The following is a 225089-nucleotide window of genomic DNA, read 5'->3' as shown; positions in this document are numbered from 1 at the left end:
AACATGTCGCCATTATTTAAGCCTACTCAGTACTCGTTACCCAATCAGAGCCTTGATTCCCCAGCTGTTGTATCTGAAATCTGTTGTAACATAGCGCACAGCAGACAGACTGAGCAGACGATTGTTGGCGCAAGCGTTGTTTCTTGTTTCCATTTCATTTTCATCAAAGGAGCTGTGATGTTTCAAAAGGGAGGGATAGGGGGTCGTTAAATCAAGAGAAAGACGCTGACAATTCGTTAAGCAGAGGTTACGAACGCTATATTCTGGCAATAATTCCTTAAATTGAGGTGACTTATAAAACTTTAATTTTATTTATATAGAAAGATAAGTTTTCCAGTCCTGTACAACACTGATTCACGGTCTTTCCCCGGTAATCAAAATTCAAGTACAACTTGATACACACAGAATCTCCAGTTCCCGACCTGGATGATGGCTAGTTATTTAATTTAATTTACAGTTTTACATATTCCCGAGATAAATCAAACCTGTTATGTGAGCCAAAGCCACACGGTTATTAATCTCACTTGGTTTTGTATTTGCTTACAAACGTGATCCGAAATGGTTAGGGCCTACACAGTATTTCTAAACAACATTTTAGGCTATGTAAACATATCGGTAACAGCTAGAAAAAAGAATCTTTATCAAAACAGCTGTTCGTAATTTCATATATGACGTGTTCTCTTAACAGATTAATAGCATTTCATAAATGACGTATGTAGTAAACATGGAGAAAAAAACTAAAAAATCACACAAAATTGTGTTTTTGATCGTCCGTTATTTTATTTCCAAAATAGTGAGGCCATATTTAATGGCTATGGGCACTCTCGCTAATCCTGTGAATACAATTAAACCATTAGAATCATAATCGGTACCGTACTCTAGTTTTCTTTAGATGGCTGTGTAAAATACCATGTGGGCCGTGACAGACGGACATAAATTGAGATAAGACATGTTTCAACTTCTTTAATGTATAGAACGTAAAAATAACCCAAAATATGTATAATTCTGAGCAATGTACAGACAAAACTACATCTTTATTTATATAGATTAACTGGGTTTGAATTTGACATTTGATATTTTATTTTATGATCTCATTTGAATTTTTAATATCTAAGAAAAAGTATAAAACTTCTTTTAGTTTTACAAATAATGCTGGGCGGTGGAATAATCTTTCTCATTTGTTGTGTACCTCATTTATGGTAGGGGGGGGGGGTTGCGCCATGAGTCTAGGGGGGGATGGGCACCCCTGCGTTGTGTGTTGTTTTTTTACATTCGTGATGGAAAATGTCCGCAATAAACCTTTGAACAACATTAACTCACCATCACCAACAATGAACTTCAAACAAAGAATTGATTGTCATTAATGTGTATTGCCCATTAATTATTTATGTAAGCAAAACTTGGAGACAGAAAACATTCTGCACTTAACTGAAATATGACCAAAAATGTACAATTCTCTCCCCCCCCCCCCCCCGCCCCCGCCCAGGTAAAAAGGTTGGGAACCCTGGCCTTAGAATGTTGGGTTTACCAACCAGAACGTCAGGTTTCTAATCCTGTCTCTGAAAATAGATTATAGGCGTAAACCCCACGAGTTCACATGTGCCAGAGCTTAGTGGGAGGGGCCTACCAACAAATGAAAAGTACAACTCTGGTGAAAGTTGACGGAGTCACTGTGGATTCATTGCAAGCTGCAACTCTCATCAGACGTTTTGCTACTTTCTACCTATAAAAGGTATAAAGTATCGGTTTAAAAGAAATCAGGGCTCAGGGGTAAAAATGAACAACTGCAAACTTATAACACAACTGTTATTATTAAATCAACATATTTCCATAACCTAAGACTATGATTATCTGCCCTAGTGTATGCAATATACATTCTTGGTAGACGATATCGGTGTTTTATACACATTTACAATTTAGTATTTACAGTTAAACTGATAACAAGTATTATTTACTGCTATTTATGTACAATTAATATTATAATAATGTTACAAATACTATTACAGGCACTGCCCAGGGCAGAAAAATATGCAATGTCTCTTCTAACAAAGAAAAAGTGATTATATTATTAGTTTGGTTTGAATATTAATAAAAGTTGCTATCTTAGATATACATGATTCAAGTGGAAGACAGGGTCAAGTAAAATAAAAAGTGTGATGAAAATAAGAGTTCTTAGAAAGACATGCACTTCACTGCCTGGTGTCTCGATAAATTGCTGACTAGGTTAACTTAGTTTACAAAACAACAACGTTGTTGTCCGAGTGTAAAATAATTAATAAATGTTACACAAACAAAATAAAGTTTCATGGTTAAGTACAAAATTTTACACAACCTTCAAAAAAACTCTCAAACCCTCAATTATAATATATATACCAACCTAAAACACAACAAACAATAAGCTACCAAACAGCTAAGAAGAAACGTAAAATAAATACAGAAGAAATAAATAGGGATAGTGAAAAAGTAAATGACATACTTTCCTATATAGGAGGTATATTAAGTGAGTTTAAAGAGTTTAATACTAAATAATTATGTACTGATATAATGTTATCACAAATTATGTTTTTCTTAACTATAAAACCACTAGTGGCCGTTCTGTCGCATGATCAAATGTCCATCATGTATTCTAAATGTTAATAAATTTAAAACTAATCCATTGGTAAAATAAAATAAATTAGTTTGATTAATTAATGCATTTAAAATTATAAACGATGAGCCAAAATCTTATATAAAGCTAAAAGGCAAAGCAAGACTAAACTACCTTCCAAATGTCAATTTAAAATCTTGGAATTATCAGAGAGCCTAAAATTAATTGAATCATGAGAACTTTGATTCTCTGACAATATTTCCAGCACTCTTTTTGAGCATACTTTTAATAAATTGGTTAAACTAAAATATAAATAATATATAAAATTTTAATAAATATATACCTAATATATCTTTTAACCTACATGTTGGTAAATGAAATAATATGAATAAATTGTTTAAATAAAAGTGCATTGGATAGTGTTATAAAAATACAAAGGAAAAGTTAACCTAAACCAAATTTAAAACAACAATAAGCAGGTCAGTTGAATACTATTGTTTGCAGTCTTGTGGAGAATGTTAAAATGAACATACTGTAGTAATACTTTTGTTCCACTGCAAGGATAAAACAGATGCATTTTGTTGTATTAAAACTGAAATCCACATTTTACTACCAAAGAAATAACGTTTTATGTCTCGTAACAACCCAAATATAGTTTAATAATATAATTAAACAATGAAAACAGACACATCCCTCGATTTAGCAGTTAATCTGCACTCGAGTAATAATTTGTATAATTTTAGATTAAATTAAAAAAGTTTAAACAAAATATAGAAAAACATAATGAGAAATTTTATATAATGTTAATTTAAATAACTAGGACTATATTGATGAATATGAATAACTTCAAAAACTAAAATGTTTATCTTACCTTCTTTATCCAATGTGTAAGAAACTTGGCATTATTTTATCAAAGATCATAAACTAATAAATTTATTCAATAGATGTAGGTAAGACAAAAACTTTGTTTCCTTTTAAAACATGTTAAAATAACTATTATTGTTCAACAAAACATTTACAAGGGAAATGTAAATAAAAAGCCATCTGAACAAAAGCACATCTGACTAAACAGGCCCAATGAAGGCCACAAAAATTTTTAGTAAAAATAAATGTAAAAATACTAATCAAGTCACAAAACATATGGTTTTGGCCTTTAGGCCCAGCAATAGTTGGATAAACAAGGAACAAATTTATTGAAATAACTATGTGTTAAAGAGCTGTTTTTGCTTGCAATACACATAAGATTTTTCCTACCACCATTACTGACTTATGGGAACCTATACACAGATGAACTTTTAGATGTATATAAAATGTAATTTAGGTTATGTTTGCTTTTTAAGTTTAGGTTATTTGCTTAAGGGTTGTTAACTAACATACCTGATCCACGGCTGTGGTTGGTGTAGAAACGACAACTGTGAAATCAGCTGATTTAATTAGCGGGAATGATCCATTCCCGCTCTAGGGCGACAATAAGCTATTTTGGGTATGGTAATGTGACCATTTCCATGCAGTGGTAGGAAAAAATATAATAAATAACATAATCTGAAATAAATCCTAAAAACTAAATTATTAATCAAAATACCATTTTTTTTGTTTAGGTAACATTTTTAAGTTCTTCCCATGTAGTAAGAGTGTACAAGTAAGATTATTTATTGATTTATTGCAATGTATATTTACTTGTATTTCCTTTTAAAATTTTTGTAAATTCATCTTGAGAGAAAACACTTATTTTGGAAATGGAACTATGATGATTATATAGATGAAAACTAACATGTTAAACAAAACCCTCAAATGGTCAATTAACAAAGCACACTCTCAATACATGAGGAACTGTGATAACAAGGTCAATAACAATGTATGCTAGATAGAAGACAGATGAGGAAGAGAGGCAAGGGGTTACCCTGATTGAGCAAGAGGGGTGGAGCTAAGTTGATGAGTCGCTAGCAAGTGGAACTGTTATCTCTCGGCCATTGAAGCTGGATGTGTTGGTTTTGGGGTGGTTGCGGCGCCGGCTGTTTGGCTGTAGGACAACATTTCGATAATTTGTTTGAAATCAAATCCAACAGTATACATAGAAAAATTGTTTAGTGTACAGTTTACTTGATAATCCAATATTTATGGGTTCGGTATGGTGTCAGAATACCAAAAACTCTAAAAGGTAAGAAAGATTAACTGATGAAGCTTCGTTATGTTCCCCATGTCTCAGGTCTGATAAAGCTCCTATGCTCGATAGTGGCAAATATAACCTGAATTCAATTGATTTAATACGATTAAGTGCTAAACAAGACAAGTTCAACTGAGAAAGTCAAACACAGAAATGTTTGATGCAACACACTACCCAATATTCACTACTATCATAGCCATCTCTCGTATAAGGCCGTGGCAAGCGAAATCTGGCAACGTCGCATCCGAGGCATAGTCCAGCCGGCTCCCGCATGGTATTCGTAGTGACGGTGTGTTATACCTCATAAGTGTTGTCGTGCCGGGGTGCTATAGTAACCACACAAAAGCATTAAAAACTGAGGGATATATACAATTATTTCACTTCCTTCTAGAAGGTTCTTGTAGAACATAGAGTAAGGGTTTAGTAAGGGTTTTTTTTTATATATACACTAAGCTGTCTATATATATTTAATACATACATATATTTATACTACCTAAACCTTGCCTACAGGTATGAGTGTGGTTTTTTTTTTTTTTTTTTTTAAGTTTTCCTTTTTGCTTTTTCTCTGCTTTGTTAATTTTTATATATTTTTTTTTTCTCCGCTGCATGTTTTACAGTTTTGTTTTGCAGTTTTTTATTTATTTATCTATTATGCATGGTGTGCTCTTTGGACATTTGTATGTGCTCTTTGGACATTGTTTTGTGAATCAAGAGGAATGCATCTCTGTTTTGTATTTTAGTTTAGTGTTAGTGACTTGGCCAATTGTTATAAACTGAACGGCTCAATAAATCTTGAATCTTGAATCTTGAATCTAGAGATGAGTGGTTTAGAGCTGTACATTTAAAGCAGTAAGAATATTAGCAGACATGGACAAGCAGAGAGAAAGTCACAGACCGAAATTCCGTGAGCTAAAAATCCTAACAATTACAAGCCTGTACATCCTAGCTGTGGCTACTCTTGCAAGCAGGCTACAGCTCCAACGAGGTATGGATAGGCACAGCCATAACACCCGACAGGCTATGAATTACACACTTCCAGTCCATCATCTAACTCTTTTTGAAGAAAAGCCTTCCTACATGGGAGTGAAGTTCCTGAACCTGCTACCAGAGACAATAAAAGGCCCCAGCATAAGCAGCACCAGACAACGCTTATCGGCTTGGCTTGTGGAGAGACCATTCTACAAAGTTGAGGAGTTCATGAACTAAAGAACATCACCGATGTTCCAGTGAGGACTAAACAACCCTCATAGTAATAACCATCACTACCGACAGCTCCTTAAAGCCCAACAACTTTATGCTGTTTTATAATTAAATCTCTGTAATGTTTGACGTCTATTCTGTACTCTATGTTCAAGAATAAAGTATTCTGATTCTGATTCTAAACTTAATCAAGTAACACGTTCTGTTTAAGAAAATACTTGTTTCCTACCTTATTAAAACTAAACGTAAAACATATTGGTTAAAAAATATAAAACTGAAATAGCAATAGTAATATAGTATGAACAAACAGTTTTTGTACGTCTTTTGTATTGTATTATCAAAATGAAAAATAAATACACTATTGATACTGATAATTTGAAATATTTTAAATAGGCAAGATGTTTTGAAAAGCTTGCGCAGTTGTGTTTTGTACATTTTAATATGCATGTATTGCAAACATTTCCTGTTCATTTAGTCAGAGGTGTAGCAGTTCTTTTTTTATTTCTACCTTAGGACAGTTCTGCATGAACATTGAATGACAACAATTTTAAATATGAAACAGCTTTGCATATATCGCACTTCAGTTTTAAATTATAATATATCATCTATATATTAATAGGCAAGCCTGTTTGTTTAAAATCTTTTTCCTCAGCTCGTGTACATAACAGGGAAAATCTACGCATACCTACTGTTAGAGATATTTTTCGTAGATGTGCAGAATCCCTTTATTAAATTTAAATAAACTCAAAAATATAATTTAAGTTTTTAAAAATTAACATGGGCATTATGGGATGCCATGCTGACAAAATAACAACGAAATGAACACTACATCAAAATAAATGGAATAAATTGCAATCACACGTTTTATTTACAGTGTGGGTTAAAAATTGAGAAGTCTGAACATTACATATTTTTGGTTGAGATTTCGACCAATGGACGACCAGTTCATAATAAAATGTAAAAGAATGACAGGGGAGGCCTAGGCCTATTTTTAATAGTATATTTTTGTTACAAACTCATTAGGTTCCAAAATGGTTCAGTTTTTTTATTACAAATGTAAATCGCTAGTGCATAATGTTCAGGGTTGGAATTAAGTGGTGAATATACATTTATATAAACATGTATTAATTAGAATTTTGTAATACAATCTGAAACATTTCATGCTAAAAATGAATCTATTGAACTGGTTGTTTTCATAGCTTTCAATGCGAATAAGCGCAGTTTTGGCAAAATGTTGCACGTTTTGCCGCTGGCGGCAATACCTGGAGTTGGACCACATCGAAGGCTGCAGCCTTATACTAGAGACGGCTATGCTACTATTTACTGCTAGGACGACAGTACAGCACAAAATTGGCCTTTATTACTATCGAGACCCATGATTTTACCAACCTGTTCTGCTGTTGTAGACTTTACTGAGGTTCAAGAAAGGTTGTGGAGGGGAGAACTCTTCTCTCATGTGGAACTTTTCGAAGAACCTTGCCTCCAACTTGCCTAAAATTTATAAAATTATTAGAGTTTTTCTGCAAGGGGGAATAAATATAGTTTTCCTCAACACTTTTCGATACATCCATCTTTTATACGGTAAACATTTGCTCAATGGGAAACTGAATGGAGTAACTGGTTGAAATCAATCGACATTTTAAAGTCTTACTAGATAAATTTAAATTACCGCATTTGTAATATTTAAACTATTTCAGTTTAAATACATCATTGAACAGTGTTGCAAGGTGTATTTTTTATTTAGCACAACAACAAATTAAAGGGCTTTATTAGCAAAACATACAATGCTGCGAATTTGAACTCAAACGGACAACCGAGTCAAAAATGGTAGCTGTTCAAAGATATCTTGAATCTGCCATTTTGAATCTTTGAACGGCTGCAAATGTTTACTCAGTTGTTGTTTTGTGCTTGAATTTGCGGCATTGTAATCTAATAAAAAAGACCTTAAATTTGATGTGCATATCGACCTTTGCTTACGTTTACGATTTTCTTCCGATTCCTAGCGGATGCCCCCTGAGGAGGTAGCATTGCAAATCCAATGAATCTTTCAGCAAATGAAAATAATTATAACTAAATCATAAATGTAGCATACCAAACTACAACTGTTGCTTATTCTTCATAAGAATGACATAAAGATTGTAAATTTACAGTTTTTAAGAGTTTTCTCCTTAATTGTTAACCATACAACAACACTTCAATATACTTAATCTTTTTTCAAAATAAATTGTTAGGAAAGAAATTTCAAAATTGGGAAAAAACATTTTTGCCCCATAAACTCCTTCATCCAAATAAAACCCTGTTCCCAAGGTCCGATCATGCTGGTTCAGATTCAAATTACTGTAGGTTTACACTTTTGTACCAAATTTAATCCAAATCAAATTTACTTGAGTTATTGTGCAAACGGACATATAATATAGGTTCGCCTCTGGGGACATAAAAAAAAATATAAATCAGTCCTGGGTCTAGGTCTTACCATGAGGCCTACGGTAATAAATAATAAGCTATATGGAAAATTTGTTGAAACGAATTAAACAATTGTATTTTTTTATAACAAATTACATTAATTCAACAAATTCTATCAGACACTGATTCATTCAAAAAATCGTAGGTCTTGTTACAAATTAGTAAACTAAATTTGTGCTTATTTTAAATCAGTGGGAAGCTTACATTTTTCCCTTTAAAATATCCTTTAACATTTATTTTTAACTTTGCAACATCTCTCTGTTTGTTATTGTAGTTACAAAAAAAAAAAAACCAAAACTAAACTGAAAAAGGGGGGTCCAAATGATTAGATGTTCCAAATGGTACTCTAACTACTTCACTTTTACTGTAACAATATAGTTGACAAAATAGTTATCACACTGGCATGTAAGGAGGCAATACAAACATACACAAAATAAATAAACTAGGGGAACAGTGATGAGGGTTTTGAGAGGATACCAAACTAACCTACAAGGTTAGTTAATATTCCTACCAAAATGAACACAATTTGAACAAAAACCTTATCACTATACACTAGGCCTAGTAATCAGGGGACCCTTGCGCAAATTGTGCATTTGGATAAGGTTCAATTCCGAGGCAAAACAAATAATACAATACTCTTTTACGAGGGGAGGGTGGTTTTTTTAAGGGCCAATTTCGTATAGCTCCGTAGTTTGCATCTGCCAGCGAGGCTCCTTGTCGCATATCATTTGTGAAACGAAGCTATGTAGCTGAAGTGTACAATTCGCTGTGTTTTTATTTTTTTGATTATTGAATCACTTGGTGTGTGTGACATAAGATCAGTGATACGTTTTTGACCACAAGAAACATATCCGATGCTGACATTTATTACCAGATGACTACAGTTTATGACCCTAATGCAATGATAGAGGGGAAAGTACAGACGCTATAAATATAAAATGGATGTACACTCAACTCCCGATTAACCAGGATAAAGTAGGGTTGAAACGTCATCGTCGTCGTCCGCGATTGTGGGAAAATCATGAACATCTTCCGTGGCATGTAGACATCATTGTCGTCTTCCCCGGTCACAGAAACGTCATCGTCGTCGCCTTGCTTGTTCACGGCAAAAGCGGTAATTTTCCTATCACATGGGTATGACAGGTATCGGTATAGAGAATTATCAAATCCCTAGTTATTGTTATTAGATTTGTGTCCAGACAGTTTAAAATACATATTTTGTCATTTAAGAATTAAAGGAGTTTTAAAACCGATTGTTATAAAAAGGGATTAGGATAAAAATATTGCCCTACTTGTACATAAACAATTTAAATACCAAACATACTTAAAACTTACTACAGTTGTAAAATCAATTTCAAATGAAAAAATTTTACCTCTCACCTTAAACAGTCCATTAAGGCAGTTCACTTGCATAAACACAAATAATTCAACAAAATACAATAAAATCTTTAAACAAAAAGATTTTAAAAAGACAAGTTATATTTGTGTAGGATTATGTGTGTCTACAAAATATTTATTTCATAACATTTTACATTTTCGAGTTCATAAGACAAGGAATTAGGCGTAACTATACCTCTGAAAAATCCCTCAAGCTAAGAATTGTTAACCTAATACAGTTGTAGTTTCTCAAAATGACTTGCATGATTTTATTTATTTTTCATGGCTAGGTATAGACATTTTTAGACTAAACAAAATTACAAACCCAAATCACAAAAACATTTCAGAAAAAAGTAATTTAATCTTTCAATAAGTAACACCAAATCCTAATATCTAAGTATAAATTATTTTATATATATAATAACTTGTTTTTTGAGGAAAGAATACTTGGATTAGGACTGTTAATGAAGAAGGAATGGATACAGAGCTGCTTGCAGAAGAAAAGTGTTCAAGGCAGGTAACATCACACAAAAACGTTTACAACATTATATTTAACAATCATAAGGTACATTTACGTCAAAAGTTCAACAAAGTAGTGGTTGGAAATGAACTGAGACCATTTTACTCCTATACAGGCATTGTCAAGTCCCTTTCCAATAATGTTTCATCTAATAATCGACTCGCCATTTACATTCAAAGAATACACATGGAACATAACCCTCAGGAAAACCATTTAAAGTAAGCCTAATATTTACCGGCTGCGACGTGGCACGGATGGAGACAGACCAAAACATTTAATATTCTGTCCCGACAAGGGGGCTTCTTTAGAAGGAAGTAAACTAATAGATTGTAGTTATAAACTGGCACTGTATATGAACTTTCTATATCAGTCTTGCCAACGCATCAGAGTACTTTCTAGTTTCTAATCGCTAAATATTAAAAAGCGTCTACATACGTTAGTTCTGAGATTCAGGAGTAGAAAATGGTTTGTATAATATTTAAGTTAGGTGGTGATTTTGAATTTGTAACAAACTGGCCAGGCTAGTTCCCATCACCTGAGCATAGATAAGTTGCATTGACTCTTTACTTTTTGTGTTATTAACCGTCTGGAACTCTTTTCTTAGTAAGTTAGTAGTGTACCGTCCCTTCTTCCTTATGTTTTTGATACAATTGTGTCTTATTTATCAACTGGTTAATATTTCCATTAGTATATTTGCAGAAGTATTGAGAAAATATTGCTGCAAGATCACATAAAATATTACTGTGAAGAAAACAGGTTTCGGCTTAAGGTTGAAAGTCTATGTCGGTTTTGTTCTGTAACAGAAAGGAACCATGTAACACTTACTTGAGAAGCTGGGAGGGAGTCCGTTGCGCATGGATGAGTGCCTTGCAGGTGGTGGAGGGGGGGCCGGACTCTGAAATGTCAGATCACAATAAATATTTGATGCAAAACACAACACAGAGGAGTAATCTTGCATCCATGTCTGCAAACAAACAATACACCAATACAAACTGCAACAAGTTTGGATGACAAAAACGCATTGTAAAGATGAAAAAATCATTAAATGATCATTAGTTTCTTCGTTAGAAAACCTACACAAGACTTAACATTTGTCCTTGGTTGAAACCACTTAAATTTCTTCGTTCTGACTTGTCATCAATGTATAAAATAAAGCGATAACCATCACTAATTATCAACAAAAATTATCACTTATTATTTCTCGAAAGCCGCCGATGTGTGAGCTGTGAAGAGCAGACAAGAGACACACGTTACTACCACAAAAACTCATCTTGAAATGTAGATTGTGTTGTACAATATCATCTGCTTTGCAGAGAGAACAGCTGAAGCTAAACAAAGGCACCGTAGCGGTTTTGAACTAAATAGTTCTAAGTTGGCTACTAAAGTTGTTAGCCATCATTATAAAAGTAATATAAAATAAGTAAATGTTAAAATAAAATATCCATCCCGGGTGTCGGTATCGGAATAGACTTTTGGCAATCGATTCTTGATACCAATACCAATGTCCAAGTATCGGTGGTATCGATAATCATCAAATCCCTATCTAAAACTCGTTTTAGAGGCCTAAATTAGTTTTATATATTCATCAGGACGTAACCGATACATCGAGATTTCGATGCATGATGAATCGAATCGAACCGAAATTTCGATGCATTGCACACCACTAATCCTAACTGATATCACCACAATTCTTATGTGGAAAAGTTCTTTTGAATAAGGTAGGCCAAGTTAATATTAGTTTTTTTTATACTGATGTTTATTTTTAAATAAAAGATTTTAAATATTCTTGTCTATAATTATTGAGCGGAGCGAGCGAAGCTCTTATACGTCGACTCTTATGCATTTCGTAATACGCAAACTCCTCCTAGACGGCTGAATCAATCGTTTTCAAATTTTGCATGGTGATAAAGACCATATCGGTGAGTGCCAACATCTATATGGCGTTAAAAAAGTCTCTCAGGAATCCGCCCCACTGGGTCTCAAAGTTTCAATGTAATCCTTATGGAAGCAGTATTTGACACATAAACAAAGACATATGATCAGCTGTTTTGAATGCAGCAAATAAAGAAATAGCTGATAGCATTATTCCACAGATATTAGAACAGAAACGGTATGGATCATAAATATAATCAAATGACGACACTAGCTTCAGGTCCGTGACGTAGGAAGTGGTGAAGGAAGTAGTAAAGGCGAGCTGTCCGGAGTGTGGGAACTGTTTATGACGATTAGATTAAGGTATCTACAATCCTAAAATGCTATGGGAAGGGACGAAAACAGGTCCACGTCGTAGGAAGTGGTGAAGAAAGTAGTCAAGGCGAGCTGTCCGGAGTGTGGAAACTGTTTTTGACGATTAGATTAAGGTATCTACAATCCTATAATGCTTTGGGAATGGAGGGAAACAGGTCCACGACGTAGGAAGTGGTGAAGGAAGTAGTAAAGGCGATCTGTCCGGAGTGTGGAAACTGTTTATGACGATTAGATTAAGGTATTTGCAATCCTAAAATTCTTTGGGAAGGGAGGGAAACATGTCCGTGACGTAGGAAGTGGTGAAGGAAGTAGTAAAGGCGAGCTGTCCGGAGTGTGGAAACTGTTTATGACGATTAGATTAAGGTATTTGCAATCCTATGATGCTTTGGGAAGGGAGGGAAACAGGCCCACGACGTAGGAAGTGGCGAAGAAAGAAGTCGAGGCGAGCTGTCCGGAGTGTGGAAACTGTTTATGACGATTAGATTAAGGTATTTGCAATCCTATGATGCTTTGTGAAGGGAGAGAAACAGGTCCGTGACGTAGGAAGTGGTGAAGGAAGTAGTAAAGGTGAGCTGTCCGGAGTGTGGAAACTGTTTATGACGAATAGATTAAGGTATCTACAATCCTAAAATGCTATGGGAAGGGAGGAAAACAGGTCCACGACGTGGGAAGTGGTGAAGGAAGTAGTAAACGCGAGCTGTTCGGGGCGTGGGATCTGTTTATTACCATTTTAGATTAAGGTATTTGCAATCATATGATGCTATGGGAAGGGAGGGAAACAGGTCCGTGACGTAGGAAGTGGTGAAGGAAGTAGTAAAGGCAAGCATCTCGGACCGTGGGAACTGTTTATGACAATTAGATTAAGGTATCTGCAATCCTAAAATGCTATGGGAAGGGACGAAGACAGGTCCACGTCGTAGGAAGTGGTGAAGAAAGTAGTCAAGGCGAGCTGTCCGGAGTGTGGAAACTGTTTATGACGATTAGATTAAGGTATCTACAATCCTATGATGCTTTGGGAATGGAGGGAAACAGGTACACGACGTAGGAAGTGGCGAAGGAAGTAGTAAAGGCGAGCTGTCCAGAGTGTGGAAACTGTTTATGACGATTACATTAAGGTATCTACAATCCTAAAATGCTATGGGAAGGGAGGAAAACAGGTCCACGTCGTAGGAAGTGGTGAAGAAAGTAGTCAAGGCGAGCTGTCCGGAGTGTGGAAACTGTTTATGACGATTAGATTGAGGCATCTGCAATCCTAAAATGCTATGGGAAGGGATGAGAACAGGTCCACGTCGTAGGAAGTGGTGAAGGAAGTAGTCAAGGCGAGGTGTCCGTAGTGTGGAAACTGTTTATGACGATTAGATTAAGGTATTTGCAATCCTAAAATTCTTTGGGAAGGGAGGGAAACATGTCCGTGACGTAGGAAGGGGTGAAGGAAGTAGTAAAGGCGAGCTGTCCGGAGTGTGGAAACTGCTTATGACGATTAGATTAAGGTATTTGCAATCCTATGATGCTTTGGGAAGGGAGGGAAACAGGCCCACGACGTAGGAAGTGGCGAAGGAAGTATTAAAGAAGAGCTGTCCGGAGTGTGGAAACTGTTTATGACGATTAGATTAAGGTATTTGCAATCCTATGATGCTTTGTGAAGGGTGAGAAACAGGTCCGTGACGTAGGAAGTGGTGAAGGAAGTAGTAAAGGTGAGCTGTCCGGAGTGTGGAAACTGTTTATGACGAATAGATTAAGGTATCTACAATCCTAAAATGCTATGGGAAGGGAGGAAAACAGGTCCACGACGTGGGAAGTGGTGAAGGAAGTAGTAAACGCGAGCTGTTCGGGGCGTGGGATCTGTTTATTACCATTAGATTAAGGTATTTGCAATCATATGATGCTATGGGAAGGGAGGGAAACAGGTCCGTGACGTAGGAAGTGGTGAAGGAAGTAGTAAAGGCAAGCATCTCGGACCGTGGGAACTGTTTATGACGATTAGATTAAGGTATCTGCAATCCTAAAATGCTATGGGAAGGGAGGGAAACAAGTCCGTGACGTAGGAAGTGGTGAACGAAGTAGTTAGGTGAGCAGTGTGGAGTGTGGGAACTAGAAACCGTTTGTAGCAGTTATATTAATGTATCTGCAAAGCTGAAATGCCATGAGAAGGGATGGAATCATCCCAACGACATAGAAAATGGTGAAAGAAGTAGTAAAGGCTAGCAGTGCAGAGTGTGGGGAATGTTTGTGGCAATTAGATTAACTATCTAAAATACTAAAACGATATGGAAAGTGATGAAAACAGGTCCACGACGTAGGAAGTGGCTTAGGAAAACGTAAAGTATGAGCATAGTGTGAGAATCGTCTTTGACAGTTAGATTAAGGTATCTTCAATCCTAAAATGCTATGAGAAGGCAAGGAAATAAGCCCCACGACGGAGGACGTGGTGAAGGAAGTATTAAAGGCTGGCAGTGCAGAGTGGGGGAACCGTGTGGGCAGTTAGATAAATGAATCTGTAATCTTAAATGTTATGAGAAGGGAAGGATACAGGTCTATGACGTAGGAAATCGTGAAGCAATTAGTAAGGCTAGCTGTGCAGAGTGTGGGAACTGTCTTTGGCAATTACATTAATGTATCTGCAATCCTAAAATGCAATGAGAAGAGAGGGAAACAGGTCCATGACGTAGGGGGTCGTGAAGGAAGTAGTAAAGGTGAGCAATGTTGAGTGTGGGAATTTATTAATCTATCTGCAATACTAAAATTCTATGGGAAGATACTGTAGACTGTGTAGGTTAAAATGATTACGAAGCACGAATCGATACATATTTTCGATACATGCAATCGTTTACAAATCGAAATTTACAACTGAGTTGGCAACAACTGATTTTTACTCCATAGAGGCTAAAAACGATTTTTACTCCCTAGAGAATAAAAATGCTACTTTAGACCCGCAACGCATGCATTAAAAACTACTGTTTTTACTGCAGTATGACAAAAACAATATAATATGAACCCTTATGATGACTCCGCTCAATTTTGTGGATGCCTCTGCGAACGCCACCTAGTTATTTTCTTATCCAAACCAGTCATCTGTCATAAATCAGTAGGTATTTCAAAATGTTACAAAATCAGGTTAAAATGTCGAACGTGCATATACTGTTATGACCGAGAAGGGAAATCCCATCTCAAAATTTTTTGAGAAATAAAAAATTCTGTCTCGTTTTGTCTCAAACTAAACATCCAATATCGTCCATCCCTACAATAAATATTAAACAGGCACATTACACTGTTACAATACACGTTGTAAAGGTTAAACAATTTTATCTTTTAAAAATAGTACTAAAATTCTTTTAAAATGTTGACTTATACTAATGTGTGTTGTGTTTTTCTTACTCTGTACTGTATACTTGTTGCTGATAGTATGCTCAAAAGTATCATACTCGCCCGGGAAGGTTTCAACGGTGCTTTAATGAAATCTATTCTATCTTTACTATCACCTTGGCATGACATACTGTATTCACTCACCGCAGCCTGTGGCGGGGCAGGTATCCTATGCATCAGTGGAGGCACTCTGTGAGGTGGTGGGGGAGGTGCCTGTGTAGGCGGAGGTGGTGGAGGGCTGCTCATCACCACCTTGTTGGGAGGGGGAGGAGGCGGGCGGGTCTGCGGGGGCCTCAGTGGTCTGTGTGGCGGGGCCCCCCGAGGTGACGGCAGCGTGTGGTGCTTGGGCGGAGGAGGAGTGGCTAGCAACGAGTCCTGTGACTGATGGAACATCGGCGCCCCTCTGTACAGCTCACTTTGGTTTGGTAACAAGGGCATTTGTCCTGCGACAAATATGACTGTAAGCATTGATGATTGTACTAAATTATACAAAAAGCCTAATATGACAGTGAATGAGAAGCAAAAGTGGGAAGAGGCGAGTATTAGGCCCAGCGCACACGGTGTGACTGTTTTACAACAACTGTTGCAAACCAGTTGCGTCTGGAACCATTTTGCAACTGAAACAAAACTTCTGTCCGCACACGGTGTGACTGTTTTACAACTACAGTTGCGTCTATTGTGCAATCAGTGGAGTGCAATTTTAGTGCAGTTACGTTGTTTTAAGGCCCTGAGTGCGCTTACTACGTCGGACTCAGACGAAGACGACATTATTAGCTATTATCAATAACGAAAACAGCGAAGGGTACTGAGAGAACATTGGGTTCACCCTTATTTGAGCAAGAATGTTAGTACTAGGCTGTGTGTAGCAGCTAGAGCTAGTTGGATAGGAAATTATAAACACTAAAAACACTATACGGCCGTCAAAATTCCACCAAAATACCACCAAACACCACAAAAACACCCGTGGTCTTGTACAACTGAAGTCTGCAACGCAACTGCAACGTCGGGCTCACGGTTGTATGTGACTGGTTTCAAACTTTTTTTGAAATCGCATACAACCAGTTGCGTTGTGTGCGCCTCCCCACTGCAATACATTGCCGAGGTTTGCAACGAAAGTTGTAAAACAGTCACACCGTGTGCGCTGGGCCTTAGTAGTGGCATTGTTTAAAACACCAGAGTAGACTTCCCATCTATGAGCAGCCAATTTTTCATTAAAAAAGAACCTGAAACAGTTCTTCTGTGGTGTAATGAGCTACACACAGAATTTGTAAATGTCAAAATTCTATTCATCCTCTTAGGTGAGATTCTTTAATAATGTAACACCAACACAGTTACATCAATACAGTTTAAAGTATGTCATTCTTTCAGTTTGTTTAGTATTTATTTAGTATTTGACAGCAGCACAATCGGTCAGTGGCACAATTCAATCTATGTTTATTTTAAGTCAAAAACTGGCTAAAACTTACTGAATGTTTGTTTACTTTGACTTTTGATAGAACCAGGGTGTCTAGTTTATTTCCATTATAAAATTCAAGACTAATTCCAGACTTTTCAAGACTAATTCTAGATTTCTCAAGACTAGTTTTTTCAACAATTAGTGGGTGTTGATACCAAAATGTATCGATTCGCGATTCTTGATACCGACACTAATACTACACCAACCCCTGTCTATATCATAAAGTAGTATTATGATAATGTGGTGTTTTCAAGTAAAGAATAATGCAGCAATAACAAATTCTAACTATAAAATTTGGTTTTTTCTATCATGAAATCTTCCGCGTACCGTACGTTTAGACATCATCATTGACTGCAGCGGTTACAGAAACGTGATCGTCGTCGTCCGCGATCACGGTAAAATCATGAACATTTCCTGCGGCCGTGTAGACATCATCGTCGTCTCCCGCGGTCACGGAAACGTCATCGTCATCTCCCGCGGTCACGGAAACGACATCGTCGTCGTCCGCGATCGCGACAAAATCATGAACATTTCCCCCGGCCGAGCAGATATAATCGTCGTCTCACGCGGTCACGGAAACGTCATCGTCATCTCCCGCGGTCACGGAAACGTCATCGTCATCTCTCGCAGTCACGGAAACGTCATCGTCATCTCTCGCAGTCACGGAAACGTCATCGTCATCTCTCGCAGTCATGGAAACGTCATCGTCGTCTCCCGCGGTCATGGAAACGTCATCGTCATCTCCCGCGGTCACGGAAACGTCATCGTCATCTCTCGCAGTCACGGAAACGTCGTCGTCGTTGTCCGCGATCGCGGCAAAATCATGAAAATTTCCCGCAGCTGTTTAGACATCACCGTCATCTCCCGCGGTCACGGAAACGTTATCGTCGTCGTCTGCGATCACGGCAAAATCATGAACATTTCCCGCGGCCGTGTAGACATCATCGTCGTCTCCCACGGTCACGGAAACGTCATCGTCATCTCCCGCGGTCACGGAAACGTCATCGTCGTCTCCCGCTGTCAAAGAAACGTCATCGTCGTCTCTCGTGGTTTCGGAAACGTTATCGTCGTCGTCCGCGATCACGGCAAAATCATGAACATTTCCCGCGGCCGTGTAAACATCATCGTCGTCTCCCGCGGTCACGGAAACGTCATCGTCATCTCCCGCGGTCACGGAAACGTCATCGTCGTCTCCCGCGGTCACAGTAACGTCATCGTCGTCTCCCGCTGTCACAGAAACGTCTTCTTCGTCGTCTCCCGTGGTTTCGGAAACGTCATCGTTTCCCGACTACTAGACACCCTGTAGAACAAAACAATCCATTACCGAGTGTGTAGATTGATTATTAATTTCTGTAAAAAACAGCCAGCAAAAAAAGCCAAACTCAGAGCAACACTTTGTATAAATTATAGCACCACTTTCAAGTAACATAAAAACATATTTTTGTCAGTACCTGTGTCCTCTGTCAATGGCTCAGTTACGTTTGTTCATTTTTAATTCAAACTAGCAACAACTAAAACTTGAGAATTGGATGTTTACGGTCCCTCACCTGGAGGGGCGACGGGTGGAGAGCGAGGTGCCCTCATACTCTGAGCTCTAGTCACACTAGGCCGTCCATTGGTTAACTTGCCAGGACTCTTGGCGACATAGCCTGGTGGCTTGGGTGCCACGTTGGGCTTCCCGTGGCCACCTGGAGGTGCTTTCATTGCTCGCGGAGCCGCCTGCCACGAGCCATTGTTGCTATTAAGACTGGTCGTGCTATTGGACCGGTTGTGTATCGGTCCTGTCAGAACCGAGTCTGACGTACTCTGTAAACACCTAACATGTTACTGATAGACAGAGTTATAGTATGAGTATAGTAGTAGTAGAGTTATGAGTAGTGTTATAGACAGAGTTTATGATTTAAAACTATGACTATATACACCAAAAATATACACTGTACAGTGTTATCATAAAATAATGGTGGACTTTTTTAAGTATGAAAAAAGATGTTTTACTAAACTAACCAGGAGACAAGCATGATTGATTTTCACACCTTTTTGACACATCATTAAAACTCTACTATTTTCTCTTTGTGAAAGTACAAAAGGTAACCGGATTTAAAATACCTGTATTTGATTGTAGAAGAAAATTCTTATTGTAGAGGTCCTAAAAACAATAATTGAACAGATGCAAACATATTTTTAAATTTTGTCTACAATAAATATTATGTGACCTATGTTGAATACACCCAACAATTGTACTAGCTGGTTAGATAGTGGACAACTAATCACCCAAGAGTAACATTGGGTTACTTTTAGATCCTCTGGATACTAAATAAAAATTCCTTTGATTTTGGCATGAATTAAAGATATTTATCATATTGTTACAAATAAAACCATACTGGAAATTAAGACCTCCATAATTTTGAAAGACAAAATGAAAATATCAAAGCAACACTTAGTAACATGAACATCAATAATGAACATCATTAATAAAAATAAAAAAAATAAACAACTAGTAAGGAATAAATACATAAATACAATGAAGAACATTACATCAGTTAAGGATAAAGCATCAAATTAAAAATATTAACAATGAAGCCCAGACATATTTACAACATGAGTAAGTAAATAAAAATACTTCTAATAATATTTTTAAAAGTTTTAAGTGTTATTAGACATATTTTTATTTACTTCCCGTAAGTTTAATAACACGTACAATGCTGATAAAGAAATGATTTAACATGAGCAACACAATACAGTCATATTAAAAATATGTGACAACAAGACATCTGTGGTTGGTGAAAGAGTATAAGTCAATCTGACTTTTAAGAATTTATCCTTTCCATTGGAGATGGATTAAAGACACTGAGAAGAGAAGACAGGATAAATAGTTGCGAAGCAGCTCTGCTGTAAAAAAGTATAAACTTGCCCAGGGAGACAGTACATAACTTACAAAAGAACTACAAAAAACAGCCACTTCACATTTCGACAATTAACTTACACAGGAAAGTGCACAAACATACCAATCTTGAAGCAAACAGCCAATTGAAAGAGTTACCATTGAAGACTCTGCCTCCTCAGGTACAAAAAATAGCCACTTTACATTTTGACGATAAACTTGCACAGGAAAGCACACGGACACACCAATGTTGAAGCATATAGCCAATAGAAAGTTTTACCATTGAAGACTCTGCCTCCTCAGGTACCAAAAATAGCCACTTTACATTTTGACGACCAACTTGCACAGGAAAGCACACGGACACACCAATGTTGAAGCATATAGCCAATAGAAAGTTTTACCATTGAAGACTCTGCCTCCTCAGGTACCAAAAAATAGCCACTTTACATTTTGACGATCAACTTGCATTGGAAAGCACACGGACACACCAACGTTGAAGCAAAGAGCCAATTGAAAGAATTTGTTACCGTTGAAGATTCTGCCTTCTCAAAAGTTGAAGATAGACGAGGTCTCTGGATCTTAAACTCAACAGGAGTAGGGGGTGCTAAAGTGGATGGTTTGGGTCTCGGAGAGGTGGGTAATGGGGGTAGATACTGGTTCTGAGGAAGATTAGATTTTGTCATAGATGAGTCTCTGTAACGATTGTACTCATTACGGTTTGGCGAGGGGGAAGGAGACTGGTAGTTGTTCACATTAGGTGACTGAATCGGAGCGATAGTGAACAATGGGCGTTTTGAAAGCGGCTTCTCCGAGCGTACAGTGTCTGTAGGTCTTAGAGAGACACGAGACGGGAAAGTGCCAAAGGAGTTGAGACCTAGCTCTTTTGATGTTGGAGGAGGGGGAAACTTGAAAACAGGTGACTGAGGTGCAGGAGCAAACCGTGGGGGAGTTTTAGCATTTGGAAAATTTATTGGTGTCAAAGTAAATTTGATATCAGATGACTTGATGTCTGTAGTATCTGTGGTGTAGGCATTTTGAGGTTCAATGTTTGCCAGGGAATACATAGATTTTGAAAGAGATGTTTTCACCAATACCCCATGCTCAGTAGAGGGGTTTTCAGAACTGACATGTGACAACACTCTAGGTCTAGGGATGATCTGTGGCTTGTAAATCTGAGGAGAAACTAATTTGTTGTAGGAAATAGACTTCTTGCGATCCTCTTGATTCAATTTTGACTTCGATCCTAAAAAAGAGATATCCTACAAAAGAAAACAAGTGATGTTGTATAGTAATAAATAATAGAATTATTTTACAAAACTGTATTAAAATGGAGTGTTTTTTTTTTAATAAGGGCCGATTTTGCGTATAAATCCGTATTTTGCTTGTTTGTAAGCAGCAACGAGGCTCCTCACCACTTACTAGCATCATTTGTGAACAGGATGACACAAATTACAGCTCTGTAGCTGTCACAATTTGTGTCATTCTGTTCACAAACGATACCAGTAAGTGGCAAGGAGCCTCGTTGTGGTTTACAAGGGAATTACGGATTCTTATGCAAACCAAACTGCCCTCGTAATAATGATCAGTAGAAACATAACATACTCTCATTCTCCCCAGCACAGAGAATTAGGATAGACCCTAGACTGGCTGTATTTTTGCTTCGTTAGTCCTAGTTATTTTATATACCACTTCTAAACAAACTGTAGTTTTTTAAGTTTTAACTATAAAAGTTTGTACTAAACAACCCAAGTTTTACTTAACCCTTAATGGACGGCCTACAATAATATGTAGACATGAAATGAAAAAAAGAAAAAATACCCCCGCCGCAGCAAACCTGCCGACTAAGCGAATTTCCATTTGTCTGAATTGATTTTCAGTTAAATATATTTTAATAACATTAGGTTTAACGAGTACCTAGGTTTGCTGCTACAAGGAAACTAATAAAGTGTGTTTTTGAGTAAAATATTGATAGCTTAGTACAAAATAAATAAATTTGCCAAGTTTGATCAAAATATATCCATAAACAAGCAAACTACAACATTTGACAATATTCTCCATAAGAATAACATGGGAATTTTAAATTTACAATTTTTTTAATTTTCTCTGTTAGTAATAATCGAACAAAAATACTTTTATATACTAAATTATTTGTTTTTTTAAGCTCTTTAAAAAGGTCTAAAGAGAAATCGGGAAATTTTGTGTTTTAAGGGTCAAAAGTGAGAAAAACCAATTTTTACCCCATAAAACCCCCCGTAAAGCCCCGTTCCCATGGTCCGATCGTGCTGGTTCGCGAACTCATTCAAGTTTATCCCGCTTTACACCTTTAAACCAAATTTCATCAAAATCGGACAAAAATTACTCAAGTTATCGCGTTCACGGACGTATATATATATATATATATATTATTTTCTTGCATTTTTAGGGCTACTAATATATATATATATAAGTCTATATATATATAAAAATTTGAACGAATGGTGTTTTTGGCCTCTGGGGACATCAAAATGAAAAAGTAAATCGGTCCCGGGTCTAGGTCTTACCGTGCCACCTACGGTAATAGCTACTTCCCTATAGGGAAATTCGCTAAAAACTAGTCGTAATAATCAGCGGATATTGCACAGTATCAATTTTTTCGTGTTGATGAGCAGAATCAATTTCTGCTCACAATTTTGAGGTTTAAAGTTACAACATTTACATTAAATAAAGAAAATTATGATAATTGTGGGTAATTAACAGATCAGGGAAAGGAATAACATCCTTCCTAATCTCCTGCCTTTGTGTCTGTGAGGACTGAGTATGTGTGCGTGAGCCTTCCTGGTGTTGAGGAGCACTTCCCTATTGCTAAAGGTATAGAACATAATTCATACAGTTTTTCACAAATGCAATTACTATTTGACAGGCAGGTTTGTGGCTATAAACTACTATAAACTAGTAAAACAGGTCAAAAAAGTAATCTTAGAAAAATAAGATGTTGAAAATGACTTAGATATATCATCTTTCAGTCATGCCATAAATGTGAAATTGTAATCAATATTTTGGTATTTTACAGATACCTCTGTAAACAGAAACATTGTTATAATGCTAGTGTTAACTATGGTAAATTTTTCACAAACACTATTGATGGAGAGTTAGGTTAGGTGCTGAATAAGATGTGTATCTCACTCCAAAACTTTTCCTGAATAAACTAATAACCATATGAAAATATAATATAAAAACCGGTCATCATCTGTCAATATACTCAAAGTATTCGCAACACAAACATGTTTAGTTAAAACGTAGCATACACATCAAACCGGTATGAGGGCCAAAGTATATTTTGCTAAGATAAACTCAGGTTTTATTCACATCGAAACTTTATCTCTACTTTTAGACAATAGTCATTCAAGCATCCAAACATTGTTTCCAGCTATAAAATTAAGTGTGAACAACTCAGTTTGAAATTGTATTATTAAACGTGTAAAAACCTGAATATTTTAAGCTATAATTTTAGTTGGTATAAAACTAAGTCTGGCCTCACGCTGGTTACAGACCTGAGGCATGGTAGGCTTCTGATTAGCAGGTGGTGGCTTGGGAGGAGGACCTCGATTTTTTATGTCTACGTTGAACTGCTTCCTTGGTTGGTCTGTTTTCTGAAACAACATTTAGGTGTAATAACCCCAAGTCTAATGATTTTTATTCCCATTACTATATGGACACAAGTTACAACGTCTTTCTGATCCGTAATTTGTTTCAATCCTCAAATGTTTAGTGTTTTACACTAAACACTCGATTAATAAACAATACCCACCAAAGTGGAAAACCCATATGAGCAAACAAAAAATGAGCTTCACTCTATACATTTTAACACAAATACTATAAAGATAGGTCTTTTCTTTTTTAAGAGCTTGGCGACATATATTAGGCCTACCTTACATTTGCATGTCCACCCGGGCTCCAGAGACCTGTGTGTTTTTAAAGTCTTAGGTCTGCAACACACTTAATTGAACATGACATGACAACATTTCTCTTTCAGATGATCTCTTTATGGAGGGTAGAACTCATGTGTTTAGAAGCACATGATCAGGGAGGGGTCTTGGGTTTCATTCTATGGTGTTTTATCACAAGATGATATTCACCAGACCATTGGAAGACAGTGAAGAAATGCTTGTAGAAATGTGACTGTTGCAAATGTTGAGTGCACCAGTTGAATTTAACCTCACAATTACTGTGGTAGTGGTGGACAGTTAATTTTGCTGTTGGGTTGATTTATTACCACTAGTGTTTAGTGGTGTGACTCTGTGTGTTGTTAAAGCTGTGTGTCATCAAATAGCAAGTGCACAGCAGACAGATGTACAGTATAAGGAGCAGATGATTGTCAGTACAAGCAGATAGCTTGACCTTGGAGCTCTCGATGGCCATTTCTATGTTTTGTTTCCATTTAGTTTTGTCAAATAAGCTGTGGTGTACGAGGGTCGTCTCAAAAGTAAGTTACACATTTGTTTTAAATCACAGCGTCGAGCGCTAGAAAGCTGGGAGTCGCGGGGAATTTTCGTCTGGATGTAGTGGCAACACTGTAAACGTCGCGGCCGCCTACGGCACTCGCCCCTCCAGTATCGCTCCGGCCATCATGGAGACACCACTTGTTCCCACCGCCGATTGTGAAATCCGTGCAGTAATTAGATTTTTGACTGCCAAGAATAAAAATGCGATCGAAATTCATCGAGAATTGTGCAGTGTTTATGGTGAAAATGTGATGTCTAGGCCAATGGTTTCCCGCTGGCGTCAATCGTTTATTGATGGACGAAAATCGTTACACGATGAACGACGAAGTGGCCGCCCGTCCACTTCCCGCGCTTTGACGGTTGTTGAAGATGTCCGCAAGGTCATTGACACCGATGGGATGTTTTTGGCCATCCACCTTACTCTCCTGACTTGGCTCCAAGTGATTTTCATCTCTTCCCGGAGTTGAAGCGGCATTTAGGCGGGGAGCGCTTCGAAAACGAAGACAAACTGAAACGGGAGGTGGAACAATGGCTAACCAAAATGGCGGCAGAGTGGTATGATGCTGGACTAAAAAAACTGTTGCCACGTTATAAAAAATACCTTGAAAAAGATGGCGACTACGTAGAAAAATAGTCTATGTATGTATCTTTTAAAATATACCCTTTTCAAACCAAATTTGGCTTTTTTATTTATTTTGGGAATAGGTGTAACTTACTTTTGAGACGACCCTCGTATCAAAAACAATAATAGGGAACCTACTGCAGAGAAAAATCGTCAGAAATAGTAATAAACAGTGCATTTCAACGTATTAGACTGAAGAAATATAATTTAAAAAATTTTCTTGGGATTATTTGAGGTTAAATGTAACATAAATTAAGAGGCATCTATTGACTACGGATGATCCGCCGCCCAGTTGATCCGCCCCCGGTTAATCGAGGTTCTACTGTGCTAATAAAATATTTAAAAATGAACTTACTCCTGAAGTGCTAGTTGCAGAGGGCAGAGACGTAAGAGACTGAGAGTTGTTTTGACCTGTTGACAAAATATTTCAACTTACTTACTGGTACGATTTACAATGATTTTATTACAATGATTGTAGGATGAATTAGACTTTGTTAATAAATAACCATAGGCCTAGACAAAAAAATCTGAGAATTTTATCTAAGGCTGACAAATGTCTGTTAAAATTTGAAACTGTTGAACTGAAACTCTTAACCCATTGGCGCCGACTTATGAGTGCCGCTCATGTCACCGCTACGCAGCGCCATTAGTTATTTTATTATTATAATTTCCCCCTTATTGTGTCTTCTTACTTTTATTATGTTTATAAATATCTTGCTTCTTGTTTTGCGTATTTACTCAATTATTTTTGCAAAAAAAAAAAAAACAAACAATGTTGTGTTGCCATGGAAACAAGATATCACAAAAAATCTGCTGCGATAAGGTAAACAAACAATTTTTTTCCCATGTAACTACTTATAAAAGTACACAACTTGTGATTTTTCTACGTAGGGAATCAATTGAACTTTATCTTGGAATTTGTAAATCAAGTTTACTTTGAAAAATCTGTTTTAAAATTTGTATTTTTATAATCTTTATAATTTTTTTTTTGTTTGTTTTACACTTTGACTATTCAACTACCACTTTTTTTGAAGACAATTTCACTGTGAACAGAAGGTGAAAGAATTATTAATTTATTACCTAAGGTTTTCTTTCTATAACAATTAGAGTAAAAGTCTACATATAAGGGAAAGTTAATTTGCAACAGAGGGGGCTGCAGGCAGTGCATTAATTCCTTCCCCAATGGGTTAAGTGATACGACTGTGTTTTCCAAGCAAAATGTCTAGTCACTGATACAAGTGCAAGTATATATCATTATTATACTTTCTGAAATGTAAAACATATCTAGGACAAGTCCTAGGGTGAAATATCAGTGTTATGTTGGAGAACTATTTCTTTGTTTCTACAAGTCCCTAGAACATAATTTTCTCAAGTAGCCTAAGTTAACTGAGCTTAATCCTTTGAAAAATTATTAAAAGTCAAATATATAATATGTCAACATTCACATTTAAAATTTTCAATCTGACTAATAAAGATCCAACAATTGTTAGGAATTACAAATTGATGTAAATCTAATATATAAAATTCTCGTGTCACAGTGTTTGTCTGCAAACTCCTCCGGAACGACTTCACCGATCGTTGAATCGATGAAATTTGGTGTGTAAATTCTGTAGGTATGCGAATCGGACGTAAACTATTTCCCGTTTTGAAATTCTTAAAAGGGCTCCGCCCCAGTGGCTCTGGAGTTTCCCATGTTAACCTTATGAGAAATGGAATTAATGAATCTTAACAGCTGTTTCAATTAAACAAGTTGGTTCTGTTCTATGATGTTCAATAGCATTAAAGTTACAAGGATTACCAACAGGGTACAGCACTATTATTTCTTTTACATTTATGACAACAGCTAATTTGCAACCAAAAGGTGAGTGAGCGTAGCGAACGAACTTCAACCTGGAGGCGAGTGAGCGTAGCGAACGAGCTAACCTGAAGGCAAGTGAGCGCAGCGAACGAGCTCCAACCTAAAGGTGAGTGAGCGTAGCGAACGAGCTCCAACCCAAAGGTGAGTGAGCGTAGCGAACGAACTTCAACCAGGACGTGATTGAGCGATGCGAACAAGATCATCTTGAAAATTAAACGTAACGGTACTTTCTTTCCATCGGTCTGTCTTAGGGGAAACCTATAACTTAGGCGATACGAAGTTCGCCGGGTCGGCTAGTACCTCAATAAGTTTTGAATATTGATATTATGAGGTTTTACCTTAGCAATCCTAATGTTGTCTATCCAACAATATCGATTTCAAACCCAAAGGTTCATCATAAGTCGGGATCTAGGTTAAGACCTCATAGTATCAATTGTTTACGATATTTTAAACAATCCAGAGGTTATAATGATTGGTAGTTTTTCAATTGTTGTCCTGTTTACTATCTTAGTATAGCAATCTACGGATGATAGAAATTAAAAGGATTTTTTATCTGTAGGCCTATTTATATTTCAGATTGAAAACTCTTTATTAGCAACCAAACTTATCAGTTGACTTCGATCAGAATCAAATAACCAATATAAATCAAACTTGTCAATGTAAAGTGACAAAAATTATACTTGGTTACATAATTAAAAGATTATATCAGTGGAGCTCATGCTTTAATGGATCATATTATTGCGTTTAACAGACTACAGTATACCATCTCTTAAACAACCCTGGATCAACCATAATAGGCCTAGTCCAGACAAAAAATAGAGGTTGGTTTATCCGTTTGATAATAAGACTGGTTAAGTTAGCTTAACAAACCTTTTTAGTCATTCTAGAGACTATTGTTCCAATTATTATTAAAGTAATAGATAAAACAAGTGTGCTGGTTTGGTTTTGTTTTGAACCACACAGGGAAAATAAATATGAAAAAGGATTGACTAATTTGTATATAACTTAAACTTTTAGAGTATGTTATGATTAAACTAAGACCTAAAAGACATTACCGATGGCATGTGTGTATTTATAAAATGCAGTGATTTTAAGTCTGGAAAAAATTTTACTTTGTATGTCTTTGTTCAAGAAGAAATTCCTATTTTCAAGATTACAATGTGGAGTACAGTAGTATAAGAGATTGTTTTAATAAGGGACAGTTGGTTTGTTCAGGTAATACAAGTAGGTACCAGTACTTGATCACTTTCATTGTTAAGTTACTTGGGCTATGTTAGATACAAAACATGCTGAGTATTGGATAAAAATTATAACAATGACACATTTATTTCTAAAATAATTTAAATATTTAAATGCCCATTATAATTGACCTTTTATGTCATTTGACCAACGCTTGATCTCCCATGCGGGTTTTGTTAAGAGAGGATATACTGTATGTGTGTTCAGGGTAGGTGAATATGGTAAAATAACTCACCAATATCAACTCCTGTTGGCTTCAGTTTGGGCATTCCCTGGGCGAACAAGCCGGCCAGTCCGTTGTTACGTCCCAACGTGGCTGAGCCATTGACTATCCCATTACTGCGGGGACTGCTACCAACACCGCCACCTGAACTGCCTCCACTGCTGCCACTACTCCCACTCGACGGTCGTGTGGTCCCTGTAACAGTTGTATACTGTAGCAGTTAAATCTTACAGGTTGAAACATCAGGTTGTCAATGATGTCCATTCCAACTTTTTCAATCAGTCTCATTGTGTACACGTTATACAACTTTTACTAAATAAATATTTTTAATTTTTTTTAAATTTTGGGGTTATCATCACCATTGCATTTTTTTTATTTTAGGGAGGAAATGACCCAAACCCTGATATTTTCTATTTGACATTGATTTTTACTTTCTTCCCCTCTACTTATACATATATATAGAGAAAATATTGTTTTTGTCAAAACTTTTGAATTTGAGTTTGGAGTGGGTATGTCAATTTTGGGTCCCCCTGAACCCCAAAAAGTAGTTTTCAAAGTGATATGTGATATGTGAGTGAGTGGGGGTGTGTTTGTAGAGTGCTATGGTCAAATTTGAATGACGTTTAGTATGCGGACACTTATCCATGACTCTAGACGTTTTGTTTTTTTTTTTTAGATTTTTAATGGTTATTTTCCCATAAAATAACAGAAAAATCTAATTTTCACAAAAACTGATCAACTATTTTGATTAACATTTTGTATGTTATGGTCCTTTTAACCTAACAAAATAGTGCAATCCCCAATGAAGTAAAAATTACAGTTAAAAAGTTATTAAAATGTTTGTGGATTTCCCGGTAAAATATCATAGTTAGTCCCATCGCTTGCTCATAATAAGGGTTGTTGACAAGCTAATGGGAGAAAGTATATGTGTCAGTTAACACCGTCTTAAGAAAACGATAATTTAAAGCAGCACTAAGTAGGTAACTTGATTAAACTAGGTTATTTTTATTAAAAAACTGGACTTTACCATGGAATGGATGGTCAAATTTACTATATTGTACTCAGTGCTCGATTTGCGGGAAAACGCGGCACAACAGAGTTCCGATACCTCTCTTTCGGAAAGCCCTGAGGTTGACTAATACAGTATTAAATTTAGAGTCTGAGTAACTTTTCATCTATGGACTGGAGGGAAAGAGAAATAATTGATAGCATATCTGAGATGGAAACTGAGTGACGTTTGAAATAATGACAGACAAACAGAAATTTATCATCACATATACATTAAGGAAATTAAATAAGCCTACAATCACATATTCCCACATATTCTTAAACTTGCCAAAAATACATTTTTTTATTCTTTATGCTACACAATTTTTATGTTAGTTTTGAATGTTTGATATGCTCTTGCAACCAAGTGGCTTTAAATATTTAACTTGAAGAGGAAAACCTGAAAACAGGAAACCGTAACACAATGCTAAATCATACATTTCTGAATAAATTACATCACATGACCTTAATAAATATAAATCTTACTTGTTGAGAGAAAATAGGTAGGTTTCCTGATAAAGGCAAAGTAAACAATTGATAATCAATTATGAGGTGTTACTTGTTATCTTATTTCAGTCAATGTTTGTACAATGAAACTAAGCTAGAAACTGCTATCACCTCAATTTCAAACCAATCCTTTAAAACATTGAGTGGTAATCAGTTCCAAAATTTACTTAATAAAGTAAGCTAGGAATTAATAATTAAATGTTTATTCTGGATGATGATTGAAATAAATTAATTTATCCTGCTTTTGAATATTTTAACAAATATTTAGTCTGAATAGTATTAGTTAATATTTCATTAGTAGTTTTAAAAGTGAAATCTCTTTAACATGACGTGATGAAAAATTCTCATTTTAGCCTTATTTAAAATTTCATTTTTTCTTTGTAGTTTTTTTATTTTAAAATTAAATTCTATGGGCTATATAGAAATTAAAGCTTGTAGATTAGCTTCTTTGTATTATGTAATGATTAACAAGTTAAACGAAGCTTGCTTTTTAAATTGATTTAGCTTTAGCTGCAAATCTGTTATAATTTAGACTGTATTTAAAGACAAGTACATTTTCACATGGATTATTTTACAGCTTGAATTGTTTCAGAAGACACCATTAACAAATAAAAACAGATTGTAACAGCTCTAATTACGTAGAAATTATCTAAAATATTATCAATAAGCATTGTGAGTGATGATTCTTCTGTAAAACTAATAGACAGACTAATATTCGGAGTGTCCAGCAAGTCATGAAAATAAAATTCAAGGTTGATTCCAGACGGTTTTCATGGATCCAAGTACAAATGGATGTTCAAGTCAAACTTCCCTTTTAAATAGGAAAACTAACTTATCAGTACCCATTTCATGAAGGCGGTATGGCTAGAAAATAACGGGACTTGGTTTCTGTGAGAGAAACCGTGAGAGCCTCAAGGTTAAGCACCATATTGCTGAGTGGCCTGACATCCCCTCTCCACATTCCAGCTAGTTGGACAAGCTTAGCTTGCTCAGTCGGGCCTCAGCCTTCGTTCCTGTTGGACCTTGGATGTGCCACTCGTCGGAAAAATGGTAGGCGTCTTAATTGAGCAACGCGTTACATGAAATTTTTAGTGAAGATGGATAAATGCACAACAGAAACTTATTCTCTCTTACAACAAGTGTTTAGGGAAGAATATATGACACGTACTACAGTAGTTTTTGAATGATATAAGCATACATATAAGCAAATATAAGTACAATATAAGCAAAATTTGTTGGTTATAATATTTTTTTTATAGAATTTATAATTGGCTAATTCAAAATTCTTTTTACAGCCTAAGAGGCTTTATCAAGTGCAATTTTGATGTTAAATTTTAATTAAAATAAATTATTATGCCTAATTAATTTTATTTTATGTAATATTTTGATGTATCAGAAATTTGATTGTATTTAGATGATTATTTTGTAATGTACCTATATGACGTGTCCTATTTCTTTGCAAAAAAGATCAATGGAATAAATTATTCTTATTCTCATTTCAAAGAGGGGAGAGAAGATGATCCGCACCATGGACGTCCCTCAACCTTGAAGACGGATTAAAACATTGCGAAAATAGGCAAAGTAATCCGATAAGATCGACGATTGAGTATCCGTGTAGTTGCCGAGACTGTAGGAATTGACAAAGAATCAGTTCTGCAAACATTACATGAACATTTTAATATGAGAATAGTGTGTTCCAAAATGGTAACAAAAATCCTCATGCCGGTACAAAAGGAGTCAAGGATGGAAATCTGTTATGACATCTTAAAAAACATTAGGGAGATCCTGAACTATTGGAAAGACTACCGCCCAATATCTGTTTTAAGTAATTTTTCAAAGATATTTGAAAAAGTTATCAATTTACGGCTAGTAAACTATTTTAACAGCAATGATTTGTTTTATGAAAAACAGTTTGGGTTTAGAAAGACATTCAGCACCAACAGTGCACTGATTGAATTTATCAATGATGTTACAAAGGCTTTGGACAGGTCTGAAACTACTGCTGGTGTTTTCTGTGACCTGTCTAAAGCCTTTGATTGTGTGGATCATTCAATTTTGCTTTCTAAATTAAAAGACTATGGTATAAAGGGTAAAAGTTTTTCTTTATTAGACTCTTATTTACAGAACAGAAAGTATAGAACAATAGTGACCAAAAACGGTGTGAAACATATGTCAAACTGGAATTTATCTAATTATGGTGTACCTCAAGGGTCAATATTGGGCCCTCTGTTTTTCCTGATCTTTATTAATGACCTTCCAAAAGCTATTGGCAGAGATTTAATCTTATTTGCTGATGATACAACAGCAATCATAAGAGAGGATTCAGTAAATAACTTAATTGTATCAATAGTAAACACTTTGGGTTGTATGAAAAATTGGTTTACAGATAATGGTTTAAAGCTGAATATTGATAAAACTCATATAATTAAATTTTCTTTAAAAAACAATGTAATTCTTGATAAAATTCCAAATTTAGTAGAATCTCATAGATTTTTGGGTGTATTGCTTGATACTCATATTAATTGGAAGATTCACATAGATAAGATGAAAGGCAAACTAAGATCTATTTCTTTTGCTTTCTTTCACCTGATAAACTGTGTACCTCAGGATACATGTGATCACAGTTTACTATGGATACGTTGAATCCATCTTGAGGTATGGAATCATACTGTGGGGAGTGTCAACAGAAGTTAAATCCCTACTAATTTTACAGAAAAAAATTATTAGAATCTTAACCAAATCAAGAAGGAGAAAATCATGTAAAAACCTGTTTAAAAATCTTAGAATTCACACCATTTTTGGATTATACATAAATGAAATTCTAAATTGGATACATAACACTAAGGAAAATTTGTCAGATGTAGTCAAATTTACACATAATTATAATACAAGGAATAAATATAATTTCAGATTACCACATCACAAATTGACGACTTTTAGGAACAGCCCTCAATATATGGGACTTAGATTGTACAATGAATTACCCCTGTATCTTAAAACTTTAAATGCTACTCAATTCAAAGATAAAATAAAAGATAAAATAATTGAGAAAGCCTACTATTCACTTGACGAATTTTTGGAGAACCCTATAATGTAGATAAAAATTCTCTGATATCCTACATGAGTTTATTTTAATTATTTTAACTATTAATTTTACTATAAAATACATCACTATGACGAAACACCTGTTCTTATGTATGAAATGTACTTTATAAAGAACGTATTGTGTAAATAAAATATGTCTTATGTCTTATGTCTTAAAGAGTTATTCACAGGTGACAAATCATGGGTTTTTTCCTATGACCCAAAAACCAAGCGACCACCAAAGCTTGGCTCGGAAGAGTCCGAATTCACTGAAGAAAGCTTGAATGTCAAAATCAAAATTCAAGGCCATGATAAATTTTTTTTGACATCCATGGAATTCTGATGTAAATTGGGTTCCTGAAGGTCAAACAAAGAATAAAGAATACTATCTTGGGGTATTGGCCACCCTCCGTGAGCGAGTGTGAAGAAAGCGACCAGAGTTGTGGAAGAACACGTTGTGGATTCCGTCATCAGGACAACGCCCCAGCCCACACTGCACTGGTGATTAAGACATTTTTGGCCAAGCATGAGATCCCTGTGTTGGAACATCCACCGTACACACCAGACTTAGCAGTTAGCTCCGTGTGATTTTTTATGTTCCCAAAAGTGAAGGAAGCGTTGAAGGGGACCAGAAGCGATGGAGACTTTGAACATGCTATGACTTAAAACACTGTATATGTCGAAAATTTGAATGGAAAGGTGGAATCACTATCTGAAGGGAGAATCAATATCTTCCAATTGATATAATAGTTACCAGCAATAAACGGTCCACTCTTGTCGTTGGTGACAGTCTTGCGTAGAGTGGCCCCTTGTCGGATACTCTGCAGCAGAAGGCCCCGTCCATCAGAGGCTGCTGCAGGCGGAGGGGCAGGAGCAAACGATGGGGGTGGAGGCGGGCCCGGCGGTGGTGGTGGAGGGGGGAACGGCATCCTGCGACCTCCTCTGTAACATGCACAACAATATAATAACAGAGATAATTTCTTCACAAATGTCTTTTTTCCCAAAAACAAATATCAAATCGCAAAACTTTTGGGTTGCAGACTCGTTTTTAGGCCCGTGTTTTATTTTCCTTTTCATTTTGTTTATCATGGGGTAAATTATGGCAGGGTTGTATTGTTGAAGATTTTTTCATTCTTATATTTTAAGTCACACATTATAAATTATGCATATTTCAAAATGTAGGCTAATACGCTAATACTAAATCAATGTCCTGTAATATTTTGTTATCTATCTATATCTATAAAAGAGGAACTATGCATGCATGTATGTGTGTATATACGTTATGGACTCCGAAACCGCTCAGCAGATTGTAATGAAACTTTCAGGCATTATTAAGCATCTTTCAAGGATGGCTCGAGTGAAGTTTGGTGCAGATTCGTCAAAAGCGCTCTGCCCCAGAGGGTTTTAAGTGGGCCAATGTCAGACTTTTTGATCTACAATGTTTACAAATATTAACCGTAGAAGTGAGAGAGAGATGGTAAAGATGGTACTCAGAGGTATACCAGAAGGAAGGAGACCATTAGGTAGACCAAGAATGCGATGGGTTGATGAGGTGACGAAGGACTTGAGAGGAATGGGAGCAGACTTGGAGCTGGCAGAGGATAGAAGAGCTTGGAGGCACATGGTTGGCGAGGCCAAAAATCACCTAGGTTTCCAATGGCCACAGGAGTAAGTAAGTAATGTTTACAAATAAATATAATTTAAAAGCAGATGTTTACTTTCACCAACTGTTTTGTAGGTTTGAATAATCACAACATTCTGTGTTAGCATTAGTCATGATTTGAAATAGTACCACAGTGTTTCTACAGAGTGCAGCACAGAAAACTATTTTACTTTTGAATAAGTCCAAATGTATTACACCCCAATCGCAGCACACCTGTGCACTTAACAACGTTTAAATTCTCCAATGTTGAATATTAAAACATAAAAACCTTTATCAAAGTATTATAAACAATAAAAGGGATGACAAATGCTTTAATATTTTTATCTTTCTACACAATATAAAAGGCAAAGCCCTCACTGACTCACTCACTCACTCATCAGTAATTCTCACACTATCCATTTAGCTAGGAGGCAGGGACGGGGGGCGTCGTCCTGTAATCCAGCTACTTACTAGGAGGTCACGAATTGTGGATATTTATAGGGATGCACTGTGGATACGATGCTCCCTGGTGTGGATTAACGTCCGTACTAGTGAGTACTACGACTATCCGCAGTACTATCTTAATAATTAGACCAATTTGTTAATTACGAGGAAAAAATGTGGTTTGGATTCCACAATAAACTGTAGGTCCCTTAGTTGCCATTAGCTGTATGGGCTAATAATTAAATAAAAAGCTGTGTCTAAGCTGTATCTAACATGTCGGCCTTAGTCACAACAAGACTACAAGATCGCGCCACTCATCCTACACTCATCCTTCACTTATATGTGGGTTAAAATATGCACATAGAAGCGTCCCCATCTTAAATAATTGATAATTGATTGATTGATTGAGGCTGAAATTCGGTACACTGATTCTTTGGGCATTAAATAGGAAAACTAAGTAGTTTTTATTCTGATCGGCCTTTCGGGCTCCGCCCCAGTGGCTCTGGAGAGTTTCCCATGTTAACCTCATGATTTTCCATATTTAAAAGGAATTAATGAATCTTAACAGCTGTTTCAATTAAACAAGTTGGTTCTGTTCTATGATGTTCAAAAGCATTAAAGTTAAAAGGATTTAACAACAGGGTGCATCACTATTTTTTTTTTTAAATGTATGACAACAGCTAATTTGCAACCAAAAGGTGAGTGAGCGTAGCGAACGAACATCAACCTGGAGGCGAGTTAGCGTAGTGAACAAGCTCACCTAAAGGCAAGTTAGCGCAGCGAAAGAGCTCCAACCTAAAGGTGAGGGAGCGTAGCGAACGAACTTCAACCAGGACGTGATTGAGCCATGCTAATACTTATGAAGTTAGAAACTACTTAGAAAGTTACTTAACCAGAAAGAAGACATTGAATCAGTGTTGTATACGGCTGGGAAACTTAAATTTATTAATGATCGTCGCCAATAGCTTAGAAACAAGGTTCCACTCAGTGACAGCGCTTCAATGGCAGTTGTGTAAAGTGTAAAGTAAAAAATCACAACTGCAGTGGGTGATTGTAACAGAGGTTTACGGATGATGCTAAACTCGATTTTCCAATGTGTCACTTTCTGTTTCTACCATTGACTATATATAGTCAATAGTTCCTACTCACCGTGTGATGCAATCGCTGGACCATACAGCCAATAGGCCCATAGCTCATCTCTTGGATACGTACGCTTACCCAATTATTTATAACAACCTTTTCAACGACGATCCTTGATACCGGTACTTTTCCTTAGAATACACGGCATACCTAGGTACTTAAGAAATAAAATTACAAACGTCCAAAAACCCAACGTTGTGTGATTTTTGTCACATTTTCTTCTAATGTTATTAGATATACCAATCACTTTTTAGGAAATACGTAATCTATTAAATAACAGAAAGTTGTTGTATATGATTTTTTTTCAAACTGACGCCAATAAGTTTACATTAAGAGTGGTTTACAATTAAAGCAATTAATGGGAAATAACTTTGATTGCCGATAACTTTTTACGACGAGAAAATCCAAAACCAAGAGATCAATTAACCTTGATTTACGCATATAATTGGTCGGATGTACTATAGTTCTTAACTGTAAACGTTGGTTTTTGGTACAGTACTGGTTCTTTTCCTTTGAACCGTTGGTAGCAGCAAGAATCATTTTTACGTACCAACAGATCACTGTAATTTACAAATTGGTTTTTTTGGTGTTGCACCTTATTTATTAAAGGTGTATTCAATTTAATTGATGTCATAACTGTATAAGTTTTGCTTTTTCTGTCTGGATTCCAAAATGTTAGTTTATGCTAAGAAAACAATAACGCATTTTAGTAAAACATTTATTCAGCAAACCATCATGAATTGTTCAAACACTTTGAACGTTGTTTATGTATCAATAGTTCGTGGCCTATTTTGGTAATTTTTATTATAAATTACCAATCTAAATCGTCTATAGTACTGTACTTCATTTCATATAGCAAACCGATTCATATAGCATTTCGACAGAATTTCGGGTCATCTTCGGTCCAAGCAAATATAAACTGTTATGATAAAATTTTACGACATTAACAAAGATTTCAAATAGCCTACTAATTTTATACGTACTTTGTTATGCTTAAAGCGTAGCAAATTCCCTAATTAAGTTCTGTATTTTTGTGTGTATGTCTGTTGGTAACGCATTAATGTCCTTATTTCTCAGTGTTTCACGGAAAGGACACCTTGATAATGAAAATTTCAACCCAAATAAAGTGTTAAATTGTGAGGTTGAGGTAGTACCTTAAATACTTTTAACCATTGTGGAAAGTAACTTTCAATCATAGGCCTAACTTAGGGCTATGCCTTAAATCTATAAAGCATTTTTTAGTGTAATTTAAGATATGGACCAACAAGATCCAGGTGACATTTAATTGCGAAGCATTAGTTTTGGCTTGAAACTGTCAGATACTGTATTTGCGAAGGTTTATATATACAACTAGCTGGCCCGACAGACGTCGTCCTGTCCTATTGTGGTTTTATGTCACATGCTCGTTCATTTTTTTTTCAAGATGAGCTCGTTCGCATGGCTCAATCACGTCCTGGTTGAAGTTCGTTCGCTACGCTCACTCACCTTTAGGTTGGAGCTCGTTCGCTGCGCTCACTTGCCTTCAGGTTGGAGCTCGTTCGCTGCGCTCACTTGCCTTCAGGTTAGCTCGTTCGCTACGCTAACTCGCCTCCAGGTTGAAGTTCGTTCGCTACGCTCACTCACCTTTTGGTTGCAAATTAGCTGTTCTCACAAATTAAAAATAAGTATAGTGCTGCACCCTGTTGGTAAACCTATTAACTTTTTAATGCTATTGAACATCACAGAATCAAATTGTTTAGTTGCACCAGCTGTTAAGATTCTTTAATTCCATATAAATATGAGTACTCATAAGGTTAACATGGGAAACTCCAGGGCCACTGGGGCGGAGCCCTTTTGACGGATCAGCACCAAACTTCACACAAACTATCCTTGAATAATGCTTAATAATGCCTGAAAGTTTCATTGCAATCTGTCGAGCGGTTTCGGAGTCCATAAAGGACAAACAAACATACAAACAAACATACATACAAACACATTGGATTTTATATATATAGATAATAGTTTTGTCAGCATATCTGAAAGTATGCAAACCAACTGCTGTGCTTAATATAAGAAGGTTTTAACTGACTATGATAAGATCCCCGTGCGTAGAACGGGCACACAGCTAGTATTATTAGCCTATAGGTAGTAGGTTGATTGATCAGGAATTTATTAGATAAAAACCCGGTTTTAGAACATTAACACTTTATACTAAGCTACTGATAACTACAACTCTGTATTAATTTGTTTTCGAGATTTAAAGATTTTATTTTAGCATTATACTTACAAAGCTGAAGACTTAAAATGTCAAAAAAGTCAATAACTATAAAATTCAGGGAAAACAAATTACAGTATAAAAATGTTGGTTTGCAATGAAACATAATTTTGCTATTTTTGTGCAAAGAAGACAATCATGTAGTTTTTGATATTTTTATCTAAAGAACCGAGCTAACAAAAAAATTAAAACCAAAAATACAATTCTAAACCAACAATTAAAAATCACAATTACTGAACCAAAATCAATATTTATTTTTAATCCTTGATATAAAATATTTTAGTTTAAAAAGTCTAAGTAGCCTACACCACAACAGCTAAAAGTTAATTTCACAATTTTAATAAAAAATTCTGAACAGTTGTTATTAGTGTTGAAAATTATTTAAAATTCTGAACCTTTATAAAGAAAGGCAGACATGGTCATAGACCTTTGGCAAAAGTGAAACCTTGAGGTCAGTATGTAGCTAAAGTCAGTGTCCAGCATACAAATCACATTTGCCCAACCTCACTGACTCAAGGTGAGCTCACAGCTATGTCATCAACACATCAGGTTACATAAACAATACACTGGAATATGTTTGATTCACCAAACTGTTTTAGCAATATACAAATTTATTATTTATAAAGTTTTACAAATAGTAGATCTATTTGTATTGGCTAGCCATTGTGGAATGTCAATATTAAGCTAACATATAACTGTGAGACAAAATTTAATAATTAAGATTGCTATCGTCTGGATTATTTATATATTTGTAAAAATTGCTCCTTGTGAGGAGTTTTCCTTCTAAATTATATACAAAATGTAACTTTCTTAATGTTTCTTGTTCAGTAAAGACTACTTTTACATTTATTTGTTTACATCTATTTTTAACCCACTGTACACATTTAACTTAATGTAGGCTACCTAATGAATAATATTTAGCTACAGTATTACATACAATTGTATTCACCTAGAACTACAGTTACGTAAAATGGAGGTGTTTTGCTTCAAGCAAATAAATAAATAAAACAGTCAAAGAAATACATTTAAACAGTTTTAATAGCTTTGACATAGGCTTACGATATTTTCTGCTTTAAGATCCCTACCAAAAACTCAACATTTAAGTAAATTTTATGCTGCCTTAATTTTAGTTTTTAAACATCATACTTTAGCATTAGGCCTACAATAAATAATACTAGTTTACTCTGTTGTTTACTTTTTAAAGAAAACCCGCTAGGGCCTAAGACATATAGGCCCTAATGTGAAAAAAAAACATTTTTGTGAAGGAGAAAACCAATGACCTCAGCATAGCCTTGTTCAATGAGTCAGAAAAGAATAATGAATCACACAAATAGGGCACAGTAATGTGTTACCACTACCAGTACTAGTAATGTAACAAGCAGATAAACTACTTAGTTTGATACACCAGTATTTAATTGATTCTACGTACAGTCTTTTAATATTTTCAACAATGTCCCTTCGCCTTCATAATTTGTAATGAATCAATGGTAAAAGAAAATATTTTTCCTACAGTCATTCGACAAAGTGGGCTTCCTTGCACAGATTATAACTAGAAACATTAAGGTGGCACACAAATAATGAATATAATAAAAATGATTCAATTTGTTCTCATCATTTTTGTTACTTTTTGAAATGTAAAAAACATCATGCTGTGACCCATTTAAAAAAACATGTGGTATCCTTGACAAAGATTTAAGAGTAATTTCTTTAGAGAAGGTAAAAGAAGTTAAAAAACTTAAAGACATAACTTTAGTGCCAGGAAAGCTTTTGTGCAGCAATTGTAGAAAGTTATTGAATGTTGTAAACACTGGTTCAAAAAATGAACAAAATTCTGCATTTCATGATAGTGACGAAGATATTGACAAAGAGTTTACAAAAAAATTAATACAAATTTACTTCAAAACTAGGATGTATTTGGTTTTGTTTTACGTTTCAATCAAGTTGTTTTCTTTTGACTTTGAGGAACATAAAATATTAACCCTCCGAGTGTCCCTTGTTTTGGCCTTAATGTCTGCCTATTTTTAGCTCATTTGCAAGGTTTTATTAAAACGGATCTGAGAAGCTTAAAAACAATGTTAATTATACTGTTCTATATACCATTTTGTTTGGAAAATCATGGGCTTCAATATTATATATAAAACATAAGGAACATTTGTTAAAAAAAATTTTTTTAGGTAAAAAAAAATATATTTTGGAAAATAAAAACAAAAATAATAAGTTCGCGCTCAATGAAATTCAATATCACTACCTACTTCTTCAGGATCATCAACCAGCCCTTCAAAATCACTTAAATCTTCTTATAATGCACCACGTAAATCACTACTTTTGATTTTCAATACTAAAACAATGATAAACGTAATAAAACACATCAGTCATCGGTCCGAGGATAACCAAGCTGTTTACTAATACGCACGTCAGCTGTCTGCTACAATTACGATCGGCTCGGAGAACATACAGCGCTGAGACAGACCTCTGGAGAAAGCTTATAATTTAACGAAAAGAACGATACCTAACTCGATCCAGTTCAATCCGATTCAGTCAGTCATAGAGCCTTTACCGTAAACAGTGTTCGTGAGTCGCTGCAGCGACGCATGACACTCGGAGGGTTAATACTCCAAACCCCACTTTTATTTTTTATAACATTTGAAAGATAATTTTAAACACAAACACACCAATACACACAGATACTGGTCACATTCACTGGTATAAACATCTGGTTAAAAACATTGATTGTGTATTAAATATGTCATACAATTTTATTTTTATTTTTTTAACGCATAATTTAATATTGAAGTTTGATCTATAAAAATTAATAATACATTTTTTTAATTTGTTATTGAGAGTGGTAAACTTATAAATTTTGCATTAAATGTAATTGTAATTTCTTGTAAAGCTATAATAAGCCTTTATTTAGGTAAAAGTAATGTAGGATAATTTAGTTAGGGCTTTTTATAAGTAGGCTAAAAATTTAATTCATACAAAAATAACAACTTAAGGACTCAATATTTTGTTTCATATTTTTAGATTTCAAGTCATTTGTACAAACATATTGATGAACCTTTTGTATTATTTAAGTTGATCATACATATTCGGCATCAAATGAAATTTTTAGCCTTATCCAATTTAATTTTTGACTTTCACGTGTGATAACAATGTTAATACTCAAAACCCCACTCATGTTATTATACCATTTGAAAGATAATTTTATCCTCTTTCCAGTGATATATAGTTTTATAGGTTTATCTGGAGAGAGATTTTTGTTATCAAACCTTTTGTAACTGAATGTTCCGATTTCGGAAAAATCGAATTATTTGTATTTAGGAATTTTTTTGGGGTGATAATAGGTAATAGTTATCATTTTAATTGTATTAGGTACCCTATATGATTCTGCATTAAATTTTGGATATGAGTCAAATTTTGAGGCCTCTAGCTTAATAATTGTCCATTCTACATAGAAAGACGAGAATACATGCACGCTCCCTTAGCGTCAAATTGGACCTCGGAAACTAAATTCGCTCAAAACTTCAAATAGTCATATTTCTGAAACCGTTTGACATAATGAACTGAAATTTTGGATTTTATCCTATCTAAATGTCTAAATTATGTGTACAAATTTTCATGAAAATCTTTGACTAGTGGGTGACAACCCCTGGATGACTTGACATGGAATGGCCCCCGGTCCAGCGTTTCCCATTTCGTTCAATGTATGGATTTAACCTAACCTAATACCGTGTTGTGCATTGTTTGAAAGACTAATTATTTATGATTTATATTAACTGTAGGGAAACTATAAGTAATGTGTAACACGAGTGCCTTTGCTGCACTTGAGAAACATCCCCCACTCGTCTACGGCTCGTGCATTTCTTTCGTTTGCAGCAAAGTGCCACTTCGCCCACTAGTTACACAAAAACTATTGAAGTGACTAGGCATAAATAGATCAATTATATCCAACCTTGTTTATTATAATGTTGTAGGCCTATATTTTTACGGCGATATCTTGAGAAATATTCATCAGCGGTGAAAAATAATGGTAGGCTATAACTTATTTGGATTCAGAAGGTAAAAAACTATAAGTACGGTAACTTAAGAAATCAAAATTAAAAATTTGTTTTGAGGTACCTATACAAAATAAATAAACAGCTTACAACTTATTCAACTTGTAATAATAAGTTGTGTCTGCAACTAACTCCTGATGACGACTAAGACAAGTGATAGCTTCTCTGCACCTGCGCATTTAATCATAACTCTACTCGTTGAGTGCATTGTAGTTGGGCATCCAGCAATGTCCACGTCAATAGCGCTCCAGTAGACATGTTTTAAGCCGCGTTCACACCGGAGTTTGAAACACGAGTTGCTAACAGAAATTGCAAACATATCTAAAAACACACATTTTTAGACGAAACATTTCGCTGTTGGAAACAGTTTTACAGTGTTTGCAACAGAAATTTTTGTCTCCACTTTAAGTCCGGTATTTAAAGATCAAAGGGAGTTGCAAACTCTTTGATTGCAACACTAGTTTCGGTCACTATGAGCCGTTAAAACACGAAACAGAAACATTTCTCCGCCATCCCCTACACTACCACCTCCACTCTCACTCACGCCACCCTGTTTCTCGACTCGGACTGACTCCCTCACTGTTAACCCTGCCTGGAGTGTACTGCTAACTCATGTTTGTTGTGACTTATCTCTGTTGTGTGGTATCGTGCGTGTTGTAAGTGATGGTAAATCTACTGAGTGAGATGGAGTGGGGAGATGACAATAGGCCTATTATTAAGTCAATTAGCTTGTACAGAGAACAGGAAGTGCTTTGGAATCAAACTAACATCCTCGGAAGGACTGATCTGAGGATCCAGAACGAGGCAAGTCATAATCAAGATCAAAATTAAATAGCCTAGGCTATTTCAAACATTTTCATGAAACATGGAAACAAAACCATGAAATAAAAATTGCAAACTTTAATTTGAAACTGCTGTTTGCAACTTTTTGTTTGAAACTCCAGTGTAAACGTGGCTTTAGGTTCCTGGTCCTGCTCCACAGTGCTGGCTTTAACTTAAAGTTAGGTTACAAAAACTTGCTTTGCTTGTGTGAAAGGCTGCAATTTCGCAATTGTCCCTCAGAACAATCAAATGAATAGGCCTATATTTAAATAAGTTATCAGTTAGGCTAGATTATTCAAATCTAGGGATGTTGCGATACTATCGATACCAGTAGGTATCGATACTTTTATTGCGATACTGCTGGTATCGTATCGGTATCGGTTGTTCCGATATTTACTTGGTATCGATACCAAGAGGCCAGTATCGTATCGTAAGTATCGGAAGGTAATTTCTGACAAATCTGAGTAAAATGGCCACGCTCGTGCCTTCTGAGCGGTTATTTTCCAAGGCTGGAGCAACAGTGACAAAAAAAAATTAACCCAATTAAATATTTTTTTCATCTAGCTTGTCTGATATGTGGTTTGAGTAAATTATGATTCAATTTCCATAGAACTTTACATAACTATAAGTAAAACTATTGACTGTATACCTACAGACGTATATTTAGTCAATGATACAACTTAAGGGTTTAGTTCAGTTGCAGAGTTATTTTTGTTACAAGTCAATGTTAGCAACGTTGTGTTAGGCAAATAAAATGAAACCATGGACTATTTAACATCAAATAAACTAAAAAGATGGCACCGCACTTAAAGTTATTTAACTAAAAAACTTTTTTTAGGCTGATGGTAAACACGAATGTGTTACGTTGGTAATTTAATAACATTGTCTATTGAAAAGATAAATTATATAGGCCTAGAACGTAAGGTAAGCTTAGGCCTACTTGAACTTATACTTGAAGGTAAAATTGAAAACAATGGTTGGCTATGTTTGGTTAATTTTATCAAAGATTACATATGCTAACGCATGTAATCTTTGATTTTATCAATGTTTTACATATTTAGGTAGTTTTTAGCAGCTTGAATTCGAATCCTATATTAGCTGCACTGTACTGGAACGAGTAAACTTTAATCGAAGATCAGTGAATCAGAATATGACGTCACTGGTATCGAATGGATACGATACTAATGGTATCGATACTTTAGTTCCGATACTGAGCCGGTATCGATACTTTTTTGCGATACGGTATCGATACCAAATATCGGAAAGACCGTGGTATCGCAACATCCCTATTCAAATCATCTTCAAGGATTTTCTATGTGACAGAATACTTAGGCTACCTACACTGAATGCAAGTGTCAAAACAAGTTGCTGTCAAATTGTAAAAAAGTGCCCGATAAAAAAAATCCATTTCGATCTGACTAGTCGATGCAACTCATCCTTCATAGTCTTCTAGACTAGCCTAACGAAAGAGATAGGCCTAGGTAAGTAGACTAAACCTTACCATAGCCCCAAGTTATTTTCCAGTGAATAGACTTCTGGTTGCCTTGGCTGGTTTAACAAAGGTCTTAGGTATGACTTAACTTTTCATTTTTTGGCCTAGTAGACCTAAAACTAAAGAAAAGTGTTTTTATTAGGCTACAAAGGTGGCAGACTAATGAATCTCTTCAAGTGCTCATCAAAATTCATTAATCTGTTTACTAAATAAATGACATTACTTACATAAACAAGGCTTGTTCCACGAACGAGAAGAAGTTTCCATTAACTGATCAGAGTGTTTTGGTTGTATAAATTATAAAGTCATCACAAAAAAGAACTGCTATTCAAGTTAACTTTAATAAGCTAATTTCCGCTTTCTACAGCTCCACCTTGCACCTCAATATGGCAGCCATTCCACTAGCACTTGAGTAAGAATTTTGTCAGTGGGTGGTATTTTAACGGGGGAGTTGTCTAATATTATACCACCCCATGCAAAGATTCAAAATAAAATATCTGACTAATAAATAACACATTAAATCCCTTCATAGGATGTTTTAATTGTGCGAGAAAATTAACAAAGTTACATGAAAATGTAAAATGACACTTTGAGTTTGATGGATGATTCAATGGGATGGGAATGGATAAATGGATAATATGAATGGCTGGCAAACTGCCAAAACAGGATTTCCCACAACACAACACTAGTATACACAAATATACCTACTTTTGCAAATATTTCTGTAATATAACTGGTAATACATACTTTAAAATAAAAACAATGCTTATAAATTATTAAATATATTTTGCAATGGTTTGAATCAATAATTTTCCGCTTTGCATAAAAAGTGTAATATAAAACATTAAAATAATAAAAATCCCTATTAGTTCAATAACATTTTTCTGTCCTCAACGATGGTATTTCAGAGGATACGAAATAGAGTGTATTACCATAGATAAAACATAAACTATGTTTATCTATGGTACTATTGAAACGGTTTTTGGGAAAAGGAAAATCCATGTTTTGAGTATTTGACGGGAATCGAACCCATCCCTCCCGCACTGAAATCCGACACAGTCATGTTAACCAGTGGTTTAACCTAAAGGGAGTTTTATCTATGGTTTAACATAATGTTTAATCCTCTTGAGTCCGATACGCTAACCCAGTTAACATTTTTATGTTTTTTTCAAGTAGCCTATAATAATGTCGTTTGGACTTTTCAATAAAACTAGTAGCTGTGGTGCTGTATCACGGCCGCTTTTAACTCCAGACCGCGGCCTTCGAACTGAAGATGTACAGATATAGATTTTAATTCATGTTGTTTCGGTTTTCAATTCTGTATGTTTCATTTTCAATATCTTAATAAATTTATGTTCATACATTTAAATTTAAATCAATAAAGTGTGAATTCATGAGCTGATGTCAGCTGTATTGACACGTCTAGGATATAATATATCGCAACGGTTTCTTGTGTTGTAACTGTGCACATATTATGCGTGTCTGTTTTACTAAAGAGAAGATCAAAGCGACTGGACCAACATCAGTATCACAACGCAAGAAACCACTAAATTCCTGGGAATAATTGTTGATAAAAATTTATCCTGGCAGCAACACATCGAACATTTGTGTAAAAAACTGGCCTCTGCACACTATGGCATCAAACGAATTCGCACCATAACCGACGAAGAAACCTCCAGAATAGCCTACTTCTCGCTTTTTGCTTCTCACCTGAGTTACGGAATTGCAACATGGGGATCATCATCTGCAAACAATATGGACAAACTACTTATCCTACAAAAGAAAGTACTACGGACGATATGCAGGACACACTATCTGGAACATTGTAGACCCCTATTCATCCAGCTCAAAATCCCCACCGTTTTCTCACAATACATCCTAGAAACCATAATCCTTGCAAAAAAATCCAATCCAACACTCCGGTCACATTATCATAATCACAACACCAGACACAAAAACAATATAAACCTGCCACAACACAGACTAAAAAAATTCAGCAACACCCCAACATACACAGGATCCAAATACATAAATCTTCTGCCAGAAAAAATTAAAAACATCTCAAATCATACCACATTTGTAAACACACTAAAAAACTACCTTATAAACAAACCATATTACTCAACAAAGGAATACATACAAGAACACACTTATACACACCTACACTGGGCTAGCTGAAAGGCTGCCAAGAAGATGAAGAAGGAGAAATTTTGACGACTCCCCGATCTGAGGATTGTGGTGAAGAAAGAAGAGGTAAAAGGTAAAGGTAAAAAGGTAAAACTATTTTTGCAAACACAAGGCAGCTTAAAATATACATTGCTTGTACAGTTAAAATATTATCCTCCATAAATAATGGTTTACTGTGTGTACTAAAATCAACATTGTACATGATTTTTAATGCTCGTTTTTGCAATAACAAACTTTTTTATAAAATTATATATATATATATATATATATGTGTATGTGAATTTGAACGGTTGGTGTTTTGGCCTCTTGCTCTTGGGAGGGACCTCAAAACGAAAAAAGGAAATCGGTCCCGGGTCCGGTACCATGAGTACTACGGTAATAGCTTATTTTCCCTATACAGTATGGGAAATTCGCCAAAACACCATTGCCTATAATCAATGCTGGCATTAGATTTAGTTATTACTGTAAAACTATAATCGATGACATTCTTCGAGGGTGTTGGACGCCTGGAAGACCTGGTGGTCGGCCTGTGAGCACACTTTCAGGACAGGTTTATGGTATGGTTTATAGATCTGGAGCTGGAAATGGGCGGGCTGGTCATTTTATTACCCTTACCAATTAGGGGTTGTTTGTTTAACGGGGGTGGCACACTTTTTTGTATTAATGATTCCTGTGAGCACACTTTCAGCACAGTTTTTTTGGCATGGTTTATAGATCTGTAGCTGAAATGGGTGAGCTGGGTCATTTTATTACCCTTACCTAGGGGTTATTTGTTTAGTAACGGGGGTGGCACACTTTTTTTACAATGATTCCTGTGAGCACACTTTCAGCACAGTTTTTTGGTATGGTTTATAGATCTGTAGCTGAAATGGGCGGGCCAGAATCACGGCTGGCAAAAACAGTTGAATATGTCATAATTATTAGAAGAGCAAACTTTTTTTTAATAACCGTTATAAAGAGCACACTTTTTTGTATACATTAAAAAATACCCCCGCCGCAGCAAACCTGCCGACTAAGCGAATTTCCATTTGTCTGAATGGATTTTCAATTAAACCTATTTAAATAACATTAGGTTTAACGAGTACCTAGGTATGCTGCTACAAGGAAACTAATAAAGTGTATTTTTTACTAAAATATTAATAGCTTAGTATAAAATAAATAAATTAGCCAAGTTTGATCAAAATATATCCATAAACAAGCAAACTACAACATTTTACAATATTCTCCATAAGAATAACAAGGGAATTTTAAATATATAATTTTTTGAATTTTCTCCGTTACCAATAACCGTACAAAAACATTTCAATATACTAAATTATTTGTTTTTTTAAACTCTTTAAAAAGGTCTAGAGAGAAATTGAGAAATTTTGTGTTTTGAGGGTCAAAAATGAGAAAACCCAATTTTTACCCCATAAAACCCCCCGTAAAACCCCGTTCCCATGGTCCGATCATGCTGGTTCGCGAACTCATTCAAGTTTATCCCACCTTACACCTTTAAACCAAATTTCATCAAAATCGGACAAAAATTACTCAAGTTATCGCGTTCACGGACGTATATATTTATATATATAAATCTATATATATATACAGGGTGTCCCTCGAGAGGTGTCTCAAATCGATTACTGGAAAACGGCTTAACGTACAAGGATGAAATAAAATTATTTCCAACTAAATCGACCCCAAGGAATAACGTAAAAATATTTTTAACTTTTTTCAAATACAGAATGTGCCAAAAACTGAGGGTCACTAGTTCGAATCTCGGAATTTTCAAATGTAAACATATGTCATGTTATACATCATTTTAAAGGTATTTGATAGACAAACATTTTGGCGAAAACCAAAATTAGTTATCTTTTTCCGTTTCAAAATGGCGGCAGTTTTTTTGAAAGAAATCTATATTTTTTAATACTCTGTATTTCCTATACCAATGCATTTAGCACTTCTCCGGTTGCATTTTCTTACTCGTTATGATATTAGCTTTACTGTGATATGCAACAAGTAACGGTTTTTTGAAATAATAAAAATTACAAAAAAAATTATTTTTAAAAATTTACAAATGCTCATTGTTTAAAATTTTCAAATAGCAACATATGTCAAGTGGCACATCATTTTATAGGTTTTTCAATTCCAAACAACTTTGTAATTTACACTTACTTCGTATCTCTTTTAGTTTTTGTGTAAATAACAAAAAACCTAATTTTCCTATATCAAATGCATGTTATTTGGGTTTGACACTAAAGGCTTCATTTCATTTAGTTATTTGACTGATTGGATTTACACTGAAATGTCTACTTATATAACATTTATTCCCGATTTAAATAGAATTAGTTTAACAAGTACTTAGGTTTGCTGCATCATGGAGGGTAAAATTGTTTTTTTTGTAAAATGTTAATAGTTAGTAAGAAATAAAAACATTTTCCAAATTTGATCAAAATATGTTCATAAACAAGCAAACTACAACAGTTTACTTATTCTCCATAAGAATAACATGGGAATTTTTAATTTACAATTTTTTTGAATTTTCTCCGTAACCGTTAGGCGCATAATAACGCTTCAATATACTAAATTATTTGTTTTTTTAAGCTCTACAAAATGGTTTGGAAATAAATTGCAAAATTTTAAGTTTTTTGGGTCAAAAATGGGAAAAACCTATTTTTACCCCATAACACCCCCCGTAAACACCCGTTCCCATGGTCCGATCATGCTGGATCGCGAACTCGTTCGAATAAACGTAGGTTTACACGTTTGTACCAAATTTTATCAAAATCGGATCATTTTTGCTTGAGTTATCGTGCTGACGGACACATATATATATATATATATAAATATATATATATATATAAATATATATATATATATATAAATATATATATATATATATAAATATATATATATATATATATGAATTTGAACGGATGGTGTTTTTGGCCTCTGGGGACCTCAAAACGAAAAAAAAATCGGTCCCGCGTGCACGATTTTTATTTCAGCTGCAGTTTTTTAATACGGACAAAATAAGAGTTTAAAAATTAGAAATTTAAAAAGAATAATTATTATAGGCCTAAAACTAAAAAAAAAATATATAATTAATTTTTTAATTAAACTGTCATAACCTAACCTAACTAACCAAACTTGCTGATAATGAAAAAATTGAATAATGGTTTAATAATAGAAAAAAATAGTTCTGTTCATAAAATAAAACTATAAACGCCTCAAATTAAATTTTATATTTTTTAATTTTTTAAAATTAAACTGTCATAACCTAACCAAACTAACCAAACTTGCTGACAATGAAAAAATTGAATGAAGGTTTACTAATCGAAAAAATAGTTCTGTTCATAAAATAAAACTATAAATAGCTCAAATTAAATTTTATAAGGTTTTAATTATAAAATTTAACTGATATAACCTAACAAAACTAACCAAACTTGCTGATAATGAAAAAATCTTAGACAAAAAGTTGGTGCACCCGATGGGTTTCGAACCCGGCACCATAAGTTTGGTAGCCCGGCACGCTATCCCCTAGACCACCGAGGCCGATGAGTTCTACCCGTTTCATTGCGCTAATGGTGTTCCCTCAGCCAATAGGATGCTCTCATTTTGTTCTTATTAAAATAACTGCAGCTGAAATAAAAATTGTGCGTCCCGCGTCCAGGTCTTACCATGAGTACTACGGTAATAGCTTATTCCCTATATGGGAAATTCGCTAAAATGTGCTGGAATGGGCGGGCCAGCTTCACGTCGCTGTGTGACTTGGACTTGACTGACTCAGGAGGATTCAGTTGTTGTGTGTGACTCAGTTTTGTTTTGTTTTTGCATTTCATTCTATTCAATCAATCTATCTAATCTTCTCTTCTTCTGTCTTCTGTGTTCTCTCCTTCTCTCTGTGCTGCTGTGTTCCGTTCTGTTTTCTTAATTTTTGTAGGTAGTTTGTTATGTACTTTGATCACTTTGATTAAGAAATTAACCTAGAAAGATTATTAATTAATTATAAATTTAGTATTAGTATAGGTTCATTTGAAAACTAGCCTACAAATAAATGGTACGGTATGCGATTTTATAAGTGCAAACATTTTAAGGGAAGTGTGAAAATTGTTTGAACCATCAAAATATAATTCATTTTCACTGTTTGTCCTGCTCTAATATAAAGACAATTAACACAACTATTGTGAAGTAGGCAGACCAGGGTTTATTGGAAACATTTCTGTTCTGGGTAAGTGTAATAAAGGTTATAATAATTCCGGTGAACACTTGTTTAAGAATGGTAGGCCTAGGCCTAGGCCTATCCAAGGAATAGGCCTACTCTGTAAGTTACTTCATAATTTGTTTGATGAAGTAAACTGTATAATACTTTCAGCATCAGGACTTTGGCTTACAATTGTTGGCAGGGCTACACCTATTTTACTGCTTGCATGCTGTAATTTACTGCCTTTTGCAAAACAAAAATAAGATCTATCATTCCTAGTCTAAAAGTTCCAGAAGTGAGTAACTTAATCATAAAATGAATACAGACATAAACCTTGTAACTTCATGCGAATTTAGAGGGAGAGAGTATGTTGTTAGTCTCAGAACTGTGAAGCAACCTGAAACAATTGAAGTCAAAGTTACCGATAAAAAAACATCTGAAGAATGGATAGGTTCCTACAATGCTTCCTATATTGAAAACCTCACTCTCAAAACTGGAAACTATAAACGGTTTGATACATTCATATCAATGTTAAAGTCAGCCCTTTTGAGCACTAGTCATTGTGTCACTTTGGATTTATTGAAGTTTGAGGACCTTGAAATGTTAAGAAGCAGATCAACTCAACCCAGAAGTTTTAGTGTACATACAACTCAAATATTAGCTTCGTCAACAAACAATAGGCGCTATCTCATGGTTACATACACAGTTGAGTTTGATCGAATTCACTATCCCTTAGCTCTAGAGTATTGTGGACCTCCTGATCCAAGAGTTCTTCAAGAAACAATTGAAAGACTTGAGAAGCAGGTTGCTGAATTGCAATTCCAACTTGTGAATAATGATTATGCTAACATAAAGAGCGAAATAGATGCTTTGCAAAAAAGGGTTGTTAATATTACTACAGAGAATGTTTCGTTAAAGGAACAAATTAAAAAATTGACATCTTTAAAAATAAACAAAGATTGTCATAAGGAAATATATGCTTTACAGAACCATATAAATGAGCTGGAAGATAAACTCCATTTTGAGAAGTCTGTTGTAGATAAGTTAAAAAAAGATAATATTTTATTAGCATCCCAACTAGAAGACATCATAAGATCAGAAAACCATTTGCAATATCCAATTAATAGGTCAAGGATTACAAATGTTAATCCTCTCTATCAGTTGTACACAAAAAAAAGTAATCTGATTTCTCCAAAAAGAAAGTGCCGTACTATGAGCTGTGCAGAAAAGCCCTTTAATAGAAGTAGACCTGTATCAAAAGAAAGAAAAGCACATTCTGCCAGAAGTTTTCGGGATGTAACATGCAGTTCAAGTGATGAATCTGCTTTAGGTAGAGCTAAAAGAGAGAGATTGAAAAGACCCTTCACCCCAACAAGGAATCGAGCTTCATCACCTAGCTTTTCAGATCTTTCACACAATTCAGAACTAAGTCGTTGTGCTTGTAAGAATTGTCTTCATGACAAATTTTCCAAAAAAGATGAGACTTTCAATTACAGATTCAAGGGTAAAACTGGGGAAAGAGCTAAACTATTGAAACGAATCCAGAGTTTGGAGAAATTAATAAGTGGAATTGTCCTTAATTAATTCAATAAAAATCTAGATCCATTTGGAAGTCTTTAGAAAATATCTTGATTTTACCTGCAGTTAGTAGGGGCTCTGGGTTTTTAAAATCAATGAACAATATATCAAAGAAAAACACGTTTGTTTATTTATAAAACTAATCGTTTCAATAACTATTGCATAATGTTCAAGACCCTAAGTTTTACTTCAGATTTTTTTTAAATAAATGTATGTCCCATAGAAGTTTGTATCCATTTATTTCAACTTCATGATACTTAACTTAGGCTTAACAAGTTTTTACAAACATTGTTTGTTTAAAGAAAAATGTATATAACAGGCCTAATTTAGGCTATTTATCTTAGGTTATGTTAGTTGTCGTTAAACAATTGTACATTAATTATTCAAATCAAATCAAATCTTTATTGCCAGAACCTTTTACAATGCATGCAGTGTCAACTAGTTAAATAATAAATATAACTATAAAACAGTCCACAGATAATCACAGACATTTTTAGTTATACTATACATGGTCATTAACATTAAGGAAAAACTCATTTATGTCATATGGACTAATACTAATCAAAAGGTGCTTAACGTTCTTCTTAAAACAGTTAAATTCTAAACATTTATAATGAGAGGGTAGAGAATTATACAGTTTTTTTCCCATTTCAACAAAACAATTCAGAGTAATTTTTAAATTACACTGGGAAATTCTAAGTGAGTTACCGTACAGTTTCTAATGAAATAGTTATGAACATTTTTATTTGTAGGTATAGTATGTAAATTTCTTTTAATAAACAACAGACATTCAAAAATATACATTGCAGGTATAGTGAGTATGTTGAATTTCCTAAACAATGGCTTGCTATTTGGGTAGGCCTAGTGCTCAATTGAATTGTTTTCTCCCTTGAATTACAACACGGATCCGATAGGCCTACTTTTTCCGTACACCATTATGTATTTTAAAGGGCGAGGATTGGTGTACAATACAATACAATACAATATTCTTTATTGTTCATTCGTTAAGAATTACAATAGTGTATTGTACTTGTTAATTTCCATAATTTTCATAAAATTCCTTTATTGAGAAATTGCTCAATTAAAATTTTATAATGACTTAATAATAAAATTAAACTGTCATAACCGAACCAAACCAACCAAACTTGCTGATAATGAAAAAAGCTTAGTCAAAAAGTTAGTGCCACCAGCGGGATTCGAACCCGAGACTCTCAGCATATCAGCCTGACACGCTAATCACTAGAGCACAATGACTAGAGGCCGATGGCTGCAAACCGTATTGTTACGCTAATGGTGTTCCCTCAGCTAATGAGAAGCCCACAGCTGTCATCGTAAGCTCATCCATACCTCCCCTGAGTAAATACCGCTATAGGCCTATATTGCTATATATCAACTAAATGAATGTGATTTTTATGTTGGTAGAAGATAAAGATCGTTTGTGACAGGCATACCACAACATTTATTTTTAATTTGTTAACTTACAAGCCCATAAGTGTATAATAGTGTTTTTATTTTTACGTTAAAATTTTGCCTTGCACTATTTTTTAGCTAACTAGTGACCTATAGGGGCCATAGCCCCTAATTTAGACACAATTGTCCATATGAAGGCAACTCCCCATTTCGCGGTAGTAAGTCAAAAATATATCTATGAATTTGTCCCTGAATTTTAAAACAGTAAGGCCCATTTCCCGGAATCTCTTTTTGTGGAGCGGAAGTCGACGCAAAAGCCATTGCACGGTTGTATTGCCTTATGTTTTTTTATTAAGTTAGAATCATGTAAAAACATTACTTTTAGTTTTTCACTAGCTGTACCCGCGGGCTTTGCCCCGCTTAACTTCATAAGTATTCGCATGGCTCAATCACGTCCTGGTTGAAGTTCGTTCGCTACGCTAACTCACCTTCAGGTTGGAAATCGTTCGCTGCGCTCATTTATTTTCAGGTTAGCTCGTTCGCTACGCTTACTCGCCTCCAGGTTGATGTTCGTTCGCTACGCTCACTCTCCTTTTGGCTGCAAATTAGCTGTTGTTATAAATTTAAAAGAGTCATCCCTTTTATTGTTTATAATACAGTACTTTGATAAAGGTTTTTATGTTTTAATATTTAACATTGGAGAATTTAAACGTTGTTAAGTGCACAGGTGTGCTGCGATTGGGGTTTAATACATTTGGACTTATTCAAAAGTAAAATAGTTGTCTGTGCTGCAATCTGTAGAAACACTGTGGCACTATTTCAAATCATGACTAATGCTAATACAGAATGTTGTGATTATTCAAACCTACAAAACAGTTGGTGAAAGTAAACATCTGCTTTTAAAATATATTTATTTGTAAACATTGTAGATCAAAAAGTCTGACATTGGCCCACTTAAAACCCTCTGGGGCAGAGCCCTTTTGACAGATCTGCACTAAACTTCACTCGAACCATCCTTAAAAGATGCTTAATAATGCCTGAAAGTTTCATTACAATCTGTCGAGCGGTTTCGGAGTCCATAACGTATATACACACACACACACATACATACATAGTTCCTCTTTTATAGATATAGATTTAATTGTGGTTGTGGCATGTTAATGAGTCCATTGTGGCTACATGTGTCAAAATGTCCATTTGTGGCCTCCTCTGTGAAGTGAAATGCGCCTCAATGCATGCAAGTGCTGTTAAAAGGACCTAGATTGTGAGAAACAACACTCAACTCATTTTCCAGCATTCTTCTGAAGGCAGGTTGTAAACCAGCTTGTAGATTTCTTTCATATTTAGGCCTTACATGACGTTCTCTTTCAGCATTTCTTGTGTTAGTTGAATTCCTGGATACTCTTCCACGTCTTGCAGGTCTTCTCCTACCCTGTCTAGTTACATCACTCATTATAATACCCCCGCCGCAGCAAACCTGCAGACTAAGCGAATTTCCATTTGACTGATTGTATTTACACTGAAATGTCTACTTAAAAATACATTTATTCTTGATTTAAATAGAATTAGTTTAACAAGTACTTAGGTTTGCTGCATCAGGGAGGGTAAAACTTTTTTTTTGTAAAATGTGAATAGTTAGTAAGAAATAAAAACATTTTCCAAATTTGATCAAAATATGTTCACAAACAAGCAAACTACAACAGTTTACTTATTCTCCATAAGAATAACATGAGAATTTTTAAATTTACAATTTTTTGGAATTTTCTCCGTAACCATTAGGCGCATAATAACGCTTCAATATACTAAATTATTTGTTTTTTTAAGCTCTACAAAATGGTTTGGAAAGAAATTGCTAAATTTTATGTTTTTTAGGTCAAAAATGGGAAAAACCTATTTTTACCCCATAAAACCCCCCGTAAACCCCCGTTCCCATGGTCCGATCATGCTGGATCGCGAACTCGTTCGAATAAACGTACGTTTACACGTTTGTACCAAATTTCATCAAAATCGGATCATTTTTGCTCGAGTTATCGTGCTGACGGACACATATATATATATATATATATATATATATATATATATATATAAATATACAAATATATATATATATATATATGAATTTGAACGGATGGTGTTTTTGGCCTCTAGGGACCTCAAAACGAAAAAAAAAATCGGTCCCGCGTCCAGGTCTTACCATGAGTACTACGGTAATAGCTTATTCCCTATATGGGAAATTCGCTAAAAACGGAAAACAAAAAAGATTCCTGGAAAATCTTCCAGTTACTTCACTCATTATAAAAACGGAAAACCAAAAAATTAAACTAATACATTTCATTTTGAAACATTATTCAACAACTTTGACTTTCGGAATAAATGTAAACATTACAAGTAAATAAGCAACAGCTGATTAGAATGCAGACGTTTTTTCAGTCCCCATGCTTTTCCCAAACTTTCACATTTATAATATTAGTTAGATTTTCCATATATAGGGAATAAGCTATTACCGTCTCATGGTAAGACCTATACCCGGGACCGATTAACTTTTTAGTTTTGAGGTCCCCAGAGGCCAAAAATACCCTCCGTTGAAATTCATATACACAGAATATTTACAGTATATTTGTATATATATAGCCTATGCCCATTAGCGCGATAACTCGAGCAAAAATGATCTGTTTTGATTTTGATGAAATTTAGTTAAAACGTGTAAACCTACGATTATTCGAACTTGTTCTCGAATCAGCATGACCGGACTATGGAAACGGGAGTTTATGGGGTAAAAATTAGTTTTTCCCATTTTTGACTCCAAAAATATAAAATTTCACAATTTCTTTTCGGACCATTTTGTAGAGCTTAAAAAAAAGAAATAATTTTGTATATTGAAGCTTTAGTGTATGCCTAACGGTTACAGGGATGATAAAACAAAAACTGTAAATTTAAAACTCATATATTATTTTTATGGAGATAAATAAACAGTTGTAGTTTTATTTGCTTGTTTATGGATATATTTTGATCAAATTGGCAATTTTCTTTATTTCATACTAAGCTATCAACATTTCAATAAAAAACACACCTCAATATCTTCCCTGTAGCAGCAAACCTAAGTACTCATTCAAGTTATTTAAATAGGAAATAAATCTGAAAATTTCAGGGAATATTTTAGTAGAAATTCACCTGTGTAAATAGAAATTCGCTTAGTCTGCTAGGTTTGCTGCGCAAGGGTATTAATTTTGTGATGGTTACTGATCACAAAATATATGTCTAATGCCAACAGACGATATTATTTTTATCAATCATTTTAGCCTCTGGATTGCATCCTATAACTGATTGATATTGAAAGGTAGGTATTGCCTTAGCAATCCTATTTCATCAATCCGAAATTAATTTCAGATCCGAAGTTCCATAATAAAAAAAATTTTGTCAACCTAGACTCCAACTGATGATGGATCTCCGGGTCCCAAATTAATTTTGGATTGATCAAATAGGATTGCTTAGGTAAGACCTCTCAGTATCAATTAACATTATTTTTGTTTTCACATACATTGCCAATCCCAACACCAAACCCGTCTTGTAGCGCTAGTTACTCAGCTCCGCCTGACAGGACTTCTAGAACTAGCTACTGAAACAAGCACTGTGTGACAGGGCCTTAATTAAATCGTAATAACAAATTGGAATTGACAATTTAATATTATAAAAAATGCATGATTTTAATTATATGTGAGTGTTAAGGAAATAATTACTGTACTGATCTCAAGCGTTTTAAAACTTGCAAATTGTATGACCAATGTTTCCTATAAAACGTAATAATAGGACACTAAAAATTAGTTTGATTTGTAGGTAATGGGATTATGGCACCAATGAATTCTCTACCAAAAGCTGTTTTGTCTTCTCCGAGTCAGAGTGACAATCAAGGATCCACATTGAACACGAGTCTTAACAACACATCATCCATAATTCTGAGCAGACTCAAATTTGAAGAAGCCATTGAGAAAAGCAGTGCTCAGATAGAGAAAGAAGCGCATCAGAAGCGACTTAAAAACTTGAGAAAAGAACTTGACTTTCTCCAGACTACTTCTTGGAGATATTCACCCATAGATATCTACATCGGACAGTAAAAGGTTCTTATAAACAAATTATACTTTGCTGTTGTAGGGGATTCAATGTTCTAGTTAGACTGCAGTTTGCCTGCAAGCCAACACAGTTTAGCGTTGTGGAATATCATATAGTTGATTGTGACTAAGTGTCTTGGATCATGGACATATTTAAATACTTTTGACTATGAGTAGAAGGATACGTCCCATTCCATATAACATCCTATTCTATGTTAAATCTGTAGCCAGTTTTACAATTGAAATTTGAAATTAATGCAGTTGTTAAATTAATGTCCAAAAGAGTGCTTGTTGCTGTGAATTAGGCCTACTGGTTTCTATTTATACTGAGCCAGTTAATGATGGTAAAATATAACATTTATATGACGTCAACTTTCTTAGTATCAAAAACTAGTAGCACACTCTGAGATAGGCTGTTCAACTATGTTATATTTGAATTAAAAAATGGCTACAGCCGGTCAATGAATTAGATATCAAGGTATCTAAAAGTAAATGTGTTTATACCTACCATTTTGTACCTAAATCATCCGCCTTCTACTACTCTCTGTGATGTACAGACTTAGGGTGCTGTCAGTTGGAACAACTAGGGTGTGCACTTTTTTGGCAACCAGTGGTCACTGGCATTGAGAGGTACATACATGTAATAATACATACAATTTTGTAAAGAAATTTCATGGTTTAAGCAAGCCAACAACCTACCTCATCCTATAGAATAACCTAACGTTTGCAGTTTTACAGGGACGGGATGTGGTCAGCAGTCACCAAAGTAGGTCAGCTGCTGGGACTGAGCCGTCCAGAGCCTCAGGTGGACTGGGACGCAGTGGCAGCAGTGTTAGATGCTGAGGACGAAACACACCACAGCGACCTTGAAGATGACGTTAAGGTTGACAACACCGTTGAAGGCCAGGTCGCTTGTCAACACAGGACAGGAGTCATCACAGAACTGTATCAGACTCATGGATACATCACTAGTGTAAGTCCTTGTTCATAGTTATTTGTTTTTTGTTACCCTGCAAATCCTAAACTCTAAAAACTCTAAAACTCAAAACTTACTTTGCCAATTTAAAAAAAATTAATTTTTAAAACGTTCTTTTACATTTTATGGTGCTAGCTTTAGTTTGGAATTGTTTTACATTTTACTTCAGGCTAGGCCAAGAGGGTCGTAGAATTACTGGTAAAGCCGTTGGTGTTTGCGAGAATTCGAATACAAGACTTCGGTAATTGAAGCATTGTGCTCTACCAAAATAATTAATAATTCATAGACCAGCCTGCTCCCCTGTCTGACCAAGTAGGCCTATTGTTTTCTAACTCATTTACCAGCTTAAGGTCTTGGCTAAGAGTCACCTTCAGGTCTTGTAATACCGATTACTGTAGTTTTTGCATTTTGATTGTATAATCTTATTTAATACAGGCTTCTAGTGGAGAAGAGGGAGAAAATCGCCCTTTGTACTTCCAGTTGAAGAATGCTCCAGAAAACCTTAAGGTTGGCAACCGTGTTGTGTTTCTTGCTTTCCGCTTAGCTGAGGATAGTGACTGGGTTGTCAGGAAGGTGTTGTATGTCGACAATGAACGCTGGGATGATAAAAATGAAGATGAAGAAGAAGACAACACTCAGCAGTCTGTTGTCAAGTAAGTGGCAATAAAAATATTGTATTATTATTACCATTGTTATGGTAAAAATTAACTTGGGGATGCAATTTGACATATTTTTATCTCAAATATGGATGTAGGAGCATTGTGTATTACTGACTAAAAACCACCAGTATTTTAGCCAGGACTTTGCCCACTTATCAAGGACAACTGGGTCCATTTTCAATTCATCAAAAAGTTTCTGACCTTTCTCAGGATCAAACTGGCAACCTTTGGAATATTTGGTGAGCACTGTAATCACTCTCCTACCAAGATTTTTTCACAATATTACCATTTATATATGTTAATACTGTTAATATGGTAATGCTGGTTATGGTTATGCATTCGCATTGTACTTTTCTGATAAGATTTTCTTGTTTCCCATCATAATTTGTGGCAATCATGCAGGTTCCCCTCTCACTTTGACGGTAATGTTGGTGTGCTTGTAGTTGTGTGAATCATGGTAGGTGCTATACATTTTTTCTCACTGCTGAAATGACAAAATGAAATTGTTCTCTCCCTACTCTCATTCAATAAATTGCTCATGCTATGCAAAATTAAATATATAGGAATTTTGACTTTAGTGAAATGTAAATTGTCTAAAACTAACCAAATAAATAACTGAAGAAAATTTAAATATTTTCATAATAGTAAAATAAGTTCTTATGTAGATGTAGTAGGCCTCTATGTTAATTTGGCATTGATTTTGCAGGGAGGAGTGTGAGACCGCTTACAAACACGTAATTGGGAAGATCACAGGGAGAAAAGGTCGAACAGTCTTTGCTGAGGATGTCCAATTTTCTTTAGACTCAGTAGAGATAGATTTTATTCCTGTAGAGGGTGAGTATGAGCTCTTCCATCCTTGACTGTTTAGGTAAAGCAATTCATTAAGTTTAGCTTGGTTAAAAGGTTTTTGTATATAAAAGAGATCAGTAATTAATTGACAGTAGCTCACTCTTCTCTGTGGCTCAATTCAACTATGATAATTTTAACGTTTTTTGACATGGCAATCCTTTCTAAACTAAACCGTTTAACTCAGAACTCTAGCACTGATGATATTTTTGACAGGTGACTGGGTGAGTCTTAGCTCGCTGGTACAACCCCAGTCCGAGGGAGACACGGTGTTGATGGTAGATCGGGTGAGTCCACTGCGTAGCTGCACTCGCGAGGGTCAGGTGAGCCACTGGACACCCGATTGTCAGCTCGGCATTGTAGATGGAGAGGTGGTGTTCAGCAAAGACGCTTGTGAGCCTGGATATCTGCCCAGAGTTGGGGATCAGGTAAACACCGATTTGTGAGTCTACGATTTACAGTGTGGTGATTTGGTTTTTCAATATCTATAACAAACATTTTTAAAATAGGACCTTGACCAACTGTTGTACTGAGTTGTATCGATGTTGAGCATTGGTAAGGAGCTCTTATGAAGATGCTCAAAAACTAGTGGTAGTGTGAGGGAATTTAATTTTACTAGACGGTCAAGGGTATGAACAGCAGTGAAATGTATACATTAGGGATGGACGGGTCCCGAAATTTCAGGAATTTTTCGGGAAAAAAATATTCCCGATTATCGGGACGGGATTACATTTGACTCGGGAATTTTTCGGGACGGGATTCGGTCCGATCGTCCTGACTGTGACCGCGGAGTCATGCGGAGTCATACCGACGATCGCGCCGTGACCGCGAGTCATGACGACGATCGCGCCGTGACCGCGAGTCATGACGACGATCGCGCCTGACCGTGGAGTCATACCGACGATAACCCCGTGACCGCGAGTCATACCGACGATAACCCCGTGACCGCGAGTCATGACGACGATCGCGCCGTGACCGCGAGTCATGACGACGATCGCGCCGTGACCGTGAGTCATACAGACGATCACCCCGTGACCCGCGAGTCACAAGTTTCTATAGGTACCTGTAAATTGTTACCCATTTTTTGGTTTTTATAGATCAGTGCCACAAATGGTAAAAATTGATTTTGTATGTCTTTTTTGGTAACTGCAATACAGTACTTTCTTTTTATGCACAGAAAAAAATCCCGTCCTGTCCCGTCCTGAAAATCGGGAAGGAAATAAAAATACCGTCCTGTCCCGTCCCGAACTAAAAATTCAATCCCGTCCATCCCTAGTATAAATGTATTTAGAGTTGCACAGCAGATCTAATCAAGATGAGATTCAAACCCTGAATCTTCAGCGCTGACTCTTAGTACGGGAGACAACGCCTTAGGCTACATTTATCAGATAGACCTGACAGTATACCGTACTCCCAACACTTGCCTACTTAAAGCCCTAGAGTTGTAGTTCTAAACTGACTGTCAGGTAACAGCACATGTCGTGAAGCTTTCAACTTTTGTTGAGCTAAACTCACATAGATAGTTGTTAAGTGGATGATTTGTTATGTTAATCTTGTGTTAAATATATTGCTATAGGAATTTAAAGGGCTGAGAAAAAACACACTCTCGAATATAGCATTGACACTAACTAAAAAACAGTGTTTGATCTCACATAACAGGTAACCGTTTACTGCATTGAAAGTGATCAAGGTCAACTGACATGGAGGGCAGTGCAAGTGGTTGCAACTTCGGAGAAAGCCATACAGTCATCACAGGATCAAACATTGACATCACTGCTACAAGACAAACAAGGCATCGTTATATCTGAAAACACCAACTTTGGAATAGTCTCCCTTGGACAGGAGAAGGATATCAAGGTGAGTGGTTGCCAAATATTTGAATCCTATATCTAAAACAAGCGCATGTATAAGCAAACTTTTATTTTCGTCCGAGAGTTTTTGATTTTTTTGTTGAATATGGGGTATTTGGTCACGAGAAAATCGATTGAAGTTGGTTACAATGCTAGGAAAATCCGGTTTTTATCATACAGCCCTTGAAAGTGTCCATGTTATCGGCAACACATTTTATAGCGGCAGTTAACAAAAAAAGCTGTTACAGGTTATTTTTATTTAGGGATGGACGGGATTGAATTTTTAGTTCGGGATGGGACGGGACGGGATTTTTATTTCCTTCCCGATTTTCGGGACGGGACGGGACGGGATTTTTTTCTGTGCATAAAAAGAAAGTACTGTATTGCAGTTACCAAAAAAGACATACGAAATCAATTTTTACCATTTGTGGCACTGATCTATAAAAACCAAAAAATTGGTAACAATTTACAGGTACCTATAGAAACTTGTGACTCGCGGGTCACGGGGTGAACGTCTGTATGACTCACGGTCACGGCGCGATCGTCGTCATGACTCGCGGTCACGGCGCGATCGTCGGTATGACTCCGCGGTCACGGGGTTATCGCCGGTATGACTCCACGGTCACGGCGCGATCATCGTCATGACTCGCGGTCACGGCGCGATCGTCGGTATGACTCGCGGTCACGGCGCGATCGTCGGTATGACTCGCGGTCACGGCGCGATCGTCGTCATGACTCGCGGTCACGGCACGATCGTCGTCATGACTCGCGGTCAGGGCGCAATCGTTGGTATGACTTCGCGGTCACGGGGCTATCGTCGGTATGACTCGCGGTCACGGCGTGATCGTCGGTATGACTCGCCATCACGGCATGATCGTCAGTATGACTCCGTGGTAACGGCGCGATCGTCGGAGGGACTCCGCGGTCACGGCGCGATCGTCGTTATGACTCGCGGTCACAACGCGATCGTCGGTATGACTCGCGGGCACGGCGCGATCGTCGTCATGACTCGGGGTCACGGGGCTATCGTCAGTATGACTCCGCGGTCACGGCGCGATCGTCGGTAGGACTCCGTGGTCACGTCGTGATCGTCGGTATGACTCGCCATCACGGCATGATCGTCAGTATGACTCCGCGGTAACGGCACGATCGTCGGAGGGACTTCGCGGTAACTGCGCAATCGTCGGAGGGACTCCGCGGTCACGGTGCGATCGTCGGTATGACTCGCGGTCACGGCGTGATCGTCGGTATGACTCGCCATCACGGCATGATCGTCAGTATGACTCCGTGGTAACGGCGCGATCGTCGGAGGGACTCCGCGGTCACGGCGCGATCGTCGGTATGACTCGCGGTCACGGTGCGATCGTCGGTATGACTCGCGGTCACGGCGTGATCGTCGGTATGACTCGCCATCACGGCATGATCGTCAGTATGACTCCGTGGTAACGGCGCGATCGTCGTTATGACTCGCGGTCACGGTGCGATCGTCGGTCCAATAATCGCGGCCACGGCGCGATCGTCGTTATGACTCCGTGGTCACGGCGTAATCGTCGAAATGACTTCGTCTCCTGCGTTCGCGGACCTATCGCTCACAATAACGGCGTTATCGGCACTCGCGAAGCGGAAAAATCGCCGACGATCGGACCAAATCCCGTCCCGAAAAATTCCCGAGTCAAATGTAATCCCGTCCCGATAATCGGGAATATTTTTTTCCCGAAAAATTCCCGAAATTTCGGGACCCGTCCATCTCTATTTTTATTGTCATAATATGATTTGACATGTAATCAAAAATAACTGCATTGGTTAGTTTTGACTAAACATTCACAACAATAGTTGTAATAAGTTAGTTTATTTGGTAGATATTAATAGTGTTCTTGAAACCTATAAATTTGCTATGTCAGCGGATAAGAGATATTATTGAATAAGCATTATGCACCCACATTCCAAGCAAACAATATTAGAAAATTTGAAACAAGAATCAAGAATTTTATTGTCATTGACCTTTCTTTGTACAAAGGAATAGACATATTCAAAACATTCCAAATTAAAAAATAAAATGCAGCAAAGACAAACAAATGAAATACCTTGCTACACCTAATACTGAAACTGGAAAGATGAACAACAAATTATCCAAATGCAACTGGGCAATGAAAATGATTGCAAAAGTTTTGATTCAATAAGTAATTTATTTAATGTATGTTTTATTGAATTCTAGTAAAACTCGGTCTCTCAGTACTATTCATATGAATTAAGATACCAGATCATTGAGATGGCAAGATACATCATCTTGCGATAAAAGAAATGTAATGCAAACATATTATGGATTAAAACGGGATAAAGTGGATTGGAGCATCAGTGGATGAGTGTGTTTGTTAAAATGTTGCCTTTACCCTTCATATGGGGGCGTCGTACGAGTATGCTAGCTGTTTACCTGTGAGACAGTAGAGGATTTGGTAAACTTAGTAATGGCTTCATATAACGGACAGGAGTTACGTTTGTTTAAGTTTTGTTTCCTATGCACTGCCCCAACACCCAGGAAATCAACTGTTTTCAAAAAATATCTATAGTGTGAAAAAGCTTGCCAACAATGCTTTATGAATGAAACATTTTTAAAAATCTGTTCTTTGCACTAATATAGATTTTATTTAAATTGTTTGGATACCCAAGGGGTTAAAAGGCTTGTTGGAGTTTGTCGATGTCGAATTAGGAAGATGGGAGTTGAGAACCGAGATAGGAAGATCCAAGTTAGGCTCATCTTACTAGGGGTGTGCAAAGCAGCAAAAAATGTTCGATTCAATTCTAAAGATTTTCGATTCGAATCAATGCAGCTCTATTCGAAGCAATACAGCATTTTTCTATTCACACTGTCAATGGAGTGAATTAACAATAATCACAATTTACCACTTGTTGATGTGGTATTTATGGCCTGTGTTATGTTGGTATGATGGCCTATTTATACATATGACATAGGCCTATATGAGTTTTAGGTGAAAAAATATTTATTTTCAATCATATAGAAGAACCTATATTTCTGGAAATGTCAGTGAACTGCTTTATTTACCTATTTCATAATTTTTACTTGCAGAATCATATATTGTTAAGCACGCTACTTATTTTATAGTTATGATATTGATTTTACAAATAAAGATATATTTTGGTGTAGACGAATAAAAACATTTGTAAGATGTATACTGAAACTTTTAATTGGTTTACATTGATAAAATGAGAGGTTAGAATCAGACCTAAAAACTACAATGTATACATAGCTTCAGACCTACAAAAATACCAAATTTGTCATTCTAAAATATCAGTCTTACTAGTTGAGTATAAAGTAACAGTTTTTCAGACTTTTGTTGTTTTTAGAATGATTTTGGAGTGACTTTTTTGCTATGTTTACAATAGTAAAACATATCTAACACTGCTTACACTTAACAACACTTCTCATCATTTGCAATGTCAAAACAAAAAATTATAAAACAATTAAAGCAATATTTACTTGCAAAAAATTAAATAAGAACACCTTCGCAAAGGAAACGCAACAACAACGCGCTCCTGTATTGCGGGTATTGCATTGACTTTCTGCAGGCGTTTTCGTGTATGGATACTGATTCCCCCATGAATAGAATCGGGTTTTGACCACCACTGATTCGAATCAAATCAGAATTTTGATGCATTTTCGATGAACCTCTAATCTTACTCATCACTTGCAAAATGTGTTTCTTAGCAGCTTGCCAGATATAGAGTTGAGATTGCACCTCACTTGTTTTTTATGGTAACAGCTGTCCTATGTTTCAGATTGACATAAGTAATGAAGGTGCCAGTCCTCAGACGCTGATTGGTGTAGAGAAGACAAATCGAGAGTCACAGTTTCAGCTTCCACCGTTCTCCTTCCCTCTCCCTACCACCCTACAGCCCCATGACACACTGCATGTCACTTCTAAGGTACAGGGAAGGTAGGTGTCAGTTCTTGTAGCCTATAGGACTGCCCTTTATGTTGTGTTTTGGGTAGGCCTACAGGTTGAAACACAATTAATAGGGAAAAATGTCCTGATTTTCACAATAGTATTTTCAATAGTAAATACACCCACCATGATAAGTTAGGTAGTGTTGCAGCTGTAGCCTCTCATATCATATGAATCTATATTTCAATTTAGTTGATGTACAAATTTTTTCCTATTTATTTTTGGAAGATTTATAAGTGAGACGAGGTTAAGCTTAGTGGGTTTCAAAATGTACTCCGTACAATGTTTGGATGATTTTGTTTTCAATTTAGTTTGATGATGTAATTAAAAGCTGGTAAACTTAATTTTTTTTATGTAAGCTATAGCTAAACTAAATTTCCTCCATCACAAACTCCCTAATCAACCTCATCCCCACCCCCTAAAAATATCAAAATAATATTAATACACTCTCATTTTATCTGTACAGGTTTGTAGGAAGATCCAGTGAATTGTTGAGATTCCATTTTGAAGGGTTTGAAATTGGAAGACAATTGGCAGTGGACGTTCAGAGTGCGTCTTTAACTACTTCCTTGGCCGAAAGTAGAAAAAGTGGGTACAAGCAAACTGAGCAAAAACCTCTCACTGTAAGGTAGGTCTGGATTTGTTAAAGGTGTAACAAAGTAGTAAAAAGTAGTAAGATTAGTTATTGTGTTTGATTGTTTCACACAGCTTAGTGTGCTAGGAAGTTGCAAACAAAATATGACCCTATTACTATTTAAAAACTTTTTTGTCCCTGCATTGTTTAAATTTTGATGTTATAAATGCTGTAATATGATTGGGGAATTTTTTAATCTACAGTATTTGTAATAATAGTTATTACAAAAAGGGGAATTTTATGAATTTCTAGAATAGTTTTTAATAATGCTACGACATGTTGTGATGTATATTGTTTCAGTCATTATTGTCAACCCAGTTCATGTAAATCATGTACAATAGGAATAAGGAATATTTTGATTGATTGGTTTTTATTGTTATAGGAAACTTTTGGCAACAAGAAACGGATTCATCGTCCCCGGAGTCAGGCCAATCAAGCCAGCAAATTTTGTACCTGTACACTTAGGAAGATTCACTATACCCGAAGAACTAGAGAGGATAGCATTGGGGTCTGATAAAGCAGTCAGGTAATAACAGTGTGTCACGGTTGTTACTAATCTGGAAGTTTTAGTATTTGTATGAAGCATTCAATGGCAACTATTATGTGTCCTAAAAATACTGGGTGCCCATAACATACAAATTCTCGGATTTAAAATAGCAATAATTAGCTAATTTAGTCTTTTCTGAAACCTCTTAGTCTGTGCCTTTGACTATATTTTTTGACTGAGAAACTAAATACTTAAATCAAACAACCGTTTAGTTGAATACAAGTTGCTTTCTTATTCTATACTTACTTAGTAAAAATGTTTGTGCAGGACATATGAAGTGATTGCTGAACTACTGAAGAAATATCCTTCTCTTGCGGGATCCTTGAATGGCCAGAACTATATTGACAGATGGGACAAGGTTATACATGTTGAGGAAGTGGCACACAGAGCAAACATAAGCCGGTAAGGATAAACTTACCTTTTTACAAATAATTTGATATTAACAAGTACATACATTAATGTTTTGAATATATTTAGAGTTAGTTTGTGAACCATGTTCTTCAAGACGGGTGGCATATATTTATAGGCATGCACTGTGGATGCGATACTCACTGGTGTGTATTAACGTCCGCACGAGTGAGTACGACTATCCACAGTACTATCCTGAAAATTAGACCAATTTGTATAAACCAAGGCAAAAATGTGGTTCGGATTCCACTATAAACTGTAGGTCCCTTAGCTGCCATTAGCTGTATGGGCTATTAATTAACAGCATTGTCTAAGGAATAAGTCGACCTTAGTCACTAACAAGACTACAAGATTGCACCACTCATCCTACACTCATCTCCATTCATATTTGGCTTAAAATACCTACTTTGTATAGTCACCATTTCATTAAAAAGTGTTAAATCTAACGTGTGTTAAGTTTAAAGTATTAAAGTATTCCCCCTGTTTAAGCAGAAACAACTTTTGAACATTGATGCAGTTTAAATCCTTTAGTTATGCACTTTATGTAAAATAATTACAACCATCAATATACCACATGACACACAGGAATTATATGTAATATCCCATGCATAGAAGAGCTCTTTACAAAGGTTCCATGTGATATTTGGGTAGAGAAATCTACTAAAACTTTGTTGTAATAAAATTAGTCATAAATTGCTTTAAGATTTTCTACATTTCATGGTCACTCTTGTCAGTAGACCCTCAGTTGTATGATGAAGCCCTACAGTAGCATGTATTATAAAAATTTACCTGTTGAAATGAAATGAATTCACTCATTGACTTCTTGAGAGTAGTAATCATCCATTCTATATGGACCAGCTGTATCAATCTTTTATTCAAATCAAATAGAACATAGCACAGAGCCCTGCTGTCAGAATGTGACTTAAGTTTTTGGTATTGTTATTTTGGTGTGACATAAAAGATGCAACAGTGTAAAAAGGGGTCCTTTCAATTTGGCTTGGTTCTTAAGTTTCTACCACTCAAAAGAAATCTGTGATTGACATCAACACTCTCTGTAAGTTACTCAGTTCAACTAACTCAATTCCTATTCTGAGAGTGGTAACACTCAGTTCAACTACCTCAATTTTCATTCTGAAAGTGGCGACACTCAGATCAACTACTCAATTTTCATTCTGAAAGTGGTGACACTCAATTCAACTAGCCTACCTCAATTTTCAGAGTGGTGACTCTCAGTTCAACTACCTCAATTTTCATTCTAAAAGTGGCAACGCTCAGTTCAACTACCTCAAATTTCATTCTGAAAGTGACGACACTCAGTTCAACTACTCAATTTTCATTCTGAAAGTGGCGACACTCAGTTCAACTAGGCTATCTCAATTTTTATTCTGAGAGTAGTGACATTCGGTTCAACTACCTCAATTTCCATCCTGAAAGTGGTGACACTCAGTTCAACTATCTCAATTTTCATTCTGAAAGTGGTGACACTCAGTTCAACTAGCCTACCTCAATTTTCATTCTTAGAGTGGTGACTCTCAGTTCAACTACCTCAATTTTCATTCTGAAAGTGGTGACACTCGGTTCAACTACCTCAATCTTCATCTTGAAAGTGGTGACACTAGTTCCATAAATTGTCAAAATTCTATGATGTGTTATAGGTATGACACAACAGCAGCCTTGCACCGTGTAGATGAGTATCTCAGCCTGGAGATACCTGGGTTGGCTGAGAGACGCCCGTCACTGATGGTTGGCGACACTGTCATCGCAAGACCTTCCTGGACTGATGCTAACTCTTGGGCAACAGGTGTGCTATGTTGACAGGTCCATGATGCAGGGAAACTTATAAGGGGATTTTGCCAACTTGTTTAAAAGGAACTCTCCTTGTATTAGTCCGTAGCTTCATATTTAAACTAAAAAGTCTTTGTAATTGTTAAGGCTTTTATAGTCACTTATTTGAGCAAGGACCAACAAATGAAATAGTTAATTTTTTACTATTCTAGTATTCTACAAAGTTAGAAGAAATGAGAAACTGGTATAATTTGTATGTATTACAGATAAATTATGCATAATAGTTCTTTCTTAACAGTAAAAGTACACTGAAAATTGCAGATTTTTAAAGGGTTAATTGTTTATTCTTATACACTCTGAAATAACATGTTATAGGACTGACAAAATTGAATTTGACCCTCTCACTCTAAACTGCTTTAATTTTTGAGGCGCCACTCCCTTATATATTTTCACTACTGGCTAGTCACTGCAAATTGTACCTTTACTTACACTTGACTAGAAACTTTCCCAAAACTTTGATAACTCCATCTTGCCCTCGAACATTTAGCTACTTTTCTACTGGACGACTCATCAGTTTTTATCCGTTTGCAGACAATAACACTGTCGCATATGAGGGGTTCATCCACAAAGTGTTGAGTAATGAAGTGCTACTTAAGTTCAACCCTACGTTCCACGACACTTGTAGTGGCGTCTACTCCATCAACTTTGAATCTAACCGTACTTCCTTCAGACGTCTGCACCAGGCTGTGCATGTTGGACACAAGAACTTATGTGCTGAGTGGTTGTTTCCCAGCAAAGTTACTTACCAGCCGCCTCAGGTGGGTAGTGAGCTTTTTGAGTAGTGATAGGTTGCAGAGAGTTATTTTTACTTATTTATTTATAATGGCTACAGCTTTATCATAGAAAACAGTCTTAGGCATATCAGTGCCACCAACGGCATCATAGCTTCTTCTCTATAGGGAAATTTGCCAAAGCAAGGGTTGATTCGGGAATAGCTAGAGAGCGAGACATGGAGGTAACTACTAAATAGTGATGACTAGATACATGATACATGGCTTATTTTCAAATCGTTCATGATTAATAAACTTTGTACAATGCTTTAACATGTTCGCTACCGAGCGACGCACATTTTTGTCGGTCCGGTTACTCCCACAGACCAACAGGAATGATCATAACGTTGCTTACAGACCAAAAGAGAAATGTCGTTTAAATGGACTAATTAACTTCCTATTAACCTAAAGTGAATTAAGTAGTTTGTGTTATAATTTCTAACTAGTGTACATGTTGCTCGAATTCGAGCAATTGCAAAGTATTACAGGAGTTATTTCAAAACGAATAACAGTCATATTTACAATGAGTTTAAAAGAGTCAACTCAAAGATTACCGATGTGTAACTCAGACCATGTTTATCTTCGTTATTGATAAACCTAAAGTATTCTGGCCGGTTTTCTCCTACTCAAAATGCCTCGCTGTACAGGCAACACAGGTCATTGATAGAGGGCCAATTGAGAATGAAAAGTCGTTTTGGGGTAGTGTTAGGGCGCATTTGTAACCTAATAGTTGAGATTGTCCAGGGTCAGGTTGACTGTGATGAGTTAAGCCTATTGTGTAGATATAAAGTCAATGCTATTATGCACCACTGTTGCTGCGGTCATTATCACGATTACGCCTCCTGTCTATGTTTCGTTGTCAGAACATGAATTCAATGAAGAGAAATGAATTCAGAACAATTTGACAAATTCTTGGAAGGGCAGAAACTACAAATGGATCTTTTATTTCAGTTTTTTGAGGAACTAAAGATAAAAAATAACACACCAGATCCATTTGAAAATTACATCTCAGAAAAAGAAAGATTTTCAGCCTATATTGAACGATTTGACAACTATCTCAGCATGAAGAATGTATCAAACAAAACTAAAAAAAACTCAAATTCTATGTGCATCAATCGGTTCTATCCATTACAACTTAGTTGCATTCAAAGGACCTACAAAGAAGATCAAAGACGTGGAGTATGAACAGCTAGTTGAAGCCTTTGGCGAAATGCTATGGCCCAAAAAGAATACTGTATTGTCTCAGCATTACTTTTTTTCTACTTACCAATCAGAAACCGAAAACATACCTGACTATGTTGCAAGCAAAAAGACTTACACAAAATGTGAATACAGAGAAAGCATTTCAACAGCTCACATTTTCTTTAGGGGCACACAGTCATTAGCGGCATTTGTGATAATAGTACCTATTCGAGAACAACTTTCAAATAAAAATGTCTTTTCTTGCCGTCAGTGGTTTGGTTTAGTTGCTGTGGTGTCCCCCACCCTATTTAAACACTGATTATAGAGGGCAGTTTTCAATCCAAGTCCCTCAGGAGTCAGGACTGGTGGCTTAGATTAAATTAAGTACCTAATTCTTTTGTGTGATTTTTAATAACAGTTTTTTTTTTCAGGTTATAATTGTTGACGAAGCAAATCATAATTCAGTTGGTGCAACTATCAAGTCTGAATCTAATACAGATAATAATATTAATCATAAAAATTCATCCCATATCAGTGAAGCAATTGATATAGACTGTGACAATAATATCAGTAATGGTGGTGATAATGCTCAAGGTATTGCCAAAGAAGAAAGTGCAATCCAAAATAGTTTAGAAAAGTCAGTGAATGAAATTGATAATACCACACAAGAGTTCAGTAAAAACACAGGCACCAACCAAAATGGTTTAGACAAATCAGTTATTGAAACATTTATTTCCTCTGAACAAAGTATCGAGGACAGTGTAAACTCTGCAATCAATAATGTAAATAATGTTGATAGTTCAAAGACAAACCGATCTAAAAACAAGCGTCAAAAGAGTAGAGTATCAGATATGTTTGAAAAGTTACCACTGAAAGATGAAATCCCAAAAGTGTCATCTCCCCCAAGAGTTTCAGTTGTGGATAGGTTTCTTCAGAATGGAAATTGCCATTCGATAGAAAAAGGTTCTAAAGAAATGGATGATGTGTTTCGACGCATAATGGGATTAAAAGTACCGAAGAGAAAAACTGAAATGAAAACATTAGAAGAGATAGAAAAGACATTGCTATCACATAGCAATGTCTTAAAAGAAGATATCAAACCTTTACCTTCTGCGGAGGACAAAAAATCTACTCAAACCATTGAGGAAACACAAGGTTGTAATAAAAAGAAAAACTTATCCGAAGAAATAAATCAGAATCAATCCAGCAAAGAACAAAAGAAAGAAAAAAACACAAGGGCAAAAAACATAGAAAACCAATCATCAAGACAAAAGAAAGAACAAAAAATAAAATGGAACTCTAACACTGAAATGAAATTGGGAATTGAAAAAGAAAGTGTTTCCAATATTCCGCTGTGGAAAAGGACAAAAATCAGATGGTTTAACCCACTACTGAACCACCATCAAAAGGAAGCTGTCCGTAATATACTGAAAGGTGAAGCGAGACCTCTTCCTTATGTTATTTTTGGACCTCCTGGCACAGGCAAAACCATCACAGTTGTTGAAGCGATTCTCCAAATATACTTCCTCATTCCTGATAGTAGGTAAGTTATCCACTGTGGCTCGTATTAATGTCCTAAAGTAGGGTATCTACACCTTCTGAATACACACTTTCTCCCAGAAATGTCCTTGATACATTGATTTTTTTAATGTATCTTTTCTCTAGTATATCTTATAGCTATAGTATCTTTTATCTTTTATGTAATATGAACAATGTCAGCAGCACAATCTGTGAGCGGCACTTTCAACTATGATCTTTTTTAATAAAAAAACCTGGCTACAACCAGTCCATATACATGGTATGCCTACTTCAGTATCCAAAAGTCAATGTTTCCAAGCAGAACCCTGAGGCCCATGTGGATAGGCAAATGCATAGTTAAAAGGGTACCAACCTCTTAAAAAATGTGGTTGTTTCTAGACTGTTGGTAGCGACTCCTAGCAACTCCGCAGCAGACTTGGTGTGCGAGAGGCTGCTGCAGAGTGGACTGCTGGCTGCAGGAGATCTGCTGCGGCTCTGCAGCTTCCACTACGCAGACCAGGGCAGAGTACCTGACAGTCTGCGGCCTTACTGTGGTACTGCGGATATCAAGGCTAGAGACGAGCAGAGGATGCCTGTGCCCAACCATGTACAAGGTAACAATGCCTGATTATTGAAGGGTGGATGTTTGGTACTTCATTCTTCATAGTATTAAATGGTGCTAAATATTTCAAAAGTATCACTGAAAAACTACTTGGTCTCGATATGAGGAGACCAACAATTGTGTTTTGGAGTCAGGCAAGCGTAATGCCAAAGACGCTTGAAAATTTGGTTTGTGATGCTTTTTATTATAGTTTTGTTATTGATTAGTTGTTTGTTCAGCACAACCATTTTATTTTATCCTTATGATTTAAGTGAGCTGGGTCTTCTTTAAAAAGACCAAAAAGCTAATTTTTTTATAGTATTGTTTAATTTATTCCAGACTCATCTTAATCTTAAATAGATAGCTTGGAATTTCTTTTAAAATCAAACATGACTCTTAGTTTATTGTGTTGTATAGAAGGTGTAGTGAACATCTCCCGCCATGCTATTGGTCGACACAGGGTGACTGTGGGTACGTGTGGCGCCCTAGCTGTCCTCTACCAGATGGGCTTCCCCAAGGGACACTTCACACATGTTGTGGTGGATGAGGCCGGCCAAGCTACTGAACCGGAGATTCTTATACCTCTAGGTAACTAACGTCACTAGTATTGCATGCAAATTGCTTTTCAGTTTACAGTAAGCAAAGTAGTTAAGACTTAGTGATGACGAGGAAGATGTTGACGACCTATCCCACGATGCCAGACCTGATTTGGTCGAAAAATTAAACGTCACTAACCTGGGTGGTGTGTAACTCCAGGTACTATTCCGCCACCCCATTATTAGTATGAAGTGTGTGATCATGTGGATAGCAGACTTCCTCTGAAGCTAAATTGAACTGTTTTTTCACTTGCAGTGTTCCTACACAAGTCTCACGGCCAAGCCATTTTAGCGGGGGACCCTCTGCAGCTCGGTCCAGTGGTGATTAGCTCAGTTGCTGAACACTTTGGTCTAGGAGAGTCGTTCTTGTCCCGGCTGCTGCAGCGCAGTCTTTACTGCAGGGATGTTGTTGGTTTCCCCTCTACTGGTGGATACAACCCCCATCTAGTCACTAGACTGGTCTACAACTACCGCTCTCTCCCAGAGATACTGCAACTGCCCAACAACATGTTCTACCATGGAGATCTGATACCTAAGGTAATGCGGTTATTTGGATGGGATTTAAAACCTAATTATCCTATATTAAAGTCTTAATTAGTGGTTTGTCGTATCTTTAACTAATTCTTCAGCAAAATCAATTCTTTTCTTGGTTTTCATTACCAGTACCTACCACTACCATTGATACCTAACTACAGTAAATAATACACAATTCCCTTGAAATAAGTTGCAAATGTTGTTATGCGTCATATTTGACTATTGTATTTGTGTTGTATAAATATAACAAGAAAATAGAAACTCAAGTAAAATTCAAAACATTGTGATTTAATACACAACATTTGTGTTTTACATTTGTACATGTACAATAGTACATTACACCTTACACAAGTAGTAAGAGCGTTTTTACATCATGCAGGTGAATGTTGTGCAACGAGTGGAAGTGAGTTGCATAATTCACCTAAGTGATGTAAACACGCTCTTGCTAACGTGTAACGTACAAGATTTTACCTAACCCGACCATATACAGGGGGTTACGTTCAATATTTTTCATTATCCATTTCACTCATCTTCTAACAGTAACGGTCTTTTACTAACAAAAGCTAGGTTAGGAAAATTCTCTAAAGCATAACAATCAAATTCAAGCGCACAGCTGATTTCTAGCGTTGAACGTCTTTGGCTCCATAGAAGTATATTTTTTTTTTTTAGTTGGGCACTCAATGTTAATTAAATGAGTCTCATTACTTCACTAGTGAGTTTTTGAAACTTAACTTCACTCATGAAGTAAAGAAGTTGTTTACATCACGCATGGGATAGGGAAGTTTAACATAGCGGGTTGGGTAAAAAATCAAACAATTACAAATTTTGTAAATTATGTAAACTTATTACAATACATCCAGGGGGTTCAGCTCAATCGGAAATAAACAGGAAACTAAACAAGCTTTGTTTTATGAATCCTTACGACCAGTAAAGGTCTGTGAATCTCACATATATAATGCTGGGGAATTTTAATTTTGAATAATTGCTACAGTGGCAACAGTATCAACAGTAGCAATAATATCAACATTAACAATGATTCTTGACAAACCTTTACTTATACCCAAACTATTCCAACAGGTTTCAGATGTGACCAGTGAGGAAGCAGAAATACTGGACAGGTTGAGATCGCTGTTGCCAACACGTGAGGACCAGAGTCCCCCAGCCCTGGTGTTTCACGGAGTCAGAGGCACCAACTGTCAGTCCCAAGAAAGCCCCAGCTGGTACAACCCTCATGAGGCCGTACAGACAACCTTGTATCTTCAGAGTCTGTACAACGCAGGGTTGACACCTGACCAGTGCGGCATTATCACTCCATATCAAGCTCAGGTATGGTTTAGGGTAGTTTACTTTGATAAATTTGGGTATAAAATTACATTGAGTTGCTTTCATGAAATAAATACCAATTGGTATGACATTTTTTGTAATGGGATAGAGTTGAACTAGCTTACCTGAGAAAAGAGCCTTGGGGCTAATAGATACTAAATAAAAGGTCACAAAACATAACATTGATTAGCCCTAATATAGTATCTTTTTTGGCAGATTCAGTCGCTTTCATTAATGTAGGTCAGCTGCTGGGCACAGCTTGTGTGTTTTTTTTACATATACCTAGTAACTTACCCACAGCTTACGATTTTTTAGGCCTGCACAGGTTTGTACTTTTAGTTTGGGACGTGACGTAAAGAGATGTTTTAGTTCCATCCTAATTTTTGGGCCGGGACAAGGCAAAATGTTTTCTCTGTGCAAAAATGGGTAGGTTTAAAAAATATTTAGTAAATCTTTAGCAGATAGCAATAATAAAAAACAAAATCAATTTGCAGTCTTTGTGGCATTGTTCTATAAAAACCTAATGAGTAAAAATTTAAATTTAAACGGTACCGGTAACTAAAAAATCATATTTGGTGCAATTTAACTTTGAAGCAGTCTAATTTTAAAACACCAATACCGGTAGCTAATCACACACAGATATTTAAACCGACCATAACTGCATTTTTCTTTCTCCCCCTATACCATATGGTTGGAGAAAGTATTGTTTTCGTCAACATTTTTGAGTTTGATTTTTGAGTGGATATATCCGTTTTGAGTCCCCCTGGACCCAAAAAAGTTGTTTTCGAAGTGATGTCTCTGTGTGTGTGTGTGTGTGGATGTGTACAGAGCTACAGACTACACCTGTGGTCCGATTTTGATGAAATTTGGTATGTAAGTACAAATTTTTTTGGAAATTTTGTTTTTAATGGTTATTTTTCCATAAAAACCCATAAAATAACAGAAAAATCAGATTTTCTCGAAAATGGACCAAACGATTTTGATAAACATTTATTATGTTGTAGTCCTTTTAACTCATGAACAAAATGACATAAATCCCGTTTCCGTAAAAATTACGGTTCAAAAGTTATTGTAAATTATGTTTTCCCTTAAAAACCATACAATAATAAAATAAACGGTATCAGCATTCTGACACATACTTTCTCCCATAAGTTTGTCAACAACCTTTATCATGTGTAAGTGGTGAGAGTAAATATACGCAAATGGGATTTGTACAATATTGTTCAGAATTTAAAGCACTATAACATGCTAAATTTTTATCATAATCGTTTGGGCCATTTTTGGGAAATCCGATTTTTCTGTTATTTTATGGGGGTTTTATGGGAAAATGACATAATTTACAATAAATTTTGAACCTTAATTTTTACAGAAATGGGATTTGTACCATTTTGTTCAGAATATAAAGGACTATTATAACATACTAAATTTTTATCAAAATCGTTCGGGCCATTTTTGGGAAAATCATATTTTTCCGTTATTGTATGGGGTTTTATGGGAAAATCCCCATTAAAAAAAAAAATTTCTAAAAAATTAAAAAAAAACTATCAAAACTGTAAGGATTATAACATACTATGTTAAATCAAAACCGGATTTTTTTCTGAAATCAAATTTTTCGTTATTTTTTGGGGTTTTTATGGGAAAATAACATATTTGACCATAACTTTTGAACCGTAATTTTTACAGATATGGGATTTGTACCATTTTATTCAGAATTTAAAGGGCTACAACATACTAAATTTTTATCAAAATCGTTCGGGCCGTTTTTGAGAAAATCCGATTTTTCCTGTTTTTTATGGGTTTTTATGGGAAAATCCCCATTAAAAATACAAATTTCAAAAAAATGAAAAAAACGCCTGGAGATACCATTGATTAGAACCTACATACCAAATTTCATCGAAATCGGACCACAGGTGTGGTCTCTAGCTCTGTACACATCCAGACACACAGACACACACACACATACGGGGTTTTACCGAATACTCGCAAACACCTAATTGTGGCATCTTTCAACCTGCGGCCACCAGTGGATGAAGGAAGGTGGTAGAAACATGTCTGCATCGATATTTTTAATGAACACTCCATTTTAACATCTAACATTCCAGTTTTTAAATTGTGGCACCATGCCACAAATCGGTATATATCAACAGTGTGTGGACAGGATGCCACTAATGCGTTGTAGTGCTTGAGCGGTGTGTGCGCCCCCCCTACTTCTCGCGTGCGCTGTTGCCAGTTCTCCGTTCTAGTTCCTTCATTCCGTTCTGTATTCATGTGGCTATGCTCTAGCCGCTGTAGCTCATTTCCCGCGCTCATGACGTCGTCTTTTATTAGTGTAAGGATTTTATATGAAGTTTTTTTCAAAGCTCCAATAATTTTTACAATTATTGGATTTAAAGTCAATGGACCAAATGAAATGTCGTGAGGATTACATAAAACTACATGCTATTTTGTTGATATTTTATCGTCACATTGTATGTATGGTTTACGAACTGAGATACTTGGAATAAAGACCTTAATGTGCTGGGTAAATTATCAGTTTCATGGGAATCTATATATTAATTACGTAAGCCGATTTTTTGCGTCAAAATTGTGGGCGACTGGGAAGTCGTAGAACGACGTGAGAGGGCTCAAATTAAAGGTCTTTATCCCGTGACGGCAGGAAAAATAGTGAAATTCCCAAAATCTTAACACAAAATTAGATATAACGTACAATGTTCTCCATAAGAATAGCATTAGAAGGCATTTACTGCTGATTTTTGTTTACTTCAATCCAGCTGATCGTGATTTTATCATTAGCAAGTAAGCTTACATTTGGATTACTCATTTGCCAGTCAATTCTGCAATGTAATGTATACTATATAAAACCAACTATATAAAGGGATAACGTTACCTTTAATAATCAAGACTTTTTAGTTATGTCAAAGTTGAAATAAATTGTTTTCAAGATTTAAGAAACGATTCAAGATTAAAAGAAGATCTTCTTTGTTTTTATTTCAAAACATATGTAAAAGATTTATTCCAATTTTTTTGTTAATTTACTAACATTTATATTTGAGATTTATTGTAGTGTTTATTAATCAATATTTTGTATGAAGTGGAATAACCTCAACGGTTACTCTTAGAAAACAATTTGGGAATAAAGATGAAGTAGGTTCGTACAGGTATTTAAACGAACCAAAAATATTTATGTTGTGATTAGTTTTGATAACTGGGTAATGGAACCATAACTAGCCGCAAAATAGTTGGTAATTAGACGTTGACTAGGCCCTTTTTTGGTAGAATATGTAAATCAATCGCACCTTTAGGAGGATTAACACCACATACTTACACTAGGCTAATAGTGGTTTTTTAATGTTGATCACAAACAAATTTAGGTCCAAGTTCTGTCAATGGGATGCCTTTACTTAAGAATAATTTTGTTAAACCTTTACAAAATGAGCATAGACTTAGAAATAATAACTGGGTAGGGTATCTCAACACACCATTTTTTGCCTTTTCTTATTTGACGAAGACAATTTCCAATACTGTATTTCAATCAGGGAAGCCTTGTTATCAGCATTAACCAAAAAACCAAAGCTACCTTAATAAACCAATATTTATTCATAAACATGTTTGCTGCCTTTAGCAGTTAAACTCAGGAATCATTCAAATTCTTTATTGAACATAACGTTATCAACAAAAGCAAACAAAGACAAACAACAAACTGTTTTGTTTTTTTTGCACAAAAGATATGTTGTAGTGGGATATCTAGGCCTATCCTGACATATAGATAATTTGATTCTGAGTTTGTTTAAATATTCCAACAATAATTCCTTTTTCCGTAGCTTTTTAGGGACTATGTCCCTACAAGCCACTAGTTTACATTAAAATACGCAATAAGTATGACTCCGTTTTTTCTGTATGCATATAATTAATTCATGGTAATGTAAAAGTATGCGTAACAAATTTTTCACCTCACTATGATGTTTTTAGCTGTTTTACATACATTTAGCTGGTTTATATTGGTGGCTGAAAGTTACGTTTTGCTGGCCATGCCAGCTGTCATCGTCATATGGGGACCGAGCAGGGGTTTACATCCCTAGGGCCGCAAAATCACTTGTTCGCCTATTTACTTAAAACATTAATGTATATTAAATGCACAAGCTGTATCCATGGCATTGCAATAGACTTGTTTTTTGTCACAGCTGCCTAGACAACTATTTATTGTTATTTTTGATTTTGCTGATTCCTCAAAATATTTCACATAAATAAGAGGGACGTTATATTGCAAAACATACTTGGGTAAAAAAAACCGCTCGTACCACGAGCCAAATTGGGTTTGCAGCTCTCGATCGTTTCACGTTCTCGACTTCGTCCCGAACTTAAAACCCGATATCGAGTCGGCAAAACCTCACTTTAGGCCCCAGGTACGAAATATACTATTTTTTTACGGTGGAATTAGAGACCCAAAGATTCTCACCCCGTTGCGAAGCATGGGCAGATAGTTAGTTATAAGATTATAAAGTCTTTACTGTTTTGTCTGTACATTGCAAAATATTTTGTCAACATGACTAAAATGTTAAAAAAATAGATGTATCAGCACGAAATAGTTTGTAAGATAAAAAAAGCAGTCTAGGACAACTTATATAGCGTTCTAACCTCAAACATTGTTATCGTTTCAGTGTACAAATTCAATTGATACAAAATAACTACGTTACCAATTTATGTTTGTAAACAAAAATCAATTTTTTAATGGTTGCGTAATAGCTATTTACATTACAAGTGTAGTAAGAGCGTTTTTACTTCACGCAGGTGAATGTTGTGCAACGAGCGGAAGCGAGTTGCATAATTCACCTAAGTGATGTAAACAGCACGCTCTTGCGTAACGTGTAACGTACAAGATTTTACCTGACCCGACAATAAACATGGGTTTACGTACAATATTTTTCATTATCCATTTCACTCATCTTCTATCAGTAACGTTCTTTTACTAACAAAAGCTAGGTTAGGTAGGAAAATACTTTAAAGCATAATAATAACATTCAAGCGCACAGCTGATTTCTAGCGTTGAACATCGTTGGCTCCATAGAGTTATATTTTTTAAGTTAAGCACTCAATGTTATTTAAATGGGTTTCTTTACATCACCGAGTGAGTTTTTGATACTTTACATCACTCGAGAAGTAAGGAAGTTGTATACATCACGCTTGGGATAGGGAAGTATAACATGGCGGGTTAGGTAAATCAATTTAAATTATTATTTACTACACAAATTATTTGTAATGTAAAACATTGTTCACCACTCGGAGCAAAAGTATATTATTTATGGTACTTAAATTGTTTTATAGTACGTGGCAGTATAGTATTATTAGTTTATTAGTTGCTTGTTGCACTGTTCTACACACTGCTCAAGCTCTACAGCTCATTAAGTGGCATCCTGTCCACACACTGTTGATATATACTGAATTGTGGCATGGTGCCACTATTTCGAGTGTAGGCTGGCGCGAGAATTGGCAACGTAGCATTAGGAAAGTTATAGTTCCGGCGGACGGCGCGAGGCGTGCTAGCTACCTGTATGGTTTCGTGTTCCACAATTCGGTGTGTACCTGCGCTACTTAAACTCACATCAACGAGTTCAAAAATACTCAATTGTGGCATGTGATGTTTAAACGACGTAATAATGCTGGAAAACCTCAAAAATGATCGAATTAGCTGTGGCACCCTGAAAAAGGTGCCACAATTTTTGAAGGTGCCACAGTACGGCCGTGTGCCTGTGAAGGATGCCAATATTCGGTGAATACAAACACACACACACACACACACACATACGGGGTTTTACCGAATACTCGCAAACACCTAATTGTGGCATCTTTCAACCTGCGGCCACCAGTGGATGAAGGAAGGTGGTAGAAACATGTCTGCATCGATATTTTTATAGAACACTCCATTTTAACATCTAACATTCCAGTTTTTAAATTGTGGCACCATGCCACAAATCGGTATATATCAACAGTGTGTGGACAGGATGCCACTAATGCGTTGTAGTGCTTGAGCGGTGTGTGCGCCCCCCCCTACTTCTCGCGTGCGCTGTTGCCAGTTCTCCGTTCTAGTTCCTTCATTCCGTTCTGTATTCATGTGGCTATGCCCTAGCCGCTGTAGCTCATTTTCCGCGCTCATGACGTCGTCTTTTATTAGTGTAAGGATTTTATATGAAGTTTTTTTAAAGCTCCAATAATTTTTACAATTATTGGATTTAAATTCAATGGACCAAATGAAATGTCGTGAGGATTACATAAAACTACATGCTATTTTGTTGATATTTTATCGTCACATTGTATGTATGGTTTACGAACTGAGATACTTGGAATAAAGGCCTTAATGTGCTGGGTAAATTATCAGTTTCATGGGAATCTATATATTAATTACGTAAGCCGATTCTTTGCGTCAAAATTGTGGGCGACTGGGAAGTCGTAGAACGACGTGAGAGGGCTCAAATTAAAGGTCTTTATCCCGTGACGGCAGGAAAAATAGTGAAATTCCCAAAATCTTAACACAAAATTAGATATAACGTACAATGTTCTCCATAAGAATAGCATTAGAAGGCATTTACTGCTGATTTTTGTTTACTTCAATCCAGCTGATCGTGATTTTATCATTAGCAAATAAGCTTACATTTGGATTACTCATTTGCCAGTCAATTCTGCAATGTAATGTATACTATATAAAACCAACTATATAAAGGGATAACGTTACCTTTAATAATCATGACTTTTTAGTTATGTCAAAGTTGAAATAAATTGTTTTCAAGATTTAAGAAACGATTCAAGATTAAAGGAAGATCTTCTTTGTTTTTATTTCAAAACATATGTAAAAGATTTATTCCATTTTTTTTTTTAATTTACTAACATTTATATTTGAGATTTATTGTAGTGTTTAATCAATATTTTGTATGAAGTGGAATAACCTCAACGGTTACTCTTAGAAAACAATTTGGGAATAGAGATGAAGTAGGTTCGTACAGGTATTTAAACGAACCAAAAATATTTATGTCGTGATTAGTTTCGATAACTGGATAATGGAACCCTAACTAGCCGCAAAATAGTTGGTAATTAGACGTTGACTAGGCCCTTTTTTGGTAGAATATGTAAATCAATCGCACCTTTAGGAGGATAAACACCACATACTTCACTAGGCTAATAGTGTTTTTTTAAATGTTGATCACAAACAAATTTAGGTCCAAGTTCTGTCAATGGGATGCCTTTACTTAAGAATAATTTTGTTAAACCTTTACAAAATGAGCATAGACTTAGAAATAATAACTGGGTAGGGTATCTCAACACACCATTTTTTGCCTTTTCTTATTTGACGAAGACAATTTCCAATACTGTATTTCAATCGGGGAAGCCTTGTTATCAGCATTAACCAAAAAACCAAAGCTACCTTAATAAACCAATATTTATTCATAAACATGTTTGCTGCCTTTAGCAGTTAAACTCAGGAATCATTCAAATTCTTTATTGAACATAACGTTATCAACAAAAGCAAACAAAGACAAACAACAAACGGTTTTGTTTTTTTTTTGCACAAAAGATATGTTGTAATGGGATATCTAGGCCTATCCTGACATATAGATAATTTGATTCTGAGTTTGTTTAAATATTCCAACAATAATTCCTTTTCCGTAGCTTTTTAGGGACTATGTCCCTACAAGCCACTAGTTTACATTAAAATACGCAATAAGTATGACTCCCGTTTTTTCTGTATGCATATAATTAATTCATGGTAATGTAAAAGTATGCGTAACGAATTTTTCACCTCACTATGATGTTTTTAGCTGTTTTACATACATTTAGCTGGTTTATATTGGTGGCTGAAAGTTACGTTTTGCTGGCCATGCCAGCTGTCATCGTCATATGGGGACCGAGCAGGGGTTTACATCCCTAGGGCCGCAAAATCACTTGTTCGCCTATTTACTTAAAACATTAATGTATATTAAATGCACAAGCTGTATCCATGGCATTGAAATAGACTTGTTTTTTTGTCACAGCTGCCTAGACAACTATTTATTGTTATTTTTGATTTTGCTGATTCCTCAAAATATTTCACATAAATAAGAGGGACGTTATATTGCAAAACATACTTGGGTAAAAAAAACCGCTCGTACCACGAGCCAAAATGGGTTTGCAGCTCTCGATCGTTTCACGTTCTCGACTTCGTCCCGAACTTAAAACCCGATATCGAGTCGGCAAAACCTCACTTTAGGCCCTAGGTACGAAATATACTATTTTTTTACGGTGGAATTAGAGACCCAAAGATTCTCACCCCGTTGCGAAGCATGGGCAGATAGTTAGTTATAAGATTATAAAGTCTTTACTGTTTTGTCTGTACATTGCGTAGACTCATGAAGTGTTTGGTTATTTCTACGTTGTATATAATAAGATAGCCGAAACGAGTCTTGTGTATATATCTGTACGTTTGTTTGATTCTTAGTGTCATTGTGCCTGTAACGCAAAAATTCCAATTCACGTGTCCTACCTTGGGAAAACTAGAGTACCGTTCATGATCCAAATAGTTTTGTAATTGTTTGAATAAATTTGCCAAGTTTGATCAAAATATATCCATAAACAAGCAAACTACAACATTTTACAATATTCTTTATATGAATAACAAGGGAATTTTAAATTTACAATTTTTGAATTTGTCCTGTTACCAATAACCGTACAAAAACACTTTGATATACTAAATTATTTGTTTTCTAAGCTATTTAAAAAGGTCTGGATATAAATTGGGAAATTTTGTATTTTTAAGGTAACGTTTTTCTCCATTTCATATATTAGTAACAATATGTATAGTATCAAATTCAGTAATAACATTGACTACTGTATTTAAACCTTAACACAAGTGTTTATATATTCATTGAGGCTACTGGTGCTACCGCTGATGGCTTATGCATGTGTACGTTAGTAGCTAGCAGACAATTTGCCAACTAGGAACATGAAATCAGCTGTTCCCCGTCCTCACTGTCGCGGTTGCTCGCCTAGCATGTCAACAGCTGACTGCTGTAAAAATTGGATGAGGCGACAGTAACTTTTTCTAGTACGCTTCTTTACCATGGCATCTGCTAATTCAATTTTGTCCTAAAAAATGTATACACATCTCTAAGATTTGTTGCCAACTAACAAGCAATTTAAATAAAAAAAAAAAAAAAAAAAAACTATTGTTAATCATCCTGCAAAACTGCTAATAATTCATGATCAAATTTTCATCAGAATTCCGTTAGTTTAAATCAACGATCACATAAGACCAATAGATGGAGCACATCTATACTAACATACAAGCAGTTGAAGCCAGGTCCGCCATCTTAGTGCAGGTTAGAAGTGGTAGATGCCAATGAAAACGGCACCAAAACTCAATGTCCAGCTTCAAAATAACTTGACATTTAGACTAAAGGTAAATCGTTGACACTTCGTGTGAAAGATTTCAATTAGTCTAGGACACTATTGGTTCTAATTAAAAGCTCAAAAGTTTATATTTTCTATTTTTAATCTTGAAATAAAGTCGGTACTTTTAACTGAGTTTTTAAATATGACATAACAAAGTTCGTCGGCTGCTACTGTTTTTATTTCTTCGTCAGGTAAGTAAAAAAACGGTGGATTTTGTGGCTAAAGAGCTCAATTTCTTGGATAATATTTTTTTTTAATTTTTATAAAGGAGAGTTGTATAAAGAGTTTCAGAAACCATCTTGTGACTTTGAAAATTTTTACATTGTAAACCAAACGCTAAACCTTTAACACACTTTAATACGATATAGATACATATATTATAAATTAATTTGTAGCTTTTTAGAATTTTTCTTTCGCCCAACAAGTTTTTGTAATTATTGTTAACTAACTTTTTCTAAGATACGGTAAACGCTAGGAAACAAATTAAAAGCGTATTTTAAAGGCCATTGTTCAACCGTCATGAATTGTTACATACCAACCTCTAGGGTCCATTGGTAACATTGGGGGTGGAAGTCTAAATTTAGTTCATTACAATTACGTCAATGACCTTGAGCTCTGCTAGTAAGATGCTGTGGTATGGTAGCGTGTCGGGGAGAAGGGTTATTGTTCATGCTTACTCATTCGCTCTTACCCACAAACAAATTTATTTCAAGCCTAAAATGAAGAATGTAGATCTAACTTCTATATTCGTTTGGAAAACGTCAGTAAGAGGCAAGTCTAGACTGTTCCTATGTCTGCGCGGTCCATCACTAGTTACTTTCTTTACTTATTTTTTTTGAAAGCCTATGTGTCGATTATGTATCTTGAGCAATGTAAAATCAAGATGACGTTGTTCAAACTAAGATATAAGTTTGGACTTCCTTGTGTGACCAAAATGGTCGCCTACAGAGCAACAGAAGAATCTACAATTTCTTATAAAATCAGTTTTATTGACATTTGCAGACAGTTTTATATAATTGTTTTAAGGAAACCCAAAATCTATTGGCAATCATAAGTTAATATGATTTGAACTTTTTGCCTTATACAAATGAAATACCATGTGCATATTGGTCCTCTGGTCCTGTTAATACAATTTTTTGAAGGGTTTCTTTTATAATTTAAAACTATATCATTGCACAAGCATTTTCAAGGACTCTCTGCAGTTTTGCGTACTCTTGCAACTACTAATTCAAGAATCAGTTTGATGACCGATTAAAAATAATGTGTTTATACGTTATAAAGATTCAACTGTTAAATATCATAGTTTTTGAGGGTGGGACTGGAAATTTAGACTATATTAAAGATTTGCATTCATAGTAGAACATTATATACTTTAAGTAAACCAACAGAAAAAGATTGTTTACAATTTTCAAGTTCATTTTAGAACAAACTGTTTGCTCCGCCTCCCAGTTAACTGAGAATTTCAAGAAGTAAAAACATATTAAATAAATAATAAGTGAAGTTAAATATATCCCACAGTGATTTTAAAAAACATTACACAAACTTCACGGATGCCAATATACTTCTAACAACCTTACTAGGAATTTCCTAAAACTGATATTGTATGTTGAAATAGGTTTATCTATCTATCTATTCTATTCTATATTCTATATTCTATATTCTATACTATTATAAAGAAGAGGGGGTGTCTGTGTGTGTGTTTGTATGAGCTAATCTCAAAAAATACTGATCCGACTATGCTCAAATTGCACACAAATGAAGCTACAGCTCCTAGGATACATATAGAACTATTACCGCTTCGATATTCACCTAGGGCTTTGCCCCGTGGGCTTTCAAAAATCTGAGATGAGAGATTTAAAAGTAAATATTGATTGATGGTATCCATGGTAACAAAGAACAAACCTAGTAAGTTTAAAAATGTAAACAAGCAGAACTAACAGTCAAATTGATTTTGATTTCTCAATTCAACACTGCTGGTTCAAACCTTATTAAATACTGCATGAATATTAGAACAGAGAGGTTAAGGATTATAAATTTAAAATAATGATGTCACTAGCCTGAATTTATTTAACATTACCTAAAGGAGCTGTCAAACCATATGTTAATGTAAATAATTATTATAGGATTGTTTCAGTTACAGTACTTCATTTGTTTATGATCTAACTATACTGAGTCTGTTATAATATTTGTGAAATGTTGTAATATTATTTATTTATTTTTATAATAATTCATTTTAAAATAAATCATTCAATGGATATAGGAAATAATCAACATTCTATATTGCCCTATCAACCTAGGCCCTTATCCTGAGTTATGGGGTATATTCTTTTGATTTATTTGTTTGTAAACAGTAATATAATCCCCCTGCCCCAGCAAACCTATAGACTGAGCCAATTCCCGTTTGCCTGATTATAATTTCACTAAAATATGTTAGAAAATTGCCCTATTAACATGTTTGGAACTATTGTGATAGGTTTTCGTTTACAGTGTATACCATTAAACACATTCTTTTATTATAGGTATATGTGTGCCACACTATAGGATACCGTATAAATTAAAAGACCATATTTTCTTAGACCGTTTTCTCTCCCATCACTGCAATGATCATGTTCTACTTATATGCCAACCCCGTACGAAGGTCGGGTATTCTACTAGTTATTAATAAAGTTGAGAATACTAAAGGTTCTACAAAACAAAACATTGAATAATAAAAATACATTTGTGTGAAAGTAACAGATAGATTGACAAAATTGTAAAACGATCGTATAATATCTAACAATATCAAATTATTTACAGTATCACGGTTACAACTTTTAAACTACTTTTGTTATGACTCAATGTTAACCTCTTTAGGACCTTTCATTTTATGCTTTTGTTAGTGGGGACTGGTTAAAACACCACAGTAGGTTTTACAAATATGATTGTGAGATGATATTATAATCTGAACTAGATTATGCGTGTTGATAATAATATGTATTTTAATTTAAGTACTTTAATTGATTCGGTTATATGTTTACCTCATATAACATTTGAACATGGATTGAAACATTAGATGTCTTTGGAATACTCTGAGAGTGAGAAGCAAAACATAACTTTCAGCAATGATGCATCGAAATCTACCTTTACTGACTGATTCAGAAATGTAATTGCAAAATATTTTGTCAACATGACTAAAATGTAAAAAAAAATAGATGTATCAGCACGAAATAGTTTGTAAGATATAAAAAGCAGTCTAGGACAACTTATATAGCGTTCTAACCTCAAACATTGTTATCGTTTCAGTGTACAAATTCAATTGATACAAAATAACTACGTTACCAATTTATGTTTGTAAACAAAAATCAATTTTTTAATGGTTGCGTAATAGCTATTTACATTACAAGTGTAGTAAGAGCGTTTTTACTTCACGCAGGTGAATGTTGTGCAACGAGCGGAAGCGAGTTGCATAATTCACCTAAGTGATGTAAACAGCACGCTCTTGCGTAACGTGTAACGTACAAGATTTTACCTGACCCGACAATAAACATGGGTTTACGTACAATATTTTTCATTATCCATTTCACTCATCTTCTATCAGTAACGTTCTTTTACTAACAAAAGCTAGGTTAGGTAGGAAAATACTTTAAAGCATAATAATAACATTCAAGCGCACAGCTGATTTCTAGCGTTGAACATCGTTGGCTCCATAGAGTTATATTTTTTAAGTTAAGCACTCAATGTTATTTAAATGGGTTTCTTTACATCACCGAGTGAGTTTTTGATACTTTACATCACTCGAGAAGTAAGGAAGTTGTATACATCACGCTTGGGATAGGGAAGTTTAACATGGCGGGTTAGGTAAATCAATTTAAATTATTATTTACTACACAAATTATTTGTAATGTAAAACATTGTTCACCACTCGGAGCAAAAGTATATTATTTATGGTACTTAAATTGTTTTATAGTACGTGGCAGTATAGTATTATTAGTTTATTAGTTGCTTGTTGCACTGTTCTACACACTGCTCAAGCTCTACAGCTCGTTAAGTGGCATCCTGTCCACACACTGTTGATATATACTGAATTGTGGCATGGTGCCACTATTTCGAGTGTAGGCTGGCGCGAGAATTGGCAACGTAGCATTAGGAAAGTTATAGTTCCGGAGGACGGCGCGAGGCGCGCTAGCTACCTGTATGGTTTCGTGTTCCACAATTCGGTGTGTACCTGCGCTACTTAAACTCACATCAACGAGTTCAAAAATACTCAATTGTGGCATGTGATGTTTAAACGACGTAATAATGCTGGAAAACCTCAAAAATGATCGAATTAGCTGTGGCACCCTGAAAAAGGTGCCACAATTTTTGAAGGTGCCACAGTACGGCCGTGTGCCTGTGAAGGATGCCACTATTTGGTGAATACAAACACACACACACACACACACACACACACACACACAGACATCACTTCAAAAACCACTTTTTTGGGTTCAGGGGGACCCAAAACGAATATATCCACTCAAAACTCAAACTCGAAAATTTTGACGAAAACAATACTTTCTCCATATACTATGGTATAGGGGGAGAAAGTAAAAATCGGAATTTCAAAAAAAGCCGGGTTTGTTGCAAATTAGCCTAGTATGTTAGGGTTTCATTAAATTCTGAACAAAACCATACAAATTCCCATTCCCGTAAACATTTTGGTTCAAAGTTATTGTAACTTATGTTATTTTCCCATAAAAACCCATGAAGAAACGGAAAAATTGATTTTTCAGAAAAAAAAACCAATTCTGATTGAAATTTGTCTGCTATGGTTGTTATAATTCTAAACAAAGTAGTGCAACCCCCTATTCCTGTAAAAACTACAGCTCAAAAGTTAATGCAACTTTTATGCTTTTACTTAAATATCATAGTTAGTTACTCTCCTCGCTAACAAATGATAAAGGTTGTTAACAAGCTAATAGGAAAAAGTATGTGTCAGATTGCCGATACGGTTTTTTTTAAAACTGTGTTGGGTTTTAAGTTACTAGTATAAAAAAGCAGTATTAGCTTCAATAATCATAAATTGTGTAATGAATGGGTGTCATTGTGACTATAATCTGTGATCATGGCACCATCTTGAACATCTTTGCAACCATAAGGCCATCAAAAAACATAACCCCCGTTTTAGGTGCCATTATAAACGAGTACCGCATACGTAGCGCTATTGTCAACATGTCTCGCAGTCACGGCGTCAACAACTCCCGTAAGCACAGAGATGTCACCATCGTTTCCTGGGTTAGCGGAGCCATCAACCATCACAGACCATCGAAACATCACTTGCAGTTAATTGTGGTTATACGTAATAATTGTCACCCGCCATACTGGCAAAATCTTCCGCGATCACAGGCAAGTCATCATCATTGCACGGGCAAAATCGCAAACATTTGATTCATATTTGGCCTAATGACCAGGAATGTATTTTTCCCTAACTTTAATAGAATTTTCCGGAACTGTCCATCCCTAAAATCATTATTATTTTATAACTATCTCAAACAATAAATACCTATCTTTTTGCAGGTACTGAAAATCCGCTCGCTCCTAGAAACCTTGGAAGTGGAGCCTCCAAAGGTTGGGTCGGTCGAAGAGTTCCAAGGTCAAGAAAGGATGGTGGTAATCTTGTCTACAGTCAGGAGCAGCCCTCGACTGGTCGAGACTGATTTACGACACTCAGTGGGGTTCGTGTGCTCTCCACGCCGGTTGAACGTAGCTATAACAAGAGCTCGGGCTTGTCTCATCGTGTTGGGCAACCCTCATCTGCTAGCACGAGACCAGTACTGGCGCACGGTGCTGCGTGATTGTGTGAGCCGAGGAGGCTATACGGGTTGTGATCTGCCAGCTGATCTTGATAAACAATAGAGATGCCTCAGCTGTACTGTATAATTTGTACATAAGTCATGGACAATCCATTTTACTTAATTCACAAGAACTTGAATTGTTGGGTTAGCAGGGTTGTGCACGTAGGAAAGACTCTATCTTGGTGCAAGAAAAAACATTTTACAGTATAAAAAACTTAGATATTTCTGTTGTTAATTGAGAAAATTGAAACTTTCATGAAAGGATGATTTAGGTTTAGAAAAAACTATGTCTTCAGATAAAACTGCCTGGTTCTTCAGGCATCGTTGGTTCAAAATGCTGTCATTGACAGTGACATTAATTTATCGGGCAGTTGTGTAAAGTTATGGTGTTTTCTAGTACTGAAACGAATCTTTCCCATTAACACGTTGACTGCTAACGCCGGCGTCGCTGCTAAAGCCGACAAAAGTCGCCACCAGACCAACTGAAATATATCGAGTCTGAGTGAGATTAGCCTCAGACGGAGGACGTTTTAATCATTGCCAACCTGTAGCTTAGAATGCGAGCTTTATTTTGTTGTAGGTTGGCACTAAAATTTCCTGTAAAATCCCGTCTGGCAATGCTTTTGTCCACATTACAAAGACACTGACTACGGATCCAGGCAGTGCTGCTACCTTTGGGTGTTTCAGTGAACTATGTTCACTCTTGGGGTAACGCAGCACAATCATCATTGCTAGTTTGTGATTCGTCAGACTGAAATATTTGAATGCCAATTGCATTCGCTTATTCGGTGGTGCGCTGGGGCTTCGCCCGCCAGTGGGGTGCGCCTGTACGTTATTTTCAGCAGTTAACGTGTTAAGGAAAGCCTGCGATCCAAACAATTGTACGTTTTAAACAAATGATTCTTGTCACGTTTATGAGTTAGTTGTTTTCATTTAACTTTTAAAACCCACAAGTTCTTTATTTTACTATATCCACTATGTATATTATTATTTTTTTTTTTATGTTTGTAAGTGTTTTCCTTCAAAGAAGAAAATAGTAATTGTGGTTCAGTTTTTCTTATGTGATAGTTTTTGTATTTACTTTTAGTTTAGGAAAATATTGGAGACGACCATGTCATGCCTATTTATTTAATAACAAAATGGCAATGAATCAGTCTTTTGTGGCAGTTTCTAACCTGCTGTTTACAGTAGGTTTTGATTTACAAAACAATGTTTAACTGGAATATTTAATGTTTCAAAATAATCAAAATCAATTAATCAAAACTGCATACAATCCCTTATGATTATTCAGCAATTAATATGAAATTGACGTTCGTCCATTGCATGTGCAAATTCTTAATTTACCACTGTTTTTAATTAATAATAACTCAGTGTTTGGGTTTTTTGTAACTCAATTTCTTAAATGTCTTTGATACTAAATTAATATAAGCTCCAATACTTTCTTGCATTCTCCTAATGTTCCTTAATTAGTTTTAATTTGTATTGCCCTTTTAATAGAAATAAAGTGCATTTGTTGACAGTCTCGACCCTCGAGCGAAAGAAGACAACCAACTGTAAATTAGAGCAAAATATATTTTTGTTTGTTTTGTTTGAACTGTAAAATATAATTTGCAATAATATAACTGTCTTATTTTAAGTTGTCTAAATAGTATATAAATAAATTTGACCAAGTTAAATTAGTTCAATATATTTAATTTATATAATGTGGAAAGTGTTTTTATTGAGCACATAATATTTATGAGGTTTATAATCCTTCTATTCATTAAAAAAGTACAATGTACCTTGAATGTATTGTATGCTTAGAATAATTAGTCAATCTAACTAAGGATACAAAAAATCCTAACCCTAAAATCCTTGTTTGTTTGTTTATGATATAATTTTTCAAGAATTTTTTTAGCCCTATAACATTTGTGTACATGTTTTAAATCAACCAAATCAGTAATTACATCTAGCTTTGAGATTTTGATTGCTCTGTTACAGCTGTAGCTAACTAACCTTTGTCACTTTCCACAGAAATATAATATTATTTGAAAATTAAATTATATTTCATATTGATTTTGAAACAAACGTTTGTAAAACTTGAAAAATAGCTATTTACCTTACAAGTGTAGTAAGAGCGTTTTTACATCACGCAGGTGAATGTTAGATTACCGAAGTGATGAAAACACGCTCTTGCGTAACGTGTAACGTACAAGATTTTACCTGACCCGACAATATAAAGGAGGTTACGAACAATATTTTTCATTATCCATTTCACTCATCTTCTAACAGTAACGTTCGTTTACAAACAAAAGCTAGGTTAAGAAAATTCTTCAAAACATAACAATAAAATTCAAGCGCACAGCTGATTTCTAGCGTTGAACGTCGTTGGCTCCATAGAGGTATATTTTTTAAGTTAAGCACTCAATGTTATTTCAATGGGTTTCATTACATCACCGAGTGAGTTTTTTTCAACTTTACATCACTCGAGAAGTAACGAAGTTATATACATCACGCTTGGGATAGGGAAGTTTAACATGGCGGGTTAGGTAAAAGTAGTTATAGCCTTGAAAAAATACAGTACATACATGTTTTCTACTTTCTTGACTCTTTCATATGAATAAATATGATTCACAACCATGTGATTTTCATTGTGCGTTTTAAATATACCTACAGTAGGGACCACAAGAGTCTGCAGTTGGTGGCAGCCAATCGCAAGACAAGGCTAGTGCGACGTTGCCATATCGCCCGTTGATGACACTAATTAAAATACTAAACAATATTTTCAAATCAGCTGGTATTATTATTTGGCAACAACGCGCGGTTCTCATTGGCTACTTTGAAGTCTCGTGGTAAATAGGCTCCTCCCTCAATTTCAGACTCTCGTGGACTGTACTATAGAAAAAGTAATTTTTTAGTGGTTCTCATGCTAAAATCATGACAGTACACTTTCAAATAATCGAGGTTTTTGGGACCAAAACTAATTCGGTTACTGAGAATCTTGGATAACACGGACGTCTCTTAGATTTTGAGGCTATGGGATAAGGTAATACATTAAGAAGTCAAATACTTTTTCATGCAAAATCTTTTAAAAAGATAAGGTAATGTTATTCCGGAAAACAATGACTCAACATGCTCAACACTTCCCAAATTGAAAAAAAAATTTAAATACAGTATTTTTAAAATTATGCTGAACCAACATACTACAGTATGAAATAAAAACACAATAAGGTGGATTTTTATGGTTTATAAAGTATAAAATAAAATTACTTTTGATTTGAGTTTGACCTGTGCTATGACACAATTATGTCAATTTCAAAACATTGTAATAATGACAAAGACTTTCAATAGGTAATGCTTAGGTAATGTATGAGCAGAATTACCATGGCTCACTGCTATTGTTTACATTCTGCCGCCAACTCGTCCAGCTTGCCAATGGTTGGCACTTGGCAGCCAACCTATTACTGTGTGATTTTCATTTTCTAGGTTAATGCAGATCATTCGTGACTGTTCTGTAGCATCAAAGTTGCTTTACTTGTGTTAAATACAAAGGCGAGACAGTACTTGTATTTTAATTTGCACTTTGAAAAAACATGGATCAGCTGAGGGAAAGAATCAGTCAAGTCTTTGAGATACTTTCATCATGAAACCATGATTTCTTTTACTGTCTTCCCCCACCACACTATCTATCATGTTATGTATTTGCTCTGTGAATGAATAAAACTACTTACTGAAAATCTTACTTGATTTATTAATTTTTACAGTATTTGTTTGTTCATAGCAACTCTGAATCAATGAGCTACATGGCCATTGACAGATACTGCTACTAGCTGTGAACTGCTCATTTAACAAAGTCCTTCTTGAATAAAACAATTGGGTACAGCTGGTCCATATAGATCAGAAATGTCTACTTCAGTATTCAACAGCCATTACTACTACAGTACTACATCTTTGAGGGTTCACAAGAAGGCACTTTGTAAAACATAACATTTATTTTTCATAACTTAACTATAAACATTTAACATCTCAGGTGGTATGTACAGTCGCACAGCCTTATCACAATACAGGAGGGGGGAGAGTGGGGGGTGGAGAAGTTTCCAAGGGTCAGTCATTTTTGTTGTGTCTGTTGTCTTCAGTGTTCCTTTGTAACAGCTCTGGCCTCGAGTCCAGGAACAACTCAAACTGTTCTGTAATAACACAAGAATGGTTCAACAAGTAGCAATTGCCACCAAAATTGTTAAAGTACATTTAATTTTTAAATAGTGGAATCATTGCTGTGATTTCAAGAAAGGTTTAGGACTACCGTTTCACCATTGATTATAGAATTTCATGTAGTTTAAAGTAAAGAAATTATGAACATTTAATGATTTTAAAAATACGAACATGTTTATTACTCTTTAGCTTCAGTTCCACTTCTTACCTGCTGTATCAAATATTACCACAGAAAACATACTACTATAACCCAGAATGCCAACCACATGGCAAAAAGCTTTAAGTACTTTGAGAGAGCTTTGCCTGTCAATTCATAGGCAGCGCTGAGTGCATAGCAATGCTGATGGCGCTGCCTACGAATTGACAAGCAAAGCTCTCTCAAAGTACTTAACGCTTTTTACCATGCGGTTGGCATTCTGGGTTATATAGTAGTATGTTTTCTGTGATATTACCAAGTTCCAAAATCAATTTTATGATTGCAATTTAAAATAAACCATCTTATCATAATATGTTTAAGGATAGGGATTGACGGGTCCTGAGATTTTGGGTCATTTCGACATGAGGTCACAAAATTGTGTTAGGTAGTAATATTGCTCTATACATGTAAAATTTAGCATTTACTAAGCTAAACTGCTTTTCTACTTATAACCAAATCAGGCCATAGAACTGTACACAGTAGTTTAAATCCAGTGAGCGATAGTCTGTTTCAATACAAGGTATTTTATGAGACTGAAAGATGTTTTATAGTAAAATTATACCAGAGATATAATATTATTTTGTCACAAAGTTTTTTCTACACCTGTAAATTTTTACCCATTTTTGGTTTTTATAGAACAGTGCCACAAACGGTAAAAATTTATTTTTTTGTCTTTTTTTTACTGCAATACTCAAGACTTTTAAAACAAACCCTTTTTTGCACAGGAAAAAAATCCCGTCCCGTCCCGAAAATCGGGAAGGTAATACAAATCCTGTCCTGTCCTGTTCCGAATTAAAAATTCAATCCCGTCCATCCCTACTTAACGGCAAATAAGTTTTAAATCTTTGACTTATTAAATTTTTTGTTTGAGTCCAAGGGATTATTAATTGATTGTATTACACACATTTTAAATGTTGGTTTTACTTATCTTAGGGTCAATATGGTCTTTCTGGGGGTAGTGGGTTAACCATGGGTTAATCTATGGCAGGGTGTAAAAGATAAAATAATAGTTTCAACCCACCTTCAGATATACACCCGTCTTCGTCAGCTGGTATTTGTAGGCTTAATTTAGTTGCCTCCACATCTTCCATTTGAAGGACTAACTTTAGTATTAAAGCCACCTGAAATATCAAAAAAATTAATCAATAACATTATAATTTTGGCTTTAATAAAATCCAAAACCATATTTTACTGTGTGATGTGTGTTGTTGACTAAATGACAGCGTTTTTATCCTATTTTAGGTTACTTTTTATAATTTTCTCGGTCTGTTTTGATAGTAAAATTAGAGGAAAAGCAACAGTTAACAAAATAAACAAAACAAATTAGATACATAGATGGACTGTTGGTTTCGCAGGTGAAAACCAGTTTGTGCATGTTTACATGAACATCGAGCCTAGGCGGTGACCAGGGCCGTCCGAAGGGGGGGCAGTCTGCCCTGGGCTATGTATTAACATAGTATTAAAATATGCAAATGCGACTATAACTGGGGGGGGGGGGGGGGCACGACCACGTTTGCTCCGGGCGCCGACAACCCTAGGGACGGCCCTGGCGGTGACCATCTCACCTTTTCCTATTGATTCCTTAGAACTGGTGCTACTCGTTCAAAATTGAACGATATGTATTAATCAAGAATTAATGATCACACAAAGTTTACCTTTAGGTTGTGTTGCCAGGTTCATGACGTTATTGAATTTACAGCTCGATGCATTTCACCACTATGTGTGGTATCCTCAGGAGCACAATTAAAATATATTAAATTAATATTAAATGTTTATTAATTTAAAAATATATATATAGGCTATGGATGATGTCACAAATAGTGGTGAAATGCATTGAGCTAAAAATTCAATAACGGCAAGAATCTGGCAACGCAACCAAAAGAACTCTTCCAAACCAACCACAACCAAAAGAAATCTTTCAGTTATATTGTTCTTGAAACTGGGAATACCTAAATAATTAATGATACATTTTAAATATTGATAATATTGACCAACCTTGTGCCTACTGAGACGAAAATCATCTCCACACAGTTCAAAGGCCAGAGAAATCATCTCGCTTTGTGTGGTTGAACGTTCAACCATCAATACTGCAAGTAGGTACTCAGCAAAATCAACCTGTATACAATCATGCATCAGTTTATAAAAATTGTACAGATGGAGTCATTCAAGACAAACAAAGAGTTGCTACAGTTTCTCAAAAAAACCTGGTTTGTTGTGGTTAATTCAAATTCAAAAAATTCCATTGGCTATATCATATGTAAACTCAAATTAACTTCCCAAATGTCGTTCGGCTGATTTGGTGTTATTTTGTCAAATTTTTCAATATATGACGTCATTTTTCGTGACAGGAATCCTCGTCATGCGCCGCACACGTTTGGCTGCCATGTAGAACTGACGGACCTGACACCAAAAGTAATCCTAGTTTGTGTTGTAAACAGTTGTTGTCCGCATCTCATAGTTCATCTTCAGTGAGAAAGTCATCAACCCGTGAAGAATTAGCCATAACCATTCACTATTGCACAACACTTACCTCATATAACACACTAAAACACAAAAACATACACACAAATAACAAAAACCGTGCGTGACGGGAACGAAACCACCTGAGGAAAGACATAGGACATAGAGCCCAACGAAAAACAACATCCTCTGTCGATGGCTCAGCTCATATCTAGGCAATAATTTTGTAGTGGTGCTTTGACGAGTATACTCGTCGCGCGCCGCTTGGCAACGCCAGCGATGACGAGATTACTCGTTACCCGCATTGAACATATTAAAATAGCTTATAATAGCTGATGTTGAGCTTGAGATATGGTACTAGAGAGTACACTGTTCTGAATTGGGCAAAATACATTTCCCTGCAAATAATATAACTGATGTCAATAACAACTGAGAGTAAATACGGATAAAAATACAGTAGGACTTTCACTAAAATATAATCAAAAATCATTCAGATTTTAAAAGTATGATACTGCCAAGCACTCACATACAGATTTCTACCATCAAAATACTCACTATCCAAAATCTAGTGTCTGCATTTTTATCTCGATACCTCTGAGAATCTATTGAATCTGTTAAGAATACTTCTCCTTTCCAATGACTATCATTTTTTAGCTAAATAAACTATGGATATTTTGTAAAAACTCACCTGATTCTTATCATCAGGACTGAGAAGAGCGAAGAGGTCCTTCAACGCAGGGTCAGTAGGTGAGACTCCCAGCCTCTCTGCGAAGGTAGAGCAGTCCACTCTCTCGTCACCTTTGAGCAAGTCAGGGTCATCTGACACTAGCTTTTCTTCTTTTTGGTTCCTTGTCAGCCTACAAAATAATTTTTATTAGACAGATCAAACTCAACATTTACAGACATACATAAAGGGTGTTTTTTAAACGCAGCCCAAATTACAAGTATTGTGAGAGACTCTTAAGCAACGAAACATGCTTATTTATGTTGGTAATCCCTGTTTTCTTTAACTTCATTGTCAATTAAATAATATGCATTGCTGCATACTTATTTATGAGGTTTTGTGTTATCAGGGGTTTATTGTAAGTAAGAATCAACGTGTTTTCGCAAACTCAAATTGTGTATGTATAGAAAGGCATACTTACAGTCTTCACAATTCTGGTTATTAAGCACTACGGGCATTTCGGAGATAACTCCATCATCGTGTGCGTAGTCATCATATACACTAAACTGAGAAAAACTGTATAATGACTACGCACCCGATGATGGAGTATCTCTGAAACGCCCGTAGTGCTTAATAACCAGGATTGCGAAGACCTTTAGACCTTTTATTGTAAGTAGCCTTTATATATTTAGTACACGCAATCTGTCTCACTGAATAATCATCTCAAATAGAGTACCAATACGTACGTAGGTCTAATTTTTTTTTTCTACCGTTCCGGATTCCTTAAAGTTTTTCCAAATCCATAAATATTTTCTATTCATAAGGTACTAGATTCACACCTGAAAACCAAATTTCAATCCTTTTTTTGGTAAAAGAAAAACAAAAGATTTACCTTTAACCTAACCTACTAAATACGGTACATACTTTTTGATACTGTATTGTGAAAACACCATGTTGAGTTTTTTTAATAACAATAAATTCCCAATAACACTAAACCTCACAACTATGCACTAATGCATAATTGGCTGATTGGCAATGACGTAAAGAAAATAGAGACACCGAGACACCAACATATGAGCTTGTTAGCGAATTTCCCTAAAGGGGAAGTAGCTATTACTGTAGGTCTCATGGTAAGAACTGAGCCAGAGGGACCGATTTAGTTTTTCATTTTCATGTCCCCAGAAAGGCTAAAAACACAATTCGTTCAAATTTTTATAATATATGCATATATATGTGAACGTAAATGCGATAACTCGAGTAATTTTTGTTCAATTTCGATGAAATTTACTTTGAATGTGTAAGGCGGGATAATCTTTAATGAGTTCGTGAACCAGCATGATCGGATTTTTTTGTTGAGCTCTCATTTGGTTTCAATTATAGCAATCCAGTAGCATATTCATCCTTTGCAGATTTGTGTTTTCGGTTTGTTTAAACAAAGAGCAAGAAAATCCAATCCTTACGTTCAAGTAGGTTTGGATGGTTCTGGTTTTTTTCCAGTTCTAGTTTTACACCATTACTAGGTATATCTAGTTTGAAAATGAAAATAAAAACACTAAAAACATTTTAAAATCTAATTTTTTTTCAGCCAAAGAGGTATTATGGAAGCTTATGCCACCACATCCACCTCAAATACAGCCCTTCACATAATAATACAGTAGTTGAAGCCTATGTACTCACCCTAGTCTGATCCTGCTCTTGACGATGCGCAAGACACTAGACGAGCGAGGTATCTGGAGCTCAGAGGCCTTAGCGACCAGTTGACAGTCGTCGTATGTGTACTCCACCGTGGGGACACCGAGCGCTCGTGCCATTAGCTGGCGCACATTCTCAGCATACAACTTGGGGTCTCTGCGCTCTGCCTCGCTAGGCTTGTACACAGGTAGGAACTCAATCTCACAGTTGCTATGGGGCTGCACTAGCGTCAGCCACATCAGCTTCAGTCTGTAAACCACAGAAGTGTGTCAACGATGCCTTTGATAATATACACTAAGATACAGTGAAGTAGACATTTAAACTTATAATTTAAAACATCTTTATTCAACCTTGTACAACATTATGGGCTTAAGTGAACCAGCATCAACATTCTAAGTAACAATAACACAAGTAAACATACCTAACAATTGGTATGTATAGCTAAATTGATGAAAATAAAGTAAAAATCTGTCTAATTATTACAATAAGTAGGGAATTCAGCCACAAAATAAAATGCCTGGGTTGGTTAAATAAAAACCATCTTCAAATCTTTTCCGAAATCTGATGTTTTTCTACGAAATTATAACCATCATTATAACATTGACTTACAACACTAATGTCCCACTGCAAACCTTGTTTCTCTTGACATCACAGCATACAATCGAGACAACTGTATTTGCTATTCCATTAAAGTCTGTATAATTGTTAATTATTAGACTAAGGAACCACTTACCTAACAAAGAACTTAATGATAAACTATTTGAATATTTCTCAATAGTTAAGTTTTAAATGCAAATCTAATGCACTGATTTTCCTGATTTCTGAAAAAAATATTTCCTGCAGGACAACTTACGCGCCAGGTCCCTGCCAAGTCCAGGTGACAGTATCGAGCTTGTTGGGGTATCTCAGGATCACTGGCTGCACAGGAACACCCGGGTAGAACGCTCCGGGCTTGAATGTGATCAAGCACGACCTGTTGGTGCATGTCCCCTCAGGGAATATCAGCATCTGTAAATATTTGCATTTAGTGTCTCTCTCTGACTGTGGAGAGAAGTAGTCCCATTTCCATGTAAAATTTGTTACCGAGTAGATTGAAAATTAGCAAATTTGAATTGTCAGAGCGTGCTTTTGTCAATTATTGATTTGTGTCATACACACATACATAATCATGCTAAACTAAAAGACTACTTTTCTGTAAACCATACCATCTTTTATATCACATCAAACAATATACCAACAACTAAAAGAGAAAACAGAACTTTTACAGTAGTATACTCTAAGCAACTGCTTTAACATCGGCCTTTTTGAATGGAATAATCAGATACAGCTGGTTCATAAAGATGTGATGTCTAATCTAGTATCCAAAAGTCGATGATGATACTACATCAGAATACGAATGTCATTATGAACTAGCATCTGGATCACTGGATCAATCAAATGTTGTATAGGTTACCTATTTCCTCAACTGAGCGAAATCACAGTTAAAATGTTAATCATAAAAGAAAAAAAAATATCAATTGAAAAGAAAATCCAGCTACAAACACTCTGCAGAACTCAAAAAAATTACTTTGTATTCAAAGCAATAATGGTAATTGCTTTTAATAAAATATTAAAATAACCATTTTGGATTAGAACTATTTCCCTAACCTCTATAGTTAGTTGTTTTATAACAATTTTGTGGAGATTAAAAAAGAAATAACTTAATAGAATGAAGCGTTGTTGTACGCCTGGCGAGCGATGAAGCGATGAGTGGCGAGCGAAGCTGCTCTGACATCAAGTCTCATTTAGTTAAATTTGTTGGTGGCCACGATATGTCTGAGTGATGCGCGACAATTAAGGACACCACCAGATGCCGCTCATGGTTTCAAGTCCAGACAGATTTTTGCCAAAACTCTGCTTGCCACCGAGATGAGTCGTGCTTCCAATTTTGTTGTGAACCTACACTTCTCTCACATATCCTCTATCTCAATCTGCTCAAAATTTAGTCAAAAGTAGGGATGGACATCCTCATGTATTCAAAGGAATTCACTGTCTTCCCTATCCTAGAATTAGATGGTGGAGTTCCTCAAACACCCTTCCCCTCTTGTCAATCGGTTGTACCCCCATTGTCTCATACGCCTCTTATTGAAAAAAAGTGTTTCTTTTACAGACAATATTGTCAGATATAATAATAATAATAATAATAATAATAGATGCATATGCTATGTTGTAAGCTACTTTGTTGAGGTCAGGGTATTGGGTATTCTCTAAGTAACTGTGCTTGTTTAGTTTACCTGAGACCAGTCCAGAGGTGATGTCGCTCTGTCTATGATCTGCTGGATGGTTTTCTGTCGAGAGTGGGGATCATCTCGCCACACGTACACTGGCTGCGTGAAGTTGATCAACTCTGTTGAACACAGAGAATCATTAATGCAAAATACATTCCTAATCAGATGCAACTGAATTAATTTAATTTTTAATTACAGTATACACCTTCTTGTTCGGGTTTATTTGATTCAATGACCAAACTGTCTATGATTCTCACATTTGTACACATGTGCCGCTTTGTCTGTGGCAACGAAAAAAAAGACCAAAAATAAACAGTTTGGTGGTAACTAATCGCATATGCTGTTATTGCTGTTTTTTAGTTGTTTACTAAATTACTGTAACTTATTAGTTTTGGCCATGGCCACAAAGAGTGTGTGGTTTGAAAATTTTCTTTTAATTGTGTATTAAAAACAAAAAAGGTTCAGACTTTTTTATGTTGGACAAGTGTTAAGTTAAATGGCGTCCAAACGAGAGATTGTCGACTGTATTTTAAAAAATTACTATCATACTACACACATGCAATAATCTTAAGACACCAAAGTTGAATTTGAATAGGCTTCATGAGAGAAGCAGAGCTTCAACTGACCATTATTGTGAATGTAAGTAAATTTGATGGCCTGATTTGTTCTGCAACTTCAGTGCAACATAGATTTAATCTGCAAGAAGTAGTTCATTGGAATTTCTAGTTTGGTTGACCATCAAATCTGATTGCTAGTTGAACAGTCTTTCAGCTGGACCATTTGCCTGGTTCTTGTTGAAATTTTAAGCGTGAAGCACACAATATATTTAATGTACATAAATACGGAGTTGCTGCTGCCTGAGAAATATATTTTATCTTTTGTTTTCCAGACAGATGGACTCTGAACTATTCGGTTTTCACATATCAGACAATAGAAAATACTATTGGTTATCGGCAGGATTTGAACCCAGAACCCCAAGACAGATGCCCACGCTCTCTCCACTGGACCAACCGATCCTCTAATACTTTACTTTATCAATATGTTACAAATTGATTGTTTAATAAATCTTGCAGCATGTCTTACAGGTGGCATTGCATTGTTTGTACTAAATTTATTGGAGTATATGACATTATTTTTCCTTTACTGACATCAGGAAATAAAACAAAACACAAGTTTGTATACCAATAATGTTATTTACGTTTGTTAGATTATAAAATACAAATTATTCAAAATGTACTAGTTTATTTACTTTTTTGTAATTTATATATAAATATTAAGTTACTGAGGGTGTTCCTATACAATTTATTTTTTTAGGTATGTTAGATACAGTAAATCATACCTAAGTAATACCAATACCCAACAGATTTATATTAGGTAAATTGTGAATACAGTAAAAACATAAAGTAAATAAATACATTTAATACAAATGCAAGGGGTAAGGTATAACATCACTTAGTAAACACTACATCTCTATATACTCCTGTATAAATTTTTTTTGCTATTTGGAATTGATAAAAGAATTTCCAAATAAATCTATTTTTATGGTCCATAATAGCTGAGACTGTGCTATAATAGTGCAATGCATTTAAAGTTAATTTACAATTTGTTATGGACTTGATTTCCTAAACAAACTCTTCCCATTTTCATGTGACTTATGGTTAATTTCAGATTATCGATAAAGATAGTATTGGTCACTTTGCAAGCAAGAGGAGTATCCTTACCTCCCGAAATGTAGTCCAGTCAGAACACTTACTGTACAAAAAGCCCATAAACTATATAATTAAAATATAATGGTGGGTTTGCATTAGTTGTTTAACCTTTTGTTCTGCATAAGTAGAACACACAGTAGATAAAATATAAAAACTAATTAATTTAATTTTAATAATATTGAGTTGTTCAGCAAATTGACTGCAGCTTTACCTATAGATATCTTATTGGCAAGTTTGCCTTGATAACAAGTATTGGTATTGGTGTACAGTTTTTGCGTTTTCTGTGCCTGTGAGCCTGTGTGTGTCTTTGGCCCATCCAAGTAAGCCTGCTATCCCAGGAACTATCCTTAAAACCTTGTTTAGCCCCATACCTTTAAACATCCTCATAAAATATATTACGATGGCTTAGCTCAACTATCGATTCTATTCCCAAATCCACCACCACAAAAACCATAACACGTACTGCCCATGAAGGGGTGAAGACCACTCTCTCGTCTTGCAATGATGGAAGGGAAGCCAGTGACATAGCAGATTCCTGCGTCAAAGAAGGTGGAGTGGGGGGCGATGACTAAGATTGGGGCTTCATGGCGGGGTGCCTGCCTGCCCCGCACTGAGTAGCGCATGCCCCCCGCGTAATACGTCCAGCAGCCAAGCCACGTCACCAAGTCTCGGATCTTGCTGTAAAACACTAGTCCTTACAAGGGGCATAGCAGGGAAATATCATTCGGTTTTAATACATTATCCATGGGAATAATCAGCAGAATTGATATAATTTGAATTTTAACTGCCAGAAGTTGTTTTTACATTCAGAAAAATAGACATCAATTTGATAACAGAAAATTAACTGTTAAATAGAAGACATTTTGCAAGATTATAAGTAGTAACGTCCACACTTATTAAATAAAAAAATATCAAATCTTTTTAAATGTGGCCCAGGATTATAGTTTGCAAAATTTGTATTAGTTTGAAACAATCAAATTGATTCTCTATCCTTCCTCTTTTTATCAAATTTATCCTCTTCCAAACGTTAAGAAGGAACTTTGGTACCCTACTAATTTGTGTATTAACCATGTAATCTTTGTTCGTGACATGATCAGGAAAATAGATCAGGTTACAAACATGAACTGTAGTAAAAATGGAAAATGGTAAACTTGCTTTTGAGATTACATTAGAACACCAGACATTTAAATGTCTAAAAAAGATATTAATCTAGAATCATAATAAAAAAAACTGCAGAAGTTCAAGGATAACAAATATGCAAAATGTGCTGTAATAATTAGATTGGTGTACTTGTTTAAAATACTACTAATATAAAAATTACTTGGCAGTAAAACTTCTTAATTATTTTTTCCATGTAATCATTAGATTTGTTTCAAATGGTTGACAAAACATCATGGTAATCTCTAGCTCTGTTTGAATCACCTTTAACAATTAAAATAAAATTTAAAGACCCCTTTCACAAGTATCCCTACATCGCAAGTCATTCACAAGAAATAATGTGACTAAGGTGATTTGTTCTCGTTTAAGGCATTGAGGCAAAGGTATTAAGGCTGTTATAGATGTAAGTTAAAGGTGATGGGAGGAAGATAGCTTAGCTGATTATTATGTTTGATATTCCCTGAGAATATAACAAACCAACCACTCAAAACCAAAAGCAGGGTACATATACAAGTACATGCATAAGTTATTTTCATAAAAAATACATAAACATACTCTATCTTTATCCTAAAGTGCTTTCAATAATTTGGTTAAACTGTTAAAAACAAACATTAAAAACTGGCCTCATAGAAATGGCTTTGAAGTTACATTGAACCTAAAATTCTCTCAGGTTGTTAAAGTAATACAACAAGGACATAAAAGTGAAATATGTTATGCATTGGTTAATAATGATATGATCATGCTCCTGCCAATAAAGCATGCAAATAAATGCCACGAGGGGTCAAGCTTTTTGTGCATGATTATTGAAATCATAAGTTAATATGGTTTGTGAGCAATATTTCCTAAAAAAATACAATTGTGTGAAATATTGTATACAAGATTCTGTTGATAAAGGAATAATTCCTGAGAAACCATGTAAAAATTACTATCTATATAACATGAATTCAGGTATTCAGTTAATTTTATTTTAATGCAGAATAGATGGTTATATATCAAATGGAAGTACAAAAAATACTTCAAATAATACTTGTAATAATATATTTACACTTATACTGTTTACTTACAAGGCGGTAAATACATTATATAAAAGAAGGCAAGTGGTGATCGATTTTGATTGGACACTACAATCATCATCAGACCCAATAGGGGAACCTTCGCTTGTTCGGTTATACAGCCCTCTACATTAGATATTAGATTAAAACCAAAACTGAAAGACCAGTAATTAATTATTTATACTTATGAATAGTTTTTAACAATGCAATGCCACCATAACACAGAAAAGCCGGAAGCTATCACCACGTTAATAATTAATCATTTAAAAGTTGATAATTAGTTGTTACAAATATGTCAAGTAAAGTAGAGTCTCTCTTAATCCTGTTGAACCCAATGCATATTTAATTGATTCCATGATGCAATTTTACTCATCATTTAATTTTTTATTAATCTTATGAGCACAATAAACTGAATAATAAAACAAATTGTTTGGTGGACACACACACACACCCACACACAGAGTAGATTGAGGAATAAGGATGGGTAAAAAGTAGCTACTCATAAAGAATCTAATAATCATTCTATTAACTTTCATATGAGACCTCCACTATTTTTCTTTGGTAGCCTCTCCCACCAAACTAGACCGCCACAGACTGGTCAACTGTAAACCCCTCATGAATTGCACACTAGAACTGGCCGAGACAGGATTTGAACCCACAACCTAAGGTGCTGTGTCCTAGGTTAGAAGACAAAGCCTTATATCGCACAGCCAATAATTGTAATTGTGGTCTAACACACTAATAAGACAGGAAACAAAAAAAGCCAAACTGGTATCTACTTCTAACCTTAGCTCTGGGGCTGCTAGTGTCAGGTTTTGGTTTTTCTTTCTGCTATTGTTGAGATGTACTCTTATACTTGTAAGTGGAGGTTTGTGTATTTTACTCTTACTGACAGATATATTGATTTTTAGACTTAAAGGGTGAACTCTTGACACATTTTAAAGGTTGACTGAATTACTAGGTTGTCAACTGAACATAATATTGTCCAGGATGATTTTAAAATATTATTTGTTTTTTAAATATATATTTTAAATGATTGGCTATTCTTATTGAAGAAACCTCTGAATAAAACAAGTCTCATGGTTGCACCAAAAAGCATTGCCTAAATCAGTAGTACATAATCTTGTGGCAGTTATTGTAAATTTGAAATTTGGTGTAATAGAACTGGCATCATCTATTCAGAAGAACACTGTATTTAAATTAGGGTTTTAAAGTCAGCTAAAACTCCTTATCCCTCAACTAAACACTTGTATATAAAGTACACTTGTACACACAAAATTATAATATGACTAATCAAATATCTACGCAAACACTTTTTACATCATCAAACATGACATAGTAATCATGCTTGAAGGCTACCTGGTACTATGTGTTTATGTGAACAGACTAAGCAAATAAAAGTATAGTAACTTGAAAAAACTGTTATTATTACCTAAAACAATATTACAACTATTGTTTTTAACTAATAATCCTCTAAAAAGTTGCATTTAAGTAACAAGGCATCATGCATATAAAACATAAAAGAAAATATACGTACAGTAGTAGTTATAAACTGTTAAAAAAGGTCAAGGTAGGAAGATAGCTTTTGGAAAAACCGAAATGTATTGGCACTAAAAACTGTAAATAATTTTAGCTGGGTTGCATATCTTTTATGGGCTCCAAAAAGGCTCATTAAGTGAAAATTTTACATTTTCCTAGATCCTATACCCTGCAAAATATAGTTCCATGAACACTTGTTATTATATAATGATAGTTAGGGTATGTGTTTTCTCTGACAAAATTTTAATGCTAAGCCTTAAAGTACCTCTCTAAGTACTGCAAAGGTTTAGAAGTTGCAACTAATCAAATTATATTGTTAAAAATTTAACTGCTTCTATAAAAACTGAATCCCTGAGATTTTGTCTCGTGCAAGTTTTAACATAGTACATCCATACATAAATCGTATTATTACTTATCAGTGTTCTTTTGTGTATTGAGCACTGCTTTCTAGTTATCACCCAATTCCATATATTTCCAAAATGAATCCCTGCTTCTCACAAATAATACAAGAAGTTCTACTATATGATGTATACACAATCAGATTAAACTGATACAACCTATATATGTACAACTCCTAACCTCAGATTAGCAGATAACACAACAGACTACATAATCAAATAAACACCAATTCAGCATACTTCCAATGAAGGGCAATTTAAGGTTCTCCGCCTTGGAGATGATAGTGACATCCTTCATGTAGATGATGGGGAGGATGTCGAAGAAGGAGGAGTGTGGAGCTAGAACAAGCAGGGGAGCTCGAAACCTCGAAGCCTTCGATCCCTTCACCCGCAACCAATGGAACCCCCACCAGAATAACATGAAGCGCATAGTGGACGCACACATGCTTCGCAGGACCCTGTGTTAGGTTAAATTAAGAGAATGTTAAAGCAGGATCGTTAAGTCATGCAGAGGGAAATGTTAACTAAAGCTTTGACTATGAATCAATGTAGGCATTCCATTCTTATTGTTAAAATTGTCGCCAGATTTAAATTGCACAGCCAATGAACATAGTTGGGTTGAGCCACCCACAGTGTGTGCTGATGTAAATGACTGATTTCTGTTGATTACGCCAATTATAAATAAGCCAAATTGAATAGCCAACTTAATACCTATAAATTAGTTTGATTTTATTAAACTTATTTGCGGATTCAAAATTTTTACATCAATCACAGAGGGACATTACGATATTTAAATGTTAAACATGCAAATATAAAAATAAGCACATGCAAAAAACAACAAGAATAAGAAATATTATAGAGCAAATAAATTGTATACCACATCCAAATATTACAGTTATCATTATCATAACCATGTAACACTCTGCGAGTAACTATTCTTTTTTAATAACTAATTTGCTCCAGCTGCCAATAATGATGTGATGTGCTGGCCAATAATGATGTGATGTGCTGGCCAATGTGCTGACTTTGAAGAGTAGATATTTACACTTACATTTTTGATTATTTGCAGTGTGTAAATACATTGAGTATAGCAGCTGGAGGATACATTTTATTTCACTTCAATAAGAGCGCCAACATAATTCTAATAAGAATTTATTTAATTTTGTTTTATGAATGCATATTTTGTAATTGATCAATATTTGTAGCATGCAATACCGTAGGATATTTAGACTAAGTTATCTGTTGTAATAGTAACAAATACAAATACTTGAAATTTAAGTTAAATTTGAAACCCAAACATTTAGTAAGAATAGTAATGTAAACCAAACCTTGGAAAATAAGAGTCCTTGAAAATAGTTAAAATAAAATTATTTGTAAATAACATGAAGTAGTAGCCCACACCATGCAGAAACCATGCCTTAGCTTAGACACCAACACCAGCTGTTTGTTTTGTGCTCAGAAACAAACAGTAAATACCCCAGCCTCAACAAGCCTACATCCTAAAAGAATTTCCACATGCCTATTGCCTAATCTGATTTTCACTCAAATATTTATGTCAGATTTATTTGTTGTCTAAATAACATAAGGTTTAATGAGTACTCAGGTTTGCTGCAACAAGAAATGCAATAAAGTGTGTTTTTAGTGAAACGTTAATTGCTTGGTATGATATAAATAAACTTAAAAAAATATCATATCAATTAAATATAAAATTATCAAATTTAATCAAAATATAACAATACAACAAACAATAGAGCAAACTACAACAGTCTACTTACTCTCCATAAGAACAACATAGAAATTTTAAGTTTACAGTTTTTTTTTTCTCTGCAACCAATAAGCATATAACAAAGCTTCAACTATAGACAAATAGAAATATAGACCGACAGCAGTGCTGCGGTTAGCAAAAGTTCTGGCGTCTACCGCTGGGAGCGCCGTGTAGTTACGTAGCACGTGCACTTTAACTACACAGCGCTCCATCGGTGAATGGCAGAACTAATGCTAACCACAGCACTGCTGCCATATTTAAATTTGTCTATGCTTCAACATAGGTACTAAATTATTTGTTTTTGTAAGCTATACAAAATGTTTTTAAAAATAATTTAAAACAATTAAGAAAATCCTGTATAATTGTAAAAAACCAACCATGAAATATCTTTGACTTTAAAGTTTTCAAAAGCCATAGCATATTTTTTACAGCAAGCCACAACATACGTTACACACGAAAACGTGTTTTGTGACAAGATAATTGTCTCATCAAGTTGATGTACTGTAATTTTTGTAAATTGTTGAATACACAACAACGTTTTGGCAGTATCCATTTCTAGCTTTAAAACCTCAACTGGTTTCTGAATAGTTAAGAAACAGTTAGTTTTCAGCGACTAATTTTCTCACAAATTCAATAACATTAAGGTGTTAGGAATCGATAAAACAATTCCAACAAAAGTACTGTTGCAGCTCTTGTATAAATAAATAATGTGTTCTTAGAAACAGTTATGATCCATTAGGTTATTAAGTTTATTTTGGAAGAAGGACAAATACGTTTGTTTACTAGATAAAAATCCATCAACTTAAAAAAGTGTCAATAAGGGTATACTTTCAGAGTGTTTACATTAAGTTTTTAATTACTAAGTAGTGGATAAAGCTCAATTTTGATTGTTTCATCAAACATGATGACGACCAAAAATGTTAAAAGTTTTATTGAGGGTTTGATTTTAAGACTTAAAGAGATTTGCATTGATTTTTTTGAATATTTTCTCTAGATTAATGAAAACACCCAAGCCAAACCATTGTTTTGATATCTAACAAAAAAACGAGCAATTGAAAAAGCTTCGATTGTCCTATACTAATTTAACTATAGTACAATAACAGATTTAAATTTGTGTTTAAATACCGTCGCCATGGTGAAATAGGTCGTTCTTGTAGGTCTTTCTCAGAGAGTCCGAACAGTCCGATGCAAGCGAGCAGCCAGGCTAGTATCAGCAGCCCTGCGATGATGGCGAGCCGAACAGGCAACACCACAACTGTTAGGATACCAGCCTGTCAGAGAAAAAACAACTAGAGTTAGGCAAAAGTAAATAATGTAAAAGACAGTTCTTTATAAAAATGTTAACTAAAATATTGTTTGTATAGGACATAATCTATCACCGTAGTACTCATGGTAAGACTTGGACCCGGGACCGATTTCCTTTTTTGTTTTGAGGTCCCTACAGACCAAAAACATCATCCGTTCAAATTCATATTCCTTTAGCACGATAACTCGAGCAAAATTATCAGATTTTGATGAAATTTGATATAAACTTGTAAATCTACATTTATTCAAACGAGTTGGCAAACCGGAATGATTGGACTATGGGAACAGGTGTTATTGGGGAGTTTGATGGGGTAAAAAATTGGGGTTTCCCATTTCCCCCTAAAAACATAAAGTGTTGCAAATTATTTCTAAACTATTTTGTAGAGCTTACTAAAAAAAATAATTTAGTAAATTGAAGCGTTATCATGTGCCTAATGGTTACCGGTACGGAGAAAATTAAAAAAAAAATGTTAATGAAAAATTCCCATGTTATTCTTATGGAGAATTAGTAAATTGTTGTAATTTGCTTACCTACTTATGATATTTCGATAAATTTTGGAAAACGTATTTATTTCATACTAAACTATTAACATTTAACATACAAAAAAACCCCTCCCTTGTTGCAGCAAACCTAAAATACTCTACTATACTAGCTTTACTCTACTGTTCTACTATACTAGAGTACTCGTTAAACCAATGATACCTATTTAAATAGAGAATATATGTGATATTTTTAAGGAGATATTTTAGAGTAAATCCAATCAGGCAAATGGAAATTCTCTTAGTCTGCAGGTTTGCTGTGGCGAGGGTATTTATGGATTATTGTCTACACAATTATAACACCGAATAAGTATTGTAGTAATGAATGATACACTTAGTCGTTTCTTGTAAGTCACTGGACACGGCTTGACTTTCTGCTGACTTTTACTTTCTACATCATGTCAGGAATCAGCACTTATCGAAGTTTGACATATTTTTTAGCAAACGATTAAACGATAGCAAACTAACTACCAAATTAGTTATCAATTGTTTCCTGATTGATTCACAGGGTTTGCTAACGGTATTCATGACCAAAAATTAAGTATGAAATAATTAAAAACAACAAACGCTAAAACACCGAATTTTGTATTTTACTCAAATGCATCCACAGTATTTAAGAATTAAATAAGAATTAGTTTTAAGAATTAGATTTAAGAATTAGTTGATCCAATTGACAGTGTAAACTCTATTTCATAACATGTCCTTAAAAGTTCCACTACACTTCAGCACTGATTTAGCCAACAGTATAAAGTTTAGTCAATACAAAGAAAAAATAAAATCTCTATCCAACAATCAGTTGGTGAAATATGATTTGCTTTAAGATTCAGGAAATCGCAACCTCTAGGAAGAAATTTTCATATTAATTCCATCGTTCAAAAATCATAAAAAACAAACAGATAATCACAAAATTTATTTAAACCTACAGCTTAAAATGTAATCAAATCCTTAATCCTTGTTCTGCTCCATGATAGATTCTTCTAGATATAATTTTTGATCAGAGGGTTTTGATGATATTTTTACCTACACAGGCTTCTCTAGATGTCTTAGAATCAGAGAGTTGTATTTAAACCATCAATACAAATTTTAAGTTTTAGCCCTTCAAATATTTGTCATTTTATTCTTCAAAAACTTCTCGTTCTGTCAATCGATAAACGTCAAATTTTTTCTCAGAGAATCATCGATTTTCCATTTAGTTGTCAATCAAGCTATCAATTGTCCACCTTCTATCTAATTGTTCCTTCCAATGGAAGGGAAAAGAACAATAAGATAACGGGTGAACATTTGATAGCTTGACTTCCACTGTTGTTCTGCCTTCTGTCCTAAAACAGATTCCCAAGTGTATCAACGAATCAGACGATTACAATGGTATCAAACAAGTTGTGAAATTTCCCCCTACTTAGTTCTTATTCGGTTTTTTCTTAGTCTTGGACCCAAAGTGTTCCTGGTCCACCCCAGGTGGCGCAGTAGGAAGTCAGAAGTGACTACAAGACCCAAGGCCGCTTAGTCGATGATCTCGTGTTGTATAACAAGTTCTCTCCATTGCCAAGGAGATGGTAGAAAAAACAACCTTCAACCTGTTACGGTCCTTACTCACGTGAGAGGGTATTGGACATTGGTTGACATTGTGTTATACGTACTATTGATTATAGACATTCTACTTCGACGTTTAAGTTATTGGCAGCTGTTAACAAAAAGTTAGTTAAATTGAACTACTGAAAGTATTTTTTTTGGAACGCCATTTTAATGGAATGGCGTTTTAACATTGCCATTTTATGCTGTACATCTTATCTATACAGTATAAGGATTTACTGAATCCAAATTTTAATTCAAATACAATATAGTATTATTAGCCTCGCGCAGATCGTACTAAAACTGTAAAACTTCTATTTTACATTTTTAAACCCTTCGAAACTTTGATAATTTACATTAACATGGAAATAGAATGGATACGTATAGTCAAATATTTTACAGATCATCAAATAATCTGTTGATTCGTTTTGTTGAAACATTCACTAACCTTCAATTTTGAAGGCATTTCAACCTAACTACAATATTACCTACTACAATATGTTTTGGATATACTCTGTAAGGTAGACACTCCCTCCAAACCAATGTTAAGGTTGTAGCCGTTATAGGCAATTAATTTAAGTTAGAGTAGCCTATAGATTCCTTCTTACTTTTCGTCCGCGGCATGGTATGTAGAGTACGATATGACCGCTATTTGTTTCTCGCTAGCCTTAACAACTTCAAAACAATTACGACTAAATAAAACGGTTTATTTGTAAAATGATGCGTATTTTTTGGTATTGTAACCCAAGAGTTGGAAACACTGAAGAAGTTATCTTAAAAGTTTAAAACATAAGTAGTAGAGGAACATTTATTCGAAAACAGCGCTCTCAAGCGTAACCTAACGTGAAACTCGCATCAAAGGCTTCAGTTCAGATTTTACCATAAGTGAGATGTCTACTTGATACGCAATGATTATAGTCATGTCTTTAGTTTTCTTTCGTCTTCGATGTTTTGTCACATTTAAACACATGGCCCATCACGGAAAGGACGTTTGCCAAGGAGGAAAGTTCGCTCGCCAAACACATTAAACCAACGACATTAATAGCTCGCTTTCTTCCAAAAACTGTCTCGAGGAGAGGACAAGAACTTCAAACTGGTTTTGCCGATTTACCGTCATCATTTAGCTGCTTCGCCGACTGTTTTGCTATAACGATGAAGTGGTTTGAGCTAAATACACGGGCTACTTTAATATAATTTAGATTAATTTTTTATACTAGTAAAAAAATTGACATTCTAACAGGACGATCACAAATACTATTGGCATCTGCTATTGCAAAATCCATTTAAATCCAGGTTATAAATTGAACCATTTGCCCACTAAGACTACGGTAGCCCCCCTTCTTCGTTATATTTTTACACATGGCACTTCAAAACCAATCAAAAACAACATTTATGAATGTGTAAACTGTAACAATTCTCATCAATGTAAAAAGAACACACACAACATTTATAAAATCCAAATCACAGATTAAGTTATACTGTAAATTATTTTCTGGTCCTCCTTATTTAAAATATTTGTGTAATACATTTATACGATGAAAAAAAAAACAAAACAAAAAAACCATGGAAACAATATAACCAAGGTCAGCAGTCAATAATCATACGCTTCAATTGATAACCTTTGACTTATTATACACACACACAACCGGTCACAAGTATTTTTTAATGATGGCAGCATTATGTTAAGCGTTGGAGTGCAATTTGTCCTTTTTTTAAAGACAGTTATAGGTTTTACATACGTCAAATAGTCAAACGGCTTAATATTGTTCATCAGCATTGTTTCGTTGCGAAGACAACATTTTCAAAGCTTGCAACGAAACATGTAAGCTGATGAGCAATATTAAGCCGTTTGACTATTTGACGGAGGTATGTAAAACCTATTATTGTCTTAACAATATAGTTTTATCAATGAAAGAGGCATTTTGTTCAGAGAAAAAAATCAAACATATTTACGGGAAACCAGTCTGAAACAGTGTATTATTTGGTTATATCCCGGGATTTGAACATGTCGACTTACAACGAAGTCCGAGACGCTAACCTCTAGGCCAGAAACAAATAGATGTTTTTATGATTTTTTTTTTATTTTAGTTAAATTTTACTTAACTTTAACTTATTTAATATGCCAATTAGATTAACTACTGTATTGCAACACACAACAACAACAACAACAATATCTGGATATCTGGGTGGATTTGGTACTCGCATGGATATCAAGAGGTTGAGATTTTAACCCTACGAAAAGTCAGACGCTTTTTGGTGGTTAGAAACGTGAAATGGTCAAGAACCACCATGAATGATTTTGGCTAAAGACCCACCTACATCGTTCCTAGTCAATAATTGCAGCATGCCATTCATTTAAACGCACATTCAATTCGATCATACACCCAACGGCCACGACACTTTTCACGCATTTACACTGAATCATTGTATCTGCAGCATACCGACTTTACAGTGAAAGCTCCTTAGATCCTTAGACACTTTCAAGACAATGAGTCTTATAGTGAACGATTAAGTTTACGAGCAATATCTGGTGAGTTGGCTCAACTCAATAACCTAGATGAAGCAGCGTTAACATGGACTAGAGAGCTCAAAATTGAAAATTAAATATTAAATGTGTCATACAATATCTGAAAAGAAACTATGACCTTACGCTTTTACTAATTCAAGAGTCATCCCAAACTGACTCTACTGAAAAAGACTATATTTTACTATACGAATACGTAGATGTTAAAACTGAACAACAACAAACTTAATTATATTTAACTAGCTGTGTACCCGTTCTACGCACGGGGATCTTATAATATTCAGTTGAAACCTTCTTATATAAAGAACAGCAGTTGGTTTGCATATTTTAAGATATGCTGGCCAAACTATTATACATAGCTTCATTTTATGTTGTTTTTTGTTGTTCCGGATCGGTATGACAATCAATAAAAGGTTAAATTACCTCTGTGTCTGCCGGTCGATCCTATAACGGTAGGCTTACTTTTATTTTTACTATCTGATCTCGTTTGCATGGCTCAATCACGTCCTGGTTGAAGTTCGTTCGCTACGCTCACTCACCTGTATGTTGGAGCTCGTTCGCTGCGCTCACTTTCCTTCAGGTTAGCTCGTTCGCTACGCTCACTTGCCTTCAGGTTAGCTCGTTCGCTACGCTCACTCGCCTCCAGGTTGCAAATTAGCTGTTGTCATAAATGTAAAAGAAATAATAGTGCTAGTGCTGCACCCTGTTGGTAATCCTTGTAACTTTAATGCTATTGAACATCACAGAACAGAACCAACTTGTTTAATTGAAACAGCTGTTAAGATTCAATAATTTCATTTCTCATAAGGTTAACATGGGCTTCCAGAAATTCCACGTCAAAAATCGACAAAAACTTGATTTTCAAGGGTTTACTGTTAAATATCTAACTGTCTCATATTCGATGAAATACGTCTAAAACCATCTCATATATGTATAGTATTTGGAAAATAAGTTTCAGGCGGGACAGTGCTATAGTTATTGAGGAGTAGTTGTAATAAAGTGCGTATTTTAGCGTTACCAAGAGAATGACAGATAGACAGACAGACAGACAGACAGACAGACAGACAGAAATTGAGATAAGGTTTGATTCGGTTTCTCTGACCTATGAAATGTAAAAATAACCAAAAAGTTCATTATTCTAAGCAATGTACAGACAAAACTCTAATTTTATTTATATAGATTAAATTTGATATAACATTTTACAATGAAAGTGCCAAATGAATCAGCGAAGCCATAATTGCATTCAACGCAGATATTGTTGCGCAGTGTGTGGTAACATGAGTCTAGTATCGGCATTCAATAACAATACAGGTCAATGTGAACACACGAAACGCAACTCAATCACTTTCAACAAAGAAACACGCATACACTGGCTCTATGATGTGCATTGACTTTTTTAGGAACAGTTTAAAATCACATACACGTTTAATGTGTCACTCGAATTGTGTAAAATGATCACCTAAACTCAACGTACAAATCGATAACAATCAACCATACAGTAACAAGAAACTTAACAAGTTGCAGGGTGTTTAACAAGTCTTAATTTAGAACTGAACACAATCAAACAACCATAAAAATAAAGTCGTTTATAAGCTCCAACGGTATAAAATGTACCAAAGCCGAAGAGGACCAAAGACCTAGAAAAGCCACAACATCACGGAAGTATCACAATGACGTAATAAATATGATGTATTTTTTAGAGGTACAGACGTTGAAACGTATTTTGGCACTTTAAAGTAATTCCTCGTTACGTCATTCGACCTTTAATGAATGGATTTAGTAGAGCTATACGTAATTTCATGAAGGGTATAACGGTATTACAATTATTGATACGATGACAAAGAAAACCACGACATACGAACAAAACCCTTACAAGAGGCTTTAAACCCCATAGTGTTGTAGTGATAAATACGCAAGGGAAGAATAAAACATCTTTCCACACCCCTCTGCTATAACTAATTATCCCGTGCAATCCAGTAAAACTGTATCTGCAATTTGCACAAATAATTTGACATTTGGTTTCAGCAACATTAGCAACGCTGCAAGGTGCGCACAGTTGAGTGCAGTGCAGTGCAACAGTTACACCGTTGCAATTGCATACAAGGTGCACCCCACACACCGGCCTACCCTGACCTATACTAGGATATACGATAGGATTATGGGGGTCGGAGAGATCATTTCCACCAACATTTCTTTTAAAACCATCCTTGAAACAAAGGTTGATTCGCCGTCCTGTTAGCTAGGAAAGTAATACAGTTTGTTAAACGAGTTTAAGGAGTGGCATGTTTAAATATAAAATAATACTGTTTTGCGATGGGCTCAAATATAATCACGGATCGGTTCATGGCTTAGATAAAAAATTTTTTACTTGAATAGTCGTTTAAAATATAACGTAGGCCAGTAGGCCTACACCCATTGCATCGGTTTAGCTCAAATTGCATTTTTTCCATTGCAGTTTAATATTGAAGACAGCATTAGTTGTGACTATTGAATTTAGGGATGAAAATAATTATTTACATACATTTACATTTCCAAGACACTCTATTATTTTTCTGTTTGGAATGACTGATTTGTCGAGTCGCAAATACGTATTAGTACATAGATTTTCGTACATTAATTAAATAAAGAGGATAATTTATTGAATGTATTTCATGAAATAAAACAGTCACGGTTTACGTCAAATTGTAACGTACGAAAACCCAGGAATAATATACGTGCGAGAACTCCATTTCTGGAGACCGGTTGGTGCAACAACTGTATTTTCAACTTGGACCTTTAACGTTATATCATTGATTAGTCAATGGTTATATCAATTACACGTTGACTGCATAAAAGTGTGTTGACAAACATCAGCTCGATGAGTGGTATGCTATGGGTAAAGTTAGAAATTTAAATAATATTCTACCAATTTAAAAGTCTTGTTACAATTCCACAATATGACGAGGACATACAAAGACAAAGTAAACTTGATACTGGATATCAATAGTTGTATCAATAGTCAAAAGTAGTATTATTATATAGTAGGTGGACTTCCACGGTCAAAGAAGACAGCCTTGCTCGTCAGGGGAACGCAGCGATTTTATCTGCAACGCATCCAAAACTTCGTATTTTAGCCAGTTTAATGACGAGGTCACCCTTCAAAAAGTTAGCACGTAACCTATACAATGATGAATCGTAACAATGCAAGATAGGCTAAATGAGTAAGATCGAAGGTCACACAATCTTTAACAAACTTCATCTGAGGTTTTGAATCTAATAAGCTTGAAAGCAAAAATGAATGTTTGAAGACTCGATAAAAGATTAAACATCTTGAGTGCATTACCGAGGTCGTAATCTTCATATCCCTCGCCAAAACATCTGTTTATTCCTCTCCTCCTCTACATTCATTACACTTGACCTACCTCAACAAGAAGCTTAGAGCTTTAGATTCGTGTTTTCCATTTGAAAAGTAAAAATAATAAGAGTCCTGCAGTTATAACGTGTTGGTAACTTTTAACATCCGTAATTAACATCATAGCAAGACAGCAAAAAAGTATAATAAGAAAAAAATCCCTACCTTATCAAAACTTTATCTTACATTAACCTTAAAATCTCAACTTAACCACATATCATAATATGAATGTTGGTTAAATACAATCAGCAGAGTGACCAAATTAAACAAACATTATCTAGCTGCTATCAGGGTGTTGTTATTTTTCGTTGCAATGGGGACAAACCAATATTTACTTCCAGAAGTTCCTTAAAAACAATCTTAACCCAGGAGTGGAGCTCTTGGTCGATATCCAAGGGAATAGAGTTATCGTTTAACACTCCTAATATAGTGATGATCTTCCACTGACAGTTTAGCATGATGTTTTCAACGTTTTCTTGGCTTCTTTACTTTACGGAGTGTAGAATTAATATGATCAGTTAACATTTACTATAAGTTTAAATTTGCGCAGAAAATATGTTTCCAGATTTTAAAAGAATTTTCAAGTGTTGTTTTGTATTAAAAAATATAAATGACACGTTTCATTAAAACAGAAATAATCCACAACGCACTTTCCATCGCTTTAACATAGAATATTTATCAAACGAGCTTCCAATCGCCCTCGCCTAGGTATTGACAGAATGTTTTGTGTCTCCCGCAATTTGGAATTGATCAGAAAGTTGAATCGTAAATTATTCATGCAAAATAATATAGCATCTTTACCAGACAAGTTTTCCTACAAAAGGGTATTTTACTGTGTAATGAAGGTGGACAACTTGAAAAGCATTGTTAAGTCTTTGTTAGTAGTTTGGTGACAACAATTAATTTAATGTAACATACTAACACTATTACAAGCTTCAATACGAAATACCTGATTCCCCTAGAATGTATTTATTTCAGCGGTTTATGAAGATCGTCAACCAAGGACAGTGAACACAAAAGGGATTTACGTTTACATTGGAAATTATTTCTGTTTAAAGTTTCATTGTCAAATATAGTGAGCTTGCTTAACATTATTATATCAATCATAAATGATGAAACGTCACACCTCTGTTTTTTAGTCGGTTTATTGTATTAATATTTTAATTCCACAATTTAGCATATTACTTAGACATATTTGAAATTTTAACCGGAACAATTGAGCCTCTTAAAAGTCACACGCGTGGCCACAAAATATAGCCATCTTATAAACTAGGATAGTGTAAAGAAAATATTTAACTATTTGTGTAGCTCAATAGCTTAAATGCACGAGTAATTACTAAGATGAAAATATTCATTAAAGCCCAATAAAAAGTACCCAACATAACGAAATTCTCATTGCATTTAACATTTTGAATTGTGATCTTCAAAACAATAACACAAACGACACAGCGTTAAAGTCCTCAGATAATGAAGGAACGCACTCAAAAATCTCCAAAGGACAATATATCCTGCATCCTTCAGATATTCTTGGACCAATTGTCCTCCAGGCTCTCCTTGATCACTCCTTTATTTCTTTGGACTTTGACGACTCCAAGTGCATTTCCTCTGGTTGCAAGGCTAGACGTAGGCTGATGGTCGGGTGACTATGTAAGGTGCAGGACCAAGGACTCCGGATGTAGGCCAAGGCACGAGGGACGACCGCGACCTGTGACACCATGGGGACGATGAGGAGGCGGATCTTTGGGACCGGAAGAGGATAAATTAATTTTCGGAAGAACTCACCAATGACCCAAACTGATCGTGGTTTCGGTATTCTCCGCAAAGTACTTTCGACAAATGTCAAAAAACCAAAAGTATAAAAATAATTAACAGATAAAAGTAATAGTATATTTTATTACTAGAGCCTAAAGTGACTTTTTTCGGTACTAGCTCAATTTGATCGACCATTGCGAAGTCAAAGTAAACAAACAGCTGTATCGATATACAGTAGAACCCCGGTTAACCGAATTCAGATTAACCGAAACCTGGGTTACCCGAAACGGTTCCATAAAATAATACAGGGCTAAAATATAAGTACCGTAATACCAATGCTTTAGTAACTTCATTTATTTAGTTTAAAGTATTTTCTAACCCATTGTAATATTTCTGTAGCTAAAATAAAACACTGTATTATACAGGGTGATTGATATAAGTGTGCCAGCCGTTTTATTCGAAAACTATAAGAGATATAAAAAAAAGTTAAATGGTAAGTGCCTTGGATTTTTTATTTTAAAAATTATAGTCAAGTCCAAAAAATTATTTTAGCCGCCATTTTTCCAATATGGCCGCCAACTTTGATTTTTCTAATGGAACACCCTGTATTTTATGATGTATTCTGGTAGAAAAAGTAATTTTAAGACGATTTTATTCATGTGATTTTTTTCATAAACCTAACCGTTTCAAAGATAATAATGGTTAAAGTTTTGAAATTTCTGCATGAGAAAGAGTTTCGATTAAGGCCTAAGCAAGCATGCCAGCTGTTTTATTCGAAAACCATTCAAAATTTCACAACTTAAACCATTATTATCTTTGAAACGGTTAGGTTTATTAAAAAAATGACAAGTATAAAATCGTCTTAAAATTACTTTTTCTACCAGAATACATCATAAAATACAGGGTGTTCCATAAGAAAAATCAAAGTTGGCGGCCATATTGGAAAAATGGTGGCTAAAATAATTTTTTGGACTTGACTATAATTTTTTAAATAAAAAATCCAAGGCACTTACCATTTAACTTTTTTTGATATCTCTTATAGTTTTCGAATAAAACGGCTGGCACACTTATATCAATCACCCTGTATAGACATTGTTTTAAATCTATTTTGCACCGTGGTAATACCTAGGCTATTTTTATCATATGACGGGTTAACAGAAACATTTGTTATCCGAAACGGCTCTCTCCCTTTATTTAGGTTAACCGGGGTTCTACTGTACTGTAGTAAACTATTTTGCACAATTAATTGACCATTTGAAGGATATCATATATCTCTCCGCCAACGCAATACAAATGTTATATTATTGAATTAAAATTACAGAAACATTTTTAAAATTCAATTAGTCTAAATATCGGTAAAGATGTATTCATTCCGACAAACCATTTAGGTTAACACTTAGAAATAGTCCCTCCGCAGCAAACCTGCCGGCCAATTTAAATAAAAATTGGAAATTTAAACCAAATTTCATTAAAATCGGGTAAAAAATAATTAATTTATCGTATTTATGGACACATATATAACGCTATATATACACATATACAAATTTGAACGAATAGTGTTTTTTGCCTTTGGGGACATAAAAATGAAAAAGTAAATTGGTCCCAGGCCTAGGTCTTACTGTGCCACCTAAGGCAATAGCTAGTTCCCTATAGGAAAATTTGCTAAAATAAAACTATGTTTGAATAATATTATGGTAATCAATTTTTTTGTGGATCCAATTTGTTCAAAACAAAAGTATACTTTTATTTATAAAATAAGACTGCCAGTTCACTACTTTTTCCAACATTGTAAGTTTAAATTAATATGTCAATCCCCTGTAATCCTTTAAGGCCATTAAGCGTCCTACACGAATTTCCTTTACGACTAAATGAAGTTACCATAATTAGACTCAAGTAAACTACCTCATTAGTTTAAATTTATATCCTCAATATAATAATTTTAATCTCACATACCGCATACCCATACTGCCTTATAAGCCATCCTGGGCTCGATGTACAATTAACACGGAACGCTCTCACTAATGGCCCACTTATACCAACATAATAAGCTTGGCATAGTAAATGACTTATGATATTGTTACAAAGAAGAATAGCTGGGCAACTCAGTGGTTATAGTGCTTACCTAACAATCAAAAATCACCGAATGGTTTATATGTGACTTTATGATCGTTCAAAAATGAGCTCAACTATGAAAAATTCTATTTACAATTTTGTTTTTATTTGTGGATATCATTTCGTTATAGTACTACAATAATTGATAAATAGTTTTCGACAGTTAATTATTTTAATAAAAGAAATCATCTCTTTATGGCGTAGCTCAACTGAACTATATTATTTTTTTTATTCTTAAACTACCAAAAACTGTAACATCTGAATGGAATGTATGTATAGTTCTACCCATGACCACGGGTTTAGCCTATGCTTTTAAACTGAATGATAAGAGTTAATTTTAAGAATGAAATATAAATAAACTGCTGATTCGGTTCGTCAAAAGCTATTTTTTGTTCCTTAGACATTGAAAAATGTCTCTTCACTCTCCGGTAGAGACCTTCAGCAAAGTGCTAAGGTTAATCTAGGTGCTGAGTAGTATAGCATTGCTGTAGCCTTCAGTATCCCTTACTCATTGTTGGCCGCCCACAAATAGGTCACACATTTGCGTCTTAGGGCCGGTTGCTGAGCTCGGGATTTAGCTAAGTTCTAGACTTAAACCGGCTTTAGACTCTGGAGTCTAACAATTGGCGCAGTTGTCATTTACCAATAACAACGTTTTTTGTCGTGAACTATTCATATTTGATATTATTGCCCAAACTGCGAACTATCAAGATATTAACCATCCAGTACTATAAAATCATCATCTTTGTGATAAGCTGAGCCATAGTCTAACTAACTATAACACGAGTAGACTTCTCATCCCATTATAAAATCTGAAGTTTGTTTTCATTATATGGTTCATGTAGGTGACGTTGATCACTAGTGTCAAAGACATAATTTCTCTTATTAGAGTTTATTTTAATTATGTTTTCTGCTTTCAGAGGTCTTGTTATTGTTTATCATCATATTGTTTTATTTGGTGAAACTAATTTTGAAAGAAAAAAATTAACAACCAGACACAAATTGTAAACAAAAAACACGTCCTACATAAACTTGACGGAGCTAGCATTAAAATTGTCTTCAGCTGATACACATGGGTAAACAATCTATAAGGCATCTAGATACTGTATATTAAAGGCAAACATGTTTCTTTAAATACCTTTTTCTCAGCTCGTGTACTTCGCAGGGGAAATCTACGCATACTGTTATAAAGATATTTTCCTGTAGATGTGCAGATCCCCTTTATAAATTAAAATAAGCTAAAAAATAAGCACAACAAATTAATTTAAAATAAAAAAATAACACGGGCCTTATGGGTTGCCATGCTGGTGACGAAAAACAACGAAATATAAACAGAATATCAAAACAAATGGAGGACATTCCAATCACATGTTTTATTTACAGTGTGGGGTGAAAATAGAGAAGTCTGTGCATTACATATTTTTGGTCCTGTTTTCGACCACTGGACAACCTCTAGTATTATTTTATCTAAGGTTGAACTACGTTTCACAGTAAGTTCCGTCAGGTTCACATAGACGGTGTTTTGATGTTTACGATTTATATTCTTGTAATTTAACCAAATTTGACTATAAAACACCTGTCTATAGTGTTTAATAACTCAATAAACTATTATACACAATTGCTTGTCTCATAGTATTATTACCAAAGAAACAGCTCAAAATCCATCCGAAAATAAATGAGAATCATTTAATAGACATGAGCGCACTCCAGACGTAACCAACGTTTACATGAGAACTAATAAAAATGGCTTCAAGATAGAATGGGATGTATAATTAATCAGAAGTAATTGTTTTTGTTATTTATGATTTCCCAAAACGTTCATAATCTTGACAAGTCGTTCTATAAATGTTTGGAAAAGTTCTGGATTCTCCCCATTTTTTTAATCCCAAACACTCTCTCTCACGGGCTTGCTATTCCGTTTACCAAAGGGATACCAGTTAAAAAAATGTATTAACATACAAAAGTTTAAAATGTCAAGATGCTACTTTGAAAAATCTGAAAACCATGATCAAACCAAGGGTTCAATCAGCGACTGATTGTTGTCATCCATACAGTAGAAACCCGCAAGCGCCTAGACTAGACTCAGCCTGACCCAGTGCACTTCAGCGCTATAGCCAAGGTCACAACTGATTTATTTCCCAGCCTTGCACAATCAGTATCAGCTCGCCTTGTTGTGATAAGCCGTCAATCAGCCTCTAGACTGATGACTGATATCTAATGTCTGATTAACTTTCCACACAACACGATGAGCCACTTTTACTCGTCCGATGACTGTTTTTCCTTATCGATTCCAATTTAGTTTGTGATTGTTTTTCAGTGTAGTGATGCAATTCTTATGACTTGTACCTTTAGTTAGTTGTTTTGGAAATAGCTTTAACACGTTGTTTGGTAATGGCAATGACTTTGGTTACTCTGGTCTTTTCATCCTACTGTAAAGTGTGAAGATGATTTGTATTCGTGTCCGACTACATTAAATAGTATGCTGTCATTTTTAGACACATTTTACTCGTTGTTTCCAAAAAGTTCATGAATATATAGTTTGGTTAAATTTAAAAATCTGGTGAAAATCAATAAATAAAACATACTCTACCCAATACCGGGCAAAAAAATACCATAAATTTGTCTCCTCAAGATGCCCAATCGGTTTACGAGTTTTTTTTAATCCGTAAGGTTGATATATTTGTTAGGTGGTATATTCAATCTAATGTAACTTATGGTAATGTATATGACAAAGGAAATTGTTTAATGTTAGTAAAGTTCGGTATATAGATACTTAAAAAAAGTAACATAATAATTTGCTATATTCATTTCGTCTTTGCTACATTGATTTAAACATTTATCATTGAAAATGCAATGCTGAAACCATCCGTCATCCACCCTCGCCAAAAATCGTATTAAAGTCATATACTTAAATGTAGCTTGAGTTCCCGATGCTGAAGAGGATTTGTACTGATTGGTTTCTAAATTAAAATTACGAAATTTACCCGACAATGTACTTTAGAAAAATCCGTCGAGAATTTAGAATTTTACTGTGAACATCTATATTCACTGAATTATGTCATGTCTGCATTACTGTGTTTAAAACTGGGTAGCTGAGTTTTTACAGTGCTTGCCTGACAGTCATAGGTTGCTGATTCGATCAAGAGGAAAGTCAGTAGTTTTTTAGTTAGGAACTTAACCTATTTGATGACTTTTAATTGTTTAAGACCTGAAAATCAGTCTAAATCAGCTGATGGTTACTGACTAAATGGTTACTGACTGAAATGGTTACTGACTAAATCAGCTGATTTAGTCAGTAACCAGGTTAAACAGATAATCTAATTGCATTCTTCTCTCATCATTCGTTTATGTTCAGTTTAAAATACGCACATGGGTGTGAATTGCTGTCCCAAAGTAAATAATACCAAGGGAGTATGTTTTATCTATGATAATACTACCACTATTTTCTGTATTTGGTGTAATGTGTATGTTTGCCAAATTCTTCTGCCAGTATCCCGTGGTCTGTGTTTTGTGTTCTGTGTACCGAGCTGTTACTGTGTTCCACTTCTTTCTTATCCACACAAGAAAGTGAGTCTGAGGAAGGAAGAAGGAAAGCGAAATCTGGCGGCGTGGCAGTGAACTTGGCGGCACTTTCACCACAACACAGCGTCTTGTTTACAACATGAGCACGGGACAAGAAAAGGAGTAAGTATCGTACTGTGGTATTGTGTTGAAGATTTGCCATTCAATGATACTTTATAATGTCTTTCATGTACTCGACACTGTAACAAACTTTAGGGTAAATCAAATGGAAGGATGCTACGGGTTTCTTTAAATTTTACTAATTCAAACAGAAATTGTAATGTATCCGTCTAGTTTTTTTTTTGCGGTACAATACAACTTTCACTTAAGATTTAATGAAAAACAATTTTTCCACGGTTTTACAACTCTCACCTACACAAACATTTTTAAAAGCGACCTCGATAATATTTCTTATTGTAAATCTCGTGTTTATGATTTAGAATAGACTCAAAAGTTACCGACAACCAATAAAAACGTGTATATGGTTGTGTTTGCACTAAGGTATCCAGATTACTGTTTTGGAGTATGTGTACTCGTCAGAGTATGGTGACAGGTTATTTTTATGAATATAACATTGCTGGAGCACAGGACTTTTGCCCTGGAGGCCCTGGGTTCAAATTGCACCTGTCACCAATGGCTTTGGCGGTTTGGTGATGTCGTATACCGATGGTTTGTAGCTGTTCTTGGCTGTAGGTTCACATATCAAGTAAACAGATGCAGTCCCTTAAATGAAGAGAACTTCCACTGTATTATGTAATCCTCTCCACTAAAACTCATAAGATGCTCTTTATTATTATCATCGGTGGGCTACCCCTAGACATGGGCGGGTTACTTAGCCGGTGGCTAAATTCAGGGAACATGTTTGGAGCGAAAGTAGGCCTACTTGGGAGCAGGATGATCAGCAACAACACGCTGTACAATACATAGGCGCCGACTGGAGGGATACTTTCTATCTATTCATAGTAAGGAGAAACCGTTACGGTGTATTCTGGTGGCGTTGGTCGAGAAATAGTTGTACGATCAACGGTTCAGCTGAGGTAGGATTGCAACGGTCCGCATCTTCAAGACGACAGTTGACAGGAAAATCGCGGAAATCCTGCGAGGAAAACAAGCGACGGAATAATTGATAATTGGGACAATTGGGTGAATGATTTTGTACGAGGCTGGAGGAAAATTGAGGAAATCGTAAATTTTCGGGAAATGGTGCGGATTTCAATCTGTGTAGCCTATAAACAATATTTCTGCACAAGCTTTCCAAATGCGTGAATATAGGATTCTTTTATGACACAGGTCCAAAAACTATAGACCATTGAGTTGAGCATTTTAAACACTACAATCAGGTTAGAAATTAACTATTTAACAGTGGTGAATTTATGTATTACAAAATGTTTATGGCAAAAATCTAAAAGTTTGGCGTAATAAGGCTTATCAAAGCTTCAAAAGAAGCATCAAACTTATTTGCCCACGCACGGAAGAAACACAAAAGAATGGCTAGGCAAAAATTGTATTGATTTTATTGCAAAGTAAAAAAAAAATATTTAATCAAAAGTAGATAAATCGCGCCACAGCGGCAATGGATCATTGTCGCTCGCTAATCAGCTGATTTCACTTTTGGCGTTTCTAGACCAATCACAGCCACGGATCCGGAACGTTAGTTAATAAGCAAATAACATAACCTTGAAAAGGCTAACATAACCTAAATTACATTTTATTTTATATACATCTAAAAGAATAATCAGTGTGTTATTCCAATCACGGTGGTAGGAAAAATCGTGTGTGATAGCTATTTCAAGTAGACCAATCAATATTTACTTCCTATTGCTCTTCTTTAGAACCGTAAAGTCCTGAGGCATAGCCGTAAAACAAAACGACAATATGTCTATGACTTTCCATGAGTAAAGTAGCTCTCTTTGGGAGAATATAAAGCTGATTCTGTCCAGTGGTTTTTGTGTGGTAAAATGATACTCAGACAGGGACGGTGGCGACGTCCTGTAGTCCAAATACTAGGAGGTCACGAATTGTGGATGTTTATAGGCATGCACTGTGGATGCGATACTCCCTGGTGTGGATTGACTTCCGCACTAAGGAGTACTACGACTATCCGCAATAATATCCTGATAATTAGACCAATTCGTTAATACCAAGGCAAAAATGTGGTTCGGATTCCACTATAAACTGTAGGTCCCTTAGTTGCCATTAGCTGTATGGGCTATTAATTAACAGATGTGTCTAAGGAATATGTCGGCCTTAGTCACTTAAGAAAACTACAAGATCGCACCACTCATCCTACACTCATCTCCATTCATACTTGGCTCAAAATACCTACTTTGTATGGTCGCCATTTTATAGAAAAGTATAAAGTATACACAGCACTTTTAAATAATAACTAGCTGTAACCCGCGGGCTTTGCCCCGTTTAACCTCTTAATTTTCAAGATGATCTCGTTCGCATGGCTCAATCACGTCCTGGTTGAAGTTAGTTCGCTACGCTCACTCACCTTTAGGTTGGAGCTTGTTCGCTGCGCTCACTTGCCTTCAGGTTAGCTCGTTCGCTACGCTAACTCGCCTCCAGGTTGAAGTTCGTTCGCTACGCTCACTCACCTTTTGGTTGCAAATTAGCTGTTGTCATAAATGTAAAAGAAATAATAGTGCTGCACCCTGTTGGTAATCCTTGTAACTTTAATGATATTGAACATCATAGAACAGAACCAACTTGTTTAATTGAAACAGCTGTTAAGATTAATCAATTCCATTTCTCATAAGGTTAACATGGGAAACTCCAGAGCCACTGGGGCGGAGCCGATTGGACGGATCACGAAATTGATGGTGTATAAACCTATTCCATGAAATTCTGCACGTATGTACCAAGTTTCGTGGCAATCGGTTCAGCGGTGTCTGAGTTTATCACTGCCAAACAAATATACATATATATATACAAACATCCTCTTTTATACTTATAGATTAGAGTTATATTTCGAAACTCCTCAGTTGGTTCTATAAACTAGCCGACTATGTCGCGACCTCATCAGTGTCTTGATCCTTTGACACCTCAAGGTCTTGCAGCCTTCAGGCGTCCTTCCCTCGCCCTTTCTTGCCTAGCCTAAGAGCATTAGTCTGGCAAATAGACGAAAACAACCCCGTACAAATCGATAACTCCTTTCGTATCTCATTAGGTCTGAATGATCTTGCATTGAGTAAATCATTGTTATTTGTCCTTCAATTCACTTGTGTTTGTCGAACTTTTATCATAACATATTTATGGGTACATCTGGAATTGAGATTTTATGTAACTGTTGCGGATTGAACTCCGAAAAAAAGGTAACGAAAGTATGCGAAGGACTGGAAAATTCTACAGTATTAGGTTATCCGTATTACCTGATCATACAATTCTGTTTTGTGTCAGTTTTCCCCAATCTCCCAAAACAGGCTACTGTATTTTGAATCAAATAAAATTTTTACAAATAGAATTTTCTAAGAGTTAAGATAAAATAAAGATTGTGCAATCCTCGTATAGATGAGTGTCATTTAGACCTGGCGCCATTTTAATGTGGATTTGCATTAAAATATTTCAGGCTCTCCCAAAATACCTAGTTTAGGGGCAATAAACCCCCATAGCTCAGGTTGGCTCCTGAAGGAATTTGAGTGGTTATAATGTTTGCATGGTTGTTTATGTTGCTGGTTCGATGCTGAGAAAAATTATATCCAAGAAATCCCCCAGATTAAGGACTAACTGATCTTGGTCATCAACAAATAAGCTATAATTTAATTCATCCAACACCCATACTCTATACTCTATTCTATAGAACATATCCTTAAAATGCATACCGTTACCTATCACCTTTCTTTCTTTAATACTTTCATATTAAATGGCGACCATACAAAGTAGGGATTTTAAGCCAAGTATGAATGGAAGCATATGCTACCTATCACCTACCAGTGTCTTAGTAAATAATAAAAAAGTGTAAAATAAATAATTGTACGTACTTTTAATGAAAACGAGGAGTTAAAGAATGTTCTCGTAACTGCTAACTTAACAGTAATGCAGCAAAAATATGAATGGCTCCAGTAGTTTTGGTAAATTTGATACCATTTCGAGTACTTGGTAATCCGAACTACCTAATCCCATATGGGACTCGATCAACGAGAGTACCGAACCGTATTCTATTCGAAAATTTACGACACACCATTACGCACCACAATAAATGGGAAGAAAGTGGAGAAACATTAGAAGAGGCCAGCTTCCAATACTCTGTCAGCTGGTGACCTAGGCTCGAGATAACATCCTTGGGTAAGATCAAGGTCAGAGCCGGCGTCTGTTGTCATGGCAACGTTGTGTAGTGACGTCATGGTGCTAGCGTCGTTGAAGTGGTCGATATAGAGGTGAACACGGTTAACTACCTTATCATCGTTCCTTTTCTCGTCTTCCAGGAATCAGAAAACGTAAAAATAAAATTGCACATCCTAATTATTTTCAAAGATCCCCTGAGAAATTGACCTTTTGAGTATGTAAATGGATTGGAAAAGGTGCCAGGTGTTTCTAGGATATTAACATGTTTTTCCAAAGTAACATAAAACATACCATATAGGATTCAGTTGAGAGTGATCTCCACTACATCGATAGATTTTCCCTGAGAGAACTGTCCTTTTTCGAGTTCTTCTTCGTCATAGCATTATTACGTGGCTAAAAGATTCGCGATTGGCGAGATTTGAAACCGGATCATCACATTAAGGACCAAATAATTGCGGTCTAACCACGAAACCATCCTGTACCAAACAAACATAAATGAATATTTGCTGACGAAAAATATTAAGTTTGAAAACACAAGATCATCGGTAGTCTATAAAATAATAATTATCATTGGCTGGCGTCGATGCATTTACATAGCCAACTAGCTTACGAAGCAACAAGTTGCGATTCGCAGTTTCTTCTACTCGAGGATTCGTAATAAAATTGTAATTTTTAACTACTATTTCATACTGATAGACACTGTTAAAGGAAAAGATTACAATTACCAAGGTTGTATTGTGGCTATGATTTATAAGTAAAGTTACCACCCGAATCTTAGCAAACAATAGATAATAATTTTTATCAAGATTTTATTCTGATATAAATGGTTGAATAGTAAAATAACGGTTTCTTAAAGTTTTAAACCTGAATGACTAGAATATCAAACTATCGTTAACTTGATGCGGTGTATCACGTCAGTAGCCAATTACTTAAAGTTTATGAACACATATTGAATATATTTTTGGCACACCATTATAATCAAACTATATATAACAGTACCTATTTCAGATGTCATATTGAGTACCCCTCACTTGACCTAAATCTATTGTTAATGGAAGGAAATTAGCAGTTGGTTACTAAATGCATTGTAGAATCGATTTAAAAACCCATTATAAACTGTCCTGTTACATGCTCTCATACAGATATAAATAACTGCACAGTTATATTGACAGTTCATACTATAATTGCCTTCAAAACTGGTTTCCGTTATCACGAATAATGCAACGCCCTTTGAATTTTCAAAGGTTCGTAAATAGTTTGTCTCTTGTTTACATTCTGGTTGGGGTTAAACATTCAACTGCACGATCAGCTGTAGAATTACAAAAGGAAGTGGGTCAGCATCAGTACACTGAATGAATCTTTGAAAGCAAACTCTGTAAATAAATCAAACTCAAGAGGGGCGAAGCCTTAAAAAGGAATAGAAACCCTACAAAATTACCTTTTTTACCACTCGTCTCTCCACTAGGTACCACCATTGACTGACTATACATACCTATATATACACCTATATATACCTGTAGGTATATATAGTCAATGGTACCACATTACGTTTAAAATAACAACTGTAATAATCAGTTATAGGACGGCTGGAAAATGGATGTAACAGATAAAATCCCTATTGTATATTACAGATTACATATCTAGTCTAGTCTAGATTAATTTGTTCTGAGTATTCTCATTTTGGTGGTTTCGAACCCATCGATAATAATCCAACGGTTCATCAATGGATGGTGTGTTTCATCCAGTGTAGTGAATACACTAAACCCACCAACAAACCATAGAGTTTTAAGAAAAAAAGGTAATTCTACCACAACCACAAGTCATTTTAACGCTTTTGACGACTCTAGGTTGTTATTCATAATTCTTTTGATTAACATGAGTTGTTGCTGAAATTGTGTTCACTTGGTCCTAGGTATCAACTGTGAGTGTTTAGTTTGGTTATTTTTCTGTCTGCATCGTCGCTGATTTGAAAATCCAATTATTGATGTTTTCAGGGTTAATAGGTACCCAAATGGGGAGTGAGCTGGTCTAGTGGTTAGAGCGCGGGACTTCGGTCTCCGAGGTCCCGGGTTCAAAACTCGCCAAATCACCAATGGATTTTATCAAAATGATAATGCCGCAAGTAGAGTATTGTACATCGATGTGCCGCAACCCCTAGGTCTAGCCTGAAGTAATGTGGAAAACAATACCGCGCTCGTGCCTAGCGTCCAAGGACAAAAGACTCCAATCGTCAATCATTTGGGACAGCGACGCACATTTGGGTGTGCATTTTAATCTCGAATGCTAGCTGAGATTAGAATCAATGCATTGTATTAATTATTGGCATGAATTGAGATTATCTGAGTAGCTTTGATACTGGCTGTGTTCAATCTCCTAACAGACTGTAAATTAACATATGATTGAATTTTTATTTGTAAAAACAAAAACAAAAACAGTAGGTATTGTATTTTTTAAAGTTTTACAAGCAAGTCATAAGTTAAATAAAGTTTCATTTTTTATATGATTTCATGCAGTTTTCTAATACAAACAATGTTGGACACTCGACATTGTACATTTTGGTCCTTCACCCCGCGATAAAACCACGACCTTAAGGTAAATTTAAATTACTTACAAACTTTGCAATATTTATTCAGTTGTACATTCATTCAAGTTTTATTGAACATTAACAAGCCATGCCAAAGCAAGATCAGTTACAACAATTAGTGAAAGCTAGAAGTAATATTAAGGCTAAACTTACAAGATGTAAAAACTTTTTTGATAAATGTTTAGGAAGTCAGCATGTAAAGGAATTACAACTTAGGCTACAAAAGGTAGAAGGAAGTTGGGTAGAATTTGAAAATGTGCAATCTAAGATTGAAGATATTGATTCAGATTCAGAATTGAATCATGAAGCTGAAAGGGATGAGTTTGAACAGCAATATTTTGTGCTTTGTGCAGAAATAGCTAACTTTATTGAACAACACACGTGTCCACCACCACAAAATGACGTAGTTGTTGTTAATCACAATTCTAATTCAAATAACAGTACACAGTCCTCAGACTCGTCCATTTCAGTTCGACTACCAACCATAAATCTACCAAGCTTTTCTGGGAAGTTTGATGAATGGATGCCCTTCTTTGATTCCTTTTCAGCATTAATTGACAAAAATGAAAGTTTAAATGATGTCCAAAAGTTGCATTACCTAAAAGCTGCACTCACTGGTGATGCAGCTAATGTAATAAAGAACTTAGAGCTATTAGCTTCTAACTACAACGTAGCTTTAAGCTTACTTAAAGATCAGTTCCAAAACATTAGGCTTATCGTACAGCAACATGTAAGATCACTCTTTGAGCTTTCTCTCGTACAAAGGGACAACCCAACAAGCTTAAGGCACCTACTAAATAGCACTCTAACTCACATCAGGGCTTTAGAAGGGTTACACATAAAGATTAATGAAAATGATCCATTCATTGTCCATCTCATAACTACAAAGCTTGACACATCCACACATAAGGAGTGGGAACTTTCAACCCTACCAAATGAACTTCCTACTTTAAAGGAACTTACAGACTTTTTACAAAAAAGATGTCAAATGTTAGAAAACGTCAACCACAGCATTGTTCACACTAACTCAACGTCATTTCAACTCCATAACAAACCTGCCCATCCAAGACAACACTTGGCTCATCCTCATAAATCAAACACGAAAACATATGTTTCTGTCAAAGAATCCATCTGCCTCATATGCGATGGAAACCATCCTGTGTATCAATGCAGCGAACTTATTAAGGCTTCTCATGAAGAACGATTAAGCAAATTGACAGCAGCAAAACTCTGTTTTAATTGCTTAAAACCGGGCCATCGCGTAGAACATTGCAATTCAAGAGGATGTAAGCATTGTAATAAGAAACACAACACTGCACTTCATTACAACACATCAGACCCAAGGCTTAAATCATTACAACCAAAGAAAACTGCTACATTTAACAACAAGCAGGGAAGTAGTGATGACGCATTAAATACCAGTACTACTACAACAAGTCTAAGTACTAATTTCCAAGGTGGAGAGGTTTTATTATCTACAGCATTGGTGGATGTTATAAGTCCGAGTGGAATTAAATACACGTGCAGGGCATTCGTAGACAATGGCAGCCAATCTAACTTCATGACAGAAAATCTCTGCCAAAGGTTAAAACTAAAGAAAGAAAATTCAAATGTATTAGTAACAGGTATTAACGAAGGAACAACTAAAACTACAAACAAGGTACAAGCAACATTTCAGTCAAGAAATTCTAATTACAAAGCAACTGCAACATTTTTGGTTCTTCCTAAAATAACAGGGTTACTTCCAACACACACTGTTAATACAAGTCAATGGAATATCCCTGGAAATATCACTTTGGCAGATCCCACATTCTGCAAACCATCTAAAATTGATATTTTGTTAGGACAAGAGTTTTTCTTTGATCTTTTGGAAGATGGAAGGATAAAGAATCAAAATTCACCAGTAATTCAGAACACAAAGCTCGGCTGGATAGTTGGAGGCAAAGTACACCATCAAAAGTCATCAACTGAAACGTCTTGTCATCTAACTACACTGGAAAGCCTTGATAAGAATATTCAAGCATTCTGGAAAATTGAAGAAGAACCTATAAAAAAGGCGACAATGACATCAGAAAATAAACTATGTGAAGAAATGTATGACAATTCAGTTCAAAGAGGCGATGATGGGCGCTACACTGTCAAAATGCCTCTGAAGCAAGATCCAAGTTCCCTAGGAGATTCCAAAGAATTAGCAATCAAACGATTTTATCAAGTTGAAAGACGATTTAAAAATAACAGTGAACTGCAAAAACAATACAAATCCTTCATGCATGAATATGAGGAACTTGGACACATGGAAAAGGTTACTGCAAATGATACTGACAAACCAGTGTATTATTTACCCCACCATCCAGTTATTAAGGAAGCCAGTTCAACAACTAAATTAAGAGTAGTTTTCGATGCTTCAGCAAAAACTACAACAGGGATATCTCTGAATGACTCGCTTATGGTTGGTCCGACTCTTCAAGATGATTTATTTTCTATCCTATTGAGATTCAGGATTCACACTTACGTTCTGACAGCAGACATAGAGAAGATGTATCGACAAATCTGGATCCATCCAAGTCAACGAGACATGCTAAGAATCCTTTGGAGAGAAGACAACTCAAAACCTGTCCTCATTTACAGGCTCAATACAGTTACGTATGGAACAGCATGTGCTCCTTACTTAGCAATCAAAACTATTCAACAATTGGCTCAAGATGAAAGATCACAATATCCACAAGCTTCCAATGTAGTGATGAAAGACTTTTATGTGGATGATGTATTGACAGGAACAGACGACATTAATGAAGCAAGGGTATTAAGAGATCAACTGGTCGGTATGTTAAAGTGTGGTGGCTTCAATTTGCGAAAGTTTAACAGCAACAGTAACGCACTTTTAGCAGAGCTTCCAGATGATATGGTGGAAAGAAAAGCACATAAACTTCCCAACTCTAATGATAGCACAATCAAGACCTTAGGCATTTTTTGGGATGCAGAATCTGACAAAATAAAGTACAAGTACATGTTATCAACAGACAATAAGGCAGCTTCTACAAGTGTAACAAAGCGAACTGTGCTCTCAGACATAGCAAAACTGTTTGATCCTTTAGGAATCATTTCTCCAATTATAATAAATGCTAAAATACTCATGCAAGACCTGTGGAAACAAAATATGAAATGGGACGATGTACTCCCAGAACAATTACACAAGAGATGGCTACAATTCAAACAGGATTTAACTTTGCTCAGCAATTTTAATGTATCAAGATGTGTAAGAATGATCCAAACAGAGGGAACTTTTGAACTTCATGGTTTTTCAGATGCTTCTGAAAAGGCATATGGAGCAGCAATTTACTTGAGACACGAACTAAGCGATGGAACTGCTAAAACTACTCTTCTCTGTTCAAAATCTCGTGTAACACCACTGAAAACACAGTCACCTCCAAGATTGGAATTATGTGGAGCTCTACTCCTAACTGAGTTAATGTCAAATGTCAAAACCGCTCTTATCAACAAACATATTGAAAGGGTTACATACTGGACGGACTCTACAATTGTTTTATCCTGGTTAAATGCAGAAGCAGCATGCTGGAAAACATTCATTGCAAATCGTATTGCAAAGATCCAGGATCTAAGTGATTATAAAGATTGGAGACATGTGCCAAGTCAAGACAACCCCGCAGATCTCGTATCCAGAGGTTTAACAGTCGACGAAATCATAAGATCTGATTTGTGGAATTCAGGGCCATATTGGTTATCGTTAGAACCTTGCAACTGGCCAATTACTTCCATAACACCTTCAACTGACATTCCAGAAAGAAGAAAGTCCACAGTTTCTGCTGCAATAGTTCAATCAAATGAAAAACAAACAGATAATGACTATATACTGAAGAAGTTTTCCAAGTTACAGAAACTGATTCGTGTCACCGCATATTGTTTGAGATTTATAAAAAATTGTAAAACTCAAGATTCAAAGATTGCAGGACCTCTAACACACGATGAATTAAACCACAGTCTTAAGCATTGGATAAAACATGAACAGAAACGTTTCTTTCCTCAAGAACTACAATCATTGTCAAACTCAAAACAAATTCACAAGAAAAGCAAACTAATAACACTTCATCCATTTAAAATCATCCATAAGTGCATACCATGTTTTAAAACAAAGCCGAAATGCACACAACCTGAAATGGGAAACTTACCTGCACATCGAACGAATCCATCACAGTCTTTTGAGATTACAGGAGTTGATTATTGCGGACCGATATATTTACGGTCAAACCGCCTTCGAAAGTTTTCATTAATTAAGGGCTACATTGCAGTCTTTGTTTGCTTTACCACAAAGGCTATTCATTTGGAACTAGTATCCAACTTAACAACTGACGGCTTTTTAGCAGCATTCAAGCGCTTTACATCTCGAAGAGGCTTATGTAACCACATATATTCCGATAACGGAACAAACTTTGTTGGAGCCAATAACGAAATAAAGGAACTTTACTCCCTTCTTAAAAGTAATGATCATCAAGAACAAATCATAAATGCTACATCTTTTCAAGGCATCAAATGGCATTTCTCGCCTCCAAATTCACCCCATTTTGGAGGGCTTTGGGAATCCGCAGTTAAGTCCGTAAAGCAGCATTTAAGGAAGGTTGTGGGAAACGCCAATCTCACATTTGAAGACATGTATACTGTGCTTACAATGATAGAGGCGTGCCTGAATTCAAGACCTATAACTCCTCTGTCATATGATCCTAAAGATCCCCTTCCTCTAACACCTGGTCACTTCTTAATTGGGAAAGCACTTACAAGTTTACCAGATCCAGATTATACATTTAAGCCAGAAAATCGTCTATCACAGTGGCAACGATTACAACAGCTTATGCAACACTTCTGGCGCCGTTGGTCCAAGGAATACCTCTCTCAATTACAACAAAGGCAAAAGTGGTTCACGACTGCCAATAATATCAAACCTGGTCAACTAGTCATAATCAAAGATGACAATCTACCACCTTTAAAATGGATTACTGCTATTGTTGAAGATGTTCATCCTGGACTTGATGGAAAAACTAGAGTGGCTACAGTGCGAACCTCTACAGGAACATTCAAGAGATCTGTAAATCGCCTGTGTGTATTACCAATTGAAAATTGAAAAGGCCAAAGACAATCAATAAGACATTTTTTGTAAATAGTTTATTTTTTGTATTTTGTTGAAAGTGGTACTTTCAAGGTGGGCGGCATGTTCAATCTCCTAACAGACTGTTTGTAAATTAACATATGATTGAATTTTTATTTGTAAAAACAAAAACAAAAACAGTAGGTATTGTATTTTTTAAAGTTTTACAAGCAAGTCATAAGTTAAATAAAGTTTCATTTTTTATATGATTTCATGCAGTTTTCTAATACAAACAATGTTGGACACTCGACATTGTACAGGCTGAGTCTTAATTAAATCCAGGTAAAACTGAGTTTTCACTACTTATGTTATTTTGACTTTTTTTTACTTTATTTACCTAAATTAGACTTTTTTGAGCACTTTTTACATTTAACACTTTTGGGGGAAACGCCGTTTTCACCCTCAAAATCGCGTTTAAAGTTTGCCAAAAATTATCACAATAAGGCCATAGGTAATTATGTCGACCTCCAGTCAACGCTCTAAAAATTAATTTTTTTTTTAATCTGTTCGTTTTTTAATGCTGATTCCAAAAATGATTTTCATTTTTTGTGGAAACGTCCCGTTTTCCCGGAAAATGGGAAAAACGGGAAAAATAATTTTTTTTCCCAAAACCCATGTTGTGGGTACTCAAATTGTGCGGAATTTCCTCCTGAACAAGAATACACTATTAAGTAAAATATCACCGGAAAAGCAACCGCGCTGGCTACTTATGTACTGCCGCATGGCGCTAGCATTGCGGGTGACTCTAAGCCATTGTAGAATGCGGGCTTTATTTCGAGTTAGGTTAGGTTAAGTTTGGTTAGGTTAGGTTAAGTTTGGTTAGGTTAGGTTAGGTTAAGTTAGGTTAGGTTAAGTTTGATTAAGTTAGGTTTGGTTAAGTTAGGTTAGGTTAGGTTAAGTTTGGTTAGGTTAGTTTAGGTTAGGTTAGGTAAGTTTGGTTAGGTTAGTATAGTTTAGGTTAGGTTAAGTTAGTTTAAGTAGATTTGGTTAGGTTAGGTTTGGTTAGGTTAAGTTTGGTTAGGTTAGGTTTGGTTAGGTTAGTTTAGATTAGGTTAGTTTAGATTAGGTTAGTTTATCAATAACATGAGTATTGTAAGTAAACTAACCTAGCCAATCTCAACCTAACCTAAACTAACCTAACCTTAAATAAAGCCCGCATACCACAATTTTAGGTCCATTTACTTACAAAACTCATGTTATTGATAAACTAAACTAACCTAACCAAACTTAACCTAACCTAATTAACCTAACCTAACCTAACCAAACCTAACCTAACCTAACCAAACCTAACCTAACCAAACCTAACCTTACCTAACCTAACCTAAACAAACTTAACCTAACCTAACCTAACCAAACCAAACTTAACCTAACCTAACCAAACCAAACTTAACCTAACCTAACCTAACCTAACCAAACCAAACTTAACCTAACCTAACTTAATCAAACTTAACCTAACCTAAACTAACATAACCTAAACTAACTTAACCTAACCTAACCTAACCAAACTTAACCTAACCTAACCTAGCCAATCCTAACCCAAAATAAAGCCCGCATTCTACAATGGCTTAGAGTCACCCGCAATGCTATCGCCACGCGGCAGTACATAAGTAGCCAGCGCGGTCGCTTTTCCGGTGATATTTTACTTAATAGTGTATTCTTGTTCAGGAGGAAATTCCGCACAATTTAAGTACCCACAACATGGGTTTTGAGAAAAAAATTATTTTTCCCGTTTTTCCCATTTTCCGGGAAAACGGGACGTTTCCGCAAAAAATGAATATCATTTTTGGAATCAGCATTAAAAAACGAACAGATAAAAAAAAAATTAATTTTTAGAGCGTTGACTGGAGGTCGACATAAGATAGGCCTAATTACCTATGGCCTTATTGTGATAATTTTTGGCAAACTTTAAACGCGATTTTGAGGGTGAAAACGGCGTTTCCCCCAAAAGTGTTAAATGTAAAAAGTGCTCAAAAAAGTCTAATTTAGGTAAATAAAGTAAAAAAAAGTCAAAATAACATAAGTAGTGAAAACTCAGTTTTACCTAAATCCACAATGATCAACAAAAATCCAAAATCCAAGATCCAAAATCAACTGGATCCAGCTTGGAACCATCAAAAGGATTGACAAACCAAGAGGTCTGGTCGTGACTACGTCTCCAATTCGAAACTTGAAATATGCAAAACCTTCCTTTCGGTGCTCGATGACAAATATATTAAGTAGCGATAGCTAGTAGCAATTATCGTCAACTGTCGTGTATTTCCTCAAACACTCAAGGAAACGTGGGTTACAAGCGTGTGATGTACAAGCTGGACACAAAGTGAAGGTTAGATAAATTATGTTGTGTATACCCCGTCCACACTGCAGTTAGCACGTGTATGTCCTCGTGCCACTGACAGAAGTCCTACAACAGCCAAGTGACGTCACATCACACCTCCACAGTGTTATTGATGGGTGAACTGACAGTTTTTGCTGTGGACACTTCATCTGAAAGTCCACAGGGTTGTTCAATGTTTTTGCCATGACAAAACCTCCTAATGAATTCCGAAAAAAACCTTGATTCACAAATCCTCTTTATTTTTAGGATGTAACCATGTTTTAGGATAATTGGGTTTTGGTTCGTGTCAATCACCTACATCAGCTACTACAGGGACAACCATATGTTTAAGACAAATTAAGGTGGATGCCACTCGGTGTATCTTAGTCCAATAATATGATTAGAGGACTAGTGATTTTGTTAAGATCAGCTGTTTCTTAATTCAGGGCCATTTAATTATTGAGAACCAACCGATTGAGGGTAGCTGGGGACGGTGGGGTCAGTTCCAACAAACAAAAAAACTTTTAACGTTTTCCAGGATCAACCCCAACCGTATCTATACATTAAAAAGTGAGCTAGGCTGTAATAACCTAGTGGAAGAATTCGGTCACCGTAGTCTCTGGTTCAAATACCGCCAATCACTAGATGGATTTAGATCTATGTGATAATATCGTGACAATAGCTAGCCTGACGCAATGTGTAAAACTGTTTCAGGCTAGATCCTATCGTCCTTGGCTGTAAAGGGAAGACATAAAACACTTACAACCAAACCTCATATATTAGCCTATACGTAATTATCCACCCACATTTGATCATTTTGATGAATTTCTTGAACTTTTCAAAGACTTCTTTTTTGATAAACCTAATCAACTACGATCCTAGATCATTACTGTTTTAAAGATGACTAAGGTTAACGTCCAATCAATGACGCACCTTCTACAACCTCAGCACCTTCTACACCCTACAATAGCAGCTTTCCCACACACACACACACACACGTGTCCAAACGTATCTTCAAGACTCCAAGCTTCCGCGAGGAGAGAGTGAGAGAAGACGACCTACAAGTCTACTTTGCACAACAGACAACGGAACATGATGTGCGTCTGCATGAAGACTTGACATGACAAATGGCCAACATTCCCTCACACCTAGTAGATGACAGTAGCAGCGCCACCGCAACTTGCTTGTGGCAGAGACGAGTAGTGACAGTGAAGCAGGGCAGTTACATGTCATCCTAAGTAGGTCGTCTACAGCTTAAAGCATAGCTAAAAATCTCTTAAAGATTTGTCTGCTGAAGGGGATTTAGGGAACGTTTCTGTTCGGAATATGTACAGTTTAATTTGATGTTTAAACGTATTTCTAGCAACTTACGCAAGTTGAAAAAAATGCTAAAGTAGAGAAACGTGTAAAATTAACAATACATGAAAATAAAACATTTAATTCAACATATAACCCTTCTCTAAAGAATGAGGTAAACCGAACTTCTCTGTGGTTAAAATCTTCACGTTTAAACCAATAATAATCACAGAATGAAAAAGGATACAGCGAAAAATAAAAACAAAGTCACAGACCAGTTTCTGTATAATTTTGGTCTATAGCTATAATAGCTTCCTCAGTTATGGTACCCAGAATCCGTCACTGGCAGTGAAACAGGAAAGTGAAAATAATGCAAATCGTCAAAATACCCAAACTTTATGTAAGATGTTATAAGAATTACTAAAGTACTATTTAAAGCCCATGTTTAATTTCATTACAATCGTTTAACAACCCCATTCACCAGATCAAACACAAACATTTCGTTCTAAATCGTAAAATAATTCTTCAAATCCTTATTAATCGTAACTCTTTCCGGTTTCTAGAATTTATTTTCTGTTTAACAACAGCTATTCGAGACCTCAAATTTATTGTCAGTAACTATTGCATAGCTAAAGAGTACATATTTTGAATTGTATTCTAAATCTGCGAAATAAATCACCATATTGTCAGAAAAATTGCTCAACCTAATAAAGGTTATGAACATTTTGTTTTTATAAGACAATTGAAAACGTACATTGCATTTTTTACAGGATGACAGTTTCACGAGTGTCTATTGTATATAAGCAGAGTCTAATGTGAAATGGTCTTCGTCCGGAAATCGCGTACACGATCATGATCATACGTTTATCAGAGGCAATGCTCTCGGAAAAATTATTTTGCATTCCTCAACTTAAACATCGACAATAATCTAGATTAGTCACTCTTTACGACTTTTAAGATTTTAGTTTAAATTAGGCCTAACAGCGTCTTTTTACAACTTGGCAGTTTTATAATACTGTATAACTAAAATGCTGTTTTGACGCTAGGGTCCTCATCTCATACGAGATCAAACATATTTTGTACAAAATGTTTAAATAGTCCCATTCTTTATAGTTTGAAAAATATAAGTTCACACTATCGGCTGTTAGCGTTTTGAGTAACAATCTCAAAAATATGTATGTTTTAATTTTACGTTCCGCACCCCCGCCGGCCGCTGCTAACATATTTCACCCCTGTACACCCTTATCAGTATCTTACCTTGATCTTCTCGTAGGTGGTGGTCAACTCCAGGTGATGCACGAAGGGGTTAAGGAGATCCTTCTTGGGCTCTGACAGGGACGTCCTGTCCGCGAGACAACCTCCGTTCATCATCACAGGACACTCAGGAACTGTCTATACCAGGAAGCAACCCATGCGGGAAGCGGGAACAACGTGTGACTGACAGCTCTCGAGAGTCCACAAGTCGAGAGTTTGCAGGTTCGCACCGAAGCGCTACTGTGGAGATTCGACGAACTACCTTGACAGAATGCGCCACTGGCTGGCGGGTCTGCTTTACCAACGTCAAAGATCACAGAGAATTTTTCGTACATAACCTCAACACATTTTTGTTGAATGTAATCTTTTTCGATTATAACCTCAAAATGGTATTTGTGCAAATCATATGGTTTCAGATTTATTGACTATAGAATTTGCTAAGTCGTTATCTAAAAAAGGTTTTTGATCAGAACAAGTACAGTATTATAATGTGGTCTATATGAAAAGTGGAAACATTTTCCTTGGTTTTTTTAGCCTACGTTAAAAACATTTTTGTCTATTTTACAAATAATGGTTTATTATGATTTCGTGTACTTAATCTTTTCTAATAAGTAAACTAAGAAAAAGCAAGCGTTAATAATAGTGTTTAGCTTTAATATATTTGCTAACAATAATTATAAGGTTTAAATTTTAAAATAATATTTAGGGTATCTTGGGACTTAGTATTTATCTGTCGTACATTTTTGTTTGTGCGAATATTAAATTTTATGTGAAAAGAATGCTCAACATATAAACTAACCTAGGTTAATAGAATAGTTAAATTATCACTTACTAGTGGCTTGTAGGGACATAAGTCCCTAAAAAGCTGAAATGTAAAACAACATATTGCAATTCCGGTAGCCTATTTAAACAAACTCAGAATAACATTATCTATGTGTCAGAATAGGCATCCCTACACCATATCTTTTGTATAAAAACCAGTTTGTTGTTCTTCTTTGTTTGCTTTTGTTGATGTCATTTTCAATAAATAATTTGAATCACTCCAGTGGTTTAACATGAAAAGGCAGCAAACATATCATTGTTTGTGAATAAATACTGGTTTACTAAGGTAGCGTTGGTCTTGTGGTTAATGAGGATAAATAAAAGCTTCCCTGTTTGGAATTTTAAAAATTAATTGGAGGCTCGCCTTCAGATGAGTTGAAGACGCCTGCAATTTCATCTGCAGTAGGCTTATTATACCTACGACGATCCATATTTATCCTGTCTACAAACCTAAGTTCTGATTCACTGTCACCTTGTACAACCATTTCTTCCGAAGCTCTTTTGTAAATTTGTGCAAATGGATTGTCTAATAGAATTTCAGCTAGTTTTGACAATATTTCAGGTTTTAAGTCACTATTTTCTCGACGCCTTTGACGAATTTCCGTTGCTGTTGATGTGTCAATAATGTACAATTGGCCATACACGGGGTCTTCATCATGTTGAGGCAGCAAATCTGAGATTGAACGATAAATCTGTCCTTGAATTTTGAAACAGTATGGTCCTTTTCCTGGAATATCTTTCTTACTGGCTGAAAAATAAGCAAAAGCGATCGCACTGTTGTATTGTCGAATGAATTTATACAGTTGTGGGCTCTCTTCAAACAAATTTTTAAGTTCTACATTAGTTTTTGGCTGAGGAAGGTTAATAAGTCCGTTATGACAACATGTCATAAAATGATTATTCATTAGTTCTTCTCTAAAATGAAGAGCACTACATTGAATGCACTCTTGGTCCAGTAATCCTGCATCATGGATATTTACATTTCTTTCGTCTACCATGGGTCTCCTAAAAAGGGGTTTGTAACATATCTTGATTAAGTTCGTCATTATCTACTCTTGCTCTTCTACGCGCACTGTCATTCCTATGAACAGCTCCCCGCCTTTGTGGTCTTCCCCTGGCGTTCATATTAATTACAATACTTATAATGAAAAGAATATATATCCAGCAGCCTACATACCAACACATCTTGAATCCCTGGTGATTTTATAAAAGTATGATCGAATATGATTACTCTACGTTGTATATTCACTGCACTAAAAAAATATTTACTTACGAAGGAATGCAAATACACCATTTTAGAACCAATAACATTTGTAGGTTATTTTAGTTGTATTAACACAACCTTAACCTTAAAATGTGTAGAAATATAAAGAAAACAACATCATTTAAAATAAACTTGAACATATGATTTAAAAATAAAAACAAAACAGAAGTTAGATTTAATTTCGACTCTTTGATTATTTATACAGAATATTTATTCTATGTCGTTTATTCCTTTAACACGACAATAACGTAAAAGCATGAAAAAATGAAACTTGAGTATATGATTTAAATATAAACAAAGAATGCAGACGTTTTTCCGATTAATCTTCAAGATTTCAGTTTTATTGTAGTATACATTTCATAGTTGACTGGCTAAAAGTAAACCAAATGCGTGTATTGATCACTGTTTTCAAGATATAGCACGATCAGCTGTATTGAAGTAAACAGAAATCAGCAGTAAATGACTTCTGTTTTAATTTCAAAAGATGTAAACAAATTAAACCCCATGTTGTTTTAATGGGAAAAGTTTTATTCTGTTGCGAATTTATGGTAAAAACATAAGAAAAATGAATAGTTTTCCCTCAAAATTCACGTCAAGACCTTTAAAATAAGACCCCTCCCATCCTTCTACGGCCATCCAGTCACTCACAATTTCTTTACAAAAATTTGACTTACGGAATTATATATATAGATATGGATTCGTAGAAATTTTGTTTTGGTTTAGTAAACAGTTTCTAAAACTAGTATGTTTATAAAACAGTTTTTAATTAAATCACATAATTACATTTAAAATAACTTACAAAGTCACTACAAATGTCACGTTGGCACATGTTATAGCTGCGTAGGTTTAGTAACCTGTGCCATGCGGTTAAATATAAATTTATAATGAAGAAATTTCACTACTTAACCAAAGAAAATGATTACTTTGGAATTATGAATTCCTGGCCGTCCTAGATCCAAGTAGTACATTCTCATAACATTTGTAGGAGCACCAAATGTTCATAATTTATGAACATACATATACGATAGTAATCCGTGTTAAGAAAATAAGTGGACTCGTTTTGTTTACAGCAAGTTTGTTTGTGAGGGATCTACAGGAATCTCGATTGTGACAAATGCCTGGATTAAAACATCTGCAACTGCAGTACAGAAAGGTAATTTTAGTTGACTCATAGACAGTGAAGGCTTTATCTTAGTTCTAAATTAGTTGTATAACCACCATAGTTAATGTAATTTTTCTAACTATTCGATGTAGAGTTAGGAAAACGACGTGCAGTCTACGTCGTAACTAAGATCCATGGGAATGCATCTTATAAGGATCTTATAATTATGAACATGTAAATACGTGTTAGAATATTGATAGAGCCCTCCGTTGTAAAGTATAGTACACATAAGTAAATTTAATAAAAATAGTTAATACTACACCAGAAAAAAAATATTAAAAACAAGACACACCTTTTAATAGAAACTATTGGTCATACAGTGGTCGAAAACTCGACCAAAAATATGTAATGTACAACAGGCTTCTCTATTTTCACCCACGCTGTAAATAAAACATGTGATTGTAGTTTCTTCCATTTGTTTAGATCTTCTGTTCATAGTTTGTTGTTATTTCGTTACCAGGATGGCAACTCCTAAAGCCCATATTATTTTTTTTACACATTTAAAATTCATTTTTTGTGCTTATGTTTGAGCCTATTTTAATTTATAAAGAGATTCTGTACATCAACAGGACAATATCTTTCTAATAGTATGCGTAAATATTCCCTGCGGTGCACACGAACTGAGAAAAAATATTTTAAAGATACATGCTTACCTATATAGATCAGTATAGATTAATTGAGCGGAGCGAAGCAAGGCTCTTAAATACTACACTCCTGCTTTTGTTTTACACATACTCCTCCTGATCGGCTGAAGTGATCCGCACAAAATTTAGCACAGTCATGGGAAGGTATCCAACCATGGGAAGGTATAAATCTGAAATGGTACAAATCGGACTACAGGGCTTTTCCCTACGTGAATTTCAGCTTAGGGAGATTTAACATGGGCCTAATGGGTTAATTGGTTGCCATGAAATTATTTGCGAGATAATAAAAAGGTAAACAAGAGTCGCAACATATGTTAGTCTTAGTCAACGAATCATCTAAATAGTACATAACAAATACTGCAAAGAGGAAAAAAGAAGAACAATCGGATTAATATCATTGAGCATAATTTACTACAAAATGAATAACCAATAAGTGTCGCCGGAATAAGGCTGATAGACCATTGACTAATCCAAATAGAAATTCCATTTGCGTGAACCAAATATAGGCCTACAATTGAATTTGGATACTGCGAGTAGACTTTCCATTTATGTGAGCTAGACGTACCATAATAATGCAGGCTTTGAATAGATAGCCTACTGCAATTAGGAATTCCATTAATGTGAACCAAAGATACCACTGAGTTTGGATAGTGGATACTGCAAGTAGACATTCCATTGACATGAACCAGACGTACCATTGACTTTGGATATAGCAATTAGGTCCAACATGGGACCATATTTTTGGTTCCATTTATGGGAATCAAATGAACCATTGCTTTGGATCCTGCAAGTACACAATTAATTTACGTGAACCAAATGTACCATTGAGTTTGGATACTGCAAAAGGGCTTTTTATTTATGGGAATCAAATGTATCATTGACATTGAAAAGAAAACTGCAAATTTAAGTGAACCAGAAGTAAGTCTACCATTTGCTTTGGATACTGCAAATAGGTATCTTATTCATGCGAACCAAATATACCATTGGAATTGGATACTGAAAGTATTTAATCTCATTTACGAGGAACAGATGTACCATTGAATTTAGAAAAGTATTGGATTAATATGCTAGCTCCGCTCAATAATGCAAGCAAACAACTGCATTGTACACCTAGTATAATTACATCTTGTCTAAACAATAACTATTGTAAATATTTACCATAAATATTGTAAACTATTTGGACTCAAATAACAAAACCAAGACGGTGACGTATTGACGCATCCAATATTGAGCCTCGTCAGTCTTCGATGGTATTTAAAGGGACATTAGCGTCGTCTGCTCAGTGGAGTTGAAGCTGGCGCCAAAATTTGCGTCCAATGCGATCTATATTAATATCACCCTTGCCTTCGATGTGACCAACGATCACTATGCCATACTCACAAACATTCAAATCTTATCTATACTATTATACAGGGTGAATAAAAAGTCAAGACCCCCCCCTCTAATATTTTTCCAAGTAAATATACAGCGATATCCTTTTGGTGGTCGCGCAATCTTAGCAGGAAGTTTCATTTTATCATTTTGAAATTTTGAGTGTTTGGGGGGCAACTCAAATATTTTAAATGTAAACCCCCTTCAAGTGACACCTCATTTTGAAGTGTTTACAAAAACTTAAAGAATGGTGAAAACTAGAAGTCGCTATCTCTTCTCTATCCAAAATGGTAGCCCGTCAAATGTTGTGGAACATCAACGGTAAAATTGTTAATATTAGCTGCCATTTTGGATAGAGAAGAGATAGCGAGCTCTGGTTTTCACCATTCTTTAAGTTTTTGTAAACACTTCAAAATGAGGTGTCACTTGAAGGGGAATTACATGTAAAATGTTTGAGTGTCCCTCAAAAGGGGGGATTCGAGGGACAACTAAAAATGTTTCAATAGAAACCCCTATCAAGTGACACCTCATTTTGAAGTGCTTAAACAAACTTAAAGAATGGTGAAAACCAGAGCTCGCTATCTCTTCTCTATCCAAAATGACAACCGATATTAACAATTTTACCATTGATTTTCCACAACATTTGACGGGCTACCATTTTGGATAGAGAAGAGATAGCGACCTCTAGTTTTCACCATTCTTTTAGTTTTTGTAAACACTTTAAAATGAGGTGTCACTTGAAGGGGGTTTACTTTAAAATATTTTAGTTGCCCCCCAAATCCCCCCTTTTGGGGGACACTCAAAAATTTCAAAATGATAAAATGAAACTTCCTGCTAGGATTGCTCGACCACCAAAAGGATATCTCTGTAGATCTACTTGGAAAAATATTAGAGGGGGGGGGATCTTGACTTTTTATTCACCCTGTATAAAAATCTAATGGTGTCTGTCTGTATGTGTGTTACTAATAGGTGCAAAAACTACTGAACCAACTGGGGTAAAATTTTACAAAAATATTGCTACCATACCAAGGACCATTATAGGACTATTCACATTTCGATACTGACCGTAGTCTTTGCCCCTTTGGCTTTAAAAGTTCTGAGGTGATGATTTTAAAAGTAAATATTGATTGGTCTCCATGGCTGCGATTAGAACACTAATAATGTTGGTTTACATTTGCTTTGACATTTCAATGTAAACAAGAAGAACTGCTAAATTACATATTTCACAATTTCAGACAGCTGATACGAAGAAGTTTAATATAATATTTTCCATAACTATGAGGTAGGTTTAATCTATTGTTTTATCATGGATAATTTATTCTAAAACTGTCAATTATTATAGAAAAAAAGTTTCTATAACCGCTGCTGTAACTACTCCGGCTCTGCTTTAGATTTTTAAAAACGTTATGAAAATAATGTTATTGATATGTTTTCATGGAAACAGTATGAAAATTACAATGTATAGATGTTTTGTATGAATTTGGAGGTTATTTTAAATAAATTCGAACTGCTTAACATGTGTTAGATTAGCTTCAGAACTTGCACATCACATTGTTTTTTATATGTATATTTAGGTAAATTAAGTTATTGTGTTTTGCTAAACCTATGCTTAAACTAAACTAAAGAATATCATCAATAACTAAATTGTATGTTGATTTTTGTTTTCTAAAATCTGTTGTATATATGTAACTATATTTAATTATCAAATGCTAATACAAAATACTCTTATTTTATCTTAACACAGTTTTCAGTTCACATTTACTTTATTTGATACATTTATTATTTGTGTTTTGCCATACCACTGATTAAATTAAACCAAGGAAAATGTCATAAAACTAAGCAGTACATATATATCGTATACAAATCGTATATATCAAACATCTTTTGTTTCTAAAATCAATGAAATATATTACTATGTTTACTTAATGGTAAGTGTGAAAATTTAAATGCAATGGACGATGGAACTTATTAAAATAACTGGTTTGTACCGTATATTAAGTTGATTGTTGATATTTTTGTAGAATAGAATCAGAGATGCAATGAAACATATACTGTATTTGCTATTACATTTTTAAGTCATCGATGATTTGATAATCATACTAGTTTTGTCTGCTGTCTTTAATGCTAAATAATTTGTTTAAAATTTTTTATAGTATTGATATAAGCGTATTTAATATAAGCGTAGTATTTAATATTTCAAAAGACGTCAAAAGACTGTATTGATAAGGCACAACAATATTTATAAAGTGTATAACAGCTGGCTTAGTTTTGCTAATGATTTATTGTGAGCTAAGAAAATGAAGATGGAAGGATTTGTGATGTGTAACTATTATATGCAACAGATGTGAAGATTAAAATGTTTATATTTTGTGGAGATGAAGGTTATACTGTTATACTGTTCTATGAAATGGCGACCATACAAAGTAGGTATTTTAAGCCAAGTATGAATGGGGATGAGTTTAAATCGTATGTGAAAGTTTTATTTGAATATTTGGTCATTTTTTTCATAACAGCCTACACAAGATTTAAAATTAATCAAAAACAAAATGGTGGTATCCACTACTTACCAGATTTTTTTTTATCACAATTTTATTTACAATCTGTTCATTTTTAGAACATTTAGCAAATACAATAACAAATTTTAATAAAACGTTAGTTAATCTCTGTCCATTGACAGAGCTAACTTAAAAATATTTCAATGAAAACATAAATATGTAAATAAACAAGGGAAAATTAAATTGTTCAAACAAAACGTGTGCTTAGATCCAAAACATGAATCCTTTTTAGCCTGTATATACTGGTACTGTTGTCCAAGAGGTTTAGAGCCAGGTGATTAGGGTGATTTTCAAGTTTCTTTAGATATTTTGCACTAAATTTGGTTATTTCCTCTTCAACCGTAGGAATTCCACTGTCCTTGTGAAGGATATTGTTATTAACATACCACGGGGCTTGCAGAATGAACCTTAAAACTTTTGACTGAAATCGTTGGATAATGTTTATGTTCGACATACTGGACGTTCCCCACAGTTGGATTCCATAAGACCAAATTGGCTTCAGTATTACTTTGTATAGTAATAATTTATTTGCAATGGTCAATTTTGATTTACTATTTAGGAGCCAGGAAAGATTTTTAAATTTTAAATTTAGGTACATTCTTATATTCCAGATATGGGTTTTCCAGATTTGTAAAGATTAAAATGTTTCTATTTTGTGCCCTCTTCCGGTTGCAAAGCACGGGTACAACAGCTAGTATATACTGTATATACGACCAAGCTGTGTTAGTTACACCACTTATAAGTCAAGAACGGCTGGACCGATTTTAATGATTTTTTTGATTCGTTGGATTCGTCTCGATTAACCTATAGGCATATTCAGTTTTGTACTTAACCTTAGGGCTTAGCCTCACTGGCCTGTAAAGTTTGTATGTTAAGCTTATGGAGCTATTGGAAGAATGAAAATAAACAAATATATTAATTTGTAAATACTTTAATTTCACAGTTCAAAGAGAAGAGGTTAAGAGGTACCGGTTTGCTCCCAAAATCCTTAAGTTTTATGATTATGAGAATACAGTAGTTTTATTGATATATTTTTATGGAAAAAGAAGGACAATGTATGAATGTTTTGTAATTATTTTGTTACTGGTAGCTATTTGTTAACAAATTTGAACTGATTAACATGTCCACTTTCACGTCATGTTTGGATAAAAAAAATAACTAGATGGTTGGTTTTAAAACTAAATAAAAAAAATTAAACATTTAGGTGACTATTTACCCTATTATTTCTTTTAATTCAACTTACAAACTAAATTCAAATTATACTACCATTGTTTTGTACAGGTAGGTACAACTTATGTTTTATTCTATAATTTACTTAGAATACTAAAAATAATTGAAGTCTACTCTTTGTATGCTCTTGTAAAATCTAAAGCCTCTTTTGAGCTGTATTTCATGAGTGGTTCGATTGAGTGCACTGATGGAAAATTTTTAATTTCACATAACTTGCATTTCTAATTACCGTAACTTTTTAACATTTAGAGAAACGGTGTTGTTGTGCTTTTTTACAACACTACTTTGATTTTACTATTGAAAATATCACAAAACTAAGATGTACGCAATTCACTTTTGCTTTTAAAATCAATCTTATGAATATAATAAATGTGAAAGTTTGTATGTTTTCCTAAAGTTACCTAACAATGTACATGTTCTCTCACTGATTTGAGAAAGCAAAGTGGCCAATTCACTCATCACTGTTGTACTGTTGTATCATTAAATGTAATATTAAAAGATCACTTCTGTGTAAAAATATTTCACGTTTCTTTACCAATTCATTTGTTTTATGGTAACTGTAGGAAAAATATAATGTGCAACTCGAGTGCAAAGTGCAATTGCCTCACTCGAGAAACCATTCCTCACTCGCCTACGGCTCGTGAGTAAGTATTTCACTCGAGCGAGTCAATTGCTCCCTTTGCTCACTAGTTGCACAAATAAATTGTTTGTTTGTTTGTTTGAAGTTCAATCACGCAATTAATACTAGACGGATTGGGCTGAAATTTGGCATGATGATAGCTCACATTCCCGATTAACATATAGGCATATTCTTATCTCAAAAATCCTTTCGGGCTCCGCCCCAGTGGCTTATGTGGTGCCACATGTTAACCCTATAAGTATTCACATATTTAAAGGGAAGTAAATAATTTAGTCAGCTGTTTCAACTAAAAGGTTGGTTCTATGATATGAAAAAAACATTAAAAAGTTATAAGATTAACCAACAGGGTGCAGCACTATTATTATTTTTTATTTACGACAACAGCTGATTTGAACTAAGCAACGACAAAAAACTGTGATACGCAATGAGAATGTCAAAGTAGGATTGTTTACAGTTATGTTTATGTTTTAATTTCATGAATCATTTGTGATATTTTGCGAATTTTTGATAATTTATTTGTGTCTATTGTTTAAGTGAAGTGGTAGAACATTATGGCTATGGTAGATGTGTAATATAAAATGGTAGATGTGTATACTGTAAATTTAAAGGACTAAATTTTATCAAACTGTGTCCTCCCCCATTGCAAATGCAAAGCTTGAGTAGGCCTATAACTGCAATAAGCATTTAATACATATATGCTAACCCCGTACGAAGGACGGGTACTCTGCTAGTTAAATATATGTAAGTATATTCCTTTACTTAATTGTTAACGTGTAAATTAATGTAAATACAATAATATAAGGAGCGAGTAAAAATAAGAACTGGTATGTATTATATGTTGATTTCTTATTATACTTTAATTTTTATTACTTATTATTACTTAATATTCTTACTAATATAATTTGTGTTGTATTATACAAATTGATCAAGTTTGTGACCTTATTTGCGATGATAGGGGTTGGCTTTCTTACAAAATGTAATACAAGTTTATCATTATTTTATTTTGCTTACTGAGATATTTACATAATCTGCTGCAGGTAATGATTCCTGACAAAGTTCAGTAGGTAGGGTAAACATAGTCAATCTTTTTTATGCTAAATCATTATAAATTGTTTTTTGCTTTAATACAGTAGGCTACCTATGTTGCACATTTCTTTTTTACCCAACAACTTTTAATATGTATTTTTTTAATCTTAGTAAATTTGTAAGTAATCGTATCCTTTGAAAATTAAATAGTATGTTACAGTATTTTCATACATGCATCAGCGCCTCATATAATTTTTACTAGGAAGCCTTATAAGTCAGCCTAGCTTGAAAGAAAGATATTTTTTCAAACTAAGAGGTCCAATGAAATTTTGTTCCTGAAATCAAAGGTGGTTTTGTAACTATTTTATACAACAGATTTAAACATCAATATTTTCTCTTCAGTGTCCTCTACGTTGCAAAGCAGGGTACAGCAGCTAGTTTAAGATAATGATTAATGTAAATTTATAAGTATTACTGTATCATCTATGCAGCTTGTATATATTATTTTAAGTATAACATGTTTTGTTTATGTAAAAATGTAACAATACCCGGCCTGTGATTTCAGAAAGATGAGAAGTTAGAGATAAACATGTTGCAAAATGGATGGGATTGGTGAGCATTTTAAAATGTCATACACACTGCATTTTGTGTTGATAATACTTTTTTTGTGCTTAAACATAGTGTGTTTTGTTTTTAAACGATAAACCTGGCCATCATTAGGCCCAATCGGTGAATGTATTCATATGTATAGATGGTAAGAATTACAATCACATATTATATCTATCAGTATAATTTTATATTCTAATCTTTTCTAAAGTAATTAATATTGTAGATGTCAATATTTATTCTAAGAAAACACTAAGAATGTAGCTTAAGCAATCATTGAAGTTTGACACAGAAGTTTCATGTTTGCCTTTGATTAAGGTTTTAACCACGTCTTCTCGCTTCAAAAACTAAATTCCATCCCATGGTAACTTTGATGTTGTCAAACATACTATTTTCAGTAGTTTTGAATTTGTATCAGTTAATGATTTGCTTGCCAATTGCCTTTGCATATGGTGAAATTATTGACTTTGGATATTGAATAAAACATCCTATCTATATGGACCATATGTAGCGAATATTTTATTCATATAGATCATTGTTAAATGAGCCACTTACAGTGTATATTGCTTTACAATTTAGATTTACTTTTTTAGTTTTCGATACTGTGTTATTCTATGTGACATGAAATATACATATGGTTAACAACAGGTCGTCCTTTAAATTCGGCATGGTGAGTGTATGGTACATAAGTCAGTTTTTAACATCAACTAGTTTTTAAATCTAAAAGTGGCATCATCTTTAACATATGAATGAGATATACCTTTACTAATAGTCAAAGGGTGAAAATGTGTTATGTTTATAGGAGAAGGAGCTAAAAAATGACGATTGCCAACCTATTATGTAAAGATTAATGAGATACTAAATACAGTATACTAAATTACTAATGGGGTACCTATTTAAGTACGTTCAGACTAAAGAACTATATTTTGATAGATATATTTGGATTTTTCAAACAATACTGTAAAATAAACATTCTTCTCCATGTTGAGCCAGATTAAGAATGAAATGTGCATTCATTTCAAATAAGCCACTGTCAGAGTGTGCTATTATAACATAGGCGTACCTCTTTTGTTAAGACAATGTGTATTGTAAGCTATTTTCCTCGTCAGCCATCAGATAAGAAATAGTAGAACCTTAACTAAATCACCCTATACTCATTATACTATTTCCTTTATGTGTAAAAACATGCAGGTGGCCTTTACGCAATAAAATGGAGTTGTTGAGATGATGTCTATTTTGTACCATATTTTGCATCAAATCAATCATCAATGAATTGATAGCAATGAATAGCATTTTGACATTAGCACGTCCTGCGACTCGCAAACACAACTAAAGTATTAGAATTGGTACTATAATTTGTTTAAGTGGCCCATGTAAATGGTGTGTCTATCTGAGTAAACAAAACTCAGATATTTACTGAAACAAATGAACAAAACTAAAAGGGATCAAGTGTTTGATTATACTTTCAATGACATTTTATAAGTATCAAATTTACTAACGAATCTTGCTCCAGATAGGTATCTTTTAAATTGCCATGTTTCACTGAACACTTTAATTAAAACACAGTGACTTAATATCGTATTGTTCCAAGCTTCATTACAACCATATAACACAGTTAAGTGCTGTTAAAGCCTACGTTTACAGGGAGTGCTACAGCCCCGTTTTTGTCTGAACTGTAAGGTAACATTATATACGAACACTCTAAAAACCCCATTTTTATTAGTCACTGAAATTGAGAATGGTCGTATCCAGTACTTTTAATCTTGAATTGTCTCATTTATTTGTAGACTAGTGCTGCACCCTGTTGGTAAATCTTATAACATTTTAATGCTATTTAATATCATAGAACCGACTTGTGTAGTTGAAAAAGCTGACAAAATTATTTAATTTCTTTTAAATATGAATGCTAATAAGGTTAACATGGGCAACTCCAGAGCCACTGGGGTGTGTGAGCTATCACCGTACAAAATTTCAGCCCAATCTGACCAGTTGTTATTTCGTGATTGAACTTAAAACAAACAAACACACAAACTTTCACATTTATAATATTAGTAAGATAACATTTTATTCCCAATCCTTAGTACTTGTACCTGCTCTATTAAAGTAGTGTGCAAGTGACCAAATTGTTCTACAAGTTACCAAAATTATGGGTAAAATTCACCCAAAGTATGCACACAGCCCTTACCTACGTGAATTATTATTGGACAGGTTTTACAAATATATTGAAAAATGCTTTCTGAGTGGCTTAAAAATATACATTGAAAGTAAAAAGAATGATTTATTATTTAAATGATTTACTGTAGGAGTATTAATCGTTCTAATTGTAACTTTCAGTGTTTCCTTAGGACCCTAGGCAATTTTAAGCCTATTTACCTACATTACTTTTTACTAAAAACATCGGTATGTGAGTAATAATTTATTTTTTCTACAGTCACCTGACAAAGTGGGCTTCCTTGCACTGATTATAGTACAGAATGTTGTTAACTGCTGCATTTACTTACTTTTGCCACACCCTTTTTGCTTTTGCCGCACTCTTTTATTTCTGCCGCACTCCAGTAGTCCAACCAAACAACACAAAACGAAGTGATTTTATTAGGCACGTTAATACGTGTACGATTGAAAATAAGTTGGCAACACTTAAAGATGCTACGACTACGATCAGCTGGTGCAGCGTCTCTCATTTCGTTCAACCAAAGACTAAGGAAACAAAAGTAGATGTTTGAATGTTAGTAGAGTAGTAATACTCTACTTGTTGTTACTAGATAATTAAATGATAATACATTGTATTGCACTACAAAAAACAACGGTTGATTAAACAACAACACCGAGGTGAAATATTTCCAAGCCTGGAATTAGGTTGAAACTTTCAAACTTGGAACTTTCTACTTAACTTTTGAAGACGCGCTGTAATACAGCTCAGACAATTTACACCCATTTTGGTTGCATATATAATAAACTAGCAGGATACCCGTCCTTCGTACGGGGTTTGCGTATAAGTATAAAATGCTTATTGCAGTTATACTCATGCTATGTGTTTGAAATGGAAGAGGACACAGTTTGATAAAATTGCTTCTTTAAATTTACAGTGTACTATAGTATGACACCCTGTTGGTAAATCTTATAACTTTTTAACCGACTTCCCCACTACCAACAAAAGGAGGAGGTTCTCAATTTGTCTGTGGCGATGTTTTTTTTTTCTATGTATGTTCACCAATTTCTCTGGGATTCTTTTACCGATCAGTGTGGTTCCACCACCAAAATAACCAGGAGAGTTTCTATTTGGTACCTTATATATTATGTTTAAGTATAATATTTGTTTCGGTGAAAGATTCTGAAAACCTTAAATATTCAAAATTTATTTTGTTTACATTTGTGCAGATTGTTTACATTTGTGCAGAGAAGGCAATAAATAATAATAACATTCCTACAGCTGTTGGTTGAAACCATTTAAATGAAGCTACAGACAATTCTTCATGAAACAGTTTCTTCATATTGATCAATAAACTATTTCTTGCCATGGAGCCTAAATGAATTACATTGGGAAAAATGCATTTTGTTTTAGTTACTTTAAAAAATGTATTTTAACGTTTGACCTGATTTGTGTATACAGTAATTCTGTTTTTAGTATTGAATATTCTGAGTTACAAAAACATATATGTTTCAGTGAATAGCTGTATGATATTGGCAAATAAAGGTGTATTGTGAAAACCAAAGCATTCGTTAAACAGGTCTAAATATAAATTTAATGCAATTATTCCTTACACGACCTAAGAAGTGTGACAGTGCATAATCGTCAATTGTCTTAAAAGTGTTAAATATTTTAATTACTAAACATGCATTTGCAGATGTGAAATGTTTATTGATATTCTCTACCCAGTTACTATCATATCAATACTATTATGCCTGCTTCGGAAGGTCCTAGAGGAAGATGATTTGCAATTTTGACTAGGCTATATCTTGATCAAACAAAACCACCTACATGGCTTGCACCACTTTCAGCTGAACCAATCTTTCATATACATATTTCATTTGCAGATGTGGAATGTTTATTAATATTCTCTACACCCAGTTACTATAACATATCAATACTATTATGCCTGCTTCGGAAAGTCCTAGAGGAAGATGATTTGCAATTTCGACTAGGCTATATCTTAAGCAAACAAAACCCCCTACATGACTTACACCACTTTTAGCTGAACCAATCTGTCATATAATATTTTCCAAAGGTACTATACGTGTTAACGACCAATTTTCCACTTTTGAGAGATTTTTTAGTGTTGGTAGCTGAGGAATAACTTTCATATTGTTCAAAAGGCTTGAGACGTTACTGTATTTCTTTTTATAATGTAGAAGTACACCGATTGCAGGAAACGATTATGTCTGACATTTCAATGTATCTAGAAAAGACAATTAGTTTTTCACTAGGCCTAATGTAATGGACAACTCTTTCTTTCTTAAGGAATATCTAAAAATGTTTATTTTCATACCCATTGATTATGTAACCTGAACAGGTGACTCAAGCAGTTTTAAAATAATGATTGTTCTGTGGAACTTTTGATTGTGTCAAACAGTTTTGCTTATCAAAAATCCTCAAATAATTAATATATAAAAAATTATACAATCACTAAAAATCATGAAATAATTTATTTTTGTAAAAAAATACAACCGACTTCAAACGCTCTAAAAAGAATGAAATAATTTCAATAAAATAAACTTTTGTATTAGGCAAGCTCACGTATTTTAAGTCGGAGCGGCTCCATGATGATTTTTGATACAAAATTGAAAGAGGGTGTCCATATTGCTGGTGACTATCTATAACTAAAGGTGTTAATCTGCATGTCTTTTTCATAGTTATGCGTTAAGAGTTATTTTATTACCGTAATCAGAGATCGGCATTATAGTGGTATTACCGAGTATCTTTAAAAAGATTATAACGCATTTAAATGTTTCTAACTTGGAAAAGTAACGTTTTAATACTAAACTAGCTTCTTTTCCCTATCATAATATTAAACTAAATTATTTTCCTATTCATATAGAACATTTGTGTGTGTTATTTTCATAATGCATTTATTCTGAAGTAAACATAAAATACAAGAAAATATTTCCTTTAATATATAAACAAAACAGTTCAGTATGTTTTTTATATATTTATGTTATCCAGCTACAATTTATTGATTTTCAAAATACACACACAATATTTAATTTCAATCATATTTGCAGTTTGAGCCGCGCCGACTTGAAATACGTGAGCTTGCCTAATACAAAAGTTTACTTTATTGAAATTATTTCATTCTTTTTAGAGCGTTTGAAGTCGGTTGTATTTTTTTACAAAAATAAATTATTAATGCTTTTGTATATCATAGAACCAACTTTTTTAGTTGAAACAGCTGACTAAATTAGTTAATTCCCTTTAAATATGAATACTCATAAGGTTAACATACAGAGCCACTGGGGCGGAGCCCGGAAGGATTTTTAAGATAAGAATATGCCTATATGTTAATCGAGAATGTGAGCTATCATCATGCCAAATTTCAGCCCAATCCGTCCAATGGTTTATGCGTGATTGGACTTAAAACAAACAAACAAACACACAAACTTTCACATCTAAATCTAATCTAAATGCTGTATAAAAGGCAAAGCCCTCACTGACTGACTGACTCACACACTCACTCACTCATCACTAATTCTCTTACTTCCCATTTACCTAGGAGGCTGTAATTTGGTACACTGATTCTTTAGGCATTAATTAGGAAAACTAAGCTGTTTTTATTCTGATCGGACTCTCGGGCTCCACCCCAGTGGCTCTGGAGTTTGCCATGTTAACCTTACGAGTACTCATATTTAAATGGAATTAATGAATCTTAACAGCTGTTTCAATTAAACAAGTTGGTTCTGTTCTATGATGTTCAATAGCATAAAAGTTACAAGGATTACCAACAGGGTACATCACTATTATTTCTTTTACATTTATGACAACAGCTAATTTGCAACCAAAAGGTGAGTGAGCGTAGCGAACAAACTTCAACCTGGAGGCGAGTTAGCGTAGCGAACGAGCTAACCTTAAGGCAAGTGAGCGCAGCGAACGAGCTCCAACCTAAAAGTGAGTGAGCGTAGCGAACGAACTTCAACCAGGACGTGATTGAGCCATGCGAACGAGCTCACTTATGAAGTTAAACGGGGCAAAACCCGCGGGTACAGCTAGTTTATAATATTAGTATGATGGATAGTACCATTTTCATTTATATAGGCCCTAGACATTAAATATCTTAATTTTTTTACCTGATACTTTATAAGTTTAATTTGTAGTTTCCTCAATTATATAAATACCATAATACTAATACAAAGTTCCCCAGTTGCAGAAAACCTGCAATTTGAGTGATAATTCAGGTAACTACTGATCCTTGATTAATAAGTCCACAATAAATTAAATCTTCACTTGGATTCGCAATGAATTGTTACTCGTATAAGCAACATTGACTCACTTACAACTATTTTCAAAAACGTAAAAAATAAGGCTAAGAAAATGGTTGAACTTTAAAAAACAATAGATTACAAACATAATGTATTGCTTGTTTAGTATTAATTCTTTGAAGGTTAAATTTGTCAATATAATGTTATGGCTTCTCTAGAGGATCTGAGCTGGAATCGATACTGATTTCCCATTGGTACGATCTCAAACAGTAAACTCAACCGCCGATTGGTCACAACTTAACTTGTTCAAGTGTAAGCATCTAACGTGTGGACATTAAAAAACCGTGAGTATTTATATACTTCACAAAGTGATTTCTAAAGGTAATAACTAAACATGATGGGAAAAAATACCACATAGACTTAAATGGCTTATATATCATCATCCTGTGTGCTCTGATTACTATGAACTTGAGTTTAATATTCAAAATACTGTATTAAAATAATAACACAACATGATGCATGTTTTGAGTTAAATAGTGTAAAAGGGTAAGGATAGAGTTCTTAGTATGCAATATAATTAATGTCGATACTGTCTTAAAATATGTCTCGTATCCTATTGTAAACTATGAACCTTTGTTTAAGTGTGTTTTTGTACTGGTGTAGACTAAAGCAGAACAAATCTTATAATTTACTATATCCAAACCACAAGGATTACAATCTTCTTATCACAATCTTTAGTTGTAAAACAAGGCAAACATGACTTTCAGCCTCATTTTACAACAACACCATGATATTTCAGTTATTTTTCATTCGATATTTTTGAACTTTCTGTCGTTGCATAGGACACTTTAAAAACCAAATAAAAGTGTCCAAGATCTGTTTTTATAAAATCATTCATTCTTTAGTGATTTGAATTTAAAGATTTAAATTTGTTGCCACTTTGAAAATTCGAATTGGACCAAGGTAATCTTTTTTTTCTCACGTGAAAAAATCGCTTTTACCTTCCAATCTATAACACCCAAGTTTCCTAAAGATTGGTTGGAACAATCCAAAGATAAAAATGTTTATGTAAAAAAATACTAAATGGCGGAAATCTGGTTAACAAAGTGATTTTGGAAAAAAGTTTTATAGTTAATTTTCTTCTTATTTTGACCCAAGGAATCATTAAGTAAATTATGTCCCTATACCTTTTTTGAATACCCTTTATAAAAGGTAATATGTTTAATTTATTTCTGAACTAGCTGAGTACCCGTCCTTCGTACGGGGTTGGTATACAATGCTTTTTGTAGTTAAATACTCGTGCTTTGCATTTGCAATGAGAGAGGACACGTTTTGAGAAAATTTGGTTTACTATAACCTACGGTATACTATAGTATATAGAACATCTACCATAGCCAATGTTCTACCACTTCACCTAAACAAATTGTTTAAAACAATAGAAAGAAGTAAAGTTCTCTCACTCAGGTTTTTGTTGCTGCTTGGTTCAAATTAGCTGTTGTCATAAAATAAATGTATAAAGAACTAATGGTGCTGCACCCTGTTGGTAAACCGTATAACCTTTAAATGCTATTGAATATCATAGAAAAAATTGTCTAGTTGAAACAGCTGTCAAAACTATTCAATTCCTTTTGAATATGAATACTCATAAAGTTAACATGGGAAACTCTAGAGCCGCTGGGGTGGGGCCCGAAATGATTTTTGAGGTAAGAATATGTCTATATGTTAATCGGGAATGTGAGCTATAGTAGTTAATGCGTGATTGAACTTCAAACAAACAAACAAACAAACAAACAAATAAACAAACAAATACACAAACTTTCACATTTATAATAAAATTAGTATGATTAATTGTCTTTTACGCCATAATTCCTTAAAAGCTGTTTGTAAATGGAAATTCGATATATATTGCAAGGAGTATATAAATCAGCACATAGCATTAAGATTTTTAAAACTACACGTTTTAGTCCGCCAGGTGTACTAAGACAGAAGAGTATACTTTAAGTATCTTTACGAAATAATAGTTCAAGTATGTTACGATCCAAGATAATAATAGAAACGAACATAAAAGGTTATTCATATGTATTCCAATCAAAAGCTATGTTATTTGCGCTACCATGCGTAGGCCTACTTCGGATAATTTAGCAACATAGCGTTGAATTAGGGTTGATTGAATCTGTATTGATCAATCAAGTATTCGACTCAGATCTACAGTAGTTTGTTTGGTCTTAAATCCGATCAGAGCTTAGCATCAGCAAGGTTTCAGGAAGCTTCCTTGTTGTATGTAAGGGCACTGTATTAAAATATTCTTACTCCGATCTTTGAAATGTTAAGGAAAGGAAACTAAGCTTGTAGTGTGCTGTTTTTCATAAACTCTATACAGGGTTGGGCAAATGTGTGGATACCCCTAGTTAACTTTTAAACGCGTTGCAATAGGAAAACCAAACTCGGCACATATTTACAACATAAGAAATTGCACTTTTTCATCAAAGTTACAACTTTGCCCCAGCCCCCAAAATGGGGTATTTTGGGGGCAGCCCCAAATTTTCAAATGTAAACACCTATCATGTGACCCATCATTTTAAAGGGTTTATCAAGGGAAATTGAATGGCGCAAACCAGAGGTCAATATCCCACGCCTAATCAAAATGGCAGCCATTTTAATTATTTAAGATGAGTAATCATGATAAAGTCTAGACACCCCCAGTTAACTTTAAAAATTAAATATTTTAATACTGATCAAAAGGTGAATTCTCTTTTTTCATAAAGGTATGCTGAGTTCAGTTTTCCTGCTATAAACTGTTAAAAAATTAATAGGGGATATTCCAAAATGACTACAAGAAATGAGGGTACAAGTTCTAACTTAAATGAAAAAGTGCATTTTTTTATGTTGTAAACATGTGCCAAGTTTGGTTTTCCCACTGCCACACGTTATAAAGTTAACTGGGGGTGTCCAGACTTTATCATGATTGCTCATGTTAAATTAAAATGGCTGCCATTTTGATTAGGCGTGCGATATTGACCTCTGGTTTGTGCCATTCAATTTCTCTTAATAAACCCTTTAAAATGAGGGGTCACATGACAGGTGTTTACATTTGAAAATTTAGGGCTGCCCCCAAAATACCCCATTTTGGGGGCTGGGGCAAAGTTGTAACTTTGATGAAAAAGTGAAATTTTTTATGTTGTAAATATGTGTCGAGTTAGGTTTTCCTATTGCAACGCGTTAAAAAGTTAACTAGGGGTATCCACACATTTGCCCAACCCTGTATAAATACAGTCATACATGTAAAGAGTAGCATCTTTGACCATATCCTTCACGTGGTTGGATAACTTATCTTCAATTTCAACGCAATTTCTGAAACTCATCAACCATACACATACATTTGTTAACTTGTTTGATCAAAATTCAACCAGTCGCCACTGCCACACCCAAACCTCATAACACATATATACAAACGATTGGGTGATATCGGTGACCTTCTGGGAAAAGCGAATCAGTTCCGTTACAGTGCTCTCAGACCTAGGTATTATCATGATGACTACGGTACCTGATGGACACCACCCCAAAGGGGAATGAATGCCCTAAAACGAAAACAGCCAAGGTATCCATTATTCACGTAAGTGTGCGATGAAATGTAGGCGATTCTTATTTCAATGTAAATGCAGCGGTGTAATAATTCACCAAACTACACCAGAACTGTAGGTGTCTGACACTTCTTGGCAACAACCCTACAGATAAGATATAGTTTGCCAACTACAAGGATTATCTGTGTGCTACAGTTCTAGTGGAAAACTTGAATACTAGTTTGAAAATTTCATAGTTTACAACTTAACATTTTATATATTTTAAATAGGTGATCATAGATCTGCATTAACGTAATATTATGATAATTTTAGTAGGATATCGACGGACATTTTACACAAGCGGTGCAGAGTAATTGAGTAGAACGGTAGATTGGAGTGATTTGACGGATGTAGCTTTGTTACTGACAAGGATCAGCTGTTTCTGTAGCCAGTACAATTTACTAAGAATGATCAAGGACAGCTGGGTCAAGTTTTCAACTAACAACAAGCCATTGATCAATCTCTGGATCAAACATTCTGAAATTGAAGTGTTATTATAGGCCTATACGTAAAGTAAATAAAGATACGTCTTATAACACTTAAAACATATATTTACGCTTATACTGTTACTCACAAGACGGTTAATATACAAAAGATGGTAAGTGGTGATCGATTTCGATTGGACACTCCAATCATCATCAGACCAGACCCAATAGGCGAATGATTCGTATAAGCGTAAATATATGTTTTAAGTGTTATAAGACGTATCTTTATTTACTTTCCGTAAATTTAATAACACGTACAATGCTGATCAAGAAGTTATTTATTTTAAACATCTTTGCCACCAAGACTGATAATCGAATATAATATAATAGGTTACGTACCTTATTCCGTCTTCAGTCTTAACTTAGTCAATGCTGGATAGTAGGGGTGGCAGTACTTGCGAACCAAGTAGGATCTGCGCATGAGTAGGGGTGGCGGTGATTGGGGGGATTTTGGAGTGGGGGGTCCTAACCTAACCTAACCTAACAATATAGTCCTCTCAGCTGTTAGGGGTAGTATCTTAGGTTGTTGGGAGGTAGTTAGGGTTGAAAACCATGTGACGTAACCTTATTTGGTACCTTTGTTTATTATTAAACTATTTCTGTTTATTTAGTTATGGATAAAAAGTGTATGCCTTGACCGGGTATTGAACCCCGGCCTCCTAGATGTTGATTTTATGTCTTAGCCATTTAGCTACGATACCAGTTACAGGTCCCGTGTTTATAGTGGTAAATAGATTTCTTAACCTATATATACAGAGTGTGTAAAAAAACATTATATTTTTATTTTATTTCATACATATCTATAAGCTGTAGTCCATAACAAATGCGAAACAAATGATAATTCACGTATCTAATGTTAAAAACAGCTGAAAGAGGGCTTAAATGGAACTTTACCGTCGACTATAAAAAACGGCCTTTGTAAAGGCCACCAAATGTTGAATGTTAAATTTACATTTTATGGATGTTATGTATTTTTGGGGCGTCTAACAGAGTAACGGGAGTGTGTAAATGTTTTTTTCTATTGGTTGGTTGTGTATGAACCTGTGTATGAGCCAAAGGTTCACGGGTTCGATCCTTACTAATCACCAAATGTGTTATTTCTTGTCAGGGTGATATTTTGAGTTTCAGTATGGTATTGTATCATAGTTCACCGTTTGTATATGAGCCTATGGTCCCAGAGGTTCTCAGGTTCGATCCTTACCAATCACCAAACGTGCCATTTCCGGTTAGGGTGTTTTCTTTTGTTGGTATGGTGTTGTATTATAGTTAACTGTCTGTATATGAACCTATGACCCAGAGGTTAACGGGTTCATTCCTTACCAATCACTAAACGTTTCATTTCCGGTTTGGATGTTTTCTGTTGTATGGTGTTGAAGTGAGAGTGGTGTGAGTTCTTGATCCTAGAGGTTTGTGGGTACGATCCTTACCAATTACCGACTGTTGTGTTAGAGTGACATTTTCAGTTTTAGAATTTTGTTGTTCTGTAGTTAAATGTCTGAGTATGAAACCAAGAGGTTATGGGTTCGAATCCCAACAGTCGCTAATGGTTTTACATTTGTCACTCTGAGTTTTAGTATGTGGGAGTAATTAACCGTTTGAATGTGATCCCAGAGGTTTGCGGGCTTGTAGGTTCACGGGTTCAATTCTAACCCGGTTGGGTTAGTTAACGGGTTCGATTTAACCCGGAGGGGTTAGTTTTAGAGGTTCACGGGTTCAATTCTAACCTGATTGGGTTAGTTTTAGAGGTTCACGAGTTTTATCTTAACTCGGTTGGGTTGGTTAATGGGTTCGATCCTAACCTGATTGGGTTAGTTTTAGAGGTTCACGAGTTCGATTTGAACCCGGTTGGGTTAGTTAACGGGTTCAATTCTATTCCGACTGGGTTGGTTAAGTGGTTTGATCCTAACCTGATTGGGTTAGTTTTAGAGGTTCACGAGTTGGATTTTAACTCGGTTGGGTTGGTTAACGGGTTCAATTCTAACCCGATTGGGTTAGTTTTAGAGGTTAACGGGTTCGATCCTAACCCGATTGGGTTGGTTTTAGGGGTTAATGGGCTCAATTCTAACCTGATTGGGTTGGTTCATGGGTTCGATTCTAACCCGAATGGGTAAGTTTTAGAGGTTCACGGGTTCGATACTTAGCTGATTATGTGATTTTGTATATGCATATGTAACCTCTGTTTTTCCATCAAATAACATAACCTCAAACCAAACAAGTTTATTAATTTATCATTAAGTGTCAATGGTATTTAAAACATTTTGTATAAATGTTTTACTTTGAGTTGTATTAGTTGTTATAGTTCACAAATTCTCCACGAGGTTGCAACACCATCGTCTTGGTATACACCAATTACTGTTAAAGCTTAAATTACGGTTAATTCTATATATGAGTGTATTAAATGTTTGATGTCTAACTATGCTCTGTATAGTTCTTAATATGAAGTTCAATTGCTTTTCGACCAACTGTTCCCTCCAAATAACATAGCCTCACTTTATGTATTGTATACGTAGGTTTATAAAATAAATACTTTGGATATTCTGCCGGAAAAATAAGGAAAACAACTGTGAAAGCTAAAACGGTTTATTTATAATATCTACATCCTGTGTGGTGGTATTGCATCATCTGAAACAAAAATTATAATTAGTACCACATCCGGTGTAGTAAACAAGTTATAACTTGAAAAAAATCCTGTACGCTGATTGGCTATAATAAGCTCACTCCTGATTGGTCATAAATAGGTGATCTGTGTAGTCATTAGCTACTCCCACCCCTTTCCCTACCGTATATATATTGCTCTGTATCACCATCGCATCACTTTGCTCTCAGCGTTTGACGAAGATGGACGTAAGTAACGTAGCTGCTCAAGTAGTAGAACCTGTAAATATAGTTGATGATTCTGTTGAAGTAGTTGTCCCTGTAAATGTATTAGATAAACACGAAAATTATGTTAAGAAATTCAGAATTCATGGTATTAACACTGTTTTCAAGTTTTCTAACCCCCCGCCTGAAACTAGTGAGATTGACTGGCTAAGACAAGGGTTTGGTCAAATTGTAAATGAAATGAAAGAAGTTTGTCAGGAGGGCGATCAATTAGGTTTCACTTTGCGTTCCCTTAACCTGAAAAGGGAAGAGTCGGGGTTTGTCACTTTTCGCCCTGCAAATGAAGTTAACGAGGATGTCTTGTGGCAAATATTTGGGGGAATTGTTCAATCAAATGCTGAATCGATCAAGTCCACGGACACATTTCAAGTAGAATGTACTCGAGTTAATCTCCCTGTAGGTAAAGGTAGGGTTAGACCTGGCCTGTATAACACCTTTGATGAAGAATGTAAAGCAAGAAGGGGGATTGTTGTAATTAATAATAAAGATAATTTGTGTCTTCCTCGTGCCTTGGTGGTAGCTATAGCTAATGTAAATAAAGACCCAGCATATGATTTAGTTAGAATGGATAAAGCAAAAAGACAGACTGTAAGGGCTCAAAAACTTGTACGTCGAGCCAGAGTCGAATTGCCAGAGGGTGGTGCCGGTATTGCTGAACTTGAAAAATTCCAGGACTTGCTTAAAGACTATAAAATCACTGTATACAACTACAATGCTAAAGGTCGTGATGTGTACTTTGAGGGAAATGTAGAGAAACCCAAGTTCAAAATTAACTTGTTGTTTCATAACCGGCACTATAATGTAATTACCAGTTTGACAGCCGCGTTTGTTTGCAATTATTTCTGTGACGCTTGCCATATCCCCTATGATCACAAAGGTAAGCACCGCTGCTCAAACATTTGCTCGCAGTGTCAGACCATCTCACCCCCTTGTGTAGAGGAGCATGGGGGAATCCTGTGTCCTAAATGTAACATGACTTACAAAAATCAACGCTGTTTCATCGCACATCAAGCCGATAGATGTAAAAATGTTAAGAAATGTTTAGATTGTGAAAAACTAGTCTGGCTTAAAGAGAGGTCCAAACATCACAAGTGCGGAGAAGAATTTTGCAATCCTTGTAGAGCATTTAAAGATCCAAACCATAAATGTTATATGAATCACAACGAGGGCAAACCTAAATCTAAAGACTACGTTTTTATTTTCTTTGATTTGGAAACCCGCCAGGACGAGTTCTTGCCCTCTAACCCTGAAAGTAAAGTACATAAAGTTAACCTGTGTGTCTCTCAACAATTTTGTTACCAGTGTATTGAGGGAAAATTCTGTATAGCGTGTAAAAACCGTACACGAGTGTTTGATTCCGACCCTATCAACCAGTTTATGAACTATGTAATGTATGTGAGAAAGCAGTTTAAAAACGTTTGTGTAATTGCACATAATGGGCAGGGTTTTGACTTTCAATTCTTGCTAAAGTACTTGTTGGAAGAAACAAAATTCACACCGGAACTTGTGATGCGGGGAACCAAAATTATCTTAATGAAAATTGACAATGTGAGGTTTGTGGACTCGTTAAGTTACTTCCCCATGGCTCTGTCTGCTCTGCCTAAAGCCTTTGACCTACCTCCAGAGAAAAAGAAAGGCTACTTTCCTCATCTCTTCAACACATTAGCAAACCAAAACTACGTGGGTCCTATGCCAGCCAAAGAGTACTATTGTCCCGAATCCATGTTTGAAAAATCGCACAATGACTTTGACAAATGGTACAGTGAGCAGGTTGCAAACAAGTATGAATTTAATTTTAAAAAGGAGTTGTTGGAATACTGTATGTCAGATGTTGATATCTTGGCTCAAGCCTGTCTAAAGTTCCGCTCAATCTTCCTAAAAGAGTGCAATGTTGACCCGTTTCTCGAGGCTGTTACCATCGCGAGTGCCTGTAATCTAGCCTTCAGACGAAACTTCCTAAAACCCAACACTATCGGCATCATCCCTAAGAACGGCTATCGATTAGTAGACAATCAATCGGCAATTGCGCTACAGTGGCTTTCTTGGGTCGAGGAAACCAACGGGATTAGGATCGATCATGCCGGACGAGGCAAAGAAGTCAAAGTTAATGGGATGAAAGTAGATGGGTTTGATGGTAGAAACATCTACGAATTTCAAGGGTGTTACTGGCACGGGTGCCCTAAATGTTTTCCTTACGACCGTTACGCCCCTTTGAAGGAGGATCCCTCCGATAGCCTACATCTTCGCTACGAGCGAACTAAAGCCAAAAACGCAAAGTTTACTGAACACGCATTGGTAGAGATGTGGGAATGCGAATTCCGTAAGCTTAAAAAGGATCAAAAGCTCAATCATCTGGACAGTCTGCCCATCTTGAACAATCTCCCACTAGACCCACGACAGTCTTTCTTTGGAGGTAGGACTGGCAACGCGAAATCCTATCACAAATGCGCCGAGGGGGAAACTATTCAATACGTCGACGTTTGCTCCCTGTACCCGTACGTTTGTAAGTATGGGAAGTACCCTGTAGGCCACCCAACTATCTATGTAGGAGACAAGGAGTGTCGTGAGAGAGGTATGGAAGTAGATGGGTTGTTAAAATGTAAAGTCCTGCCACCATGCGATCTCTATCACCCGGTACTCCCCGCAAAAATGAACGATAAATTGATGTTTGTTTTGTGTAGGACTTGTGGGGAGATGATGTATCAGGGAGAGTGTAACCATGATAGCGATAATAGGGCACTTGTTGGGACTTGGACTATGGATGAGATCAGGAAGGCGGTAGAGAAAGGGTACATTGTACTGAACATGTATGAGTTATGGGAGTACCAGGTAGCGACTTATGAAAACGGGGGCTTGTTCACTGACTTTATCAATAAATTCTTAAAGATGAAACAGGAAGCTTCGGGCTATCCAGAGTGGTGCAAGACTGAGAAGGACAAAAACAAGTATATTACAGATTATTTAGGACATGAGGGAATAAAGCTAGAGAAAGACAAAATTGTTAAGAACGGGGGTTTGAGGTCTTTGGCAAAATTAATGCTAAACAGTTTCTGGGGAAAATTCGGACAGAGGGAGAACCAGACTAAAGCCACAATCGTTAGGGACTCCAAAATACTTTTCCAAATGTTCTCATCCCCTGAAATAGATATAAATAGGCTCCAGACCGTTAATGACGAGGTTGTGGTTGTTTCCTGGGAGTATCTAGATGAGGTAGGAGAGCCTCTAAGCAACGTAAACGTTTGTATCGCGGCGTACACCACTGCACAGGCGAGACTCAAGCTCTATGATCATCTTGAGGCCCTAGGAGTTCAAGTATTATATTATGACACAGACAGTGTCATTTTTTACTACCGCCAAGGCTTATACAGAGTTCCTACGGGAGATTACCTCGGCGAAATGACTGACGAATTGGCAGATTACGGACCCGGCTCTTATATTACTGAACTTGTCTCTGGGGGGCCTAAAACTTACGCGTACCTTGTCTGGTCAACCAATCAACAGAAATTGATCCCAGTCTGTAAAATCAAGGGCCTCACCCTAAACTTTAAAACATCAAGAGTTGTAAACTTTGAAAAACTGAGAGAAATGATCCTAAGTGAAGTAAAACAGTCAATTGAAATTGAAGAAAACAGAATCAGAAGAACTAGAGATAGAGACATCGTTACCATCACTGAGAGCAAAGTGTTTAAAATCACGGGGCCTAAGAGAAGGTATGAAGGAGAGTACGACACTCTACCTTTTGGATATAGAAAAGTCCAAAGAGACATTTAAATTCCTTGGTAAATAACTTTGTAATTTTTCATTGTATATATTATTGTAAATAACTCTCCTAATAAAAAACATGTCTATAGATAAATACTTATGTAACCCGACCAAAGTGTGAGTGTGTGTACATTGAGAAGTTCAGATTGGAAAGAACCTGTGCTACTCCTTGTACTTGTGTGAATGTGTGTACACTGAGGTGCTCAAATCTTGATGGACTTGAGCCACTCCCTGTACTTGTGTGAATGCTATTGGTCACTGGCGCGGCTGACTAAAAGGTCCGTAAACCATGTGTGAAGGTCACTGGCGTGGCTGACTAAAAGGCCCGTAAACCACGAATGTTAAAACTTTTGGCAGGATTACATAACTAAATCTATAGACTTGACAAAAAAAAGCTTTGTAAAAGTAAGGGAGAGGGCGTTTATAGTGACTACCAGGTAAACTGGACTGGCTATAAACGCTTAACCTGGCCTCACTTAATGAGGGGATAGTCTCAAACCCTATCCAACACAAAGCTATATCATACGTAACAGGCGTTAAGATACATCATTCTACTAATAATGGATGGCATAGCAGAAGAACTATACCAAATGTAATGTAACTCTTAGATGATCAAACGACCTGTATAAAGATGATATAGAAGAGATGCAACCTAGTGGAAAGCATGTAAACTACAACAAAAGTATAGTGGACAACTGAAATCGTTATTACAGATGGTTAAACCTAACAACTCTACATCTTGATAGGGTGGTACATTCAAAAACGTATGAGGAGAGGAGGTCAAACTCTTACTTAAATCTATCTCCCATAAGAGCCTCTAGTTAAAGAGGATGATTATTGCACTATTCTGTAAATAATACAAGTTTACCATATTGATTTTACACTTGAGGTGTTAAAGACTCAAAAACAGGAAACTAGTGTTGTATTGAGTGAGAAATCAAATTCTAACCCATATTTAATACTTAATAAACATACCTAGGTACAAAGGTAACGTTATCACTGCTACCCACAGTGTTATCCTGTGATGGTAAATAGTACAGTTGTTCGTGACAACACCCTACCTGTGATTCATGAGTGTAATGTGTAGGTACAAAGCCCCCTGATTGACCCTCAAGTGACTGACTTTCGTTGAAAAACTAATATTCTTGACAACGGTACATATTGATGTAACAGACTTTGAAACCTTGGTTGTAGTAAATAACAACTAAATTGGATCAGGGAAAGGCAAATTAACCCATTATCATGGCAAGCCACAACAGCGATATAAATATTAACAATCGCTAAAAGGCGAGTATACACAAATACATCATCAAGACATGAACATCAAGATCCCCTATGATAGCTAAATCTTGTAGATATCCTAAAAATCCTGTAATCACAAGCCATGGAACCTTACAAGCGGATAATAATATATGAGTTAGTATTGGTAAAAATATATCTGTTTTAGCCAAGAACCCTTACGAACCTGAAAAATTAAATACCCAAGTCTATTTATTTACGTACCTTTTATAAGCTACAACTAATAATGTAACCTATGTTTATTGATTAACAGATTGGTTTTTATTACTTTCATCCTATTTATCATAGGTGTTCTGAAGACTATTGTAAACACATTATCTTATAGCATTTGTACCCGAATGTTCCATATGGCTTTCAGCTCTGAATGTAATGTGACACCTATTGTCTACGCCTCTTTTAAGTTGTCACTGTTTTGAAAAGTATTTAATGTTAAGCAATAGTATTAATGGAGATGTCTCTTAGATTGACATGAAATAGATACACTTGAAGTTCTAAGTAAAGCCCCTTTTACTGTTATTGAGGTTTTACCGTACTCTGAATAAAAAACCTCTTTTACAACACAAAAACCATCGATATTCAGCGTATACTCTAAAGACCGAGGAATGTACAATTCATTTCAACGAAGAATGCAAAGCAAGACAGGGAATAGCTGTTATAAATAACACTGACAACTTATGTCTAGCTAGAGCAATAGTGGTAGGTAAAGCCTATGCAAAAATGGATCCACAAATTTGAGGTATTCACGAAGACAAGAGCATGAGACAAACAAATAGGGCAAAGAAACTTATAGCTAAAGCGTGTGTAGGAATGCCTGAAGAGGGATCAGGTATCCCTGAACTTGAAAAGTTCCAGGCACTCTTAAAGAAATATAGAATAACCGTGTATAATTACGATAGCAAGGGTCGGAATGTATATTTCTCTGGTGTGAATAGTGATGCAAAATTTAAAATCAACTTATGTACCATGATAACCACTATAATGCAATTACCAACTTAACCGCTGCTTTTGCGTGTGTGTACTTTTGCGATGTTTACCATGTCCCATATGATCACAAAGGAGCCCACAGATGTTCAATCATCTGTCCATCTTGTTACACCTTCTCACCTCCTTGTGTGGAGGAAAAATGGTGGGATATCTTGCCGCTATTGTAACCGCTTTTTTAAAAAAATGAACGGTGCTTTATTGCCCATCAAAGACAAATTTGTAAAACAATTAAGTTCTGCCGAGGGTGTGAAAAAATTATATTCCCAACTAAACGTAAATCAACTCATATGTGTGGAGAGTTTACACCGATGTTACATAGTTTTCATATAAGGTACTGAAGGCAAGGGTGTCACCTCCGGTGGCAAACGGTGTTGCAGATCAAGCTCCGAAATTCGATAGTTTTAATCTGCTGTATAATAGTATTGGTATAACACAATTGTTCTTTTCAGGTGGTAAGTCAAAAGCTTTTGGTAAGGCAGACAAAGACATGGGGAAGTAGCTAAGGGAGTCAATAAATCTAACGATAGCAACCTCCATCAAAATAATTTTAGTTCCTCTTGGAATGATGTTTGGTGTGAATTTTGTCTCTTCGAGGAAATACCTAAGTGTAAACTGAAAGTCAAACCCTTGTCCGTTGTGTGCAATTACACAGACGTTTTTGAAATGTTTGCGGGTTTCCATTACATAGTTCATGAACTGCTTAACAGGATTGCTATCAAATATTTTATAACGTTCTGAACAAGATTCACATTCACCCCATTGGTGCTTTTGAAACACATAAATTTACTTTATGTAACTTAGTCTCGGGATCTGAGGGTAGGGACTCATCCTGGTTGTTTCAAGATCAGAGAGAATAAATAGGTAGTCACGGTCTTTAGGGCTTTTCTTGTCTATCTGAATGTAGCATTTATGATTAGGGTCTTTAAATGTACCATTAGGGTGACAATATACCTCTCCACACATATGAGTTGATTTACGTTTAGTTGGGAATATAATTTTTTCACACCCTCGGCAGAACTTAATTGTTTTACAAATTTGTCTTTGATGGGCAATAAAGCACCGTTCATTTTTTTAAAAAAGCGGTTACAATAGCGGCAAGATATCCCACCATTTTTCCTCCACACAAGGAGGTGAGAAGGTGTAACAAGATGGACAGATGATTGAACATCTGTGGGCTCCTTTGTGATCATATGGGACATGGTAAACATCGCAAAAGTACACACACGCAAAAGCAGCGGTTAAGTTGGTAATTGCATTATAGTGGTTATCATGGTACATAAGTTGATTTTAAATTTTGCATCACTATTCACACCAGAGAAATATACATTCCGACCCTTGCTATCGTAATTATACACGGTTATTCTATATTTCTTTAAGAGTGCCTGGAACTTTTCAAGTTCAGGGATACCTGATCCCTCTTCATGCATTCCTACACACGCTTTAGCTATAAGTTTCTTTGCCCTATTTGTTTGTCTCATGCTCTTGTCTTCGTGAATACCTCAAATTTGTGGATCCATTTTTTGCATAGGCTTTACCTACCACTATTGCTCTAGCTAGACATAAGTTGTCAGTGTTATTTATAACAGCTATTCCCTGTCTTGCTTTGCATTCTTCGTTGAAATGAATTGTACATTCCTCGGTCTTTAGAGTATACGCTGAATATCGATGGTTTTTGTGTTGTAAAAGAGGTTTTTTATTCAGAGTACGGTAAAACCTCAATAACAGTAAAAGGGGCTTTACTTAGAACTTCAAGTGTATCTATTTCATGTCAATCTAAGAGACATCTCCATTAATACTATTGCTTAACATTAAATACTTTTCAAAACAGTGACAACTTAAAAGAGGCGTAGACAATAGGTGTCACATTACATTCAGAGCTGAAAGCCATATGGAACATTCGGGTACAAATGCTATAAGATAATGTGTTTACAATAGTCTTCAGAACACCTATGATAAATAGGATGAAAGTAATAAAAACCAATCTGTTAATCAATAAACATAGGTTACATTATTAGTTGTAGCTTATAAAAGGTACGTAAATAAATAGACTTGGGTATTTAATTTTTCAGGTTCGTAAGGGTTCTTGGCTAAAACAGATATATTTTTACCAATACTAACTCATATATTATTATCCGCTTGTAAGGTTCCATGGCTTGTGATTACAGGATTTTTAGGATATCTACAAGATTTAGCTATCATAGGGGATCTTGATGTTCATGTCTTGATGATGTATTTGTGTATACTCGCCTTTTAGCGATTGTTAATATTTATATCGCTGTTGTGGCTTGCCATGATAATGGGTTAATTTGCCTTTCCCTGATCCAATTTAGTTGTTATTTACTACAACCAAGGTTTGAAAGTCTGTTACATCAATATGTACCGTTGTCAAGAATATTAGTTTTTCAACGAAAGTCAGTCACTTGAGGGTCAATCAGGGGGCTTTGTACCTACACATTACACTCATGAATCACAGGTAGGGTGTTGTCACGAACAACTGTACTATTTACCATCACAGGATAACACTGTGGGTAGCAGTGATAACGTTACCTTTGTACCTAGGTATGTTTATTAAGTATTAAATATGGGTTAGAATTTGATTTCTCACTCAATACAACACTAGTTTCCTGTTTTTGAGTCTTTAACACCTCAAGTGTAAAATCAATATGGTAAACTTGTATTATTTACAGAATAGTGCAATAATCATCCTCTTTAACTAGAGGCTCTTATGGGAGATAGATTTAAGTAAGAGTTTGACCTCCTCTCCTCATACGTTTTTGAATGTACCACCCTATCAAGATGTAGAGTTGTTAGGTTTAACCATCTGTAATAACGATTTCAGTTGTCCACTATACTTTTGTTGTAGTTTACATGCTTTCCACTAGGTTGCATCTCTTCTATATCATCTTTATACAGGTCGTTTGATCATCTAAGAGTTACATTACATTTGGTATAGTTCTTCCGCTATGCCATCCATTATTAGTAGAATGATGTATCTTAACGCCTGTTACGTATGATATAGCTTTGTGTTGGATAGGGTTTGAGACTATCCCCTCATTAAGTGAGGCCAGGTTAAGCGTTTATAGCCAGTCCAGTTTACCTGGTAGTCACTATAAACGCCCTCTCCCTTACTTTTACAAAGCTTTTTTTTGTCAAGTCTATAGATTTAGTTACGTAATCCTGCCAAAAGTTTTAACATTCGTGGTTTACGGGCCTTTTAGTCAGCCACGCCAGTGACCTTCACACATGGTTTACGGACCTTTTAGTCAGCCGCGCCAGTGACCAATAGCATTCACACAAGTACAGGGAGTGGCTCAAGTCCATCAAGATTTGAGCACCTCAGTGTACACACATTCACACAAGTACAAGGAGTAGCACAGGTTCTTTCCAATCTGAACTTCTCAATGTACACACACTCACACTTTGGTCGGGTTACATAAGTATTTATCTATAGACATGTTTTTTATTAGGAGAGTTATTTACAATAACTCTCCTAATAATTTGAAAAATACAATGAAAAATTACAAAGTTATTTACCAAGGAATTTAAATGTCTCTTTGGACTTTTCTATATCCAAAAGGTAGAGTGTCGTACTCTCCTTCATACCTTCTCTTAGGCCCCGTGATTTTAAACACTTTGCTCTCAGTGATGGTAACGATGTCTCTATCTCTAGTTCTTCTGATTCTGTTTTCTTCAATTTCAATTGACTGTTTTACTTCACTTAGGATCATTTCTCTCAGTTTTTCAAAGTTTACAACTCTTGATGTTTTAAAGTTTAGGGTGAGGCCCTCGATTTTACAGACTGGGATCAATTTCTGTTGATTGGTTGACCAGACAAGGTACGCGTAAGTTTTAGGCCCCCCAGAGACAAGTTCAGTAATATAAGAGCCGGGTCCGTAATCTGCCAATTCGTCAGTCATTTCGCCGAGGTAATCTCCCGTAGGAACTCTGTATAAGCCTTGGCGGTAGTAAAAAATGACACTGTCTGTGTCATAATATAATACTTGAACTCCTAGGGCCTCAAGATGATCATAGAGCTTGAGTCTCGCCTGTGCAGTGGTGTACGCCGCGATACAAACGTTTACGTTGCTTAGAGGCTCTCCTACCTCATCTAGATACTCCCAGGAAACAACCACAACCTCGTCATTAACGGTCTGGAGCCTATTTATATCTATTTCAGGGGATGAGAACATTTGGAAAAGTATTTTGGAGTCCCTAACGATTGTGGCTTTAGTCTGGTTCTCCCTCTGTCCGAATTTTCCCCAGAAACTGTTTAGCATTAATTTTGCCAAAGACCTCAAACCCCCGTTCTTAACAATTTTGTCTTTCTCTAGCTTTATTCCCTCATGTCCTAAATAATCTGTAATATACTTGTTTTTGTCCTTCTCAGTCTTGCACCACTCTGGATAGCCCGAAGCTTCCTGTTTCATCTTTAAGAATTTATTGATAAAGTCAGTGAACAAGCCCCCGTTTTCATAAGTCGCTACCTGGTACTCCCATAACTCATACATGTTCAGTACAATGTACCCTTTCTCTACCGCCTTCCTGATCTCATCCATAGTCCAAGTCCCAACAAGTGCCCTATTATCGCTATCATGGTTACACTCTCCCTGATACATCATCTCCCCACAAGTCCTACACAAAACAAACATCAATTTATCGTTCATTTTTGCGGGGAGTACCGGGTGATAGAGATCGCATGGTGGCAGGACTTTACATTTTAACAACCCATCTACTTCCATACCTCTCTCACGACACTCCTTGTCTCCTACATAGATAGTTGGGTGGCCTACAGGGTACTTCCCATACTTACAAACGTACGGGTACAGGGAGCAAACGTCGACGTATTGAATAGTTTCCCCCTCGGCGCATTTGTGATAGGATTTCGCGTTGCCAGTCCTACCTCCAAAGAAAGACTGTCGTGGGTCTAGTGGGAGATTGTTCAAGATGGGCAGACTGTCCAGATGATTGAGCTTTTGATCCTTTTTAAGCTTACGGAATTCGCATTCCCACATCTCTACCAATGCGTGTTCAGTAAACTTTGCGTTTTTGGCTTTAGTTCGCTCGTAGCGAAGATGTAGGCTATCGGAGGGATCCTCCTTCAAAGGGGCGTAACGGTCGTAAGGAAAACATTTAGGGCACCCGTGCCAGTAACACCCTTGAAATTCGTAGATGTTTCTACCATCAAACCCATCTACTTTCATCCCATTAACTTTGACTTCTTTGCCTCGTCCGGCATGATCGATCCTAATCCCGTTGGTTTCCTCGACCCAAGAAAGCCACTGTAGCGCAATTGCCGATTGATTGTCTACTAATCGATAGCCGTTCTTAGGGATGATGCCGATAGTGTTGGGTTTTAGGAAGTTTCGTCTGAAGGCTAGATTACAGGCACTCGCGATGGTAACAGCCTCGAGAAACGGGTCAACATTGCACTCTTTTAGGAAGATTGAGCGGAACTTTAGACAGGCTTGAGCCAAGATATCAACATCTGACATACAGTATTCCAACAACTCCTTTTTAAAATTAAATTCATACTTGTTTGCAACCTGCTCACTGTACCATTTGTCAAAGTCATTGTGCGATTTTTCAAACATGGATTCGGGACAATAGTACTCTTTGGCTGGCATAGGACCCACGTAGTTTTGGTTTGCTAATGTGTTGAAGAGATGAGGAAAGTAGCCTTTCTTTTTCTCTGGAGGTAGGTCAAAGGCTTTAGGCAGAGCAGACAGAGCCATGGGGAAGTAACTTAACGAGTCCACAAACCTCACATTGTCAATTTTCATTAAGATAATTTTGGTTCCCCGCATCACAAGTTCCGGTGTGAATTTTGTTTCTTCCAACAAGTACTTTAGCAAGAATTGAAAGTCAAAACCCTGCCCATTATGTGCAATTACACAAACGTTTTTAAACTGCTTTCTCACATACATTACATAGTTCATAAACTGGTTGATAGGGTCGGAATCAAACACTCGTGTACGGTTTTTACACGCTATACAGAATTTTTCCTCAATACACTGGTAACAAAATTGTTGAGAGACACACAGGTTAACTTTATGTACTTTACTTTCAGGGTTAGAGGGCAAGAACTCGTCCTGGCGGGTTTCCAAATCAAAGAAAATAAAAACGTAGTCTTTAGATTTAGGTTTGCCCTCGTTGTGATTCATATAACATTTATGGTTTGGATCTTTAAATGCTCTACAAGGATTGCAAAATTCTTCTCCGCACTTGTGATGTTTGGACCTCTCTTTAAGCCAGACTAGTTTTTCACAATCTAAACATTTCTTAACATTTTTACATCTATCGGCTTGATGTGCGATGAAACAGCGTTGATTTTTGTAAGTCATGTTACATTTAGGACACAGGATTCCCCCATGCTCCTCTACACAAGGGGGTGAGATGGTCTGACACTGCGAGCAAATGTTTGAGCAGCGGTGCTTACCTTTGTGATCATAGGGGATATGGCAAGCGTCACAGAAATAATTGCAAACAAACGCGGCTGTCAAACTGGTAATTACATTATAGTGCCGGTTATGAAACAACAAGTTAATTTTGACCAAACCCTTGTCTTAGCCAGTCAATCTCACTAGTTTCAGGCGGGGGGTTAGAAAACTTGAAAACAGTGTTAATACCATGAATTCTGAATTTCTTAACATAATTTTCGTGTTTATCTAATACATTTACAGGGACAACTACTTCAACAGAATCATCAACTATATTTACAGGTTCTACTACTTGAGCAGCTACGTTACTTACGTCCATCTTCGTCAAACGCTGAGAGCAAAGTGATGCGATGGTGATACAGAGCAATATATATACGGTAGGGAAAGGGGTGGGAGTAGCTAATGACTACACAGATCACCTATTTATGACCAATCAGGAGTGAGCTTATTATAGCCAATCAGCGTACAGGATTTTTTTCAAGTTATAACTTGTTTACTACACCGGATGTGGTACTAATTATAATTTTTGTTTCAGATGATGCAATACCACCACACAGGATGTAGATATTATAAATAAACCGTTTTAGCTTTCACAGTTGTTTTCCTTATTTTTCCGGCAGAATATCCAAAGTATTTATTTTATAAACCTACGTATACAATACATAAAGTGAGGCTATGTTATTTGGAGGGAACAGTTGGTCGAAAAGCAATTGAACTTCATATTAAGAACTATACAGAGCATAGTTAGACATCAAACATTTAATACACTCATATATAGAATTAACCGTAATTTAAGCTTTAACAGTAATTGGTGTATACCAAGACGATGGTGTTGCAACCTCGTGGAGAATTTGTGAACTATAACAACTAATACAACTCAAAGTAAAACATTTATACAAAATGTTTTAAATACCATTGACACTTAATGATAAATTAATAAACTTGTTTGGTTTGAGGTTATGTTATTTGATGGAAAAACAGAGGTTACATATGCATATACAAAATCACATAATCAGCTAAGTATCGAACCCGTGAACCTCTAAAACTTACCCATTCGGGTTAGAATCGAACCCATGAACCAACCCAATCAGGTTAGAATTGAGCCCATTAACCCCTAAAACCAACCCAATCGGGTTAGGATCGAACCCGTTAACCTCTAAAACTAACCCAATCGGGTTAGAATTGAACCCGTTAACCAACCCAACCGAGTTAAAATCCAACTCGTGAACCTCTAAAACTAACCCAATCAGGTTAGGATCAAACCACTTAACCAACCCAGTCGGAATAGAATTGAACCCGTTAACTAACCCAACCGGGTTCAAATCGAACTCGTGAACCTCTAAAACTAACCCAATCAGGTTAGGATCGAACCCATTAACCAACCCAACCGAGTTAAGATCAAACTCGTGAACCTCTAAAACTAACCCAATCAGGTTAGAATTGAACCCGTGAACCTCTAAAACTAACCCCTCCGGGTTAAATCGAACCCGTTAACTAACCCAACCGGGTTAGAATTGAACCCGTGAACCTACAAGCCCGCAAACCTCTGGGATCACATTCAAACGGTTAATTACTCCCACATACTAAAACTCAGAGTGACAAATGTAAAACCATTAGCGACTGTTGGGATTCGAACCCATAACCTCTTGGTTTCATACTCAGACATTTAACTACAGAACAACAAAATTCTAAAACTGAAAATGTCACTCTAACACAACAGTCGGTAATTGGTAAGGATCGTACCCACAAACCTCTAGGATCAAGAACTCACACCACTCTCACTTCAACACCATACAACAGAAAACATCCAAACCGGAAATGAAACGTTTAGTGATTGGTAAGGAATGAACCCGTTAACCTCTGGGTCATAGGTTCATATACAGACAGTTAACTATAATACAACACCATACCAACAAAAGAAAACACCCTAACCGGAAATGGCACGTTTGGTGATTGGTAAGGATCGAACCTGAGAACCTCTGGGACCATAGGCTCATATACAAACGGTGAACTATGATACAATACCATACTGAAACTCAAAATATCACCCTGACAAGAAATAACACATTTGGTGATTGGTAAGGATCGAACCCGTGAACCTTTGGCTCATACACAGGTTCATACACAACCAACCAATAGAAAAAAACATTTACACACTCCCGTTACTCTGTTAGACGCCCCAAAAATACATAACATCCATAAAATGTAAATTTAACATTCAACATTTGGTGGCCTTTACAAAGGCCGTTTTTTATAGTCGACGGTAAAGTTCCATTTAAGCCCTCTTTCAGCTGTTTTTAACATTAGATACGTGAATTATCATTTGTTTCGCATTTGTTATGGACTACAGCTTATAGATATGTATGAAATAAAATAAAAATATAATGTTTTTTTACACACTCTGTATATATAGGTTAAGAAATCTATTTACCACTATAAACACGGGACCTGTAACTGGTATCGTAGCTAAATGGCTAAGACATAAAATCAACATCTAGGAGGCCGGGGTTCAATACCCGGTCAAGGCATACACTTTTTATCCATAACTAAATAAACAGAAATAGTTTAATAATAAACAAAGGTACCAAATAAGGTTACGTCACATGGTTTTCAACCCTAACTACCTCCCAACAACCTAAGATACTACCCCTAACAGCTGAGAGGACTATATTGTTAGGTTAGGTTAGGTTAGGACCCCCCACTCCAAAATCCCCCCAATCACCGCCACCCCTACTCATGCGCAGATCCTACTTGGTTCGCAAGTACTGCCACCCCTACTCTGGATGACTAGCTTCGGGAACAAAGTCCCATTATCAAATCCTTATTAAAACATCAATTGATTATGGTCAAATATCCGACGTAAGTCTTTCTGTTCTGTTGTGTCCGCCGTGTAACCTGCGTCGGTTTGTCCCGTATTCAATGTGGCCGGCCTATCGTAATTGTTTTTGTAACTTTTATTATGTAAAATGTGTAAATGTTATGTGTCGTCAACCTACATGTATACATTGGTGAAGACTTACGTCGGATATTTGACCATAATCAATTGATGTTTTAATAAGGATTTGATAATGGGACTTTGTTCCCGAAACTAGTCATCCAGCATTGACTAAGTTAAGACTGAAGACGGAATAAGGTACGTAACCTATTATATTATATTAAGTTATTTATGTTATTATATAACCGATCATCTTTTAATCGAATAACTATTCGGTTTTCGTCAATGTCTGAAATATTTGTTATTGTTCAACGAGTGATTCCTCGATTTTATTTATCTAGATCTCTCTGTACATATTTAGCCATTGTTGCTTGCGAATGCATAAAATAAACGAAAAACTTCTCTTAATGAGATTTGTGTACAGAAAACAAGTCTGTTATAGTATATTTTATAACAAGAGTATAAAGTGAGTCATTAAATATTTGAGACCAAGTTTGAAGTGCAAGATTTAACGAGCACATTAAATAAATGGTCGAGAATATATATTTAAAGACCCACTTTCACTCGTGTTTTAAATTTTAAGTCAATATTTACTTTGGTTGTACTTTTTTGGTTGTTAAAAATTGAAACAGTTGACAAAACAATAACAAATCTTTGGTTGTTTACGTCGGTAAAATAAAAATATACATTTATTATAAGTCAATCTGCATCGTTTATTATATTGTGACTCTCTAATTATATAGGATTAATTAAATTGTATAGGGTTTTGTACTCGTATTGAATGTAAATTGCAAATTATTCTACTTACACAAATTCGTAACAGTCATTGTTCAATTTTGCTGATATATCAAACAGAGGTTATTTAAGAGTGCCACAGTCGTTATATTATTTGGGGGAAATTAAATAATATTGAAAGTGGGAGCAGGTAGCTGGTTCGACTAGATGCGGAGGTGTTATTGGAGGTTGTGAGAGTTTGTGAATAGATGAACCGCCAAAGTACCTTCTTAGCCATAAAATAATAAGCAATATTCTAGTACATACTATTACGATTAAACATAACATCGTTTGATCAGTTGGACTAGGAGACTTGATCTTCGTTTTTTAATTCGTTGGCCAACGAACAGGATTTGCTTGGTACTGGTCATCTAAAATATTAAATTAAATATCACTCCTCTGTTGACATGTTCGTGGTCAGTGTGTAACCGCACCGTAACTTCCCTTTTGATAGGTCCATTTGACATCTTGAAATAAAGAGGCTCTAAATTGATTGTAGCACTCTAAGTAATTCAGTGTCGCTTAACCTTGTAAAATCAAAGACAAACACAAGCATTTAATAAGTAATTGTCAAAACCAAATCAAAGTCTATTATTTCTCATGAATACTGTTACTGTGAATACTGTCAATAAATCAAATTGTTACTCACTTTTTAGTTCTCAATAACCTTGGTAATTCGTCATTAGCAATAATAGTTATTCAGTGTAATAATGGTATAATTCAGTAAATCATAGGCCACTACAAAAGATTCACCTTTTAAGTGCAACACTAAATACTAGTGTGGTAGTGAGCAGATTAAATTCAGTGTAGATTAAGATTGTTTATTAAGCTTCATATTGAAGGTATTTCAGTGTGGAAGAACTTCAAACAGTACCAGGGACGTCCCATAAGGACTTCTGGGGATAATTTTATTTAACAGGGCCCGCTCAAATATTTTTTTAACACCAAGCTTCCACTGCCAAAGCTCTGTCTTATATTATTACTTTCCAAGTTCTTCCAACCCAGGGGCAACCAACATTTGTAAAGAATCCACTTTTGAGAGCATTGCAAGGAGTTAAATATATTTAAATATAATATATTTAAATATATAAAGGTAGAAGTCAGAGTCTTTTTTGTATTTTTTCTTTTTTCTTTACAATATCATTGTAACGGTCTATTTGAAGGCACTGAATTCCCTGCAGTGGTCTACAGAGATGTCTGACGCACAACTGCGTCGCTTGGTCTGTGGATATGATGATTGGTGACGTCAATGATAGTTGGAAAAACTGGTCTTTACTTTTCTGCATCACTGTATGTATGTATGCAGTATGTATGCTGCATTATCCTGTGTAGCTTTTATATTTGTTCAGTTATAAGCTGTTCTTCAATAATCTTTTTTTGTTTTACTTACTTTCACCTCAAAACACAAAAAATGAACTGTCGCATATATGCGACGTTTAGTCTATTTCAAGAAAACTATGATAATTTTCACTATTGTCTTCGCTGTAGACCGGGCGTCGCAAATATGCAACATTACAAAAGGTTATAAAAAACACAAAATACCAAGAATAAATTATTTACACACACGATTGTAGCGTATTACAAAGTAAATGATCAATGTTTTACAGGTTTTCGCCCATGTACTGTTATCCAAGTGACAGCCGGTCTATGTGTAAGATTCAAATGTCTACCTCGGTCTGTGGTAATGACCGCGGCGTCGCATGGACGTGTTAAATAAGTGTGATAACTTGCCCAAAAATCTTAGTTTTTTTTTTCAAAAAAATGGGTGTGGAACTAAATCTAATAGGTTCTTAAATACAAATGGTAGTAAAGTTAGGTTGTTCACCCTGTATTAAAGTAATTAAGGTAGTTTTTGACATTATAGTTTTAAAATTATATTTAATGAAACAACAAGTCATGTTATCAAATACAAATTCTTCAAGGATTCAATCAAAGATTTTTCTCTTTCATGTCTCTCTTGTAAGATGACTATTTTTATATTATTTACAGTTTTGTTATTTTGTTTGGTTTCAGTTCTTTTTCCTTTGCTTTTTTGCAAAATTCTTTCTTGAATCACTCGTTTCTCCGTTTTTGGCTGTTTTAACTTGGGCTGTGTTACCTGTTAAAATACAGAGTTTAAGATTAGTTATTTTGATTATTATAGTTGGTTTTTGTACCTATATTGCATTTTTGTAGGTTTATTTAATATACCACTAAATACTAAGAGTAAGTTTAATGTTTCAGGGTTGGTAAATTATCAAAACTTTATTTTCCAATGCTTAAAATGTATGCAGACATTTTTTTCTGTGGTCTTTACAGTATTTAACGTGCACTTATAAAATCTATTTTCTGATTTTATACAAAACCATGCTTACACTTGGGGGAGGAAAACCTGATGAATTTCTATCTGGCATTGAGACATTCATGTTGTTTGATGTTAGCTGAAGAAAACAGTCTTCAAAACTCAATTTTGGTGGGGCCATCGAATTAAACTAAAATAAAAATAACAAATATCATGAGAGATTCGAGTAAAAAATAAATAGGTAAATGAAAAACACATAAAACATGGTTCTGCTTTTCATAAATGAAAAGTCTACCAGAAGGAATGTACTTTTATTTGTATTTTACTTTGAAGTCAAGGTCAATGGTTATACCATAGACGAATAGAATTAAATATACTGTAGACCGACAACAGTGCTGCGGTTAGCATAAGTTCTGGCGTCCACCACTTGGAGTGTCGTGTAGTTAAGTACCGTAGCGTGTGCCGCAACTATGCCAGAACTAATGCTAACCGCAGCACTACTGTTGGTCTATATTTAATTATATTTGTCTATGGTTATACTCATGGATTTAATAAAAGACAGGGTGCATTAAAAAATATAAACTCTATAGTAAAGTGTATTGAAGCTTATGCTAAATTTGCTCTACAAGCGAGTAAGTCAAGACCACCTTTATGAACCATCCTGTGTACTGTACAACCATTGAATATTTTGTATACGGTACTGAAATTTTGATACTACACGTTACAAAGTAGAGAACTTCATCACCTTGACAAGACTTAAGCAGCTAGAATCAGAGAAAACTTTTTGTATATATATTCTTCTTTCCAATTTAAAATTTTCTGTAATTTTTTTACATAGTTTCAGTTTATGTTTAAAAATCAAAATACTGTTTTCTATCATATGTCAACTAATAAAATGTGGTATATACTCACTCCTATTTGTTATGAAGATATAATATTTACTACTTTCAGTTTCTGTATATTCAGTCAATTATTTACAAAACCTTATCACTGTGTTGTCCCAAAAAGAGGATGTTTGATATGCATTAGTTTCATTTTGAATCAATATATAACTAAATGTGCTGGTTTTAGAGTAACTAGAGATATTTTTATTTGCGAAAATAATTTAATACAGTATTTGAAATACCTTATCATATTTACTTTTCTCCTTTTGCCGGTTGATTTTGATTTGATTCATCAATTTTACTCTGTTAGCATACACATCTCTTCTTTCAACCATTTTTTCTGTAATCAATTTAATTTTGATTATACACTTCTATTTTGATTTATAGTATAACCATTGACTATATTGGATACTATTCAAAGGTATCCAGCATATATTTGAACTACTCCATATGAAAATCTCTATCTGACGTCAAATCTTTAACGATAAAACCTGTTATGAGTGTTTAAATTAACTAATAACTATCATAATTTTCAATTTATCTTTTGTTAAATTTACCATTTCTTTGACAAGAAATGCTGTCTTTAACCTCACTTTAAAGTCTTTCGACCTCCATTTTCAGCTCCTCTGACAGTTGTTTTGTTTTATGCTTCTCTAACAATCCAACACTTATTGAGTTCGACTAAGTTTACAGTTCACATATTGCTGTACTCAGGTGTCACAAGTTCTACTGTATCTGTCTTTTACTTGAATTAAAATTATAATACTAAATTATCATTACAATATTGGGATTAGTTCAAGTTTTTCCCACTTAACGCTAGTTTGAGAAGTGATTTGTTACTTTACAAATAAAGTGTTTACTAAATAAGTTATACATATCTCACCTAAAATATGTGCATTGAATTTGGGATCAATTTGGGTATGTAGATGCAATTTGTAACTTCAAAAATACTACTGTATTAAATTTGGTATGTATATAAGACGTTATTCTATTTGATTGTTGTTCTAGGGTCTCGCTAAGTTAAATCTTAGTACCACTGAAAAATCTGTAAATGCTCAAACAATTCAAAATCCCTCATCATACCTTGTCTAGTTCTCGTTTATGTCCGTCTGGCACCACAACTTCAATCCTGGTTAAAACTATTGGTTTTGCCTAGAAATTACAACGAGTGAAGTTAAACAATTAAAGGTACAGCTAAAGAATAAAAGTACAAGTTATCTTATTTCTCTAATTAGGCTCCATATATTAAAGGACTATATTATTTTGATTTCAAGTTTTTTAAGACCACAATTACAGAATATTCACTATGACAATATTGATAAATCGTTATATGGTTAGTACAGTACTGTACTTCTTTATAACACTGAAACATGGAAATTTTAATTTTACCCATCGTCTCCGCTCTCTAATATTATATTATATTGACTTATACAATATAGAAATTATATTATTTGTTGACTTCAATTTAAGTGATTGTTCTGAGTAGGTATTTGGTATATACCTATATTTATAGGTACACAAATTTCACTATAATTGTAGGATATACATCCTATCTCCTATCCATTTCACAGTGTTGGGTCAAAGAGTATTTTGGAGAAACATGGAATTTCAACAGGAAAGGAAAACCAAATTAAATGGTGAACAGGGCCGACTAGAGGGTGGGACAGGGGAAACCAGAGCCCCGGGGCCATATCTGAAGAGCCATATCAAATGTAACATTTTTTCTGTACATTTAATCTGTTAAATTAAAAAAATTAGGATATTTTCCAGTTTAATACGTAATTTTTTACTTGAATTGTGAAATTCAAGTCTTGACTTATTTAATTTTTGACATGAATATAGTTGCAACTGTGAGCACGTGAATTAATCAAATTATCAAGCATATAAGAAATGTGTTGTTATTTTGTGTAACAAATGACTTGGAGGCGGCTGGACTAAATCAGGAAAATAGGGGGCCCGGAATCGCTCAGCCCTGGGGTCCATGACGGCTCTCCCCGGCCCTGATGTTGAATATTTTTTTTTAGATTGCAGCTTCTTGACCTGACATTTGTTATGTTCATTGAAAGATAATTTGCCAACAATTTCTTAACAAGGACATTAAATACTGTTTTATTTGTCTCAAATTAATTACATTTCATACATATGAAAAAATAAAGCATGGACTTAAATTACCGGTAGATAAAATTTAAGACCACTCTTCAAAAGAATAGGGCAGAATTTTCTCTTACCTTAGTGCTTTTTTCTTGGTTTTTATACCCTGCAGATTTCATTGGTTTTTCCATTAATAAAGTGCTCGTCTGTAAAGGTTCCTTACTAAATGTTTGTTGCTCATTTCTAGGACTCGCCATGAGTTTATCGTAAAACTCTAACTCAGATGAACTCATTCTAGTTCTACTACTATCAGACAACCCACATAGAAAATTTATATTGAAAATATATAAAAAAATATATATTTGAAATATAAAGCTATATATTTGCTAATATATTTTGTCAATATATTTTAAATATGCAAATTATGGGACCGAGTAATATATTCAGTTATATTTCATTTGTGGTATTTAAATATAAATTATATATTTCAAATGTGTTTTTATAATATATTTTAAATATGGAAAAGGGCTAGTAGCCTATATTAAAAATATATTTAATATAATGTATTTCAAATATATTAATAATATATAAAGCTTTTTAAACAGTGTTTGTGAGTCGCAAAAGCGACGCATAACACCGCGGTGGTGTGTTATGAGTCGCTTTTACGACGCTTAACATTCGGCGGGTTGAACAAAACCAGGCCTATAATTTAGGACTACTTAGACAGCTCTTTTATGGACAAATGTTATGCTTTTAATTGAGAGAAGCTTTATCCAAATGTATTATCGTAGTATTTTAGGTTTACTAATCACACAGATTTGCTTCATTCGGGATGTAGGCCGGCCTGATATCGTTACTATAGTAGTAAAAATTCAGACTCGCGCACATATTTACAAAATAGGCTAGAATGCTGTTTGTAAAAATATATTGAATAATTATTTTTTATTGGTAAATGTACCGTATATATTCTAAGTTATAAACAGTTGATCCACTTACCGTAAAATCGTGCAACTAGGCCGTATCCAAATTACTAACACTCATGTTTTGAGGTTAGGTCCAAATTAGCACTCATTTTTATTGACTTGCCTAATAATTACACATATCAAACACTAGACAATTTCACTTATACTCTTTCTTGTTTCTTCAGCAAACATTCTACAGATACGCATATTAGGCATATTGCCCAAAGCTAGAATCGTGCAACTAGGCCGTAACCTAAATGACTAACACTCATTTTTTTAGGTTAGGTCCAAATTAGCACTAATTTTTGTTGCCTGGCCTAATAATCACACACACATTTAAACACAAGACACTTTCATGCATACTCTTTCTTATTTCTCCAGCGAAAATCCTATAGATACGCATATATCTGTTAAGTACACAACATATAACCTACGGACGCAGTCCTACACCCACCTATCGCCGGCACAACACTGCTCAACTGAACATAATTAAAACAATATGGCCGCATATATATGTGGAATATATTTATAATATAAATCTATTTTTTATTAGAAATGTAAATGTTAAAATATATTTTTAATATATTGAACAAATACATTTAAAATATAAATATAAAACGTTGAATACTCTTAAACTATATTTAAAATATATTTAAATATTATATGAAATATATTTACAAAGATATATTATAAATATAACATACAATATACACTTTAAAAAATTTATTACTTTGAAAATGTATTATAAGAAATACGATTAATTTATAATAAACTTATATTCGATTTATATTTAAAATACATTATAATATATGTTCTAAAGTATAAAATTTATACATAATGCCAACTATTTTCTTTGTATATTTATACGATATTAGGAATATAGAATGGAATTATATATTTGTACAACTATATATATTAACTATATTTTGAGAAATTTTTATATATTGAAATATATTCTTAATATATTTTCATGAATAATTCTTTTATGTGGGAAAGAGCTAACAAATGACACACTCCTATCTCTAGAAGATTTTGAACCTTCTGTTGAATAACTTGATGAATCCAAACTTTTCTTCTTTCTGAATTGTTCTAAGTATGAAGCGGATCGGTTCCTCTCTCTTATAGAATTCTTGTTTTCAAAAACAAAGTCATTCCTTCTTGAAATTCTGCCTGTACTATTTGATTGCATGGATTTTTGTGGCAAGTTATGACTGTTGCTTGAACTTTCTTGATTGGTAATACTATTTGCATTTTCTAAACTTGATTTAATCCTACGTGATTTATTTTGTGCTCTAATCCTAGAACAATTGGGAGAGGAAGATTTGGTTCTGGATTTGATTTTATCCATGTTTCTTTTTACAGCCTCAATTGAAACCTCTCCTTGATAAAAAGGTATTGTCAAATTTGTTTTTTTTAGATAATTCTTTCGTTTTCTTACACTGTTTTAGGTTTGATTCATGCTTTTCACCTTCAAGCGAGTCAACAGAATACACTGACTCTGAGTCAGAAATCATATTGCTAATAAATATCCAGTATTCACATAACATTTTTAATTTTGATATTGTATCATAAATAATGTAACTCTTCCAACACCCACAATGCTGTTGCAATTACTGTAGTAAAATAAAAGCATTTGTACTGGTCTGTCATAGATTTATAACCTACAATTTTATGTAAATAAATATTTAAAAATAAATAAATAAACATCTGATTGGTGTTGTACAAATTGTATTCAATCTGAAGATTAAAGGGAATAGTAAACAAATGGTGAAATGACAAATTCATCAATCAGTTGAGTATAATTAGTTTAGATAAACTGAGTCAACTGAGCAAAGGAATGTTAAGGTACGTTTACACTGGGATACATGTATGAGAACTTGTGTGAGATACTTGTTTGAGAAACAGGTTTAAAGCATGAGTACACAAATCACTAAACTTGTTGAACCACATTAGTGTATTTACATTTGTAAACATGTTGATTGTTAAAAATTGTTTGTTTTGTTGGAAATACCCTACTGTTGTTTAAACTGTGAATTATGGATACCGGTAGTGACGAAGAGGAGTTTCTATACTTATCCACTTGAACACTGCTGTTAATGCAATAAAAAAAAAAGAAAACGTCGGTGGTGGCAGCGTGAGTTTTTAAAGAAATAAATAATTAAAATACATAATATAATATAATAAATAAATATTAATTATAAATATTATAATTAAATAAATTTTATAATTAAATAAAAATTATAAATAAATAATATAATATAATATAATACGGATATAACACGGTGAAACTGTATAAAACCAAACAGATAACCAAAACCGGATACAACACAGTGAAACTAACTGTTCAAAACTCAGCAGGTCACCTCACACAAGTCAAATGTTGAAACAAAATTTTGTTCACTCAAAATGTATGAGGAAATGTTGAAGCTCATACAAAATGAGTGAGCTTTTGAGTGAGCAAATGTTTCTGGATTTGTTAATTCAACAAGTATCTCACACAAGTTCTCATACATGTATCCCAGTGTAAACGTACCTTAAAGTAGTAAACGTACATTTCAATTTGGTAAACACAATAAACACTTCAGTTTGCGTTTAAATATGTTTATTGAGATTATTTGTAATTTCTAATTGGCAACAATTGTATAAGTAACAATATGTTGTATAAGAGTAAATCACTCTGTCGAAGGATGGTGTTAATCACATAAGCCACGGAAGTCGTCCACAGTACAGAGGTTGACTCTGCCACAGCATTTGCTTGTGAGCTCCCGTGGTGGCGAACTCCTTTGGTTGAACTGTCGCTTGGACGCTCCACAAGCGTTGATCACCATAGAATGGATGAATCGCCTACACGCTGAGGGGTCTCTGTGGGTGATCACAAAGCCATTGTTGGTCTATAACATTTGTTTTGTCTATTATCTATTTGTCTACTGTAGCGTCGTAGATTTAAAAATAAAATACACTTTACGTTATAGTAAAACTCAAGTTAATATTTGGTAAATATAACTGAGAGCCGATTTATTACAAACTAGTAGTCGTCCAGTGGTCGAAAACTCGACGTAAAATATGTACAGGCTTCTCTATTTTCCCCCCACGCTATAAATAAATCATGTGATTGGAATTTCTTCCATTTGTTTTGATTTTATGTTTATATTTCTTTGTTATTTTGTCACTAGCATGGCAACCCATAAGACCCATGTTCATTTTTTAAATTAAAAATTTATTTTTCTGCGTATTTTTCAGCCTATTTTAATTTATTAAGGGATTCTACACATCTACAGGAAAATGTATTTCTAACAGTATGAATAGATTTTCCCTGCGATGCACAGGAGCTGAGAAAAAAAGGTCAAGAAACATGCTTGTCTATTAGGATTTTGATCCAGATAGTCCCTACTAATTGTTTTAAAATATTATGTAGTTTGTAAATCTATTTCTTAGCTCAAGAAGACTCAACTTACAGTTAGTGCATGCATTCTTGAAAACTGAAACACAACTAGACACAACTTGTTATGAACGGAGTCACCATTTCATGCAACATTTATAGAATGACCAGTAAAGATAACCCTAAAGTACACTAGAAACCGGTTCGGAATGTATTGTCCGTGCCTTTAAGCTGAAATTTTCAAAATAAACAAAATACTTCTAGGTATACATTCTATGATTTGGAATTTTTGTTTCTCAAGGATAAAAATGTTGCAACCCTGACGTTGACGGGTCGAATTTCAAGAGAGGCCCAACAGTAGAAAGTTTGTGTTGTTATAGATTAAAGAAAAGGAGAGCCCTATTTATAAAATATTAAAATGTATGGGTTGTAAAACAATATTCCAGACAACCTTTAAGGACTACTGTTTAAAATAATAATACCCCCACCGCAGCAAACCTGCAGACTAAGCGAATTTCCATTTGACTGATTGGATTTACACTGAAATTTCTACTTTAAAATATAACATTTATTCCCGATTTAAATAGAATTAGTTTAACAAGTACTTAGGTTTGCTGCATCAGGGAGGGTAAAACTGTTTTTTTTGGAAACTGTTAATAGTTAGTAAGAAATAAAAACATTTTCCAAATTTAATCAAAATATGTTCATAAACAAGCAAACTACAACAGTTTACTATTCTCCATAAGAATAACATGGGAATTTTAAATTTACAATTTTTTGGAATTTTCTCCGTAGCCATTAGGCGCATAATAACGACTCAATATACTAAATTATTTGTTTTTTTAAGCTCTACAAAATGGTTTGGAAAGAAATTGCTAAATTTTATGTTTTTTGGGTCAAAAATGGGAAAACCCTATTTTTACCCTATAAAACCCCCCGTAAACCCCCATTCCCATGATCCGATCATGCTGGATCGCGAACTCGTTCGAATAAACGTAGGTTTACACGTATGTACCAAATTTCATCAAAATCGGATCATTTTTGCTCGAGTTATCGTGCTGACGGACACACACATATATATATATATATATATATATATATGAATTTGAACGGATGGTGTGTTTGGCCTCTAGGAACCTCAAAACGAAAAAAAATCGGTTTCGCGTCCAGGTCTTACCATGAGTACTACGGTAATAGCTTATTCCCTATATATGGGAAATTCGCTAAACAGATAGTAAACATTACTTTCGCATAGTAAACATTCTTTTTCAGTAGTAAACAGTGCAATGATGGATTTTCGCAGGTGATAAACATGTAACTAAAACAGGCCAATTCGAAGTAGTGTAGCGAAATAGTATATTTCACTACTAGTTGTGCGAGATGAGACTTTCGTGACGATTAGGCCTATTGAACGATACTTTTTATCATGATGAAAAAACTACTTCGTCAAACTTAAAAAAACATCTGATATTTTGTAATCTATTCATTTTTCTAATCTAAACACGATATGGCTGTACAATTAATTTTTGTGTAAAATTCAGCTGATTGTAGCTTTGTTGATGTCAGGCAAAGTATTTTTTGTGTAGTGAAAATAATGTTTATGTCAGGAAAAGTCAGCTGATCACCATTTGCTTTAATTTGGTGTATAGAAATTGAAGATTTTTTAAGATCTCAGCTGTATGGGAATGGGATTTTTTCAAATACAGAGCGATGAAAAATTATTTTAGGACGAGTTACGAACTAGTAGTTTTCGTTACTAGGTATTCCCTAAACTAGGTTTTTTTTTGGAACGATGTCGTGTTTATTCGATTAAGTCACAAAATAGTGTATTACGTTACTAGTCCTGAAAATTAGTGTTTACCGGACGAGTGTGGTTGTTCCCGTGCGAGACGAAGTCGAGTACGGGATTACCTTACGAGTCCGGTAAACACATTTTGGACGAGTGACGTACGGTAGTTTAAGCCATACTACTAAATCTGTACCGTAAAATCACGTCTGGCAACGCTTTTTGTCCCGTTTTCGGGCATTTTCTCTCTTCGAGTCACATTAAGACACTGGCTACGGATCCAGGCAGTGCTGCTATCTGTGAGTTCAAGCCATTAGTTATTCAAATCGGACGAGTTTCAAGCATAATAGGTGAAAAACCAACATAAAAATTATTTTTCATAAGGGTTTTCTATGAAATCAATAGCTCCAGTATTGTTCATGTTTTCTATATGTTTTAGACGAAAAATAATCAGTAAATTATAGGCTTTAATTTGAGCTATTGATCGTTTGAAAAGCTCAAGATACTGTATTACTCAATCAAAAATCATAAATTTGATTATATCTAGGATATTATATTTATTTTAACGCTGCGGAGCTGCATGGGTCCTCTAGTTTATGTAAATATGGACTTTTAGTACAGCTGATTACAAGGCATAGATACACAATACACCCTGTAAATTAGGAAGGTTGTCATTTACCATTATAAACACTATACCCGTAACTGGCGTCATAGCCCAATGGATATACATCTAACCCTCATCTAGGAGGTCCGGGTCGATACCCGGTCGAGGTACGCACTTTTTATCCTATATATTAATTTAATAATAAAAAATACCTACGCATGATTACGTTATTTGGCAGGAAAGTCACATGATTTACCAGAAAACTACCCCTAGCAGTTATAGTGCAGTAAAAATAAGTGAAAAATTAAATAAACCTAAAAAAAAATTAGCACAAGCGGGGAATTTGGTACAGATGTTGGGTGTACCTTCCTTTTGAACATACTAAAAGTCCCCTAAAATTGAATCTGTGCTACGGCCACCATATTGGAAAATGGTGGCATACTTCTGTATTTTTGGCTATAGTTACTTTATTATTAGAGATACAGGAAAAGCTAAATATCCAAAATGTAGTCCATCTAAAAATACAGTTCGGTATTTATCATATCACAACCATTCATTTCCGTTAACATTCGACCGGGATGCTCGATAAGCGAGATAAGCGCGGGAACGGTATCTCCTTCATAATCTACCAGACTCAAGATAACATCCCTGAGGTCCACTCTCAGACGTGGATTCGCTAGTTTAGCCATCTGAAAGGCCTCATTTTTTTCAAGCCTCGCCGGGTGGAGCAGAACTCGGCTTATGATCAGCAGGTCTTCCAATTCACTACAGTGATTATTTAACGACTTCTGAATAGACATTTCCATACTTATGATATCAAACTTACGCCCAGCAGCCTTCATTGCCTCGAACTCACGTATCAGATCGGAATAGAGGCCATCCATGAACACACCCGACTTGCGGATTAGTTCCTGGCGGGAATGAGTAGTTCACTTGTTAGTGCGACACATACAACATTTATCTAACTTTATTGTGTCAAATTAACGTATAAAGTGTTTTGTGGAATACATTATTTTAATGTTTATGTCAGAAATGTATGTGCAAGAGAAATTCTAGGTGAGTCACACCTCTTCTTATCGGATATCTTTCAGAGAGCTGGTACAATGGTCCCGGGAAAAAATTGTTTCACAGATAGTTTGGTTTTGAAATCTATATCATACAATACGCAGTTTTCCTATTTCAAAATTTGCTGCCATTTTGGGAAATGACTTGTCGGATTTGTGGATTATTCCCTGGAATGAGTTCACTAAGTGTGTCACATAGAACATTGATCTAATTTCATAGTCTATAAGCGAAGTGTTTTGTAGAATACGATATTTTAGTGTTGACGTCAGAAATATAGGTGCAAGAGAAAATCTAGGCGAGTCTGCGGAGCCTTTTATTATAGGCATATTAGGAAAGTTAGCAAAAAGTTTATGTACAGTCCTAATCAACACTTTTCTTTATGTTTTTTTTGGTGGCTGAACATGAATATGAGTTTTGCTGACGAATATTATGCCCGGAACATTGTTCATTTTGTGAACAACTTCAACATTTGGTAGCTCTTTAAGGTTTTTGGGCCAAATCTCGGTTATTATGGTGTTTTTTAAAGACACTGCTCTGTTAAGTTAAAGAAGACAAAATTTACTGAAAGTTTCATAAATAATATTTGTTTCTACGGCAAACCATTACGCCACTAGAGCACGCTAAAAATGGCCAGAAGTACCAACAATGAAAATAAATGCTAAATGCTGCCGTTTTAGCATGGGGAAACAACCCATGCTACGATATTTTAAACTATTTATTCATGATAATGAACTGAAAAACACTTAATAAATCTGCACCGAGATGTATGACTGGCTGCAGGAACATTTTCCGTTACCATAAAACCCCCATTTATTTTCTTTCAGCACAGGGTTGAATGCTATAGTGCTTGGGGAAAAAAGTATGAAAGACATTTATAGAGTTGTAAATAACTTTATCTTTGGGAACGTCAAATTCAGACGAGCAGACCAAGTCCAGCCACTTGCCATAATAAACAACACGATAATAGTAGAAAATTCTTACCCATAAACCCCACCACTTTGTTTCAACGTATCAGCGTCACTAAGAATTCTGATGAAGAACTAGAACACTTCTTGTCCTACGAACTGGGTCCATACTCTTTCTCGGTGTTTGATAATAACGGTTTGCGCAAAGGAACCAAATCAAAACACTTGTCCCCATTGAAAACAAGCACTTTCATGGTCATGTGCACTGTGCAGTGTGTTATTTGATCATGATGGGTTCCTACTACTGTACACAAAAGTGTATAGCCAGAGCATCAAACTTTCTCAAAAATATGTAGACAACAGATACATTGACAACATTATAACCAAATATAGAGCTCAGTCAAGTTGTTTTTGACAGCTACCCTGAACACCCGCAAGGTGGGACAAAAAGTTCCAAACGACTGAAAAGAGCAATGAAAATTACTTCTGCAGACATTCTCTTTGATAAAACTATGACCCCAACTACAACGAAAAAAAAAAAAAACTCAGCCAATACTAATAACAAGGAAAGACTAATTTCCATGATAACAAGTAAGATGACCTCTTACAATATATCTTGGAAACAACATCTGAAGATGTGGACACATTCATAGGGACAGAAGCGCTGCCCACTTCCAAGATAAACTTGGTCCTCAGTTTCTTACCCTTGAGGAAGCAAAGGTGGATGTGGAAGGAGCTGCTTTTTCTCTCCTCCACCAACAAAAGGATGGGCGGAATGCCAACCTTCAACCCGAAGAGAGGGAATGGCATGATCCTACCAACCAACCTATTCATGAGGTTATTACTATAATTAAAAAATGATTATCACCATTTTCCCCGATCTGATCTTAGTCAGATATTTCTTTCAGGGGGAGGCTGGTTGTGAGTGGACATACTAGTTTGTTAATTTTTAAGGGAGTTTCATTTAATTATCATGAATAAATAGTTAAAATTATCGTAACATGGGTTGTTTTTTTTGGGCTTAAGATTCATCGATGAGAGTTTACCTAATATTTTATTGTAAAATCAAGTTATTTTTATAACTGTTGTATTCCCACTTCCATGACAGTTAAAAGTAAAACCAAAAGTAAAGACTACTCAGGTCATGGGCCCAGGCAGAAATAGAAGTGAGGCTTAAAACATAGTAAAAACATATCAAGAAAGGGATTGTTGTTTGTAAGTATCAAGTTGATAAGTTATTTGATAAATGTTTTGTTCAAGAATTGTCTGAAAGAAATAGTTTTGCTAATTTTAAAAGTAAGAAGAGTTAAAATCAGAAATTACGGTTACTAGCAGTGGAAATAAGATGTAAAAACAGTGACACTGATAATACGGTATCTTTCAAAAGTAATTGTAGCAAAGAAAAGGGATGCCAAAATTCTAAACTCCAATATTTCAACAAAAGTAAAACTGATTTTAGACAACCCAACACTGAGAGGAGATGTTTCATTTGTCAGGACATCTTGCTAATACATGTTTCAGTAAAAAGATAGCTGGATGTAATATTTGTAAAAAGAAGAATCACACAGACAAGGACTGCTATTTTAGAAAAATTAAAAACAAATCAAGGAAAAATGTCATCTTTGACATGTGATAACGAAATTGAGGAGACCTTACCTAAGAGTATCTTTGTTGTAGATTCAGGATGTACATTTCACAAGATAAACGATTGTTCATTGTTAACTTAACAATGAACAATCTCAACAATGAAACTCTAGGTAACTTAACAATGTTAAGTTACCTAGAGTTTAGTAAAAGTAATGTAATGGTTGTGAAAAGCAATAAATCAATAACGTTTTTAGGTAAGTGAAAAATTGAGGGATCCGAGTTTAATCTAAAAGAAGTTTTATATGTTCCTGATCTGTCAGATAATTTTTCATCTATGATACTACCATAGATGAAGTAATAACCTTCATCTATGATACTACCATAGATGAAGTAATATAATGATGATATTATATGGATATTTTATCATAGAAAGATTCTATGATACTACTATGAGCTGATTGACGAAGTAACTCTATTTATTGATTTAGTAAAAACTCCACATTTGGTACTTCTGGCCATTTGTAGTGTGCTCTAGTGGCGTAACGGTTCGTCGTAGAAACAAATATTATATATGAAACTTATAGTAAAATTTGTCCTCTGACTAAATTTTGTAAAGCAGGGTTCTCTCAAAAACCCCTAATAATTAGGATTTAGCCCAAAAAACAAAAAATACCAAATTTTAAGGTGTTTCACAAAATTAACAATGTTCGGGGCATAATATCTGTCCGCAAACCTCATATTTGTGTTCAGCGACCCAAAAAACATATAGAAATGTGGTGATTAGGACTGTACCTAAACCTTCCGCTAACTGCCACTTATATTCCTAATACGCCTATCATATTATCGGATATCTTTCAGTCTATGGTACCGGAAAAGTTGTCTTTATAGATGGTTCAGTTTTTAAATTTGTTTGATCAGGTTGATTAAATTGAAGGCTGGTGAATATGATTAAGCGAATTATATTGAATAAGCTATTACCGTACTTCCCATGGTATGACCTAGCCCCGGGACTGATTGACTTATTCGTTTTGAGGACCCTAGAGGCAATAAACAACATAGATCAAAATTTATAAAAAATTTACCAAAATAGTCGTAGATAACAAAAAGCATAAAAAAACTTTGATATTATATGATAATTAAAAATTACAAATTGATAGCCCGTGTGATTGAGTGCTTTTGCCGAAGTGAGTGCTTACAAATCTGAATTAGCTGGCTTTATCCCAAGTGGAATGAATTAAAGTCAATGATGCCATTTGTCATTGCAATATAAATTATTAATTCTACATAAAAAGAGCTCCTCGTTAACAGTTACAAGACCAGAACTCCAACCCATTTCCTTACGATAAACGTAAAAGAGCCAACGACGTAGAGGGACAGCTAAACATATATAATTATTTAACTTTCTACTTCGTTTTAAAACTGTTTGTGGTAAATCTGTTGTAATAAAAATTTTGTATGATCAAAGACGAGTTTATTTTTGAACTTGCGTTTTTACTATAACGCCCTAGGATAAGAATTTTACCTATGTTAGTAAATAAACGTAAAAAAACAGACCTGGATTTTTTCATTGCTTCCTCGGCTCACAGCAAATACCAAAAGAGACATAACTGCTAGGAACTCTGCCCTCATGGTTGCTAAAAGGTAACAGACTATTTAGTTGGTTTAGTTAGAAAGAACACTAGTGTATGGTTTGAAATAAACATGAAATATCATGTAAATTGATAAAACGGTACAAAATTGACCATAATAATACCTAAATAGGTATAAATAACTTTGTTCTCAATTAAAAAGAAAAATATTAAAATTAAATAGAATAAATTTAATACCTTTTTTTAAGAATACGCAGCATAAAAAAAATATTATTATATCAAAGTTAGTTTATAAAAATACATGTGCCTGGCTATTAACAGACCATTTCAAATACTAGCATTCTTAAATGTTGTATTTCTTTTAGCTCCATGGGTAAATTATTTCATATTTTCAAAACTTAGTGATTAATTAAATAAAATACATAAGCCCTTTGTTAAAATTCGAGACTAATTATATGGTACAACATGTAAATAATGTAAAGCAATTTGTTTCAAATGTATGTTAAATAGCTAACAATATAACCGATATGAAATAGTATGATGTTTCTATGAAAGATACCTTTTATTCAGCTCAGGTTTCTGTGAGTATCGAGATGGAATAAAATTCAGTAAACAATATTACCTTTATATTACCTTTCATTATCAAGACTATTCGTTAGATCTAAAACCAAATGATCCGTGGAATGTTTCTATCGCTTATCAGTTGGTTCACCTTGACAATTAATCGTTTTACACTTTATAGGAACACTGTACTAGGTTTCCCATTATTGTAACATGCCACATTAATAATTGTTTTAAAATCATTTTTACTCCCTCCACCTATACTTGTATACAATTAAGAAAGTATTATTTAACAAGAGATGAGAAAATTCTAGATGTTTTTACCAATGTCTATAAAATTTGCATTGAAATATTCAGTTAAATTATAATCGTTGCAAAGTTGAATCAGTGTATCACCAATCTTATTGTCAGGTTACTAATAATTATTAATGAAGCAATGCTATGGGCTTAGTTTTAAATAATTTAACTTAACTTGTTCCAATACTTCGTTAAATTAGAATTCACTGGATCGTTTAGGTAATCAAAACAAACATTAGATGAATTACAATAGTGATATAATCCAATTAAATAACAACACACATTGTTATCTAGAAAATATAATTTTATAATGTAATGGGTCACATGTTTTTGTTGTCTTTAATCCATCTCATTAATATACGACATGGATATAAGTATATTTTCAGTAAAACAGAATATATAGTATCATTTTTGAGGTTATTGTTAAAACAGTTTTTTTATTTTGTATTTGATAGACTGACAAGGTTGAAGATAGCAAAATATGCATAGCCAATCAAGTTAAGTACCTAGTCATGCTCGTTTTGATCATATCCGTAATCAATTGGGCGGTCCTGGGAGATATATCTCCTTGGCGTATCAGACCCTAGATAAACCTAGGAGATATATCTCCTTGGCGTATCAGACCCAAGATAGCATCCCTGAGGTACTCCCTCAGTTTTGGATTCCCATGTTCATAGATCTGAAAGTCTCCAATTTCTTCATTCTTCTTCAACTTGTTAAGCAGAGCTATCAGTTCCTTCAATTCTCCAGAGCGCTGAATTAACTGCTTCGCGGCAGCGATAGTTGCTGCACTTTTTGCATCTAAAGCGTTAAACTCAAGCCCAGCAGCCTTCATTGCGTTGATCTCTTGTATCAGGTCGGTATAGTAGCCATCCATGAACTCACCCGACTTGCGGATTAGTTCCTGGAATGAGTCGTTCACTTGCTAGTGTGACACATAGAACATTTATCTAACTTTATAGTATCAAATCAACATTTAAAGTGCTTTGTAGAATACGTCATTTTTTAGTTTATGTCAGAAATGTATGTGCAAGAGAAATTCTAGGCGAGTCTGAAACACCTCTTCTTATCGGATATCTTTCAGAGAGCTGGTACAATGGTCCCGGAAATAAATTGTTTTACAGATAGTTCAGTTTTGAAAGCTACACCATACATACACAGTTTTCCTATTTTAAAATTTGCTGCCATTTTGGAAAATGGCGGCCATTTACCAAACACTTTAATCAATAATTATTATGTATTTTTTTATTATGTATTGTGTTTGTTTAGAATGTAGATGCAATTTTGACACTTATGTACTCCTCGCATTTTTGCTCTAAACTTACTCGTTTAGGATGTACACCGAAAGTCATTTATTCTTAGTTGTTAAAGGCTGTAACTCCTATACGAGTAGGTATAGAGAAGATATACCTAGGATAATAAAGTTTTTAAATTGCATTTACTTTCTATAAAAATCATAAAATACAGGGTCTTCGATATGAAAATTTTAAGTTAGCTGCCATATTGGACAAATTGCGGCTAAAACATTTTTTCCAAATTATCCAATATTTTAAAAACAAAATATCCAATGCATTTATAATTTAACATTTTTTATATCTCTTATAATAAAAAATAAAAATACCCCCGCCCAGCTAACCTTAATTCTAAGTGAATTTCCATTTACCTGGCTGGATTTCCACTAAAATATTCCTTGAAAATTGTCAGATTTATTTCCTATTTAAAAAACATTAATTTTGATGAGTACCTAGGTTTGTTGCTACAGGGAAGGTATTGATGTGTGTTTTTATTAAACATTTTTTATTGAGAGCTTAGTATGAAATAAACAAAATTGCCAAATTTGATTCAAATGTCCATAAAGAAGCAAACTACAACAGTTTATTAATTCCATAAGAATAACATGGGAATTTTAAATTTAATGTTTTTTAAATTACCTCCTTAACCGTTAGGCATACAACAACACTTCTATATACAACATTATTTTCTTTTCCTACAGTTACCTAACAATGTACATGTTCTCTCGCTGATTTGAGAAAGCAAAGTGGCCAATTCGCTCATCAGTGAGACAATGCTAACATTGTCTCACTCTAATTACTTTGTCTCACTCCAGATTTTCAACGTGAAGGCACGAAATAGTGAGTGCGTAACATGCAGGTAACGCCGTATGCGCGCGAAATACGTTGGCAGCACTGGCTGTAAATCAGCTGGTCAGTTGTTGTACTGTTGTATTTGTCACTTCACATTAAATGTTATATTAAAAGTTAACTTCTATATAAAAATAGGTTTTGTTTCTTCACCAATTTATTTGTTTTATGGTAACTGTAGGAAAAGTATAATGTGCAACTCGAGTTCAAAGTACAGTTGCCTCACTCGAGAAACCATTCCTCACTCGCCTACGGCTCGTGAGTAAGGATTTCTCTCGAGTGAGTCAATTGCTCACTTTTCTCACTAGTTGCACAAATAACTATTTTTAAGCTCTACAAAATGGTATGGAATGAAATTGTAAAATTGTATGATTTTAGAGTGAAAACTGGGAAAATGTTTTGAATTCATAGTAAATTTTTGTTAATAGGTTAGGTGTGATTTTTTAACATGTGAATGTGTAAGATTCTTCTCTGATGTGTCAGATTTTTCATGAATTGGATTTGGTTTTTGTTTTTGCATTACATTTAGAATTAGGTCACCGTGTTTTTTGAGTGTAGGTATGTTTGCAGTTCTCATTTTATATAAAATTTTCAACCTTTTTCTCATAATTTAGAATTTTGACTCATTCTTCTAATTTGCCACAATTATGATAATTTTCTAATATATGTTCTGCATACATTGAGCTTTGGGATGTTTGATTGTTTGATTTTACGGCTTGGATATGTTCTTTGAATCTGCATGAAAATGCTCCTCCAGTCTGACCAATGTAGAATTTGGGACAATTTAGACGTTTAATTTTTGATTGAAAAATATAAAAAATGTGGAATATACAGATTTGTTATATGTTTCAACTGTATGTGGGTTCTTCTTTCATAGTTTATTAATTAAATTGAATGCGTTGGTTCTAGATCCATAGCTAATTTTGGATTTCGATGCTTGACATGTTTTTTTGATTGGTTTGCTTAGTACCGAACTGTACGGAAGACAAATAAGCTCCTTCTTCTATTCTTTTTCTAAATTTTGGGTTTTCTTATTTTTTATTTTCTTGATTAATTTGTCTATATATATATATATATGTATATCTATAAATAAATAAATAAATAAATATATATATATGAATTTGAACGCAGGGTGTTTTTGTCCTCTGGGGGCCTCAAAATGAAAAAGAAAATCGGTCCCGGGTCTAAGTCTTACCATGAGACCTACGGTAATAGCTTATTCCCTATATGGAAAATCGCTAAAACAGCTGGCACTCTTATACCAATCACCCTGTATATTACATGTATGCACAAAGAAAATTACATATTTTCTGAACATGCGTATTCACCATCTCAATTCTATGACATTTATTTTAGTAAGCAAACGTAAATCAGACCTGTCTTTCGCGTTTGCTTGCGCTCACAGCAAACACCAAAAGAGACATACTCAATGATAACTGCTAGGAGGAACTCTGCTTTCATGGTTGCTAAAAGGTAACAGATTATTTAACTTAGTTTAGTTAGAAAGATCACTAGTATACGGTTTGAAAATAACATTGAAAATCATGTACATTTCTAAAACGGTACCAAATTACAATATGTGTCAACTGTATGTGGGTTCTTCTTTCATAGTTTATTAATTAAATTGAATGCGTTGGTTCTAGATCCATAGCTAATTTTGGATTTCGATGCTTGACATGTTTTTTTGATTGGTTTGCTTAGTACCGAACTGTACGGAAGACAAATAAGCTCCTTCTTCTATTCTTTTTCTAAATTTTGGGTTTTCTTATTTTTTATTTTCTTGATTAATTTGTCTATATATATATGTATATGTATATCTATAAATAAATAAATATATATATATATATATATATATATATATGAATTTGAACGCAGGGTGTTTTTGTCCTCTGGGGGCCTCAAAATGAAAAAGAAAATCGGTCCCGGGTCTAAGTCTTACCATGAGACCTACGGTAATAGCTTATTCCCTATATGGAAAATCGCTAAAACAGCTGGCACTCTTATACCAATCACCCTGTATATTACATGTATGCACAAAGAAAATTACATATTTTCTGAACATGCGTATTCACCATCTCAATTCTATGACATTTATTTTAGTAAGCAAACGTAAATCAGACCTGTTTTTCGCGTTTGCTTGCGCTCACAGCAAACACCAAAAGAGACATAACTGCTAGGAGAAACTCTGCTTTCATGGTTGCTAAAAGGTAACAGATTATTTAACTTAGTTTAGTTAGAAAGATCACTAGTATACGGTTTGAAAATAACATTGAAAATCATGTACATTTCTAAAACGGTACCAAATTAATCATAATAATACCTAAATAGGTATAAATAGATTTTTCTCAATTAAAAAGAAAAAAAAATATTAAAATTAAATAGAATACACAATACCTTTTTTAAGAATACATAACATAAAAATAACACAATATAATTATATTAAAGTTAGTATTAAAAAAAAAAATATGCCATTCACAGTCTGTGAGTATCGAGATGGACTGAGCTTCTCTATAAATTACTAATTTGTAATTAAGTTCAGCAAACAATATTACCTTTACCTTTTACTACCAATACTATTAGTTAGAACAAAAACCAAGTGAACGGTGGAATGAAAATTGATTCACTATCGGTATCAGTTTGTTTACCTTGACAATTAATGGAATTACACTTTACAGAAACACTGTACTAGACTTCCCATCGATGTAACTTGCCACATTATTATTAATTGTTTTTAGAATCTCTTCACTTCATCCCCCTATACTTAGTATATTAAAAAAGTATTATAAAAAAAATATAATTTGAGATTTGGATTGATATATTCATTTTGGGTCCCCCTGAACCGAAAAGAAGGGGTTTCGATGTGATGTCTGTCAGTATTTGTGTGTGGATGTGTACAGAGCTTCAGGCTACACGTCATGTACACCGATTTTGATATAGGTAATAATGTTGAATTTCCCATGAAAATCCATAGAATAGCGGAATACCCTCGCCGCAGCAAACCTGCAGACTAAGCGAATTACCGGCCTGATTGGATTTACACCAAAATGTCTCGTTAAAAATATCACATTTATTTCCTAAATAGAATTAGCTTAACAACTAGTACTTAGGTTTGCTGCAACGTACAAAAAGATTCTTTTATATTAAATGTTAATAGTTTAGTAAGATATAAATGCATCTTCTAAATTTGATCAAAATATGTTCATAAACAAGTAAACTACAACAGTTTACTTATTCGCCTTAAGAATAAAATAGGAATTTTAAATTTAGTTGTTTGGGATTTTCTCCGTAACCATTAGGTGAATAATAACTCTTCAACAAAGAAAGATCTTTTTTTAAGCTCTAAAAAATAGTTTTAAATTGTTTTCGGGTCAAAAATAGGAAAATAACGATTTTTACCCATAAAACCCTCCATAAACCCCCCTCCCCATAGTCCGATCATCCTGGTTCGCGAAATCGTTTGAATAAATGTAGCTTTACACGTTTATTCTAAATTTTATAAAATCGGATAATTTTTGCTCGAGCTATCGTGCTAACGGACATATATATATATATATGTATATATACATACATACATATATATATATATATATATACATACATATTTACCGTCTTGTGAGTAACAGTATAAGCGTAAATATATGTTTTAAGTGTTATAAGACGTTTCTTTTATTTACTTTCCGTAAATTTAATAACACGTACAATGCTGATCAAAAAGGTTATTTACATACATACATACACACACACACACACACACACCACACACACACACACACACACACACACATATATATATATATATACCGGGTGTCCCAAAAAGAATGGATCAAAAGTAAAATGACATGAACACTTTATTCTTAAAGATAAAAAGTTAACTTTATATAGATTTTATTTTTAACATTCTAAGTTTTTCCTAACATGATTTCACCGCCTAACCTCTACATGTTTTCCGTTGTTCGCTCGGAGAAAGTCTAGGCGGTGTTCAAGCTCAGACCACACATTGTGTCGCATTTTATTGGATATTTTTCCAAAGGCTTCCCTTATCTTTGCTTTGAGTTCATCTAAGTTTGAGATCGGCAAGTTATACACTTGATCTTTCACAAATCCCCATACAAAAAATCACAAGGCGTAATCTAGGAGATGTAGGAGACCACCATATGGGACCGCCGCGCCACGACCAATCAAACTGGGAAGGTTTCATTCGTCTGGCCGATGTTTCCAGAATCCTTAAACTGCCTGTACCATCGCTCCATACTGTTTCTGGATGGTGGATTTACATTGTATACAGTGCGAAATCTTTGTTTTACCTTAACCAATGATTTAGTCTCAATGAACCACTCAAGACGCTGTGCTTTTAACTGCAAATTCATAATGCAACTGGGGGGTAAACTTGCTTTAGGTGATAATGCATAATCAACAGTTTGACAGCACAGTGAGATTTAGGTAACAAAACTGGATGTTTCGCATCTTGTGTAAGGTTGGAATGTTTCAACCTGCCGCCTACTCGCACTATTCCACTGTCATCAATATATGGGGATAAACGAGCAAGTTTTAAGCTGCATTGAGATCCCTTTTTGAGAGCAGAGATGTCATCCTTAAATGATGTATTTTGTATGAGTTTGAAAATTCTTAATTTCGCAGACGAAGTTTCTTGGCAAGTAAGTCGTCCGATGCGGGAATCATTGGCTTGTAGATTATGAATGAATCGCAATATACAGGGTGTTTCAGAATTAGTGTCGGATATTTTAGGGTATTATTCCTGGGTAAGAAACATATCCAAATATCATATTTAAACAGTCCGGAAGTCTTTATTTACTCAAACAGCCGCCATTTTGTTTTTTCCTTTAATATTTTTTTTAAAGAGAATGGTAAAACATACGGAATTGAAACTTTGCACAAACATTTCTGACTACTAGGCAAAGCTACAAAAAGATGATGAACATTTTCCAAATACATAAAACAAAATGGCGGTCATTTAAAATTTTGTTTCTTAAATAACTCAAAAACCGTCGATTTTATGAAAATTTTACAAGAATAACTTTTTTTAGGTAATTTTATTACAAATCGATTGACACCTTAATTTTTACAATTGAACGTATATTAACTGAGATATGGCAGTTTTAGTGATACGTGACCACTGGAGGCTAGTTGTAGAGCATGCGGCGCCATGCATTGTTGTGGCAGACTTTAGCCCGCCGCATGCACTACAACTAACCTCCAGTGGTCACGTATCACTAAAACTGCCATATCTCAGTTAATATACGTTCAATTGTAAAAATTTAGGTGTCAATCGATTTGTAATAAAATTACCTGAAAAAAGTTATTCTTGTAAAATTTTCATAAAATCAACGGTTTTTGAGTTATTTAAGAAACAAAATTTTAAATGGCCGCCATTTTGTTTTATGTATTTGGAAAATGTTCATCATCTTTTTGTAGCTTTGCCTAGTAGTCAGAAATGTTTGTGCAAAGTTTCAATTCCGTATGTTTTACCATTCTCTTAAAAAAATATTAAAGGAAAAAACAAAATGGCGGCTGTTTGAGTAAATAAAGTCTTCCGGACTGTTTAAATATGATATTTGGATATGTTTCTTACCCAGGAATAATACCCTAAAATATCCGACACTAATTCTGAAACACCCTGTATATGCCATGACATTTACAAGTTTCCTGAAGCATGAATATTTTTCCAGTATATCAAAATCAGTGAGTTTAATCTTCTCTGTGGTTGCTAGAACGTTTAGAGGATTTGGCCTTATTTCAAGAGTGTCATCATCAATAACAGGTGTGAATTTTGGCTTAGGCCAAGAATCTGACGATGACTGTAACCATTCCGGTCCATTCCACCATAAATGATGAGTCACAAGTTGAGAGGGTGAAAGACCACGAGTGGCGCAATCTGCCGGGTTGTCTTGAGATTTGACATAATTCCATGAGTGAGGAGAGACCAATTCTTGGAGTTCTGAAATACGATTGGCAATGAAGACTTTCAAGCGGTATGGAAGAGTACGTATCCAGGTTAGGACAATTGTGGAGTCACACCAAGCATATATTGATTCAATCTTCATATGAGCAGAGAGTATGTTTGAAGAATATTGAAGAAGTTTTCCCAGTAAGTGAGCGCCACAAAGTTCAAGCCGTGGCAGAGAAATTCTTTTCAAAGGAGCGACTTTTGATTTAGAGACGATGAGATAGAGCCTTGTATTCTCTTGAGAGTCAGTGACACGAAGGTAGACAACAGCAGCGTAGCCTTTCTCTGAAGCATCGCTGAAGCCGTGGAGTTGCACAGCCGTATGCAGAGAAGTAGAAATGTAGCGTGGAATTCTTAATTCTTGAATTATTGGGAGTTCTTCTAAGAATGAATGCCACTTGGTTCTAACATCATTTGGAACAGGTTCATCCCAAGTTAGCCCTGTTGTCCAGAGATACTGAATAAGTGTTTTTGCCCAGAAAATTACGGGTGTAAGAAATCCTGGTAAATCGTACAGTTTAGCGATTGTAGATAATATTCTTCTCTTTGTAAGTATAGCACTTATTTCAACATCCTTAACCTTGTAAGAAAGCATGTCGGACTCTGGAGTCCATTTTAGACCTAGGACACTGAAGAAGGCTTCACTATTTTCAGTTAACTCCACTGGAGTCTCTTTGTGTTCAATTGGGACTTGGTCCAATAGTTGGGGTGCGTTGCTAATCCATTTTCGGAGTTCAAAACCTCCTCTAGCGAGCAAGTTCTTGAGTTCATTCTGTGCAGACAAAGCTTCATCAAGACTTTCTGCTCCAGCGATGATGTCGTCATAAAATATTGATTTAGTTAGAATCTCAGACGCCTTGGGGTATGAGTGACCCTCATCTTTGACCAATTGTTGTAATGTTCTGATCGCAATGAACGGGGAACAGTTGAGACCGTAGGTGACGGTATTTAGCTTTAAGACTTGAAGGGATTCATCAGGGTTGGATCGCCAAAAGATTAACTGATATTTCTTGTCATCTTCAGCCACCAGAATCTGGCGATACATCTGTCGTATATCACAAGTGAACACAAACTTGTGACACCTAAAGTACAGCAAGACATCACTAATATCATTCTGCAACTTAGGGCCAGGCATGAGGATATCGTTTAGGGAGACGCCATTGTTTGTTTTGGAACTACCATCAAATACGACTCGTATTTTGGAATTAGGGGGATTCTCCTTAAATACTCCATGATGGGGTAAATAGTAACATTCACCAGAAATGGGTTGCTCACATGCACTCATGTGACCTGATTTGATGTAGTCATCCATAAATTCGGAGTATAAATCTTTGAATTCGGGCTGAGCAGCAAATTTTCTTTCCATCGCTTTAAGTCTAAGTTGAGCTGTACTACAAGATTCACCTAATATGATGATTTGGTCTTTTCGGTAACTTAACAACATATCGACCAGAGTTATCACGTGTATGGGTTCTTTCAAAATGCTGTAAGCAGAGAACATCTTCTTCTGACTGAGTCTTGACACATGTCGGGGGTTCTTCGATTGACCAAAACCTTTGAATTGAACTGTGAAGGTCTCCATCATGTGTAGTGAGAAAAGAAACAGTTTTTGGGATTGATAACTCAGATGTAGCAACAGGAGCTATGCCCATTACAACAAATCCGAATATAGTTCCTAAAACTTGGGGCAGGTTATGGCCTAAGAAGTGCTGCTCACCAGTCAGTGAGAGAGCGAATAAATCAGCTCCGATCAATAGATCAATTTCTCCAGGTTTGTCAAAACAGGGGTCTGCAAGAACAAAATCATTTAAGGATCCCTTCACTTGAGGTGAGACTGGGATCTGAGGCAGTGGTGAAGTGATACGATTCAAAACCAAGCATGGATGATGGTAGGCTAAGCGTTGACCATTAACTGCAGATATATCAATGTGCACTATTCCTCTAGAATGAATTAGTGAGCCAGAAATTCCTTGGATTTCATCATGTGCTCGAGTACGGGAGGCACTGATGAGCTGAACAGCTCTTTCAGATACAGTATCAGTGTAAGTTGAGATGCAGAGTCGAGCACAGCACGGAGTACAGTTTGCTGACCATCTTTGGAAAACACCTGAACTAAACATGTTCCAAGTAAAATTGTTGTTTTAGTTGGGTTTAACTGGCTAGACAATCCTACAAGAGCACTTTTATTCACTGGTGCGGTGACATAGCTTTGGGGTGCGTTATTTGTAGGCGGCTTACCATATTTTTTTTCAAAAACCTTGGTTGGGTAACTTGGCTGCTGTTGTGTGGGAGTTGAGTCATGTAAGAGAGTGTGATGTCGCTTTGAACAAATTCGACACACTCTATGAGAAGGACAGTTATTAGTATCATGTAGATGGCCTAGGCAGTTGGCGCATAGATTATTTTTACAAGTGAATTCAACTCTATCACCTCTACTTTTAGCCTGAAAGGCTTGACACTTGTATATATTGTGATCGGATGCTTGACAAAACTTACAAGTGTTAGTCACTGTGACGAAAGCTGTTTTAGCTTGAGAGGAGTAAGGTTACATCCTCCTTGTAAGGTTACAAGGAGGAGGTGTGTCATCCTGGAGCCCAGGATCTTGCGCACTCCAAGCCACTGTTTCTCCAAAACAAAGTCATGACTGTATATAATGTATATATTTTTCAATGTCTCCTAGAAATTAAGTCCAATGAAATATACCTACCTAGAAACCAGCATGTACATAGCCATAACACTAGAAATAGGTTTGATATTTTCACTGTAAGGCACAGACTGAGTAAATCAATTAATTGTTTTCCTGTTACAGGTTGCAAGTATTTTAACCATCTGCCTCTTGAAGTGAGGCGTTTGCCTTTTCCAAAATTCAAAGCCTTTCTAAGTAATTGGCTCTTAGAAACACCTTTATTTGACTCTAATGAGTTTCTTAAGATAGAGGTCCACCTGTAATTAGGTAATGCATGGTGTGTGCTTTTTTTTAACTGCTTTTTGATTTTTTTTTCTCCAAATGTGCATGGTTTTAATCTGTTTTATTTAACTTTTTATTTTGTCTGCTTTTGACTTAAACTAAGCATGGTTTGATTTTATTGTTAACCAATCTCTGACGATGGTTTTATTTTTATTTTGTTGAATTATGTATTGACATAGCCTATTATGTATGTTTAATGGCCAAATAAACAATTTGAATTTGAATTTGAATTTGTTTACTATCTCGAAGAGGTTTAGGCCTATAACTATTAGATTGAGTCTTTTGCACTGAAGGGTATCTTGCGTTAGCTGAGGGACCAAGACCGATAATAGCTCCTTCTAATCGTTTAAATTCTCTTTCAAGGAATTGAATTAGATCATTTACTGCAGGTATGTCATTGTTTGTGATGCGAGAATCCTCAAAAGATTTTCTTAAATCAGTAGGTAACTTTTTCAAAAGCGTTAGGACAAGCAGAGTATTTTCAGCTGTTATGTCATGGTTGAGATTTTTCAAAACTTGAGTGTTCTCTTTATAAACTGTGAGAAAATGTTGGAGACTTTTGAGAGAACCACTACTTATGCATGGCAAATCAATGATTTTTGTAACAAGCTGAGTTACAACACGCCTTTTGTTATCATAGCGATCCTTAAGCAGCCTAAGTGCAACATCAAAGTTTTCTGCAGTTATGCTTAAGCTCTTTACTAAATCTAAGGGTTCACCACTTAAAGAACTAAGCAGATATTGGAACTTACTCACAGGGGCCAAAGTTTCATTCCTATTAATAGAAGCCTCAAAAATATTGTAGTAGCTAACCCATTCTTCGTAGTTACCGCTGAATTTGGGCAACTCAAATTTGGGCAGTCGCAGAGATGGTTGGGTGGGAGGTGTTACTTCTTTAGTTTTAGCAGGTAACACTATTTTCAAGTCACTGATCAGAGAAATGTACAAGTCCGAAATTTCATCTTGCATAGAGCATGCTTCAGTTTCGTCATAATCAGAACCAGGATCATCATAAACCACTTTATCGAATAAAGCTTTAAAATCAGAGAATAAACCTCTAACTTCATCATCATAGTTGTGTAAGCGCTGAATGGAAACAACATTTAATGATTGAGTTTCTGAGAGAGTAATTTGGGCTGACACAAACTTGCTTATTTTCTGAAGCCTATTTTTGACAAGTTTTGCCTTTTTCTCTAGTGTAGAGAATCTCATTTTAACAGACCATTTATGTAATCAAAAGAGTAAGCTATAGGCCTAAGTTTATCATAAGTTTAGGCCTATGTAAATATTCCCCAACACCTAAATATCAAAATAACTCCAAGTCTTAAACCTAACAATAATGCAAATTAATAGCTCAGAATAAATCAATTCATTTACATTCACTCTATAAGAAATAATGAATGTAAAATTATATTTCACTTTACCATCAGACCCAGGATAGACATAGTAAATAAAGGTAAAGTCTATTTAACACAAGTCATTTAATTTGAATCAGTATTTTCGCAGAATATATTGAGTAGGGAAGTATTTATTATGAGCAATATCCTTAATGTAGACAAGAATCGATTCAACCACTAATATTTCGTTTAATATTCACACAAAACAATATTTTCCAAGATGTAAATAAATAAACTTGAAGGTTACGTTTATATTTTGATTCAATTCACACAGCTGTATGTAGCTGGAGTGTGTTTTATATTCAGTCAGCTGATTTCCTGTGCTTGAAACTGAGTTTTACATATGATCAATTTGAAGAAGCAATATCATTGGGCGATTTATTCTGTTTTACGAATCTCGACGCTCATTGGTTCTTGCGACGTGCAGACTGTAGGCAGAGCGCTCTAGTGGAGAAGTTCGCTACCAAGGTGCATCGCAAGGACAGAAAATATAAAATGGCTGACTTTCTGATAAGTGAAAATATGTTAGAAAATTAAGGACGAAACAAAGTGCAGACAAAAATTATTGTTAATGACAATAATTGATATGGTGAATTGATTGAGAAACTTAGAGAAAATATTAAATATCCTAACTAATTCCTGATTTCAAATAACTAGTTGAAAGGAAATATGACGTGATTCATGTAGCAGTGGGAGGGCATGAACATGAAACTAACATGAAATATTCACGTCTGAGATGGCACAGGGGAATGGAATAAAATATTATTTATTCACCAAAACTAGTAATGGGGAATACAAATGCTGCTCTAATTATTTAGAGAAGTGACACTTTTTAGAGTTTAGTTGTACAATTTTAACAGTTACAGTAGCTAGGCTAATAAAAGCACAATATATTATTAATGATATGATTTTCGTCCGACTCGACAGGACCAGCGGATGGGGGGTAAACTTGCCTAAAAATGTTCAAATGGACTGTATGTTGAAAGAGCAATATTAAAAACTTGTCACTAATTATTTAACAGATAATACTGTAATGAGATTGATGAGGTACCTTCCTTTTAACTGAAGTGTTGAGAAGACGAAGCCGGTAGACGTACACGAGTTTCTTCTGCTGGCCAGCTATTGCGTATTGCTCGTACACAGACCCGGACCGGCAGTAGTAGTTTCACTTCACAAATAATGTTCAATCGTTCACTTTTAATATGTGTCACTAATAATAATTAAATATACTTTGGGGTTAAGAGATGAGAGCAGCAATTGGGAGTTAATTGTGCCGGGGACATGTTAGTAGTTGCATGAATGCAAGAGAACTGGGGCGAGATTGGGGTTTCCAGACATCACGTGACAGGACAAAGGTTATTGTATGATATGAAACGTCTGGAAATATCTAGGTAGCGCTTGAATACGGAACAGCAACTGTGTGGTTTGTTTATGTTTTGAAAATTCAAGCGAGCTCACAACATTGGACAGCTGATTTTTGTTGAATCCTACTAAAAAAAACTTAAAGATGTCAGCTTTAAAATAAGCCATACTTGACTTTCCTACGACCCTTAATAACACTTATATTAAGCTGTAGATTTGATCCATTCTTTTTGGGACACGGTGTATATATATAAATAAATAAATAAAAATAAATAAATAAATATATATATATATTAATTCGAACGGATGGTGTTTTTGCCTCTAGGGACCTCAAAACGAAAAAGTAAATCGGTCCCAGGTCCAGGTCTTACCATGAGTACTATGGTAATAGCCTATTCCCTATATGAAAAATTCGCTAAAAACCCGAATTTTTACAAAAAAAGTCTCGGATGATTTTGATAAATGTTGATTAGTAAAAAAAATAAAACAGTACGGTACCCCAATAATGTGAACATTGGGGTTCAAACGCTATTGTAACTTTAGAGATTTTCCCATGAAAACGAAAAATCATGCGTTTTTTTTTACAAAGAATGATGCGTATTATTCCTTAATTGCCTAACGGGATTATTTAATGTTTTGAGAGTTATTACACCAACCAAGAAGATAGAGAATAAGATTTCAGCATGCTAATTAATCACACATACTATCCAAAGAGTATTTAAATTCGTTGAATCCTTCACAAATATCCTCTATTTTTAGCATTTTAATATTTCTGATAGAGATTTGCTTTTCAGAATTAGATGAAATGATTAAACAATTTGACAGCTTCAATATTTATGGGTCCGGCGTCTTTTCCGAAATAACGACCGTTATCTCATAAGAGTCAATATTTAAACTATTATATTACGTTTACAATGAAGAGTGTATCGTTTATCTGCAGCGCTGCACTTCTTTGCACTGCGGTTAATCTGCATAATCGGATCAACCCCTCCCGCACCATTCCCTTCTCACCCTCCCAACCTGTATACAGCATACAGCTTTGCAAAGCACTCACAGTACACATATAGCAAAGAATTCAATATTATAAAATAAATACAGAGGGTTGTAAACGTGAGTATTACTTAAGTTAATTACAGTTAGTTTGGGTATATTTTATTTTTTATGTCATACCTTCAAATCCTAGGACGCTAAGTTCTTCACTCGACAAGTTTTAAGTATTTGGAGAGTCACAGCTTTATCGCATTGTTCAAAAGAGCCATTCGCGATTGACAAGATTTGAGCCGTTGACCTTAAAGACCAAAGCCCAACGCCACTATACCAGCCTGCTCCCTTAAAAATGGTATAGTTATTATATATGTGGTAATGGTCAATACAATCTTTACACTTTGTTTTTACATGCCTGTGCCGGTAAGGATACCCATAATACTGTACTTTGTCTTGAAATAAAATAATGTGGATCTACTACGAGTAAACTAATCGCAATTATTGTAGTATTCGTTATATTTTCTAAGGTAGAAGTAACATAAGACTCATTTAACCACCTAGAAAAAACAAGTCAAGACAATCAAATTTTACAAGTCACTTGTCACGAAACAGGGACATCTTTTGTACTCTCAAAGTTCTACTGCAAATAACATTATGAATGTGAGAAAAACATGTAAATATTATTCAGACAATTGTAAAATGTAAAAATAAACTAGAAAACTGTATTAAGTATTGTATTAGAGACGCCACTTAGCATAGGAGTGTGTGTATTAATTTGTACTCTATGTAGATACTCTATGTCTAACGCTAACCGGACACACCGAGCATACACTTCATTTCTGTTAGAAATGAGAATCCTTTGCTCGGACCTGACATTTGTTGTGTTTAATTTGTGTAAGAGGTATAAATATCAGGATTTCTTTTACCATATCTTACCACTATACAAGATGAGTTATAATCGTTAAGTTTAGGGTAGTTAGTATCTAAATATTTTTTTTGTCCATAAATATAATACATATAATTTGCCTTTTCCTTACATATTGTTTCTAATGAAAACAATTTCCAGTTTCATCAATATTTAAGTGAAGTCAATAAACTCCAAAACCAACAAATCTTAATTTTTAATAACACAAGTTTAAAAGTTCACGATTTATCAACAAGAAGAGTAATGCAATTTCTTAGTTTTGAAATATCCAATAACACTTCAGTTTCAGCAAAGTTCTCCTGATGAGAACTTTTGCAAGAGAGCACATGTGGGGATTCTCTTAGATCTCAATTTAAACAGAAAGGTGACACTAACACAAAGCGGCTCTCGGCATTCATGCTTTACAAGGCTTTGTGAATACTCGAGCATGTCTTGTCATGATTATACACGACTGAACGCAATTAGGTGAGGGATGAAGATAAATGTCATGTGTCGTATGGTAGTTTGTTAATCACCGCGAATAAACTAATATTATATATACTTCTGGTAAAACATTCTAGCAAGTTCGCAATTCTGATTCTTCAAGTTTCTAATGGCCTGAGTCTGGTGATAGTAAAGTTGCCGTTATTGGTCTTAATCACCATCTTAAATTTGTGTGTATATGTTTAATGATGTGTAAATATATTAAGCACAGTTTAATACATGTTCTACTTTATCTGAATATTATTATCTAACAAATTTAAGATACCTTACCATCATAAAATATCAATTAGCCGTTGCTAGTAATGTTTCGTATAAACACAACTACAACTGATAATATTTGTTTGGATCATTAATTTCTTACTTTACACCATATCAATTTAGATTATCTTAGTCTGAAAAAGCATATATAATCTGTATTCTATTCTGAATTCAACTTGCTATCATCTAAACGTACAATGCGTATCTAATTTTGCGTTTTATGTCTCTAATGATCATGAAAATAATAATAGTGGAACGATTTAACTCTAAAAATGATTTCAACATATCAGTAGTGAACTTTCTACTAAATTATAGCTTACAGTTGTAATAATGATTTCCTCTGTTTTTATCGATTACAAACGGTATTGTTAAATTAAATATTTTAAAATTAATATTCAAATTCTACACCAACCAGCAAACATCGCAGATAGTAAACTTGTTCGAAGTAATCAGTCTAAAAAACATTTAAATAACGCCTCGTTTATTGTTCAATGCACGATGGGAAATGTGTCAAATTGAAATGTATTTCTCTCTGTCAGGTTGGCAAAACATCCGCTTTATATGACAGTGGTGCCATCTGCGGCGAAGTAATGTACCCAGGTCACGTCCATCCATGTGTGCAAGATACCACCACGTTCCGTTATATCAGTTATTAAATAATTTTCGTATTTTATTCATTCTCGTGTCTGTAAAACAATGAAAAGCTTACTTCACGTCTTCTTGAGGTAACTTAAACAATGCATTACACTTTTCAAATGAAAATAGCAACACAAAAAGGATCCATTAAAACACACTTATTCAATATAGTCTCTCATGAATTTCATGATACCCAGGAGGGGTTGAAAATTGAACAGGCTCATTGGAGAGATACAACCAATAAGTTTAGTTAAATGTGTGTACCGGTAACTAAAATACGTGGTCAAAATATCATGTTACATATTGTTATTTAATATTTTTACTATACTCATCGTCAATATTTAATACATAAATGAAAATATTTCTCAATAATCTTGCCCTGTTCAACAAATACCTGAGATAAGTTAATCTCAAACTTGAGGAAACTTTGCAGACTTTTAAATTATCCTTAAATAATTGATCAGTCGTAAATCTCTTTGAGTTGTTTGGCTTCCAAAGGATTCGAAGGATTTTTAATTTGTAAAGTTTTGCTATTCTACACCTTTTACACGTACAGTGCTAGGGTGTTTATGGTGTACCAGCTGTGTGCAACTCTTAATACGGTTTTTATATATTTGATTTAGTCAATGTAAATAGCTTTGTACACCACTTTGTACTGTTTTTAATTTTGTATTTATTCAATGTAAATACTATTCCTACCCTTTTATTACTATATTACCCTTCTTTGTTTATGGACCTTTTGTTCAAGTATAATGTTAATCCATATGGAAAACGTGCTAAGAAATTTATTTGCAAAGTTAGTAAGTGCATATGTTGTGTAAAATATAAATATTTTTTGCAAGTATCCGTCAGTTCGAGGAGAATGGAGAGCATCAATATCCTAATGGAGTGGTTTCTTGAGACGAAAGTGACAATGATGGATGACGTCAGAGATTAGGAGAGGACACTGCAAAATCGCTGCAACTTTCCTTTCGAGCGTGAAAAATTTTCATTTTTTGTAAAACATAAGCTGTTAAGATCAATAGAATAGTGAGTATTATCAGCTCCGGCTACGATATTACGATATCAACTGTACTTGTAGAATAGTTGCTGTTACATTTAACCTTTGACTATTCAGGTTTATTACAACAAAAATACCAAAAGTGAGTAACAAAAACAACTATTTGTTTATTTATAAAATTCCAATCTTTTCTTATAGTTTACATAACTGCATGCTTACGTAACTCTTTTGTCTCTTCAAAGGTTACATTCTTCTTAATATCAGAGTATATGTTAAATTTGTTATGAGTTAGTTATTGAGTTTGAGGTTAAGGAAATAGAGACACCCTGAGGTATAGTAACCTAAAATACATAGGAGTTAAGGCTTGCTAAAATATAAACAAAATGTTTGAAACAGTGTTCACGTTAAAATATTTTCCATTATTAGGGTAAAACCTTTGGTAAATATTTTCTTGTAGTTATAGTACCAGTTTAAACCGAGTTTAACCAATGAGTGTAGGAGTTTTGCCAACGGCTTATCAGGTAGAAAGGGTCACCATCCATGAATTCCACATACTGCGGAGTTTTGTCAACGGTTGTGGGTTGCGCGAGAGGGGGAGGGGGAGAGAGAGAGATTACACGTGACCGTGAGGGTGGCTTCCGCTAGGGGTGGACAAACCAGGCAGGATGCTGACTGTGTTCAAAGTAATGGAGTTATGCACCTCTGACTGTGAAAGGAAATGTATTGAATTTTTAACCTAACCTAACCTAACCTAACCTAACCCACTGCGACAAGCGCATAACTGCCAAGCGTATCCAACGCTGACAATCGCTCTCCCTCCCTCCGTCACACTCTTTCTCCCACCACCACCGTTGGCAAATCTCCGCACTAAGAGGTGGCCGAAGGCATCCCCCCATCTACCTGACACCCGTTGGCAAAACTCCGGTTCCCTAACCAATTGTATGGTTTTGAATGGAGAGGATTTTCACCCGATGGGTTATACAATCCATACCAATTCTGGGTGGGTTCCTAACCATTGGTAATGGGATTGGACTATTTGACACAATCCGCTGGGAAAGAAGGCCCGAGCTCCACAAGACCAACAACTCTCCCCTGTTAGTTAGTAGTTATATATAAGCATTAGTAATACAAGTGAAAGTAAATGTTTATTAGGGTTTTTATATGAAAATCATTAAAAATCTGGCTTAAAGCAATTTAATTATAAATCCGATTATAAAAATACACCATACAATGCGATGTGTTTATAATAGTGTGATGATAGTGTATATAGCCGTACACTGTGTGTGTTACACGAATGAAGGTTGCTGAGGAGGGAGGGGTTGGATGGAGGTTATCCGATTATGCGAAATAACCGCAGCACAAAGATGTGCAGCGCTGCAGATAAAAGATACACTCTTTACTGTACATCCAATAAAAATATTGAAGCATCTCAGAGGTTTCCTCGCGCTTTGATGTTGTGCAAGTCAATATTTTCAAGCAAGTTAATCTTTTCAAGCAGATACATTTTCAGAACCGATCCGACATTCATTGACAACCAAATTTTACAATACCATATATTTTAAAACTACAGTTTTATCATGTTAGTTGATTGTTAAATCATTGACTTTTTGAGGTTTTATAAATTAATATGTGTTGTGAGGAAAACGATTTTCACGCAATTATTTTAAGACGCACGCACACAAATTGGGTTTATTTTTTTCCAAAAGTGTTTTCAGTATACGGTAAGCAATACCATTGAAGTCAAGTGACTTGATGTTGACAGAAATAAAAACTTAAACAGCATTTTTTGTTGTCTCGTAGACCCATTTTGTTAAAGGTTTGGATCTAATGCTTATTACGATATCACCGATTGCATGATAACTCTTATTTGCATAAAAATATTTAATTTTAATTAGCATTTAACAATTAATTTATATTGATTTCTGTAAAACTATTGTTTTTATTTAGCATTATAAACTGTCAGTACTTTAAAAATATTGCAGGAATACACCCTACCTGTCTACCTAGTGGCTTGGTTAATTTTATATTTAAAATAAAAAAAGATTCTTAATACATGACATATTTTGTAAGTAGATCATGTTGTTTGAATGAATAAAGTATTGATACAATATCCGCCATAGTGTCCACTTCAAAATAAGTTAAATTTAAATGCAACTATGCATAATGTATTATTACCCGTACTTTGCTCACAGACATGAACATCTTAATTTAAGTGAATTTTTTACTCCAATCAATTAGTTTTAAGATGACTTATTTGACATGTTTATTAGGTTTCATCTCTCACCTCGTGATCGATTCAAGTGATTTATGTTAGTTATATAATTGATTTTCTATAATAAAGTAATGCTTTTTTACAATAAATACCTTTAAATTATACTGGTACACACATAACATAGGGAACTAACTAAATGTAGGAGTATAGAGACAAAAGGGACAAATTTTAGGTTTTTACTCGTAATGTTGGATACAGTGGACGTGCTGTTTATGACAGGACTACCATATGTTCGTAGCACTGCACCACGTCACGTCCGCCAACGCGAGGGTACTTCCGGTCTCGTTTATCATCTTTATTGGAAAAAGAACGCTGTTAGCAAAAGTTTCCATTAAAATTATACAAATGACTTTTTTAATAATACTATGATTTGAAAAACTCAACTTCATTTCATGATTTGCAAATAAAAAATAATAGTCTGAATAGTCTTTAAGCTGCCAAATATAATTCGAGCTGTAAGAGAACGTACACAATAATTTACTTGCGTTTAGCGTTAGTTAACATTGTTATAAGCCTTTACACAAGTCGTTGAAGGAAAAGCTCCTTCCACAAAGCTATGTTCATAACAGTAATAATCAATTCTACCTCACTTATATAGTCAATGCTTGTACTATGAAGAGGGGCAATCTACCCCAGGAATAGCTATCAAAAGGCAACGGTAATGAAATTTGTAGTCAGGCATTCCACACTGCTTTATAAGACACTAGTAGAGTACCCGTCCTTCGTATGGGGTTGGCATATAAGTATAAACTGCTTATTGAAGTTACTGTAAACTCAAGCTTTGCGTTTACAATAGGAGAGTAGGACACATTTTGATCAAATTTGCTTCTTTAAATTTAAGGTATACCATAGTATTACACACATACCATAGTCATATTGTTTTACCACTTCACCTAAACAATAGAGACAAATAAACAAAAATTCGCAAAATATCACAAATTATTCCTGA

The 225089-nt window shown here is 35.0% G+C and overlaps 6 protein-coding genes across 8 annotated transcripts; 2 read left to right on the top strand and 4 right to left on the bottom strand.

The window, feature by feature from the left end:
- Positions 1-1789: 1789 nt before the first annotated feature.
- LOC129002666 (WAS/WASL-interacting protein family member 1-like) lies at positions 1790-45898 on the bottom strand. Its single transcript, XM_054430641.1, has 11 exons — positions 45877-45898; positions 45396-45575; positions 34074-34261; positions 28694-28876; positions 25717-25772; positions 23789-23887; positions 18925-19183; positions 16066-16364; positions 11137-11206; positions 7341-7442; positions 1790-4607 (listed from the first exon to the last, which is right to left on the bottom strand). The coding sequence occupies exons 3-11, from the start codon at positions 34246-34248 to the stop codon at positions 4528-4530; spliced, it is 1323 nt and encodes a 440-aa protein (XP_054286616.1). The 5' UTR covers positions 34249-34261; positions 45396-45575; positions 45877-45898; the 3' UTR covers positions 1790-4527.
- A 5409-nt stretch (positions 45899-51307) lies between these two features.
- Positions 51308-95794, top strand: LOC129002199 (probable RNA helicase armi). Of its 2 annotated transcripts, none has more exons than XM_054429837.1 (19): positions 51308-51565; positions 58361-58641; positions 59371-59605; positions 60044-60261; positions 60974-61101; positions 61330-61541; positions 62773-62970; positions 66759-66916; positions 67392-67553; positions 67942-68085; positions 68374-68508; positions 70170-70315; positions 70891-71117; positions 72743-73854; positions 74229-74443; positions 74848-75018; positions 75283-75563; positions 76638-76886; positions 91836-95794. In XM_054429837.1, exons 3-19 carry the CDS (start codon positions 59378-59380, stop codon positions 92172-92174), a joined length of 4323 nt encoding a protein of 1440 aa, XP_054285812.1. In that variant the 5' UTR covers positions 51308-51565; positions 58361-58641; positions 59371-59377; the 3' UTR covers positions 92175-95794. The 2 variants fall into 2 exon arrangements, with proteins under 2 accessions (XP_054285812.1, XP_054285813.1); XM_054429838.1 differs by having other exon boundaries at positions 59363-59605.
- Positions 95795-96074: 280 nt separating this feature from the next.
- On the bottom strand, positions 96075-145197 carry LOC129004231 (lysophosphatidylcholine acyltransferase 1-like). Of its 2 annotated transcripts, none has more exons than XM_054432719.1 (10): positions 144855-145197; positions 112330-112475; positions 109680-109897; positions 103590-103702; positions 102170-102324; positions 101302-101565; positions 99649-99817; positions 98496-98615; positions 97522-97621; positions 96075-96279 (listed from the first exon to the last, which is right to left on the bottom strand). In XM_054432719.1, the coding sequence occupies exons 1-10, from the start codon at positions 144966-144968 to the stop codon at positions 96197-96199; spliced, it is 1482 nt and encodes a 493-aa protein (XP_054288694.1). In that variant the 5' UTR covers positions 144969-145197; the 3' UTR covers positions 96075-96196. The 2 variants fall into 2 exon arrangements, with proteins under 2 accessions (XP_054288694.1, XP_054288695.1); XM_054432720.1 differs by lacking the exon at positions 109680-109897 and adding an exon at positions 105756-105970.
- A 24328-nt stretch (positions 145198-169525) lies between these two features.
- LOC129003726 (uncharacterized) lies at positions 169526-173338 on the top strand. The gene has a single exon (XM_054432021.1). It carries the CDS (start codon positions 169526-169528, stop codon positions 173336-173338), a length of 3813 nt encoding a protein of 1270 aa, XP_054287996.1.
- A 5816-nt stretch (positions 173339-179154) lies between these two features.
- LOC129003725 (uncharacterized) lies at positions 179155-181773 on the bottom strand. The gene has a single exon (XM_054432020.1). The coding sequence runs from the start codon at positions 181771-181773 to the stop codon at positions 179155-179157; it is 2619 nt and encodes an 872-aa protein (XP_054287995.1).
- Positions 181774-187652: 5879 nt separating this feature from the next.
- On the bottom strand, positions 187653-191307 carry LOC129003724 (uncharacterized). Its single transcript, XM_054432019.1, has 4 exons — positions 191152-191307; positions 190007-190075; positions 188113-188229; positions 187653-187856 (listed from the first exon to the last, which is right to left on the bottom strand). Exons 1-4 carry the CDS (start codon positions 191305-191307, stop codon positions 187653-187655), a joined length of 546 nt encoding a protein of 181 aa, XP_054287994.1.
- Positions 191308-225089: the final 33782 nt, after the last annotated feature.

The sequence above is a fragment of the Macrosteles quadrilineatus genome, unplaced genomic scaffold (assembly GCF_028750875.1).
Source record: "Macrosteles quadrilineatus isolate MER2022 unplaced genomic scaffold, UCM_ALF_1.0 Scaffold_9__3_contigs__length_116548681, whole genome shotgun sequence".
Taxonomy (NCBI): Eukaryota; Metazoa; Arthropoda; class Insecta; order Hemiptera; family Cicadellidae; genus Macrosteles; species Macrosteles quadrilineatus.
The sequence above is the reverse complement of the archived record's forward strand: the minus strand, read 5'-3'. Positions and strand labels throughout refer to the sequence as shown.

Excerpts from the sequence above, each read along its gene's own strand:
- LOC129002199 (XM_054429837.1), top strand. The coding sequence starts at position 59,378 with ATGTGGTCAGCAGTCACCAAAGTAGGTCAGCTGCTGGGACTGAGCCGT. Across the intron at positions 59,606-60,043 it reads CTCATGGATACATCACTAGT|GCTTCTAGTGGAGAAGAGGG; the intron begins GTAAGTCCTTGT and ends TATTTAATACAG. Across the intron at positions 75,564-76,637 it reads ATGGAGATCTGATACCTAAG|GTTTCAGATGTGACCAGTGA; the intron begins GTAATGCGGTTA and ends CTATTCCAACAG.
- LOC129002666 (XM_054430641.1), bottom strand. The coding sequence starts at position 34,248 with ATGCCGTTCCCCCCTCCACCACCACCGCCGGGCCCGCCTCCACCCCCA. Across the intron at positions 28,877-34,073 it reads GAGTGGACCGTTTATTGCTG|GGACCACACGACCGTCGAGT; the intron begins GTAACTATTATA and ends CAACTGTTACAG. Across the intron at positions 19,184-23,788 it reads AGAAGCCTACCATGCCTCAG|AGTACGTCAGACTCGGTTCT; the intron begins GTCTGTAACCAG and ends AGGTGTTTACAG.
- LOC129004231 (XM_054432719.1), bottom strand. The coding sequence starts at position 144,968 with ATGATGAACGGAGGTTGTCTCGCGGACAGGACGTCCCTGTCAGAGCCC. Across the intron at positions 101,566-102,169 it reads ACTTGGCAGGGACCTGGCGC|ACTGAAGCTGATGTGGCTGA; the intron begins GTAAGTTGTCCT and ends TGTGGTTTACAG. Across the intron at positions 99,818-101,301 it reads AAGAGCAGGATCAGACTAGG|GCTGACAAGGAACCAAAAAG; the intron begins GTGAGTACATAG and ends ATTATTTTGTAG.
- LOC129003724 (XM_054432019.1), bottom strand. The coding sequence starts at position 191,307 with ATGAGTTCATCTGAGTTAGAGTTTTACGATAAACTCATGGCGAGTCCT. Across the intron at positions 190,076-191,151 it reads ACCAAGAAAAAAGCACTAAG|GCAAAACCAATAGTTTTAAC; the intron begins GTAAGAGAAAAT and ends TGTAATTTCTAG. Across the intron at positions 187,857-188,112 it reads CAGGTTTTCCTCCCCCAAGT|GTAACACAGCCCAAGTTAAA; the intron begins GTAAGCATGGTT and ends GTATTTTAACAG.
- LOC129003725 (XM_054432020.1), bottom strand. The coding sequence starts at position 181,773 with ATGAATCACAACGAGGGCAAACCTAAATCTAAAGACTACGTTTTTATT.
- LOC129003726 (XM_054432021.1), top strand. The coding sequence starts at position 169,526 with ATGGACGTAAGTAACGTAGCTGCTCAAGTAGTAGAACCTGTAAATATA.